Raw genomic sequence first — 269,575 nt, 5'->3', positions numbered from 1 at the left:
AAATCAATTAAATCAATTAATCGCGATTAATCATAAATTAAATTCGCGAAAAAAAAAAAGCGCTCGGGGTAGGCATGGGTACTAGCGATCGTGCTGCCCATGAATACCATCCAATCGAGTAATAAAGACTAATAGAAATAATAGAAAAGAACAAGTGTCAACGTTTAAGAGCACCAGCTCGGTAAAGGCACAAGCTCTGTAAGCAAAGCCAAAATGAGCCAAGCCCGGCAACAACAACAAGACGAGCGTCGGCTCTCGTAAGCAAAAAACAACGCGTACTTCTTATACGCTCGCCAAAGGCAGCAGTACCAACAAAAACTGCATCACTGCAAGTGAACGAGGAGAGAGCACGCTCTCTCTCCCCTGCATTGCAAAGTGGGCGAACGGATCAGGGCGCGAATATGCAGTACCGACCATGGGAGGCGTCGGACCGCGGCGCCATCCCGCAACAGACATCGCCTGTGGGCTCGGTGGCCAGCGGAACGCGATCCACCCACTCACACACGAACAACGGAAACAGTACCGGCTTCCCACTGTATCCCCCCGCTTCACAGGCGCACCAGCCAAAGTCCGTGGGCGTGGGCGACCAGAATCAGAATCCCTTGCATAGCCACGCCCAGACGCATCCGCACCCACATCAACATCCACATAACCATGCCAAGTCGGCGTCCCGTGCCTCCAGCTCAAGCGGCGGGGCCAGCAGTGCCACCCTGGCCGCTTCTCAAGCGTCCGCCCAGCAGCAGCCTAAGCAGGATCAGCGACTGACCCACGAACAATTTCGGGCCGCCCTCCAAATGGTCGTCTCCGCTGGCGATCCGCGCGAGAATCTTGATCATTTCAACAAAATCGGCGAGGGATCTACGGGCACCGTCTGCATAGCCACCGACAAGTCCACAGGTGGGTGTAACGCCTCCTCCTCTTCATGATAGTCTTGCATCCAAACGGATTTGGTGATTTGTTTGTTTTTTTCTTTTGCTTTGCTTTGCAGGTCGCCAGGTGGCCGTAAAGAAAATGGACCTGCGCAAGCAGCAACGACGCGAGCTGCTCTTCAACGAGGTGGTCATCATGCGGGACTACCATCATCCAAATATCGTTGAGACATACTCCAGCTTTCTGGTCAACGACGAGCTCTGGGTTGTTATGGAGTATCTGGAGGGCGGCGCCCTCACCGACATTGTCACCCATTCGCGCATGGATGAGGAGCAGATTGCCACTGTCTGCAAGCAGTGCTTGAAGGCTTTGGCCTATTTGCACTCACAGGTGCGTGACCAGCATGCAGACAGACGCCCCATTGTCTGTGGAACCACCCTGCCACTGCCCCTGCAATTGGGGGCTTTCTTTACTGTATTTGCTGCGCCTTTCCTTTCCCTTCCATTCCATTCCATTCGATTCTTTTGCCCTGTCGCTGTCGCTGCTGCTGCTGCCATTGCCATTTGTAGCGCTTTCTTTGGCCTCCGCTTTCGCGTCGCTTAGGTTTCAATTTCTAAATGTTGTCACCGAAGTTATTGTCCGTCAGCGCAGTGGAATGAGCACCCGAAACTAAGCGCAGCAAGCAAAAGTGAAATCGTAACTGAAGAATAGACCAGTCCAGCCCAACGCAGCCCTGCCCTGCCTCTACGATAAGTTCTTTGGGTTCTTCCTGAGTAGAGAACGAATCATTTGTGCACAGGTGAGCGGCGCTTCAGGCCCACAGTGGCTGTTGGTAATGCGATAAGTGGCTGGCTGGCAGAAAGGTCGCATCAAGTGGGGCTGGGTGTGGGAATGGTGGGTGAAAACCACAAAGAGTGAGCACATTTAACTGATTGTCTTCTCTCTTTCTTTCTCTCTCTATCTCTCTGTAGGGTGTGATCCATCGAGACATCAAGTCGGACTCCATACTACTGGCCGCCGATGGACGGGTGAAGCTGTCGGACTTTGGATTCTGCGCCCAGGTGTCGCAGGAGCTGCCCAAACGCAAATCGTTGGTTGGCACACCCTACTGGATGTCGCCGGAGGTGATTTCACGCCTGCCGTATGGGCCCGAGGTGGACATCTGGTCGTTGGGTATCATGGTCATTGAAATGGTGGACGGCGAGCCACCATTCTTCAACGAACCGCCGCTACAGGCGATGCGTCGCATCCGGGACATGCAGCCACCGAATCTTAAGAATGCCCACAAGGTCTCGCCACGTTTGCAATCGTTCCTCGATCGGATGCTGGTGCGTGACCCGGCTCAGCGGGCCACCGCCGCCGAGTTGCTGGCCCATCCATTCCTGCGCCAGGCGGGGCCGCCCTCCCTGCTGGTCCCACTCATGCGCAACGCGCGACACCACTCATAGAACGGAATCCATTGATAGATGTGGGTACATACCAGCTCAACGCAAGTGCATCCAAAGCACACACACACACAGACAATGGCCATCGATCCATCTATCCATCGATTCAACGATCGATCCATCGATCGATCTATTCGATTGCTTCGGCATTAAGCTCTAGTATTAAAAGTTTTAAGTTTGGCATCTGTACTTAGACCCGACCCAACCTCCTCACCCTAACACCTGCTCGAAAGATCTTGTAAAGACATCTAAGCCATGCCCACATGTTAATGCATCGTTTGTCCACCCCACTCCCCAATATATGTATATGCCTAGAATGTATGTACACCATTCCCATACCCATTCCGGAGCATGCTCACTCACTGACGGGTTCCCTTTTAGCCTGACTGATCCGCATATCCGTCATTTATTGAATCGGATCTGCTCAGAGATCGCAATGTGCCTTTCACACACACACATACACACACACACACACACTTACAAAAAACAGAAACCGAAACAGAATTGGATCGTATCCAATAGTGCCTGGCCTCTGATCGATCGTAGCTGATATCTATTATTATTACTACTATTATGTATATGTAAATGTGTACTCTGCATTTTATTGCTCTCTCTCCTGTGTACCTTCTCCTGACCATCCTTTTATTATGGCATGGGAGCGATGGATTCCCTTCCCCGTTCTTGTCAGTGTCCGTGGGTGTATTAATGATTTTTTTTACAAATGCGTAAACATTGTTCGAATATCTATTTACATATAAGAAATAAGTTAACATATGCATTACATATATTTTTATTAAAAACAAACAAAACAAAAAAAACAAAGCCCTAACCCTAAGAAATGCAAAAAACACAACGAAACAGATCATAAAGAGAAAGACATAAGCATAGGGAAGAGTGGAACGGAAGAAAGAGAGAGAACTATAAGTATAGGAAAAAGACAGAGAGAGCGAGAGAGAAAAAAGAAAGCAGAACCCACGAGCTTAGAAAAAAAGAAAAAATATAGAAAAGAGATATTTAGGAACGGAAAGGCATATAACAAATTTGGACACATCGATAAATATATAGTAATAATAATAATAATAACAATAATAATAATAACAAAGTCAACATAATCCACAGCCCTGCGGTGCGGTTGCTTCGTAAACTTACCCAAAATAATACGAAGCCAGCGGGCCCGCCAATAATTATTATTGAAGCACATTCCCATTTTTATACGTTTTAGAATTTTTTTATCATAGTTGATTCTCTGTTCTCTTCTGGATTTCCACCCGTGTAATTATGAATGAATAAACATAAACATAAATCATACAAAATGTCGGGAGATCTTTACATCTTTCTGATCCTGATGATCAGACTAAGCAGGACAAGACAAGTAGACTGCCGTTGATGAGAGCATGAAGTTAACCAATAAAGTAATCCAATCTCCTGGCATCTTGTACGTGGCTAATACGTGGCTAATGTACGAGCGGTCTGTGGTCTGGATCCAGGACTCTGTAGAGGAGGCAACACTCTCCGTTCTCCAGCCAAGCAGCATAATGACGTAAATATCCTGGCCTACTTGTACTTATAAACTGACGCATGAGATTTTCACAACTCTGCCCATCCCAGAAGGCTTTGTCACAAATCAAATCATAATCAACCGTCAATGACTACAGACGTATTTTTGTATCGCTCCGCGGTGAAAATCAATTAAATCAATTAATCGCGATTAATCATAAATTAAATTCGCGAAAAAAAAAAGCGCTCGGGGTAGGCATGGGTACTAGCGATCGTGCTGCCCATGAATACCATCCAATCGAGTAATAAAGACTAATAGAAATAATAGAAAAGAACAAGTGTCAACGTTTAAGAGCACCAGCTCGGTAAAGAGCACAAGCTCTGTAAGCAAAGCCAAAATGAGCCAAGCCCGGCAACAACAACAAGACGAGCGTCGGCTCTCGCAAGCAAAAAACAACGCGTACTTCTCTATACGCTCGCCAAAGGCAGCAGTACCAACAAAAACTGCATCACTGCAAGTGAACGAGGAGAGAGCACGCTCTCTCCCCTGCATTGCAAAGTGGGTCATGGAGTGCTCAGTGCCCATCCCCCGACTCGTACTGCCTAACCAGCGATTTGCTAATATCGACAACAACTAGTACAATGCCCTCGCTCAAAACTGTGTCTTCGACCACAACAACGACAACAACCACAACAACAACCACTGCAATTGCTCAGCGCCCGATACTGTCGACCCACTGCGACAAGCCCCAACTCTCCCAACCAATAAGTTCAAAAAATGCTAACGGAGCGTTAATTCAGACTGGGCTCGATCGCTATGTGCAAATCAAAAGAAAATTGAGCCCACAAAATGTGAAGAACAACAATGCAGCTAAAATAACTAAAATAACCGAGAACACTGTGCCACATAAGGCACTAGCAAACAATAGATTTGCGATACTAAGTGTCCCAAATGAAGATGAGATCACCCAAACACCCAAGGCCAAAAAATTAAGACCGCCACCTATTTATGTTCGACAGGCAAATTGTGCTGAACTGGTCAAAAAAATAACTGATACAATTGGCGCAAACACATTCTATGTCACGTACATAAAAAGGGGTAATATAAATGAAACAAAAATACAAGTCAATGACGAACAAAACTATCGATCAGTTGCGAAATACCTCGAAAATGAAAAAATGAATTACTACACCTACCAACTTAAAAGTAGCAAAGGATTACAAGTGGTTATCAAAGGAATCGAACCAACAGTCCCAATCAATGAGATAATAGATGGACTTAACGATAAGGGCTTCGAAGTCAAAATGGCAATGAACATAATAAATAGAAACAAAATTCCCCAGCCAATGTTCAAAGTAGAACTGACACCTGAAAGTATGCATATAAGTAAAAATGAAGTTCACCCAATATACAAGCTTCAATACCTACTGCACCGTAGGATCACCGTTGAGGAACCACACAAACGAAATGGACCGGTCCAATGTACAAATTGCCAGGAATATGGACACACGAAAACCTATTGCACTCTACGGGCAGTCTGCGTTGCCTGTGGTGATGTTCATCTCACTGAGGCCTGCCCCGTAAATAAGGAGGACCCATCTGCCAAAAAATGTAGCAACTGTGGGGGAAACCATACTGCCAACTATAGAGGTTGTCCTGTCTATAAAGAATTGAAAAATCGCCTAAACCAACAAATAACTGCAGCTCGTAACCCGGTCGTCCGACAAAACTTAACATATATACCATCAACTACGACTCCAGGAGTTTCTTTTGCTCAGGCGTTAAGTTACAACAACGGGTCGTACGCCTCAGTCTCTAAGCCGACACTTCAACCAACCACAGCTGGATAATGCAGAATCAGGCATCAAATCAGATCCCAGAAATCTCTGCCCAACATACCCCAGCTAATCCATCCCAATTGCCTAGTGGAATTGAGTCAATGCTGGTAACTATAACAAATACAATGGTAGCAATACAACAAACGATGCAGGAGCTTATGCGCAACCAAAATCTCCTCCTGGAGCTCCTAATCAAACAGAAATCTGTTTAAATGTCCTGTCTAAATATATGTTTCTGGAATGCAAATGGCATTTCTCAGCACAAATGCGAGCTCTTACAGTTCCTCGCTCAACACGACATTGACGCCATGCTCATATCAGAGACTCACCTAACAAATAAAAACTATTTTCACCTCGATGGCTATAACTTCTATGCGACAAATCATCCCGATGGTAAGGCACATGGAGGTACTGGCGTTCTGATCAAGAATCGCATTAGGCATTATCCATTGCCTTCATTTGCTACACCTTATCTACAGGCAACAGCAATTCATATTGAAATTCAGAGCGGCTACCTAAACCTAGCCGCAGTATACTGCCCACCACGTTTCTGCATTTCCGAAACAGAATTTTTAACATTCTTCGACCTACTAGGTTACCGATTTATAGCAGCTGGTGACTACAATGCCAAGCACACCCATTGGGGATCTAGACTTACCAACCCGAAAGGAAGACAACTATATAACGCTATAATAACCCCCCAAAACAAGCTAGACTTTATCTCTCCGGGCAAGCCCACATATTGGCCCACAGATCCAAACAAGCAACCCGACTTGATTGATTTTGCAGTTACACGAAGGGTGCTGCAAGCTCAGATTAATGTAGATCACTTAACAGATCTATCATCGGATCACTCGCCCATTCTACTTCACCTTTACGACCATCCACAGCATTCGGAACGCCCACACTTTCTAACTTCTAGCAAAACAGATTGGCTCAAATACAGTACATAAGCTCTCATATTGATAGCTGCCCAAACATTAATTGTAAAGATGACATTGATAGGTCAGTCGAAGCATTGGTTTCCTCAATGTCACTGGCGGCAAAACACTCAACACCAATATTAGCATCTAATAAACATTCCAACAGCAGTCGTATTTCTAGGCACATTGAAGTGCTGCTACGCGATAAAAGAAGGCTTCGCCGAGAGTGGCAAGCACACAGATCACCTGCATCGAAAGAGCGGCTAAAAATAGCCAACCACCTACTACGCAGAGCCCTAGAAGATGAAAAAAACCGAGCTCAAATATCCTATATGGAGCAACTCTCCCCAACTAGCAAACGATTCCCACTGTGGAAAGCAAAATCAGGCGTATGCCCACCAATCGAGAGTGAATCACCTTTGCGTACACAAACAGGAGAGTGGGCTCGCAGCAACAAAGAGAAGGCAAATACATTTGCCGTCCATCTAGAAAACGTCTTCAAACCGCACCCAGCAACGAATAGCTTAGTGCTCCCACCAACCAACAATCCCGAAGCTACTCCGCCTATCATATTCCAATCAGGAGAAGTCACAAGGGTCATTAAAGACCAAATCTCAAAGCAAAAGAAAGCTCCGGGCCACGATTTCATCTCTCCTAAAATGATCATAGAATTGCCGAGCTGTGCAGTGTATTTTCTTACTATGATATTCAACACATGATGAAATGGGGCTATTATCCTCAAGAATGGAGGAAATCAGTCATCACAATGATCCATAAAGCCGGAAAAGACAAGTCCAAGCCATCGTCATATAGACCTATCAGCCTACTGCCTTGCCTATCAAAGATATTTGAAAAGCTGCTCCTGAATCGTATCAAACAACACCTACACATCAACGGTGCCATCCCGACTCACCAATTTGGATTTCGCGAAAAACACGGAACCATACGGTTTACTTGTCCGTATAACCTCTGAGATACGAAATGCATTTGAAAGACGGGAGTATTGCTCCGCTGTTTTTCTGGATGTCGCACAGGCTTTCGACCGCGTTTGGTTAGATGGCTTAATCCACAAAATCAAAATATTACTTCCACAGAACATCCATGGAATAATGGAGTCATACCTACAGCAAAGAATTTTCGCAGTACGATGCAAAGATTTCCTCTCTGAATATCATCCAATTGAAGCTGGTGTACCGCAAGGCAGCGTGCTTGGACCGACACTGTATATCATATTCACAGCAGATCTACCCAACAAACAGCCTAACAACAACTTCGACATTTGCTGATGATACTGCCATATTAAGTCGCTCCAAGTGCCCAAGAAGAGCCACGGATCACTTATCATCTCATCTCGTGGCCTTAGAAAAATGGCTAGCAGACTGGCGGATACATGTAAACGAGCAAAAGTGCAAGCATGTCACCTTCACGTTAAACAGACAAACTTGCCCTCCATTATGTCTGAAAAATATCAACATTCCACAAACCACCGAAGTAACATACCTTGGTGTTCATCTGGATAGAAGGCTTACTTGGCGTAAGCACATCGAAGCGAAGAGAAATCTACTTAAATTTAAAGCTAGTAATCTACATTGGCTAATAAACACCCGTTCACCACTAAAACTGGAGTACAAAGTACTTTTGTACAATGCAGTTCTCAAACCTATCTGGACATACGGCTCCGAGCTATGGGGAAATGCTTGCGTTAGTAATTTAGAAATAATCCAGAGAGCTCAATCGAAGCTACTAAGAACTATCACTGGGGCACCATGGTACATACGGAATGAAAATATCCATAAAGACTTAATTGTAGGATCAGTTAAAGATGAAATTGCCAAAGTGAAAGCAAAGTACCAGGCCAAGCTTCAAGCCCATCCTAATAGACTTGCGCAGTCTTTAACTTGGCACACTAGCCATACACGACTCCTGCGAAGAGACCTGCCCACCCAGCAATAATAGTTAGCTAGGGACGTACTCTAAGTAATTAAGTGTAAATAATTAAATAAATATATTAGGCTAAGATTTGTATACTGTGTCGTAAGTCTCTAATAGGGAAGATTCGATAAATAAAATCCCGTAATATTAAAAAAAAAAAAAAAAAAAACAAATCAAATCGGAATCGAAAGTGAAATGAATTTTCAGTTTTCATTTAGTTTTTTTTATATTTCGTATCGAACACAGCTAAAAATTGTATTTGTTCGCGTTGAGTGTCGGATAATCTCCCAGTCCTGTTGCGTGCGCTTGCGCCAGGGGCAGGGCCAGAAACCGCTGCCCATCACGCGCCTTCACTTCTCGCGGTCAACTAGATGCTGCAGCTCCAGCAAGAAGAAGAACTGGAAGAACTGGGGACACACTCAGTCAGTGGCAGATGCTGGGAAACCCAACGCTGCTCAAGTTGTTCGAAGCTCAAGTTCCTTTACTGGATATTTATGCCCCCAAAGACGATGTTTGTGACATCGAGCGTTGACGCACTGGCCTGCAGAAAGCAGCCGCCCAGAACCTAACACATGAGCTGCAGGAGCTGTCATCCAATCTGCAAACCCCCATTGCCTTTGCACAGAATGTCGTCGATATTCTATGCAATTTGGGTGTCAACATGGAGGTGGAGGTGAAGGTCAAAGGCAGGGCCGAGAGTCAGTAGGTCCACCACCAGTAGGTTCTCGTCCAGGTGCTCCTGCAGGCGCTCCATGTCACCCACACGCCACATGCCACACCTTCGGTGTGAGCTCGATCGGCGGTCCAGTGTCCTCCAGTTTTTGCTCAATTCTCCATCCACTCTCAGTGAGGCTAATCAGGCTAATCATGCTGGTGGCATCTTCATCTATTACCAACTGCTGGTGGTCCTGTGCCTCCATTGTCATCGCCTGCTCTGACTCTACGCACTTCCAAATGGACTGAGAGTTTTGTGGTTTGCTTGTGGGTGGGCCCCTTGCCAGGACCGGGTAGCTGACCAGGTCGCATATGTTGTCGATTCTCGAGCACCTGTACATGGCTGGCCAATTTGGAAATGAATTTCGAGTTCAGCTACAGTTAAAAGCTTATTTGAAACAATTAATTTGTATATATCTAGTCGATGTAAGTGTCTCTTGAATAAAAATACAACTACGTAATAATGAGTGGCCTCAAGAGATGTGTTCGCTCAGATAACTAGATATGTTTTGTTTTTAGAACAGAGAACAGAGCACAGAGAACTTGTAAATATTCGGATATCATTGATATCAGTCATGGCAAAAACTGTAAACGGTATTATAAAGAACAAAATAGAAGCTTATATAAGTGAAAAGGGTATAATACCGTATAGATCTTACGCATACCAGAAAAACAAATCGGCCTCAATGTGCATCAATGATGTAATAACTATTATTGCCTCCAGGAAAAAAAACAAGGAACATGTAATAGTAGCGTCAGTCGATCTGAATAACGCGTACAACTGTATAAATCTTAACTTCCTAAAAATGTTGAACATAGAAGTTAAAAATGTTCTAATACCTGTGAAAAAAAGCTTTTTGTTTCTAGGTAGGCTTATAAGTTCTAACATGTCCAATACCAGTCATATAAAAATGGTAAAAGAAGTAACTAGGAAAAGCAGTAGGCTTATACAATTAGCGACAACTATCAAGTCGGGACTGAAACCTAAGACTAGCGTTAATATCTTCAAATCATTTATAAGAAGCAAGCAAGAATATGCAATTACCAGCTTCTCTGACATGGGAGTTGGGTCCAATAAAGACATGGAAATTGCACAGGCAGGAGTGCTGAAAAGATGTGTAGGTGTGCCTCCTGATACAAGCAAGCACGAAATCTTTGTGTTGGCGGGTATAATGCCTCCAAGTTTCAGGGCTAAGTGGCTTACAGCCAAAGAACTTTTCAAGGTCAAGAAGCTGAATCCCAGGATGTTCGATAGCATAAGACGATCAAAAGCAAAGACGAGTTACACTTGTACCTTAGAAGAATTTAAAACTTTCTTCGACAATTCACAAAGCTGTGATAATTATAAACACTGTAAAAAGATTAATGTAAGAGAAAAAGAAATGACAAAGAACAAAGAAGAATACTCGAGGAGGAAATCAGAGCCAGATTCTCTGAAATCTTGGAAAAATATTCAAAAGAAGGCTGGAATATTCTGTCCACAGATGCATCGGTCACGCAGGACAGGTGTGGTATAGGAATTGTAGAGTTACCCAGTGGAAATATATATAAATATAGAACAGTTAATAGGCTTTCATCTGTAGGGGCCGAACTGATAGGTATTAAAAAAGCGAGTGAGATATGTGCCAATAATGGATACAAGAAAGCTGTTATTTGTTGTGATAGTCTAGGAGCGATAAAACTAGTAAACAATGAACAAACAGACTCATACATAGTAAGAGACATTCACAATATTATCGACACATCAGGCATGCAAAAACTGGATATTCTATGGATTCCAGGGCACAAAGGGGTAACGATAAACGAAAAGGCTGATACGGCAGCAAAAGACGCCATACGAGAAGGGGAAACCATTTACATTCAATTTAGTGTGAAAGAAGCCTTAAGAGAAATTAAAAACTCCTTAGAACACAAGTGGAACGAGGAGTATAAACAAAAATGTAGTAACAAGTGCACTAGTTTAATCGAAATCTTTCCAAACATACCCAAAAAACCATGGCACTATAATTTAAAATGGAATGCAAAAAGCATAAAGACAATAAACAGACTGATGACAGGACACACGTACGATAAAGCCTTTCTATACAAAATTAAAGCGATTGATTCGGATATCTGCGAGTCATGTAATGTCACAGAATCCGCTGAACATCTGCTTTTTAAATGCCAAAGATTCGTCCGTCTTAGGGGTAAGTATCGAATTTTTAAATATTATAAGGATCTAAATGAACTCTTGATCAAAAAAGAGCCACTCCACCTCAGAGAATTGGCACAGTTTATAAAAAGCGCTAATATGGACTTTTAAGCATTTTGTGATAAATCATTTTAGATTAATAAAGTATAGGGAAATGACTTTTAACGCCTGTCAAGCTCGCTGACAGGAAGTCTGTGCAGGCCAAAAGGGGAGGCCTGTTATAAAAAACAAAAAAAAATATATATATATAAAAATAAAAATTACATAAAAGATACAATTTTCACAAACAAGTTTTTAAACAATACTTTCGGAGGTTTTACACTCTTCGAACTCAAGATCTCACTAAACACATATTCTGGAGACACACCTTGGGCCCATCAAGCGTCCGAAACTGAATAATCGGACAATAAGTCATACACCAGTACCTGATCAATGTGGCAACACAGCTGCGATCAAACCCCTGTCATCCATGCGATGATTTAATCAAAAAAAAAAAGAATATACAATTCGATATACACAATAAACAATAAATACAATAAACAACGCCAATAAATTACTTCGGATGCGTGTTTTATTGGGGGCGGGGTATGTGTGTGCGACTCAGGCACAACATATGCACATGCATATATACATACGTGTCGGACGCCGGTATTGTGGCTGTGTAGCGGATAATTGCTAATAGCTAACGGAAAGTGTTAGTGAGATCGGACAATATGTACATAAGAATATATGTACATACGATAAGGGACACCGGCGTGAATAGTGCGGAACGCCAATCGCGGAAGGAATCGATTGGCGGCACAATATGAGCGTACTTATCTGCAGTTCTATCTGGAAACCACCGATGCTTGCTTTGGCAATCTCGATTCAGCAAGAATCCGGCTCGAAGGACCAATGCTTGTAGTAGGGCGCTTCCTAGTGCTGCAGATAAGCCCTCAGAAGATCCAAAGTGTCCCGCAATGAATAGGCACAGTATGATGATTAACAAATCGGTTTATTGGGCACTCGAAACGGCGCGGTTGTTTGATTATATGTGTGTATGTATGTGGGTGTGAATATAAAACGATTCTATGTATCGACGCGTACCGGAATGTACGGGGGTGGGTAGAGTACTAAACTCCCGCTTAGTGAGCTGGCTGCCCGCAAACTCGCTAGCGCCAGGCAAGAGAGAGCGCGCTCCGGCTGTTAACAACAGCCCCCTGCCAACTCGCTGCTGCTACTCTCAACAATAGTTTTTAAATTTTTAGTGGATATTACTAAATCATCTACATATAAAAGAACATATATATTGGTAGTTACAACACCTTTAGCAAGGAGGTAAATACAACGATCTACAGATGAGTTTATAAAACCTATTTCTTTTAATGCATTCTCAAACATATCGAACCAACACATTGCAGCTTGTTTGAGACCATATATTGATTTATGTAGTTTACAGACTTGATTTTCTTCAGCTTCAACCATTTAAAAATGCGGTTTTTACATCCATGTGATGTACTTCAAGAACATATTGATTAGAAAATGACATAATTAATCTAAAACTTGTGATTCTTGCGTAAAACGTCGGGCAACTAGTCTTAGATCACCGAATTCATTTTGCTTTATTGTAAAAACCCATTTACAATCCACTCTATTTTTGTTTTCAGGCTTTCGAACATTGACCATGTTTTGTTTATTAAATGTGAGTTAAGTGTTGAGTTGTTGAGTGATCTTTATCTTTATTATATTTTATCTCATAAAATTTACTAGAAGTTGAATATAATAAAGCCTGTGCATTCATTACACAATTATTTATTGAATCCAAAAACACACTGACCCACTAAGCAATTGTAACGAACCATGGTTCTAGCCATGGCTCGTCACAAACGGCGGAGGGTCAGCGCATCCACGCTGGCGGGAGGCAATAACCAAACTGATATACACAGAGCTAACGAACAATGGCTCTAGCCACGGTTCTCCACAAATAGCGGTGTGTCAGCACTCCGGAAAATAAAATAGTCTTAAGCAACGCACGCAATTACTAAAGTTAAGAACTCTCGATCAGCGAAAAACACAGCACGAAATTCTCGGTCACCCACTTCTTGGCGATATTTCGCAACCACTCGGCCTCGAAACATCGACCCAAATTCAGATATCACCTTCGCGATGCGGAGGTAGCAAAAACCCAATTCCCAACTGCAGCCCGCACCTACTGCGATACAGCCTCAGCTAAAAACACTCTCATCAAAACACACTGACCCACTAAGCAATTGTCAACGAAGCACCCAGCTTCGACCCACTTACCACGCCCCACAATTATTGTCACCCAATAATCAAAAGTTAGCAATAAGCAATTATTTCCGGATCTCAGGTGCAATCGCCAGCTGCATAAAAGCGCCAAGATCGGCCGAAAGAGTAGGCAGTCCATCAGCCCGAACACAAGACACTGCACTAGGCAGTCCATCAGCCCAAATACAAGACACAAGCAGTCCATCAGCCCGAACACAAGACACTGCACTAGGCAGTCCCTCAGTCTCACACCCAAGACACTGCACTACGCAGTCCACCAGCGCACCATTCAACTACGAGTTAAAGTAGCAGAATTTAAGTGAATGAAGAAAACAGAACACTAAATAAAACCCAAGAAAAATCCAACAAACAAAACGGTCGCCTCATCATTTCTCGCTGCCTACTATATTCTTTTGCAAGCCAGCCCGACACCTGAAGTCACCTACAAACTACAAATTTTCTTAGTGGAGGCAGGGATCAGTGATCTTCATATGCTAGAAGGCGCAACAGGTGATGTCTGTTATGTATAAATCTGCATATAAATCGTCACTTTGTTAGGGAGGGAGTGATCGCTCCCATCAGATAGAGAGGGAGAGAGAGAGAGATCTTCATATATTGCAGGATACATTAGATGGTGACTGTTTCTAAGATTGTAACGAACCATGGATTCCATGGTACGTCACAAGCAGACGACGCAGCCAACGCTATTCCCAGGGGAAGCGATCAACACCCAGCAAAAATGCAAACTCAGCACACGCCAAAAGACAGGAGACCAGCACAAGGGGCTTACGCAATAATGCCTACGAAATTCCTTTCCCATGGTACCGGTGCACACCGATCACCTTACCTGGGACATTGGACACTTGTTGGGAGGCGATTGCTTAGGTAACCCTCGATTACCGGGCAAACCCCCCACATGCGCGAGCCAGTCAGCAGTCTCCGACTTTCCTTACCGGGAATATTGGACACTGACTGCAGGGCTAATGATTAGGTAACCTTCTGTTACCGATCAGCCCGTCTGCACGCGCAGACAAAAATTCGGCAATATATATTTATGTAAGAACCCTTCCCACATTCTGGAGTAGAAATAAGATATCTGTAAGACATTCATGGGAAAATGGAAGGCCGCCCGATCTATAAAAGGCACTGCCTTGCATGAAGAAAAAGGCAGTCCACCAGCCATCGTAGGAGGCAGTCAATCAGCCATCGCAGGCAGAAGAGTCCACCATCCGTAGCAGTCAGGCAAATAACAAACACGCAAGTCAAACCACCATACGCGTCGTAGAACAATTAAACATAACATAACCGGGTAGAATAATAATACGGAAGAATAAAGAAACCCATTAAAAATTAAAAGAACCAAAAAGTGTTGTGATTTCTATTTCAGTTGCTGGCAAAGTTCCTGGTTTTCCCAATAAAGTCCTCGTGAATTATAAATAACTTGTAATTCAGGACCCTGGACAGACTGATGCATACCTCAGCCTGACATTACAAGTGGCGCCCGAGCAGGGACTTTAAAGGATTTTTTGTGGAAACTTTAAGAAAACCGAAATCAGGGACTTCGTGGATTAAAGACCCACTGGCATCAAAAAGAAAATTGAATCAATAACAAGTCCGCGCACTTACATAATCCGGGAGCGAAAACAAACGCGAAAGTATACCCAGTGCCGATCCTAAAAGTGCCGTTCAACGTAACTCATTGCCAAAAATCAACAGAAATCAACATGGAACATCACGACGATGAACAACCAGAGGAGGCATACCCTGCGGGACACTTTTCCAATCGAGGGGTCAGCACCGGCTGGATCCACAAACTCCGTCGGGACGAACTAGAAGTCCTCGCCGAAGAGTTTGGATTCGGCAGCGAAGGAACGGTCGATGAACTTGAAAGAAATTTGCCACACTAGTCGCGGGGCCTCTCGCGCAAGAAGCCTGGGTTCGCCTAGGAGAGTTCGAGAGGCACTATGCCAAACCAGCCTCACGCTCAATTCTCGATTCTCAATTCACCACTGCCCACTACTCCTGGACCATCCGACACTCGCCAAATGGATCCTAAGACCGGATTACGAGTCCCCGCAGCCCCGTTTCCAAGGCCCCTAGCTACCGAGACCCACCCAGCACCCGTACCGAGGGTCTTGCCAGCGATCGACCGACCCATGGAAGGGCAACTCTACAACCACGCTGCACCAATGGCGGAATGCATCCGAAAGTGGGGAATCCAGTTTGACGGCCAAGATGAGGACGCGCCCTCTCGTATGGGGTGGACACAAACCAGCTGCCGCGGGCCATGGCCGAACTTCTCACAGACCGTGCCAGCCGTTGTTTCCGCACCAGCCGCCTACAAAGTTCCTCATGGGAAAATTTCCGCCAGGAATTCTTAACGTTCTTCTTGCCACCACGGTATTTTGAAAAATTGGAAGACCAGATCCGAGCCCGCAAGCAAGTGGCGGGGGAACTGTTCAAAGATTTCCTCATCGAGATACGTCTACTCATGCACCACGCTGGGTACGACGCAACCAAGGAGTTAACCAGGATCTACGACAACGCCCTCCCAGCATACCAGATGTACGTGCGCCGCCACGAACTGTAAGACTTGTCACAGCTAATACTGATGGCCACGGAGTTTGAGAGTATTCAAGAGCGGACCATCCCGAGCACTCTCGCACCACCACGACACACGCCCAGATACGCACGGACGGGTACAGAACAGAGGAGCGACGACTCCAATCGGACACCATTCCGGAAGCCTCATTGGGAGTCGACAGACACACCAGGAAGACCGCCAGCTCAACAAAACAGTACGACGAATCCCGATATAGCACCTCGCATGATCACGACCCCCATCGCCAACCCACGCACCGCCTGTCGCCGGTGTGGTAAAGTGGGCATGCGGCATACGACTGCCATAGTCCCTCGATCCTATTCTGCTGGGAATGTGGCAAACGCGGCACACGGACCCAGATTGCTGCCGCCAGAACACGTTGGGAAACGAAATGCGTCCCCAACTGACACGGGATCAGCCGGGAACGACGCCTCCTCCAACCCGCGACTAAATAACTCCCTACACGTAAGCAACGGCCGGATAGTGGCGATGGTGACCATAGGAGGACACGCAACGGAAGCCACAATCGACACCGGGGCATCCAGAAGCTTCATCAGCGCAAACCTCGCCCGACAACTAGACAACAACACCAACCTACAAGATACATGCGTCCGCATACGCCTGGCCGATGGCTCGGTCAGAGAGATCTCACAAGTTTTACTGGCGCACATCAAGCTGGATCAACGAGAGTTTCAAATCCCGCTCCTGGTCCTGCCAACCATGTTGGGACATGTCATTGTCGGCAGGGACTTCCTAGGTGCCACCGAAACGACGATCCAATGCGGCTCCACGCTGCTACAGCTACGAGACCGTCACCCCATGCCCACTGAACCCGTGCTTACAACCATCCACGTACAAGATGCCGAACCTCGATACCAGAAACTTCAACAAATCGCAACGAACCCACGTCCACGACCTACCACAACGCTCATGGCACCCAATAACGCAACGCAGCACTTGAGACCCAAACCAATCGCAACGAATACGAAGCAACGGCACATTACGGAGAACACGAATCCAAGGTCAACACCAGCAAACAGCTACCAAGCAATCGGGAAAACGAGTCACACGGTCACTACGGAGCAACCGGGTCCTAGGCCCACAACAGGGAACACGCATCCCAAACAAACCACGAGGATCTCACACACGAGACAAACACACTTGAACCCGGCGCTCGACACAGGAAGTCCAGATCGAAGAAGCAAGATCGAAGTAACAGAGCAAGCACGCACAGAATCCGCAACGGAAGAATTGAATACACGGACACCCTCAAAACCGACCACCAGCATCGAACAAGGACAACGGCAACCACCATGCGACAGCTCAGCAACACGGGAAACAGCCACGCTAACCCCACGCTGGTCGGGGCCCATAATTGAACTGATATCCACAGAGCCCCTCAACGCAGGCCCGGAAACCAGGACGATAACCCCACGATACACCGACAGCCGCCCTGTCGTACCCACGCCCGACGCCATACCGATCCTCGCCAACACAATGGAGTACCTTCCGCGTACTGACATGATTCTTAGCGCCATGCACCGAGCCAGGCCTAGATCCATGTCCGAGATCTTCGTCGCCCACACAAGTCGTTGCTGCGATACCAGAGGCGTCATCGCGACTCACCTGTTCACGTACCAGTCTGGCTGTAGTATAACACGAGTACTACACCCGGCATACCAAAACATCATACCCATGGTCGACACCACACCCATCGTCGCCCACATAAGCGACTACCAACGGAGGATCGAAACGCACAGCTCCTTCGACACAACCCTCTTACCCGAAGACCCCGCCAGCCATTTGACTCCAAAGCCGCCGATCCAACCGAACATGAGCCCGAACCAGTCCCGGAGCCGTGGCCGCCGGACTTGGCCCGCAGACCGTCGCATCCGTCGCCCAAACAAGCCATTGGTCCAACAAAAGAGACATCGTCGAGACCAGCCAGTTCATGCACCAGTCTGGAGACAATACCGCCCAAGTGTTCCGCCAGAGCTACAAAACTACTCTACCTACGCCCAACGCATCCCCGATCATCGCCCACATAAGCGATTACCACCGGAGCATCGATCCGTCAAGCACATTTGACAAACCCATCCTTCCGAAAAACCCGAATCAAACCTTTGACCCCGAAGACACCGAACCCACCGAAGACGACCCAGAACATGGATCTCATGGTTCGTCACAAGCACACGACGCAGCAGACGCTACTCCCAGCTGAAGCGATCAACACCCAGCAAAAATGCAAACTCAGCACACGCCAAAAGACAGGAGACCAGCACAAGGGGCTTACGCAATAAGTACCTAAAATAATATTAAATAATTCTGGTATCGGGGTTCGGCGTCTTGTAAGCACGGGTTCAGTGGGCATGGGGTGACGGTCTCGTAGCTGTAGCAGCGTGGAGCCGCATTGGATCGTCGTTTCGGTGGCACCCAGGAATTGTCCATGCCGACAATGACTTGTCCCAAAATGTTTGGCAGGACCAGGAGCGGGATTTGAACCTCTCGTTGATCCAGCTTGATGTGAGCCAGTAAAACTTGTGAGATCTCTCTGGGGAATCCAGTTTGACGGCCGACCCTCTATCATTCATTGAACTACTCGAAGAACGTGCGCTCTCGTATGGGGTGGACACAAACCATCTGCCGCGGGCCATGGCCGAATTTCTCACAGACCGTGCCAGTCGTTGGTTCCGCACCAGCCGCCTACAAAGTTACTCATGGGAAAACTTCCGCCAGGAATTCTTAACGTTCTTCTTGCCACCACGGTATTTTGAACAATTGGAAGACCAGATCCGAGCCCGCAAGCAAGTGGCGGGAGAACTGTTCAAAGATTTCCTCATCGAGATACGTCTACTCATGCACCACGCTGGGTACGACGCAACCAAGGAGCTAACCAGGATCTACGACAACGTCCTCCCAGCATACCAGATATACGTGCGCCGCCACGAACTGCAAGACTTGTCACAGCTAATACTGATGCCCACGGAGTTTGAGAGTATTCAAGAGCGGACCATCCCGAGTACTCTTGCAACGCCACGACACACGCACACGGTACAGAACAGAGGAACGACGACTCCAATCGGACACCATTCCGGAAGCCTCATTGGGACTCGGCAGACTCACCAAGGAGACAGCCATCCAACCCAGTGAGTACGGCAAAGCCCGAGGTGGCACATCGCATGATCACGACCCCCATCGCCAACCCACGAGCAGCCTGTCGCCGGTGTGGTGAAGCAGTCTGTCCAGGGTCCTGAATTACAAGTTACTTATAATTCACGAGGACTTTATCGGGAAAACCAGGAACTTTGCCAGAAACTGAAATAGAAATCACAACACTTTTTGGTTCTTTTAATTTTAATGTGTTTCTTTATTCTTCCGTATTCTTCCGTATGATTATTCTACCCGGTTATGTTATGTTTAATTGTACTACGACGGGTATGGTGGTTTGACTGACTGCCTGCGATGGCTGATTGACTGCCCTCCTACGATGGCTGGTGGACTGTCTGCGATGGCTGGTGGACTGCTTCCGACGATGGCTGGTAGACTGCTTCCGACGATGGCTGGTGGACTGCCTGCGATGGCTGATGGACTGCCTCCTCTTCATGTAAGGCAGTGCCTTTTATAGATCGGCCGGCCTTCGATTTTCCCACGAATGTCTTACACATATCTTATTTCTACTTCAGTCCTTGTAATTCAGGACCCTGGACAGACTGAAGCATACCTCAGCTTGAGATAGGACATTATAAACCATCATAAATAGCAACAACAACAGCAACAACAAGATCAAGGGCAACAAAATTTAAAATATTAATCATTAATCATCCAATCAAGGATGACAATTGAAACTAGATATTCAGATTTAACAGCTTCATTCCTGAAACTTGCTGAAGCTATAATGAATAAAATCGATGAATTTCAAGAGAGAGATAGTGGATGGACCCTAGTCAAGATTCTCCATCTGGAAATGAATGTTAATAAATATGAGCCTATAAGGGGATCATCCTTCATGGAAATACTTGATAAATTATTTAAAAAGACCATTCTGATGATTTTGGTTTTAAATGGACACTAATCGCTGCCTTATCAACTCCAAGGATTAATCCTTCCCGTACTAGTTCATATCGTGTGAATATATATCAAGAAAAAATATTTATTAATGATGATCTAACATTGGATTTTACCGGGCTAGTTTTCCCGTTAAATCCTCATCATATTAAAATATTTTTATCCAATAATCCGAGTATTAACATTACGTTATTTGGATATGATCTCGAGGATAAGGCAGCACAAGTGTTTGGACCGATATACTTCACATCGGAGATAAAGAAATATCATATTGATATTTTGTTGGTTGAGAAAGAATGTAGTGGACATTACATGTGGATTAAAGATTTATCACGGTACGTTAAATGTTTATCTATATATTTACATCTATTGAATTCTAATTTTTTGTTTTTTATACCCGTACTCAAAAAAGAGTTAAGGGGTATATTAGATTTGTGGTAAAAGTGGATGTGTTTAACGCAGAGAAGGAAACGTTTTCGACCCCATAAAGTATATATATTCTTGATCAGCATCAATAGCCGAGTCGATATAGCCATGTCTGTCTGTCCGTCTGTCTGTTTGTCTGTCTGTCTGTCTGTCCGTCTTGATGAGCGCCTAGATCCAAGAGACTATAAGAGCTAGAGCAACAAAATTTTGTATCCAGACTGCTGTGATATCACACTGCTACAAATGTATTTCAAAATTTTTAAAGCTACGATAAATCTAAAAACGCAGGATCGTAGAGAATGGCCTACGCCCTACACTAGCTGCTCGGAGGCGCACTCTATCTCTGTTAGATATTGTGACCAAGATGCGTAGTCGGCTTGTTGATGTCTTAGATTCTAAGACTTAAAACAATCCCCCCCTCCATATAAACATACATATGTACATATGTATGCATCAGCCGTACCCCCCTCTCTCCTTATCAGCTTGTTGATGCCTTAAAACAATCCCCCTCCCACATTAACAAATCAACCTGCCTCTTTTGCCAACAGCCAGACCAAAGAGAGAGAAAGAGAGACACCGTTTTTAGAAATATCACATGTTCGAAACAAGACAATAACCACCCACCGCCCACCCAGCAATAAGTTGAACAAATTATGTATATATAAATATTATGAAAACCAATGGACATACGTACATATATGTACATACTGTAACGAACCATGGGTCCCATGATTCGTCACAAGCAGGTGACGCAGCCAACGCTACTCCCAGGTGAAGCGATCAACACCCAGCAAAAATGCAAACTCAGCACACGCCAAAAGACAGGAGACAAGGGGCTTACGCAATAAGTACCTAAAATAATATTAAATAAATAAATATTCCTAACAATATATGTGTGGCCCAGGGTTTTCGCACTGATGTGGATTAAAGCCAAAGACGACGTTAGTTTTATAATAGTGGTAGTTGTTGTAACTTTATTTAATATTATGGGAATTGGCTTATGATTATGTGTATTTAATATGTCGTGTGTGTAACTTAATGTGTAGTGTGTGTGTGTAGTTCGCGAAACTCTGGCACCGACTGACTCTGACTCTCGCTTGCTTAACCATACAAACCTCCTGCTCTAATTGATCTCTCTCCTTTGCTCAAAAAGGGCGTTGCTCAATACTGGCGGCCACTTCGAGTCGCTCTCTGCACTGCCGGCCCTATCCCGATTCCTACATTCGGCCCTCCTGACGCTGGATTCGCCCTGAATTCCTTCATGTACTCTGCCACACTCGAAGTCTTACAAGGTCCTTCTCCATCCCCGACCTTCTCTACGTCATACCTTCCATGCTTATGGACTTTCACCACTTTGTATGGTCTTAAATACTTTCCTTTCAATTTTAGCCCCACCCCGTACTGTGTACGCTTAATCGCTACTAAATCATTAACCTGGTACTCTTTTTCTACCTTTCTTTTCTTAGTGAATGCTAATCGATTCTCCTCCTGCAAAACTTTTATGTTCCTTCTAGCCTCTCTTCGTATCTGCTCACGCTCTTCATCCAATTCGTCAACTAATGATTGATTCACCAGCTCTTTTAGCTCCGAAATATCCGAACATCGCATATCAACACCTGTCAAAATCTTAAACGGTGTGATTTTTGTACTTCTCGGCTCAATATTGTTGATTACCTAGCCTATTTAACACGCTTAAACCTGGACTATCTCCACTTATCTTTGACAACATACAAAACGACGGTGCATTTGCTCCACCTGCCCGTTACCTCGTGGCACACCTGTAGTAATCATCAAATGTTGTATATTCTGCCCTGAACAGTACTCTCTAAACGCATTCGCCGTGAAAGCGGCTCCTCTATCTGATACAATTCTAAAAAAAGGAAATTTTTAGATTATAAAAAAAAATTTTAAAATCTTCTCCCCCGGGTGGGGGAAAAGAAAAAAAAAAAAAAAAAAACCAAAAAAAAAAAAAAAAAAAAAAAAAAAGGGTTTTTTGTTTTTTCTGTTTGGGTGGAAAGAACAAAAGGGGGAGGGAAAAAAAGGGAAGGGGCCCTGTCCCCCTTGTGTGGGGGTGACCTCCCCCCCTTTCTTCCCTTTTTTTAACAAAAAAAAAAAAAAATTTTTTTTTCCCCCCAAAAAAAAAAAAATTTTTTTTTTTGAGAAAAAGTGGTTTTTTATTGGAATCTAATTTATCAACTGACTAAAGCTAGTGTACAAAATCTTAACGTAACCTATTATTCGACGCGGCGGAATGTTGGCAGCGGCAGAACGGTTAGCAGCGGCAGTGGGGTTTCGGGAGAACCGACTCTGTGCAGACGCATTGTCAGCATTGTCGCTGTGTCAACGATGGGGTGGGGCGATGATGATCCGAAATGAGCGGTTCTTGAGAAGTTCACCTCTCGGCGCATGTTCGGGCAGGAAATGGAATTTTACTTTTTGATATTTTTCTTGCGCAATGTTATTGCAAGTAGAAGGGCAACAAACTATTGTGCAAGATTTCTTTTGATTTATGATTTGTGTGTCGTTGAACTCTTTTGGAGTTAACTCTTCCCCTCTTATTTCATTTGTCCTCAAATGAATTTTAAAAGTATGGTATGTTATTGAATTCATAGTTTTGTTTAGGGTTTATTGTTGTTGTTTTGGTGTCAGTGTCAATTTTAATATCTGGGGTTTCTGGAGGAATGTTAAGTATAACATTTTGTGGTTTTCGACAGATATGTGATATTATGATCAGCACTATTGCGATCGTAAACAGTGTTATGATGGTCATACTGTTTATTGAGGAATGAGTTTGTAGGAAGTTGAGATGTTTTGTATTATTAATGTGTAGTTCTTCCAGTGATTGTAGTTTTTCTCCTGCGATGGACTTAATTGTACCATCGGATTTCCCGGTTGGATAAGAGTTTTTTGTAGGTTTGAAAATGTGTTTTCATTAATGTTTATTGTTTCATTCCAGTACTTCAGTAAATATGTTCCATTTAAATTTTGAGAACCCTCTTGCCATTTGACCGTTCCTTTAAAGTTGTTTAAGATAATAAGATCCGAGCTTATTTCTTCTAAAGGTTCCATATGATCTGCATTACTATAGTTACATGTGGAGTCTTTCCCTATCATGAGCTTACTTATACAACTCTCGTGATTTAGGTTAACTGTTTTAAATTTGTTACAAATTTTTATGTTGTTATAGTTTTTACAGGGGTTTTTAATTCCATAAGTATAAAGTTCATTCATGAATATTTCTTGAAAAGGGAGATTTACAATGGTGTTATTTCGTATAACGGGTCGAATAATAATATTTTTATAAGTTTCTTTGTCTAATTTAGGGATCTTAATTATATAAAGTAGTGTATTTTTATTGTATAAAATTGAAACATCTGCGAATTCGAGCATTTCTTCTATTGAGTTTAATGGGGTGAGAATTTCTTTAAAGTTTTCTTTTATTAAATTTATTTCGTTTTCATTAAGCAGAAATGTGTTTATTATATTTAATCTTGCCCATTGAGTTGCATATTTGATGTTGATTAATTCTTCTTTTATAAGACGGGTCTGTATTTGAAAGTTAATGGCTATTTCATTGCTGAATGAATTGTCCTTTTTTATTGTGTTCAAAAGTCTATTGCTTATTTCTGTAATTTTATTTATTCTTTCTTCAAATTGTGTATTTATTATAATTTGTTTGTTCTGATTTGAGATTATATCATTAAGATTGTCTTGGATCATATTTAAATCTTCGTGATCGGGACTTCCAGCGATATATTTCCAAGCTGTGCCAATCATGTCTATAGATCTACTAAATCGTGTGGGTGTAATAGTATCTAATATAGTGTAAGTTTGATTTATTTCGTGGGACAATGTGTTGTAAAACTCATTCTCTTGAAGATCTCTTTCGATATACCATAAAGTTTGATCCAGTGTTTTTTTTATTGTTTCTAGATCTATGATATGGATTAATTTTGTGTGTTCTTGTGTTAGTTTCCCAATACCCATGTGAATTGTTAAAATATGGCTATTAGTGTAATTTGTTAATTCTATTGCTCCAGCTACCAATTGTAGGAAGAATAGTGATGGGATGAATCTGGAACAGAATGAGGAATGAGGAAAAAAAATAAAAAGATGTTTTTTTTTCGGGTATTTGCCGATTCGTGGTGCTATAATCGGATGGAATCCCGCATTCGGAAAACTTTGTTGGGAAAGGTATAATTATTTAATATAAATTATATGACGGACATGGACTTGGACTTATGAATATCGGAATATTAGCAATTTTTTATATTACTTTTGTGTACGATTTTCCCTGACATTGTTTTTATGGTTGTATTGTTGTCTTCCTTTACTATTTCTTTTTTAAATCTTGGAGACAACTTAGAGCCTAACCTTGTATTTATTTTTACCCAAATTTCTTGACCTGGTGAATATATTTTTATTGTTTTTTTGTTTTTGTTGTGGTTTTTTAAATCGGAGATTTGTTTTGTCTTAAGTTTATCAATATTACTCTGTCTGCTTATATCGTATTGTTCAGGGTTGGTTGTTACGTTTCTGCCAAAGAATACCTCCAATGGTCTTTTATTGGTTACTGAGTGTATAGAAAAGTTATATTCGTAAATAGCTCTATCTAGTAGTTCTCGGAATGTGTTATAGATTCCCTTGGTTTTCAAACAACGCATTATTTCTGAGAGCGTTGAATGGAATCTTTCTACTTGTCCATTCACTGAACTTTTGTATGGAGGTGCTGTGAAAATCTGAATTCCTAACTGGTCTTTCATCATAAACGTTATGGAAGATGAGTTTAATGATTTTTCATTATCAATGACAACACTCTTTGGTACACCAAAGTAAAACAAAATATCGTGTAAAACGGGTTTTATATCTTCAATGGATTTTGATTTGATAATTCTTCCCTGTGCTAATTTGGAAAATTTGTCTATTGCTGTCAAAACTAAGTTTTTCTCTGTGGAATAAATATCAATATGTAAGGTATGACCTGGATATTCCGGTATTGGTGTTTCTATGATTTTTGGATTTGTAGGATGTCTATCGTATTTCACTTCTTTACAAACTTGACATTGTTTTACTATACTGATGATTTTCTTTTTCATTTTTGGAAAATAAAATTTTTCTAGTAGTTGTTTTTGGTTCTCTAATGCATTTCTATGGGCTCTATTGTGAACATTTAATATTTCTTCTTCTTGTTGATTTTCGTTGCTAAGATCTTCTACCTTACTCTGTGTAAATCTAACTTTGTACTGAGAGAAATTTGATGGGTATATTCCTTGAATTTGACCCATAATAGATTCTGTCGTTTGAATTCCATTAATAACGGACAAATTAAGATGTTTTCTCAATATTGTTATTAGGTCATTTCCTGTGAAAGATTTTTGTGTAATTTCGTGTCGATGAAATGTTGGAAATGGTAGGCTAAATTTATAATTACTATTATTTCCTGGAAAGATAAAAATTTGGTTTTTAAAAGCATTTATTGGGATTTCAATACTGGGTATTAATTTTTCAGCAGAACTCTCACTACTATGTTGTGTAGTGACGGAATTTATTTCTTTAATCCTAGATAGGGAATCGGCAACAACGTTGGCTTTTCCTGGTTTGTAAATTAACTGATAATTATATTCTTCCAAGAATGTCTTCCATCGTTTAATTCTTGCATTACCGTTCCAATCGCTCATAGAATGGGTTAAAGGTTGATGATCAGTATAAATTTTCACTTTCGCTCCTCCATAGAGGTAATTCCTTAATGATTTTAGTGCCCATATTATTGCTAACATTTCTTTTTCGTTTGCTGCATAATTTTCTTCGGCTTTAGAAAGTGTTCGGGAAATGAATGATATTGGTTTATCATTCTGAGCAAGGACTGCTCCTAAGGCAAAGTTTGAGGCATCTGTCGTAAGTTGAAATTCGTTATTGAAATCGGGATATTGTAAGATAACTTCGGTTGAAATTAATGTATTTTTAAGTTTTTGGAATGACGCCATTGCTTCTTCGTTTAGGTGAATGATCTTTCTGCTTGAATTGGTTTTAGATACGCGACCATCTTCCCCTCTTAGTAGTGAGGTCAGTGGTTTTGCTAACAAGGCATAATCTTTGATGAATCTTCTATAATAGCCCGACAAACCTAGGAAGGATCTAAGGTCCTTTAGTGATTTCGGACAAGGATACTTAGCAATTGCTTCTACTTTTAAAGGGTTTGTCTCTATTCCTTTATCGGAAATTATGAAACCTAAGAACTCTACTTTATTCTTGAAAAATTCGCATTTATCGAGTTGGCATTTAATATTGGCTTGTTCAAGGGTATCAAATATAGTTCTGAGATTGTTAGTATGTGTTTCTTCATCTTTTCCAAAAATAATTATGTCGTCAATATAAATGTAACATATTTCCCCGATGTGTGGTCGTAGGATATCATCAAGTGCTCTTTGGAATATTGCTGGGGCATTCTTTAAGCCAAAAGGGAGACGGGTGAATTCATATTTGCCATTGTTAATGGAAAATGCTGTTTTTTCTATGTCGCTTTCTTTTAAAAGAATCTGATGGAATCCACTTTTAAGATCTAATACCGAAAAGAACTTATTGTTTCCTAGTTGGGCTAATACCTCATTTATGTTAGGAATTGGATATTTATCTGCTACTGTTACTAAATTAAGTTTCCTGTAGTCAATGACCACTCTAAATTTCTTCTTTTTGGATGCGTCTAGTTTTTTTGGCACTAGCCAAACGGGTGAATTATATGGTGATCTAGAAGGTCTGATTATCCCATCCTCTAACAATTCTTTCATTTGTGTCTCTACTTCGACTTTAGATCCTATCGGTAATGGATAATATCGCGAATACACGGGAGTATCGGTGGTGGTGCGAATCTCGGCCTTTATATTAGTAGTATACGTGAGTTTTTTGTTTGGAATCGCGAATAAATTGGAATAAGTTCTGAAAAGCTTTTCTAATTTTAATTTTTGGGTAATCGTCAAATGTTCGGTTCTATCGAACATAATATTGACGGCTTCGAAATGTTTTTCTTTTATGGGAATGGTGTTTCCATTTTTTATTTTTATTATTTGTTTATTGGTATCAATGACTGCTTCTAATTCTCTTAGATAGTCATTTCCTAGTATGGCGTCAAATGATCTTAAAGTTGGTAAAAGGAAAAATTGTACATTAGTACCTGGTATATTAAAAAGATTGGCCATTTTGTAGTGAGTTATTCTAATACTACCACTAACGGTTACTGCATTAAATGGTTTTTCATTTAAGGTGGGATTGTTGACGTGTTTGGGTTGAATATAGCTTTTGTTTGAACCTGTATCTATTAATACATTTAGAATTTTCCCACTCCTCAGTTTACATTCGATGTAAGGCAATGAGGAGTTTTTTATACTAAAAAATGAAGATCACTATATTGTTCTGGATTTGCATTTACGTTATCGTCACCTGGTTCTTGCAAGTATTCTTCAAAACTCTGTTCGAAGTTGTTTTCATTCTCGTAGTCTGTTTTTAATTGTTCGTATTCCGCCATCGTAGCGTAATTTTCGGCGTCAGCTAAGGTGTTGGTTTCTTTTTCATTTGTTTGGACGTTGAACTGTCTCTGTTTCTCTTCTGCATAATTCTGCGTTGTTGGGGGGGGTCTTTTCCCTACTTCGAACTGCGGACGATTCATGTAATTTACATTCCTAGTGCGGATACTTGGATCTATGTCCATTGGTTCTGGTTTCGGTTGCGGCTTAGGTGCGATTGGGCGATTTGGAATGTAATTCTGAGGGACTTGTTGTCGAGAATAATTCTGCGCGAATTGTGGAGGTTGGTAATTGTAATTTTGACGTGGTGGAATTGGGGGCTTAAACTGATTATATTGATATTGATTGTATTGAGGTTGTTGTTTGTTATAATTGAAATTTGATCTTGGTGCTGGGATCGGTTTTTGATTTGATCCTCTAAATCCTGAAATTGGGGTTTTGTTATTAGCATGAACAGCGCGAAAATTTTGATTTTCTAGTTTAAGACACAGGTGTAGTGCCGATGGGAGGTCTACTGGTTCCCGCATTCCTAGAAGTCGAGGGAGATCTCCTCGTAGTCCTCTTATGAAAGTATCTAGTGCTTTATCTCGGTATAATTTTGTCATTAATTGTTCAGCTTCTCTTCCTAATTCCATGCAACCTATTTTGTTAAGAATCAGAGATAATTGTTTATAAACGACCTGATGAAATTCTTCTACTGATTGGTTTCCCTGAACTATTGTAGTCATCTGGTATTCTAGTGTACCCAGATCTCTTTTGTCACCATAGTGAAGGGTTAGGCACTTGGAAATCGCATTCCAATTGAGTGGAACATTATAGGATTCTAATGCCGTATCAGCGTTTCCAACAATTTTGTTACGAATGGAATGAATGATCCCAAAATGTTTTGGAGTTCCTTCTTGAGCGGCATACGTTGTTAGAATTCTATCTACTCCTTTTTTCCAGGAGCTAAATTCGGCTGGATTACCGGAAAATTCTCGAATACACTTTACTATATCTGGGATTCTATCTAAATCGTTCAAATTCCCTCCAAGAGCTGGATTAATAACTTGGTCAGCAACGCTGAGAAAGTCAGCGTTTGGATTGATTATATTTTTAATTAGTCCTGGTAACGACTGTTCTAGTATTGTAGTCACTAAGGTAGTTACCATCTGCGTAACTTCTTCTCTATTGTTATTTTGTCTATTTGGATCATGGGCCAGAACGGCTGGTCTGATTAAGTTGTCGGGGTTTGCCATTGTAAAATGTTTTAATATTATTTAATGAGATATGAATACTCGAAATTTGTTTCTTTCTTGTCTTATGTTTAAATTGTTCAGTTTTGTGTTTCTTTTCCTGTCTGGCAGAAGTTTTCCTAGAATTTTCGTATTCACTTTGTTTTCTTATCACCTTACTTACCTTAACATCGTTGAGATGTGGCTCCTCCAACGGGTGATCCGGAATTGGTCCTTTTTGGATGCTATAAACCTACTCAGGTTCCTGAGATTCACTCCTTGTTGTTGGCTTTCCTGAGTACGGAACTCTTTCAGGAATGGTAGTCCACCAATGGGCTATACCGGGCAATATAACGAAGTATTGTTGCGAGTTGAACCGGTATTTTGCGTTTCGAGACCGACGGCTGCAAGTTGTTGCAGTTTTCGCGAACGTACTAAACTTTTTGTTGTATTGTTCACTATTCAGGTCCCTCTCGGGCCAGTTAATTTTGTCCTTTCAACAAAAGGAAAAATTCTTTTTTTTGAGCAAAGTAGTTATTTATTCGAATCAAATTTATCAACTGACTTAAGCTAGTGTACAAAATCTTAACGTAACCTATTATTCGACGCGGCGGAATGTTGGCAGCGGCAGAACGGTTACCATTCATCCCTCAGAGACTGGACCGGCCGAGATACAAAAAGCAGCTGGTAACTCACGTTCGTCCGCTCCAACAGCAGCTCTTGCAGATAGCAGCAGCCCAACAGCAGCAACCGCTGCCAACTTTAATTCACTGCGAGCAGATTGCATTTGAGCAGCAGCGTCTACTAAATGAAGCCCGAGCCAAGGAGGCAGTTATCCAGCGAAAACGCCTTGAACAAGAGCGTCGCATAGCTCTCGGAATCCCACAGGAGAGACCTTCCATATGCTGGGTGAATCACGTTGCTCGGATGCTGAGAACTGGGGAAAGAACTCGGTTACAAATGGCAGAAACAATCCGTTTTGAGCCTGAATACATACAGAGGCTCATAATGACTCCGCTCGAGCCACATGAGCTCCCTCCGCCTACTCCTGAGCAGCTGCTAGAGGAGGGAATGAACACTCTGCAACAGCGACTGGAAAGGGAATTGGATGACGCGATGGACGCCGCATTTACTGCTGAAGAGAACCGAGCCCGCACTGATCAACAAGAAGAGGCTCCAGCTGGAAGTTTGGCGATCGTGCAGTCGGAGGCCAGGATCTGCAGAGTTTCTAAAAAGAGACGGAGAAAAATTAATAATGCTGATCAGGGTGGCAAAAACTCTGTTTTCCTTTATTCCACAGCTTCTGGTGCCATCCTGGAGCGTACAGAACGAGGTCGACCCACTCAAGTTCACTCGGCAGCTGGCCAAATTCAGGCAAATCATCTGGCTTGGGGCATGGAGCGGCCACATACAGCCGCCTCTACACGGACTGGACCAGAGCCATTGTCCAATGGCACGAGAGGGCCACTACAACGCCTGCAGTGGCCGGCTGTGGGCCTGCTGGTCACTGGCCTTTTGTTGATTCCAGGACGGCTGCAGCAGCCAGGCGACAGCACGAGGCAGCTGCCACGGACACCTCCAGACGAGCTTGGGATCCAAGGGCGCAGAGCTGGGCATCTGTGGTGGAGGGCAGCACACCGGAAAACACGCCCCCTAATAACAGAAAGCCTAAAGTTTAATTCAGCAGATAAATGATGTTTTTTAATACTTACAATCACAATTTGTGCAGCCGTTTTAAAATGTAAACAACAATTTGTAGCTTTATGTTAGCATCTTCTTCTTCTTTGTACCATGTGCCTGAAAATACTAGTCCCCTTTAAAAAAAATACTGAATAAGCTTTATCGATAAATTTGTTTAAAAAAATACTAAAATATCACAGTCTAGACTAGAAACTATGTTCCTGCCTGTAAAAAATCACGGCTTATTTTAAGAATATTTGTACATGCGACCGATTGTTTGCGAAAACAAATAAATGAAGCTGACGACCACCTATGGTGGCCAAACAGTCTTATTGTGATCGCGCCGACGACACACTCATCTAAAAAAGTCGCTTCTACTCCCAAGCAAAATAGCAAAAGTAGGATATCAAAGCTAGGTACCTACCGAGTAGGAGATGCCTGGCTGAAAGCAACTCCAATCTCAAAACCAGGGCCCTTATGCAGTAAAAGGAAGAATGTACTAGGTCTGAGTCTGTCTCGTCCCAAACGAATTCAACCTCCCGCTGCTGCCTTGATGACGGAGGCCGTTAAAGCAAATATTGGGCCGATAACTACAGCCAAAGCGGGAACAAATGTTCCGAAAACTATGACGACAGCAGCAGACGCTGCTAAACCAACTATCCATCCCTCAGAAGATATGGAAATGGATCCACCAGCACTGGATGACGTTGTGGACTTGACAATGGAGCCAGGTTTGGGTCAGCAGCTTCAACAAAAGCAGCAGCCTCCGCAAAACAGCTCACTCCCGCAAAAACAACATCATGCTACAGTACAGCAGATACGTCAGAGGCCGATCATAGATGCTAAAATACCTGCCATTTATTTACATGATATTACTAATATTCAACCACTTTTAGAATCTCTTAACAACACACCTGGAGATACAAATAAATTTACAACTACAAGTGTAAGGGGCAACAAAATAAAACTGGACTGCGCTGATATGGGAACTTACCATAGAGTTCTGGCCAAACTGGATGTAGACAAGAGGCAGATGCACACTCACCAGCTGCGCAGGGAGCGTGGCTACCGCATCATTCTGAGAAATCTACATCACTCTACTCCTTGCGAATGGATTCGCAAACATATTGGTGAGTTAGGTTTCTCCGTGCGCTATATAAATGTTATTAAGCATAGAAGCAACCGAAAACCACTCAACATGTTTGAAGTCGAGTTGGAGCCAACGTTGGATAATGCAAATGATAAGATCTTATCAGTTACAAATATGGGAAACCAGGAAATCGTGGTTGAACGTCAAATGAGACGCATCGACCCCGTTCAATGCCACAGATGCCAATGCTTTGGCCACAGTAAAAACTACTGTCGCCGACCCTTTGTCTGTCTGAAATGTGCCGGAGCACATCCATCGACTGACTGCAGTGGAGATAGGATTTCAAACCCAAGATGCGCAAACTGTGGGAAAGGACATGTTGCCAGCTACAGGGGCTGCGAGGAGTTCAAGCGAGCCCAGGCAAAACTCCAATCCTACCGAGCGCATATTGCAATTGGAAGTCAAAAGCGGACAAATTGGCAGCATCAGACGAGCAACAACTCAGGTCGATGGAACGCAACTAACAACAGCTTCAGATGGCAGCAACAACACCATAACCTGCCAAAATCACAGAAAAGTCCGCCGCAGGAGGCCAAAAACAACTCACAACCGGCGACAAGCAGACAAAACACTAACAGGGTCGCAAACGGCCAACTCTTCAGTAATCCTTTTAGAAGCAACGCAAAGCAGCCGCATGGCCAACATGGCGTTTCTTTCCAGGGGCAGCAAGAACAGCAGCAGCATCGAGGATCACAGAAGACAACGCCCACAAGCCCGCAGCGGCAACACAACAACTCCCAACAGCCAACCACCAGCCGGAACGCTAAATCTACTAATACGGCGCCGAACCGCCAACACTTGAGCAAACACATGCAGCAATCTGACGTAAAACAGGGAAACAGCGACAACATCAGCAGGCCACCTCTCACCCCCCGTGGACACCAACAACAACAACATCGAGAGCCACAGACGCCCAAGCAGCAACACCACCAGCAGCTTGGGGCCTCAAATGGGATTGACCAACTGATGCAAGTAGTAAGCCAAAATTTACTGGTTGTAAGTGAAATGGGCAAAAAAATGGACGCCCTTATTGATCTATTACATGCATTTATTACCTCAAATAAAAGACAAACTGTCTCCAACGTTAATGACCTTGCTAATGAATAATTACAGCCAAATATATAATCTCTTTAACTCTAATGCGGACAACAACACAGCCAGTCCATTAGCCGCCACCACTACAAATGTTAACGCAGATATAGTAGATCTCACTGATACTTCTCCAACAGGTGTCCATTATAACAACTCTTTTAAAATTGTTTATTGGAACGCCTGTGGCCTTAGGAACAAAATTTTGGAACTGGAGTTTTTCATGCAGCGACACAATATTGACATAATGATGGTTATAGAGACCCGTATAGCCAAAAATGTCAACACTAACACCACTATAGCTGACAGTCTTACTATAAATGGATACGTGAGATATGCTGCCTCACATCCCTCTGTCAGCAGAAGAGGGGGAGTAGCAATCTACGTAAAAGCTGACCTCAAGCACACTGCGCTAGAACCCATCGAAGAAGAATTCCTGCAATGTGCCCCAATAGCGCTAACTACCAGTAAAAATGAGGTAATTGCAATAGCTCCCATATACTGCCCGCCTGTTGCCACCTGGACGGCACAACACTTTAAAAAACTATTTATGCATTTGGGAAATCTTTGCTCAGGCTCTAAATTCATAGTAGCCGGGGACTTTAATGCTAAGCATCAATGGTGGGGTAACGTCAGATCATGCAAAAGGGGGAGGGTCCTAATGGAAGCCATCCATTCAAACAGCAGACTAAACGTACTGGCCACAGGGGGAGCTACACACTTCCCCTTTGACCCCAGAAAAAGGCCCTCCGCCATAGACTTTGCAGTTTATGCAGGCGTTAGCTGTGAGAGACTGCATACTCATTCAACGATTGACCTGAAATCAGACCATCTACCGATCTTTGTTAGACTGGCCATCAGTGGCACGACGGCAACGCTTGAAACTAATCGCAGGCTGCTACCCAACAAGGCTAATATCAGAAAGTTTCAGGAGTACTTACTGCAACGTATAAATTTAAATATCCAAATCAGATCAGGAGAAGACATAGAGGATGCGATCGACATCTTCTATCAAAACATATATAATGCAGCGGCGACTGCTACTACGATAACAACTTCGCGGTTTGCGCCAGGCACAGGAAGACTTCCAATCGATAGGAAAACTCAAAGACTCCTAAGAATAAAATGGAAGCTCAAGCGTGAGCACATGCGGATGCCTACACCAGAGTCGCGAAGGTTATGTAATGCAGCAAACTCGAAGCTTAAAAAGGCAATTCGTGAAATGAAAAATAGTCAAATGAATAAACTTTTTAAAGAAGTAGACGCTAATGATCGGTATAGGATGGACAAACTGTGGCGGTTAACAAACAAGTTCAAGAGACAGCCAGAACCAAACTGGCCTCTAAAAATGCCTAGCTGTAGTGGTGGTAGCTATAGGTGGACAAGAACTAGCGAGGAAAAAGCTGAGGCATTTGTTTCGCATTTGGAAGAAAGATTTGCACCAAAATTGGCCAACACTGAGGAATTTAGGAACGGGGTAGAAGAGGAGCGTAAAGAACTAGAACAGCTAAAGCGCTTAACAGCAACACCGGAGTGGCTCCAAAGGCAGCAATTTGGGGAAACTAGCGACGGAAATAAACCTCCTTTCAGGCCTATCTCACCAAATGAAGTCATGCTGGAAATAAGATCTCTGAAAAACAAAAAAGCCCCTGGGATGGATCGGGTTAATAACAAAGTTATAAAAGCCTTGCCACATAAAGCAATTATTTACCTGACATACATTTATAACTCAATACTCAGACACGGCCATTATCCCAAGCAATGGAAATGTGCTGCAATTACAATGATAAAGAAACCAGGCAAAAGCGCAAATGATGTTGGCTCATACCGACCAATTAGCCTCTTGGCTGGCTTCTCAAAGCTATTTGAAACGCTACTCATGAAACGGATGTTTGAATGCAGGGAATTTGAAAACGCCATTCCATCACACCAGTTTGGGTTTAGGAGACATCATAGCACTGAGCAGCAGCTGGCACGCGTCACGCAATACATTCTGGACTCCTATGAAAAACGATTATTCTGTTCTGCTGTTTTCATAGACGTAAGTGAAGCCTTCGACAGAGTCTGGCACAGTGGCCTTCTGCTCAAGCTAGCCAAGCTGCTGCCTTTTGCGTACTATCAGGTTTTGGAAAGCTATCTCACTGATAGATCATTTGTTGTAAATGGCCAAAACGGAGTACGGTCTAGATCCGGAAGAATCTGCGCTGGAGTTCCACAGGGGAGTGTCCTTGGCCCCGTGCTATACACTGTCTTTACGTCAGACATGCCACTGCCGCACCTAGCAGGACAAAATGATGGAAGAGAGTCAGATTTCTTTAAGGACATGCTGTTATCAACATACGCTGACGATACCATCATCCTGTGTGCCAGAAGCTTGGCCAATACAGCAGTCCGTACGAACGAGATCTATCTCAAAAGTTTCACCTCCTGGGCCTCTAAATGGGGCATCAACCTAAATAAAGACAAAACGATACATGTATTATACACAAGGAAATCAATGGGAAACGGAATTAGCGAACTGTCACCAAAAATGTATGATACTCATATCGTTAATAAGCGTAGTCACCGCTACTTAGGCCTGATAATGGACAGGAAGCTGGTCCTGCATGCACATGTATCCTGCCTGGTGAATAGAGTGAGGACAGCAGCCATAAAGTTAAATTGGATCATAGGCAGTCAGAGCCGGCTGTCAAAAGAATGCAAAATGGTTGTGTATAAGCAAATAATCGCCCCGATATGGCAATATGCCTTACCTGTTTGGGGAGCTTTGGTATGTGACTCTCAATTCCGCAGGATAGAAGGCACGCAAAACCGACTCGTGAGAAAGATTGCAATGGCCAGCAGATACATCAGAAGCCAGGACATCCGAGAGGCACACAACATCGACTCAGCGGAGGACATCTTTAACACGTCTAGCAGCAGGATGGCAACATCACTTTTTACTCATCCAAATCTGGAAGCAAGGAAGCTCATTATGTATCCATTCATCCCTCAGAGACTGGACCGGCCGAGATACAAAAAGCAGCTGGTAACTCACGTTCGTCCGCTCCAACAGCAGCTCTTGCAGATAGCAGCAGCCCAACAGCAGCAACCGCTGCCAACTTTAATTCACTGCGAGCAGATTGCATTTGAGCAGCAGCGTCTACTAAATGAAGCCCGAGCCAAGGAGGCAGTTATCCAGCGAAAACGCCTTGAACAAGAGCGTCGCATAGCTCTCGGAATCCCACAGGAGAGACCTTCCATATGCTGGGTGAATCACGTTGCTCGGATGCTGAGAACTGGGGAAAGAACTCGGTTACAAATGGCAGAAACAATCCGTTTTGAGCCTGAATACATACAGAGGCTCATAATGACTCCGCTCGAGCCACATGAGCTCCCTCCGCCTACTCCTGAGCAGCTGCTAGAGGAGGGAATGAACACTCTGCAACAGCGACTGGAAAGGGAATTGGATGACGCGATGGACGCCGCATTTACTGCTGAAGAGAACCGAGCCCGCACTGATCAACAAGAAGAGGCTCCAGCTGGAAGTTTGGCGATCGTGCAGTCGGAGGCCAGGATCTGCAGAGTTTCTAAAAAGAGACGGAGAAAAATTAATAATGCTGATCAGGGTGGCAAAAACTCTGTTTTCCTTTATTCCACAGCTTCTGGTGCCATCCTGGAGCGTACAGAACGAGGTCGACCCACTCAAGTTCACTCGGCAGCTGGCCAAATTCAGGCAAATCATCTGGCTTGGGGCATGGAGCGGCCACATACAGCCGCCTCTACACGGACTGGACCAGAGCCATTGTCCAATGGCACGAGAGGGCCACTACAACGCTTACAGTGGCCGGCTGTGGGCCTGCTGGTCACTGGCCTTTTGTTGATTCCAGGACGGCTGCAGCAGCCAGGCGATAGCACGAGGCAGCTGCCACGGACACCTCCATACGAGCTTGGGATCCAAGGGCGCAGAGCTGGGCATCTGTGGTGGAGGGCAGCACACCGGAAAACACGCCCCCTAATAACAGAAAGCCTAAAGTTTGATTCAGCAGATAAATGATGTTTTTTAATACTTACAATCACAATTTGTACAGCCGTTTTAAAATGTAAACAACAATTTGTAGCTTTATGTTAGCATCTTCTTCTTCTTTGTACACATGTGCCTGAAAATACTAGTCCCCGTTAAAAAAATACTGAATAAGCTTTATCGATAAATTTGTTTGAACAGCTGGCATCCTACAGGCCAATCAGTCTTCTCTCTGGGCTATCTAAGCTTCTCGAGCGCCTCCTACTGGGTCGATTGTTTGAGGTACGCAGCTTTGCTAGTTCTATTCCAAACCATCAGTTTGGTTTTCGTGAACAGCACTCAGCAGAACAGCAAATTGGCAGAGTCACCCAGTTCATCCTACAGGCACACGAGAAGAAAATGCACTGTTCAGCAGTTTATATGGACGTTCAGGAAGCTTTTGACAGAGTGTGGCACGAAGGTCTCCTCTGCAAACTGAAGAGATTAATCCCGGAAAGCCTTCACCGCATCCTCACCAGCTACCTAACCGGCAGATCCTTCAGGGTTGTTTGCAACGGCGTCACCTCTTCCACAATGAACATTGCAGCTGGAGTACCACAGGGCAGTGTTCTTGGACCTGTGCTGTACAATGTGTACACTAGCGACATACCAAAGCCACCCAGATACAGCTGCAATATGCTTGCTACATACGCTGACGATGCAGTCTACTTAGCGTCGGATTACAACATAAAAAGCTGCATCACCAACATGGAGAAGCTGCTATCTGATGCTGCCAAATGGGCTAAAAAATGGGGAATTACGATCAGTAACACAAAAACGGCTCATGTCTTACATACGCTCTCAACAACATCTACACTGCTGCAGCATCCATCTCCAAGGCTTTCCGAGCAACACCTGGCCAACAAAAATGTGTATCCGTATCTGGGAGTCCAACTAGACAGAGGTCTCAACTTCAATAAGCATATCCAAGCTGTAATTACAAAAACAATAGCTCGGATTAAGAAACTGGAATGGCTCATTGGAAGAAGGAGCAAATTATCCACTCGCGCCAAAACATTGCTGTACAGGCAGCTAGTAGCTCCGATATGGCAGTACGCTCTTCCTATCTGGGGCTCTCTTGCATCCAACACGCACATGAACAAGATCCAGGTTATTCAAAATAGAGCTATCCGAGCTATCGTCGATGCGCCTTGGTATGTCAGGAACAGCTTAATCCATGCAGATCTCCAGTTGCCTACAGTGGAAGAAACATATAATAATCTCACAAGAAACTATTATGAAAGGCTGCTCCAACATGACAACTACCTGGCAAGGAGACTTGTCATCAACCCCTGCATCCTGCAAAGACTCTCCAGACCACGATACAGCGAGGCGATTGCTAATCATCTGCCCAGGATGATGCGCTTACAGCCGGCCCAACAGACAGGCGAATATGCCTCAGCGAGCGATCTGCTGCAACGACCTACAGCAACAGCACGCCATCCAGACGACGTTGATGACCAGCTCCAGCAGGCCAACCTCCAAGAACTCCAGAATAGCGTCCTCCAGGCATTACACAACTCCAGGCGAAGTCATCCTTTCACCACCGGGAACAGCAGCAATGTCCCAGCGGCACCTGTAAGAGATAATTTTCCACAAGCTTATTCTCTTCCACAGACAACAAATGAAGTAAACTTATCTGAAGCTGAGCGACAGTAGATGGCAGCACGAAAAATCTCCAATCCGACAGCGTCCTCAAACTGCGCAGTCCAACAGTCTTATTGTCACAATTTCCACATACGAGACGCAGCCTGACGCCCTCGCAATAACCTCCGCGAAGCAACTGGATCCTAGGACCTGAAAGAAAAAGAAAATTACTCACATACCTGAAGCCCAGCGACGGGAATGTCAACAGCACGCAACTCCAACAAGAACTCCAAACAGCGGCACAAGCATCGGCACTCTTTCGACAATTATGTTGTCCAAAGTTGTGCGATGCAAGCAAACTGCAGCAGCTGGATGGAGCCCACCACTGCCGCACAGCTGTATTTAGGCAGCAAGGCTATATTTAAGCATCGAGTCCACTGAAATGAAAAGATTATTATTATTAATTAATGTAAACAAAAGAACATCTCACTGCAATGGAGACGCAGAATGTTCGATAACTTTTTTCGATACTATCGTATATTAGTATTATCACTCTTGTATATAATTACCTATGTCCCACTGATCCGTAGTAAGCAACTTTGTAAGCTGTAACGTTAATTAATTTATAAGATGTGCTGTATAAAGTACAAATAAATAGAACGTCAGGTGTTGGTATCCTTACTCTCTACTCCAGCCCTGTTGGAGTATTTGAGTTTAGTGTCATACCATTCTGACGCCATACTAGGTTCCGATCTGGAGCTAGAAAGAAGCACATGCCCAGCGCAGGGGGGAGGTGCACCTTTCCAGCTTCGTGTACCTGTCGGCGACGAACAGTCGTGCCACCCATATCACCGAGCTGACCTACGATGTTCTCATCAATCAGAATGAAAATCAGATGTCCGCTGTCGCGAGCTGGAGCGCACTATCCTGGGACCAAGGGGACGTGGAGGCGTTAAACGATAGCTACCAGCTGCTGAACGAGACGGTCGTTGGCATTGAGACGGTCAGGCCAAGCCGAAAAGAGGCCACGACAAAGCAGCTGGGGCCCTCGGAGTCCTCCGCTGCTAAAAAGGAGCACAGGAAGAGATTTCTGAAAAGGAAGATGGAGAATTTGAGATTGATGAACGAACGGATGCAGGCCAAAATACGGGCCATTATCAATCCGGGGGACCGCACTGAAGGAGGGGGCCCGCCAACGGCACCAACGTCATGCGACAGCCTCACATCCATCAGTCCCTCCATGCAGCCTTGCTACTGTGTCAACTGCAGGCGCAAGCGCAAGCAGAACCGGCAGACCGTCAGCCAGGTCGGATTCCGGAACGTTGAGCACGTTTCGAGAGTAACGCCTCTGAGTGGGCAAGGCTCCAGTTACAATTCAGTCTGCGGTCCACTACGGGCCCAGACATTATGCAATGCCAATGCGTCTAACGCTGGATTCAAAATTGGCAAAAAAAAAAGCCCCATTTCCGACAATTGATAAATAAGCCCCATTCCCCATGGAATATATGGAGGGATATGGCCAGCACACAAATCAACAGCAACAGCAGTAACAGATATTGACAGGTATTGGCCTTTCTGGTGAGAGTCTTTTGGGCTCGGAGTCTATCTCCGGGCCATGACCTGCCCCAAGGTGATTTGCTTAACACAATGGAAGGGTGTGTAGGGCGGCCGTACAGACGTTAGTTGTTGTTTTTTGGCTTTCCCTGCCAGTCACGACCGTCACAATTTTCTTGTCACTGTCAACCGAAAAAAGCTCGGCGCCGCGGCACACGCAACAAAACGAAGCATTAACAGCAGTGCTCGTGCCCCGCGTAGTGGCAGCAGCAGCAGGCAGTTGAAACGGAAAATAAACAAAGCAGTGGCGCGACACAGACAACAACAAAAACAGCAGCAGCTCCCGATTGTCGCGCTGATAAGAGGGCAGACAATTTGAGGAAAAAAATCAAGCCGAATGTCAAATGATCTTCCGAAGATAAATTATATTCTTATGTACATATGTATATGTATGTATGCAAGATATTATTTAATTGACTGTTTATTTAATTTATGAATTCGCAGTAGACTGGCAAACTATAAGAATAATTAGCTTAGACGACACGGCTCAATCTCTACTGATAATCTTAATGTAACGGCGGACTGCTTCGATTCTCCTTTTACAATGCTGTTCTGCTTGTCTACTGTTGTTCTGCTGCTCAGCCTTTTCTTCTTCGCCTCTAAATATTCTACAGATGTAGATATGTACATGTATATTTATTGGTAGATCTATGGCAAGTCTTCGCAGAAGTCGGGAAATATTTAAGCCCCATTTGAATCGCAATTAGCCCAATGCGATTACCATTTGGTGTTTTGGCGGTGTCTAAAAGTGCCTACATTCATTTTTATATCAATCCCGAATACCCATTCTAGGTGCTGCTCTTTTTCTTCAGATGTTATCAAAAAGCCAAAAGTCTCTTTCAGTATGGTATAAATTGTAGTTTGTTCGCAAAAACAGCAACTTAACGAAGACAGGCAGCGGTGTCAAACGATTAATAGTTGAGCCATCGATAGCTTCGAATGATTTGAAAAAAACAATCGATACTATCATGATAGTATCGGGCTAACAAAAATTATTAATTATTAATTTTTTTTTTTTTGTTATTTACTGGTTACTGGTTCTCGGTTTCTGAGTATACTCGACAAAACAAATCAAGTTATTTTTCCAAATATTAAGACACATTTCAAATTGACCGCCAAACTCAATTTAGCGCACCAAAAATACTGACATTTTTCGCTCTCAATTCGTGGAGAGTTTGCAAAACTCGCTCTCAATTCGTGGAGAGTTTTCAAAATTTGCTCTCAATTCGTGGAGAATGCTCTCTTTTCAGTGGAGAATAGAGTGTTTTTGTGGAGACTTTCCCCTCATTTTCGTGGTGTGGCAGCATGCTGCTGAAATTTTTCCCATACAAAATCAAATGTATCTTACGGGAACGCGTATGATATAAAGATTCATTGTTGCGTCATTCCATACGCGTTCCCGCGTTCCATACATTTGATTTGTATGGGAAAAATTTCAGCAACATGGGGAAATGAAGTAGCAGCATTGTTGTGCAACTTTGGCACGGAATGAGAAACAAGTCTGAATACCTTGGGAAAATGGATATTATGGACTTGAGATATTGTTTGTAATTTCAGGCTCCAATTAATGCAGAAACTACTCAGTCTCTGTTCTAAAGATTTTAACAAAGTTTTGCAGCTCACGACTACCAATAATAGGTATCAGAACCGGGATAAATGTATTTATAACACACAAACATGTGCATTAATATGTAAAAAACATGTCAGTCTAGGATAAAATCATAAATAATGTTTCAATGAAGCTTGGAACAAAACATTTAACACCAATTAAAAGAAATAAGGTATAAAAAAGTACATACGCATAGAAGATACTTGGGTGACCAGCAACACTGACGTAACATTTAGTCAACATTTAAGTTTTATGCTTTGGCCGTTTTTGTTTAAACCTTAATATGTAAACAATCCAATGAAAAAGAGTTCTAAAAACTAACCAATCCTAAACAAAATTTATGTATCTACCGGATAAAATTATTTGTTTACGGCTGAGAGGGCCAACTATCTAGTAATATTAAACTGAATATCAAAATTGACGAATTTCATATCACAAAATATCACGGTATGGCAGCCCGCAGCAACTACGAATTGCACGAGTCTGGCAGCGCCACAAAACGACGACAAATTCGTTTTATGCTGTTTTTGTTTGAACCTTAATATGTAAATAATCCAATAAAAAGGACTTCTGAAAACTTGCCAATCTTGTAAAAAATGTATGTATCTATCGGATAAAATTATTTTTTAGGGCTGAGAGGGCCAACAAGCTAGTAATATTAAACGGAATATCAAAATCGAGGAATATCAACGTTGAGACTAGCAGTAAAATATAGATATACTATCGATAGTGCCCTCGATGGTTTGACACCTCTAGTATGAATGTATTCATTCGAATGTATGAATGTGTTCATTCGAATATATGAATGTATTAATTCGAATGTATTCATTCCAACGTATGAATGTATTCATTCCAATGTATGAATGTATTCGCCTTTTGGCCATGCGCCTTTTGGCAGCACCTGCTGCTGCATAATCCTCCCTGCAGCCATAGTAGCTGTCTCTGCCGCGGCCCCGCCACCACGCCCTATAGGCAGCCGCTGCGCTGCTCCTGCCACCCACTTCCCACACACGGCATGTATGTATGTATGAATGTATTCATTCGAATGTATTCATTCCAATGTATGAATGTATTCATTCGAATTTATGAATGTATTCATTCCAATGTATGAATGTATTCATTCGAATTTATGAATGTTTTCATTCGAATGTATGAATGTATTCGCCTTTTGGCCATGCGCCTTTTTGGCAGCCCCTGCTGCTGCACAATCCTCCCTGCAGCCATAGTAGCTGTCTCTGCCGCGGCAGATTGCTCCTAGAATAGGAAACCAATTCTTGTATCCATACACAGGTTGTGCTGTGTACCAGCATACCGAAGCCCAACACATGCAAACTACTTTGTGTGTATGCAATGCGTCCAGCAAAAACCGATTTTGTCTCTTCTCTGATTGGTGTTACCGCCATTTTGTTATGATTTTGTCGTTGCCTTTCTTCGAGTTTGCACTGTTCCCTTATTGGCCGTAAGCTGAATTTGGGCACCGCTGGTGTATGGATACAAGAATTAGTTTCCTATGCTGGGAGAAATGACAAAAACAAAAGAGCTCGCGGAGCAATGGGCCTGGGCACCCCTTCACTAAATAGTTGAAAATAAAAAACAAGTAAAATTAAATTTTTGTATCTTTATTATTCATTTGAATTGCAGCAATCCGTCATGCTTGGTGATGGGGGACCGCTTTGATTGGTAGCTCCATCTGCTGCTGCTGTTGCTATTGCTTATAGTTTCAGTGGTTATGTAATCCCTTTTCGGGATTAGAGGCCTTACCACATTTGGTTCATTAGGCGGTTTTCATAGAAACATACATAGGTTATATTTTGCAAGATATATTTTTCTTTAGCTCCTGGCGCTGCTTATCGAATAGAGTGTTTTTTTTTTATTTCTTGGCCACAAGGGCAGCCCTCGTGTCGCCTGACTGCGGCAATGTCACCAGGGCTGACGCTGGCGTCTGCACGTCCATGATCTTGGAAAAAAGGCCTGCAAGACTTTGAAGACCGTGTCTTCCGAAAGGAGAAGCTATTCGAGGCATTCGTACCCTTGCTGGCCAGTGATAGCAGGGTGGAGCTATGCCCGTCCGCAGAGACCTGTGACGAGTTAATAAAACTGTCCTCCTGACCCTCGGGGTGTATCTCCTCCTATCTCCGTGCTGAGATACATATGTCGTCAGGGCCTGCTAGGAGATATGTCGCCCGGAGATATGTCGCTATGCCTTCAGGGCATGTTAAACTGCAATCCTGATCCCAAAATTTCAATCGAAATCCCAATCCGCAACACCACAGCAGTGCCTAGTGGTTCTACTAGAAGTTTCACAGCAGTGCCGGGCCCTATATTAAATTTGAAAAGCGCGGACCCATTTAATTTCAAAGAACAGAACAGAACATGTAAATACATTTGCCTGACTTAACAAGGGCTTTTTATTTGAGGGAGATTATATCAACTACAGATCCTACAAAATGTAACGCAATAATGATTAAAGTAATGCAACAAATACAGGCGTGGCAAACATCAATAGGATAAAAGACACACATTATTTATTTACATATGTATTTATGATTTAGACGTATTTTACATACATATATCTTAAAATGACTATTTGAAATTGTTTTGCAATATTTTGCTAACAGTTAAATTTACAATTTACGGACTTTATAAATAAAGGATTCAGCTTAAATTATTATTTTCTTGTTTGGGTTTCTTTAGCATATCATTCCCACAAGGTTTTAGACCTGACAAATATGATTCCAGCTTGCAACCAACACAAAATTATTCATTTACATTGTAATTACATTCATTTCCTTAATGTGCATATATGTATTTATCTCGATAGCTTCAAGAACCGTCACAGCTTCACATTGCGTTAGGTTTCACAATCTAAAACAAACAAAATAAAATAAGTAAATTCCATATCTACCTTCTCTCAGCTTAGAGTTTGAAAAGTTAAACCAAATAATTTATCCTTTGCGTTTGGAAGTTAGCGGAAATTGGTTGGAACGACGCATTGTTTTTGTGCGTATGTGGATCGCTGGGCGTTAGATATATCTCTGTAAAGTCCTCACTGCTTATGTGCCTGCTAGGTACTCCCAGGCATACGCCGTTCATACCGTGGCCAGATTTTACTCTGAGTTCCACCTCTGGTTCATATATGTTTTTGACAAGACCACGCTGTGACAGTGCTGTAAGACGTTGGCGCTTTTGAGCAGTTAGGTTTTGAATATTTTCAAGTCTAGCCTTTTGGGAGGCAACTCCCGTGCAGCTCATTATAATGGCGAGCAAAACACAGAACTCCACAAGAGCCATTAAAATACTGGCGCCAAAGAATACACTATACTGCTCCCGATACCAGGTGTCGCGATGAAGTAGACATGATTCCGTAAAGCGCTCTCTCTATCAAAGGATAAATGGTCCAGGGACTGACACTGAGACTCATTTGCTGGCTTCGGATCTAGATAGGCGAGTGGCTGTGATGCATTTTCCATTACACAGCTACTTAATGGATCAGGCCATAATCAAAGCCCATAGCTTTGAAGACGCCATAACGATGTGTCGTACACCAACGAACTTTTCATCCCGCAGCAGCCAAGCGAGTTTGTGCCAAGACCATGGCATTGGTGTACTGCTCGTGCCGCGGTACACCATAATGGGTCTGCAAAGACTTTATCATTTGACTCTCATCTGAGTGAATACCACATAGCTAAAAAATACATACAATATAAATACATATATTAAGTTTTAGACTTTGGAATATGGTCAATATGCATAGAAGGAAACAGCATCTGTGCTATATTTTTCTTTGGAATTAAAAGGGAAAAGTTATTCGCTAACGCTAATTTACATTTTTGCTGGTCAGCCAACCATAACGAAACCAAAAAAGTGATGTTAGGTAAACTGATTAGAATCCAGGCTAAAATTTAAAATCCCTTAAAGGAGAGCACTGGATCTTTTAAACATATTGAAATCAAGGATAATAAGGATTTGCCATTTGAACGCTATTTTGTAAGCGATTTTTTGGGAGACCTATATCTAAAATCAAGCTAGTTTTTGTTTTTGTTTTGATTTTACGATTTATTTGTGCAGTGAAGAAATGAGTAATGTCAACCACGTGTCATTGGAAAAAGACCCTCACAGCTTCCTCGTCTCACAATTTGAATATCTGGGAATAATTCGGATGTGAGCACTATATAAATACATACATATATGAAATAATAAGCAAACTCACCAGCACCACAAAATCGCGCGCAGTTGAATTTCTGTTCATTTGAGTAGAGCTGCATGTTGCTACCACAAATGGGATTATACTCTGGAGTAGTTGGACAACTGCCAAAGCAGTCTAGAAATTGTTGTGTCACTGGCGGAGGAGTGACGAAAGGTGTAATAGTACCTTGTACTCTTACATTGTTGACCACTACCCAGCCTGCCTCAGAAGTAGGAACATAGTGTGATATTATCGTTCCAGATTTTTCCAACGGGTTTTGTGTAGTTTGAAAAATAAGTTGCGCAGTCACTATGGGAGTAGCACAGACTAGTAGTATAATTTTGTTCCAAAATCTGATCATCTTAAAAAATCCCGTTAGCTTTTACCTCGTTCGCTGCTCTAGCGATACTAAAATATTTTCACATAAGCTGCATTTCAAAAGACAGCAATACGGGTTTGCGAAACTGCCATCTCTGGTAATTCCAGTTCTATGCGACATATAGGAGGCATCTATTTAGTATAAATTTGTATTGCGCAGGTCTGCTGTAACCTAAGATAGATCTACCTGAATTCCCTAATCCGCTAGAGTGAGTGAAAACCCAATTCATTGTAAAAACAGCTCAGTGATTTTTTCATTATGGGAATTTTATAAATCAAATTTAAACTTTAGCCTATTATAATAATATTATACGGCACTGCTGTTATGACTGGTCCGGTCATCGAGAAGGTCGGCGAAACGTACTGCATAGATTGCTCTAGTTTTCGATAGCTCGGCTGGATTCCTAAGAGCCCAAATAGAAGCTGCTAAGCAAAACAAAATGTTAATAGTTGCTTGTAACTATGTTAGATGTTCGGTTAACCTTACAGTACTGGTATTTTCCATTCGTAAGCATTATCTCCTGGGAACACCTTTTTATACCCGTACTCAAAAAGAGTTAAGGGGTATATTAGATTTGTGGTAAAAGTGGATGTGTGTAACGCAGAGAAGGAAACGTTTCCGACCCCATAAAGTATATATATTCTTCATCAGCATCAATAGCCGAGTCGATAGAGCCATGTCTGTCTGTCCGTCCGTCCGTCCGTCTTGTTGAGCGCCTGGATCTCAGAGACTATAAGAGTTAGGGTAACCAAATTTGGTTTCCAGACTCATGTGATATCACACTGCTACAAGTGTATTTCAAAATTTCGCCCCGTCCCCTTCCGCCACCACAAAGGACGAAAATCTGTGGCAGCCACAATTTTAAAGATACGATAAAACTAAAAACGCAGTATCGTATAGAATATCCATATCTACCAGACTGCAGAATCTGAATCAGATCGGATCATAATTATAGCCAGAATGACGAAATTAATTTTCAGTTGCTTCCCCTGCTCCTCCTCCCGCAAACGACAACACAACTCATTTTCCTTCTCGCTCGCACACTCTGCCGCGTTCAGTGCGCGAGCAACCCCTAGCGGAGGAGATGTAGAATCTAAATGGAACATGTACAATCTACATGTTAGATGTAGAATAGACATTGTATATGTAGATGTAGATAGCAGATGTAGCAAAAAAATGTAAAATGTAAATTTTTCTAAAATTCTAAAAAATCTTAAGCTGTATATACTGACTGAGTACGGGTATAAGTAGAGTCGTGTCCCCAGAAACGACTCACACGTTCCTTCTCGTTATAGCTTACTTCCAGGTAGGCATCCCAGTCGGAGCGGGCGCTCCACTGCTCAGCAATTTTCGCTCGCTTTCGGGTAGACCCTTGCCACCGCCTGACCCCCCACCGCAGTCATGCCTAGATGAGCAGTTCTTCTTCTGATTCTTGTTCATGCACATAATCGAGCAGAATTCCTTGTTGGGTGCTCCAACCCCGAACACATTGTCACATTTTGTGCATGTCCCTTTGCTTGCAGAACTCGGCAATGCACGTCTCCGAACAGAACTCCTATGTATTTCCCCGCCTGGTTGAAAAAAACGTACTGCAAGGGCATCTTCCCCCGTTGCATCAGGTGAAGGTGGCCCTCTTGGCCGGACGTTGTTGGGTAAACGCCCCCGGCTAGCCACCACCACAGAAGCAACTGAGAAAGATGCTGTTGACACGATTTGGGGCTAAGCCCGGCTCCCTATCATCATCATTCAGCATTCACCATTAAGCACTGTCCCTCCTTTGGAGCAAAAGAGTGAGAAGAGGAGTCTAGGCATTCCTCCAACTGTCGGGACAACTCACGCAGACTTGTTTTCGATTCGCAGGTTCACAGTCTCGTTGGTTGTTTTGGTTCCTTGTCCATAATTGGACGCCGAAGACTGTGGTACTATCCACAAAGACCTCAGCTGCAACGTATTCGTTGTATGAACTGGCACCTCCATATGCTGTATCACTGGTCACTGGTTGGAGATAAAACGGAGGTCCCATGGGAGTCTTTGGATGGGAAGTACTTTGCATACACATAAATATTTTATCTACTGTATAAATAAGAATATGCATCTTTGTCGCATTTCAAACGAGAAGGAACGTGTGAGTCGCTTCTGGGGACGCGACTCTACTTATACCCGTACTCAGTCAGCATTTACATTTTTGAGCATATAATTATTTATAATTAAAAAAAAAAAAAAACATTTGACATCTTACATTTTTTTGCTACATCTGTTATCTACATCTACATATACTATGTATATTCTCCATCTAACATGTATATTCTACATGTACCATTCTTATTCTACATCTCCTCCGCTAGGGGTTGCTCGCGCACTGAACGCGGCAGAGTGTGCGAGCGAGAAGGAAAATGAATTGCGTTGTTGTTGGCGGGAGGGGGAGGGGAAGCAACTGAAAATTAATTTCTTCATTTTGGCTATAATTATGATCCGATCTGATTCAGATTCGGCAGTCTGGTAGATATGGGCATTCTCTACGATACTGCGTTTTTAGTTTTATCGTATCTTTAAAACTGTGCCTGCCACAGATTTTCGTCCTTTGTGTGGGCGGAAGGGGGCGGGGCGAAATTTTGAAATACACTTGTAGCAGTGTGATATCACATGAGTCTGGAAACCAAATTTGGTTGCCCTAGCTCTTATAGTCTCTGAGATCTAGGCGCTCATCGAGACAGACAGACAGACAGACAGACAGACAGACAGACAGACAGACAGACAGACAGACGGACAGACAGACATAGCTATATCGACTCGGCTATTGATGCTGATCAAGAATATATATACTTTATGGGGTCGGAAAATTTTCCTTCTCTGCGTTACACACATCCACTTTTACCACAAATCTAATATACCCCTTAACTCTTTTTTGAGTACGGGTATAAAAATCGTTTAGCGTTCGCTGTTAATTTGATTTTCTTTCTGAAACGCGTAAGCTTTTTTAAAAAGGTGTAGTTCTCAGAACGGACAGCTGTTCACAGCTGTGGCGTTTTGAAAAATATATATGTACATCCAAATGCAAGCATCGTTTCCATTTACATTATATCGATGTGCCGCAATGGGAAATACATTTCAAGCAAGTAGTTCATATCTATCCAATATCCGATATCCATAGCCACAGGAGAAATCATCAAACAAATCCATATACTCTAAATACATTTATTTAGATTTCAATAGTCTGATACTACTATTTGTCTTTACATTAACAACATTCAATGTGTTGAACAAATATTAACAAAAAATGTCACCCAAAAATCATTATTCTCTTGATATCTTTTTTTCTAACTGAAATTAAGAACAAGTAACTAAATTAATTTCTGCATTAAAAGGATGAGCCACCCACCAGCCAAAGACAATATAAGTATAAGATGCGTAACGCCATACGAAATTTCTGCACACGAATTTTGAATGCTGGCTCTAGAGCTGGCTCCAGGCTCTCTTGAAATTTTTTAGAGAGAGAGCGATCTAGAGCCAGCCGCTCTCTTGTATGCATACAGCATACGAAGGCACACGAAGTTAGTTCTTTGCCGATGCGAAAGCCGAGCCGAGTCGTCGCGACGACTGTATGTGTGCACATGCATACATTTTTTACAGCGCTGTCGAATATACCCTTCACTTTATAAGTGTAAGTTAATTTTGCAGGACGCTTACCACCCCAATATTAAAAAACTCATATATGTATTATATGTATATATCCCTCCAATGATAATTTCTTTTCAGATGGTATATTCGATAATAATGATCGGATATACATATATACAAATACATATGTAATATATATTTAATACATGACTTCACATTGGAATAATTTTCATTAGGGTATTTAGCATGCAACGTATTCAAACCCGGTAAATAATTTCGTTTCTCAACTCATAAAAAGGTTTCCGTCTCGAAAATCGTCCGCTTAGCACAAGTACGCACACATACGCACTTTCTGGTTCTGTGTGTACTCATACATGCAAGCGGATTCTATTTTTAGATTCGTACGCTCTCAAATTTGGGCGAGCGAGATGGCGCGAATTTCGGCGCTGGCCGAAAAATTGTCTTGCATATGGCAATTGAAATGTATGAGCGTTACGCATCTTATACTTATATTGTCTTTGCACCAGCCCATGTCCATTTTTTTAAGCTATTTTTTATAGATCCTTACTGTCATATGTATATGTATGTATGTCATAGTATTGTATTTTTCGAATTATCCAAAGGAAATAACAGTGATTAATTATGGTATACCTAAAATAGGTTCGTTATACATATATTGTAATGTACATTTGTTGTTGTTTTGTTGTTGAGAAGGAAGCCAGTGTGTGGTCTAAATACATACGAATTTTTCCGACTCTGCATGAAAGGTGAAAATCAACCGATCGCTGCTAGAATAATACAGAATGTGCGTGAATCCTCTGATAGAGGCAATAATTGAATATTAAAAATAAACGAAAACAATGTTTTATTTTCATGACATTGGTTTTCAATATTCAGTTTTAGTTTTAGCTTCATTCTATTAATCTAAGTTGTGTGCATGTACTTGACGATACATACAATGCTCAATTTATTTTACATACATATTTTTGCATGCCAATTATCGATTAAGCCAATTCTTCACAAGATTATGTAATATTAAAACTAAAAGTTTAACAAATCTTGGTAGTTTATTCATTTTTAATTATGTGTAATCGTATATATACAGGGGTTTCGTTTATCTTTTAATTTTGAATGTGTAAGTGGTTCGAAGTGAACCATCTCATTTAATAATGAGAGACAAATTGCTATACTTTACATCATTAGTATGTGGAAAGGAAGGACCTTAATGCGTAGTTTATTTTGTAACTAAAACATTAACATTTCATAGTTTGTTTAGTCAACAGACAATTCCTTTCACAGAATTCGTTAGTTAAACACCCAATAAATGTTTTATTATTACAAAATTATATATGTATGTAAATTATTTACAATATTTCCAAACTTTTGTGTTTGTTTCGCTTTAAACCTAGTTATAATCGTATTGTTGTAAAATTTTGTAAATGTGGGATGCTTAGTGTGTGCGTCTTTGTGTTTAATAAATATGTAATATAAATGTGCAATGCATTTTTGAGTAGCAGGGTTCTAGTTTTCAAAATGTTTGGAGTTTTTCTATTGCATTTAATGATTAAGGAACAATACTTTTTGAAAGTTTTGTTACTGCAAGGAGTGGAAATGGTTGGCAGTTGATTAGTTTTTGATTTTCAATAAAATCATGTTTTGAGAGTACATATTTCGATCACAACTGCATATAAATGTTAACATGCTTTTAACGCAAAAGAAAACAATATTATATTTCCAATTTGCAGCTGTTTTATATAAAGAATTCTAAGGGTTTTCGTGCATCATTCTATATATTATAGAAATAAACTGTCTTCATAAATTACAGAAAATAAATTATAGAATTTAAAATTTGTCAATTTGTCAACAGTGTTCCTGCTATGTGGAGCTGCTTCATTCCGTATATGCTATTTATCTTTATCTTGAAGCTTCATTTATAGTGCCAGATTATTTCGACGACCGTTTACCTTATTGACTAAATTGCAGATTTTTAAGGCTGGTCCCAGCTTTAGACCCATGTATTTCATCATCATTTCCGAGTTAAGCAATAATAATGCTTTTCCATCGATTTCCTGTGTGCAATATATATATACATTATAATAATCGAGTGAACACTTTCTAGGCTGACTTAATGTTTACTCACATGCTTTCTAAAGAGATCCCCGTGGACTGATAGCGAGTGATCATTGCTCTCGATATACTGAATGACTTCTTCAATAGACCAGTCGATGGGCTGAGAGCGCAGATGCGAAGAAGATGCAGACGAGGGTGCGCTGAGGGGCGAGGTAATCGCTGTGTAGCTGCTGGAAGCTGACGTTGCAGCTGCCCCGGCCGGCGCTGTGGCTGCTTTGGGTGCCGTCACTCCCCCTGCAGCCAGTGCAGTGGATGAGGCCGACTGGCAGCCTGTGAACGGAGTAGACACAGATGTTGGCAACGAGGCGCTGGAGGAGAGTGTTGTGGGAGATTTGTAATAGCTGTTTGAGGGCTTCACGTTAATCTGTTCTGGATGCACTTCGGCCACCAGTGGAGCCAGGTACTTTCCAATAGAACTTGCATTAGCTGTCCCACCCGCCGCCAAACTTGTAGTCGACGATGGCGACGAAGAATTGCTCACAGTCGTGGTTTGCTTTATCTCTGTGTTTCCATTGTTGATGATACTATTGTTGTTGTTTGTGTGATGCTGGAAGCGTACTTTGCGCAAAGCTTGCGTTGTGGTGGATGTCCCTCCGCCAGTCACGCCGTTGGGTTCTGTTTTGATGACCACCTTCGCACTGGGTTTACTTTCGCTCCCGTTGTTCTGGCTATTTTGAGTATTCTGATTCTTTGGATTCGTATGCTCTTTCCCATTATTCGGCAGGGGTTTGGGCTTCATATCCGACGGAGATTTTGCCCCCGTTTCTTGTTTGATCAACACCTTGTCAGAGGATGGCCGATTCCGTTTATCCGAAAGCACGGGCGATGAGGGAGGCGTAGTCGATTGTATCAGCTGACGCTTTCTGCTATGGGCGCACTTCTTGCATTCTTCGGTCTCGTGGACGAGCGAAATGAGATTGGCACATGCCCGGCATGTGGTGCACAGCGTCTCGATGAACTGGGCCAGACTCTCGTCGTCCTTCATGTGCATCGGCGATGGGATTTTAACCTAAACCATACCCGTAATTAATACAGATTCGAAACGAAAGATCACTTGCTGTACACTTACTGTGAAATTCTTTCCTGCCGCAGTCACAATGTGCACGTCTCCTTCTAAGGCGAATAGCAGCTTGGACAGCTGCTGTGTATCCGTGCTTGCAGCTAGGATTTCCTGCAGGCACAGCTTGGCCAGCGTTTGATACGTCGGTCCCGTCACCATGCACGGCAGCTTCGAGTTGTTGATAAACGGACCGCCCTTACAGTTCGGATGGAAGTGGGCGGTGGCCGGGGAGGCGGGGACCATGGCTTCCGATTCGGTGACAACAGTGTAGCGGGGACGTGCGCAACGTTGCTTGCTCGAACTGGAGTCCATTCGGGACTTGTGGCCCGGCGGTTGCATGGGATGACAGCTGCGGGCACACCACCCAGCGGGAAAGATGTCTCTGGAGCGGTAGTTGCACCAATAGTCGAAGGCCCCACGCCATCCATCGAACGTCACGTGAATCTGGTCATCCTTGATGGCATCGACAGTGGCGCAGCAGATTAATTGCGGATTCTTCTTATCAACCGCTTCCAGTTTCTGGCCAACTTTGAAGAGGTTCTCCTCCGGCGATGGCGGCTCTGGCTGGAAGATTTCCTCGGGCGCTACCATTGCGTTGATGAGGATTTTGCACAAGTAGCCAGGCCAGCTAGATGCATTCATTCGGAATCCGAGCGGTGGCTGCAACATGCCACCGTTCTTCTCGCAGTGACCGATGGCATGGATTTCTGTGGAGTCTACCAGGCGCCAAAAGTCATTTTGCGAGTCGCTGCCATCGAGACGCAACCGAAGTCGGGATCCCAAAACCCCCACGACTGTGGCAATGCAGGTGGAGGTGACATTACGTGGATCCAGGGCTTCCAGTTTCATGCCAATCTTGAAATCATTGTTGGGCGGATTCCGGGCCTGTTTAAAGCACTCCGCAGGGGCGGCTTCGCTGCCAGTTTCCTTAAACCAGCAAATAGTTAGTACGGAAAAACAGTATATTTATTTTATATAGCTTACTTCCAGGTAGGCATCCCAGTCGAAGACATGAAAGCTTTCATACTGGAAGGGGCCTGCAGGGGCGGGCGCTCCACTGCTCAGCAATTTTCGCTCGCTTTCGGGTAGACCCTTGCCACCGCCTGACCCCCCACCACAGCCATGCCTAGATGAGCAGTTCTTCTTCTGATGCTTGTTCATGCACATAATCGAGCAGAATTCCTTGTTGGGTGCTCCAACCCTGATCACATTGTCACATTGGGTGCATGCCCCTTTGCTGTACGCCTTGCGGAACTCGGCAATGCACGTCTCCGAACAGAACTCCTTTTTCCCCGTCTGGGTGGGCAAAACGTACTGCAGGGGCAGCTTTCCCTCGCCGCACCAGGTGCAGGTGGCCCTCTTGGCCGGACGACCACGTTGTCTTTGGGTTAACGCTGGAGATGTGGCTGCTGATGTGGTGGAGTTGCTGCCACTGCTGGTGCCACTAGTGCTGCTGTCGCGACCCCCAGACATTTTTTTTCGTTAATTTGGTCTTTCTATTTAATGTGATATTTCACATTACATTTGCATCTCAATGGATGCCCGTTCTGTTTCACTTGCAATGGTATTTGTGTTTTTATTTAAGCGGCAATTTGTACTTAGGGGCCAAGACAAAATAATTTTAGCACAAGTTACTTTACTGCGTATAAGTCCGCCCTTCGCACTGGATTTAAATTGACTGGGTGCGCTTTTCGTTTGCTGAATGCAAATGCTGAACGATATTTGTTTTTGCTTCTGCTTGCTGTTTTTGTGCAAACTATCTTTTGCGGCGTTTCCGAGGTCACGTAATAACAATTGGGCGCATTGCGACACGACACCCAGAAAATACACTCCACATACAACAAATTGTCGCCGATTCGGTAATGTAATCCCATTGGGCCTCATAAACGTAGCCACATTTTCATTTTGGTTAGCAAAAATGGGAATTTTCGATTGTTTAATATACAATTATTTCCGAAATTTTACACTTTTTCTACTTTGCTTACAGATCCGCCATATTTGTTTTCCTAGTGATGGTGCCTCGCTGCAAATGTGGCACGACGATATACGCATATCGGTTACCTGTCACTGGTATTTTAAAACACGGAGGAACTATCGGAAATAAAAATACATCGATATCAGCAATATATCGATGTGTGCGTTATAGAATAAATATTTAAGTCTCTCTAATTTAATCTAGTCTCTCTTAATCTGTTGACTAAGTTTTGGCTACATAATGTAACTACCCTTGCAACAACAACATAATAAAAAGTTACGCAAATGCCAAGCTCGGGCTTAGAAATCTTAGAAAACTTTTTCCCTAACTCCTTTTTTGGTATTTGGTATTTCCCCCTCAGCCCGTAACTTGATTTAATTGAAAGGCTTCAACACTAATCCACAATAAAACTTATTATAGTTTGAAAGAAACTGGAAGCCAAACATTGCGCTTAGCCAAGACGCAAAACGTTGCTAATTAAATGTTGTTGTGGAGGCGCTACAGATTTATTTTACATTGTTCCTTAAATTATGAATCACTTGGTTTGACCGACACTAAGGCACAAGGGTTCCTGAGCATTATTTCATTGCACATTAACGTGTACAATTGGATGAGTTAAACATTTTCATGTCAATAGCCTGGGTAATGTATAATTGGATGAATTGAAGCGTCTGCCTTTGGCTTTTGACTTCTCATTAAATGACCGTTTACCACCGTTTAGTCGCTTAGAAGTCGATTAGGAGGGGGTGTGAAGGGGACAATCTGGTCGAGTCATAGACATATTACGCAAATCAAAGAAAAGATTTTACCCCGCTGGGGATGGCGGCTGGCGGCTGGCGGGTGGCTATGTGGGTACTATACTGAACTTTATCCGTGTGTTAATAAATAAATTAATGAGTTTTGTCTTTGGCAACTGAAGTGTATGTCAGGAATGAACCCTTAAATTGTTTTAACGGATGGAGTGCGTGAACTTGCGTTTAAAGAGGTCCTTCTGTTGAAAATTCTTTGCTAAACCTTGTACAGAGATTGATTTGATTGATTGAATTTTTCATGGTTTACTTTTAAAGACAATCTATTAGGACCTTTTCAAAAGTATAGTAAAATATATGTAGTATATATCTTTGTTAGAAGGACACTTAAAAACATCCCAAAATCAGGCACGCAGGAAAAAGATATCAGGCACATTTTGACAGAATTCAATCAGCTATAAAAAAGCTGGAAGAGACGTTTGGCTACGGCTACGTGCTTAATTACAAAATTGCATACATTCACGTCACAGACACGTGTTGTCAGCAATTAAAAGCATGTCAAAGTTAGTAGGCGGCAAAAGGACTGTACCAATGTGACGAAAAGTCAGATCACAACCTACCTACTCGTATACGAATTGGTTAGACGGATTTATGGCAATGGCAAGCAATTTTACACCTGAATGCGATGCGAATGCGTTGGACAAGAACGTCGAAAAACGTTAGCCTTTGCCATCTACGACATGACATTGAGTAGTGCACGGGTTCCGTGCATGTTACTGTCAACTTTCACGGCGATAGAACAGGGGTAACAATTAATGTGCAAATATAAGTCATTAAATATTAATTGAGTTCTATAATTAAAATGTTACTCCAGCATTTAAGACTATACTGTGCAACATGTTGCACAAGTGCGTTGGTGAATCTTTTAGAAATTTTAGAAATAATTACACTGAAACACCTTTTGCAATATATATATATGTGATCCCTTCTTGCAACTATTGCTTTCATCATAATGAATATTCTTTCGGTTAAGGTGGCTTAAAAGGTGCGTGGCGCACGTTTCCATTCATTCATAACAGTCGCATGGCCTCAACATCGTTTCCTTCCTCATTTTCATCGTACTGACTCTTCGTCTATCATCGTTCCTGCCACACTGCCACTTCGTGTGGCACCTTCGTTTTGTGTTTAATATAAAAACACGCCGTGAATGCTCTGGAACCTGAGTTCCCCGTTCGCCGTCAGCCTGTTGCGTTCATACTAGTCGCCAGAACTCTACCAGAGCTTCAGGCATCGCTTTTCGCCAAACGCTTTTGGCATCGCGGCGTGGCTCGTTAATACATAATATACTCGTAAAATACATATAATCCAAATTCGGTCTACATTTTAGCAGCGCAAGATACATATATCTTTATCATCATACAATTAATTGTATTGCTGAATTGAAGATACCAAGAAATTGGACGCATAAATATTGAAGAGGTGATTTTCTTTTTCTTTTCATCGAGTTCGTATATTAACGTAAGATTTTATATATGGTTTTAAAAATATTTCGAAGAAAGTTGACAAGAAATTATAAAAATTTTTAAGAAAACGTAAAAAGGTGTGGAAGATTTCCCTCGAAATATCTTTATAGTTGGTATACAAATTTTAGATTTCTTTGGAATCAGATCATGGTTTTTAAAATTTGATTTAATTAATTAAATTGCTGCAAGTGACTTAGGACTTGGACTTAGGACTTCCATCTGTTAGCGACAGATTTTTCTACACATATTAAAAGACTAATAAGACTTATTACAAATTTTCTTGTTTATCGTCCTTAAATATCATTTAAGAACATCCTTGTCGGATTACAAAACTTTTCTCTCTTTTCTGTTCTGGGGATATTTGCATACAAATAAATATATGTACAATCTGTACATTTTGTACATAAAGTTTAAATAGATAAGACAGAAATTTGGTTCCTTTTGTTTAGATATTTTTTTTCCTTTTTTTTTTGTATTTTACGGATAAATTCAAAGAGCATCCTGGCACACAGCTTGAGGCAATCACGTTTCCGACGAGAGCACAATTATCAGTGGTACAGTGGAGTGGAGTTTTATTACTCACACGACTATTTGGGGGTGTCCAAAAATCAATATTTATTTCATTTCAAATAGAAGAATGTGGGTGCCAAATAACTTATTATATTATTAGAAAAAATATGTTCTCGATTCCTTTGGCCCTCTCGTTGAAGACCAGCATCGTGAACTTTAACATTTTACTTCGATATCTATTAAAAAAGGAATCACTAGTCAGATGTCAGCCAATAGTCGTCACTGCAAAAGTACGGTAGATGATGGTGGAATCGAATTCTGTTTGAATTCGAAAATCCTTTTGCCATGAAATGGCACTCATACAAATTTGACATGTGATTACCGACCGGCACTGCTAATGCTGCCGCCATTTTAACATTTACTTCTATTTATTTGACGGCAAATACTACTCGTACGAATAGTTATGCCGTCTAATACTCCTTCTGACAGGTGAAATATCATTTCACCCCGCACCCACACTACCATCCTCGATACAAAAGCAGAAGCTACCCTCTGTCGGGGGGCTTAAAGGAGACGCAAGCCATTTGTATATATCTGGATATTTTACTTATTTCTATTGAAAATTAAATACATTATAATAGTTCATAGTTCATAATGTTTATGAAATTTTTCAACCCAAAAAGGAGTCCCCTGTCGGCTAAAATTTAAAGGTCTCTTTGGCATGGAGTAAGGCTCGGATGGATGGACCGCACTCGTATTCATATTTATGTGTCCCATAAATCATAAGAGCGCTTCTTGTTGTCAGAAAATGATGCACATTTCCCATAAGTCAGCGGTTTACTTTTTTTTCCATTCTATCCCAGTGGGAAAAAGTGGTAGTTCAAAGGTTCTAACTGACCTGACCTGACAGTTACTTTCAAATTGTACAAAGCCGGGGTTATTTTACTGAACTTAATTATATGCATCCTATGAATACATCCAAACATTTATAGTGTTACTTGCAAACCAGTAATTTATTCATTTGTATAATTCAGGACTGTAGAATTTGTTCTCACTTTATTCCAGAAATGATGAAAGCCACAGCGTGGTTTTGTCCGGTTTTACTAACTTTACTGTGTGCAACGAGGCTCGTTTGTACGGCACAGAGAGGCGGGGCGGCACAGAAAGGGGAACACCCTGATGGAAACAGCCACATAAACGGATATCCTTTGGACTACCTGGATGCACGGAACATACAGGTGCGAATTGCGTATTTTTCCTTTTATGTTTGCTTTCTGTTTCGAATAGGATTACCAACAGTTTCCTTTGCCTTACTTGCCCGTACTAGAAGAGTTAAGGGGTATATTTTATATGTGGTAAAAGTGGATATGTGCAACGCAGAGAAGGAAACGTTTCCTACCCCATAAAGTATATATATTCTTGATCAGCATCATAACCCGAGTCGATAGAGCCATGTCTGTCTGTCTTAAAATGTAAAATATTTTAAAATTCTACTTAAATCATAAGCTCACAAATTTTTATTCTGACTCAGTACGGGTATAAAAGTAGACTCACTCCACAGAATCGACTCACAACGTTCCTTCTCGTTTTGTCTTCGGAATGGATATTCAATTAGTTGCATCGACATCACCTTTTCGAAACAGGCTTTGCCATCAATTGATGCCGTTTTTCTGGATTATAACTATTGTTTATGCAGTTCTGTCGATAGTTTTCAGTGAAAAAATAGTTTTATGATTTTAACATATTCGGAATACTTAGATTCTTAAAGTCTCACACACAAGATTATACCAGTCTCTTATCTATTTCTGGTTTTACTATCTCACGAATTATTTTTTAGTCAAGTGCCCGTAATACATTCTAAGTAATTTCATTCCCTTTATAATGCTTTGATCAAATGAACAAGGAATGCTTCAATGCTACCTTCGAGGCATAGGTAGCATCTTCTGTGATAGGTTGACATTGAAAAATTGATTGTCTCGTCGGACCTAACAACATGAACAACAAATAGAAATTTTGGGCAAACGATGCCAGGTGCCTTACCTCACCTAATTAGGGGAATAACAAAATGTTTATTTGCTTTTACAACTCTTGTTGACAATCAAAAGTTTTTAAAGAACTTTTAGGGTACTTAGGTGAGCAAATAACTTATGCATGTAAGTATTTGTGGACCAGGGAGCAGAGCTTAGAAGCTTACAATTAATGAAGGCTCTTCAGACTGCGACAATTTCCAGTGTAGTAGTTTCGCTGCCCTCCTCGGAGTCAGTTGTGGTATCATCTGAAACCTGCGTCGTCGTTTCATCAGGAGTGGAAGTCATATCAGGTTCTTCAGTAGTGGTTGGGTCTTCGTTGTCCGCAACAACAGTGGTTTCTTCCGTAGATGCGCTTCTCTCCTCGGAGTCATCTGGCACCTGCGTCGTCGTTTCGTTATCCGTAACAGCACTGTTTTCTTCCGTAGATCCGCTGCTCTCCTCGGAGTCATCTGGCACCTGCGTTGTCGTTTCGTTATCCGTTACAGCAGTGTTTTCTTCCGTAGATCCTTTACCCTTCTCAGAATCAGTTGTGGAATCCTCAGGCTCTTCAGCAGATTGAGTGGTAGAGTCTTCAGGGTTTTTGAGACCAGCAGTGGTTTCCTTCCCGGCATCAGTTGTGGAGTCATCAGCAGGAGGAGGTAAATCAGTGGTGGAATCCTTTGTGCTCTCTTTTGATGAGTCTTCCTTTAAAATTTCGTGGCTATTGTCATGATGGGCATTCCTGGGTTCCCATTCCTTGGCTCTCAAACTTCCCCCGCTGATCCTCCAGTGGCCGGAAATACTTCCCTTCCAGCCACCATGTGGTTTGGAGAAAACTGTTGCCATTAGCGCGGCCGACAAAAAGAGCGAAAGAACCTTCATTTTGCAATGTTGTAGAGTATACTGGCCTGAACGACATTTGGCAATTGCTTTTATAAAAATCAGATAATTATTTCCCACTTTAAACGTTTCAGATATTGTGACCGTACACCATACATGTACATATGTATGTACATGTACATTACTTTATCTAATCGGTAGATTGTGGTTTCTGATAGCCCGAAATTATAGTGGAAATTGTTTGTAATTTTTGTATTTGAATATTTTTTTAAGTCAATTAAAATAAGAACCAAGCACTATTTATATGATTATTTGATTCATACAAGTATCTCAAGATTCTAAAACTTTAAAATATCTCTTTCTGCACGTATTTTTTAGCTGGGAAACTAAACTACTATGTTTTAGCTTGTTATATGCAATTTGTTTTATTTGTTGACTCACACACCACGCCATTTGGTGTTCTTCTTATTTTATCGGTAAATTGCTGTTATCGCCCAGCCTGGTCTGACAGTTTTTTAAGTGGAAAAAAAAAACCTAAAAAAGCAATGATAAGCAATGAATTCCAAACAACAGTTTTCCATAATTTACAAACAAGAATCCATCACAGCACACAACTGATATGATATACTGATGATATCATGATCCAAAATTTATATTTTTAGCTACTACGCCCTCGATTTACATGCAGATAGAAATATTCGTATTATATGCACTATTAAAAGCATTTCCATTATCCAAGTTTTCATTTGATGTCTTTAGAACTTTTCCCAAAGTAATTTTATATACTTTTCTCATCTAGGATGGTTTTTTACTCGCAAAGCGCAATAAGCCGTCCCTGTCCATTGTCAATCCCTTGGATGTCCTGCGTCAGAGGTTGCTGCTGGAAATAGCGCGCAGGCAAATGAAGGAGAATACACGGCAGGTGAGTGAGCGAAGGTGTGATAAATGGTTTGGTAAGGTTTGGGGCTCCTATTGGTACAATAAGCGCTGAGTTGAGCGCCAAATTGTTTGACCACTTTGCTTGGTATTTTTAATGAGCAGAAAAAAAATGAGAAAACACACAAACTTCTCCCTAGGTACCAAGAAAAAGTTACTTAAGCGTAATTTGGTGTGGCGTGAAGTATAAGTAAAAATATGGAGGCGGGGCTTATCAAAACTAGAATGCTAAATGAGAAATATTTTGAAAAGCCCATAAAGAAAGCATCTGCACAAAAGTTTTTTAATAACTTAAGCAGAGCAAGAAGCAACTACAAAACATACATATTTTCTATAAAATATATAAGTACTTATCGTACCTGGCAAGTTTTTGTTTGCCGTTTTGCTCATTGAAGCATTGAAAAAAGCAAAGGTAGAAAACGAAATTGAGCATGATGTGTTCTACATAAAAACATATGTATATATAAGCTCGACCTAACATTCTATATGTGTAGATATATGTATATGTATACAGAGTATATAGCGATGGCCCAGCAGCAGCACCCAAAGCCCAAAACCAGGCACTGCGTATGTGTAAAAAAAATATTTTTCTTCGCAACAAAGCGTTTGTTTGGTTACCAAACGATTTCATCCCCAAGGCAAAATATAAAAGACAACAACAAAAAATCAAACGATTTAATGCCAGGAATTCAAACGATTTGCCTTGATAGTAGGTTCACCTTTTGTCGAAACGAAATCCAGGTGCAGGGAAGGGTTATCCGTAGAACGTTTAACACACACACACACTCGTATTGATTTGTCAAAGGGCTTTAATATTAATAGTACATTTAGGGCATATGTGTCCGAATTAACGAGGAATAGATATCGATATCATAGGATTCATGGCCCATGGACTCTTGTAATACTTGAAACTGTGGAGATTTATGACATGACGTGTACGAATCGAATAGTAAAATTCGACTGCATTGAGACTCTGAAAAATAATTAAATAAATTTTGCCAGTTAAGCTCATCCATACCCTTGTCGGATGACATGCAATCACTGTAGTATTTTTCAGCAAATCCTTTAATTTTAACCGTATTACTTTATTTGCGCTTGCAAACAGGTTGAATTAAATCGGGCCATTCTGAAGAACGTGGGTAAACGAGTCTACCTAAAACCGGCAGGGGCAATGATATCCAGACCTTACGCGCAGCAGTTGACGTTGACTGGGAGGGAGCTGGCCAGAGAAGAGCCACAAAGCAACAAGCGTCAGCAGAAGCTGCACTGGACCAATTTCCTCAGTCCACTCCAGTGGAGATATGCGATGCCACAGTCCCCAGACACTTCACAGAGTCAGAGTCAGAAATCACGAGCTCAAAAGTTGTTTAACTATGCAAAAAAATCTTTAAGCGGTGCTGGTGCTGGACAAGGTCTGGGCATGAGTGTGGTGGGGCAACATCAAGAAAACGGAAATGAAGTTGAAAATGAAAAATATCATGAAAATCACGGTGATAGAATTGCTGCGATGGCCAGCAAAAACGCAACCATATATGTGGCAGACACGGACGTAGACGACAATGCCAATGATGACGACGAGAACGTAAACACAGAGGAGGAGAGCAGGATGGAGGATGAGGCGTTCGAGGAGGACAAACCCAACTTGGAACAGAATGGAATTGCTGCAGGTGTGGACAATACAATTGAATATCTTCCCTGGAACTTTCTCTACCGCTATCTACTGCAAAAAAAGAGCTATAATGACATTTAAGCGTCTAAAGATTGGGATGCAATTTCAGATTACATATAACAGATACGATACACGATATACGGTTACACATGCATCAAAATGGATAAGATGGAATACATAGAAATGCATAGTAATGTACATTGACGGTTCCTAAATGGATGGCTACAAGGCAGGCATGTTGTGTGTGCATATACTCCACATCCAATCCACGTCCAATCGACTCCACTCCACTCAAATCCTTCGATTAACAAACTTTTTCAATGTTGCTCACTGTATTCAAGTTTTTTATTTTATTCAAATTAAAATTAACTAGCGATTTATACTACCTCTCTCACAGATACTGTTCAACAAAAAAAAGTGAATTCCTTCTTTGATTGATTACAAATCTAAACCAAAGCTACAAAATATAATTATAAAATTAATAATACAAATAAAATTCATTTTTTAAAAGCGTAATTGATAGTGATCATCGATACAGAATTGTTTACTCCGCGGGCGGACAATAATTTTTGTTAAGTTTCTCGAGTATTTCCTCTTTATTGTCTTTGTGTAACGGATGCTCAAATAATTAATAATAATACTTGATGGACTCTTTTGCACAATCTTTTTGTTAAGCATACACTTTTGATCACTATTGAAATTACGTAGTAAACGTTTAAAGACAACAAAAATGGTTCCAAATCATACAAATACGAATACAAATACCGATTTTAACGTAGAAAGAATACAACCTTACAATATACATTTGTATTACTATACTCGATCAGCTACTTCTTTGAATCATAAATAAATATAACATGCCACCAGTGTGTAAGTTGACAAGGTATTAAACTGGAATTAAATGGTTTTTTGATCTTTACATTAAAAACGGGGACCCCGACCAGGAGAGTGCGACCGCCCCCGCTGAACGCGGCGGGGGGGGGGGGGGGGGGGGGGGGGCGGGCGCCGCGGGGGGGGGCGCGCGGGCCGGGGGGGGGGGGGGGTACGGGGGGGGGCGCCCGGCGGGGGCGGGGGCGCGGGCGGGCGGGGGGGGCCGGCCCCCACCTTACCCCCGCGGAAAAATACAAATTACGAGTATTAATTAACAATTAACTTTTCATTTATATATTGTATGTAAAGTGAATGTAAATAAAAAAAGTTTTCAAACAAAGCTAATATAGTGACAAAAAATCGAATCTATATATATATATATATATATATTATATAAAAATATGTGCGTACCTATGTATATGTACACTTATAAAAAAAATTCAAAATAAAAACCATGAGGTATTAAAATGACGATTAATTATGAAGCAATGGTTCCTCCCCGCTTAAAAAATATAAACCGTGAGTTTATAAGGCAGAAGATGGTAGAAACATATGCATTTTTTAGACATTTAATTTTCTACGTTTTTTTATTGAACAAATTATCTTGCCCCATCCACATAGAGTTCACGTGCATATTATCTCTCTTCGAGAATATTGTGCTTTGAAAATTCAACTTGTGTTTAACAAATGGTTTTACAAGCTAATAATTGTGGGAACACACCGTTGGCCCCGAAGGTCCAATTAATGTTGTTGTATTTGCACTAGTTACTAGATTACACGAAACTTGAACGTTTACCTAAAAACAGAAAATAATTATCAGCAGTACCACTCACGTACTTCTGGCAAGCAAAGGCACGGACACGGGCATCGGCAAAAAATGACTTGGCTTGGTTTACGGTCTACTTGATGTCGCAGAGCAGGGCCACGCCACGCAGTGTCCAGTGTTTTGGATTGAATTCCGTCTCAAAATCAATTGAGCCCACATACTTTAAGTCCGTTCGCTGTGGCTTACGATAGATGGGGCACTCGTACAATTTGGGATCTTTTCCAGCTGTGGTGTTTATGGCGTATATGTAAATGACGGGCATCTGTTCATACAGGACTTTCATTCTGGACTCCATCAGCTTTCCACTTCGTCGATCCAATGAGGCACCTACAATAAAAGTACATTTTCCACATAGGAATCATTTCTTAACAATAGGAAAGGACCAAAATTACCCTCAAGAAACAATCCATGGACGTAAACTCCTTCCGTTGGATACTCTGTGATGTCTTCTCGATTATAGCGTGTTATTTGATTCTGTAGCACAACCGAGTCCAGTGCCCAGCCTTTGTGTGCTCGCGTTACTTCCTAGGACGGATGATACAGATATGGATGATATATAGATAGATGCAATAGTATTTAATTCATCGGTTCAACTTACTTGCCGCATAGCAGTCAGGAAACCTTGTGGATTAAAGAAGCCAGTCATCCAAAATACCTGTTTGGATTAATTAAATAAATGTATACATAAATTTGAATGTAGTCTTTGTAGTATACATATCTCTCCACACTTCTCAAAGAGAAGAGGTAGCTTTCACTTACCTTCGGACGATCCGTTGATATCCATGTCCGAAATTGTCCGTTGCGCTCGAGTAGCTCTGTGTACCAAAAGCCCAGAGTTGTGGACTCCCATGATATCTGAAAGTGACATTGACAAGAGACATTATCTGGTAGGAAAGATTTAAAGAGCACACACAAGCAAGGCCAGGGAGAACGTTTTCTCAATACGAACAAGTTTTTATTGGGAATTCCGAATGAAGACTAAACAAAACAGAATTATGTTTTAATGAAACGCTGCATCAAATCCTTTGGTAATCTTAAAGTTCATGTGGCGGCAGAAGGCTTCCATTTCCTTGAAGGACAGCTTCTTTGCGTCGTAGTTAAAGGATCTCGGCATATGGGAGACATCTATTTCAGGATGGTGCAGATCGCTCAGCTTCAGACCCCGTGTCACAGTGAATTCGGCTTCATCGAACAGTTTCCTTTTCAGCTCAAAGGGTATCTCTTTCTCAGAAATAGTATCATTTGTATTGGCCCATGTTTGGTGTTCAACGATGTCCGAAATTATAGATGATGTTTCCGAATCAGAAATTGTATTACTATGCATGGGTTTTTCCTGGATGTTCTTCAGCTTGTTGTCCAGCAGGTTTGGGTCAAGCGAGTGAGTTGAGGGGAACGGTGTGCTCGTCTTGTTGGCCTTGATGAAGCCATATTGGCGGTGTCCGAGTGGCAAATACGAAGTATCCTCAACATTTTGTTGGTCGAATTCGGTAGTTTTCGTAAGGAAAACATTCCGATTGTTGTGCATGGCACTCGTAATTGCTTTCTTCATTGTTTTTTCTTATTATTCGTATTTTGAAAATAAAGTATTTAAATAAGGTTCCGAACAGAAATCTATTTTTGGTGTAAGCTTCAACTTCAATATTGTTTTTCCTTTGGTCAATGATTACTAGATCCATTCGCTTTCTTTGAAAGGACAGAAAAGAAACAAATATGTACCCACCATCAAGAATCAACACCTGCCCATCTAAGACTTAGTTTATTTCCTTAACTCCCCATTCCCTTTTAAATTATTTGACTTTTACATTCATCTACACGAGCGTTTCCTTGGTGTTCCCCCCGTGATGGTATGCACTTGTGGGCCCCTTGTCCCTTATCATTTCCTTCCACCAGACAGACACCTGCGTGCAAAACGAGTGAAACACTCAAAATATGCTTCCTAGAGTTGCAATTTTTTTTTTTCTGAAGAAAAATAAATTTCTTTTTTATGGTGAAGTCAGTTTTACATCCTCCGGAACTGACGATTGAACCAAATCTATTTTTGCTGAACGAATACACACCTTCATCCAGGTCTCTGGTATGCGGGCATCGTACATAGCATCCAAGGATTCCTTTAAAGCGGGACTCATTACAATCGTACCATCAATGGCCAGTTTAAGATCGCAAAGGCAAGTGTGTACGCGCTTAATAACCCTTTGCATTCGATCGATTTCTTGTCTGTAACATTTAATAAAGTAATACCAAAGTACTTTCAAGCTGAAAAAGTTTACTTTACCTTAGAAAAATGTTCATTGGTAACAAGATTCCCATTCGATTGAGATTCTCACGCACTTCGTAGGCATTGTATTGGGCTGGGAGCTTGCGTAGCATATCATCTGCCAGTTGGTAGACAATACTTTCCCTTGTTTCGCCTCCACCGCCGCCACCCTCCTTCGGCTGAACGCTCAGTATAGTGTCCAGGATGCCTGCGAATCAGAATCAGGAACAATCAAAGACTTGGGGCTATCTGGGTATATGCTAATGTGCTAATGGCTGAGTGGGTTTGGAATCCGATTTGATTTCATTCACATTCACTGCTGCTAAATCACAAATTTTTTGTTTTTATTGATTGGGAGCAACACGCAAAGTCCTGGGGAATTGTTTATGCAATGGGGATTTAAATAAAATTAAACAGAGTGGCTATACATCTACAACGGTACAATTATAAACCACGCAATTCTGGCTATTTCCCGATTACAGATCATCGTGGGTCTCGGCGGATTATGTGCACGTGTTAATGTTACATTTCTCTCTGTTTTAATAACGAAGCTACGTAAAATACTCATACCTTTTGCTGAATTTATCTGATACGTGATGTCGGCATTCGAATGCAAGCCGAATACCTCTGGGGTATCGTATGCCGGCAAACTGTTTATATAATCGATGAAGCCCTGAAGACTCTTTGTGCCTGGTACCTTGTAGCCCTTGTAGAACTCAAAGGAGTTTGTAAGCAGTTGCTCGCAGAACCAAACTGCGGTAAAGGTCGTGAGCAAGCGTTTATCGAAATCATCGGTCACCCGTCCACCATATTGCACTTCTCCAATCATATAGACCAGCGTCTGCCATGAGACACCTTTCTTTGGGTCCATTTCGTCTAGGTGATTCTGAACAAACTGAACGCTGGCTGCGAAGTCTGCCTGATTGAATTCGTATGGTATATTCCAGCCCAGGGGGCCGAATTTTCGTCGCTCCTGGACAATGGTGTGCAGAAAAGCCACTGTGTACAGTAACGGCGGCCACTGTGAGGCTGAGGTGTAATCAAGGAAGTCCTGTGTGAACGACTGGCTCACGGAAAAAGATTGAAAATTAATAATTAAGTGTGCTCCGAGAATTTACAATGCCATGCCGCACCTGGTAGCTGCGCTTTAGACTGGCACGAATCCCCTGAGGGGGTTCATTTGTGAACTTGAGAGCCATTTGCAGCAATCCAATTGGAAACTCGTTGTGCGGTTCAGTGGTGACCCACATTCGGAAGGACTCGTCGATATGCTCTGTCTCCACCAGCATGTCGATAATCTCAGTGCAAAAAGGCAGCGAGAGATGCACGTTTTGGAGCAGAACCCAGCCGCCACTGGACATTGATTCCATTATCATTTTTCGGGCATGATATTCCTGTCCCTGCCCCATCGACACAGCTTTCAGGGCTACTCAAGGAGAGTTTCATTAGAGTTTATTAGAAATTTAGAGCTTTGTTAGACACTTACTTATAGTCTTCTGCTTGGCCAATGCCCCAATTTGTGTGGTTGGATCGGATCCTATCGATAGAAGACAGACAAAAGGTGTGCGTGGCTCCGACTCCAGCCACATTTCCTCCAAGTCTAGAATTTGCATCTCACTATACTCGCCCCCCAGAGATTCTATACAAGAAAAACACAATCAAATATTGATACTTATCTTACTTTCTGTAGAGCACACACCTTCTATATACTTCTTGGCCTGAGATATGGTTCGATCGGGGCACCAGGAGCGAATGAGAAGCAATTTTCGAAAGCTGTCCAAAAGTGCATTATAGCCACAAGGGATTTCCTCGTACTCGGGCTTCTCGCACTCGTACCAAGTGCGCCAATCCCGCTCATTCAATTCAATCACCTGCAAAACAGTGGAAAAGGTTTCTAACTTGCTAATCTCCACTAGATTGAGCCAGGTAATGTCCAAGATCCAGCGGAAGGGCTTTGGGGTGACAGCATTTAAATCCAGTGAGGCACCGCCCTTGATGAAGGTCAAGAACTCTTCGTGGCTGATGTTCTCATTGTGATAGTCGATCTTAATGGCCAGCATCAAGGTAAACAGTTGCTTGTGCCGTTCATAGAGACTGCGATTGGTGAACTTGTACACCTCGTAGGTGAGATATCGCAAGATAATGTTAATGCGCTCCTCCGTGACACTGGACTTGGCCGACTTTGTGATCGAGTGGTTAAAGATGACTAGAAATTGCTTGAGAGAGTTCTGGTACATGGCATTCACGTTGCTCATTTCAACAATAAGAAAGTAAAGGATTGATCCTCGTTTGGCCACCGCCCGAAACTCTTCGCGTGCCTTCATTATTTTACGCTCAGTTACCTCGGAAATCTTTAGTTTTTGGTTAACTTCCTCGGCTGTGGTTTTGGTCACCCGAAGTACTTCAATTAAGGCCTCATCGTCCACCAGAGATCCTTGGGAGGAGCTCAGGCGCAGCAGAAGGTTGGCCTCCAGTTCTTTCATGTTGCGCTGGTTCTGCATGACGGTCTCGAAAAGCGCCACACGCTCGGCTTCTAGATCCGACTTTTCCATGAGGATGACACGACCCAATAGTTGATCCTCCAGACCCCGCATAGTGACCGTGAAATCAATGATCGATGTCTTGGCACTGACCTCGGGACTGAAGGCGGGATTCGGTAGCTTTGTGGTTATGTAGAGCATAAACCCGGGCATCACATCGCATTCCTTGTCGCCCACAAGCACCTTCTCAATGCTGCCCGACTTGATGAAGTTTTTTTCCAGCACGTTATCTATAACCGGGTCCAAGTCTATACCCACATCCTCGATCAGCAGTGGCCTGCCCAATGAGAGGGAGTCTTCAAGATGTGTCCGAAAGTATTTGTGATTCAGGGATGTGATCTGCAACTCATTTCGATCCTCCTTGCACTTGATCCAAATCTTCCCCTGCGTCTGCGGATCAACCAGCAACGGATAGCTGCTGGACTTTGTGGCTATCAGTGCATTCTGCACGGACAACTCGTCGTTCGGCAGTCCCTGGAGTGTCCACTCCGACACTGTGGAGGAATCGACCAGCATGTTTATGATGTTCAATCCAATGGTGAAGGGAATATTCTTCTGCTTCAATATGCTCATCCATGTCTTGATCAGGTTTGCTCGAAATTCCTGGTTGTATGGCCCGCAGTAGGAGAGAAACCCGGTGGCTAGGAGCACATCGCCCACCAGTTTACCAAGCTGTATCTTGAACTCCTTGCTCTGGTTGGTCCAGCGATGCTTTTCGTCGGACAATCCGTTTATCAGGGCCGTTGCTGCGGTCATTTTGCGCAGGCAGACATTTGCAGCATCTGTCAGTCGTTGCTTCTCACCAACGGCCTTGTCGTACTGATCCTTTACCGCCTGCAGGGCCTCCTCACGCTCTCGCAGTTGTTCTTCGGCGCCAGCCAAATCATCCATTGCAAGCTTACAACAGAAAGGGAATGTAATATAAGTGGAAGGAATATGCAGAATCCTTTCTTAGCTTACCTTTAGACGCGCCTCTTGCATGGTTAGATTTGCTTTCAGGGGCAGTACCTCTTTGTTCACGCTGTGGAAGAAGGACATGGCTTTGGTCCAAGAGAGCAGGCCGGCCACATCACCGCACACACGTCGTGCCATATCCATGTTGTAGTCCTCCATGCGAAAGTAAGGCTGCAGCAGATCGATCATCTCATCGTTTATAGTGTCCTTTGGGTAGTTTTGCAGTTGCAGCAAAAATGTGGCACTGGCCATCATCTACATTGTAAAACAAAGAGGAAAAACAAAAAGCAGAATGTGAAGGAATACCATTTGACCAAAGACAATAAGACAATACAAGATGAATAACACCATTTGATTCGCAGAAACATTGCTTGCATATGGCAATTCAAATGTATGGGCGTTACTTATTGTCTTTGGTTTGACCTATGGGGCACCTACCTTTAGGGATTCTTGCCATGAGGGCTTGGGGCACGGTGTACCCGAGTCAGGTATACAGGGGTGCAGCTTACGCTTGAATAGGATTAAAACGCAGTCCATTATCCGCATAATAAGATGCGGAGGACGTCCCAGCTTACGCACGGTGGCTATGTGCGCCGGTTTAATCGTGTTGAGGGCATTCTCTGCCTCCTCGAGGGCCGGCTTGGCCGCCTCTAGTTTCTCCTCGGCCAGCGCTTTCTCGTGGGCAATGCAGGCAACGAGGGCCTCGGCCTTGTCCTTGACGATGAGGACCTGATTCTTGACAATCTCCGCTTGCATCGCACGTTCCGTCACCTCCACTAGCACCGATTCAGCGTTCTTGGAGGCCTCGACCAGCTCCTCCTCCATGACCACGAGGTCCTTCTTGAGGATCTCAACAGATGCGGAGGCCTCTTTCAGTTTCTCCAAGCCCGTATCCATCTTCTCCACACCATCGCGCAGCTCTTGCTGCTTCATCTGATAGATATTCTTGTAGCCGGCAATAAAGTTCAGATATGATTTGGGTGTCACGTGCGTGGCGCGACGGAAACGCTGGAAGTACTCCTGTGACGTTTCGGCGACAATATCCTGTATGGAGCCGAGCGCATTAACCAGCTCCTCCTTGACGGCCGATGTACACTCAATTTCGAAGTGGCTCAGAAAGTGTCTGGCAACCGAAACCAGGGCATCCTTGGGCCACGGATGCAGCCAGTCAATGGTGCAGCCGGAGACCAAGGCGGGAAAGCGCTGCACCCGCGACCTGAACGTCTCGCCCACGGGTGAGAAGCAGAAGGTCACGTGAAGATTGGTGCACGTGCGCGCCAGAAAAAAGTCCATCACACTTTCCGGGGTCGCTGTTTTGCGTTGATTTTCACGTTTCATGACCGGCGTCAGCTCTTGCACGATTTCAGCCTGCTCATCGCGCGAGAATAGATTAGATATGACACCGCTCGAGAGTATGTTATTGAGATACTCGAGGAAACCTTCCTCTTTGATATCCATGTCAGTGAAGAGAAAGGTTGTGCCCTTCCCCTGCACGCCGCAGGTGCGGTAGAGCAGCTTTAGATCCTCTAGAAAATTGGCCACATTGTACGAACGCGTCAACGCAATTTGGAATGTCTTGTAGCCAGCTATAAACGATGCCAATTTCGTAAGCGACTGTTTTCCAGAACCGCCGACCCCGACAAGCATGACCGATCCTCTCGGATGCCGAATGATGCGGGAGATCTTCACCAGATGCAGCATTGCATCCGGGAAGAACACCAAATCCATTCCAGACCCTCGCACCATTTCATTGAATTGGGCGAGGAACATAACGAGACGCTCGCGTAGCACTTCATGAGAGTGTACCGGCTCGTACACTTTCGGCAGCTCCATGTCGGTGTCCTCACCCTCTTCGCCAGTCGGCTCGGGGGCGTCGCGCATGAAATCTACGAATACCGGATTGGGCACAATCATTTGTGAATGGGAATCGCCCAGCTCCTCTCGCACGAGACATGCCAGCTCTGAGCCGAACCACTCCCTATCCTGGAATGTGGTGAATCGGTCGGCAAATACTCGTGTGCACTCATGCTTCCACAATGCCATAAGCACGGTCTCGGAGGTGATCACTGTGGATAAGGTGCCAACCATGCCCTGCCAGATGCGCGACAGGTCGCGCAGACTGAATACGTAGTGGAACTTCGCTGGCGTGGGCAGTAGTTTCTCGCGTGTGCGCTGCCACAGGTGCCGCGTGATTACGATCAGTTTCTTGACCAGATTCCGAATCTCGGGCACAAAGCCGCGCTTGGCATTGTAGTGGCCCTCACCGATAACGCGGAAGATCTTATCAATGGAGTCGTTGTCTGGTATGTTGCAGTTGAAGACGCAAAACTGACGCTTAAGACGCGACGGTATGTCGTTACGACCGCCACCGGGCAGCCCCATGGCTGCCACGTACTGTACATCCACAATGGTAGTAAAGTCGCCGGGCTTTTCCAGACTGTAGAAGCCATTCATGTCCATGGACTGGCGCACAATTTCATTGGTCACCTGATCGCCCCACTCATTGATCTCGGGCAGATTGATGTCGTCTATGAAGACAATCAGCTTACGTCCACCAGGTGGGCCAAAGGTGACGCCCACTCGTTTCTCGACATAGCTCTCGATTGTGCGCTGAAACTGGTAGGGGCTGGTAGCCGACGAGAAGTTAAAGGATCGGCCCATGTACGTCTCAATATTCATCTTCTTCATAAAGTTCTTCATGATCACTGTCTTCCCAGTACCCTGTTCGCCGATGACCATCACGGCGCGCTCCTGATTGGCAATGGTTCCGATTAGATAGTCGATACGCACATTATCCACAATGGGCACCAAAATACTTAGGTATTCTGGTGTGGAAAGCTCCGGATACATGTAGGGAGTGACGAGCGTCTTCCACGACTGCCACACGCCCGTTGGAGAAACGAAATGGTCGAATATAGTGTTTTCGTTAGCACTACCCTTTGGGTAGTCGAGGTGCGGAAAGGATTCTTTCACAAAGATATTCATTCGAATGCGATCGCTAGTTGAGAGGTAGCCCCCGAGGCCCCAGGCCAGAGCGAATATATACAAGCGGTGCAAGTGTTCCGGCGTACAGGTGTCTTCTTTCTCCTCTACAGCACTCTCAATCGGCAGATCTTCTGTTTGAATTATGTTTAGCGGGATTGGATGGATTAAATTATGGTATCATATACAGGCAGTACTTTTACACACATACATATATATATTAGAAAATTATAAGGTTTAGACGAGACGCATAACTATAATTGGGGGTTAAGATCAAGACTATAAACAGAACACTCAGAATTGCAGAAATACCAACCAAATCAAACGGAGACCAAGTCTGCTTTTGTTTGGATCTGAACAACAAATGATATATAATTATGAAAATGCGCACACACAGAAGCAGATTTTGCAGCGATACACCTATATTTTTATGTATAATTATGGACCCCCTTTTTGGGGTTATATACTTTACCGACAATCTGACTGCCAATCGATTGCCGCCGCGCCTCTTCGATATGTTTTTGATGCTCTAAACGTTTATTTGCTGAAATGTTTCAATTTAATTTTGTATTTTTTTTTGTTTTTGGTTTTGTTTTTGATCCGCTAGTTGAGTGCTGGAGGAGACTTTCTTCTATCCTTCTTCTACTTACCATCATGGCTTTCCTTGCTGGATAGGCTCACAGCCTGTTCGTCCTCCTTCTTGACAGGTATCAAGCCCTCCAGGATGAAAAGCATCTGCTTCACTATGTTGCACTGTAAGACTGGCATCTGAAGCTTCACGATTTGTGCCCCCCAGTTGTATACCTCGACAAATGTCTCATCGAATAGATCGGAAAACGTACACTTTTCGCCAGGAGCGCGATTCTTAAGCCACGCCTGAACAACTGTATATAATTTTTAAAATGTTTTATCTAATCTAAAAAAAATCTAAAAACCTACTTGGTCGGGCATCCAGGCCAGAAGAGCTCATGTAAACCATTCCATTACGAGAAACAGTAGCCGGTGAGGCATTGTCAATGTTGTGCGGCTCAAAAATAATCTTAACTGTTGGAGCCATAGTGAGACGATCGCCATTGGCCAAAGTCAAGGTTTTGTTATCATCGAGTACGGAGTTTAAGTTCTCTATCCAAATACTATCCACAGGCCCATCGAGCACCAGCCAGACATGTTCGCCTGCCTTCAGCTTGAGCGTCTTGCGCCACAGAGCCGAGAAGATGCCATCAGTCCAGTCGTTGGTGGCCACATCGAGGCGTCCAAACATTTGGGCTGCCGTAATAGCCTTGGGATTCATGCGCATCTCGCGATGATTCTCCCCCATTTGGGTCATGGCCTTCATTAGGGTATGGATGCAGGTAGTTTTGCCCGCTCCACTGGGTCCCAGAGTCATGATGCCATGGCGTACGTTCTGGGTCTCGTACAGCTGTATAAGCTTCAGGACCCAAGGCGGATGATAGATCAGACTGGCGTCGTCTGTTTGCTGAAGAATGGCCGCCTCTAACTCTGGATAGTTGGTCTTTTCGAGAGTCTAATAAATGTGAAGAGAGGTAAGAAATGAAGTAAAGATTGTTTATATGTGCATAAGTCTCGTACCTGATTGGGAAACAAGTCAGACACCAACGACATGAACAGTGGCTCATCATCATCAATCAGCTTGGACAGATTCATATCGCGAAGGACACGCATTACAATCGTACTCTCAGTATCCTTTGAGTTCCTTCGCTTGGCTGCGCCGAGAGTACGCAGCACAGAGAGAATATTCCTTAGACCGAAGTCGTAGTGTACCTGTTTCGTAAGTTGCTCCTCGCAAAGTTTGTATAGCGTGTAGAATTTCCTGGCCAGCGTTATGTTCTCCAGGAAGCCGCAGCTGGCTAGCTTCACCCGGATGATTATCTGTCTGTCCGGCACCATCATCGCAACGGTACGAAATTGTATTTTCAGATTCTCCGGTAACTCCTTGCGACCCGCATACCCGGGATTCTATTTAAAAATTTAATGTTCATAAATATATGCAAATAATCAATTCGTTCTAGGTTAAATAGAGGAGTGCTTTTGAATCTATATCTATATAGTCAACAGTTGAGCTAACTTTTTGCCAAGACAGTTCTCATTGTATGCCAAAAACAGACGGTCTATTTGTATATCTATCTTGGGCACTCCCTAAAATTAATAAATAAGCAAAAATATAGCCACAACAAAGGATGTCATCATTAAACTCAAACGCACACGCAGCCTGTGTGTCTCTGCAAAAGAGTGAGACCCATTCGGGACAGGACGGACTGTGTGACATAACGACTCATTAAATTATAATGTCCTGGCGACTAAAAATGTTATATAAATGGGCCTAATAACTCAATGCGCAAATTAAAATACACATAAACCCCTAAGCCGAAGCCTTCGAAAGAGTCACTATGAAATGGGAAAGAAGGAAGGGAAGGAAGGGTATGGAGTAGACAACAAGTGGGCGTTGATTAACATATACCATTATTGGCGACGTCGCCGGGGCTAACGCTAATCGCATTACCCCCTATCATAGTTGGCGTCGCTTGTAATTAAGCTACTGAGCCCGAGCTAGCTTCATATCTATACTTTGTTTGCTACTCTCTATACTTAGTACAACGGCAGCTGGCTTCCTTCGTTTGGCTTTTTTTTTTTTGCCTGAAAGCATTTAATTTTGATTGTGCGTAGCGTAGATATTGTTGGGAGAAGAGACGGTTAAACAGGGTGGTCCCATGTGGCAGGCAAATTAATCGAGTCATGCAGCCGCTTAAATGTAAATACTCTTACACCAAGCAACCAGCTTCTCTGCCCTGCTCCTCCTTTGCTGTTCTGGTTGTTTGTTTTCCCTTTTGTGTGTTGGTTATTGGTTTTTACGGTTTTGGGGTGGGGTGATTTTTGGCATGGCATGGAGAAACAAGCGAAAAAGCTATAGTAAATTGTATTACAGCTTCAGTTGAGTTGAGAAAAATTGTATATGACTAATATCGTTTGAGCAATGTGCATAAAAGCGCCTGTCACTTTCCATTTTACAACAAGTTAAATGGGAAAGCATTCGATTAAAGCATACGAATTACAACAATTTAATTTTTTACGTGCCGAAAGTTACTCTACTCATGCCTATAAAAATCCTACACCCAATGGACGGATTGATAAAGAGTTTGGTGTATTGTAAATACGCAGATCAGATGCAGTATGGAGGAGTGGGACTGGCGAGTATCTGAAAATTATTCAAGACTTAGTACGAAAACAGCTTTGTCACTGGCGTCTGTCGGTTTTTTATTTTAACCGGCAGTACCGGTAAGTGTGTTCGTTTGCATGTACTATGTTGTAAAGCCCAAAGGTAAAATTCGACCCTTTTAATCTTTTAATCTAATCTTAATCTTACTTCCTGTAAGGATTAATATGCGGGTTCATTAGGCCATGTCCGTTTAAATTTGTTGACTAGATAGCAAACGAAATATTTTTTCAACTGTCTACAAATAAACGTGAATATACTGGAATAACAGGAAAAGCTAAGTGAAATCGTGCCGCACGTATAGTATTGGTAATATGTTACCATAGTAATGAATATTCCAAATTCTGGATTCATTTCAATCGTATCACCATCTGTAAAAAGGAAAGTTTTCTTTTTCTCCTTTTTGGCTGTCAGCACGACAGCCACTTGTTGAGCGGCCACAGAAAGGACCGGCAATTCGATGCGGTTGAATTCATCGAAGCAGCCCCAGCTTCCAGACTGGGCCAGACCCTTATATATGCGTCCCAGCCCTCTAACCAAGCAAAATGTAATATTTTTAATAATTGCCATCCGAAAGCAAAATATTGAATTTTAACTTTTGGATTATTAACTTACCTGTAATCCATTTGATCGGAGCAATTAAAAACTACAACATATTTGGCCAATGTTTTACCCATATCCTTGACAGTTTCCGTTTTCCCAGTGCCAGCTGGCCCACATGGCGCACCCCCCATGGACAAGGTAAGAGCCTGGGCCAAAGTTATATAGCACCTGAAATGGAACAACAATTTAAGGGGTATAACAGCAACATTTTTTTCAAGGTATTTCCATATGGCGGGGGTTATGTCACCACCTAATAAAGACAAGACCAGGACTCCCTTTAAAATATCAAAGCAGTCCCGTAGTACAGCCACTAATGTGCGATGACATCGAAGGAGCCGAAACGAAACTCAGGAAAAAATTAATGAAAAGCAGAAATACCTTTGGAAAATAGCACCGCCACTGTAAAGTGGAGGTGGAGGCAACTGCCTGCCGCTGTCAGAACTTTATTTATATTCCGCTAAGTGAAGTTTATCTTTACGAGCATGTCAACGGCGCGTCGGTTGTTGAAATTCCTCTTCTTCCTTTGACTACCGTTGACTACAGCGATAGATAAGACTTCATGCAGCTTCCAGTCATCGACCGCTTGAAATAGCTTCCAACAGTTTTTTGCCAATTGTTTACATAGCAAAAACTGATGAGAGCAGAGTTCAAAGTGCTAGTAGGATGACTTATAGCAGCCATGGCATTCCAAGGCGTGCTTCATTGCGCAAGGAATTCGTGCATTTGAAAACAAATTTATGGTACATTCATTTGTGGAAATACTTTTCAGTCAAATGCCAAAAAAATTATTTTCCTTAAATTTAAGGACATATGTAGATGTACATATGTAGATAGATATTTTATATCGACATTTCAATACTTTTACAGGTTAGTTGCACTTGTCTAACATATGTATATATATTGTAGGAAAAGGATGAAAAAATATACCCACCGATCTGTTAATGGTGTAATAACCAGCCGATCTGTGCAGCCAAGATATTCGTTCTGGTAGGTAAATGTGACATCGGTAACAGATATCCAGGTCTTGTCCAAATCCTCTTTGAAATAGAAGCGACATTGCTTCAGCCATTCAAAGTCGTTTGCTGATTTTATGTTCATGCGGCACTGAAATTATTACAAATATTACAATACATACGACCATAGGATAACAATAATTGAGATAACCCACCAAAATATCGAAGATATCACGCTGATGCACATGAATGGTGATCAGGGTCTCGAAGTTTGTCCGCTCGCGTTTTGACAGATTTCGAGTGGTTTGATCGATGAGTGTGTTGAGTATTTCCAGGAACTTGTTGTTTGTTTCCGACATGACCTTCCTCTCATGTCTGGCCTGCATCAGAGCCATTTCTGCGTCTCGTGTCCAAACCATTTGAATTCCGAGCAAGCCAATCTGGGCCGGCGCCTTCTCAAGGAAGCTGAGAAGGGTGAAGTTTGGATCGTTAATGGTCGCATAGGCTGTGCGAATGATCGAGTGCAGTGACTGCTGTGCTGTGACCAGCAATTGAGTTAGCCATGTCTCGACAGAGCCCTCCGCACGGATGGCGCGATCCAACTGGATCATCTCGCCCTCGCTGCTTATAATGGCCATCATTTTGTTGTACTCGACGTCGTGAAACTTTACGCACTTTGTATTGTCGAAAATATTCAGGAGGTGGTTTTGTATGGTATGCGAATCGGAAGCTTGACCCAAAATCTCAAGCAGTGCAGGATCTGACACAAAGAAGAAACGTGGAAACATCATGCGCTTGCGCTCCAGATAACCACTCAAGGATTTCTGACAAATTTCCAGTTGCTCCTGTAAATGAGGCAACAACTGTTTAAGCAAATCATCACCGACGCAGCAAGCTACAACACCGGGTGTCTCGTGGGCTCGCTGCATGATTTTTTGCCAGGATTTGTCTATTTTTGAAAACCTCTTCGCCTCCTTCGGCAGTTGCTTCGCGATATCGCCCCCAACAAACACTGCCTCCAGATATACCCACATGTTCTGCACCAAGAGCCACCGCTCCAGTATCTCATTGGAGTTCGAAAGGTCATAGACCCACTGTTGAATTTGCTTCCGAAACGGAGCGTTGTATCGGTTGGATAGGAGGGATCCCAGCACCATCAGACTGTCCTCCAATTGGCCAATTGTTTCGGCCGTAGTGTCGCCGCGCAGCAAGAGTTCGCCGCGATTGTTGAAGCTCATGAATTGGAGCTCGTGCACGGACCACTCATTGGTTACCTGCTTCAGCTTGGCTTCGATGTCCTTCTCCTTCATGGCACTGATGCAAATGTCCTCTATGTCCTCCTTGTTTTTGAGCAGCGGCGCCTCCAATATGTTCTTAAGCGAGAAACCCTCCGAGTCGAACTCGAAGATGTAGCGAGTAACGTCCATGATCCGTTGCCAGTGGCGTGGCTTCATGGCTTTATTCGCCATCAACTCCAATAGGGGGCACATATCGTTAAAGTCGTCGATTGTCTTCTTCAGAGCATGGAAAGCCGGCCACTCCTTCAGTCCCTTGGGCAGCTTGCGACAGCGATTTTGGAACTCCATCAACTCGTTGTTTATCTCCTCAATATCCACCTCATTCCAGGGTATGTCATAGTAGCTGCTCACTCTGTCAATCACATCGTTATAGAGTTTGTAGAGTTTCTGCAGCAGGTTCAGTTCCTTGCGTATTTGCCCCAGCTCGGGATAGTCTGTTTGTGGCAGACCGAAGAGTTCCTCGCCACTCTGGTAGGTCTGCAGGCGTCGCCACATGCCTTCGAAGCGGTTCTGGAATAATATGAGCCGGTCGGAGGCCTCTCTCGGGGTCAGTCCCGCCTGCATAGGCCCTGCCGTCCGATACTCCGTCACGTACGAGATCTTGTCCTGCTTAAAATTGTCCAGATTGGTGCGCAGGTCATCCTGGAAGGCAGGTTGCATGTCCAGCAGCTTTACTTGTGCCTGCAGTGCCCCAGCCAACAAATTCTGGAATGTGGTCCGCAAATTGTCCACCAGATCGAACTGCTCACGCTCCACTTGTACCTCATAGCGCGTCAGGACATTGAATGCTTCCTTCAAAATTACAGTAGAGAGTGAGAAGATGGCATCGCATATATCGAATGTACATAGTCCTATTGCCTCACCTCTATTGGATCTATTCGCAACTCCATGTCCACCTCCTGCTCACGAATCTTACCTAAGGTCTCCATTATCATGCGCACATCATCCAAGTCACGTATAGGCCTGTCCAGCTTACGATCCATTTCATTGATTACAGCATAAACATAGTCCATTTCCTTCTTGTACTTTTTCTTCATAGCCTGTCCAATTTTGTGGTTGCAAGCTGAAAATATAAAGCTTCTAAAGTGTTCGTTCATTCTCCCTTCCGCTCCATCTCTCTTTTTGCCCATCTCCTTATCCCTATCCCATTTCGTGCGCCACACAATGATATCGACGTCATTAATCAAAGCCAGGCCAAGGGCTAATTCATTTTCACACAGTCACATCCTCCTGCTGTGTGGGCTCTCTCGGCTCTGGGCTCCTTCCTCTCAATCATTTGTGTGGGGAATTTATTTTGGTATTTCTGGGGATGCCTGATGTTTCAGTTAATTTGGTTAGGTAAATTAGATTATCTAATTGGACGCCAATTTATTTGAATTGCTTTCTATTTGTCTACAAAACAAAAGAATTCGCGAGGGTGCCAAAAGTAATGGTTGATTAACCTTTCCAGTATCTCTAAATGGAAAACACATATCCTTCTAAGCAACAATTGAATAAGGTACCATCCATTAACACCCGATAACCCCCTTCTCTAGATGAAATATAGGAACTATATAATGTATAGTTATAAAAATGCATCGGATTGCTTATCTTCTTACATTTGATTTCAATGGCCAAACCATACTTAAGTCTTTCATTATACACTGCCACGCATTGCCCGAAGATCTCCATGTTTGGCTCAATCAGTAGATTGGCATCCAGATCGGATAGGCAGCGCAGGGTGGTCTCAAACTCCTGCAGGCCAAACTCCATAAGCTGACGAGTCGTGCGATCGTTCTTCCATAGGAAGTGGAATGGCTTCCAGCGCTTAATGTACGTTTGAATCTCCGGCTTTACATTCTTCGTGCAGCTGGAGAGCTGATTGACAGCCTTGGCCACCTCCTTGTTATCCATGATGGCGGAGTAGAAGCTTTTGAGCATGTGCGGCATCTGTGGTCGTTCCTCGGAGGCCAGACAATAGATTTTGCGACGTCGACTCTTTCCGACGGCGCCGCCAGTGGCCTCGTTATGGTTGCGTCCGACGCGCGGCTGCGTCACCGTCATCGAAACTTGCTGCGGTTGGTAAGACAAGATTTTGGAAAACATTGCGAAGCTATTCAGTGGGGCGGTACGCACCGGCGGATCTTTGCCGCTGCTCCACTGAGCCACACCCTTCGCAATGCCCGTGATGCTCTTGCCAGCCGTCACCAAAATGTCCTGCAGCTCGTCCAGACTCGGTTTGATCACCACATGGGGTATCTGCAGCTGCGCGTGCAGCGCAAAGATCGGCTTTTTGAAAACCGTCTCATTCTCATCGGCTATGAATCGACGTCTCAGTGTATCCAGTGCGGCTCGAATGACCTTAATGAGTACGTCAATGACCTTGCGGCTGTAATAGCGACGCATTTCGACCACCGCATTGCATACCATATCCTGCACAAAAACGAGAAACGTTCATTATTTGATATGTATCTATCTTTTACAAGTCTCACCTGCATGCCCTTTGGCAGGCTTTCTGTGGTCGACAGGAGTGACAGAGGATTCTCAAAGCAGGACCACAGAATACTCCAGTCCTGCTGCTGTCCTCCTCCACTGCCGACGCCACCGCCTCCACTGGTGGTCGGGGCAGCAGCTCCTCCTACACTTTCTTCAGCTTTTCGTCCACCCGATCCAGTGCCCTCTCCTTTTGGAGAGACTGATACTCTAAATTTTTGACTTATAATGTTTATATAATGCATTCCCAAGTCTTACCATCGAAGAGAGGCGTTACATCATCGCCCGCAATTGCCTGGACTGTGGCCGTGGCTTTGTCCACTAAACTTAGAACCTCTTCCACGGCCTCAGAGACCATTTGGCTCTTACGATTCAGTTCGATGGCCGCTTTCCTAGGGGGGAAAAAATTCGTATTTCACATGCAATTTAGATACAATATTAAAATGTGATAAAGAACCCATTAAAATAAATCACAAGCAGAAACAGAATCAACTCTAGACAGTTTAAAAGTCGTGCGTACGCGTATATGTAGGTAATTTCGAAGCTACATTAAAAATGATTTTTCCCCTGAATCCCTTGTCCCAATCAGAGACTCACCGGCATGCCTCCTCGCTGCGCTGCAGAAACTCATCAACTGTCCAGATTTCATCGTCTGCTCAGTAAACAAATGTGGAAAGTTTTTAGGTAGCATAAAATTACAAACCAGATCTATGAAACATGTGAGAGCCACCAACCTGCTGGTAATATTTGCAACGAGACGTCCTGCATCCACATTAGCACATTGAGTATGCGATTCGAGTAAATGTCATGAACGCGGGCCACAAGAACCTCAAATTTCTCTATGGCCTGTTTGCAGCGTTCATAGAATTCTGTCCAGTTTTGATTGGTCCACTGGAAAATGAAGGAAACAATAAAATTGAATTCAGAGGAGATCTTCAGCTGAAAGCCTTACATTTATAGTATGAAGTCCTGGCTTCAGCATCGCCGTCAAACGCACCAACTGAGGCAGAAACAAAGGACGAACCTCCAGCTTCACAGCTCGAACCGTTGACAGAAACATTTTGATGAGACACTACAGGGCAAAGACACAATTATTAATGTTATAATATGGTTGAGCGGTAGAATAAGCAACATTTAAAGAGTCCTGTATGGTAATGAAATACTGCTGGCGACTCATCAGTGTTGCGGCCACAATCGGCAGCTCAATCTTCAACTTGGCTAGCATTTTGGCTTCTCTGATCAGCAAAGGTATGGTGGGGTGTAGATTGACAAACAATTTATCCCCCTGTAGGCTGAGTAGGGGCTGCATGAGGCACGAATCGGCAACGCTGACATCTTGATCCAGCCATATAGAGACAATTTCGTCCTCGTATTCCTGGAGCACACCCAAGACGTTGTGAAAGCGCATATCTAGGTCCTTTGCCATGGGCAGGGTACTCAGCACGGCATGAGCCATCACCGCATCTATGAGCTCTGTAAGATGTAGACTCAGGGCTCGACACCAATGAATGCGACCAGCAATTGGCGGAAAATTTCTCGCGAGTGGGGGATCATCTCGTTGTTTGCGAAACGTTTTCAGTATGCGATCCACTTCCTTCTCAACGTAACGCAGTATCCGGGTGTATTTCTCATCCATTTTGGTCAGGGGAATCTTCTCGCTAACCTTTTCGAAACGCACCAAAAACCGTATGCACTGTGGAGTCTCCCAGACCGTGTCAAAGTCCTTTTCAATCAGTGTGGCTATGGTATCCTTTAGGGAGTTTGTTTTGTGTATAAACTTCTCAAAATCGTCATTGAAATTGAAGTTTCGATGGTCTAGGTAATCATATTTTTTCGAAATAACCTCCTTTTTGGCCTCTTCGAAGAGATTTGACGCATCTTCCAAGGCCTCCCCCAACAGAAGGCCCTCCAAGCGGCGCTCGAACAAATGGTTGTAGTCATCAATCAGGTTAAACATGTTGATAATTTTCGAAAGGCGCTCGCAGAATGTATCAAATTTTCCTGAAGTTATCATACATTAATTGGATTACTAAAACTAAAGTTTTCATAGAAAAATTTTACCAAAGACAAAGTTTTCGGAGAACCCAAATGGCGTCTGATTAGGCAAAAAGGGTTGCTCGCGCACTGTGTAGTAGGTCTCGTGGTAGATGTGATTCAATTTAATGCAGTTGCTAAGTTTTGTTCGAATTAAGCTGCGATCCTGGGACCAAATTGTCTCCTTGCAACGACAAGTTATGTATGACTTGCAGGTCTCAATCATTTGGTTTGTTATCTAAAAGAAAAATTTATTGTTTTAATCGGAGTACCATGAACAAAAAAAACTTAAAGGTAAAATTAAGTTAAATTCTCTATCATACACTGTAAATCCACTTCTTTAACAGTACCATCGATGTCAAAGAGGTCTTCGACTTGTTAATGCCACCACACTTACCTCCCAGCTTTGTGGGACATTTCAGGGTGAGTCAGGTCAGACGAGAAGGGTTTAACATGCTTGAAAAGCTTATACCAAAAGTCAAACCATAACTCCGTGCAACGGACGAAAAATGTGTAGGGCAGAAAAAATAAAGAAAACCTGCCAGCAGACTCTTTGGAAGGACACGAATGCTTCAATGAATTTAAAGAATTGTAAAATATTATCAGCAGATATGGAGGGAAGATTCTTCTCATCATAAATATGTATGTATGTATGTACATCTAGGAATGTGGATTCAGTTTGATATTATTTCACCAGCAATTGCACTCACCTTAACCATCAAAGCTGATGTTCTTTCTGATGTATTATAAAACTGTGATACACTGTAAATAAGTCGCACCGTTTGGAGTAGACTTAGAATGGACTCCTTCATGCTTACAGGGTCATCTAGATACAGCGAGTGACAGCATGTTTCCATGGCTTGTATGAATTTGGAATTATCCCGCGCTTCATTATAGCAAAAGGTTATTTTACGATCGGTCTCCTTCCATTGCCTTATTATGCGGGAGCCCGCCAAAAAGAGGCAATGCAGCGTAAACTGAACTTCTTTATCTTGCAGATGGGCAAGAAGCTGTGAGAATTGTGCGCCACGTTTCTTCCAGTACTCAAGCTCGTCCTGAGGGCCACTGTGATCGTTCTCCTTACGGAGCTGTTCGCTCTCGCCAAGGATTTTCAATATCCCCTTTGTCCAGTTATTGACACGTTCCTCGAGCTGTGTGCAAAACTCTTGGTTCTTGGACATGTCTTTAACCTCATCCACCAGATCGATTTTCTCAAACATATCACAGCCATCGGCAAATACGTTGGGATGATCACACACCTGTTCGCAAACGCGCAACGCACTGCAGAATGATCGTAATCCCGGAAGGAGCTGCCCTTTGATAAGACCGCAGCTAACGTCCTCCTCGTCGCCTTCCAAACTGGGAAAGGCCAGCGCTTGCATAAATACAAACTCAACGATTCGCTCAATGGAAGTGACCAGGCCAATATTTTTGGCATCGATTACGCCACAGTACCTAAGATGAAATAAAAAGGAGAGTAGAATAATAAGAAAGTGCAGGCGAAAGACTTACAAATCCTTTTGGAATCCCTCTTCGGGAAGCTGCTTGGACGTATTTACACGAAATATATAAATACAAACGCCTGTAAAGGCGCAGGTCCAGCCATCAGTTAGGAATAGCTTCTTCTGCTTTGCCGGAGGCATACCACTGGGAGAAGCTCCACCTGATGAAGTAACAGACAGGTGAGTGCGGTTCATTCGACAGGCAGCAATATATGCAGATTTAAATTTTAAAGTAAATTCTTATAGTTAAGACCTTGCGGCGTCTTAGAACTGCTCGATGCAATGCCACTTCGTGATGGTCCCGGCTTATTGGCATCCGGAATGGGTGTATGCTCAGGTTCATCCACTTCCTGATAAAACCAAAGCAGCTTGTTTTTCATATTCGGCAAAAACAGCTGATTGATTTCATCGAGCTAAAAAAAAAGTTTCAGATATATTTAAGAAGATCTTAGTATTTATATAAGATATATAGAAACTACCATATCCCCTTCGAAAATGTAATCCATTAGCTGATGTCTGGGCAACTGAGTGGCGTCGATCAACAACTGGAAGGTAAACTCCAGTCGGGGATCCATCTCCCCACGGCGGGCTTTGCGTTCGCATTCTTCGCGTCGACGCTGTGCTTCGTCCGGATCCATATTTCCCACGTTGTCACATTCGCGTATTATATATGGTATATTATATGTATTTTTGTTTGTTTGCAACACGTGTCGGACCGTTGGGGTTCCAGAAAATAATTTTTTGGATCAAAAGTTTGCAAGTGCGGTAGGTTTTTTATTTATATGGTTTCAAAAATGGAGTATTGATTCAAAATTGTAAATCAATTCATTGGTTTTTTGTTTTTAATTCAAAAAGGGAGAAGGCAAAAATATGTTAGTTTCAAAAATCAATTATTTAAAGTCTATGTTAAAAAACCTCTATCTACATTTGCATAGAAGCAGATAATTAATAAAATAAAAAGCGGTTCTATATAATAGGGTGTGTGTTCAAAAATATATTTTCTAAGAGTTTTTGTATTTTTTCATTTGCTTAGTTGCATTAAGTGGGGGTTGTTACTCAGCTAAAACGAAATCAAGATATGAGTATTAGTTTCTAATTACTGTCCTCAACCAACAAATACATAGACTTTTACATTCGCTGTACGAAATACATACATCGGTGTTTGCGATTACGCAATCAGTCAAAGGGGTAACAAGGATATATTATATATTACGGTAGTTAACAAGCAATGTTTACACTTGCATTAATTACACCTAACAAGGTTTGATTCTAATTGATTCTAATTTGATTTCCAAATTTTGGCACCTGCAAAATATCTCCCTGGTCCTCCTCTTCCTCCTCTTCATCACTCCTTTCGCCACCACGCATTGCCAGCACATGTTCAACTAACTTTTTTTTCTGCACGAACATACCTTAATCAATTATCATTATAGATTTACTAGATTTGTCAATTTCTGTCCGTTTTTCTGCACGGGGAAAGTGTACGTCACTCTGTAAATAATTTAATTGAACAAACAATTGAAAATACGCGCCATGTTGCCTAGCAGCCGATCAGTGTTAACGGCGCGCACATTTCAGTAAGTGGGTTGGGGTGGGCGTGGGAAATAAATAATATATAAAAATAAAAGCTGTTATTTGTGTGATTTTTGAAATTGCACATTTAAATATACATATCCCTATCTTGAACATGATTTTTTTTTAATTACATATTGACAAAGTTGATAGTACGGTCAATCCCAGACCAACATCTATATACTGTATGGTTAGGGGGGGGGGGGGGCCCCAAAAAAAACCCCAAACTAACGAAAGGAAGTTTTTAATATTAATAGCCTATTTAACTATTAACTATATAGCCCATTTACTATGTCTGAAAGTTCTAGCTATCTTGTAATATTAAACAGAATATGATTTTTTTCGTCAGTGACTCTGTCGAAATGTACATAAATATTTAGTTAATATGTTGCAAATGTGTAGTTAGCGTGTAGTTACCATGTAAAACATCAACTTTGCCATCAAAAGACCATTAATTAAACCACTAACCATACAGTATATAGATGTGCCAGTTCATACAACGAAAGGGGCGCAGCTAAGTTTGCAGCGTACGTTCCCCGATCTTCGGCTTTGGGAATGGCCGCGTTCGGCTCTGGGAATGGCCGCGTTCGGCTCATGACGTCACACGAGCCGACTGGCAGCAAGCATGCATGCGTTGTGTACGTGTACACTCCAAAATATATGATTGTATGCATAGAATAATTTTTAGCTGCCGAAACCGACTTTGTTCGAGATTTCAGTTTACGTAAACGTGTGTGTGCCATGTATTCACACATACTGTGCTTGTGTGTGGGCTCTACAATTTTTGGCCGCTTGAATTGGTTTTTCGTTTTGTTTTGAGGGCTGATGTGATGTAGCGAACTGAGCTGACCTGCCGCAACATAAATGAGGAATGGGCAGAGTGGGTGGGGGTGGGAAATAAATACAGTATATAAAAATAAAGGATGTTATCTCTGCTCATATCTCCTAAACTAAAATTATCTTGAAAATTAGATTCGCTAAAGCTCTGGAAAATGTTCTACTAGATGTGTACATTTATTTTATTCAAAGCGTTCATAAAATATTTTTTCGTTTTGTTTTGAAAAGCTGATGTTGCGACGGGCGCGCGGGGTATTTCTTCCATTTTTTTTAGGCTAGCCTTTGCCTCTGCTTCGGCTTCGTCAATGTCTCGACCCGCGTCGAGCGACAGAATCGCCAACAAAATATGAAGTCTGACGACGGGAATGGTCCAGGGCCGGATTAGCAGTTTCCGAGGGCCCCCCTAGGGCTAACAGAAAAATTTGTTGATAAAACAAAACTCCAAATAATGGATAAAAAATATAATAGCCACTGATAAACATACAAATTAATTAAACAAACTTTAAATTTATAAGTTTTTATTTTAAATGAAAAAAGAAGGAACTGGCGTGAAAAAATGGAGAATGGAGATTGATGGTTGCCCAGGCCCGGTTGAGGGTTGATGCGGCCCTGAATAGGTCTAGTTTGGTTTTAAAGTTGTTATTTGTTTGTATTGCTTGTATATACAGCGGACTCAGGCGAAAAGAGGTGGCAAAATTAAAAAAAAAATTGTATGGTTAGTGATTAAACTCTATTTATGAATAAATAAATACAGATGAGTACCTAAAATAAGCGAATCTTTTAAGAAATTAATCAATAATTATATGATCAGTTCTGAGGCTTCGGTATAATTACGGTATATTTTGAAATGACGTTTCTGAAATTCCAGTCACACTCGACAAAACAAATCAAGTGAAATATTTATTTTTCCATATATTAATATTTATAGATTATAGAATAGACATATTGTTTGCAATTTCAGGCTCCAATTAATGCAAAAACTACTCAGTCTCTGTTTTAAAGATATTAACGAAATTTTGAAGTTCACAGGTTCCAATAATAGGTATCAGAACCGGGAAAAATGTATATATAAAACACAAACATGTGCATTAATAGGTCATGTCAATCTAGGATAAAATCATAAATAATGTTTCAATGGAGCTTGAAACAAAACATTTAACATCAATTAAAAGATATAAGGTATACAAAGGTACATACGCATAGAAGAAATTTGGTTGACCAGCAACACTGACGTCACATCTATAGGCCGTTCACATTGGGGCTGCGTCATGCTTCTTTGCGTCTTGCCGGATACGCAGTTTTTTTTACATAGGTTAAGCATAGGGCATAGTCAACATTTACGTTTTATGCTTTGGCCGTTTTTGTTTGAACCTTTTTATGTAAACAATGCAATAAAAAGGTCTTCTGAAAACTTGCCAATCTTTTAGAAAATTTATGTATCTATCGGATAAAATTATTTTTTTAGGGCTGAGAGGGCCAACTCGCTAGTGATATTAAACGGAATATCAAAATCGAGGAATATCAACGTTAAATGTTTTGAAAAAAACAGTCGATACTATCGAAATAGTATCGGGCTCAAATAATTATTAAAAAACCATTGAAACCTGTTAGGAACTTGTCCATTGTAAAAATTAGATGCCACCTGTCGATTTGTTTACAATTTTGTCTTCGTATTTATAGCAGCCAATCCAAATATATCAAAAGCGCAACGACTGTAGCTCGATACTATCATGATAGTCTCAAAACCGTCGATAGTAGCGGATAGCAGAAAAATATCGATACTATCGATAGGGCCTTTTTTGGTTTGACACCTCTATAGACGCGTGCTCGAAAAATTGAAATATTGAAAAAGCGTAATAAAATAAGTAAAGTAAAGAATAAACTATTCTTTAAGTGTAGCACAAAAAGGTACACAGATTTAGCATTTTTAATTTGCATTTGTAGGGCGTAGGAAACGCGTGAATGTACATATTGTAAAAAAAAAAAACCATTCGCAAGAGGGTGACTGCAAATCAAAATGGCGTACGCGGTGCAAAAAAGGCAGCTAGCGTCACAAGCAAATAAAGTCGCCGGCTGGAAAAAAACGCGAAACAATGCACATTTTTCTTAAACATTATTGAATTGTGTTTTTCTTTGTATTAAAAAGTTCCATTGGATTATTTTTAGTTTGCAAACACCTGACTAAAATGGCAAACGCTGATGTGCAGTATAATTACGGTCAGCAGGACAACGGCGATGATTACAATGACGATAGCAACCAGCAGGATGATGATGATCAGTACGAGGATAATGGCAATGATGGATTGAACGTGAAGATTGAGAACGTGGGCGAAAGCCCAAAGTTTATACGCCTCCGTGGTCTTCCTTGGTCGGCAACGCACAAAGAGATCTTGGACTTTTTGGAGAATGTAAATGTCAGCAATGGCTCGGACGGCATTCATTTGGTGACAAGTCGCGTAGATGGAAAGAATACGGGCGAGGCCTATGTAGAAGTTGCAAGCCAAGATGACGTGGAGGAGGCACGCAAGTTAAACAAGGCCAGCATGGGACATCGCTATATTGAGGGTTTGTGTGCACCTTTTTTTTATGGTTGTGACTGTACTTGTAGATGTTACAGTACCAAAGCCAGTCGCTTTGTGTATTGGCAGCTCCAGTGTATAGTATCGGGAATGTATCTTCATGTCTGTTATATCTCAAATTCTTTTCAATTAGTCTTCACCGCTACACCTAAAGAAGCAAAGGAGGCCATGAGGAAGATTGGCGGCCATGGCAATGCTTTCGTTGTAAAGCTGCGAGGACTGCCCTATGCCGTCACAGAACAGCAGATCGAGGAGTTCTTTACGGGTAAGTCTCGTTTTTCCGTCCTGTACATTTTCTTAGGCTCATCAAGCAAAGACAGTGTTTGACTGCATTAAAACTATTGTATTTCTCTGGCTAAAGCCGACGGGCGATTCGACATTCCTTTTTTATTTAAACGTATTAATAGTATCAAATACACTTATCATGCCAATTACACATACATTTACTTTCCGAAAAATTTTAAATCTTTAAGCCAATTTGATTGTGCTTACATCTATTTAGAGCTCACAAAACAATTGATGTATTGGACTTAGACCGGAAAAGCATTTCCCACCTAATAAAATAAACAATAATTCTTGTTTAAAGTCGACGACCAAGTGTATGTGATCCATGTCCGTGTGTCCGTTGAAACATTGAAAATTAGATTTGCAAATTTTCATAGTCTGTTAGTTTTACTATGAATGAATGATATACATAAATATGTATGTATATACTTCTGGAACTAGGTTCTCGAAATATTGTGGTTGCGGAATCTCGATTGCAGCATTCCCACACTAAACGGTTTTAATGAAACGGTTGTCGATTTCAAACCTGCTAAACTCCAAGAACTTGAACTAGGAATGAAATTAACATTTATCAACCTCTGTTTCTCTCTTATTTTGTATCTTAGTTTAACCTTGCATCATTATGTATATAAAAAATCTATATATTTGTATAAATCTTTGTTGGTTATCGTCATGGGCAGGGTTGGAAATCAAAACGGATCGGGAGGGCATACTTTTTGTTATGGACAGAAGGGGTCGAGCAACTGGGGAAGCTTTTGTTCAGTTCGAAAGCCAGGATGACACTGAGCAAGCCTTGGGCCGAAATCGGGAAAAAATTGGGCACAGGTGGGTTCTTATACATCATATCTTCAACAACAAACAGATGCTATGAAAGCATTCCAATGGTAAAATATCTTAAATACTTAGTCGAATATACAAAAGAACAAATAAAAACATATTTTTTTCATGGAATATTCATACCATACGCAAATGTATCTATCATAAATAATCTCTATTTCAGTAGCAACTATTTTCTATGTGCGTTGCGCAAGCTATGGGTCTGGTTGGGCTTTTCATTCTTGTTCAAGCGCAATAATAAAATCACACGAATCGAGTGCTTTTGATAATTTTAAACTGAAAAATACTTTTCTCAAAACGCTTTTTTTGTAATTTGAGTTAAACATTTTACTTTCACATTACGATTTTGTTAATTGGATAGTAAACCCTTAACAAAACAAAATGCCACCGACCCTAGCATAACCACATATTTATTGGGGCTCATTCTAATGTTCCTATGTTCTCTTCTCGATTCTCGATTATGTAGATACATTGAGATCTTCCGCAGCTCAATTGCTGAGATGAAGCGTGCCACAGGCAGCGGTGGAAGCTCTGGCGGACGCCCGGGCCCCTATGATATACGTGATCGCGGTGCTAATCGTGGAGGAAACGATTTCGGAGGAGGACGAAATGGTCAGTTCTCACTCGTTAGCCATAAATAGCTTATTTATATATTTTTCTATAACCACAGACTGGGGTAACAATGGAAATTTTGGTGCTGGTGCCAACAACATGCTTGGCTTCAACAATCTGCCCAGTTTGATGAATTCTGGAAACTTTGGCAACAACCCCGGCGGTGGAAATGGTAGCGGTAATGGTGGAAATTTTGGACCAAATTCAGGTCCCAGCAATTTTGGAAACTTTGGTGGAAACAGCGGAAATTCAAATTTTGGTGGAACCCTAGGTGGTAACGGTGGAGGTGGCAACAACGGAGGCGGTAACTTTGGGAACTTTGGAGGCAACAATGGAGGTGGTAATTTTGGCGGTAACAACAGCGGAGGAGGCTTCAATAGTGGAAGTAACTTCGGATCTCCAGTGGGCGGCAGTAACTTTGGTAACAACAACAATGGAGGATCCAATTTTGGTGGAAACAACGGAGGCGGCTTCAATAATGGTGGCAGTAGCTTTAACTCTACAGCAGGCGGCGGCAACTTTGGCCCAATCGGTGGCGGCCGTAACAACAATAACGGCGGAAACTTTGGTAATTCTGGATTTGGAAACTTTGGAGCCAACAACAACGGCGGAAACGGGGGCGCCAACTTTGGCGGAGCTAACAATGCCGGAGGCTTCAATAACGGCAGCAACTTTGGCTCTTCCCTTAGCGGAGGAGGCAACTTCGGGCCTATCGGCGGTGGCCGTGGAAGCGATGTGGAGTATTATACAATCCATATGCGAGGACTCCCGTACACTTCATTTGAAAATGATGTCTTCAAGGTTTGCATACTATTTTTTTTGCATTTTCCAATCAATTTTATTTAATAAATTTCGTTTTTCTTCCAGTTCTTCGAACCTATTCGGCCTGCTAATGTCCGCATAAACTACAACAAGAAGGGACTGCACAGCGGTACTGCTGATGCCTATTTTGACACGTACGAAGATTCTCAGATCGCCATGAAACGGCACCGCGAACAAATGGGTTCGCGCTATATTGAGCTCTTTTACGACGGAAAGACACGAGGCGGGGCCAATGGAAATGGCGGTGGTGGCAATGTAGGCGGCGGAGGTGGAGGTGGCGCTGGCAACAATGGAGGTGGTGGCAACGGAAATTTCTCTCGTCGCATCTGAGGCTCTTCCATCTGGGGGCTTGATTACATTAATTATAATGTAAGCGCAAGTATTTAATAAATTTATGAACAAGCCGCAACCATAAATTGCTAAGGCACCTTTGTATCCGTATAATACACTATCAAATATATTTTACACAGCGACACATTTTGGTAGTGCATTAAGAAAAACCTTTCCATACCTATAGCCAAGGCGTTTAAATAATAGAAAACAAAAAACATTGTATTTAAGAAATAAATTTCAATTAAAATATCTTAAGCTTCAACTGTATTCTTATGTTTTGGGTGAATAAACTTTGGTTTTTACACAAAAGCGGAACAACGAAGAAAATATACACATTTCCATTCTCAGTCAAATTTAGTTTCTTCCATATACTCCCAAGCCACTCCAGTCCCATCCAAGGCGAGACACAAACAGCTGAGCTCAAGTGCCATCTCCCCTACTTTTCACGGTTACATAAATCAAGAGCGACCTTTTTACATGAAAATATAGACAAGAGTAATCTTCCTATTATAAGCTAATAGGTCTCACGTTTCACTTACTTTTAAGACAAATTTGAACATAGTATCTTTGATAGATAACCACTTGTCAATAAATTCTACCTTTTTTTTTTTTGATCTAATGATCATGTTTATAATTAAACCAATAAAATGGTTGCTAAGAATAGCTACGTAGAATAGATAGTGTTTGCCTTGAGCGTGATGTTGTGCTGTTCAAAGTATACACATAGTGTACCATGTGTAAGTATGTTGTATCTACGGCTTAGATAATGGGATGTTTCAATTTTTTGAAGAGTGCGATTGCATAATACGATTTCGCAGGCAAGTCCCTTTGTCCATATTACTTTTGACACGATGTACAAATCTTAAGAATATGTAAGCCCGAAGGCAGTTTCTGTGCAATCCTGTAGTTTCAGCCTCGTCTTTTCTATGCGATAATGATTAAAACATGTTTGTTGATTTGTTTATTGCGATCACAGTTAAATTTTAGGCAACAAGCGTGAAGGTGTTACTATGGGGTTAATATAAGAGGGAGATACATGTGTGGCAGAGTCAATATTTACTTATATGTATGTAGATTTTTTACATCTATACATCCCATTAAAACTTCCACTACTCAAACGTAAAGCAGACTCACTCACAATACGAGTAGTCCCCCTTTTCGCTGATTATACCGACACAGATTTTTATTTCAGGCTATAAAGACCACCCAAATTGAGATAAGCATTTTGGAGTCGTGATTATTCGAGCTCCCGTGTCGAACGGAATATAAATCCGCCTCAGAATTGAACCGTAAGATTTGTTACGTATGAATTCGAAATGGAAATTCGCAACGAACATTAGAAAATTGTAATTATTGCCGTCATTATTCTGAACAAAACGAGGGAGTTACCCGAGGTAAACGATAAGCGAGCTTCAAACACCTAGCCCCAACGAGAATAGGCAGCACAGCAGCAACGCGACGGACGGCGCCAGTCAATGCCAGAGCGCGACGGGGTCGCGTTGACATCGGAGCTGCTCTCTAATAATACATTAGAGAGATACTTATTTGTTTGCTTACAAATTGTCACGCCGTGCTAAAATTCTGTGAAATCTAAATCTAAAACCGATGGAAACTGGTACATCCATCATCGGTGCCGTGTCAATCCGAAAGTGACTCAATCTAAAATCGGCTGCGCGAATCATATGGCAATCATATGTGGATCGGAGTGAACCAGACGATCACAGCAAAAGTAAAACACGCGCTACAAGTGTGAGCAGGTGGAATCCAAAACAGGTGACGCTTGTGGTAGGAGCTGTTGTGGAGAGAAACGGAGGAGGTATCTGTGTACTCATTATTCTCATTTGCATTCGTATTCATGACGTTTTTTATTTGTTTTTGCATCTTTGTGCCATTTTAATTGATTTTGTAAAATATTGTATGTATGGTAGTGTTATTACAGTAAAGATATACGAGAAATGAGCGATAAATCCATGAAATATTAAATTGTTGTGTCAGCAAAAAGTACTACATATTTTCATATATTTTTTGGCAACCCTTGAGCTTTTTATAGCATATATTTAACAGAGAGGTGCAGTAAACACTGCATATAAGGAAATAAAAAATGAAGAAATGCTATTCGGCTCTTTAAACATAATACTTTAGTTAGCCTTAATTTCTTAATTTTCAAGAAGTTGGCTTAAATTCCCATTAAAAAATGAGTTCAAACTTAAGCAAGCAATTCACTTGTCATATCGTTCCCCTTCAAAAGATTTGTCTTTCACATTATAACGCTTTCTTATCTACGAGAGCAAATATGTACATACATACATAATCGTATATGCATGTACATTATTAATACTTTTCTCGAGTGGCTTGAAAGATTCATTTCGTAATGGCATGACTCAGAAACCGTACCAAAAGTTATACAAGAATGTATAAAAGTTATAAGATTCAATTGCTTGTGGTTTTAAGATCCATTTTATAGGAATATTTATCAGGAAAGATCGTATTACTTAGATAACCAGAAAAATAAATCAAATGAAAAAGTCACACAGCTATCAAATAAACTGACAGTCGTTTAAAATGGTTATTAGCAGTATCAATGTTTAGCAGATCCATAAAAATAAACAGAAATTATTTAAATAAAATAAAATATTCCTAGCATTTAAATCGTATTCATTCAAACAAGTTTAAATATTTAAGCCTAAAGATCGAACAAAACATCGATCTATACTACAATATTTTGCCTCGGAATTCGCAAACCCCGTAAATTTTCACAATCCCCATCATAATACTGACAAGAGATTAACAAATTGTAATAAATCTTTAAAGTTGAGTCAAAAGTTGCTCAATAATAAAATGGGAATTTATAAATAAAAATAAAATCATAAATTACTCCGCCTCTTGTTTTCACTGCACTGTGTCTTAGTCAGCCTCGATCCAATGATTACAGCCTTATCACACGTATATAGTGGCGTCTAATCGTTAAGTCGGAAGCTATTTTCTTTATTGTTGCAAATCAAAACAAACATAAACCATGTTTTTATACTACTTTTACATTTCGTACTCATTCCAGATCAGGTTCTTGGTGGCATTGCAACTGATATTACACGGTCCCACATATATATGTATTTTGATAAGAATATAATTACCCTGTAACACACACATCATATTCCGATGTGCCATTGTTGTGATCGTTATTGCTGCTGTTAATTAAGCCTTCACACAGTTAAGTGCGCCACTTGAATTGTACACATGGGTATTGGCTATACAAAAAACTTCTTAAAAACTCCCTTATCGCCAGTCGGATACGGCCCAAAGGGTAGACAAGAGTAAAAAGTGATTTCTCCAGATAACAGAAGAGAGCGGGAACAGTAGCCGGTAGCGGTATCAGTAGAAGTTTCACAGCCAACGGAGACGTCGTCGTCGTCGCAGTCGTTAACAGCATAAGATTCGTGAATAAACTACGCAACAGAGCTCGGATCAGAGCTACATCAGTTTTCTCCTACCCACCTACTGGTCGCCGAGCTCGAGCCCTTGGATTTTGAAAGGAAGTCGATCTTGTGACTTCATCATCGTGTGGTGCAACACAAGTGCATTGTACATTGTGCTAATTGAACTTAATGTAGAAAAGATCAAAAAAAATTTGCTTTTTTCAATTAAATACATGTGACGAAAACTCCATCACTATGGGTATTACTAAGCGGCGAATCTGAACCAATTCAAAATTTAAAAGCTTTTCGTGCATACAAATTGCTACGTAACATAATCAATGGAAAAAATAAACAAAAACGAAAGCGAATCACTGCTAATCGCACCATCCGCAACAGCCCGGATACACCACCCTGTGCGTACACATTCCAATGCGTCCTCGTTGTGTTTAAATATGGGTCATCATCATCGTGGTGAACAGAGCAGCCCCATGGTCGAAGGAATTATGGAAGAGGGTCTTGGCTATACTCACACACTGGTAAGTAAACTAAAAAGAAAGTTAGGAATATTTATGTTAAGGTGTCTTGTTATCAAACGTACACATCATCACTTTTGGATTTTCAAGCTTAAATATGCAATTTTCTTTTGACTATCATTTCACATGGCTTGATCAAGACTATACCGATTCAATATACGTCAATTAGACGTCATTTACATGTGTTCGCGTTTCGAATTCATTTGCGGCTAGGCTGAGATTAACTTTTCTTTGGTTTTCGTCGTTGAATAGCTATAGCTGGAATACAGTGAATCAATTCAATGATACGTCACGTTTCGACCATATTATTTACTTGAAATACTTCGCCCGTTTAGTAGTAAAGATCCAAATCGTATATATTTATTTGGTTTCTAATTTGTTGTGTATGCATCTGGTCTGGTTAACTATTTTCCATTCCTAAGTGGTCTTTAGAGATAAAAATATGCTTAGCAGAATAGGAATGATAATCTATATCTTGTCTATTGTCAGTTGCATAATTTATACACCAAATGATCTTACGAAAATAAGTACTAACATTGCTAATTGATTGTTTGAAATTATTAATCGGACTATGAAGCTTTATAAGTAAGTAAACTGTCTCATCAAGCAAATAGAAACAAAGTAATGTGCATATCTACACAGCTAGGTAATAACAAAACGAGGACAAGTAATTCCCCTAAAGATAAATATTCGATTATTATTCAAAGAGCCGTAAATACATACGATAATATAAATATATGTACGCATCTAACGTCGTGTGTCTATTTCAGACCTACATTGATATTTGAATTTATATGACAACAGCAAATAAATCTTCCAACTTTTAGTTATACCAAACTCTTGGAATGTTCATGTTGATAATGCAATTTTGTATAATGATTTTTATCTACATACATGCCTACATCTCTCGAGGGTGGTTCCAAGTGTAGTTCTAGCTGTTCTCATCAACACACAACAATAGTACATAAACGCTGAAAAAATTAAGCTCTTTCTGTTTAGGCACCCAGCTAATGTGCTTTTATAAAAGCAAATGCTTATTAATGTTGTTGTATTGCAAAATCTAATTAGAGTCAATTCAGTATCCGGCTCAGTATTGCAATAAGAGAAAAAGCATAACGGGTATGTTACTAGGGTATTTTACCCTTCGGTTTCCTGTTTTCTTTGGTTCGTCTCATGTGCTAAACATGTGACCATTTGTTTATTTTTCATTTAATTTTTTGTTTTTGTCATGCGTTCAGTAATTTGTTGCTCGAGGTATGAATGTATCTCATATTCCATAGGATAATTTCAACTACTAAAAAAAGGTTTGCTTATTAGATCACTGATATTTGCAGTAATTTATTGGAGCTAACGACTTTATTAAAGTCCTATTAATCGATTAATCACAATGGTCAAATATTCTTATCAACGTCATTCAATCTTTCTATCAATCATAATAACGTCGTACTCAATCGATTAAACAATACCCGACCCAACGATGCTTCTTTAGCTTTCGCTTCAGACGTTTGGGTGCGCATGAAAATTGTTTTTGTTCCAGATAAAGGAGACTGAGGCGATATTTGAATTATAATTCCAAAGGGGCCATAAAGAATTTCAGATAAAACTTGTTTTCATAGTATTTACCATCCACGAGCTACGATTTAATCTGTTGGCAAATTCTATTTACCCAAAGATTTCGTTCAATTTTTAATTAATTTCGGTTGCTTTTGTTGTTAATTTATCCTTTATTGTTTCTACATTCTACGCGGGAGGTGGTATCGCTACTATTTTGAACCTTATCGTGTGGATTCTAGTGGCCTTAAAGGTGTCTCTCTATTATAGACCCGCCAGCGATGCTGGAGACTCTAGTCGCCATATACTTTTAGCCAAGATCACTTTGGTTTTGCCGCACCGTTGCTAATTTTCAACATACGAGTGGTTTAGTTTACACATTTTGCCGACAGAACAGTAAGTAAATTAACATATCTGCGATATACTGGGCACAGAGATCCCACAGATAATCATCAAAGCACAGTGTTCGATACTAAAATTAGGGGTTATTTATTGTCATACATTATGTATGTCCTACATTATGTACCAAATTCAAAGTTAAATATTTGTTTGTCATGTGAATTTAATAAATGAAAACCATTTACCTTTCATAAAGCTAAATGAGTTTTGTCCGTGCAATTATTGTCTCTTTCCTGAACTGTGTATTGAAAGCATTTAGCATTTAGGTTCAATGGTTCCAGCCACTAAATTTTTATTGTAGATATGGATTCGGAATCGAATGTGTAGATATGCACATTACTTTGTTTCTATTTGATTGATGAGACAGTTTAGTTACTTATAAAGCTTCATAGTCCGATTAATAATTTCAAACAATCAATTAGCAATGTGAGTACATTTCTCCGGTAGAAGGTGAGACCAAAGTTGATTATGATCGGGGCTAGGGAGGTGGTGCGCCACTACTTCAAATTGAGCACCACCAGCAGGGGGGGTTGGATTTCTAAACAATCCACTTCGGGGCTACCAATATAAAATTATCTGTAATATCATAATTAATCAGGTATAGCGTGCTCAACAACCGTTTAACTTAAGAGAAACATCAAGCAGTGCTAGCGTTAATATCTAACAGCGAGTAAATCTAACGCGATAAAGCATTGGCTCTCTTAAATGTATGTACTCGTATTCTCCCTTAAATCAATGATATAAATGAAAGAGAGTGGCAATAGCTTTTCGCAAAGAACACAACGAATTATTCATTGTCATTCGATACGAGTATTTCGGACTGCCTTTATGTGGATAAATTAAATCCACACCTGGTAAAACGCTAGGCGCTGGGGTCCAGCGCCCGGGCAGACGAACTAGCCAAAAGATATACTTAAATTTTCAGCAAAAATCCAACAAAATATACAAAGATACAGCAGATACATGTGATCCAATGCCTAGTCCGCAGTCCGCGGCACATTGAGGCTATTAAAGCAAGTAATCGCAATTTGTGCAGCTTAAGTGATCAGACATCAGAGACAGTGGGACAATATAAGCCAAACGAAAGACAAAACGAGACGGAAACACTTCGTAGATACATACTTACCAGATAAGAACTACGTAAGTTAGAAATTGGCCCACTGTGCACCGCTGAGCATGTTCACTTGTGCTGTTGACCAGAGTACAGACCACAGATTATTAAATTTATGAAATTCTATTGATATTTACACGCAAACTTTGACCGCTCGAGAGCCGCTAAATACATCCACACAAAACTTGAGACTGTAGGAAAACTGTAGCCTTACGAGCATATATATGAGTGCATTGGCTTGGTGTTTGTATACTAAATTTAATGGAATCTTGAGTTTAAGCGAGACCAAATCGGTCTATCTTCATGACACTATTCAGTTCGACTACAAACCTTGTTCGGTTCACACACGCTAACGAGAGTAGAATATCGCATTTTGCATTCAGAAATTGTGTTATGACCAACAATTAGTTACTATGTTTCAAAATATAATTGATGTGATCTTTGATTGATCGCAATTGAACGAGTAGAGCTTGTGTTAAAAGGCGAAACTAAATGCTTCCACTGATACAATAAGAATGGTTTATTTTGGCGATCGACAACGCGATCGTAATCGCGATCGCAGTAATCAACAAAAAGTCGAAAGAATTATTCACGATGAAGAGTTTGGCGAAGAGAATGTCGAGCTGGTCGACTCGGAATGGGCGGATTTCGAGAAGTTCATTTGCCAGTTACGGAAACGGCGTACCAGTACTATGTCGATGGAAGAGGAACTGCGTCATGTACAGCGTCATCCGAAGATCAAGTCGCAGGCATTTTATCCATGTCCACCGTCAGCGGAGCATACTCGGGATTCGGATTCATCAGACGACGATGATCCCGTTGGATACATCGACACACTTGTAAGCAGTTCTTTTTTGCCATTCCCTTGTAGATAAGCTGGTACTTAATGAAGCTAGGAAGTAATTGCATTCTTATCACTATACATATTAACCTTCTATCTACATATTTATATCTATATAATCGTTTATGGGTCTTCGAATAGTCGCGATTATTATGCCAATAAGTCTGGTTCATGACTGTAAACGCATTTTAACGGAAAAAATCTTTCCACTTTCGTATTTTTTCGTCTTTTATGTCTAACAATCTAATAATCATTGCTTACGTGCACCGTCACGTAAGATGTATATTTCATATACATATTTACATATCTGCTACGATACCGGTATCGCCAAATTCTGTGTTACTAACAATTTTGAAGATAGCGGAAATCCGTAGATAAATAAAGAAGGATCATATCTACTAGATGCAGAAACACGTTTATATGAGAATATTAGATCCAGAATGAATAAAATTGAATCGCGCCTGTCATTTGGATCATTGAACATCTAGCTTTTGACCACTATTAATGCTGGAACAACGCTCTGTCTAAGTGCTTTAATTTGTAAAAGCTGAGTAGATGGTTAATAATTCATTGTTATAAGAGCACTTTAATTTGACCTTAGATCCACTCTGGTCGTTCACTTTGTATTGTATTGTTGTACATCTAGCAAAGAATATTTCAACATAGAAATAGAATTCTGAATGAATTTACATTTTATTTTAAAGCATTTTGACGCTGCTCTTGTCGCATGATGTTTTCGTTAGGCTTGTTTCTATTCGTGCTCTCGTACCTGGGCCCCTGCACTTCTCTTCTGTAAAAGCAAATGCAGAATAAGTTTACGAATGACAAAAACAAGCAAAAGACATCAGCTATTTTTAATCCGATTATACTGAAAAGTGTTCATTATATTTAAAGAAAAAATAAATATTTCATTGCTAAGGATAGTAGGGTGATGTGACGGGAAAAAAAAGGGTGACCAGACCACATCGGGAAATTAAAGCAAGTGAGAAATTTTTTAAGAGCCTTCAAATCAAAGAAAACATCTGAAATTCATGATCCACTAATTACTTTCCCATTCAAATCCCATACGATATGATAGCCCTTTCGTGAATCCATAAACTAATTGACTTTTATTGCCAAGAACTTAAACAACTCAACATTCCTCCTTTAGAGTCAGTTTTTTAAGGCAATATTTCATAAAACTTTATTGTATTTATTTTTGTTAATTTTGAAATATTGGCACAGTATGTAGCGGGCTGCCCTGCCATTGCCACAGCGTGTACGCGTAGATCTAGCTAAAAGAAATTTCAATAATTTTCCACAGAGCACAAACTGGGGAAAAAAGCTCGTCAGTTCAGTTTCAAAATAAAGCTTACGCGAACACGAGCGCTGTGTCGTGGTACATGGATTTAATTATAAAATCAATATATATACAATAAAATGGATATCTTAGAAATAATTCAAAATCATAGAAAATACTCCCAATTTACTTGAATTCTCGAATGATATCTGTGTGGAATACCGACCCCCGTATAAAATGTCCCCAATAAATTGAAACGAATTTTCAAAAATTTCTGTTCTGTGCTGACGAGGTGGAGCTATTTCTCAAGAGCGGGGGCAATAGTACGCCTGGCAGAGAATAAAAAACATTAAATAGTAAAAGAAACAGCGTGAAAACTAAAAATAATTGCCAACAAAATGCGACACAAAAATTTGGCCAACAACCGCCGTCGCAGTGTCAAAGGCCAACAGAAAATAGATACAGATATATTTTGACTGCAAATTTTAAGTACTCTTGATGTACGGTACGGACATTGTTCGCGTAAATCTCTTGCTTGATGTTTAACAATAGCCACGCGCACCAGGATGAGTACATTCGAGAATATACCTTCGAGCCGGAACTTCTGATTAATCGCGAGGATTACTTGCGGGAGGAGCAACGCACTCACAAATTGCCCTCAACGCCCGTCCGCCTACGCTGGGATGAGGCGATTGCCAAGCAGAAGGAAAAGCATCGCAGGGCCAGCATCGATGTATCTAATGATGACAAAAATCAGATCGATATCGAAATTGAAGCATTCTACTATGTAAGTGGTGGTCACACCTCCTATCCTACCTACCCACCGATGGCCGATGGCCTTTGTCTTTCGTCTGGCACTTGACCTCAAAACAATTGGCAGTTGTCTTCACCTTGCACTGAATACCATCCATTTATTGTAGCAATGTTCTCTTTGTATGTGAATATAGCTGTTTTTATCATGGAGGTCGATGTATGTAAACCCAGGAAAGAAGAGCAATATTTGAATATCTTTTGTTTTTATCAACTGTTATCAACTGTTATCAATGAAACTAACAAAAACTATATTTTGTTCACAGATGTATGGTCGCTATACCAAAGATCTAGGAGAATTTGCAAAGGATGAAGCCAGAAAACTCAAATTACTCGAAAAGCGACGAAAGCAGGAAGACAAACAGAGGAATAAGGTAAAATTAAATAAAAACGTTAAAACATTAGAAAAACATTCGAAACAATTAACTTGTGATTTTTTTAAAATGCAAACTATATGAGTAAAATCAAAATTGAAGGTACGCACACATATCAAATTATAATAAGTAATGCTTGCAAACGGTGATAAGAAATGAAAAGTAGCTCATTTGCTAGAGTATTCTTGGCACGTATCAGTTTATAAAGCAGCAGTGCTGGGATATGTTTACAGGAGCTGTTAGGGACACAATCGACCAGAGCAAAGCATATATCATCATGGATCTGGAGGCATACGGTGGCACGGCTTGGCGAAGACTGGGTCTTTTTAGCGCTATTAGGTATTATCATGGCCCTGCTATCATTTATCATGGACAAAGGCATATCTATATGTACAAACGGTAATTGAGTGAAATTCCCAAATAGAAAGTAAATGCTAACCTTTCTTCATTTTTTTTCTGATTTCTGCAGCTCGTATCTGGCTCTATCGCGATCTGACGACACATCCATTCGTTCAATATATATCTTGGGTTTCACTGCCGGTCTGCTTAATATTATTTTCTGCCGGCTTTGTGCATCTCATCGCACCGCAAAGTATAGGTAAGTGTCGAACCGAACCTCAACTGTTATTATTATTATAGGATAAATATTTGGATAGTGTATGTATAAGTATGTTGTTCTCATTGGTAGAGTAGCAATCATTGATTATACGAAACTTATGAAGAGGGTTTTCCAAAATTGCATGAATTTTTAGCTTACTTACTTTACTTCTATGGTTTTGTTAAACGATTATAATTCTTCTACTTTTCTAACTGGGAAATGTGGGCAACTGCTCTCATTGATCCGAGATTTATTCCTCGGCCACCAGAGACAGAGAATGCCCAAGAATTCAAAACATGACCGAGAATGATAGGGTTATTTTGTTGTTGTTTTCGTTGAACTAATTTATGTAGATATGATATGAGAATTGATTGATTTGATTATAAAGAGAGTACTCATAGGAGTACGAGTAGTACCACTGCACTCTGGCAGCTGCCCGCACCAAGCACACTTGCCACCAGTCCAATTTCTAATCCATTGTCTATATGTTAAATACTCGAACTAACCATAATACTACAATAACTATCATACTAACTACTAAATAACCAACAATATCCACACTGCGCGTATGCTCAATGCAAATCTACATATGTATATCTAAACTATAGGTTCCGGTATACCTGAAATGAAGACCATACTGCGTGGCGTTCAATTGAAAGAGTATCTCACATTTAAGACATTAGTGGCCAAGGTTATTGGTTTAACGGCAACTCTGGGCAGCGGTATGCCATTAGGAAAGGAAGTAAGTATAAAAATTGATGTCAAACTACATGCAAATGATTGGAAAATCTACAAATCGTTTCTTTCGTTTCCCTATTTCCGTATCTCTATCCCCAGGGCCCTTTCGTACATATAGCAAGTATTGTAGCACAATTATTAAGTAAACTTGTCACATCATTCCAAGGCATATATGAGAATGAGTCGAGAAATTCCGAAATGCTTGCGGCTGCCTGTGCCGTTGGTGTGGGTGCATGCTTTGCCGCACCCGTTGGCGGTGAGTACAAAAATAAGATGCCATTCCTTCTATTTCTGTGTAAAGTACTAACTAATAAAATCGTCCCCCTTAGGTGTCCTTTTTAGTATTGAGGTTACCACGACGTACTTTGCAGTGCGTAATTATTGGCGTGGCTTCTTTGCTGCAGTGTGTGGCGCCACAGTCTTTCGCCTGCTGGCGGTGTGGTTCCAGAATGCCGACACTGTGCGAGCACTGTTCTTGACTAACTTCACCACCGAATTTCCCTTTGACCCCCAGGAGTTATTTGTCTTTGCCTTGATTGGGTAAGTAACATAAAATCGCATATGTACCACCCCGATTATTATAATTATTGATTATTATTAATTTTAATTGTAATCAATAAATATTGCTGATTCTTCCACAGACTTGTATGTGGCTTGGGTGGGGCATCCTACGTCTGGGTCCATCGACGCTATGTCCTCTTTATGCGCTCAAATAAGCGCATGAACAAGTTCCTACAAAAAAAGTAGATACAAAAAAAAAATGTATTAAAAATCAATTTTTTAATGCATGTACTTCCTGTTAGTCGGTTCCTGTATCCTGGATTCCTGGCATTGCTAGTCTCCAGCATATCGTTTCCACTGGGCACTGGCCAGTTTCTGGCTGGAGAGCTCAGTACCCATGAGCAGGTCACTCAACTGTTTAGCAATTTCACTTGGTCCCGCGATGATCTGACTGTGGAACAGGCGGCAGTTGTAACCCACTGGATGACCAGCTACACCAGTGTGTTCGGCAATCTCGTCATTTATACTCTTTTCACGGTAGGTGCTCCAAACAAAAAAAAAAATTTGCGTTATTAAACTTTAAATGCTCTTGCAGTTTATCTTCTCGATTGTTGCCTCCACTATACCGGTTCCATCGGGCATGTTTATTCCTGTTTTCAAGATCGGAGCTGGCTTTGGTCGACTGGTGGGAGAGTTTATGGCAGTGACATTTCCACATGGAGTACGCTATGGCGGACGTCTGTCCCCTATTATGCCCGGCGGATATGCCGTTGTGGGGGCCGCTGCCTTCTCTGGGTCCGTGACCCATACGGTATCCGTAGCAGTGATTATATTCGAGATGACTGGACAGATCACGCATGTGGTGCCTGTTATGATCGCCGTACTGGTGGCTAACGCAGTGGCAGCACTGCTTCAACCCTCCATATACGACAGTATTATATTGATTAAGAAGTTGCCGTACCTACCTGATCTTCTGCCCTCGAGCTCCGGCATGTACAGCATATTTGTAGAAGACTTTATGGTGCGGGACGTGAAATATATCTGGCACGGCATCTCCTACCAGAAGCTCAAAGAAGTCCTCAAGGCAAACAAAACACTGAGGTCCCTGCCATTGGTGGACAGTCCTGACAATATGATCCTACTGGGGTCCGTGCAACGCTACGAGCTAATCAAAATGATTGAGAAGCATATCGGCAGAGAGAAACGCATGGAAGTGGCACAAAAATGGCAAAAGGAGGCCGAGGAGCGGGCCCTGGAGGAGGAGAAGATACAACAAGGTGTCGAGCTTCGAATGCGCCGTCCCTCGCGATTTGAAGTTCTTCCAGCCCCGGATATCCTAAGTTTACGACAGATTGCCAACGATGAAATGCTTCCGCCCAAGAAACGTGCCGAAACCATGCACAGTTCGCTCACTCCCAGGAAATCTATCCTAAAGAAGACCAACTCCTTTAATCTGAAGACCTATGCCCCTGCTCCCCTGCACCAAAGTCCGAGTATCACGCCATACACCACGATAACTGGGAACTCTGAGTTCCGCATCCGCTCTGCCTTCGAGGCCATCTTCAAGAAGTCGACAACTCTCCAGGACGTCCAGCCCAATGCCGAAACGGGCTCTCTCTCCCCGGCTGCTAGCAACAATGAGGTCGAAGTACAGCAACGTACTGCTACGCCCAGCACACCGGGTGTTTCGAAAAAGGTTCAGCTGGTGAGTGTGCTTTTACACCTACAAAACTTACTTGGGGTTTTGGGCTCTGAACATTTCATAAAAGAATGAGCTTTTCTTACAAGCAAGCACAAAATAATTGGAATTTCGTAACAGATCAAATTATGCTGGTAAGTAGCGTCACTAACACTTACTAGAACATTCCAGTAGCATTTGTATGTATCTGTGAGCTATTCATTTCTAACCTAATTTAATATCTGCAAGCAAGTAAATCCTATCTCTACGGATACCCCGGTACAATCAAAAAATGTGGTATGGCTCACAACAAACTAATTTCTGTGGCATTCTATGATCACAAATTGAAAAAACCATTACTCACTGATTCAACAAATTACTATATCATATACATTATCATATCATAACAAGATCTTGTTATTATATCTATGTAATGTAGACACAATTCTTCACTCAGAATACATCCCTGTCAACATATCCATATGTACGGTATGTATTAATTCTTGATAATGTTCTGCTTTTCTGAAAGCCGGCTAAGAAGGACACCAACGAAATTTTAGTCACAAATGAGGATAATAGGGATTCATTTAACTCCACTCGATATCTTTGCAAAGAAGTTCTCGGTGATCAGGACAACATTAAACACAAGACAAATAAAGTTGCGGATATGGATGCCAGAATGCCATTTATAATGCAGCTCTCTTCGGAGAATGATATGCAGGAAGTAAATCACAAAAAAAACAAGAAAAAGGCAACAAAGATTCGATTTTATGATGAAAATACGAATAAATTAAATGAAAATATGGGCTATAATATACCACTAGATACCGATACCGAAACGATATGTCCAGAAACAGAGGGTGAGGTTAGTGGAAATTTTCCCTATCCCTTAAAGTCTAAGTGCGTTTATAAAATATATTTGTATACGTTTCCAGAACTAGCTCATAACTAACACAAATAAAATTTATATTTTATATGTTTTTTCTCATTGTAATAACCATACAAAATACACAACAAACATAAAAACAAGACCATTCAAAAGACGAAGTCCGTGCAATTGGTATGTGATTTTTAAATCCAAACAAAAGATCCATTCCATTGACATATACAATTTATTTATGAATACGCTTTAAATTTCAGCCAAGAGAGCGCGTTATTGACATGTCCCCCGAGGATCAGAAGAAATGGGAGCTCGAGGAAATGTTGAAGGCCGTCGATTTGCAGAAAGCAAATGTGCACATTGATCCATCACCGTTTCAACTCGTAGAACGCACTTCAATACTTAAGGTTCATTCATTATTCTCAATGGTCGGCATTAATCACGCATACGTAACAAAAATCGGGAGACTTGTTGGTGTTGTTGGACTTAAAGAGGTATAGGGGCTTTGCATATTGCTACGTATTTAATTTAATACTTGTATTTTCTTGTATTTTGAAGCTACGAAAGGCCATTGAAGACATCAATAGCAATAGTTTTGTGGTTGCCACACGGGACGAAGATACCGAAACTGAGACCAAGACAGCAGTGGAGAAGATAGCATTGCTATCTTCGAATGCCAGTGACAAGACTGTGGATATGACAGTTACGTCGATGGACTCGGCTTTATCGAATTCTGAAAATTGTTCCGACATTGAAATGGATCACATAAAGCACATGGAAATAAACCCCTCGGTGATTCTCACACATGAGACATCTGCATCGAAGGACACAAATACCACAGAAAATGGCAATCATCAAACTTGAAAACTATGAAAGAGTTCTAAAAATAGAATATTGAATACGTTTTTAAAGATCAGTTAAAATCTATAATAAGTGCAGTCAACAAAAGTTATTATATATTTAAAGCTTGCTAGTTCATAAAATTAGAAGAATATCGTGATTTACATTTAAGTTGAAATGAAGAGGAAGTAGTCGCTTTTGTGTGTATTTTCGAAAGGAAGTGCCTAAAAATTTTCTTTCAATGTACCTCTGGCGTTACTTTTTGTTCAAATAACCAAACCAAATCAACCACCCAAGCACATACAGTCAGAAAATAAAATAGTCAATATCACTTAATTTTAAATTTTCCATTGAGAGAACGTGAGGAAAAAACGAATGAAGTCGCTCAGTACTCGATGCAATGACGTTTTGGGACGAACTTGGACCAGGCAATGCCAGGGAAGATACTCGTATGATATTAAATTAAAATATGGCAATCGTTTAGTCGAACCAGACGATCCATATGTTATTCATTACATGCCACCGGACAAATATCTCATAACCATGGGAAAAAGTAAACTGGACAATGCCGAGACTGTTATCCTGTCGGCAAAAGGATTCCTTGATGAAAACAACAATATAATTGAGAAACTCAAGTACTTGGGCTGCGTGCCATATAGATTCCGCTTCACCGAGGAACTTGTCGCACACTGCAAGGGTCGTGACCGGCCTGACCGATTGCAAGGTGGCTACGCACACTTTACGGTTCTGAATTATGCAGTGCATGATTTCAACCGAAAACAAGAATGGATAAGTGGTACGTCGTTTAATGATTTTGAGAATTCCACTTACCACTCGAACTGCTCCGCCGATTACTTGGGCGGATTACAATGGTGGCCCTTGCTTCTACTAGGATGGTTTCTGTTGGTTTCGATATACAGCAGCTTGAAGAAATAAACACCGAAAAGCGGGGGTATTGGCGGCCATTTACTAGTGATGAGCATCGCAAGCGATTAAGAAGTATCGAAAACAAAAATACCGATTTGGAAAGTTGGTATTTTCTACCAGCTGATTCAACCAGTCCTGGAAAACAAATAAATTATTGTGTATTTGCTTGCCTTTTCTATCTGTCCTTAATTTATTAGGAAAAGTTAATAATATTTAAACTGGTTGCACTGCGGAGATTTGGATGCAGCAGCCTCCAGCACGTGCGTTTACAAATATGCGTGTTGTGTTTTATCTCTTGCATTTTTACTATACTATGTAGCATTTAGCACTTCTTTTGCGTGGCGGGGTGTGGTTAAAAGAAATGGAATGTAAACCTGTGAAGACTGAAAATTGCTTTAGGTCGACAATAACAATTTGATCAGTCGATGTTGGCTATAATGTATGCCAAACTGAGAGGAGAGCTTCGTGCTTCGTTTATTTAATGTTGATTTGGTTTATGTGACGCAAAATTATAGACGGCGCTCGCTCATTGTGTATGTGTGTGCCCTAAGCATCTGATTATGTGAAAACAACTAAAAACCTTTGGTTTTACTTGATTTAATGCACTCCATAGGTTTGATCAACCACGCTAAAGAGGAATAAATACCAGGCTAGTGTGGACCGGCAATGTGCTTTCGAGATGTCCCGGCTTGCTGATTACTTTGTAATTGTTGGCTACGACAACGATAAAGAGAGTAAGTACACATGCTTGGTAGTTGGAATGTTATAAAATGTTAATTATGTGTTTTCGTTGCAGAGACTGCCAGCAATGTGTGTGGGCAGCCAATATGCGGAAAAATTGTTCAACGCTTTCCTGAGAAAGATTGGCCCGACACTCCGTTTATTGACGGCATTGAATGGGTACGTACGTCTTTCCTTCTTCCATTTCGCATACACACAAAAAGTGATACATACTTGTGTATATATTATCTTATTGCTACAGTTCTGCCAGCCCCTGGGATGGAATTTATCGTATGAAAAACAAGAACCAAAATTTTTCATTTCTGTTCTCACGGACATCGATGCCAACAAGCATTACTGTGCGTGCCTGAGCTTTCACGAGACGCTGGCCATCACACAAACGAGAAGCGTGGACGATGAGGATGAGACAATAGGAGGCAGCAGCAGGCTGTTGGGTGCGGTAGCCTCGCTGGAATCGGGTATCGCTGAAACGACATCTCAAAATACACACCACAGCGTCATGTATGCCCCAAAGTGTTTAGTGCTGATATCGCGCCTGGACTGTGCCGAGACCTTCAAGGTACGAAAAAGGCTGTAAGTCTTGTAAGCCTTCCCCTAACTTAAACTTAATTTCGGTTGCAGAATTGCTTGGGGACGATGTACACGGTGTACATCGAGAATTTGTCATATGCCATGGAGACACTGATAGGAAACATTCTTGGCTGCATTCAAGTGCCCCCAGCGGGAGGGCCGCAAGTCAGGTTTTCCATTGGAGCAGGGGACAAGCAATCGCTTCAGCCACCGCAAAGTTCCTCGCTGCCCACGACAGGCAGTGGTGTGCACTTTCTTTTCAAGCAACTGGGCATTAAGAATGTCCTCATACTCCTCTGCGCAGTGATGACGGAAAACAAAATCCTTTTCCTCTCGAAATGCTACTGGCACTTGACGGAGAGCTGCAAGGCTTTGGTGGCTCTGATGTACCCATTTCGATACACGCATGTCTACATACCCATTCTGCCGGCACCTCTCACCGAAGTACTATCCACGCCCACTCCCTTCATTATGGGAATACACAGCTCGCTGCAAACTGAAATTACGGATCTCTTGGATGTCATTGTCGTCGATTTGGATGGCGGTCTGGTTACTATTCCGGAAGCCCTTACACCCCCAGTCCCGATTCTACCATCCCCTCTGTGGGAGCAGACGCAGAATCTGCTCAGTATGATACTCTTCCCAAACCTGGCACAGGCAGATCTCGCGTTTCCCACGCAAGAGCGCCCGGCTGCAGTAGCCAAGACAGATGCCCAGATCGACAAGGAACTTCGTGCCATTTTCATGCGACTCTTTGCCCAGCTGCTGCAAGGCTATCGCTCTTGCCTGACCATAATTCGGATCCATCCGAAGACGGTGATCACCTTTCACAAGGCTGGATTTCTGGGCGCTCGCGATCTGATCGAGAGCGAGTTTCTGTTTCGCGTCTTGGATAGCATGTTTTTCACGACGTTTGTCAATGAGCGAGGACCTCCTTGGCGTGCCTCGGATGCGTGGGATGAACTCTACAGCTCAATGAACGAGTTGCTCAAACTGGAAGCTCAGAATCGGAATCTCGTAAATATAGGGCAATCAAAATGCATACTAGATTTAACCCGAACTTTTGTGTTGCAGATAATACCACATATCCAGGAATTGGGACGCACTCTCTTTGATAATGAGAGCTCCTTTGCGCACAGTAATTATGCACAGAAGGTTTTGCGTCCACCGGAGGGAGCCTTTCAGCGCATACATCAGCCCTCATTTCCGCGCATCAGTGTGGAAAAGGTGGAGTTGATTATTCAGGAAGGCATTCGAAAGAATGGTGGGGCACAGCGCTTCCACGTTACGCGAAATCAACATCGGATCATTCCCATGGGACCAAGGCTGCCCGAGGCTTTGGATGTGCGTCCAAATGTACAAAACTCGGCCCGTCGACTGGAGGTGCTGCGCACTTGTGTGTCTTATATCTTTGAGAATCGGATTGCAGATGCAAGGAAACTGCTGCCCGCTGTTATGCGCACGCTCAAGCATCGAGATGCGAGGTTGATCCTCTGTAGGGAGCTCTTTGGATACGTGCATGGAAACAAAGCGATTCTGGACCATCAGCAGTTTGAGTTGGTGCTAAGATTCATGAATAAGGCATTGCAGAATTCATCTGGCGTGGATGAATACACCGTGGCAGCGGCTCTACTGCCAATATCTACGATTTTCTGTCGAAAACTATCCACCGGCGTTGTTCAGTTTGCGTATACCGAGATACAGGATCATGGAATATGGAAAAATCTTCAGTTCTGGGAATCTACATTCTACCAGGATGTACAGGGCCAGATCAAGGCATTGTATCTGCTGCAGCGTCGCCAGAATGAACACCACAAGGAAGCAAACTGTGTGCTGGACGAGGTGCCACTGGAGGAGCCCACGGCCCTAGAGATTACAGCAGAACAACTGAGAAAGAGCCCCACCATCGAGGACGATAAAAAGGTAGAACTGGCCAAGTCCGAGGAGTCCACTTTGTACAGCCAGGCAATACATTTCGCCAACCGAATGGTCTCCCTGCTGATACCACTCGATGTCAATGTGGATGCAGCCAGCAAGCCGAAGCCAGCCTTTCGGTTGGAGGAAAATCAGAGTGTTTCCAACAGGTGGGTGTCGTTAAATGTATTTTTTCTATCTTAACAATATGCTACTGTTGCAGTATTTTGGGCTCCCATAGTCTGAGCGAACATTCCGACGAAGGCTTCGAGGAAAACAATGCCCTGGAAATAGGTGTCACGGTTGGAAAAACAATTTCACGCTTCATTGACTGCGTCTGCACAGAGGGGGGCGTCACATCGGAGCACATACGTAATCTGCACGACATGGTGCCGGGGGTGGTGCACATGCATATAGAGTCCCTAGAGCCGGTTTATTTGGAGGCCAAACGGCATCCGCATGTCCAGAAGCCCAAGATACAAACACCTTGCCTGTTGCCAGGCGAGGAGCTGGTGACCGACCATTTGCGGTGCTTCCTCATGCCAGATGGACGCGAGGATGATACGCAATGCCTGATTCCTGCCGAAGGAGCTCTGTTTCTTACAAACTACCGTGTTGTATTTAAAGGTTCGCCCTGCGATCCCCTCTTCTGCGAGCAGACCATTGTTCGATCCTTTCCCATTTCCTCCCTGCTGAAAGAGAAAAAGATATCAGTGCTTTACTTGGCCCATCTAGATCAGACGTTACCGGAGGGTTTGCAGCTTCGCTCCAGTACCTTTCAGCTTCTGAAGGTCGCTTTCGATACGGAGGTGACGCCAGAGCAGATCGAAAATTTTCGGAAAATATTAAGCAAAGCTCGGCATCCGTTCGACGAATTCGAGTACTTTGCCTTTCAATCGTATGGCACCATGCTGCAAGGTGTGGCCCCACTGAAAACAAAGGAGAAATACTCCACGCTCAAAGGATTCGCTAAAAAAACATTGCTTCGCACGGCCAAAAAGGCTGGATTCAAGCAGAAGCAGCAGACCAAGCGGAAGCTTGTGACAGACTACGAGCTGTCTAGTGGTGCAGATGCCCTGGAAACGCAATCAATTGATGATGAGCTGGAGGATGGGGATGAATTCGAGGCCCAGAATAATGCATTACCTCGACTGCTGACCACGAAGGACATGGAACGCATGCGGGAGCGCAGCTATGTCTTGGATTGGAAGCGACTCGGCTTTGATGCAGAGTCCCAGCGTGGATTCCGCATCAGCAATGCCAATGCCAGTTATGCCACCTGTCGCTCCTACCCAGCCATTATTGTGTCGCCTGTACAGTGCAGCGATGCAGCCATTATCCACCTGGGGCGATACTTTAAGGGCCAGCGCATACCACTGCCCACCTGGCGACATGAGAACGGAGCACTGCTCATCCGAGGTGCCCAGCCAAACAGCAAGTCAGTCATCGGAATGCTCAAGAACACTACCGGAGGCAATGCAAATATCCATCACGATGTAACGCACTTCCCCGAGCAGGACAAGTATTTTTTGGCTCTGATCAATACGATGCCGAAGCTTGCGCCCCTGACTTTGACCCAGTACACGGGCATGAATTTGTCAATGAGCTCCCTGCTTGGACACGGGCAAGGCTCTACAGATGCTCACTCTGCGCAGCTCACCCCGGAGCTGACGCACAGGCACAAAAACAACCTCGATGTCAGCAATGGCAGCAAGTCCAGTGGGGCAACCAAGAGTGGCACAATTAAGGGAAATTCGGCCAATACATCCGCGAATGCCTTCCGCAAGATGCGTCTGTATGCTCTGGGTGAGTAATCATTGCCTTAAATGAAGGTAAAATGTGACACATATATTTTTTTCGCAGGTGAAAAATCACAGGCAAAATCCAATCAGAACGTGGACTACTGTGCAGACTTTATTCCCGTTGACTACCCAGACATTCGTCAATCGAGGCCGGCTTTTAAGAAACTTATACGTGCGTGCATGCCCTCGCATAATACCAATGATGCCGATGGCCAGAGCTTTGCCAAAATGGTGGAGCAGTCCGATTGGTTGCAGCAAATCTCCTCGTTAATGCAGTTGTCTGGCGCTGTTGTGGACCTCATAGACCTGCAGGAGAGCAGTGTGATGCTGTCTCTGGAGGATGGCTCCGATGTGACCGCTCAGCTGTCATCGATAGCACAGCTTTGCCTGGATCCATACTATCGCAGTCTGGATGGCTTCCGAGTGCTGGTGGAGAAGGAGTGGCTGGCCTTTGGTCATCGGTTTGCTCATCGCAGCAATCTGAAACCCTCGCACGCAAACACAAATATTGCCTTTGCTCCGACTTTCCTCCAATTCCTGGATGTGGTTCATCAGCTGCAGGGACAGTTTCCAATGGCATTTGAGTTTAATGATTTCTATCTGAGATTCCTAGCGTATCATGTGGTGTCGTGTCGCTTTCGCACGTTTCTGTTCGACTGCGAATTAGAGCGTTCGGACTCGGGGATTGCCGCCATGGAGGACAAGCGGGGATCGCTCAATGCAAAGAACATATTTGGCGTGGGTGGCATCGCGTCGAATGGCTCAGATGACGAATGCAATGTGTATCCTCTCGACATACGAAGCCCGCGCACCCCCACGCAACTGAATCGCATTGGGCATTCCATCTTTGACTACATAGAAAGGCAGCACAACAAAACGCCCGTTTTCTACAACTTTCTCTACTCTCCTGACAAGGACATGACGCTGCGTCCGCAAAACAATGTGGCTGCCCTAGACCTTTGGAGCTACTACACCAATGAGGAACTAGCCCAGGGACCACCCTACGATCTGGAAGTCACCACTGTGGATGATGAAATTGATCTGTCCGAAATGAGGGGCAAGCGTATGGTTATTACTGCCGGCTACGACAACATGGAGAAGTGCAATCCCAACGCCTATGTCTGCCTGCTCAGCGAGGTCAAACACGCGGAGACGGAACGTGGACACTTGCCACAAAACTGGCTACAGGTTTGGAACAATCTTGTGGTTCCAAAAATAGAGCCCATACCCCATAAAGCGTCTCTCGGCAGTATTTTTGTCCAAACGCATCAGCACAAACGGTCAACACTAGAAATCATAATGAAAGGTCGACTGGCGGGCTATCAAGACAAATACTTTCATCCGCATCGCTTTGAGAAGCATCCATATACGACGCCCACAAATTGCAATCACTGCACAAAGCTGCTTTGGGGCCCAGTTGGATATCGTTGCATGGATTGTGGTAATTCGTATCATGAAAAGTGCACGGAACTCTCGATGAAGAATTGCACAAAGTACAAAGCCATCGATGGGGCTGTCGGTGCGCCGAATGTCAATATGTCTCAGGGAGACACGGCGAGCATTGCCTCAAGTGCTGCCACCACTGCCAGGACATCGAGTCATCACTTTTACAATCAATTTAGTAGTAACGTGGCTGAAAATCGCACTCACGAGGGGTTAGTTTTATAAATTGCTGTCTTATTTTTTATTTTTAATGCGCTATCCGATCTCCATTTAGTCATCTCTACAAACGTGGAGCATTGCTTAAGGGATGGAAGCAGCGCTGGTTTGTCCTTGACTCGATTAAACATCAACTCCGCTACTATGACACGTCAGAGGATACTGCTCCAAAGGGAATTATTGGTAAAAGAGGAACAATATGTAATATTTGTTGTATTCGTTTATACATTGGATGTATTTTATTGCAGAATTGGCCGAGGTGCAGTCGGTAACTGCCGCACAACCCGCACAAATTGGCGGAAAGGGCGTGGACGAAAAGGGATTCTTTGATGTAACATTCGTACTACAATATATACAATCTACACAAATTTGTTTATTAACCTTCACTCCAATTTCAGTTGAAAACATCGAAACGCACCTACAATTTCTATGCCGTCAATGCAAATCTGGCACAAGAATGGATAGAAAAGTTGCAGGCATGTCTGCAATAAAAAAAGCAATGCCGATGACATCTTTGGATGTCTATCTGGATTTCCGTTCTATTGTGTGCCGAATCTTTTGTTTTTTTGTAGGATGAAGCAGTTCGTGTGTGCCGTAAAGAAACATATTTAGCATACCTTAGCATTTCCTTCGTTCATATTTATTAACACAAATGTTAGCCAAGCAACAATATCTATAACTTATGCGAAATGTAAATGTGTGAAAAACCTATAAAGTTATGAGATTTTTAAAAAAATATGATATCATAATGATAAAAACGGAAAAACGCCACCCCAGCAAAACTTTTTTATATACATATTTGATATATATATATATATATATATATATATATAGACAGCTATAGCTATCTACATATATAGGTACATAGTAATATTACCAAAGAATATTCCACCTTTGTTGCGCAATTAAAATAAATTGAGATTTCTTAATTGCTTCCATTAAATTAAACCTAAACTAAACGTATGTATGATTACACGCTCGGCTTTATTTATTACCATATAGTAAATCAATATACAATAAATATTTTTAATGCAATTATTTGTGGCCTAAAAACCATAATATACATTTTTAAACAAATGCGCTTGGTATGGTGTTTATTATTCCTTCCTTCATCATATCATCTATTCATCCATCATAGGAACGTTGTCCAGTAAACAATGTTTAGTATGAAGAAGGAAAATGGGAAGAAAAAGCGCGAGAATTTATCTATATAAATGGCTGTAGCATGGCCATGGCAGAATGTGTCGTATTGAGGCTCAATTATCGATTCACGATGGTGATGCTGTAAACTGGCATTAGCTTTCTTTGGTAGCACAATATGTAACAAAAACTCACCTTTAGATCATCCATATCCGTGATATTCTCATCCGAGTAGCCTTTCATGGATTTCGTAGCCACGGGGCCCATGTAATTGTTCACTACAGCAAACTCCATCAGTGATAGAAAAACAAACACTGAGCAGGATGACATCCATACATCTATCGCCTTGACATACGACACGGGCGGCAGCGACTGTTGGGATTGTGTGTTCTGTGTGGCCAATGTGAGCAAGGAGGTTACACCGAGGGTGACTCGAGCCGGTATGGCTTCCGGTTTAATCCAAAAGGATATCCATGACATGACCACAATTAGGGCAGAGGGAATATATGTATGGAATAAATGGTAGCCCAAACGTCGTCTCAAATTGAATACAATGGCTAGGCAGGTGAAGTTGCCTAAGATGAATAAGATAAATATGTACAGATATCATTGAATTAGATTATATGCTTACCGGTTGAGTATTCTATGGTGCAATCCGTCGTGTAGTTGTTAGAAATGTCCAATTGAGGCAGCTCTATCTCTGCATTGACCACAAGTGGGTCAGTCATATTCCAAATAAACACCAAGTCCTCCACTGTATGGGATACTGTCATTCAAAACTCAGTTAAAATTATCAAAAACCCTTGTACGAGTATGTGCACAAACATATTCGAATAAAAGGCAAGTGAAAAGTTCAGAGCAAACATACTAGCAACAAAAGAATAATTTTTATAAACTGTTAAATTTTTTTCCACCTACAACTTTCAATCATCATGGAACAGATTTGTGTGTCATGCGGATAGGATTCGAATTTCATGGCGCAGGATAGAACCAACGTTAGCTTCGACATGTACAGCAACGTTTTGTCATGATATAACCAAAGATAGTGATTCGGTATGCTCATTTCATGGAAAGTAACCTTTTTCGCATTCTTAAAGAAGCAATCGGGCCGCCAAATACTGTGCAGCCAATCCACATCCAGTATACGATACTGTTCGCTCATGTTCTCGGGTAGCCGGAGTCGAGGATCTCGCCAACTTTGTGCAAGAAATATGTCCGTCACGTAGGTCTACAGAAATCAAAGAAATTTTGAAATCAATGGAAATTGAAGTAACAGGGGCTTACATACCATTGATTCCTCATTAATTGAATCAAGGGAAAGTACGGTAACATGGAAGTAAACGACAGTTGGCTGTCCCAAAAGCTTGGGAGCACGGTTCTTATCATATGTTTTTGAAGGTATAGGCAATATGTCAGGCAGCGATAGACTCGATTCGTAATGGGAAACCAGCTCTGCGCTCTCCGTATTATTTCTACAAGGAGATTAAAATGGGCTTATATGTTTGCACACAGATAACCTTGTAGAACTTTTGATGAAAAGGCCATTATTTTCATCATTTACATTTGGGTATTTACCTGAAACCATGAACACAATTGCACAGCAAAATCGATTTCTCGACTATATGCAATATGAGTGCTACTGCAATCAGGCATTTGTATTTTCTCAATTGATTAAGTATTTTTTGCATTATGAAAACGCTTAACTTTGAATTTTAATATTAATACGATTTGTAGTGTTTTAAGACACATTGCTCTGCAGTCCATGTCATTTTTCGAATTTTCCAAATTTTATAAAAATTAACTTGATTGCATTATGCAATAAATGCTGTGAATTTCTTCGGTTTTTTTCTTTTCTATAGCAAAACAAAGTTATTTACACGATTGTGAGGCACTGCAGTGTGATAAATTAATTTCTAAGGTTTCATTCGTTTTCATTGGCATTCCTCACACACTGTGTACTTTTCAAATTGACAACTGACCCCAGTCTGCGAAAGCAGGCATAGTAAAGGGTGTTACAGACATATTACAGGGGATTTCTTTCAAATATGCAAAATAGTATTATCAGACATAATGCAAAATAAAAGTTTAGTCTATACGTAATTGCGCAATTTGAAAGACTTTCAGCAAATCAAATGAGCCGCCAACTGATATATCGCCTGTCGACACAAAAAACTATCGACATTTTCCTTAGTGCCATCAATGGTTTCGCAAGCAGCTGTTTCAAGCAATATCAACTCGATGTGCAAAATATTGATTTTTGAAATTTTTAAATGTAACAAATATAGTGGCAACGAGTGTGAATAGGAGCAATTGTAGAGACGCTTTAAATAAACAACCAATTACAACCTGTATTAAAATAATCACGCTTGAAGTTAGCATGGAAGAGATAAACAATTGTGAAGGTAAGTGATTAAATTTGCATGCAAATATTTCGTCGTTTCATGTGGCGGTGGAGAGGTGGGAGTTGACTTCATCTCCTTTGTTGTCCGCCTGTGCAGTGTCCACGTCCACTGCTGCGGCGCATTGTGCAACTTGTGGATATTGATTAATTGCAAGAAACTAAAGATACATACACTTTTAAATTTCGTTATAGTTGGAATTGGAAAAATAGAACAACAGCCACACGATTCCAAGAGGTGCATGTGCATGTAAAAATTGTTACTACCTAAGCGGACTCGACTTTAAGTAAGATCACAATGGATATAATGGATTCACCCAAAGTCAACAACAACATGACTAAAGTGTCCCCGGTTGACAAGATGAGCTCCAGCATCAACAGCACACTGGAGGACACAACGCCCAGCGATTCAGGGGTGCAGTTGCTCGATTCCGAGAACAGCGATGTGATGCTGGAGTCTATGTGCTCCTATGAAGAGAACTCGAGACCCATGAAACTCACTTCCCCCCAATTACCTTCAATAGACCCGAACTCTAATGTGGCACCGGCTGAGTCCATGATAGCTAGTGGCTGTTCGACCTTTGACACAACTGAGAAAATTGTGTACAGGCGGAAAGTGCACAAGACTTCGTCCACATCTAAAGCACCAAAAAAACGCGTGTCTTTTCACGAGGATATTCTGAAGAACACTCGCACCGATAATATTCACATAGAACATGGCTTTATAACGTACAAAAATGGCCGCAAGCTTGCCTTTGCAAACTCGGCGGGTGTGGCAGGTGCCCCCGGCCGGTATTCCTGGTGCCCGGAGCGAGAGCGTTTCGAGGGACCCAATGAGATCTGTGCAGCTGGCAAAGACGATGATGATGGGGAAGATGCAATGGCCGGCGGTGGCAGAAGTCGCAAGCGACATTTGGTGTATAGAAATGCCTGTTCGGATGTGCTAGACTATGTCAACACGGACATGTTCGATACCAATGAGCCTGTTCGCCTCCAGTACGACACTTCGGGTGTGTTCGAATATACCCCGTCTGCACAGAAACAGGCTGAGCCTGTCCTATACAATTGCGTTTGCAGCAGCTCCAACTCTAGTCTGGACTCGGATGAGCAGGACAAGAACTCCAACGCCAATCGAAAGCAATACGAACAGGCCAAGAGCAGTTCCTGCGATTGCATAGGCATGAGTAATGCAAACAATAATTTGATTGGTAAGACAATAGAAGACTCGCAGATAACTTAAGGTTAATATATATTTGTAATCTCCATCAATTAGGTGACAACTGCTACTACTCGGAGCCCAATATTGGCGATACCGATGGTCCCTCAATGAAATCAGTTTGGAACAAAGAGAAAAAGCCAAAGTCCAGCTGCCTTAAGAAAACCAAACGTCAGACAAACATCATTCTAGAACAAGATCTCAATGGCCGTGTCAAGACCTTTAATGTGCACGACATTAAGCATCAACTACTAGACAATAGCAGCAAAATGATCTTTGGCTCATTGAAAAGTATTTTCACCATGCCCCTGCCAGAACGCGGGGTGCCTGAAGGCTCCGAGGACCTACAGGCGGTGGTAGAGTGTGTGCCAGAGCTGGAGCACAGTCTGGATAGGAAAACAAATCGTCCCCAGGAGTCCCCAACTCTCAAACTCAAGCCATTCCTGAGCAAAAGTCTCGATGGCAATAAACAGGCACAGTCGGCTAAGAAATTTGTACACAACGTAGATGAGCAGCTTCGGCATAAAAATAATGACAGCTCCGTAGAAGCCTCGCCCACGGAGACTAATCCATCGCACACTTTACAACGTCAGGAGGAGTTCGATAAGGAAATATTCCCTATAAAAAGCATTCCTAATGAATTCCGCAGCAAATTTATTATCAATTGCGAAAGCACTGTCTTCGAGCACACTGGTGTGTCCTACGAGACTGGGGAGCCGCAACCAGAATTCTCCAGCACAGCACAGCACTCTAGTGTAGCCAGTTTGCTAGAGCAAAACACTCCCATTGCCGAGCCAGCAACTAATCAGATAAAGAAATCATTCATGGATGCACCCATAGCCAAGACGTTTAGCAATTTCTTTCGGAGCCTAAAGGAAAGCACAAGTGCTGTGGGAACTCCAATTGAAAAGCCTGAGGAAAAAACAGACCCAGATGATTGTGCTGGTAAGAAATTGTAAACAAATTTATAATCTCGTCTAATGTTGAATGTAATTAACAGCTTTAAAAATGGCTAAGCCGCAACCACAGCCGCAATCCAGCTGCAACCTGTATAGAAATCACTCTTCATCCACCATATCGGAGCCTACAAGTTCCACCAACAACAGCAGCAGCCACCTAATCAACCAAAACCCAAATAATACAGATCGCCATTCGCGTCATCTGCCCTCTCCTCTGAAGAAACCTGGCCAGCCAATGCTACTAACTCGATGCTACGACCAGCAGCAGCTCCACAATCGTAGCCTGTACAGCCCCAACAGCTATCTGGCAGCTCGTGGGAGTGGGGGCCCAGGTGGAAGCGGACGCGACTCAAAAAGCACTATCCTAAGCGAGGAATACGATGATATACTCACAATAACCACCACAGATACGACCAATGACAAGCGATCCATGGACAGTGATTTGGTCATCGTTGACTATGTGGACTATGCTCATCTTCTGAAACCTTCAGCTCCTGCCACCAAAACCTCATTAATAAATCGATTCCTACGAAATGTCACCCAGAAGAAAATACTGGAAACATCTATTCGGAAGAACAATTTCTTCGCGGATAAACTACGAAACGAACAGAGGCTTTATGTCAAAGGGGCGCGACCCAAGAACTATGAGCTAATAGATGACCTAAATGCGGAGATCGCAATGGAGATTGAAATGTGTGGAACGAATTCCCCGCGCCGTGAGCTGGCTGTAAGCCTGGATACGGATACGGAGAGTGTATCCAGCTTCGAGCTTGGCATCGGGGAAATATCGATTGATTTTTTTCATGGAAAAAGTTTACTTAATTTAAGAGATTCCAATGAGCAGCTGTTGAAGGTGTTCAAGCTCTATACGGGCTACAGCAGCGAGGGCATTATGACCCCAGTGTTGGTTTTACTTACTGACAGGACACTATATGTGGCAGATCTGGATCGGGACTGTCTCTGTGCCAAGTTCGTTTTGGCTTACAAAGACTTGGATGTCATTTTGGTAAGTACTCTCTGGTCCAGTCCGTTGCGATTTTAATCTATTATTATCCGAATTTAAATTCTTCAAGATGGGTCCCTTCGGCAATACAGTTCTTCTGAGTAACAGCATGCGGGACATGCAGCAAGTTTTACTATCAGGTGGACCATATCCAGCAGGATCCCTTGTTGCCAATTTGGAGCTTTGTGCCAGACGCAGTGGTGCCACTCTACCGGCTGTGGGTCAACTGACCTTAGAGCATTTGGCCCCGCTGCAGGCTTTTGTTCGCGCCAACAGCTGTGTGGGCAGAGACGAACGCTGGCTATTCTACGCCGTTGTCAATGTGCCAGCTGGGGATTCATTAAGAGCAGATTCACCTAGTGAGCCACTGGGACCATCTATTAAAGGATTTCTCATGCATCAGCGCTTTAAGGAAACAGCAGCCACGACAGGAGCGAGCAGGGTGTACTGGCAGGCAGGATACTTTTTATTGAAGTCCGTTGAAGTTTGAGGTTTCGTAAAGATAAATGATTCTAATGGATATAACTTTTATAGATCCGGCGTCTTGTATATGTTCAACGACTCCACCCAGACACTTCCAAGTTGGGCCATGGCTCTTGCCGAATGTCAAGGTGCCCGTCGGACACTCAAGTCCGAGCGCCCCCATTGCTTTGAAATTTTGTTAAAGGGTGAACTCCTGCAAATGGCCGCACCAGATGAGTATGTGGCATCCGAATGGCTGCAAGCTCTTCTACAGTCGGCCTCGGGTGTAAGTCCTAACACAGGAAAATAACATTCGACCCTCTTAAATGCTGTTCTGATTCTAGCATTTGATACCGCAAGAGAAACACAAAACCTTGGGCTGCACTTTGATCGTTACCGAAAATCACTTGATAACTTTGCGTGAAGATTTTTCGTTCCCCTTGAGGCCCATTAACCATCAGGTGGATAATAACGTGGTTCCACAAATCAAACCACTTTTATATGAAGAAGAGTTATTGAGTGTTTTTGAAACGAGTAGCCTAGTACGTATTTGGAATATACCTATGCTGTAAATAATAAAAATATTACTCCTTATATATTTGCAGATGGGCTCTACAATGAGTACGCCGACTAGGGTGACTCAACGATCTTTTTCTTCTTCGAGCTCCTCGCCTACAAAGCATGAACACGATCCGGATTTATCCAAGGAGCATAGGTCGTCTCCAGGAAAAACGCAACGAATGAGTAGTCTCTATGGAAAAAACTCTGGTCTGGCAATACTCACGTGTGGGGACATTAAAGCCATGACTGGCATTAAGATAACCTCACGTATCGACACCTGGTGGTGCATACTGGAGTTTTCGTGTCAAGAGGCACCCTTGGAGAGTCTTGATGATTTGGTTGTCTTTTTTGCCAGCAGCATGGAAATGCAACGCTTCTTGCGTTTACTGGAACAGCTATGGCAGGCCAAGAATGTATGTCGCTAATGGGTCAGACAATCCTTTTGATAATTACATGATTTTGTTCAATTTTAGAACGATCTCTTTCCAATAACAATACTGGACGATGGTGAAGATTTAGCCGAGCAGTGTACCCTTCTTTATGTAGACACCAATCGAGCATGGGAGCCCCTGCTATCAGCTGCAGTGGGTTAAGTGCTCAAAGCTTAATTATATATCCTCCATTTACAAACCTATACACAATTTATTTCCATGAAACCTATATCTAAAGTGTTAAAAATACTATCCAGAATACTCAAACTAGCTAAAGAATATTATTATTTATATGCTTACGTAGTCGGTATTATATATATATTATGTATTTTGATTTTTGTATTACCTGCTGCCTTCGCTTGACTCTTTCCATTGATTTGCGCTGTTATATCTACATTGTATATTTTTGTGATATTAAACGTAAACATTTCTAATCATTTTCTTAAGTTAAATTTCAGTTATATTTGCTTTTTAAATTAAATAATTCAACGTTTTATAAATATACAAATACAATACGTAAATGAAGCTTTACGAGTATAAACTTAAAAATATAATTAATTAATTATGCTGTTGCAAGGATGGTCTACTGGTATGCACATAGTTACTTCCAGTGCAATAAATTCTTCTGCAGGGGTGATTTGGTTTAGAGAAAACTGCATTTCAATCCATGCAATGCTTTTTCAATTAGCAAAGATTAAATGCCATGCCTTCTTACGCTTTCAGTATCAACTCAACCTTTGTCATAAAATGAATAAACATGATTATGAACCTACATATGTACATACACATGTAATTTTTATTTTATCTTAAGCTCTTTGAATGAGATGAGCCTTGGCGTTTTCAATTATTACAAATGAGGATAGGGTTGGGAAGTCCGAGTAAGTGTGAGGTTTGGTTTCCTATTCTCTAGGCCGCGCATTAGCTGCAGCAGCCATGGGAAGCCGAGTATGTATGTTTTGTGCATATGTACACACATATATACATGCCTATGTACCTTTCGAAATGGAGGTCTTGAGAGGATGTTAATAAGGGATACGAGTTAAGTGTGTGTTTGTACATATCTGCAGGTAAAATTTACTCTTATTTTAGACAGATTCTGTACATACATGCATACATATAATATATATATGAATATGTAGGCACATATGATGCATGTATGTATCTTTGTGTTTACATCTAAACAGTACCCAGTACCGGTGATCGAGTAACACGGAACCTCTCCGATATCATTTCGTACACTTATGCGACCTGAGAGCAAATCTAATAATTATTATAATTGGAAAATGTGGATATAAATTCATTATAAACAACAATGTACATACATATGTATGTATGTATGTAACAGTTGCAGCTCAAAAATCAAGCTAAACAAAGCATTGCATTCAAACGTCCAAGAGAGAGGGAGAGAGAGTGGAAGAAAAAATGAGAGAGAATGAGGAATAAGGAGAGAATGCGAGAGAATCGTAAAAAGACTCCAACCCTCTTAATAAGTCAAACGAGTAGAAGACAAGACTGCAACAGGAAAAAACAAGAATGAGAAAAATATACATACACACACATAGGTACACACATGTACATATATTTTCACACATTCATTTCAACATATAAAAGAGAATTTCCAGTCGCAGCGACTTGAACATGCGCTGCTACAATGTTTTGGATATTATTTTCAACAAGTTCGAAGAATTGGCAAGATCCTGAAGGTATAGGATAATATTCTGAGCTACTTTGGCTTAAGTAAGCAATACACATATATGAATGTATGTACATATGCATTTATGTTTGCATGTGCATAGGTACGTACATATTACAGTCTGAAAAACTCAACTACATATTTGATTGCTTGAACCTAGCCAACGCATGTATGGTTAGATTCAGTGCGTCTAGAAATACTAGAACACTTGCGGACCCTTGAAAGAGAACATGCTTTCTTTTGCTGCTGGACTCACTTTCATTAATACAAGCATTGACGAGCAAACGCAGCAGCAGAATCAAATGCAACGAGAGCAAATGCGCCCGAGCTCTCCTCGGTGCCACTCTCTCTCTTTCTCTCTCTCGTGCAAACAGATCCCAGATACATGCACACACTGTATGTATGTACATTATATATGCGTTCCCATGTAAGCGTATAAGTGCACAGCAATACCACACAACCCTAAAAAGTTGGAAATCCAAATAAAAATACAGGGCGCATTGTGTGTGCGTTTTCATGTTTCGTATACATATCACCGACTTGTGAATGCACTCTGCTTACGGTTGCAGTACATACAAATAATCCACATTATCTTTAATATTCCACCCATTTTATGAAATCTGTGAATATTTGGCAAAACAGCAGATAGCATACATACATCTCTGACTCATGTCTGCAACGTTTCAGTTCAAAGACCACTAAACTGACTAATTCGAAACGAAACTCAAATGTACAACCAATTCCACATTTAAAAAGTCATCCTGCTTGGCGGTGTTGTCAAGCTCATCAAACCAGTTTTTATGCTGCTAACCGGTTTCATCCTACAGCGAATTTCGTGTCTCGCTGAGTCTTCTGTGGCTGCTGCTGCGTCAGTTGCAACATAAATTGCAGTTCGCTTGCACAGAAGATATTCGACAGCGGACTAATTCTAAAATTTAGCTAATCAAGAGGAGAGGTTGGGCAAGTGTCATATGCCCAACGCTTAATGCAGCAAAATGTAAGGAACGTACAAATAAACGCGCATTTTCCAGAGAAGTAGAAAAACTTCCACCCTCAAAGCGGCACACAACATGCGCGCTTACATACATACAAACACGCACACAAACACACTACACATATATACACAACGAACTAACACAAACATGTAAGAATGCTGCAGTCGACGAAGAAATAAGTGTCAGGGCTATTCGACGGCTGCATACCGAGTACCTGTACAAATGCGCCCCACAAAGTCACGCTTAAAACAGAAATGATCACTTCGGCTTAAATATAAATAAACAGCTAGAGGGACACAAGCACTCGCAGCGAGCATGCTTCAAAATTTCCGCATGCTCGATGCATGTTTGTGTGCACAAATTGAAAAGGCCTAATATACCCTATGCTATGATATGTCCCTGTCATTTGCGTCGCAGTCGCTGCCGCCGTCCGCGTTGTGTCTGTGTTGCCTGCCCCAGTGTTTCCGCTTTCTTTCGTTGTAATGTTACTTTTAGTTTGAATTCGGAGCCTCAGCGAGCCGGTTGGAAGCGAGATTTTAGTTTAATTCTGCTTGGGTGTGTGCGTGTTTAGTTTAAATGAAATTGAAAGTTGTACACTTTACTACCCCCGAAAAAGCGAAGCACAGCATAAAATTGTGCGCTCATACGCGCGCGTTTGCGACTGTGTGTGTGTGCGTGTGTGTGTATGTGTAAACGCGAGCGTGTCGCAGTGTGTGTGTGTGCCACGCCACGCCACACCAACGGAAACCAACCCCCACCAACAACAGAATAAAACAAGAAAACAACAACAAACAAGAAAAGTTAGCACCACCCACTCTTGAAAAACTGCCGCATAGAGTTCAGCGTCATCGCCATCAACATCGCCGTAGCCGTTGTTTTCGTTTCATCAGTGCCTGTCTCTGGTTTCGGCTTAATAGAGATCGGATCGTGTTGTGTAAATTGTTCAAAATATACATACATATATCTACTATAGTGTAACGGATAAGTGAAGCAAACCGATTCGAGAATACAAGATCCGCTATTTGCCGAGACGAGGCGAAACCCCCACCCCGCCGTGACAACAGCTAGCTGACAAACTGCTATGATGAATTTCTCCGCGTTTGGTGGCCCGTTCTCTGGCATACATCAATTCGCCGCTAAATTTGATGCACAAACGCCGGGTGCATTTGGAACGCCGCCTGCGAACGCAGCAGCCGCTGCAGCCGCAGCAGGAACCGATAATCATGTACAGCGCTATCAGACCAATGGCAATCATTTTAATCAGAATGTGGCCAACGGTAAGTGCATATACCAAATCCCATACAGAGGCAAGCATGCACGTGCTTGTGCGAGAGTATGAGTTTGTATGAGTGCGTGTATGTGTGTGCTTGTATGTATGTATAACATAATCACTAAAAATTTATTTTATTTTTATCGATTTTCGCCCCGCTGCTAGCAGTTCAGCAGCAGCGACGGCGACGCCAGCGTCATAGCGTCAGGGCATACACTCTCACTCGGCAGCGACGATGTTCGGCTGCCGCATATACCCGCCTCTTTGCCCTACACAACGCTTCGCTTTGGTGTATTATGTATCGATGGTATGGAAGGAACTGAACTGCTGTTTTGTTGGATATGTTATATAGGGAATTACGTTTATGTATTATGCGTGGTACGGGTTTAAGCGCCCTTTAATTGTTGGTTCTGTGAAGGAGAGTCTTCTTATTCCATTTGTTCATCGTTTACTTATTATGGTCTAGACTCTAGACCGATTTTTGGGTACTGATCGATCAGTTTCTGATTATTTGTACGTATCGTTGCAGGTTTTTAGTTTCGAGGAACTGCAAATGAAAGGAAGATTCATTTTATATACATATTTATAAACCTACACATGTATGGTCGTATGGATGTATTTCCACCCCCATCCCTTGTAGCACTAGTAGACATCTTTATACGAGGGCTAGTCTAGTCCAATTTGTAAACCGCACTACATATGGGGGTTGTTAAGCAGGGAACGGACCGACTTATACCCTGTCATCAAAGCAGAATATGACGATTTTTTTTTTTTTCGTTTTGCGCTCTTTTTTATATTCTACTCTATGTTTTGAGTCATTACCACCCACCCCCTTTTGGCTAGTGGGTGTAAGCTTGCGAGTGTGTGTGGCATCTGCTGCTTCTGCTGCCATCGTTTCTTGGTGTGTGGCTGTTGTTTTGCTTGGCTTGAAAATGCAATGAACTCAAATAACTTTTGAATTTTCTGCAATTCACTTTGCTGTTTGGTCGGGGTGGGTTTTCCTCTCAGAGCTACTTATGCACATATGTATGTATGTACATAGAAATACAATTTAACAGGCACACACACACTCCCATGTATATATGTATATGTGTATGTGTGAGCACATTTTACAACCCCCAACCAAAAAGCGCCTGCTATTGCTTTTTTAATTGCACTGACTTCCTGCCAAGTTGCAATATTTCTTGTGGACGGGTGTGACCGACCACCATGCAACCCCTACTGGGATTTTAATCCTCCCTTTCCTTCTCTTAAGACTCGAATACAGGGGGCAAGCAAAGCATCCTACTTCCAATCACCCCCACTTCTTTCTTGCGTTATGTTTCTCCATCTCCTTATTAATTCTAATTAGTTGCATTTGCTTGCATAATTGGATTCCCCGGCCAGGCATCCCACTCCTCCCGTCTCCCATCTACCATTTCTCCATCCTCTAGAGAACGCATTTTATAATTTATTTTTGCTATGGCAACAATGCTCTCGTACATATGTAGGTAGTATGTATGCATTTATTGGAAAGTAAAGAACTAAACGCAGACCCAAACTCCACAACTCCACCGTGCATGTAGAGGTTCATTGATCCCGGCTTTTGAGCTACGCATTATATTTCCAGTTTAGCGTTTTATATTTTTTTTACCTGCTTTAACAGGAAAATTTCTATACTTGTGTGTGCGTGTGCGTGTGGGTTGCTCTTTTATCTCGCGTTTTATATATGTATGTACATACATGTAGCTGTACGTAATCTATGCAGCCTTGTGTGCGAGTGTGTGTATGGCTGTGGTTGATCCCATGCAGGCAGGTAAACTGTCCCACGTCGAAGCCGGCTCTCGGGCAATTGCATTTTCTTGTCGCTTATTAGCTGTATTATCGCTTTGCAGCGCCAGTGCCTGAGCTCTGAGGCTGTCCGGGCGGTTCCAGCTGCAAGTTATCTCTGATGCAGATGCTTTCATCGCTTTTCGGTTGTAAAAATTGTTATTAGGCTACCAGGAAATATGCAGATATCGCTGCTCGCAGCCCCTTGCCCATACCATACCATTTACATCGACAGGCAATTGCTGATGTCGTTTCAATAGAACATGGTGTGTTAAAGATAGGAAAACGCTCATGAGGCACATTTCTTGGAATGAGGCAATATTTTTTACATCCTAAGCAAATAAAATTATGATCCGCGATTGGATTAGACAACGTCACTAAAAGACCTACGTAAATATGTTGTTAATTTGTAAAATTGTGGATTGTTTCAGGTTTTTAACAACTGGTCTCTTGTTGTCGAGGACACTTACCCTAAAGAAAATTTGGATTCGGATTGCAAGAGGGGGTCTAATGTGCCACAGACACCCAAGCCATAAACCATTTGCATTTTTATGTACCCATGTATATATTTACACACATTTGTACATATGCCTCAGTGTGAATGGCTGGTTACACCCCCAATGTTGCCTGGATGTATGCAACACTAAAAATATGCTCATGATAAAGCAATGAACGATGGGTGGTAGGGGAGCAGACCACCCCAGCACCAGTACCAGCTATTGGTAGGATAGTTGATGGGTATCAGCATTCAATGATTTTTTTTCCATTCTTGCGAATAACTTTAAGACTTAAAGCAGTTATAGAATCGTTGTTGTCATGCTGGCGCGCTGATGACTTAAAGTCTGCCAGTGGCGCCGTGTATCCCCTTTCATACCAACAACCGCATCAAACTTGGGGTCAAATTTCGCCCAACTCTAGGGGTTGCTGTTTTCCTAACCACGCCATGGATGGTCTCTCTCTCTCTCTCTCTCTCTCTCTCTTGTATCAACTCTCTTTCACTCCCTCACTCTCTGGGTTTTTGGCGCGGGCGCTCTCCTCGCTTTCACTGCCTCTCACACACACAGACGAATGCAAGCATCTACATATATGTATGCCATCACTATAGCCGACACACAAAGCCATAGATAGGTCTAAATAACCGCCATCCGCCATGTTTTCCAAATCGTAACCCCCCAAACCATCCGCCCCAAGTCGTATTCCTTTCCATTTTGTTCCACTTTGATGTGAATGATCCGCCCAGGAACCCCACTTGAACTGTCAAAGCCCCGCCATTGTATGGGTTCTCTCTCTCTCTCTCCGTGTGCTCCGTGTTCCGTACTCGGTGCTCCGGGCGCCTCGCTCTTACTCTCCCTTTGCCTGGCCTCTGTTTCAACTTCACCGACTTTAACTCGTTGCTCGGCAAAATAGCAACAACAGAGGCGACATCGTTCTCTTCTATGTTGTCGTCATCGTCATCCTGTTTCATGGGAAAGTGAAGTGAAAAGTGAAATGCTACGAGAACCGCAACGCATTCCGGCTCCCATTCACGCATGCCTTCTATTTTGTGTTGTTGCTATGGCTTCATTATAGTCATTTCTCTTGTTCGTTGATAACGATATCATCACTTTTGAACTTATTGAATTAGAAAGGAATAGTTTGTTGGATGACTTGAGTTTCAGTTCTTTTTGTTTTAATTACTTTGCCAATGGAATACTTATTCTAATTATCCCTGCACTACTGCACCTATTCGTTTGGAATATAAAATATGTTACATATTAGCTCAAGGTCGCTCGCTAATTTATTCAAATGACTTGCAAACAGGACAGCTTAGAAGAGTATAACAATAAATTCCAACACTTCTATTTTTTCACTATTTTATTTTTATTTATATAGTCCAGTCTGATGCCCAAAGGTATTATGTACTTGCAAGGGAAAGTAAGCTGTAGTTGTACCAGCAAAGTATAGACAGTAAAACAAAGCAATTGGCAACAGCCACAATATGTTATTTTTAAAACCGAGCACCCGGCTAAGAAATTTTTCTGAAGGCGAAAGGCAGAGCCGAGCCCAACAGAAAAGTAAAAAATGCACACCCACTGAAAAAAATGGGGAACGTTTTTTCTATGGCATACATTCAGGCTTGCGCGCGTGTCGGTTGTTGTTGGCAAGAGGCCGCGCCGCGGCCGGCATTTTCAGTTTCAGTTTTAATTTCCTTTTTCCTATGTATGCGTTGTCGGTCCCAAAAACACGTGTGTAAGGGTCTGTGCGGTGCGTTAGTGTGTGTGTGTGTCTGTGTGTTAAAATTTGGCCTTGGCAGACGGCAGGCGTCTGGTAGAAGGAGGGGGAGGCAGGCGACGACAGCAGGCAGACAACAACAAATGTAGGCAGGCACACGCACGTTCTCGACAACGCCGACACCGGGTAGGAACAGAACAGCGTATGGTAACTCCATATACATGAACATATATATACATATACATCTACACTCGTATATATCCGCAAGTATGTGTGTATGTATGTACATTTATGTGTCTGTATACACAGAGAGCTTTTGCGGCAGCCTACACACAGCACTCACACACAGACGATGTATTTACTTGGTATGTATCGTGCCATATCGTCGTAACTTTTGTCGTTCTGTTTTGTTGTTGGATTTTGTGCCGGCACCCGATCTTTATTCGGCTTGCCAGCTGAGAGTTAGAGGAGTTGTAGGAGGAGCCGCCGCCGCCAAATCGGGAAAACTCTAGACAGCTCTCGGGACAGAGCCACAGCACAGCCAGTGCCAGAACCAGAACCAGAGCCCCAGTCAGCAGTCAGTTGTAGTTAGTCGGCCAGTGTGCGTTGTGGAGCTCGCGAGTGGCGGTCCCAAGTTGAATTGGCTTGCTCCCAGTGCTAGTTGTACCTAAATCTAAATCTATAATACACAAAAATATATACTGTATACAGGCTGTGATAACCCTCCCAGTTCAACTCCAAGATGTGTAAATGCATACCCTGATGAAATTTTCGATTGCTTGAATTGTCTGATTGCCTGCCTGTTCATCCTGCTAACTATAATTATTTTTTGTCATTTCAGTTTCGGCAGCAAATAACATGCAATATGGTCAGAATATATCCATACCATACTCCTCACAGCCGCAGGGTGATCTAAATTTTCTGAATGCAGCCGCTGCAGCCGATCATAAGGGTAAAATCCATCCAAAAATCGAACGTGACCGGGAAGAAGGTGAGTCGTCGTGGGTGGCTAAGAAAATCAGTTCAAAACCAGTACTGTTGGTAGCAGTAACAAAACCGTACAGGTTTGTGGGAGAGGAGGGGAGGCTTAGCTGTATGTACATGGGACTGGCACACACTCGGGCATACACATGGGCATGTATACGTATTAAGTATACATAGCCTTTTTGGGTTGGTATATGTGTATTTCAAGGACGCACATTATTATTCGGCTTCTCGTTATTTATAAATGTTTTTGGGCCTGTCTGGGCCATTGTGTGTGGATTGTAGTAGATGAGATTTCATAGCATACTTTTTCACTATAAGTGGATATTATTTTTTAATTTTGATTACGATTCTGCTTCTGCAAATGCGAAATCTTGCCCGGAAAATTCGTCTGAAATTAAAGCTTTGCCAGAGGCAAGAAGTGAGGAAGGGATGGAATGGATATACACAGGAAGGAAAAAAGTAGGCTTTCCGCTGATGCTGCCTGTGGCCTTGGAAGTAAATGGATGCTATCCCTGGGATAGCATATTAAGAAAATAGACGTGAGTCCCGAGTCCCCACTTACCCACACAGCAGCCTGCTGCTGCTTACACACGCTCCTCCCAGGTTTTCAAGGTGAAGAAAATTGTTGTTGGGGTAGGTTTCTTGTTGTAATTGTAGCAGACACCAAGAAAAGTATGATGGCAGGAAGCTTTTAGATGAAATGATTTAATTTATTTATAAACTAAAGCGTTTTGTTCTTCCCCTCTGCAGTTCTCAATCAGCAGATCTTACAGAATGTCAATCAGTCGTGGCAGACGCTGGCCAACACGGCCAACACTGTGGACTATTCATCTCACTTGCTTTCCGCAACACTGCCAATCTCTATACAGCACTTCCTCAAGTATTCGGAAACCATCAAGAAGGAGTCCTCTGGCGATGTCCTGAAGAATGGCACGAATTTGGCCAGCCTGGCGCTGGGAGGCGTGGCCCTGACACCCAGCAATAACGGTGCGAACGGAGGCCACCACAATGGGGGATTAGTCGGCATGGAGCACGGCGGTCACATGACCAACATGACGGACGCGAATGGCACTTCGCTAACCAATGGCGGGACCAGCAATGGCGTCAACGGCAATGCCAATGGAGCGGTCACCAACGGTGGAGCCGGGGCAGTGTCCAGCTCGGGGTCGGTGGGCACCACAAACGCGAGTGGGGGTACCACTACGGCCAGTGGCAAGAAAACCAAAAAGAAGAAACCGCCAAAGGAGAAGAAGCCACGCCCGAAACCAGGCGAGATCAGAGAGACGAAAGCGTTGGATGGATCCACGCTCTATTGCTGCCCCGAATGTCAGATGGCATACCCGGATCGGAGTCTAATCGAGCAGCACGTCATCTCCCATGCCGTGGAGCGACGCTTCGTTTGCGATATTTGCAATGCGGCCCTCAAACGCAAGGACCACTTGACCAGGCACAAGCTATCCCACATACCGGACAGGCCTCATGTGTGCAATGCAAGTTTTAGAAATTGATAAACCCCCTTCGGTGTCATTTAACTGATTTGTGACTTCTGATTTCCATCAATAGATCTGCATGAAGTCCTTCAAGCGCAAGGAGCAGCTCACTCTGCACATTGTTATCCATTCCGGCGAGAAGAAGCATGTTTGCATTGAGTGTGGAAAAGGTACGCATCCACAATGTGGTTTGGTACATGACTAATTAAATGACTAATTCTTCTAATTATAATGCTTTTGTTTAGGTTTCTATCGCAAGGATCATTTACGTAAGCACACACGCTCCCATATTGCCCGACGCGTCAAGTCCGAGGTATCGGCGCAGAACGTAAACGGATCCGGTGGCAACAATGCACAGAGCAATGCACTACATGGTTCCTGAGGATCGTACAAGGACTTTTGGTAAATTCTCAAACAAATTTCAAACCATGAAGGCGGCCGAGCTGTTGGCAGTACCCTGCGCTTCTTAGTAAGGATCGTATGGTGCTGGCAGCAGTTGTGCCACCTTTGAAATTTGTTGAAGAGTTTATTAAAGGTCCTGCTGAGCGTCACCCAACTCCAACTCCAATAACAAAAACCCTCTGAATAAAAAGATGTTATACTTACAATTTGCAAGTATTAGTACGATTTTGTTCACGACACTTTCAGTTCTTTAGCTTTAGTTCTTTCAGTTGAGATTTTCGCACAAAAGTTTCTTAAAGTATAAAGTATAGAAGAGGAGAGTAAATGTACAAAACAAAACACAACTTAACTTAACAAGATACGGAACAGATTTAAAAAGATTTCGAAGTTTAGTATGCGCATATATTAAGGGAATGGGAATACCATACCACACAAAAAGTTACTTTCATTTCTCTTTGAGGATCTGTGATCTGAAATTGCTGCATAAAAAACAAACACAACAATTGATAATTGAAAAACTATCGATCGGTAGCCGTTTTAAGAATAAGTTTTTAATTTTTTGTAATTTTAATCAATTTATGTGCAATTTACAAACATTTTGATTTGCCTTTTAGTTGTCTTGGTCGGCGCCTCTGTTCATCGCGTTAATGTATTTTATTTCGAGACAAAATACTTGGCTAGAATGTACATATGTATGTATGTATCTATGTACACATGTGTTAGGGCGAATGAATCCTTGTTTCATTGAGTTGCAACCTACAATTAATCACACTTTTGCGCATATTAATGAACTAAGAAACCCTAAAATGAAATTGATTTCTAGTCTTGTATTTTATTTTACCAATAGGAATAGTAGGGGAACGGAACCCTCAGAACAACCCCCTCTGATTCGAGGTCATGTAATTTTAAGCTTTTAAACTTGAACGTTAAAAAGGAACGAAAGGAGAACCTCCTACGCGAAACACACACTAAACAGAAAATGCAATACAATATACTTACATCAATGCATGCCTAACTTCCAGCCATCATCACTCTTTAGAGCAGAAAACTACCATACAAAAAACTGCAATAATATCTATGTGTAATACACATTCATACCGCGATAGATACAAATACACACACCTATATCCAGCTTACGAATCGACAACTGATAACCAAGAAAACAAATTTAAAAAAATATGAACAATATATACAGAAGCCACAGATACCAGGATAGAAGATGGCACAGCAGATCAACAAACATTGCAATTGTTAGCCAATAACAATAACCCAGACACAAACTGTATAAAACAATATTTTTATATATATAAATGCAATGGAAAAAGGAGAGCAGAAGAGCATATGAAAACAGAATAGGAATAAAGGCATAAAACAATAACCGAAATAAAGTGCAAACACTTCGTGCGAGTGACAACGTAATTTACTGTTCAAATACAAAGCATTTTTGAGATTAACGATAAACGTACATGATTAAACCATAAATCCATATGCATACAAGGCTATGTTTTACTCATGGTATGCATTCTCGTACACTTGTATAGTTAATATGACTGCTTCTAACTAATATACGCTAATATACAGAAGATACATATAGATTAACAGTAACTGTATCATGGTTTGTTTATTTCAGTGATACACACACACACACAAAACAACTCCCAAATGACCCTTTCTGCTCAAACTTTGTTGCCGAAGGGTATATGTATGTATGCAATAGTACCCGCAGTGTTCGGGCCAAGAGGGTCATTCAATATGCTTGTAAACGAACTTTTTCGGAAAATTAATGTTTCAACAGCAGTACTAAGCGCATTTCTGTGCTATTTGACACCAGTCTTTTGGTTTGCAGTACAGAAAAATGGAATGTAATTTAAACACTTGCAGCGAAGTACAAATACAATACACACCTTCTAGAAGTCCCTACTAAAAAACAGGCAACAACCAGCCACATGCATACACATAGAAGTAAATCGAAACAAACCACGAGAAAAAAATATCCATAAAATAAAAAAAAAAAACAAAACAAAACTATGCAAAACCTAAGTACAGTTACTACATTAGAGGGTAGCATATTATTAACAAGTTTTTTTTGGACAAGAAACGCTTACTTGGCGACTCTCCAATGTTGTAACCGATCCATCATCACCTCACCCATCCACCCTCTGCGCAGAGACAATTTATAAACAAAAGTAACAATTTATAAATAATGAATCGACCTTCAAACAGCAAACAAGAAGTTATTATTTTGCAATTGATTTTCTTGGTGTCTCTCCTAACATACAATAATTTAAATCGCGTATGAGTATATAAAACAATAAGTTAATAAAGAAAAAGTTGCAATAAATGACAAACAAATGAAATTAAATCACTCAGGGATAAAGCCTCCAAAAGAAAAACACAAAATAAAATGCAATATTTTAAAAATGAAAACAAAACAAAAATTTAATCTAATGAGAAAGTACATTTTAAACTTAAAAATATTTTAGTATAATACAAAAAGGACGAAAACAAAACAAAATTTTTTAGAAATTTGCACAAATTTTTGGCATTTTATAAACTCAAAATAAAACATAAAACAAAAAACAATACATAAAAAGCGATCAAAATGACGAAATAGAAACATATTTTCTCACATTTCATTGGCTTAGCGAAGTATTAAACCTTCGAATATATCATAACAACAACAAAAAAGAACAGAAAACATAACATACATAGACAAATGGTCCGTGCAACATTTAGTGCATTTATATAAAAACAAAACCATAGATAAACAACAATTCATATTTACAGGAAAGGAAGTATCGATCGTATCGAGTTTTGAGAATACAAAATTTGGAAATTGAAGGGAAGGGGGAGGTCGGTGGCCAAAGATGAAGTTTTATGTGTAGTTAGAGAGGTCAACACGTCGAACAGAGAAGAAATTAATTCAGGCAACAAAAGAAAGCAGTATACATTACAATTTTGATATATTTAAAGAGTTAAACACCTTATAAAAACTGTGTGTATTGAATTTATGTTTAGTGTCTGCAGCATGCTAGGAAAGTTGAGTAGAAGATGGAGAAGAGCTAAATACATTTAAGGTTAGATTTTCTGCGAAAGGACTGAAGTTAAGGCAACGTAGCGTTTAGATGCAAAATTTAATTGAAACCGAGTGTTATGGATAATGGAGCGTGCGCAAAGGCGATTGGTGACGAAAATTATTTGTTTAAGGCTGGACGTTGTAATTTCAAGCAAAACCGATAGTAGACAAAACGAATGAAAACAAAACATGTAAAATGCAGATACAATATTTTTATAATTAAAAATGGAAACCCTGTTCTTGATATGTTTAACTCAACTGCAATTATCGTTAAAGACGTATTTACTGTTTGTGATCCAAATCCAAATTAAACTTAAATCACAAAGAAGATACATTTGTTGCATGGGCAAGGTTTGAAGTAAACATCAGATCAGGGTTCGTTAACAACTTCACAACGTACTTAACACATGCGTTTTTAAGACAGGCAAATAGAAAAGAACGAAAAACTCGTGATTTTTAATACGAGTCATATGCAAGGTTCAAAACTTTATAGCGACTCGATTTGCAATGTTTTTCGGGCAATGTCAAATACAATACCTGACTCGACCTGACCTCGACTCGACCGTGGAGTGCACAGTACTTTTGAGGATTATACGAACCCTTAGAAATAGAGCAGGAACAGTAACTTGTACTTAATTGAAAGAATATATAAAAAACAGCCACTTTGAAATATATTTACTTGAATCAAATAATATTAATGAGTATATATAACTTTGTACTTGAATAATATTTTATTTATATATACCTTAAGTCAATAAAAATTCTAATAAATTATAATCACCTAAAAATGTGTTTCACTCAAATATGTTGGGGTTTATATTTTCATTCTAGATTTCAGACGTTTTCAGGAAGGATAGGAGCCACACAATTCTTTTCCAACCGAGTTTAAGTTCTAACTACATATGCATATGTATCTCGAAATCACTAGTACTTTGACAAGTACATTGGTTCATTCCTTTCATTCATAGAAAATTTAATTGATTTTCTGATTTATCTGTACTAGCATAATTGAAAATTACAAATGTTTTGATCCCTTTATTTTAGTTTTACTAAACTACTCTACGGCCGCCTTAAATACAATTGATTTCAATTCGTATGTTCAATATCCCTATATCGCACAAAAATATCAGATAATATATCAACAAAAACATCGATACAAAATTACATATCGATTTATTCATATGTCATATATCTGACATCACTATTTTCGTCGTCTGTCGGAAAGAAATCTTCGAACGGTGAAAAATGGATCGGTAGCTGGGAAAGATACTTTTAAGCGAAATACGCAAAGAAAACGGCTTTTGTCCGCTATTTCAGCGATTTTTTTTGTGTTGTAATCAGCAGGAATAATTTTTAACAACGACAAGCCTACACCACCCGTCAGTTCCAGCAAAAACAACACAATTATTGCAATAGAATTACTTCTGCACCACACAACACCCCACTATTGTACAGCCAGCCAAGCCCACAAAGAAAAGGTGAAACGCAAAAAAAAATTAAGTCGAAAACCAAAACGGAAGATAGGAATAAATCCAAATTTTTTGCTTGCTTTGCCGATGTGAAGAGAGAAATCAGCAGTCGCCTACACCAACAATCCAACTACTAATCAATTTGACCCAAACCCCGTCATACGCAGTCGCCATCAAGAATACAATTGCTAACCGAACGAATCAAATTAATTCACACACTCGCATTTCTTGGCAATTGGATTAAAAAAGTATCACAGTCAGAAAAAATATTTTCAACCATCCACCATTTTGAATGAGCTGAGACAGCAGAAAGAGCGAGAGCGCAACGCAGTCGAAGTAGCAGCAGCGCCGCTGACATCAACGTTGTTTCTTGCAGCTGTCGGAGGACAATCCGTCACAAACCCCCTTCTAGCCTGATCCGTTCCTACTATTTGAATCTATTAGAAAGCCGAAACTGTGTCTGGTGTTTATTCTTTGGCCACAAATAATCTCCAGCGAAAACGCCAACTCCCGAAAATATGGTTGAGTTGGAGGAAAAAAATGCCAGCACAGCTGCAGCAGGCGCGAAGCAACATCATCACAACGGCAACGCAGGGAACGGGAACAACAACCCTAGAGGTTCTGGAGACAGTGGGTTATGCGGCAGTGGAGCTTCTTCCAGCAACACGGATAACAGCTGCAGCCAGAGTCAATCAGGTGAATATTTAGAGACTACTACTAAGTTGGGGAAAACATTATAGTGATTAGACATATTAATAGTTAAGGAAAGTTCTCGACATTTCCTTAGCTCGGTTTTCCCGTTACGTTGATTTATATTCTGTTTCATCATCAAAACAATTGCTCCGATTGTATCAAATTCAGAAGTTACATGTCCATGATGAGTATATTAAAGTGTACATTGAAGCATATGCAATCGACGTGGTCGAAAATACATTTTCTCTTTGCTTTTTTTTTTTAAATACCGGGGGGAGCAACAGCTGCTGCTATTGAGCCAAAGAAGCATAACGAAACAAGAGAGTGACACGAAAAAGAGTATCTACGAGTTGAATGTGCAGGCAAGGCATTTAAAGTAATGTGACTCACTCTACGGTCCATGCAATTTGTTCGAAACGAATGCAATGGTAACAAATTTTTAAAGCTTGAAACAACGACGTTGACAGCGGTAGCTACGATCTGGCGGCACGGCTGGCAGAGCAGCCTGCATATATGTACATATGTATGTAACCTTGATGACGTTTATTGCTCTTGATGACGTTTATTGCAACCCAAAATAGAACGACCGTCCAAAGAGAATGGGAAAAAGCAAAGTAAACGAATGAGCGGGCGAACAGAGACAAAGCGATGAGAGCGGCCCCTCGTCTGCTTGCCTCCTACTTGCTTCTATGTTGACCGAGTTTGGGGGCAACTGCAGATGATTGCAGATTTCAAATAGAATGGACCGAACCGAATCGTACGAGCAGAGGAATAGCTAAAGCCTCAGACCAAATAAATAAAACATTTATACGCAAATAAAATTCCGTAGAATATACAATTAACAAGCTAGTACAAGCTGGTGTTTTGATTGAGGGCGATGTTATTCAATAAATACATGCATATATGCATGTGTGTATGTGTATGTTGGCTTATTGTCTGTTCTATGCTGGGCTAGTGCCTACGTGCAGCTTTAGATTCGCGTCTCTTAAAACCCCTTACACTCCCACTCTTATAACCCTGCGAGAGAAATTTTTACATATGGCAAAACAACATCAGCTGACTTTTTTTTTTTTATTGTTAACTTGGAAAACGACAAATACTATGCTAAATTTAAATGTTTTTCCTTAGCCCTTTCCATGTTTTGGCTTATTTAAAGAATTCGCGCATATTAGGGCTCTTTATAGATGTCAACGCATTAGTGTTGGTGTGTCTGTGCTTCGGTGTTGTGTTTGTCCCCTTATTCACGCTCCCACCTCCCAAAAGCAATGAGCTACGTGAGACGGAATCTGCGTTAGTGTTTGTGCTTGCCCACACACATAAACATCAGTGGAGAAACAGTGCTGCCAACTACCGATGACAAAAAAAGGCCAGATTGCCAAATTAGTTATATAAGGATAGAAATGAATGAAAACAATATATATTCACTATTTTATTAATTTTCCGGAAAACGGTTCCGAAAAGTACTAATGTGGCTCTTAAAAAGCAGAGCCAACTGCACTGGTGCTGATACTTTGATACAAAGAGTAAGTACTATAGGGTTATTTATGCTGTATTTTGGTGGCGCTCCCTCTTTTTCTCTTTCTTAGACAGTTTTTCAGCTCTTCTATGTATAGTGGCAGCGTATAGTGTCTATTCATTTAATCATAGAATGATTTCGCTAAATAGACTTCGCTAAACTATGTACATAATTTTTCTTCATACCGGTCTTTCATTTTTCAATGTACACTCTTAACTGTACGCCGTTCTTTCTGCCCACCTTCTGCTTTGTTGTTATTTTCCCTATTGCTGTTTTTGTTTTGTGCTGATTGAACCACAAAGCTGACTTTTGTCGTTTCCTTTACTTGTTGTCAAAACTGGTTGTGCTAATCAATGATGTGGCTTTAGTGGCTCTCTTTTCTTTCTCTCTTGTTTTTCGTACGCTCTTAATTGTTTGCTGTGGTTTTATGTGTGTATGTGTGTGCGACTATACATACCGTACATTTTATATATAGGCGGTATTTACCATGTTATCACCACAGGTATCGGCTGATTCCTTTTGTTGATTTGGTTTTGAGGTATATGGGAACTTACCGAATCCCAGTGATTTCAATAATAATGAGCATCAAACGTAAATACTTTTCTGGTTATAGTCATCCGGTTGCTGTTCGATTATGTATATATGTACATACATATATGTGTAGAGGTATCAAAATATTGACTTGTAATTGATTCAAAAACACTCATATGTATGTATGTATACATTGGAAATGATATGTAACATTTCAAACCTGCCCTTCCGGGCAGTTCTCCTTATTATTTACTTTGTCATATGAGAATCTTATTGGTGTGGAGAATTGCTATGATAATATCGGTTTATCTGGCCCTTTGTGGAGGCTTCTGGTAATATTTATAAACATACATATGTATGTAGGTATGTATGTTCCTTTTCCTCAATCTGCAATACATAGATGTTTGGCACGTGTAAAGAGAGAAACAGAGAAACAAGAATCCCAATGTACACAAATACACCTATTTATTACAGTTCACAACAACAGCACACTCTCGCTCTCATGCTGGCGCTCTCATCCGCCAAAATAAGCTCACTCTCGCGTCAAGTCGGCGGTAGTTTTTTTGGCCTGCTGCTTGTTTGTCCGCTGTTCGCCAACGGTCGCGTGTTTGATTCTTTCCTCGTTGGCGCCGAGTACGTTAGGTCCGCTAAAGTTTGTCCGTGTTTTTTATTTTTTAAATTACTTCTTTCGCCCATTGGTTTAATTGTGCACCAAAACTTTTCCGCATCCCCCGGTACAACGAATCCCTTCTGTTATCTTCCACCCACTAGTCAGCAATAGTCGAAAATTTTCCGTGTGCCCCACTGCTGTCTGCGGATACAACTTATAGAAAACAACGCATTGAGTGTCAATTTATGGTTGATGATGATGGCCTAGTGAGTGAAAAATAAGATGTGGACATCGAAACCACAGGCGGCTTTGTTTTGCGTTTTAACTTGAAAATCAATTCAAAATAAGGTTAAAATTAGCCCAAATACAAACATCGAAACTACAAAGTAGACGCAGCAACAGCCGGAATACCTACCGGTAGCAATTTTAATCTACGCATTGCAAAAACGTGCCCCACAGAAGCGAAGCGGGCGTTGCTTAGACAAATTGCGTTGCGATTAAAAGGCGAGAGAGCAACCGCAACAACAGCGCAGCAAACATGTTGGGTAAATACGAAACAAGCATAGAAATTAATACATGTGTGTGTGTTATATTCTAAAAGTTTAACCAACACCGTTGTGAACGCCGCATGTGTATATACTTTTACTGTATGTACGGTGCACACGTATGGATATGTGTGGGAAAACGTTTCAAAATGCCGGTTTTGGACTTTTGTTTTGTCCAATTTTTCGCTGCCCACTAACTACTTTTTTCAATTTCGATTTAATGTGAGTGTTTTCGTATGTATTGTCACTAAATACATACAGTCATTAAATTTTAGTGCATAAGCGAGCATGTGCGAATGTTTATGCATTGAACAATTCGTATACATATGTCAACCCTTCGACCCAGTGTTCGTACCTATGAACATGCATATATGTACGTATATTACAAGTGTAAATAAAGTAAAAGTTGACATGGGCGTAAGCACTAAATTTGAGCTTGTTATTCTTCATTTTGTATTCATGCTGTTTATTCGATTCTTTTCCTGTCGTTGCTTTTGCGTTGCTTCGCCATTTTTATTTAATTTTTGCTTTTACAATTTCATTTTGCTGCGCAATAATTTTCTGCTTCTTTACAACACAAACACATTCACTCTCACATACCGCTCCTGCTGTGGCTGTGTGTTTCTGCCCGTGAAGTCATGATGCAAAACTAGAAGGTGGCACAAAGAGCGGAGTAACTGAACTCCCAGAACTTTCAGTCTTCTCTTCTAGGAGAAGAAATATGAAATTGTTCCATCAAAACCCCACCATTTATAATCCCGTTACATAAGATCAGGGTTAGAAGTACACCGATAACCTATGGGATCTATATCCCACTCAAACCACGTGACAGCTGACACTTTGAGAGCTCCAAACGACGTATTCATTCATTTCGTCCCCTTGTTTTACTTTCGTCATGCTATGAAGTAACCAGAAGAGAGATACGCCTTATCTGCTGTTCGCTCTCTCTCTCTCTCTCTCTCTCTCAAATTTCGCTCTCTATCTTTCTCTCTCTGCTAAAAGCTCGAACCGCATGTTTCTTTTTTCTTTCATTTGCAGTCAATACTAGTGATAAAAGCAACAACTACAGTTGCTATAGATATTCATTCCCCGACTTTACTTCCCAAAGATATTTTTTAAATTTTTATTGTATTTATCATTATACCATACTTATTAAGTTTCACGCTTTTTGCGTAGTTCACTCTTATCGGAATTTTGTTAATTCGCATTATCTTTGCCACCGTACTCCTGCGTTTCTCTATACATACGTAGACTGTGTTTATTTGATTATGTTTTCTCGTAAACCACGAATCGCCAAGGTTCTTTTCTTCCTGTTGATTATTGTTTAGCTATCAGCTGCGTCTTGTTTAGTTGACAGTTGATCCCAGCATCGGCTTGCCGGTCAATGATCATATGTATTTATATATGTACATGTGTAGATATATATCGCTTTGCCATTCGCATCTTTTCTTAGTTTCTTTAAAATTATCTACGCAATTGATAACAATTTAAGCTTCCCAATAAATAGGCCAAATTTAAATTTAGAGAAGAACCGAAAACCGCCTGCGCACACTTTTGTATACGTAAGCATGCGAGGAAGTCCGGAAGAAGAGAGGGAGAGCATCGAGATGAGGCAGATGGGACGCATTTCTTATGCGAATGCCGCGATGCCGACTTCGCATAGGGTAGTATTAGTGAGTTGGCTAGACGCAATAAAACAGTTTGTTGAGGCTCGAACCACAGGAAAATCCATTCTGAAAAACCCAAGAAAAAAGAAAAAGCACACACAATCAACCTAGCTGATCGTCAGCCGCCATACTCCTATCGCCATCGGGTGTGCTGTGGCCTGACTTAACTTCAGACAAACCCCTGTATATTTCCATACAGAATGTTTCTATGAACCTTTGTGTGTGTGTTTGTTTACATATTATTTTTTTTGTACATATTTTATACCCACTTGCTGCTGCGACTTGTTTACGACACGCGATTTGCTTTCTACGCAGTTGGTCAAAAGAATTTCTTATTTCGAATTACTGCGCTACTATTTTTATGCATTGATAAATGTTGAAAAATATGCACACAAATATGGAATAGAAAATTAACAATATATCAAAACATCTGATCGTTACAGACGGCCAGAATGAGCTGACGCGCTACAGTAGCGAGGATGTGTCGGGCAATGAGTCGAGTGAAGCACCCAACATGACCGAGGTGGAGCGGCAGGCCGAGCTCAACCGACACAAGGAGGAGATGCAGAAGAAGCGCCGTAAGAAACGCATCAGTTCCTCTCTGCATTCGTCAACGTTTCAAGGTTAGTATAGTGCACCATGGAACAGCACGTACTCTTGAACAGTACTTTAAATATATATTTCTAACTTCTAATAAGAACTCTACAAGCTGACCGGGGAAATACTTGGCGAGGGCGCTTACGCTTCGGTACAAACTTGCGTTAACATTTACACCGACCTGGAATATGCTGTGAAGGTTATTGATAAGATACCGGGACATGCGCGTGCGCGTGTCTTTCGAGAAGTGGAGACATTCCACCATTGTCAGGGACATCTGGGTATCTTGCAATTGATCGAGTTCTTCGAAGATGACGAAAAGTTTTATTTGGTGTTTGAGAAAATCAATGGCGGTCCTCTGCTGACCCGCATCCAGGAGCACATCTGCTTCTCGGAGCATGAGGCTGCTCAGATAATCAAAGAAATTGCCTCCGGACTGGATTTTCTGCATAAGAAGGGCATTGCCCACCGTGATCTCAAGCCGGAAAACATTCTGTGTGTTAAAACCGACTCGTTGTGTCCGATCAAGATTTGCGACTTTGATTTGGGCTCTGGCATCAAGTTCACCACGGATGTCTCCTCGCCAGCAGCCACTCCCCAGCTATTGACACCAGTATGTACAGCCTGAAACCGAAACAATCTTATCTGATTGATGACCTAAACCTACTTTGTGTTTCACTTTTAACAGGTCGGAAGCGCCGAATTTATGGCCCCTGAAGTTGTCGATTTGTTTGTGGGCGAGGCAAACTATTACGACAAGAGATGCGATTTGTGGTCCTTGGGAGTCATTGCTTACATCCTGCTCTGTGGCTATCCGCCATTTTCGGGCAACTGTGGAGAGGATTGCGGCTGGAATCGCGGTGAAAACTGTCGCACTTGCCAGGAGCTCCTCTTCGAGTCAATTCAAGAGGGTGAGTAGTCGCTGTTGGCTTTAGAACTAATTTTTTTAAACATTGGACATGTGTCTGTTTCAGGACGCTTTAACTTTCCGGAGGCCGAGTGGCATGATGTAAGCGATGAGGCCAAAGACCTTATTAGTCGTCTGCTTGTGAAGCAGGCCTCAAAGCGTCTGAGCGCCGAGGCTGTCTTGAATCATCATTGGATTCGTATGTGTGAGCATGAGCCGCCGACCAGCAGGCAGTCTGGCCGCCATAAGGCATTGCAGACCCCAAGCAATATTCGACGGTAATTAAAAGAACACTGAAGGTCATGACAGTTCATAATATGGATCTCTTATATTCTGACTTTTAGTAATCACCAGTCAGCGAGGGAAATTTCGCAGTTTGCCGAATCTGCCATGGCGGTTAAGCGCGTGATCTTGCAGCATTTCTCCATGCGCTATGACTACATGAAAGAGCGTCCCAACATCTACCAGCCATCACAGGCTTATATGGATGCATATAGCGATGAGAACTATAATCCCAAGCCGCCCTCTCATTACACTCGCAATCGCTCACAGCGCACAGCAGCAGCAGCAGCTGTGGCAGGTGGCCTGTCTAGCTACGGAGGACGTATGTCTTCGATTCATGGCCAGCGGACGAGCAGCCGTCACTCATCCCGAATTGCTTCACGCAACGCATCTGCGATATATCCAAACAGTGGAGGATTCAAGACGTTGAATGTTCACGAGGAAGACGATGACGATGACGCACTCGAGGCCTTTGGCCGTTTGGATAATGATGACGTCGAGTGGGCCGAGTCGACACGTCGCTATCAGCAGCAGCGCGAGCTGCAGCAACAGCAGGAGGAGACGCTTGGCGATGATCATGAGGACCTCTATAGGGAAAGCGTCAGCGAGGGTGATGAGGGCGACGAGGACTATCAACACTATAAGCATTATTGGCGCGAGTTGGACGAAGATGAGGGCGATGATTATTTGTATGAACAGCAGCAGCAACGCGTCGATGATATAGCCGAAGAGGAGGAGGAGGAGGAGGAACGAAACAAACAACATGCTGACAATCGAAACCAATTGAAAGCTAAACTGGAACAATTTGGCGAAGCCAATGAAAACGAACAGCAGCCGGAGAATGGTTGGTATGAGAAGGAGAAAGATCTTATTATGGATAATATGGAAAAATCGAAGCAAAGTGAATTTGCTAAACTCACAATAACAACAACAGCAATGCGCAATGATGCGCAGGAGATGGAAGAGATATGGTTAAAAGAAAGGAAAGAGAAGGAGATAAAAGAGCAGGATGATGTTGATGGAAATGAGAGGCAAGGACCATCAAGTGATATTAGTGCTACTACCGTCACCGATAATAACAAGAAGCAAACACCAGTTAAGACTACAACAACACACATTAGCAACATAATGCAACAATGTGAGCAGCAGCAAACTGGCGATAATGATGATGTTAAACTATTGGATAGTATTAGTGATTTAAATGAAAAGCTACCTGAAATTTATGAGACTGCAAATATTGTTGTCAACTCAGCGGCAGTGCAATCAACAACTACAAGAACAACAGCAGCAAACGCAACATGCCCACCAATCGATAACATAGATGATGATAATGATTTGAAAGCGATCAATATCGCGCCGACGACAACAGCAGCTGAGGAGACAACAATGCGAACGGCTTTTGGTAAAACAGACGAACAGCAAAAACAACACCAACAGCAACAGACAGGCTACAGCAAACCAATACGCAATGTTTATTTTGCACTTGATGCATATCAAAACGACGAGGATGCCGACATCGATGAGGATGAAGATGAAATGGAGCCACAGTGCAATAGTTCACCAGTTTTTAAGCAACCGCTGCCATCTATTTATAATGCCTATACACGAAAGCAGCGCCAGCAGCAGCAACGAAACATTGTCCCACGGTACCAAAGTCAGGTTCCGGTTTCGGGTCAAAGCCAACCTGAAAATTGGCGCTATCGCACTCATCACTCGGAGCAGCAACAGCCGGCCGCTGGATATCGGAAGTACCGCCCACCCTTTAGCACTGGCGGGGGCGGTGGCCACTATGGCAATCAGCAGCGCAATTATTTAGGTAGCTTCTCGCACAGCGGCGGTGCCGCCGGCTACAAGGTAGCTCCATCAATGCAGCCACCACCGCAGCGAAACAACAGCGCTGGGAGCAGCAGCGGCAGTGGCGGTTCCCCCCCATCCGATGAACAGTCTACATTGTCGTCATCAGTGATCCACAACTGGCGCCAAGATTGCGTCTATGTAAATGCCCCCCCAATGCGCAGTTGTGGAATGAATCAGCCGCAGTCACGGGCCGCTGTGCATCGGCCACATCAACAGCCAAGAATTGGCAGCGGTCGCTTTGCCCATTCGCAACCAGCCCAGTTGATGGAGGAGCTACCCATCATGCGCATTGGTCTTTCACCGCCAAGCGAGAGCTTGCTGCTGCAGCGACGTATGAGGCAGCACCAGAGAGCCAACGATCTGTCAGAGTATTGTGAAGCTGCAACTGATAGTTGCTAGGCATGCCTTATGCCCCCTATCAGCTTTTAGAATTGTGTAACTTTCAAAACCTGCGCCAAAATACATAGTTTTGTGGCGTTTTCTACGCACATTCTCAAATTCAACTTTCCAGTTCTATACTTTGTTTGTTTGGTGCAACATTTCAACTACACGCAAACATTTCATTTAACCGTAAACGCAAAAATGCATAATCCTACTTAAAATTCCGTCATTGCAAAAGATACAGATATAAAATTGTGGTAAGGAAGGAAAATGATTAAAAGAGCGAATGGCCTTCAAAGAGCAATTGTCGACGCTGTTTTGAAACGAAAAACCAAAGTCGTTCAAGATAAAAAAGTACTTTTTTTATAAAAAAGATTCAAAAATTGTAATTTGTATTGAACTATAATTTTTTATTATGAAAAATAAAAACGAATACAAGAAGTGTTTAAGCGAGAGATGCATTAACCATTTAATATATTTCTGTTCTATAATCCTGTACTATTTCAAGTAACACTGCATATATGTATGCGAATTTTTATTTCTTGACACCTTGAATATTGTTTTTCGAATAACAGATGTTATAAGAACGAAATTAATTTCAATAATTATAAAGAAACAGATCCAAACAGCCACAGCTTAAGCGATGGTTGAGTTATTTTCAAGTAATTGGCGTAGATATGTTTAAGCCCTCCGACATACTGAGGGGGCATTGTGTATTCATTTTTCAGGCCTGCACATGTTAATTTTATTGAAATTTCTTCGTCCACTACAAGCATTCTTTCGAAAACTATTGAAAAGTATATTTTTTTAAGTCCTGAAAAAGATTGTACATTTAAATGCATACCCACTAACACAACACTAAAGACAAACCCAAGGGTTCTTGACATTTAACAATGCTGAACAATTTTTGACGGGCGTAAATAACGGTAAAACAAACAAATGAAATACATAATTATAATATTTAAAAAAATTGTGATATAAAATGTAAATGCACCTGAAGAAATCTATCAAATGACGCTGTGCCATCGACAACATCCACACTTCTAAATACTGTTAAGGCCGCCAGGAAAATAAGTTTCCACAATCATTATTTGTTTACGTCCCTCAAAATCAATGTCAAGTGCATCATCAATACTTCTATTTTTCCAATAAACTGTAACTGTAACACTAAAAACTTCCATTTAAAAAAACTGAAAAAAATACAAAAACAAGTATAAACTTAAAAAATACCTATTATAAAATCTATAACTGAAATCGAGAGAAACTATGTCAAAACAGCAGCAATTCGAGTTAAGTTAAAGTATGAACATAACATTTATAAAACGAGAGCGTCCAGAACATTTTTAACTATTGATCTATTCCTACAGAAGAAATTGAGTTTTCATTAAAAAATTGGAGAATTTGGAAATCGCATTCGCGTTTATTTGTTAAGCTGTGAGGAATGTTTCGAAACGAAACAAAAAAAGTGACTAAGATACGATACTACTACACTCATTTGAGATGAAATCCTTAGTTTTCGAATGTCCGTTAAACTTATGAGTAAACTTAAGCTGTTGAAAACTGGTTAAACGCTGCTTTTGTGAGTGTCGAAAGAACAAAAGACCAAACAGAAAGAAAAGTGGAAAAATGTATAGTTTTAACTGATAAAACAAAACGGAATAATACCAATAATTGAAATTTTTGTATGACAAATTTGTTTTAAGATAATTGCTGCAAAAGATATAAATAAAAGGAAAATGAAAATGCGACTTGGATAAAATCAACCTTAAAAAAACGAAAGAGTAGATATTGTTTTATACATAAAAAAAGTCAATAAAAATGCAAAATATACAAAATGTTAAATCTTGTGTTGTTAGTGTAAAGTCAAGTATCCGGAATACAAATATTTAATGCATATACGGCCGTAAAGAGAACATGAAAAAAAGCTCAATAAACAAATCAGCCAGCTTAATCCAAACAAGATATTTCCTTAACTTCCATTGGGTTCTACTTCCGATCCGGGCAGGTGAAAGGCCGTGAAAGAAGGCATACGATGCATCATGTTCAAGATAGGTCTTGTTATAGTTTTAGCATGTAGGTTTTTTGCAAACGCCTTTGCAATAAAATACAAATCTTCCGTTTTTGATGGAAAGGCACATTGGAGCTAGACCCATATTGATAAAAGAGATGACAGATATCAAACTGTTTGTGTGATGGTACATAAAATGCTTGAACATAATAGATTAACTTTTCTAACTGTTCGCTAAGATGTCCCGATACTGATTGCACAAGTAACCGGGCAGCGATTCGTCCGACTTCTTCAGTGGAGCTCCCAGCGAGACGAAGGATTAGTCGCGGTATAATTGATTCTGAACCTTGACGAACTGCTTCGACGAAATCAGGTTGTTCAGATGGGCAGTCTCTGTGCGGCGGATATGGGCGTTAGATTGCTTATCGAGTATTGAGGGAGAGACGTTAGTTAGTTAATCCATGGATTTCGAACAAGCTCAGCTCGATGAAATACGTAATTTGATTGGGCTCGATAATGCGCGGAAAGTACTTGTTGGATACCACACCTTCACCCGGCAACAGACAGTAAAGCAGATCCTTCTGTCTGAGCGCTTCACTGATGGCTTCGAATATTTGGTCTGGCTCGAATATGCCAGAGGGACGCCATTCAAGAGATCATCGATACTCATGAGGGATAGACGTATGTGCGGGGACACTGTCTTTATGTCCACGTTGGGATTGTTGTCCCCCCATGTGCATTCAGACCGAAAGATTTCCATTCCGGGGGCGCAGAAGGTGTCTCGTTAAAAGTAAAATAGAAACAACAAAAAAGTTGTTTAAGAGGACTGGTTCAAATAAACTGTGGAATGAAATGAGGCAGAATTTTTGGTTCTGGTTCATTTAAGCTGTGAGCCATACCAGTGTACAGTGATAGAAAAAATAATAGAAACGGCAGGCACATTCACATCTGAAACCAAATATTTCATTTTTGGAACAAATTGTTTTCATGAAAACGGCTGAACTTGGTTTCAGGATAATGGGTCTTTCTTTTGGATTCTCTTTTGGGCTTCTTTCGTAAGAAATATTTTAAATATTATATATTACTAGCTGACCCGGCAAACTTCGTACCGCCTAACAGTCAATGAATGTCGTGTTACCTTTTAGCTGAACTAATTTAGGCTTTGATGAACGTAAAACAATGATACAAAATAATATATTTATATAGATAGAAACAAAAAAGTATTTTATTATGATGAATGATGATGAAAACATACATACAGAATGAGAATAAAAAAAAAAAAAAATAAAAAATAATAATTAAGTACTTCAAACTCATGTCAGAAAAAAATGATTGAAAACTATGTTGTGCAGATTGGGAAAAAAAAAATAAAACTCGGATTAATTCATTAATAGGATTTTCATTCAAGCACTTTGTGGTAAACGACATTCTTTGTTTTTTGGTAATAAAGCGGATGGTTTGCCGACACGTGAGCATGCCACGTACAATTGACCATGAGAAAAACATGCATTTTCTAGATTGAGGCCACAAATAGTCAAGGATTGGCCCTGTGATTTGTTGATCGTCATGGCGAAGGCAAGACGAATCGGGAATTGAATTCGTTTAAACTCAAAGGGCATATCCGTTGGGATCATCGGAATCCTTGGAATAAGAACTTCCTCATCTTTAAATTTTCCTTTAAGTATCGACGCGTTAATCACATTGCTCATCAGTTTTCTTATCACCAAACGCGTTCCATTACACAGTTTTGGTTAGTTTAAATTTCTAAGCATGATGACTACCGAGCCAACTTTAAGTTTTAAATTGTGCGGTGGTAAACCAGGCACATCCAAGGAGTTTAAAAATTCAGTTGGATAATTAGTGGCTTCTTCTTCGTTTGTTACACAGTCGATAGATTTGAATGAATACAGAGTACCTACGATTTGATTTTGAATTATAAAATTGAGGTCATCTACATCTTTATTTTTAGCGGCCAAAATTGCTCGCTCACTTAACCATTTAGTATTTTTGTGGTTAGCAATGATATCCGGGAATACTCTGTTGATAAGCTCGTCTTTTGATGATACGAAATTGCAAAAATTTGGAGGAAATGAAATCAAACCGCTCGATTTGTCAACAGGAACACGGCCATTACCGATAGTCAGCAATTGCTTCGAGAAATCATCAGCAGATAGATCGTTCAACAATGCAACTCTCATATTTACAGACAGTTGAAGTTTCTTTACATATCGCCACAGATTTGATGCTTTGAGGCAAGCGTTTATTTCGTCGGCAGCAGTAGATCTTGGAATGACTGGTAGTGTTTGTCGGAAATCGACAGATAATAAAATCATTGCACCACCAAAACATCTCGAGTCATTGCGCTGTTCTCGTGCAATTTCTCGTTCTCCATCAGATAATTGACTCGCGATATTCCGTTGCCTAATTGCATTACGGCTTCGCTGGGAAAGATTAGATCTTCTAGGACGCGGCATTGTTATTAAAATGTGCACTCGCATAAAACCACCAAACTGATTTTTTATTCCCTAAATTCCGTTCCTTTCCGATGATTTTATGTTTTTACTGTAGAATAAATCTTAGGTATTATTTTCGGGAATTAAAAATTAAATAATTAATAAATAATTTTCGAAAAGTAATGTCTAAAACAAACAAATATAACAGTACCTGAACTTTTTAGACATTTTACAAAAAATAAATTTCTGAACGCACACATGATGTCTTTAGAAAAAAATAAAGTTGTGGCTTAAAGGTCTCAGCAACCAGGCCATAAGCTCCAAAAAAAAAAAAATAGTTAGACTATTTGACAGGATTGGACAACAAATTTCTGACATGTAATAAACAAATCAGCATCTATTGAAATGATTAAGTATTCATTACACATATCGAGTTTTCATTGTTTTTAAGATGTATTCTGCTATTCGGGACGGAAACAAATCCAACAAATCAAAAACCATGGCAATCGGTCCAGTCGTTCTCGAGTTATAAGTGTTGTAACAAACACGACTTTCTTTTATATATATAGATAGATTCATCTAAAAGTCGAATTTCATTCGTCATGTCGATATATGCCTTATATATCGGTATGTTGTATCGATACAGCACAGACATCCCATCCCTATGCATCTTCTAAAAATTAATAATAATAATTTTCGATGTTAAAAAGGGGTCCAGGTGGAGAAACAGCAGCAGGTGGGTCGAAAATTCCACAGCTGTTTGGATATCTGTGCGGTCTCCTGCCTAAAATTTATTAATTGTTGGGTGGACGCAAAATGGAGTGTGTATTTCATGGTTGGAGTAAAGTATTTTAGGTATTCATTCGGTTTTATGCACGTATTTTCACTTCCTTTTCAAGTGGCAGTTTAGCTTCTGTTCTGTTCGCCCTTTTCAAAAGTAATAAATCAATATTGCAATTTTGTTGTGCGTGCATGTTGTGCGGATGTGTATAAGAAGTACATAATATACATACATACGTATGTGTATATGTATAGCCAGCCCAGACTATTCTGTCGTACTATTTTCTTTACCTTTCACATCAAAACAATTGTATACTGTTGTGTATGTTTTCAGAACAGTTTGGCATATGTGTGTAAAACACATTCGGATTCCTTGTCATTCGGATTTTTCTGAAAATTAAGACACAAGCAGCATGGAAAATGACCAGGAAGAGTTTGAACACAGACATTTGCAGCACGCCCACCATCCACGAGTTTCCATGCCATACGGAAATGTCGGTCAGAATCCAGACCAGGAGACCCGTAAGGGGGAGTCGTAGCCAGTTAGGGGTAATACTAATATTTTTGAACCTTTTCAGATGGCGGCCCTTCGTATACTCTATACTCCATATATGAACAGCCGCGTGATACTATGGTCGGACAAGTCCTATCTGATAGTTACATGCTAATGGGCCCATACATGTCGACGCCCGAGTCGATTAGTAGCCGTGCTACCACGTTCCAGTCTCACACACCGCCTTCCTTTACGGCCCTGGTGGCATCACGTCGCGAAATAGCTAGCACCAGCTATAGGAACAGTTCTGGTCGCTGCGACAAATGCAGTTCTCTCACAACTTTGTGCCGCTGTCAGGTGGTTTCACCTGCGGCCAGCACAAGTCGGTACGCAGACCAGGTGCATTCCACTCAGACCCTGTCCCGAGAGTCACCGCATCAGTTCTTTGAGCTCCCCTCATCGTCGACATCGACTGTGTCTATGCCAACGACTACCGTAAACTCGAGTCCCGGGCTCATTCCAAATCCCATACAACAAAAGACTGAAACACTAAGGGAGCATTTGTCGTTGGATCAGGACAATGACAATGCAAATGCACATGCACATGGAGTGGTGGCCTCTGCCAACGGCACTTGGCCAGCTGCAGCCATTGAAGACTACGCAATGGATGCCTCCGCAGTGGTTTACGAGATGCCCTCCAGCTCGCTGCTGAGCAATAGCCCCTTTGAGGCCAGCAGTAGCAATATTCCACCGAGCTCTGGCCTTGCCAGTGTCTACGATGATGTGACATCCAGTGCTTCTGATACAGAGCATGTGCAGTTTGCCAACACCCGCACAACTAATACGACTACAACCACGTCGGCCATACAGGCTCATAAAAAGAAGGCGAATCAGGCAGCAAATTGCTCCGCAAACGGGGATGCTTCTTCCTCCTCTTTAGCCGCTGAATTGGATGCCACACCGAGCACAAGTGCGCAAGCTCGGCGACAGGCGACAAATTTATTCAATAGCTTCCAACAGCCCCCAAACGTGTTGGAGCCTGAGAACGATAGTAGCGGCGATGGCTGGGATCTTCGCATGCGTAATCCTCCTCCATCGAAACCGTCTGAACCTGTTGTAAGGAGCAACAACACCAAAAAAAACCTGACTGACCGGCATACAGATCATAACTACTACAATAGTCGCAAAGATGTGTCGAGGGCGCCTCCAGATAGCACTTTTGTGTCCGCAGCTTCTTGCTCTACTGCTACACACACTACCTGCAGTATGGATTATGGGTCTAGAGATCTTTGCAGGGCTCATCGACTGCGTCAGAGATCATCTGAGCCTGCTATTGCTGTGTCTCCTCCTTCCACTACATCGGATCAAGAGCAAGAGGAGGTTCAGCAGCTGCAACAACCACAGAGACAAGAACAACCAGCCCACCGCAGCTCCTTTGGTTCCAATGCGAACAGTGGTACTACTAGAAATCGTGTGCGTTCCATTGACGAGGTTGCGCCTCCACCCAGAAAACTCCCGCGCTTTGAGATAGAAGGTGCATCCTCTTCCAACTGCACCACAAAGCTCTCACCGACGAACTTTAATTCCTTTTTGCCAGGAAGGACAAGGCATCCCACCTATGCCGAGCCCGCGAATAGTTCCTTACAGCAGGTTAGTAATTAAAAAAAATTGCATACTAAAAATGCCCGTGCTATGTAGTATTATATGTTCCATCTCCAACAGACTTCAGCACAGACGCAGCAGCCTTTGAACGGATCTTGCGTAATTACCTATGTGGGTAGACCAAGAGAGAGGCAGTCGCCTGCCGATACACAGAATCAGCCTTCTACTTCGACGGGAAGGCGAAACAATTTGAACCGCGGTGATGTTGTGCTCACTGCTCCAGATCTGCAACTTGACGATTGGTCCTCAGACTCAAATGATGATGATGTGGTCTTTGTGCACTCGACACGAGAGCCAATACTCTCGATTGATTTGACATCTGATGATGACGCCGCCGTTAATGAAACACAACAGCAGCGAGCACGGGAATGGGCACGGGAACAGGAGCATGTGTGGGAACAGCCAAATTCAGCCATTGGGCTTCCCGCGGTCAGTGGCTCTGAAGAAAGACGTCCAATTTTTAACTATGCCTACTCCATTCCATATCCTCGAAGGGACCGCCGGACAGAGCCGAGCAATGCTGGCACCTCATTTGCCTTCTATAGCGGAGGTCTGCCGGATCGAACGGCCATTACGGATCACAACTACAGCTACGATCATAATCATACACAAACACCCGCTACGATGATGGAAGAGCCCGGTCCTGCATCAAGTAACTATTTTACGCGTCAAGGTCAAGGTCAAGGATGCACGCCTCGGTGTCCTACCTTGGACTCGCAGCGGTACTTTCAGCCGATCACTCCTCCATCCATGTGGCTCTTTGGAGCAGCGCCAGAGACCACCCCCACAGAGGGTTACAGTCGCATGCCCAGAACCGCCCCCACTACGACTTCTGGCTCCGAACAATCGGGTCAGCAGTCACGACGCAGACGGACAAGTCCAGCAAACGTCTACCACCGTTATCAGCCGTATTACGTGCCCCACTATGCGATTACTCCACTACCCACTGTTATGGAAGCAGTGTATTCGCCCACCCATCCCCATGGTCCGCCACATGGTCCTCCAAATCCGCATCCACACTATCAAGGCGGTCAAGGTGGGAGCAGTCGGAGCTCGTTAAGTGGCGCTATGAGTGCTGCAGCTGTGGCGGCAACAGCGGCTGCGGCACAGGCTCAATCCTTTAACGAGCTCTTGTCTCTGGCTAGTGCTCACAATGAGGCAGAAACAAACGTAAATAATCGATTAGACAGAGGCCAATCACCTCACCCAGTCGTGCCCCGAGCCCATCCCGTGGCCCATACTATTAATGCCCCCACTGTCGGTCTGGTTAGCCAACCACCGCCTGTGGCAACGACTAATGGTACTCTGGCAGCTGCCGGTGTCTCGCCTCCTCCACCGCTGGAAATGTATTCGGGTCGATCCACCATACCATACTGCGGCTCCCCGCCCTTTAGTGTGCGACGTTCGGAGGCCGCGTACAGCAATCGGCAGCACTATCAGCCGCAGCCGCATCAAGGTCACCAGGCTCCCCAAAATCAAATGCATGCTCACATTCATCCCCCTCATCGCGCAAGTGCCATTGTAGCCACTTCGCTGACTCCGGCTCCGCCATATCCGGTACATCAAAATCTGTGGTATCGCCAGCAGAGCATGCAGGAAATGCATCGTCGCCACATGACGCCCACACCCATTGATCTCTCGTCGAATGCCCCCATTTTGACCAGCAGTCTGCGGACACGCTACCTCCATAGCATTTGCAATTGCGTGCATGCTAGGAATGGCCCCGTCTCTAGCTTGGATCCGGCCTACTATCCTCCCTATGATGGCAATGCAAACGCTGCTGCTCCGTCCCAGCAGATTCCTTCTAGTGGTGGCCAGGCTACGTCCGTATCTGCTGCGCAGCCACAGCACTCTCAATCGAACATGCGACACATCCAAGTGCAACACCAGCAGCCTCAGGCCCAACAGCAGTCTCCGCCGGTCCTGCAGCATCTACAGCGTCAACGAGCAATCCATCATCATATGTTCCATCATCATTACTCGCCTTTGCATTTGGAAATTGGACTTGCAACACCACTGTCGCTCGGCTCACGGATACTGATTGGAGCACCACGCCCAAACCGTGGGGCATCTTTGGTGAGTGCACATACTGGTTTAAATAAAACGTTCGGCATCATGGTTATTTTCTTGTAGGAAACAATTGAACGAAATACCTTGCCCCACAAATACCGGCGTGTGCGTCGGCCTAGCGAATCAGACGAGGACGCGGAGAAGTGTGCCATATGCTTGTCTCTGTTCGAGATTGAGAATGATGTGCGGTAAGTTGACTATTTGGTGTTTATCAGTGCAGTGTTAATGCAAATGTATTTTATGCTGTTCTAGCCGCCTTCCTTGTATGCATCTTTTTCATACCGATTGTGTTGATCAATGGTTAGTCACCAATAAACACTGCCCGATTTGTCGTGTCGACATTGAAACCCACATGGCGAATGACGCACTCAACTCCAGTGGGGTCACTGATGCCGCCAATGCCGCCGCCTTATGACATTGTGTGCATGGAATCTTCATGTAAAACCTTTGGACTGAGTTCGCGAGGGCTAACTAACATCGTTATATAAACTAATTAGATAACCTTTGAAACACACGCTTTAAAATTTTTAAATCCCCGCCCCACGATACTTGAAGAAGGCGAAAGACTAATCAAATTTTCAGTGTTGCGTTTGAATATCAAAAAGCTAAGTTTGTTTGGCTCAACTCTCCCCCTTATACATATATAGTGTATAATTGTCTTAAGTGTTTTGGCGTATAATTTCCTATAAATATGTACAAATTGTCCACGTTCTGTGAAAAAAATTCTTGTGATAAGAATTTCATAAATGCTTAAATTGTTATAGCATAGAACCTCCCATAATGGGAAATAATTTTTATTTTGCCCATGCCCATGCTGTTGTTATATTTTTAATTCCCATAATTACAATTGTTTTTAAAAGCACCATTGCAAGCCGATAAAACTCTATATTGTTAGCAGTAAAATGTTTATGATAGAGCATTTGAATATTTAAGATATGTATCCCAAAATGACAAACGATTATGATTTAGTAAAATATTGTTTAACTTAACGATTTCCAAAATGGTCACTTATTTTTTTACGTTTTTAATTAAATTATAAATTTCTCGTTAACTTGACCCGATATAAAACTGATTCACTGCTCAAAATCTTATATCGTGCCATATAAGTGATTTTGATTCCGTACAGTTTAAAAGAGCTTGAGTAAGAAACATTTGCTATGTTTCAGACCTTGTATAATTGACTTATGATACCACTTAAGAAATTATGCTAAAAGTGGTCAAAGCTTCAATGTTTTCAATTAAAGTTCGATCAATATATGAATAAAAAATTAAATCAAGTCACCTGGAATGGTACTTACTTCTAGAAGAAAGGTTAAAAGACGTGATATTTTGATTCTGTTTCGTGAATTTATTTATAATCGGTAACAATTTATTGCGAAATTTAAATATCTCATCATTGTTAATATTGTATGAATGATTTCGTGCAAAATTTTAAAAACCTATAGCTAAGTGTTTTGGTAGGTCGAAACCCAATTTAAAATACGGAGAGATAATGCCTAGTAAAAAGCTCATCTAGGCCAAATTACTGGGTCCAGCGGCTGCGTCGTTCTTGCCCTCATTGTCCTCATCTTCTTTGGTTAGGTCGGAGAAAAAGTCCGACGCGTTGGTGCACTTTGAAGAGGGTAAGTTATGCCGCTTCTCCTTATAGGCATTGTGCTTATCATTATACTTGATGTCGCCAAAGTCCTCAAAATACTTGACGTTCCAGAAGCGTACATCGTTGTTGTGCGAAGATGAGGCCAGCAGTTCCCCACTGGTGTTGATGTCCAATGACTCAATAGGCATGTTGTGCTGACCGACAACTCCAAGGTTTCGGTAAGGTGTAATATGGCAAGCTCTTATATTGCCATCTTCTCCAGCCACACAAGCGATGCGATCGGTTATGGGTATCATGAGGCTTATGGGGCTCTTGATGCCAGGGTACATGTCGCAATGGTAGCCGAAATAACCCCAATTGTATGTATACAGTTTGCCCTTGGAGGTGCCCACCACAAGCTTAGAGCTGCCACGATAGATGCCCATACAGTTTAGCTCCTCCTCATACGGCTCTGATTGAACATATAGCTTTCGGGCAGCAATGTTAAAAGTAGTTAGATAGCCGTCGGCGCTCGTTGCCAGCAACAGTTTCTTCTGTTCGTTGGTTATCATTTGTGTAATTTGATCCTCAAGTTCCTTGAGCTCAAATATGGGGTTCTTGGTGCGCAGATCCCAGAGCTTCACTGTTCCAGCATCATCGCCAGAGGCAAAGAGGTTCTCGTCTAGAACATGCAGTTTGTTGATGGCATCTTCGTGGGCCGTCTCATATAGCTTTTTTAGCTTCTCCGTCTCGACGTCTGTGACCATAACACACTTATCTTTGGAGGCAGTCAGCAAGTAGCGGCCATCTTCAGTGAATTCTACATCACGACAGGCCTTGGAATGAACCTCGATAGTGCGGAGCAGCTTGTTCCCTTCGTTGCCGTACTCGTACAAATGGACATCGCCTATTATGGTAGCTAACGCAATGATATCTCGGTTGGGATGAAAGCAAATATCCGTGATGAAGTCTTCGAGCTTAATTTCTGGTGGGGCACTGCGAGGCTTCTTTATGGCAGCTATGATAGCACGCACGGTCTCGTCTGTCTCATCATCAACATCCAGATCAAAAGTGGCCGATTCGCCTGCGCTTCCGCATGGGCCATCGTCATCCTTGCGCCGTTTGGCGCTTGTGGCGCCTCCGCTACTGGCTCCTTCCGCCTCGTCTTCCTCTAGCATGGAGTCATCCGAGTCGGAGTCTTCCGCATTTGGATCAAAGCTGCTATCGCTAATGCTCTCGTTTTCATCGTCTTCTTGGCCTGGATCTGGCGCACCCATGTCTCCCAGATCATGTTCATCGATGTCGCTATCCGACTCGTTCAGTGCTTCCTGTTCGATCTCCTCTATGACACCAATTACCATATCGTCATCTAAATCATCAAGCTCATCAGCATCAGAGGGAGTCTTGAAGTGGTTACGCCTGAAATAAAGAAATGCGAATGAGTACGATATATCCGTGCTTCCGGTCGACTAAATACTTACGTATGCATACTATATAGTCGCTCAAATTCCCAAAATATTAATTACCACGCCACGCTTTGTTTAATAGATACCAAAGAAGCAAGAAGAAGAATAGAACACAACACATGTACCCTTCACAGCTGTTTGAGGCCTATGTATGCATATTTGGCCGTTTTAATGCTAGATTCTTTCATCAGTAGCCATAGCTAAAGTTGTCCCACCGAATAATACATTTTTATTTTATTATAATTAACGATAGTTGCATTAATTAACGCAACCTTCATTGACTTGAATTTTAAATAAGCGTAATTACAATTTTCAATACACTGACATCTCTGATCAGCTGACTGTACTCGCATGAGTCTGGTAGCACTGAATGTTTGCAAAAACAATTTCAGGGATTGCGCGCGTTTTTAGTGTTTATTGTTGAAATAATTTTATGTTCAAGGTTTAAACCATAGCTTAAGGTTTTTATTTGTATTTCTAAGTCCATTAACCGCAGTATAAGAACGTCACCATGTCTAAGAAACCCATGGCACCAAAAAAGCAGATTACACTTAGTAACTTCATCGGCTTGAGCAGTCAGACTCAAATACAAACTAAAAAGGGTAAGCAGCATGGCTTCTGTGTATTTATTCAAATCATTTATTTCGTTTTAGTGTCTGGTGCCAACAACCCAGTATGTAAAGTTTACAACCCCATATTTCTGGACTCCTCTTCTTCGGATGAGGATGACACACAGAGTTCCAGCACAAAAACCGAATCACAAGATGATTCCAATGCTACCCGAGCATCGGAAGAGCATCCTGTGGCCCTACCGGAGTCGCGATTTGCGCCACAGCCTGCAAATAAATCCGGTCTGAATGTTTTAGACGCAAATTTGGGTAAATGGCAAATAGTAGAGCCAAAAGTTTCTAAGGACGTATTGAAAAACAATGATCCCACTTTGAAGAAGGATGACCTGTCCGTGTCCGTCTCTAAGAGACTGAGTTCAGAATGGGTGAGGGATTTTCCCTCCCCACCATTCGAGGATACGAGTAATTGGCGAAGAGCAGAGACAAAAGTTTCTAAGGATGTATTAAAATATATTCAGCCCGCTTTCAAGGAGGATATCCCATCCGTCTCTAAGAAACTGCATTCAGAACGGGAAAGAGATGTGCCCTTACCTCCATTAATAGCAGCGTCAAAGTCCAAACTAAGCATGGTCTTTGATAACTCCCTGCCTGACTACTTGCGCGAACTGGCCCAAAATGACAATTTCACAGTAGATCCCAGACAGCAGAGTGTGGAGGCCCTCAAGGCTACGCTTAACTTCTTTCGCACCACTCACATTGACCTGATGGACAAATACTGTACACTGATTGATCAGATTCCAGCCATTCATTTTGAGGAAATATCCGGGTTCCAGCCAAACACATTTATTAAACTAAAGGTCATGCGGCAGAAATTCAAGGCACGATCGCAGCTATTGCAAAAAGCCCTAGAGAGACAGCAGTGCAATCGCAAGAACGAGCAGGAGGAACAGGATGACATGGAGCGGGAGGAGCAGGAAATCGAGGCTGAGCAAAATCGGGCAAAAGCAGCTAGCCATACAAATATGACCCCACAACAAAACAGCATACGCATGGCGCCTCTCAATAAACTCATGCATAATGATGTGGAACGCGAAAGTAAGCCGGATGAGCAGGGGATGCTGCGAAAACGGGAAGAGCTCATACACGATTTGTGTGAGGACCCGGAAGACGACTACTTGTCTCAGAGTATCCTTCTTGACGGAGACCTACCTGATGAGAAAATGAACGGGTACACGCAGGAAAATTGCGAGATGGATGATGATGATGATTTGGATGGACTTTTGGCCAGCATTGAAAACGAGCATCAGCAAATGCAGGGGCGCAAGTCAGAGTATAACGGCTATGGCTATAAAGATTTTGAAGCAGTGAAAATTAACCGCGAAGATAAAGGCTATAAAAACTTCGAGGCAGTGCCACTTAACCCTAAGGATAAAGGCTACAATGCCTTTGAGGCCGGAAAACCTAAGCCTAAGGAAACACCCAAAGCACTTTCTTTGGATGATGATGGGTTTCCTGAGTATGATGAAACACTTTTCGAGCAAATGCATTCTCAGGCTGCATCTGCCAGCATTACGGATCTAACTAGCCCCAGCTGCAGCAAAATTACTGATCTAACCGGTCCCAGCTGTAGTCGAAATCCACCCAGCCGGCCTCAACCAACCAATGCTCAAAAGGTATCAGGAAATTTTCATTCAAATGTGCATAATGATGGCATCACCGGCGAATTTGACGGACTACACTATGAGCATTCCACACGCTTAATGCACGGCTTAAGCTATAGCTTCGGCCTGAAGAGTTTTCGTCCCAATCAATTGCAAGTAATCAATGCCACATTGTTGCGCAATGATTGCTTTGTGCTCATGCCAACGGGAGGAGGAAAATCGCTGTGCTACCAGCTTCCTGCTATACTAACGGAGGGGGTGACCATTGTTATCAGCCCCTTGAAGTCGCTGATCTTTGACCAAACCAATAAACTGGCTTCGCTGGATGTAAGTATTAATGCCATAATTCTCACATTTGCTAACGCATGATCATATTTCAAACAGATCGTCGCCAAGAGCCTATCCGGCGATCTGGGGGTGTCCGATGCCATGGCCGTTTACAGGGACTTGGAATCACATCCTCCCATGGTCAAACTACTTTATGCCACTCCTGAGAAGATAAGCAGTTCTTCTCGCTTCCAGGACATATTAGACACTCTAAACGCCAATAATTACCTCAGTCGTTTTGTTATAGATGAGGCGCACTGTGTATCCCAGTGGGGTCATGATTTTCGCCCAGACTACAAGAAATTGGGAATTCTGAAGAAGCGTTTCCCCAACGTACCCACAATAGCCTTAACAGCAACTGCCACGCCTCGCGTGCGCTTGGATATTTTGTCGCAACTCAATTTGAAGAACTGCAAATGGTTCCTGTCGAGCTTCAATCGTAGTAACCTGCGCTATAAGGTGCTTCCAAAGAAAGGAGCGTCCACTATTGATGACATGAGCGCATTTATAAGGACAAAGCCAGCACACTCAAGTGGGATTATCTACTGCCTCTCGCGAAAGGAGTGCGATGAAGTGGCTAAGAAAATTTGCAAAGACGGAGTTCGCGCGGTGGCGTATCATGCCGGTCTCACGGATACGGAGAGGGAGAGTCGCCAGAAAGACTGGTTGACTGGAAAGATCAGAGTGATCTGTGCCACTATTGCATTTGGTATGGGTATCGACAAGCCCGATGTTAGATTTGTCCTGCATTTTTCGCTTCCGAAATCTATTGAAGGCTATTATCAGGAGGCTGGTCGGGCAGGGCGAGATGGAGATGTTGCAGATTGCATCCTATACTATAATTATTCTGACATGCTTAGACTCAAAAAGATGATGGATGGTAAGTTGCTCCGTTAATAAACACAGGCTTCTAGTAATTTTTTTAATGGAATATTCCAGGCGACAGAGCTCTTCAGTACAATGTTAAAAAAATGCACATCGATAATTTGTATCGCATTGTGGGCTACTGTGAGAACATAACGGATTGCCGGCGTGCCCAGCAACTGGACTACTTTGGGGAGCACTTCACCAGCGAACAGTGTTTGGAGAATAAGGCCACAGCTTGTGATAACTGCGTGAATAGGCGAGCCTATCAGCCAATTGATGCGCTGGAGCCGGCCAGAAAGGCGGCCCGTGCTGTCAAGGATCTATGCAGTGGAAGGTCGCGCTTCACGCTCCTACACATTGCCGACGTCTTGAAGGGCAGCAAGATTAAGAAGATCGTGGAATTCGGGCACCACAATACCCCACATCATGGATCTTTAAAGGACTGGGATAAGAACGATATAAATAGGTTGCTGCGCAAAATGGTTATTGATGGCTTCCTACGGGAAGATTTGATTGTTATGAATGACTTTCCTCAGGCATATCTATACCTGGGCCACAGCATAAGCAAACTAATGGACGGTAGTCCCGACTACCAATTTGCCACAATGCGAAAGGAGGCAAAAGCATCCATTGCCACTGTATCTGAGCCGGGAGCTGGGAGCAGCAATGATGGAAAGTCGAAGATGCGCGAAATACACGATCGCTGCTATACTGATCTTCTCGACTTGTGCCGCACCATAGCTAGTCAGCGAAACGTGACGATGGCTAGCATAATGAATATACAGGCTCTCAAAAGTATGGCAGAGATTTTACCACTGACTGAGAAGGACATGTGCAGCATTCCGCATGTGACGAGGGCGAACTATGATAAATATGGCGAGAAACTCCTTGAGATTACTTGTAATTATGCTTCGGAGAAGCTTCTGATGCAAGCCATTTTGGACGAGGAGCAGGAGCAGGCGGTTGCAGCAGCAGCACAGAAGTCGCGGGCCGGGAGCTCAGGTTGGAAAAACGACACTGCTGTGGATTGGCAGAAAGAGGTGGCATCGCAAGGTACCAGTGGAAGCGGTTTTGGTTCCTCCTCCCGCGGTGGAAAACGAAAGCGAACTTTTAAATCGGGATCAAGCAAGAGATTTAAAAGTACTTCAGCCTCTCCAGCGCCAAAAAGGACTACTGCAGGTAAAGGAGGTCGTGGCGGAAGAGCGACAGCTAAGCGCGGAGATAACGCAGCCGGAGCCACTTCTGCCTCTGGCTGGAAAAGTAAAAAAACAGGAAGCAGCTTTGGCTTTGACCTGATGCCTCCTCCAGGATCTGAGTAAAGCCATCGTCATATTTTAGTGAAACAAAAACGTGCTGATGACCATCATTTTTTCTCATTTCAACTTTCATTTTGTTTAACAGTAACAACATTGCCCTAGAGAATTAGACTTAGAAAAGTAAGCGCTGGACCCGCTTGCATCTTTGGCTGAAACAGCATAAAAACAAACTCGGTTTTGAAATTGCACAGACGTTGTGAATTTCAGTTCATTAAGTACTCAAACACTTTCATTACTGTCCCCTATTTGGCGGCTTGACGCAATTTTTCCTCAAAATCGTATGCACCCATTGACCATATTAAGTTTGCGTCCGTTTCCACTTGTACAAACTCTGTGGAGTAGGTGTTCGATGTACTGACCATGCCGCCAAACTCCATCTGTGTGTGATCTTCAAAACAAAAGAATCGCATTAAATAAAACTGTATGGATCTAAAGAATTCGTATACAAACATACATAGGTTCCACTTCAGGCCTGTCGTCGTAACATTGTGCGCCATTGATCCAACCGGCATTAGGGAGCACCATCGCTGAGTTTTCACCAGATCCAGAGGAACCTGTATCGTGTGCTTGCCAGGTCGCAGGAGCCACGTAATGGAGTCTCCGCTTAACAGAAACACATTGCAATTGTCTTTTTGAGCTTTATACAGGGTGTTAATATTGGCCATAACCTGATCGAGGCGCCCGGAGGTGTCGTGGAATACGACAACATCATGGATTTTACGCTGCGCCATCACTGGTTGAAGCACTGTGATGGCCTTGGTGAAATCTGTTGCATCTTGATCAGGAGTGTGTATTTTAGGTGTGGATTTAAAGAAATCGACTGTTTCCTCCGTTATTGAATCAAAGTCGCCTGTTATCACATCGAGTGGTTCGAGCGGCGCTGTTGCTGGCGTGCCCTTGGGCCTTTTGGCTACAGCTTGACCTAGCAAAAACTCACGCCAATGATTAGAGCCTCCATCAACGGCGCAACGAACGGCCGCTGCACAAAGGGGATAGAATCATTAACAACCAGAAGATTGGGGTTTGTATGCTCCAAGTGGAGAGACTTTCTTTAGTTACCATTCTTCCATAACGATTTCACCACGTGAGCCGGAACCTGAATCTGTCGATTAAGCACAACACACACGTGCCCGTTGTCGCCCAGCTTGAAGTTTTCGTTAATCATATGGCCTGGCGTCCATTTGAACTCTTTGGGGGGCACTGTGTGGTCCATTTGTTGTCGAAATCCAATTGTTGTTTTTGTGCAAAAGATGCGTTTATACACAAGAGTGCCAACCTGTGTGAAATGTCGGCCGCCATTCGTTATCGCCATTCGCTGGCGCCGCGAAATAATTTTTAAAACTGTATTGCGGTTGCATGCTGCTGCCATATTACGACAGCGTCGGGCGTGGAACTGAAAAAAAATGTACAATAAACTTGAAATAATATGCTCGGCCACCCGCTATTGTTTGATTTTCAAACCATTTTCATTTCCTTGTCGCACTGTACGATAGTTTTCAGAAATTCGATTCATCTTAGGGATGGACGCAATCTTTACGTTGTGGCGGTAAGTTTGAATTTAGCATAATCAGTTATAGTACTGGCTTAAGTTTAATATCAATGATTACATTTTGTCGTTGTGCAGAAACAAGACTCGAGCCTGTCAGAGAAAAAATGAATTTGGTAAAAATGAATTTCGCATTTTAGACCCTTGCATTAAAGAGCTACTTCATGTCTAATTTTCTAACTAATCTATCGTCCAAGTTCTGTTGCAAAGGGTAATGCCTTCCGCGTTCAGTGAATGGGGGTAGAAAGCTCCCCGACAGGAGGACAGTCGTCTGGAAACCAGACAAAATGGGGTGCGGGGCTGTAATACTTTTGTTCTTGTTGAACCTTCGATTCGACGTCAGCTGTATCAATATTGTTGCAGTTCATTCTGCTTTCTCTATACAAATACGGAAGTAATAGAGAAGCCAGTTGTAATGGGCATACATATATCCCCATCCATAGCGCCATCGGTGTCTGGGTTGTGATTGACTGTGGACCGACCATCCATTGATGCGGACTCTTTCTGGCTGCATACGTACACGAACTTGATTCAGACTTAAATTCAAAGTGCTTTATTAGGATGGTAATTTGGAGATTCACACGTAGGGAGCAGGATTACGGTTCTCTGTTTTTCACTGTGGGAATTAAGAGCGGGGAGAAATTCGGAAAAATTCGAAAGAAATTCGCACATGAAGTTGAAGTCGTGTAAAAATTGGAACCTCCCAACGCAGCCAAAAATAAAAAATTTTACTTTTAAAAATACCCTAGTGTTTCTGCGTGAGCATTCGTGTACGCACATGTGCCTGGCATATTTGTTCGCATTTATACAACTTTGAAATGAATTACATGAGTCGTCTGTTGGCGCTATGGTGCGTTTGCCATGCCCCGGGTGTCACAGCATTTATTTATGAAGCCCCTGCCGGGCTGCAAGATATTAACGATTGTGCACAGAGGCGGCAATCGTAAGCGTCGCATTCCTAAACTAATTGCAATGTAGTCTTGTACGTGTACATATGTATGTATGTACATACATATATCCTGTCTCTGCACGCTGATCGAATATGTGTGTCACACACATATTAGCAAATGGGATCAAGGAGTACGACGTACACCTTTTAAAACGTATTTTAAAGTAGTTTTCTTCTCGTCCATTACAAACCACTGGGTAATGGTGGGTCGGCATTGCGGTTCAATGCACCGCGATGACGTGATTAGAAGTTATTAAGACACAATGCTCGTAGGCAGTGCTGTTTATTTGACGTTGACAAGCAGTGTACGAGCAGACGCTTCACTTGCCACGTCTACCAGACCGAAGTGAGTGCCAAGGATGCGTCAGGAAGTTCATCAATGTCTCCAACGTCTGTCGCATGCACTCAACTCCCCCAGCGCAGCGGCAAAATTTTTAGCAAAAGCTTGAAATGCCCGATGATGGTAAAAACAGGACGAGGAAAACAGCTAACAGAGAGCTACTGAAACACACAGGGATACAGAAAGAAGGGGGAGGTTGGGGCTGGAATTTTATTGGTGGTTGGTGGTGTTGGTCGTAGGAGGATATTAACGGACGAAAAGCAGAAAGCAAGCCACAGAAACGGAAGCCGATGTCTTTTTTTTTTGCAGCCTGGAGGAAATTATGAATTTAGGTGTAGCTGTGTGGATGCTTTTTGCCCAGCCTTGGAATAGTCTATTGCAGCAGATCAGCCGCTGTCTCTTTAAGTTCTCTTCTTCTCAAATCTGGATTAACACTCAAGCCCACTTGAATGTACAAAACCCACTCAGTTAGACTTCTAAAATGTAGCCACAAATAAAAAAAGGAAGACAACATTACCATTTACCATTAAATAAGTATGTTTTTACGTTTTATTTGATCTTTTTATGTTTTATTTTTGACCCTTTCGTACGATGATTATTCACCTGGCAATCGCACTGCAATGCACTCTGTGGATTGGTTACTAGCGGTTACTCTTATTGTATTCCGTCAAATTAACTTAATTGGTAGAACGCCGCTGCGTGCAACGGGCAACGAGTGGGATGCGTTGCACCCATAACGCCATTGTAGTCGTAATCGCAAAATATCTTTGTCCGGTCTGTGTGTTTTGGTGGCCATGGCCACTGCTAGCAGTGCGGCACTACGCTGGGAATGCGCTATGCGCTGCTAGCAGGCATGAATCACATATTGTGTATTATTTCTGTGTATCTGCGTGATCATCTACATATGTATGTGTATTTTTAGTTTGCATATTTATAGACACATTTGTTGTTACACTTATAAATATTTAAATTAAAATTGTAATTTATCATAGATCTATGAAGTTTTGATTAGCCCACAATTGTAATCGTATTTCAGTTTGGATTTCACTTTTCCCCTCCATATGTATAGTGTACATATACATGAGTATGCAATATGTGTATGTGTATTGTATATGCATGTGTATATGGGATGTCCTTCCAATTGTTGTAATTTTTTTTCATTATTGTTCTGCATTTGGTGGCATTGCATAATTGCACGCTTCAATTGCCACCGTAGTCCTCGATGAATGTGTCGATGATATAGCGCTTCACCTCGTTGATGGATGTGCGCTTGTTGCTGCACTGAAGTCTCTCCTGGTGCTCGGGCATGACAAGAAGCTGCTGCAGCTCTCCCTGCGGAAGAAAAAGCGAAAGTTAATACCCATATAGACATCAGCAAACAATACACAATTATCAGCGAATTAATATTTAATTTGCATGCCGATGGCCAACTGGGGCGTATGCGCTATCAGAGGACACACTATGCAGAGCGAACTGTCAACGCAGTATGTATTTATGGCTATCGGATTAATTTGCTTTTACAATTTTTGGGTGCCCCGAGAAAGCAGCTGTGGGACAATCAGTGTGTGGGGGCAATGCAATCCCCGGTTGTACTCACATTAAAGCCGCGTCCAATCTCCACATCCGCGTCTATTGGCAGTGTGTACAGTCGTTTCGAGACAACAAAACTATTTTTCCATGCGCAATCGACGTAGATTGATATAAAATCGCCATTTTGTATGCTGCATTGGAAAAATAACAAATAACAAAACAATAACAAAAGTAACATGAGACCAGGCGCAAATAATTAAAATATTCAATACATATAAAAATGTATGTATCCATACAATATGTATATGTACCTATAGGTATATATGTATATGTATGTATGTGTCCACAGTAAGTTTGCGAAATGTACCCACGGCCGATGACAAATGGCGCCCACTTGAACCAAGTGTCAATTTGGCCGTGTGTCGTCGCAAAACCAAAACCAAAAAAAAGGCCTTTAATATTCATGTGCAGAATGTGTGTAGGTGTATGTGTGTGCACTTTTGTTTGCATGTGTGTCAAGTGTTTGCCTGTGTGTGTGCGTTTCATGGCGCAAACATTTATGCTAATAAATTGAAAATGCAAATAAAAAGGAAAGTGTCAACGACAATGGCCATCAGTTCGTGAGTTGGAAGTGAGCGCCACACAGCACATACTCAGACACATAACCATGTCGAACACAGACACAGTGATTGCCAATCAAATAAAAATACAACAAGCATCCATTGCACTCATCCCAGTCCCCGTCCCAGTCCCATGGCCATGTCCTACACTCACCTGATGGCCACTTGATGCCAGCGATAATCATATAAATTGAATTTCACCGGCAACATTTCCGTTGTATTGTCGCGTTCCAGATACAGGCGCAGTCCGTCCTTACACGCCTCCAGATACAGATTATGCGTAGCATTGCGTATGGAGAAGATGGTCGCCGTACTTTTTGTGTCGTTCTGCAAGAGACAGATACTATGTAGGAGACTGTGCTGTGACTCCGATGAGCCTTTAAGCCATATTCACCTTTGCCCTGAGCGTGATCATCAGAGTAAAGTTAAGTATGTTTCGCCAGCTTCGAATGTAGCCCATGTTGTAGGGCGTCGAGGGTGTGGGCGACGATGGGGTACCAATCATGACAGCCGTAGTCATATCTTGCATCTGAATTTCCGGAAACGAAATTACTGCTGCGGACTCTGAGGCTTGCGTGGGCAGCTCCTCCATCAGTGGCAACTTCTTATAGAACTTGAGCAGATCGCTTATGTCATCTGTGTGAGTGTCGATTGTATGCACAGGTTGCGTTTGAGGACTTTAAGGACTCTACTTACCACTGCATTCAAAACTATTGCAGTTGCGCTGCTCGATGTTGTAGCCCTCGCAGAGGAGCGTGGACAGAGCCACACTCTTGGCCGACTTGCGCTTCTTGTGCTGATTGCTCGCACGTGTCTTCCTGCTACCAACTGGGTTTCGGGCACGGGCTATACCATCATCTCGTTGCACAAACCAAACACTTTTTCCTACCGCTGAGTTACTACTGCTGTTTGTTCCCATGGGGCCAGGTGCCTGGGGGTGGGGCTGGGATGTTGCCATCTGTGTGAATTTATGCAGCGGCCGTTGGACGCGCAGAGCCTTGCTTTCATCCGCTGCCTCGTCATCGGCCAGTACCTCATTATTATCATCATCGTTCGACGTGTCTGCTTCCAGGTTGTCCAGAGTTTCATCGTTATTCGCCTCCCTAGAACTGGAAATCCCATTTGCGGTGTCGTCCATTTCCATGTCCACAACATCGTCTTCCTCTTCCTCCTCCTCCTCCTTCTGGTTTTCCAAGTTCATGTTCATATTCATGTCTACCAGCGGATTGTCCAGCAGGCAGCGGCGGAAACGCTGCTGAACCCCCTTCCCGCAGGTGACGCTGCATACGGTAAAGTCGCTCCAATCATCCCAGCCTGTAATTGGTGTAAATGTGTCACTTTCTTAGTCCCTAAAAACTAAAAAATGTATCTCTGAGGGAATTTGTTTTTAAATAGTTAAGTATTTCTTAAATTTAAGGCTTTTCATCGGGTTCCCGCAATTCATTCGGTTGGGGGGCGCTCTCAGTGGGCGCCACGCCGCTTGACACAAAAGTCAAGTGTTTCTTCCCTCAAGTGCTGCAGCCAGTTGAAAGCATCTCACGTCCTCTCCTGACTTTGCGTAAGAGCAGAGGCAGACGACATCTGCTGCGTCATCGGAAAATCCCTCTTCCATTTTATTTTATTTTATTTTATTTTTATTTTCATGCAGATGTGTCACCTCTGGCAACGATACAGACCGACTAGTGGTCGGTCGTATAGTTATCAATCTTCATAAAAGATTCATCTCTGAAGGGAGAACACGGCGTCATAATAAACTGGAATAAACCGAAGGTCTTGTTCGTTCAGGATATTTCAGTGTAATTCCCAGTGAGTTTGATGGAAACGTGAAATGGAAAAGTTGCATAATCCCGCCATTAAAGAATCGGATTTAAAGTCCAAGCAATTCATTGGCAAACAGCAGCACTGCTGTCCCAAAACTCTCATGTGCCAATTAATACTGATTGCCCGACCACTTGCTCTACGAATAGTTTGGAAATTCTATCCATATCCGTATCCGGGTCCGTATGGGTTCCATGGCATCCAATGCTCGGCAAACATTCGAGCCAAGCGATTTGCTCAACAATGCAACTGACAAGCAAAATGCGATTAACTAACGGAAGCAACGAAAGCCAGGCTTTCAGCATACCCCTAGAGACTTGGGAGAGGGGAGGTGACCGTAAGTGGACACAGGATGTTGAAACTTACCCAAATGCTTCCAGATATGATTCTCGAATTGCGGTGTCCAGCGATGCAGCCCGTTGATGCTGATGTGCAGAACATCACTGGTGCTGTCTCTGGAACTGGCCCCTGCGGCAGCCGGTCGTGGCAACTGTCTGCCAGAGTTGGTTGCTGCTACGGCAGGCAACAATTTTCCAAAGGCAATTAATTCCGCTGGCAGCATTTTCAGCATATTAGCATCGAAGCAGCGCAGCGGCTGGAGTGTTGCATTTAGCTGGCTGCGGGATACAGTAAAGAGGAGTACAATGAAATTAACATTGTCTACGTCACCAAAGAACAGTGTCCTGTACTTACCCCTCGTACTGAAACGCTGACTCAGTGCCGCTCCAAGCGCTTCCACTTCCGGATCCATTGGAGCTTCCGCCGTTGCGATGGCCGCCGCTGCTGGACATCTCTTCTCCGGCCCGAAGCGAAAGTGTAACCTCTCCGCCGCTGGCGCCATTGGATATTTTCAGCAAAGAGGCTCCTTTGTATATCGTTTCGGGGGTTAATGTTATTAATGTGTCCCCCTGGCCATCGTCAAGCTCCGAATCGATGAAGACACGGGCACCGAGGGCCTTTACAATCACTGGACTCATGCGAATCAGCTCCACTATCCCCTTGTGTGGACAATTCTGGGGATCTGCAGCTGGTGCTGCTGCAGGTGCTGGTGCTGCAGTGGCACCCATCGCCAGTAGCTGCAGAAGCAGGACCAGCATTCGAGCGTGCGACTGGGAAAGATGTCGCCTACTGCCTTCCCTGCTCATCGCTGAGGCTGTGGCTGTTGCCGATGCCCCCAAAGTGGGAGCCATAGGCAACACGTAGCGCATAGACAGATCCTTTATCTCTTTGACCGTGCCAATCCTAGCGTATTTCGCAGGTTGGCATGGCACCTTTTATCGCCGCGGTGGCTGGTGACTCAATTTACTTTCGGCAAAAGTCACGTTCAGGCTTCAGGTTTTAGTAGGGCCTTCCCCTTTCAGTGCAGAGATGACACTTAAATCACGCTGACATTCATTTTGGGGCTGAAGAGATACAAAATATGACTCTGATTAAGGTGAAATTCCAGAACGACAAAAGAATGCACTTCAAATAACTGCCGTGCACCCAGGATTCTGCAGAACGGTAGTGGGGGCTCCCCAAACAGCTTGCACTGATCCGGTGGCACTTTTCATGCCATGATTTTTGATTGCTTTTCGGGAATATTCTTCTTTTATTACGTCTTTGTCGGAGAGTAAAATAACAGTGATCGTGAAGTTGGGAAGAAATAAAAAATCGTGAGCGAGCTTGTTAAAATAAAAATGGTAAATGAAGTTCGCTCTCAAGCTTTCGCTCTTTTTTCTGAGAGAAAATGGGGGAGAGAAAGAGCAGATCAGAAGCAGCGTGGAATGCAGATCTCGAAAATCAACTCAACGTAAAGGTAAGTAAAACACATACATACCTACATATGTACATACATATGTACATACGTATGCAATAGCTAAATGAGTTTTTTTTTACTGTATTAGTCTATATATCTGTTGCCAATACATTGCATAAATGTGTAATAATATTGAATTTTTACACTCATACGCTTACGAACTATATATTGGCTTCCCAAGGGTCATGCCAAGGTTCCTCTGCAGCACTCTTACCCTAGTTGCCACAAAAATGGAAACACAAAACATTTTCCCAGATAAATGTGGGCTTCCCTTTTCAGTTGCAACTTTCAGCGAAACCCTAACAAAATTGTGACTGCAGTCCAAATCGTTTCGAATGTTCATATCCCCGTTGGGGGCTTTAGGCACATCCTTTGGATACACTGAGGGTCGGGCATAAACAAAAATTGAGCGCACAATTGCTTTATGACTCAGAAATACTGGCCAAGTCGGACGTGAAGCGACAGAGTTGCGGAACCGAACCTGTGCTCCGGATGGTCCTGTCCTCCGTCCGATCCGTTATGCTCCATTATGAGTATACTGTTCTGTTTGTTTCCGTTTGGCTGGCCGGCAGGTCGTCCACTCACTCACACTCAACATATTCTCCGGGGGCGGCAATCAGTGTAATTGTTATTGTTATGCTACCCTGTAATCGCAGAGCACAGAGTAGGGCACCAGCTAAAGCATCAAATTCAACAAATTCCCCGATTTAATGTACCACGCGATCTGTTAAATTAGATAGAAGTTAAAAAAAGTCCATTATCGTGTTATGTTGCCTCCTTCTCCCACCTTTCCACCCACCTTCCAAAATCCGAGTAATACTTGCAGTAGTATTATTATAGCTTTCTGAGTTGTTTCAAGTTGTCCCTGTTCCAACATCCCTCACCAATTCCGTTTAATTTCTGACCTGACAACAATGTGAGCAGCTCGGCAGGCAAGTTTAACAAGTGCGACTCTCAAAGGACTCGTAAAGCTCCAGCACGTTTGCCGCCCGAACTTCTACAATTGGTGGGCGGCTGGGCTCTGTATTTGTGTCTCAGATGGGCTAAACGGCTAAAGGGGTAGGGTGGGGGCACAAAGCAGTAAAAATATTTGGTGCCCAAATTATGCCTAAAATTCTAGGCAGTGGGACTCCGGTCTGGTCCGGGCCTCCTGTCTCCCGCCTCATTGATCCCAAAAGCATAAAGCTTTCTCAAGCTCTCCTTCCGTCCGTTACACACGCATACGCAACTATCCTCAGGGACAACTGTTGGCTTTTGATCTGTGCGAATGATTAAGCCCAAAGTGTCTTAAAATGTGTGGGCGGAGCAGCCCCAAATTGCTGGGAGATCGGAAGGGTGCACATCCATAAACGCCAGGGGAGCGGGTGCTGTGTTATTGTGCGGCTATTATCCAAAGTGTGCAACGAACTACGAGTATCTGAAAGATACTTGAATGAATGTCACATGCCGCCCCAACACCCAGAAAGAAAGACAGACAGACATCCCGAAATGTAAATCATTTGGCTAAGAGGAAAAATGAAGGGAAAACGTTCCTTGCTCTATTGCTGGCTCAACTTCCTCAATGAACACGAAATTCTTGCATAACAATTTCAGCAGGGCTTCTGCCGCCTGTTCTGTTGAGGCACGCGCTGTGGCTATATTAAATTCCTATTTTATTGATTCACATCTTTGCAATGCCTCCTTTCTCGTGTCTCCTGCTGCATGGCAATTATCCCATTTCCCATTGTTCGGAAGTGTCGTGGAAGCATAGGTATGCCTCCATTCTGCCTCCAAACAGCTTGCACTGATCCGGTGGCACTTTTCATGCCATGATTTTTGATTGCTTTTCGGGAATATTCTTCTTTTATTACGTCTTTGTCGGAGAGTAAAATAACAGTGATCGTGAAGTTGGGAAGAAATAAAAAATCGTGAGCGAGCTTGTTAAAATAAAAATGGTAAATGAAGTTCGCTCTCAAGCTTTCGCTCTTTTTTCTGAGAGAAAATGGGGGAGAGAAAGAGCAGATCAGAAGCAGCGTGGAATGCAGATCTCGAAAATCAACTCAACGTAAAGGTAAGTAAAACACATACATACCTACATATGTACATACGTATGCAATAGCTAAATGAGTTTTTTTTACTGTATTAGTCTATATATCTGTTGCCAATACATTGCATAAATGTGTAATAAAATTGAATTTTTACACTCATACGCTTACGAACTATATACATATTGGCTTCCCAAGGGTCATGCCAAGGTTCCTCTGCAGCACTCTTACCCTAGTTGCCAAAAATGTGCAAAAATGGAAACACAAACCATTTTCCCAGATAAATGTGGGCTTCCCTTTTCAGTTGCAACTTTCAGCGAAACCCTAACAAAATTGTGACTGCAGTCCAAATCGTTTCGAATGTTCATATCCCCGTTGGGGGCTTTAGGCACATCCTTTGGATACACTGAGGGTCGGGCATAAACAAAAATTGAGCGCACAATTGCTTTATGACTCAGAAATACTGGCCAAGTCGGACGTGAAGCGACAGAGTTGCGGAACCGAACCTGTGCTCCGGACGGACCTGGATGAGTATACTGTTCTGTTTGTTTCCGTTTGGCTGGCCGGCAGGTCGTCCACTCACTCACACTCAACATATTCTCCGGGGGCGGCAATCAGTGTAATTGTTATTGTTATGCTACCCTGTAATCGCAGAGCACAGAGTAGGGCACCAGCTAAAGCATCAAATTCAACAAATTCCCCGATTTAATGTACCACGCGATCTGTTAAATTAGATAGAAGTTAAAAAAAGTCCATTATCGTGTTATGTTGCCTCCCTTATCCCACCTTTCCAATAATTGCAGAGTATCTAAGTATCTTGCAGTAGTATTATTATAGCTTTCTCACTTTTTTTTTTCTTTGTTTCTATTGCCTTTAATCCATTTGTTTTGTTGCTGTTGTTCCGTTGAACTTTTGTAAAGTTACATCTTGCGAAAATCTGTTAAAAGCTTTTGAATTTCAAATAAACATAGGTTGGCATGCAATCTCGAAAGTACGTTAAAGGTACTCCATGAACGAGTCGAGGGGCGTTGTATATCAGGCAAAATGTATATCCCTTCAAAATATCAAGCTACTCTGGTAGCCTCGATGGAGGCAAATTCAACAAATCAAGTAATATGAAAAGCGGTCCATCCGTTCTCGAGTTATAACTTATAAGCGGTCTAACGAACACGAATTTGTTTTATACATACATATAAATATGTGTATAGATTTTCAAATGCGCTGATTACTGCTTCTCTTTCCCACCACTCTTTGGTGGTCATGAATAAACATGTTTCCGCCTACACCGTTCGTTACACTTCAAAATACAAAGACCTTATTAAAAGGCAAATTGAAGGCCAGTTGAATGTCATCTTTAGAACATGTGTGTGTGTGTGTGTGTGTGTGTGGAATGGATTCCATTCCAGAGTCGATTCTAGACATGATTGAATATCAAAAGGCAGTTGGCAAACGCAAATCTCTGACATGTTTCAAGTTGTCCCTGTTCCAACATCCCTCACCAATTCCGTTTAATTTCTGACCTGACAACAATGTGAGCAGCTCGGCAGGCAAGTTTAACAAGTGCGACTCTCAAAGGACTCGTAAAGCTCCAGCACGTTTGCCGCCCGAACTTCTACAATTGGTGGGCGGCTGGGCTCTGTATTTGAGTCTCAGATGGGCTAAACGGCTAAAGTGGTGGTGGGGGGCACAAAGCAGTAAAAATATTTGGTGCCCAAATTATGCCTAAAATTCTAGGCAGTGGGACTCCCGTCTGGTCCGGGCCTCCTGTCTCCCGCCTCATTGATCCCAAAAGCATCAAGCTCTCTCAAGCTCTCCTTCCGTCCGTTACACACGCATACGCAACTATCCTCAGGGACAACTGTTGGCTTTTGATCTGTGCGAATGATTAAGCCCAAAGTGTCTTAAAATGTGTGGGCGGAGCAGCCCCAAATTGCTGGGAGATCGGAAGGGTGCACATCCATAAACGCCAGGGGAGCGGGTGCTGTGTTATTGTGCGGCTATTATCCAAAGTGTGCAACGAACTACGAGTATCTGAAAGATACTTGAATGAATGTCACATGCCGCCCCAACACCCAGAAAGAAAGACAGACAGACATCCCGAAATGTAAATCATTTGGCTAAGAGGAAAATTGAAGGGAAAACGTTCCTTGCTCTATTGCTGGCTCAACTTCCTCAATGAACACGAAATTCTTGCATAACAATTTCAGCAGGGCTTCTGCCGCCTGTTCTGTTGAGGCACGCGCTGTGGCTATATTAAATTCCTATTTTATTGATTCACATCTTTGCAATGCCTTTTCTCGTGTCTCCTGCTGCATGGCAATTATCCCATTTCCCATTGTTCGGAAGTGTCGTGGAAGCATAGGTATGCCTCCATTCTAGACATGCTAGATGATTGAGGGGGTGGGTCAATTGTGGGCCATCGCTGTAAACTCAATCCAAGATCCGACCTGTCATCAATCATTGTTGTCGCCGTCGTGTCGCGACAAGCAACTACGTAATATGGCTCTGCCCAGACCGAATCGAATTTTTAAATCATAACAAATTGAATTAAATCCACTTTATGGCTAAACAAATACTTTTCAGTCAAAAGAGAAGGATAAATGGGGTGGGAAGGGGCTAAAGAAGCGGAAGAGATATTTCAATTTGCTTTATTTGAATTATGCAAACTCATTTCAGACGAAAGTGAATTTATTGCTCCCAACGATGGAGCCTCAACAAAAACAAAAGCCAAAAGGTTTCTGAGGCACTGGCACCGGCACTGGCACCGGCTCTTGCTCAATTAAGGAAGGATGTGGTGCTCTGGTGCTACAGCTGCTGCTCTCTAGGAAACTCTCAGTAAAAATCATCGTATAAAAACAAGATAAAATACTACGAGCATACCTGCTGCAGCAGTCGATTATCATAAGCATAAGGACGCAGGCTATTCGGACGGGGCAGGCAATTAATTAAAATCTGAGCGGATTATTTGCCAAGCGGAGTATTTGCTAATTGGCTCTGCAATGGCAATGGCTCAGCCTCTTCTGCTCTTCTCCGATTAGACGCGTATTCCTCTCATCCTTTCCTCTCACAGTGCGTATAGCGAACAATCCCTGCCTTCTGTCCTGACAGTCGTTACGTTAAATGCTGTTAAGCACTGTCACTGACTTAAGTGGCGTCTCTTACCGCCTCCCTTCCTCCCACGAGAGCTAGGGAGCTCTCCGTTTCCTTCCAGCTTAATGAGCATTTCAAATGCGAACTTTATAGTCGGGATCGGGTTAAGGGTCGTGGGGTCGGTGCTGCTTTGAGCAAATAGTAATTATAATGCCACTTAATGTCATAAGTGCGTATCTGTTGTTCCTGTTTGCTGTTGTTTATTTTTATGGTTTTTGTGGGTTCCAGTGGGAGAAACGGTACTCTAGGTAGATAGGAGACGGGATTAACAGCCAATTAACTTTTATATGTCGTCGATTTGGATTTGGATGTAAAATCAAACACGATAGAAATGAAGAATTTGATCAACAAGAGATCAAATGGCAACTGAAGGCGTGGAACGCCAGAAACCATTCTGCCTGTGATTGGAGGTTTCTCGGAAAAGGTCGCCCCTAACAAACTCCTCCCGCAATTGCCAGTGGCCTTCCGTTTGTTCATTATGCAAAGCACACTTAACTGGAAAATTAGCATAGATAAAGCACATGCGGGGCATGTGTGTGTGTGTGGGTGGCTACACACACGGACACACCTGAAAATGCACAAACTCGTACAGATACTGGGCTGTGGGTTGCCATTGCCCCATTATCCATTATCTATATGCTAGGATTATTTTTATTATATCCTGGAAAGCATTTCGCTGGCATAGAAACACAGCCGCAGATATTTTACGCTGAGGCAGCAAAAAAGTTGCTCCATTATAAAAGGACGACTACACATTAACCAATGGGTATGTAAATGGTGCTGCAGACCCCAGACCACAGACCACAGACCCCAAACTCTTTTACATCCCCACTTCCATCTTCTGTCTGGGAGACCCACATTAACCCATTTGGCCATTTGGCAAAGAAGGGAAACACAGATAGAATTGGCAGAAGAAGCAGCAGCAGAACAAACGACTGTCAGATGCCAGTGCCAGCCGACAGTCGAGAGGGTTGCCAACGGACATTAACAATGCAATTTTGTAACAATATGAAATTGTGGCTGTACTCTCGTATTCGTATTCGTACTCGTTATCGTAAAACGCTATATTCGGTATGAGCTTCGGTAGAAGGAGGCTCTGCAATTATTCAGAATGCCACACACCACCAAACCACATATGTGTGTGCCCCATCACAAAAGTACAGAAGCATATCAATCGGCAAAGAAATCCACATTACAGACAACAACATGCTTATTATTTACACATGAGGTTTCTCTGTTTTCTCTACAAAGAAAAACTACAGATAGTCGCATCATAACAGATACTATTTGTGGTAGTCTTACCCATGTAGGGAGGATTTTATGATGCACAATTTCGGTGTTTCTGTTTATTCGGAATCCATATTAATCACCACAGAACTTCACTCGTTAAATGTTGCCCAGGACTTCACGCACAGTTTGAGTTAGTGGAATATTTCCACAAATATTCATTAATGTAGAGATCACCAAATCAATTGACCAGAAAAGCACACCACTGTTGAGTTTAAACTGATTTGAATGCCAATTAAATTGCCCTCACAATCAGATTAGTGTCTGCGGTTTGTAAAAACATTAATTTGATTTGAGAATTGTGATTCCATAAAGCTTTTGACAGAAACTACTGTCTGATTTTCCTGTTGTTTGTAGCAACTTTATTTTCCACTTTTCCACTGCTCTCACCATATTTTTTCCTAATTAAATTTCACAAATCCACAAGCGCACACTAATTACAGCTTTTATTGCTTCAACACCACAGCAGCATCAACACCCGTGTCAGCATAAGCATGTGGCATACCACGCAACAGAGTTCAAAGTTCGAAACACACAAAACAACAAACAACGAAGATTCTTGCTGCACTTTTTGATCCAGATAGGAGGAGTAGCCGAAGGAGCGCCGCGAACCAACTGCCTGGCAATGGCCACAAACAGAGGCTTTTATAGCATCCGCAAATGATCCGATGGCAGCCAGGCGCCTGCGCGGATAAGCTCTCGTTGTGGCTCTGACTTCCGCTGTCAAAAGAGATGTCTGGCCGCTATAGAGGGAAGCCGGCTATAACCGCTGCTCATTTAGCAGGTCCTTGCTGTTGCTCCCCCATTCAATGCGGTTTGTTTACATGGGGACAGCTGCTGAGGTTTTGTGGGGACAACAAAAAGTTTGAAGCCAGCCAAGGCACATGCCACTTGCAACACGGCACGAGGGGGATTGGGGGCATGTCATCTCAGGGCTAAGAAGAGTCTGTGCTTGTACATATGTACATATATTTGCATGCCTGTGCGTGGGTGCATCCTGGTATTAAATTGAAGTTTTAATTGAATTGCGGTTGCTGCAAGTTTTTTAACTACATTTGGCCTCGTAGATTCCCTTGGAGACTCTCGGGAGTCCCTCTCGACCGCAAAAGGTGAGAAAAAAAACCAATTGTGCCACAAACTTTGTAGCTTGAAAGTTTTTCACTTTTCATTTCATGTATGTGTGTGTGTGTGTGTGTGTGTGTGTGTGTGTGTGTGGGGTTGTGTAAGCTTGTGTGTTTGTTTCTGTTTAGCCGGGTGTTTAAATGCAGTAAACAAATGCAGTTAAGAGAGAGAAAAGGAGGCCTGCAGAACATACACACACACGCATTTCCATGGCCCGCATTCCGCCGAACAAAGCGAGCAACTGAAATTGGGCAACCAGATCTCTATTTATATTACCGCTTCCTTCATGAGCCTGCCCTGTGAGTGTGTTCGTGTGTGTGTCGGTGTGGAAACACCTGTTGTTTCTACTGTTGTTTTTTTTTTTGTTGCACACTGGCCTCCTTATCGCCTCCTTTGTCGTTTCGTTTGTTTTCCAGAGCCGCATGGATGTTACTCTGCTTTTGGCTTTGGCTTTCACCATTGAGTTCCTGACTTGGATTGTGGGGGCTAGGGGGCTTTGATGTTCGGGTTATTAGTACCACGCCGTCAGGTGCTACGACTATGATTTACTGAGGTTTGGTAAACTGCAAGAACAACTTCATTACGGAAGGATTCTCGTAGCAGGTTAAAAGTGTGTTGCCTGAGAGACGATTACAGTTACAGGACAATAGGGGACGATAAAGGAAGGAAGTCGGATTTATTTCGATTATAGTAATACTCATTTATTAACAATTACAGGAAAAAATGGGACGAGAAGGAACGTGTGAGTCGCTTCTGGGGACGCGACTCTACTTATACCAGTACTCAGTCAGTATATAAATTTTTGAGGATATAATTTTTTAGAATTTTAGAATTACAAAAAAAATTTTACATTTTACATTTTTTTGCTACATCTGTTATCTAAATCTACACCATGTACCATTTAGATTCTACATCATCTCCGCTAGGATTTGCTCGCGCACTGGACGCGGCAGAGTGTGCGAGCGGGAAAGAGAATGGGTGGCTGAAGTAGGCGGGGAAGCAATTGAAAATTAATTTCTTCATTCTGGCTATAATTATGATCCGATCTGTCTCAGATGTGGCAATCGGGTAGATATGGGCATTCTCTACGATACTGCGTTTTTAGTTTTATTGTATCTTTAAAATTGTGTCTGCCACAGATTTTCGTCCTTTGTGTGGGCGGAAGGGGGCGGGGGGAAAATTTTGAAATACACTTAGTCTGGAAATTAAATTTAGTTTCTCTAGCTCTTATAGTCTCTGAGATCTAGGCGCTCATCGAGGACAGACGGACAGACGGACGGACAGACGGACGGACAGACGGACGGACGGACAGACGGACATGGCTATATCGACTCGGCTATTGATGCTGATCAAAAATATATATATTTTATGGGGTCGGAAACGTTTCCTTCTCTGCGTTGCACACATCCACTTTTACCACAAACACAATATACCCCTTAACTCTTTTTTGAGTACGGGTATAAAAATGGGAAAATGTACTTCCCACACACGGAATAAGCAATCAGCAAGAGCTTAAACCCCCATTCACACCCGATGTGTGTGCCCCGATTATAATTATTCATGCCCTTTATCTACCAGTGCCACAGGCGCAAAGGCAACGGCGGCGGCCGTCGCGACCAGTGAGTAACCTATTTAGAACAATTTAGGCACTCTACTCTCCCGATTTCAGACCCACAATCGCAATCCCAGCAATCAGCCAGTCCTACGCCCAACAGATCCTTTGTTCCCAATTACACTAGCTTTCTGTGTGGAAGCTAATTATAATTACGGTCTACGCTCTACGCCGCCATGGAAACTTTGGTTCGGATTTGGTTCGAACGGAGGGGCAGAGCAAAGCAATTGGTGGGATTCCAAAACATAGCCAAGCATATTTAATTCTCTCGTTACCCAGAATTCCCTGCCTCTATGCGCCTTATCCTGCTTTGCCTTTGACCCTGCCTCATCGCCTCCTAGGCTTTTTGGCCTCGATTCTTCTTTTGGCGTTTTGCAAGTTTAACTTCATTTGATGCCACTGCTGTTGCCAAAAACCATTTGGAACGTGCTCAATTTTGACACCATCAACCCAATCAGCCACACCCACGACTACGCCCCTCCAGAGTACGAGTAGCGGGAGTAACAAGTACAGTTTCACCCGTACCGCATGCCGCATGGAAGAGGGAACAGGCGATTTCATTGGAACTCAATTAATGGAGCATGATCTTAATAGGTTGCTACAACAGTCGAACGGACCCTTCCCCGTAGAACAACGAAGCAACGAGGCTTACAAACACATGCCTCTCGCTAAGTGCGCCAAATCAGCAGGACTCTAATTGGAGGCGGACATCAGAGGATTCTCCCCAATCCCTCTGCGCCCCGCTGCCGCCTGGCGGGTCTCCCACCGCATGGCTGGTGGCCTTCATAAAAAAGAAAATTCTGTAAAAATGTATTTCAGACGATAAAAAAACCAATCACATATGGCCAACGCCACCACCACCCTCCTTCTCGCCTCTTCTCTCATCTTCTGCAGAGTTTTCTCTTTGCTTAATTGATGAACCGTTTGCTGAGCAATTAAATGGGCAAGCGAGAGGCGTCAGGCTTCGGTGTTTCAAGATTTGCAGAGGGGGTTTATTGGCCAGAAGTCAGAAGAGTGGCTTTCAAGTCGAATGATAAAATTTCCCTCTGTGGAAATGCATTGAAATGCCTCGAGATATTATCCAAATGTGCTGTAGTGTAAACTGTGACCTCTGCTGACTACATTTAAGCTGCATTTCATGTTTAAATATTTATTTTGATGATTCAGAGGCACTATCATGCCCTTTGAGACCTAATATTCGCCCCTGCCCACATGCCTTCTATGTGAGAGCACTCCGTGAAGTAGCAACGACGAAGGAGAGTGCGAGCATGTCCATCCCCCTGCTGCTGCTCATGGTGGTCCCTGGAAAGCGAGGCTATTATTTCAGCGACTCGAATGGCGTGAAGTTATTACGCTGCTCTGCTCTGGTCTGTTTGGGTTTTTGCAGGCAAGTTTGCAGACGTAAACGTTGCCAAACATCTGGCAGCCGACAAAGTACAATTTTCAAAAATGCCTTTGCCGCAAGGGAAACCCTATCCTAGATTCGTGTCTTCTATTTAAATGAGTTTCTGCGACTCAGAATATTGTTCGACACCATAATTTGATCAACGCATTATCTATGCGACATGCGGAATGTGGCAAGTGGGATTTGTGGCAAAGGAAACCCAGAAGCGAGCAGTGGTGTTCGAATATTTGTGTTAATGCAAGAAATGTGCAATTCTTTTTGATTTTTTTATTCCTGAATTGATCTTTCAGCTCTTCTTTGTGTCCGTAGCAACAGAAATAAAAAAAAGGCAGTCTGAAAAAGGAAGCCGCATCCAATGGGGGGAATGGAAGAGCTTCTTCGTTTGGCTGGCATCACTGTTTATGTTTTTTGCGCACGTTAATGAGATTTATTGCCGTAGATTGTTTTGAGTACAAGTATTTCCCATGTCAAAGGGCAAGAGGCACCGAACACAAGCAATTTAATTTTTAATTTTCCAATTGAATGCCCCCAAATTAGAGTCCAAATTAGGTTTGTTTTTCGGGAAAGATTAGTATGCGTACGAGTATGCTTCTCCGACACGGATTACGTCAGTGGAAGTGGCAGCCTTAAAGGACTTTTGGGGCACAACTTTAAAACGATATATGGTTGAATTTTATCGCTTTCCAAGTGGATGAGCAGTGCCCAATACGAGGGTCGGGGTTATGGACTCCTTCCTTCTCCTTGACTCTGATGTTCACACTTGACCGGCATTCAATTACCCTACGGAGCGAAGCAGAGCTCCATGGCCACTGGGTTCACATTTTTTTTTTGCTTCCTCAGTCCATTATTTGTAGGCCATTTAAACCAGTCCAGTGACTGGTCACAATACCTACACTCCGATATGGTCGTTGCTGGGCGACAAACGAGTTTGTTCGGCTGCTCCTTCTGATGTTTCTCCTGCTGCTCCTCTTGTGACATGACTGATGGAGCTGAAAAGCCTCCCCAGAACACTGAACGCAAAAAAATCACCATTGAGGAGTAAATGGCATGCGTGTGAAAGTAGTGTCCCCCCCCCATCGCAGACTCTCACCCACTCTCTCTCTGGCGGACGCCCCCGAGCTATAGCTTTAGGCGGCTACTGCTGCTGCTGCGGTAAGCGTTGGTCATTTGGCCACATAATTTATTTTCGCATATTAATTTTCAGACAACTCGGACACAAAGTTCCGAAAGAAAGGCAAATGGGAAATTTGTGATAAATGAGCTGGGCTTAAATGCTGGAGGATCTGTCGGTCGGCTGGCTGCCGCGGGCAGGACCAAGGAACTATTATCCTGCAATGCCTATCAGAGTATGTGCTTAAAGATATGTATGCATGCTGCCTGCCCGTGTGTGCCCATGTGTGTGTCACGAGTATTTATAAATGGGAGACCGTTCATTTGTGCGTTTTAATTGCTTTTCTGGTGCTTTAAGGCGTGTGTTCGTGAGGTGGATTTCCACCATGGAAGAGTCTAGTGCATCCGAGATAGAAGCCGTTAGAATCCACCAAAAGAATGATGGATGAGCCATCGTTCACGGATGGAGAACGAAGCGAAGCCACTCTGCGGTTGCAAGAAGGATACTAATTATGAGTCTCTCAGCGCAGAGAGCTATGCTTCTTTATTGTCATCTGTGTTGCGTGAAATTCTCAGTTGTACACCATGTCATGCCGCAAAATGCCTCAACATCCAGAGGCATGCAGACAGGTCCTTGAGACTGCTTATTAATCTCCTTGATATCGGAAGGAGCAGTGCCAGCAGCATCGCATGTTCAGGACACATAGCAGAATCTCCTTTATTAAAAAATTCCTTAGTCATCATCTTTGGCCGAGAAAGTGGGAAAATTACGATAAGGGCAGGATCAGCAGCAGCAACAGCAACAAGAATTCAAGAACCGGCAGCATGTCACTGAGCAGTGGAAGATGCTTCTTATTAATCATCGAGTTGAAGGAAAAACTGCGAAAAAAAAAAAAGGTTCAAGCAAACACAAAAATCAATGACTCAAAAACTTAACAAGGGAAACTGTGTGTCGAATGCGACTGCCATTTGTGATTTGTTTTATGGTGCGACACATTAGCGAAATTGAGCTAAATTATTTTCATCTGGAATGGTTGAATGGGGGGGCTATAAATTGAATGATGCATTAAAGCAAGAAGATAGAAACTTCTTCTGCCTGGCATCCTCGCGGGAGCCATACCACCATTCCAAGCCATTCATTTGGAAACAATTTGGCGGGTCGTGACTCCAGTTTTTCCAGCCAAACCGGAAGTACCCAGCCGGTTGCCAACTTCCTTCAGTCGCGACGCATCGCCTCTTTCGGAATTTTAACATTTCAACTTTCGCACATTTCGGCAAATTATTCAAATTCTTGTCAGTGCAGCAGCAGAAGGAAATATAAGAGAACGAAGGCCAAAAGAGAGTGAAATAAACTAAAATTAAATGAAAACAAATGAAAAGAAAATAAAATAAAGAAGTCGCATGGCCTTGTACAACTTTCAACGATTTATGTGTGGCAGGCATACTCTCGCATACAACGAGGCTCTGTGGAAACTGGCGACTGCTAAACGTTCTACACTGACAACAAACTTAAGAGCGCACATAAAATGTGTTTACTCACATTTTTGTAATTTTGGACGAACTTGCTCCGTTTATTGCCAGGGAAAGACAGCAGCACGGCACATGCCACGTTTAAATTCAGAACAGCAGACGCGAAAAGGAAACCAGGGAAAACAGAAAGGAGAAAAGGTGTGTGTCGACTCAAAGGCGAACTGAGAAAAGACGACAACTGTCACATTGTTTTGCCGGTGTCACATTTTGCTCGCTTTGAATAATTAATATTGCGCATACGACGTGTTGTTGTGACTGTGTCTCGGACAACTGTCACAGTCCATGTGCATATCCATGGCGAAAGGAACCCACTTTATTATGCTAATCAGCGACGAATCTCCTACAAAATTTGGCCATCAACTTGTGCCACTTGAAGTCATTGTTTGGGAAGTAATAATAATTTTCTATTTGAAAGTGTCTCCGTGTTGTCCCTGGTCTCCGCTCTTTGGGCCAACAGCTACTTGTAAGTATAAATTGTTTAATGCCACATAAATCACATTTCTCTTGAGAGACAAATTTAAGTAATTTGCTTTGCCTCTTCGAGCAGCAACTGCCACAAAGGCAGCTAATTTGTCAAACGACAACAAATTCGGGGATTTACGGGAGTTCCAATATTGCAACAGTTGTTGTCATTCCATCAGTGGAACTACCAGAATGAATTACCAGAATGCCACGGATGGGGGCATGATTTGTAATGCATGCAAATTGATGGCGCGGTTGCTGCCACGCTGGTAAACGGGGATGAAGAGAACGTGGCAAGGAAATGGAATGGTGTGCTGAATGCTGCCTGAAAGTTCCTTTGATTTGGATTTTGATTGGCACAAAGGAAGTACTCGCTGTGCTGGGTATTTAGTATTCAAATTCGGATTGTGTGGAAACTATGCTCCATTGATTTTGGCAGGCAACAGCCTGTCGAGTAGTTAATGTTCCCAAATATACCCAAATATTCCTAAATTGGTGTCTGGCAATTGGAAAACACAGTAATAACAACTGGAAAACGTGTTTCCCTACAATCTTCGGCAGGAGCACATTAGTCAGTTTGGAATCCTTTTTAAAGCTGAAGCCACAATGCCAGGATTGTGTTGCTTGACGGCAGAACGGACCGTTTCTTTCACTTCTCCTACCTCGCATCCCATCCGGGATAGCGCTCCGGTCTTGGCTGTGGTTCAAGAAACTCTCACAAGTGACACTTTCTCGAAAGATAAATGCGAACGTAACTTTTGCCATCAAATGTTGCCAATCTATGCCCCATGCCCATGTCCCATGCCATTTCTTGACTGCTGACTGCAATTTGGTCCTGCTACCACTACCTTTGGCTTTGGCCACTCGAGCGAACGTAGGACTGAGGACCCACCCTTCTTCCTTCCTTCCTTCCTTCGTTCTTTTTCTGCTCATCACTGCCATTGCAGTCGTCGTCGTGTGTAAAGTTTCCAAAGTCCACGACTCAGAGGCCGAGGAGGAGTCACATTTACTTACTGATTTATGGTCGCTTCCAAGGTTCCAGGGTTCGTTCTCGGGGTTTTATCTGTTGAGTTTTTGGCGTAATCATTTCAAGTCAAAATGTTTTCAAAGGTCGAAGCAGTAGCGATGTCCGGACGCCAAGAGAGGACCAGCAATCCGCTTCTTGATAAATGACAGCAAGTTTATCTCCACATTTGGCCATAAATCCAGGCACTACAAACTTGCAGACCATCGACTAGGCTGCCCTTCGACCCCCCGCAGGAACTGCTCCCGCATTTAAATTGTGTTTAGTTTGAAAGGATTGCAGTTAGTGAAGGAACTACAGACCAACGGAGGGGCTCTCCGAATCTGAGTGCGACAGGAAACGTCTCTTATGTCAGCTTTCTGGCGTAAATCGCTCAACAATTTATGCGAAGCACAGGACATGTGTAAATTCAAGCAAAAACGCCATACTGTAAGCAATGATAGCCATTGCAACTTAGCTGATATTTAATTTTAAATAATAATCGATGCTTTTGAATCACTCCCCATTATATATAGTGTACATTCCTCCTCTGAAATCCCGGGACCATGTTCGCCTTTTGGCTATGAAATTGCATTTGTTAAATAATTTAGCACATATGTTGACCGAAACACACAGCCTTGGGGCAGCTATAAATTGAAAACAAATGGACCCAACAGGCTGCCTGTTAACCCCTTAACCTCCAGCCATCTACCCCCAACTTCCAACAAAGGCCGAGTGCTCCAAAGAATTTCATTTTCATATTGTTATTTTTATTATGGATGTGGCCCGGACTCGGCCTGGGGTACTTGGGCGCAAAAAAGGAGCACAGATGCAAACCCTCTGGGAGGCATAAATGTTTTAAAGTAAACACAGAAAATGCACACTACAACTTATGACCGAATGAAGCGAACCCATTGGGAGGAGAGATGGGGAACGGGTCTGTGCTCTCTATTCGCCCTATTGGCTTTCGTTTTGCTGCATGCGGCTGCCACACGCGTTAACAGGCTGTTAATTAACATTAAACTCATTTTCACATTCCACATACTCGCATTGAAATGCCAGAAGCAAGCGCCAGAGGAAGAGCCTGCAGAGGAGACTTCCCACCTGCCATCCCGAATCCTTAATTCTGGTCGCGTTTCCATCCGATGTGTGTAATTATTTCATGGCACTGTAGGCGCCAGGGCCTATCCAGGAATCGGTAAGCCCATTATAGGAGAGGGGAGAGTGAGTAGGATACGTGTCCTGTATAACCTAATGAGAAGGCAGTATATTTTGTATTAGTGTCATGTAAGTCGCCCCATAATCCATTTCCCATTTAAATTTAAGCGAATTAAGTGCCTAAATGATTCGCCTGTTTGACCTTTGACATATTTTCCCCTTTACTTCTCTCGTTCCCTCTCCTTTGTTGTCTGATTTCACACATTACCCATACGCAGTGGCGGCTGTCATATATCCTGTGTTTAATTAAAATTGATGCTCCTCCGAATGCAGGACACGCACCAGCGAATTAAAATGTTTATTAACTTTGTATTTGCTATCGGTGTCATCGAATCTACGTGATTTTCATTTGTTTATGCATTGTATGCATTTAAAATACAATTTAACATTGTAATCAAAGTAAAACAACTATTTCGCGATTATATACATTTATTAATTGACTTCCAGCAACATGCTGATGAGATCCATGGGCGTCTTTTGGCACTCTCTCGCATAGAACGCCTCACAATCGCCGCCTCGCCTGCCGAAACGCTCTGATGCATGATAGTCGCGGTTTGAGCTGTGGGCCAGCTCGTCCCTAGAGCTCGAGGGAGTGAGGATGATGTCCAGCATTTCCCCAAGTAAACCACTCTCGTGGTTTAGCGGCAGCGCTGCGTGTTCGCATATTAAACGCAGGAGGCAGCTACGTCCTGGTAGTCCTGCGTTCGCTATGACCATCTCGATGCCGCGGTATATGATCCAGCGGTAGAGTGCGCCGTAGTTAAATTCGTCCTCTCTGCCCGTTATGGCCTGTGGCTTGAGGTACACCCGCGTGATCTCTGTGGCATTGGTGGGCAGGAAATACTCGGCCTTCAGGACATATCCCGAGGTCACGGACTCGAAGTGGAGCCCCTCCACAGGTATGCCAATGCCGCCTATAAATTGCACGCGCGTCGGACTAGTGGGTGGAAACAGGAGCGATCGGCTGAAGCGTTTCAGATGATTTCCTCGGACTCCGGCACAGGCCAGGAATAGCGCAGCCAGAAAGATGCTTAAAAGTGTCCGATGCATTTCTTGCGATCGCTTCGAGAACAGTTTCAGTACTAAGCCACAGAACAAGCAACAGAGCCACCCAGAAGAGTATTCACACCTAAAACTCACTTTCTTTTGGCTTTCGTTGGCTGCAGAGGCGTTGGCTTTGATGTGGAAACCAGATCAATTAGCATCTCGGTGGCAAGTCGTTGATCAAATTAGTTCACTAAGCAGCCTCATTCCTCATTATTCCTCAATATTCCCCATTCAAAGGTTGACCAAAGATCAAATGCTGCTAATTGAATTGAAAGTACACATCCATCCAGTAGGAGATTTCTGTGACGTGACCCTTTTTCTGGCACACACTGAGAGCAGATCAAACAAACTAGGAATCATGGGAATCGTACCCTTCTCTTTGGTTCTGTAAATATTGTTCTATCATTCATTCCTCTGCGTCTTGTTCAATCGTCTTGTAGGAGTATTCGAATTTAATCCAACTATTCGAGAAGTAGTTCAAGCAGCTCAATCCAAATCCACATCCGTACACATCCTCATCCTTTGGGCGCATCCTCTTGAAGATGTAAGTAAAAACGCACCACTGCATTCAGCTTCTAAAGGAGCTCAAAATGTGTATAAGAAATTGTGTAAAATGTGCGAGCATTGGCATTAAAACACAAAGCCCTGCCACATCTCTCACTTCTGCCCTCTACCTTCTGCCCCAGAGGATGGGGGCGCAATGCGGAGCGGAAGTTATGCCGTCAACGACTTGAGTAAGTTAAGTGAACTGCTGCTGCTTCTGCTACGTCAGGGGTTGCAGCATCGAGGGTTTGGCAGGGGCTGCTGCAGAGTCAAGAGATGAGCCACGGGCCAGGAGTGTACGGAAGACGATTTTACTACAAGGGAGAGAGAGGGAGCTAAGCGAACCCCTTCGACGATTGCGACAGGAATGCGATAATAGCTATGAAGAGGAGATTGAAGAGCAACGAAAATCAGGATAAAAAGTAGAAGTAAAAGGCGCCCTGACCTTACCGACCCGTCATGGAAAAGGAAGTTGATCCCCCTGCAATTTCGGCAGCCTGTTTTTGGGAATTGTGTATTCTTCTGGATAAGGAAAATAACTATTTATTGAATGGAGCTACCATTTCAGGCAACGAAACGAAACATATTTTAGATGTGAGAACGTTTAGGAGCAGTCGTTTGGGAACATACACGTGTCGTGTGCGTAATGAAAGTGAGAAAACAGAAATACATTCATCATCGCTTGGAGCTATGTGGTGGCATGTGACGTGTGGCTAGCAGGAGCCTAGGAGTGGCGTCGTTCTCGTCTTCGTCACATCTTGACCTCGCAGAGCCCCAAAATTACCTAGTTAGTGCCTCAAGGTGCCGTAATTCCTTTTGCAAGACTCAACGGCATTCGCCTCCTCCGTTCCCTTACGCTCTCTTGTGTGGCAAATGAATGTGTGTCTCACTTATGCTTATTAAGTTGGGTGCATGGTACAGGAGGGAGTGTAGAGGGGCTGTGTTAAATTATTATGCAAACGACGGCTCCGTGTCTTGAGATGGAAATGTGTACTCCACATAAACAAAACACTCGAAATGTGTGCCGGGGACAAACCGAGCTCTGCGGGCAAAGGGCTCTTTCGGGTGCTCCGAGGGTCGGTGGACGTCAATGTAGATTAGATTCGAAGAAAGCTGCTCCCCACTCGAACCAAGTGGCACTGGAGCACTCGATAGATCTCTAACCCTCTCCTGTAACTCTTCTCCTCCGCCTACTATTCCGTGTATCTACGTCTATTCTATCCATATTATATATGGACCTAGCACACAATAATTGGCCAGCTTTCCGCTCCAATGGTTCCAATGGTCAATGGAATGTGGGAGTGGCATGGCCGGTTTCCGGTTCGTTGACCCTAAAACATTTCAATGTTGCAATGTTTGAATGCTTAAAGGTTTGCCAGTCATAAAAAACAGTAACTAAACAGTCGACGATTGCAATAAAATAAAATCAAAAATAAAACATGTGCAGAAAGAAGAAAAGATTGACGGAGAGAGAGCCATTAAAACTGAAAATTTACTTGAAATTGTTTTCTTGATTTTGGGTACAACTAGTTCTAGTCATAAGCTCTGAAAACTAGGCGTCAACGGGGACGGACAGTGACAGATATAGACAATATTGACTTAAACTTAGATATAGAGACAGTGCGGAGAGAATCTCATGAATCTCTATACAGCTTGAAGCTTGAATAAAATCCATTTGTTAGCCAAATATTTGGCACACGAGAGTACTCGTAACAAGGCCCTAAAGTTGGTCAAATTATGCATGGTGACCATGCACCACCATGCAGGACAGCTTTAGCCATGGGCTTATGGTTCAAAAAAAGTGCCTCACGTGTATCGTGGCTCTCTATCTATCCTGTTTCTCTGTATATCTATACGCAAGGGAAATGTATGCAAATGACCGGAAGAACATTGCAAACATTCTAATCGCCATGGTGTGTATGTTACAGGATTTGTTGATGCTCAAGTTGCTGTTGTTCCTGTCTCTTGTGATGAAAATTTAAATATTGTACGAGAGACGGAAAGACCAGAGCTAATCCGAAGCAGGAGGTTGTAGAGGATGATGCTACTAACCTGGCTAACAAAGCTAGAGTCTACCAAACTGTTTTTAAAATTTTCGACATTGACCGAACCGAAGCTCTTTATTTAGTTACATTCTCAAAGAACCCGTGTCTGGCAACCCTTTAAATGGAATCAAAATAAAGACCTAGGCAGACAGACAGAGGAGGCAGGCAGTCAAGCAGTATTAAAATATGTAATACACCCGAGCGGTGTGCACTGGCGCTCGCTCCCAAATAGCAGCACCCACATAAAGAACAGCTGCGTCCACCGTAGAGAATTTCATGTTACACAACGGCGGAGACAGGTCAGGAGGTAGTTGTCTCTGCAGCTGCCCTTTCCGTGTTTAATTGAGTTTGAAATAGGTGTCCGATGCTTTCTCTCAGTCGGTGAGACGCCTCGAAATTGGCTTAGTTGTGGGAGATCCTCCCATGAAACAACCAAGGAATGATGCGTGTGCTTCATGCTGTGATATTCTGTTTCTTTAAGGGTACAGCCTTAAACCGGAATCAGGGGATGTGGATGGTGTAACTTTTGATTTGGATTTGATTGCAATTTTGATTTAACTTTTCCGTGCGTTTCCTCTGTGGTTTAGTGGGAAAACGACTTTAAAGTGCCTACAATTCGGGGCTGATTCAGCATTTACGAGTTTGAATACCACTTGGAAGCAGCTTTCTGCGGGAATATTGGATTCTCATATGTGAGGCATTGCGTGCACATTCGCTGAATTTTATGTTCTCCACCAATCCTTTGGCCAATTCATTTATTTCAATTGTTACTGAAACTGGAGCTTCCCTTTGCTGTCCCTTCCCGACAAAGGGACAACTATAGGGCGTAATAAGCTGTTTTTATGCCGCATGATTGTGAAGAGCGGCGTTTTTATTGTTTCCAGGCAGGGGAGGAGCATTGTCTTTGTTGAAAGTTAAGGCGGCAACAGTGGGACACAACTCAGAGATATGTGGAAACAATAAGCGAATACTTTTGCCAGAACTCGTACCACTGTATGCCACGCCTCCTTCTCCAACGATGGCGTGCGTATTTACCAGGCAGCGAAAGTTTTGCCATTTTGCCTCCACCCGTTTCATTTTATAACCCCAAACGAATAAAACAAAACAAAGTTTTCAACTTTTTGGCCCCTGAATGACATCGTTGGCGGCATTTCAAGAGTATTCCCAGGCCAATGTCTGTCTTCTGGCTTATTTTTATAGGAAGAGAATGAAGCTCCCGACCGTCCCAGCACCACCCCAGGTGACGACCAGAATTTACTTACCAAGTACTTATCTGCCCGTTCCAAAAGCCATTTGGATAAACGGTTACAAAGCAGCAATCGGTTCTGGGTCGGGGTCTGGGTACCCCAAAGAAATGTAATAAAATAAACCTCGGCATTGCAGCTGTATAAACAAATACCTGATAAAGATAGCTGGGGAAGGGACCCTTTCTAATCCTGTTGCCGAAAAAAGGTTGAGCCTAAAGTCCAGTCTGGATTCGGACGCAACTCCAATAGGAGGATATTTGCATAAAATGTTGCGGAATTAGCGAGGGTCGTTACACATTGAGGGACAATCAACGGAATGCTGCCGCCTCCTTTGGTATTCTTTATTATTAAATTTTATTATAATGTTTAGCATAATTTCCCTTTTCTTTCTAAAGGAGGCAAAATGCTAATGCGAGAGCTTACCTATGCGAAAACACTCTTGGTAATGTGCCGCAGAAACGGAGCTGACAAGAAATGTTCGTGGCCATCAGAAGCTCACCAAGGTGGAAAGACTTAAAGTGGCGTCTGGGTCTCTTTAATACTTAACAGTATCGTACAAGCAGTCGAACAGCCTTGCAATCGATATTTACAGCGCCCCAGAGAGTGCGACAATTAATTCTAGTGAATTATGACCGCAGAGTGGAAAATGGTGCTAATGTGACGGCCATTCTCGAACAGCTGTCAGGACAGGAGCCACAAATGCACAAAAATGGAGGGGCATCCTGTGGGTCCAGTCCTTTTGCATGTATGCATCTGTGTATCTGTGAGAACTTTTTGGTGGATAATGCGACCGCAGACCGAAAAATACAGCGGCATCAACAGAAGTGTGACAGTGGCGGCAGTTCCAGAATCCCTAGCGTGTCGTTTGCAATATGACAGCCAGAAGCCGGACCCCCTACGTAGCAGCTACGTATGCAGCAGCCATCGAGACTTTGAAATTTTGTCATAGCCGTCAGAAGCATGGCAATCTAAGCCCGTAGCGGTGTTTTCAGTTTCGATCTTAGTGGCGACAGTTTCCATAATTTATAGCCAAACATTTCAACGCTTGTTGGAATGTCGAGGGGCCTTTAAACCCATTGTTCAATGTACGTGCAAAGGGCAGAGCAGACAAAGGAAAAAACGTAACAAAACGGCGGCAGCCGATAGCCGGCGAAGGGGAAAAACATGCGGAAGTCGCGAGCTTGGATTCTCCGTTTCCGCTGAAAAATGCTCGTAAAGTACAATGAACCGCAAGAGCTGCATTCTGGAGCATGGAATGCTGTGTGGTGTATGTGGCATTCGTATGTGGGTGTAGTTGAGTGGATTTCAGTGAATGAAATCTCTACAAGTGTTCCCCTCCGCCGCAGCGAAGAGAAGAGGCGAAAAAGCGAAAAGGCGTTGGTTTTATGTTTTTGCAGCATTTGGGGATTATTTATTCTTGTGAATGACATCTCATTCAGACAGGGGATAGGAATGCCATATGTGTATGTTACATAATCGTAGATAGCCATACCTACGAGGACTATTCCCTGATAGCCAGAATCAAGTTAGCTAATGGCCTAATTATGTTGAAATATTGAGGAAAAAGCTTCAAATAGACAACACAAAACAGCAGACAAGCTATGTATAAACAAATCATGTTTCAGGAAAGTTTCCTTCGGCCTTCGTCATTTGTCCTGCGTTGCGTTCAGAGTTTATGGCAACCGCAGTTTGAAAGTTTTTCATTCAATTCACTTACGAATAAGTTGCTTTTCGCCTTTGCATTTTGATGCCGCAACGTTTTCCACTCGATTCAGTTTCTTTTTGCTTACCTTGGTGGCCTAGTTCTTGGGGCAAGCAGTAAACTTTCTCTGGTTAAAAAGCAAAGTAAAACATGGGCCATACCCCGACCCCGAGCCAGAGCCAGAACCATGGCCAGTGCGTTGAGAGAGAAGTAGTTGCAGCTAATGGTGTTTATTGCATTTACTCTCCTTCTGTGGCACTTAAATCGGCATCATGGGGCAGCCAGCAGTGAAGTGCGACACTGTTGCGCAACAGGCGCGAAGAGGAGAGAGTGAAATGCGGGCAGGGGCGACACCTGCAGCTACGCAAATATCCTGCGGGAGCCAGAGCAAAGAACAGGAATGGACTCCAGACGGACTTCGGGACACAGGCCCACACCCAGGCACATCCAGCTGCCATCTTCGTTCGTGTGGAAGAAAGTGCAAAGTAAATTCAACACAACAAAAAGTCCACCAGACGGTGGACAGTGCAAAGGCGGCAGGATAGGGAGTGGAATCATGGGCGGATGGGGTGATGCGGTTGTTAAGAAGATGCGCAGTCAGGCTCCCCTTTTGTGGAGGCCCTTTGTTGAGTGTTGGGTAGGAATCGTAGGAGAGATTTGGCTGCAGCAAAGTTTAATTAAATCACATGAAACACTGGGAGGAGGAATGCCCAGCGGTTGGGGAAGGACAGATTCAAGTGGTTTGCCACAGCCACTGGCACTGGCACTCCTAGTGCGAGCAGAAGGCAAGTAAATAAATTCATTAAACGATTAGAGGAGCTCTCCAGGTGAATGCAGATGCAGTCCACAGAGTCGGATGCCATTTGTGCACGAGTAAAATATTCAGTTAGCCAGGATTAAGTGGATTTACCGTCCAGTAGATGTGAATGCACCATTGGTACCATTGTCCCGCTGTGCCCAAATGGGAAAAGCCAGGGAATGCCAGGAAAAACGTATATGGCTTATTTTTGTGACCCAAGTTCCTCGTTTGTGACTTTATTGTTTCCCAAAGATTTAAAAGATTAAAGAATTGAGCGTGACGTTTATTACATCAAATTTAGGGGCATTTGGTCATTGAATATTACTTGAACTTAACATTAAATATCGGTCGAAACATCATCATTATTGGCATGGGAAGAGAGCAAATCCTCCGCTGAAGACTGCAGCATTAGCTCCCACTTTTCCTTTTCCATTGAGGAGTCACCGTTGAAGTGGGTTTCCGTTTTCGTCTCCGCCTTCGTCTCTGCCTTTTCGGAGTTGCATAGATTGCACTTCTTGCGATACCAGAAGTTAATATTATTGCAACCGTCGCACAGCCAATCGTTCTTGTGGGGCCGTCGGCGGCGATCTGAGTTGGAGATCTCTGCGGTTGGCGCCGTCCCCTTCTCCGCCTGGCATCGGTTGCAGGAGGAGCGCCACACAAAGTTGCTATTACGGCACACCAGGCAGGACCAGTTGTCGCTGGCCGGCTTCCACCTCTGAGAGCGGGGCTCAAGCTGCTGCTCCGTGGCAAGTTTGCGGGGGTAGCTGTAGCGCACGGTCCCCGAGCGAGTGGACAGGTAGGCGGGAAGCACAGTGAGCGTGTGGCCCATGAATCTTCTGCCACTCATGGCAGCTATGGCCGCCTGGGCCGACAAGGGACTCACGTAGGTGATGGTGGCCTCCCCCTTGGAGCGGCCCGTCAACTTGTCCTTGTAGACGAAGATCTTCGGCTTGTTGGTCCCCTCGTCCACCTTGATGTGCCCGATCTTGCCGAAGCACACAATTATGTCATTCTTGGTGATACTCTGACGCATCCCAAGCACGAAAATGGTGTCTGGCTGTAGCACATACTGCTCGTGGCCTATGAGGATGAAGGGGCAGGAGCACGTTGGACGTTGCCCCAGATTCAGGTAGGGCAGCCGTCCGAAGGAGCGACTAACCCCCGATGCTGCCCCTTCTGCGGGTGTGTGTAGAACGGGATTCACAACAGATACACTCCGCCCCATATCCAAAATCATTTTCATCTGGCCTTCTGGAGTGGACGAGTAGGATACGTGGTTCTCCTCTTCGCCAAGGAGCAAAGCGCGTGCATCGCCGCCACCATCCTCATAGCGATACAGGTCGCAGGAATCAACAATGCGATGGCTGTGGAGCTCAGGACTAATCATAATTTGGTTCTGAAGATTTTCAACTAAATTTTGATTGTTGTATGGACTGAAGAATATCAAATTGCGGTCCATCGTATAAAAGCACTTTTGGTAAAATTTCCGTTTCCTACTTATTTGATTACTAGAAAAAAATCACGAACCGAATTCTTTCGAATATAAAAACAAAACTACTGAAATCTTTGAAAACATCCAAGGGAATCCCCATAAAAGACTGAACAACTGAAACTCAGAGTTTCCCCAGGAGGCCCCCCTGACATCATGAATTTCCCGTAGCCTACTTGAAACTACTTTCTCTTCGGAACTTTAATAATTTTCAGATAAAATTATCATATTGCATCCATGGATCCAGTATCCAGTATGCAAGAAGTAATGCAAATTTTATCATCTCTCCGGATCCTGCCACTTGTGGGGCAGTTGCTCTGATGACTATGCACTTTGCTCTCTCCATCGATGGGAAAATTGATTCATAATTTTTTTTTTTTGCATTTTCACTTTAATCAGCAAACTTTTGATTACATTTTAACGGTGGGCAAACTTTAGTAGGAATAATGGAGTGCGGGATATGGAGGATGCGCAGGATGAAAAAACCAACTCAACTTTCGTTCAATGAACTTCGTTTTTAAGAGTAAATGCGGTAAGCAGAGAGCGCTTCGCTTTTCTGGGATAATCCTATACTCGAAATACTAACAGGGATTCCAATATCCATAAACGTTTCAAATCAGAATTAATCTCTCTGCTAATCATCGAGCCAATTAGTTTCCAATTACCTCCCAACCTTACCGGAGCCAACCGACGGACCGATTGACCGACCCACAGATATTAATTCACCAAAAAGGCAAGGAATACAAGGAAATGTGGATTCCAAATAAAGTCAGTGATGCTTCGGACAAAAGAAATATGCGCTTTATTCATGGCAGAATGTGGTCCACATTGAGAACATGTTTATTAATATACCGGCTGCTGGCCCAGGACACTGATAAGCTAGGAAGCTCTTTTTCAATTGTCGCACGCCATTTTCAGCCGCAATTCGCTTTTATGCCTCCTCTCTATGAGCCCCACACCCGATGACCTTATCTACATTAACAGCACAACGGGACGTAACAGAGCAATAGAAAAAGAGAAAAACGACAGGCGGCGACAGCATCTGACATTCATTGGAAGGGGAGGTCCCTTTCCATCGCCTTCCCCTCGCCTTCCACTGGGTGTCAATTTCGTTTAGGGTCCTTGCCACGTCTATGGCAAGAAGCTCATTAGGAGACTACTCAGCGTTCTTTTCCGTTAATTTTCAAAGTAACGCGTTCTTTAATATTTAATATTAAAGACGCATGCAGCATCCCCGTTGATTGTGGCACAATTAAGACAGGCATCTTCTCCGCAAATTTGACCGAGACAAGCAATCAACATTAAATTAAACGAGAAGGAACGTGTGAGTCGCTTCTAAAGACGCGACTATTTACTCAGTCAGTATTTACATTTTTGAGCATATGATTTTTTTAGAATTTTAGAATAAAAAAAAAAAAATTTTACATTTATATTTTTTTGCTACATCTGTTATCTACATATACATATATTATGTATATTATACATCTAACATGTAGATTATACATGTACCGTTTAGATTCTACATCTCCTCCGCTAGGGGTTGTACGCGCACTGAACGCGGCAGAGTGTGCGAGCGAGAAGGAAAATGAGTTGCAAGGTTGTTGTCAGGAGGGCAGGGGAAGCAACTGAAAATTAATTTCTTCATTCTGGCTATAATTATGATCCGATCTGATTCAGATTCGGCAGTCTGGTAGATATGGTCATTCTCTACGATAATGCCTTTTTAGTTTTATCGTATCACTTGTAGCAGTGGGATATCACATAAGTCTGGAAACCAAATTTGGTTGCCCTAGCTCTTATAGTCTCTGAGATCTAGGCGCTCATCGAGACAGAAAGACAGACAGACGGACAGACAGACATGGCTATATCGACTCGGCTATTGATGCTGATCAAGAATATATATACTTTATGGGGTCGGAAACGTTTCCTTCTCTGCGTTACACACATCCACTTTTACCACAAATCTAATATAACCCTTAACTCTTTTTTGAGTACGGGTATAAAAATCAACTGTCTCCAACTATTAATTTAAGAGTGGCAGTGGCAACAACATCATAAATATATTTTTTGCGGAGAAGAAAGTTTTCCCGGGGACAACTTTGTGCACTCTAATAAAAATCGAGAAACTGCGAAAATTGTGTCTCTTAAGATAATTGCACAAAGTTTGAATTTCTCGCTCGCTGTATCGCTGTAACAAGCGCAGCGAGTGAGCGAGCCCGGGAATTAGAATGGAAACTGTATAAAATGGGTGGCCTAAAGGTCTCCTCCGTATCTGCATCCCAGTGCTGCAACACAAACTGCAGCATTCATACTATCTTGCATCTTTTCATCTGCTAAAGCTGGAGGCACAGCTAATGAATTGGGGCTGCCTTAAAAGGTGAACAGCCATCCGACTGTACACACTGTCATAAGTCGGATGGGGTTGGACGTGGAATATTCGATCTGAACACAATAAGCCACTCTTCATCCCAAAATCCAATTAATAGAGCCCCTCCGGATGAACGAAAGCTGTGACGAAAATCAATATTCGTAAAATGTTATCCACATTTAATTGAGATAAATTGCGTTTGCAGTCATTATACAACCACACTCGTACGAGTCCAAGGGGAAGGAAACGAACGTTTGTATTTGGGTCTATGTCCTGTGGCGGCCCTGTCAAGGCTAATTGCTTATAACTAAATTTGAGGATAATGACTTCTCTATTTCCCATAGGAATACCCATCCTTTCACTAATCATTTAATTCTATAATCAAAGGTGCTACTGGTGCAGGATCCATGACTCTCTCTCCCACTCCACAGCAACATTTTATGGTACTTGCAACAAACTCGGGGCTTCCCCCTCCACAGATACGGATACAATACAGACACGCACTCAGTCCTACTCCCAATGCCCCTCCCACTCACTAGTCCCAAAATACAGTACAAGCAATAAAATGTGTACGTGTCTAAATTTTAATATGGATGCTGTCGGCATTCGCCTCGTTCCTCTGCATCTTGTGTGCAATCTTGTTACTCTTTGTCTAGGTTTCTATATGTTTATTTGACTTGTTACTTATTTATTACGCAGGATAATGAAATTGCACGTAATCCTCATTAAAGCCAGAAGCCGGGAAGAACAAAGGAGCCACGACTTGAGGTTCATTTTGAGTTGGGTCTTAGTTGGCAGGCAAACAACTTGAAGACTTTTTCTGCTGCACATTCGCGAATACAAATCTCAGTCAAGACTCAATTTCACTATGCAGACACAGATACACACTCTACTCGGTTATATGTGCATACATATGTCTTTAAAGAGGGAGTGATGGAGAACGATGTGTGGAGCATTGGCATCGCACAGATTATCGAGTTCTGGGCCACTGGCATGGAAGGAAGACACACACAAACTGAAAGGCAGACGCCTGCCCCCACACGGCCAATACAAATAAATCAGACAAAGCATATAAATCTAAATTGTATCGCATTGTGACGCATTTTGCCTCCTTTGCACACCTTATGCTGCTTTATTGGCAAAGTGGATGTCGGGATGTTGGTTACAGCCAAGGGCCACCTTTTGTGCTGTTTATTATACCCCTACTCAAAAAATAGTTAAGGGGTATATTAGATTTGTGGTAAAAGTGGATGTGTGCAACGCAGAGAAGGAAACGTTTCCGACCCCATAAAGTATATATATTTTTGATCAGCATTAATAGCCGAGTCGATATAGCCATGTCTGTCTGTCCGTCTGTCTGTCTGTCTGTCTGTCTGTCCGTCTGTCCGTCTTGATGAGCGCCTAGATCTCATAGACTATAAGAGCTAGAGAAACCAAATTTGGTTTCCAGACTCATGTGATATCACACTGCTACAAGTGTATTGCAAAATTTCGCCCCGCCCCCTTCCGCCCATACAAAGGACGAAAATCTGTGGCAGGCACAATTTTAAAGATACAGTATCGTAGAGAATGCCCATATCTACCCGATTGCCGAATCTGAATCAGATCGGATCATAATTATAGCCAGAATGAAGAAATAAATTTTCAGTTGCTTCCCCCGCCCACTTCAGCCAGAGACCCACTACTCATTCTCTTTCTCGCTCGCACTCTCTGCGAGCGAGGAGGAGATGTAAAATCTCAATGTACATGTACATGTACAATCTACATTTTAGATGTAGAATATACATTGTAGATAACAGATGTAGCAAAAAAATGTACAATGTAACATTTTTTTTGTTTTAATTATAAAATTCTAAATAATCATAAGCTCAAAAATGTATATACTGACTGAGTACGGGTATAAGTAGAGTCGCGTCCCCAGAAGCGACTTACACGTTCCTTCTCGTTTTATTTCTATTCAAGGGAAACGAACTCTCCATAAAGAGCCTCGGGATGAAGGCACTGTTGCTTGCACCTTCTCGTTTGTCAAGTATTGGGTATCATCACTTAAATTGGCTGCCACGTTGATTTTCTATCCATTTTGGTTGCCACTTCGCCTGCCTATTGTACGGCCTGTGTAAAGGGGGTGTGGGGAAACTCTTTTGTTACTCTGCAGATGAGCGCAATCTCTGCATTCACGGAAAACAGGGGACTGTACCGAGGAGGCAGTCTATGCTTAAAGAAAATACACAAAAAAGTAAATTCCCCTTATTTATAAGCCGTATTTACAAGAATCTTTGAACCGACCAAAGCACCTGGTTTTTCCGGTACTGCTCCTAATCCTTTTCTTCGATCATACTACTGACTACTACTAACATGCCAATAACCTTCCGCGCTGAATGTGGTCAATAAATTATTATCAGTGGCGACCGCCATAATGTACCGAGAACCGTGACTCGTTTAGCGCCGTGAACTTTAAGAGCTGTCATGTCGCTTTCAGTTTTCTGTTTATTCAGGCTGCCAGAAGAACAAATCCCCAAATTGCGTAATAAATAAAATGCATTTGCGTGGAAAATTAGGAAATGGCAAAAAAAGCCAGAGAAAATTCAAATTTCACAATTTCCACATTTTTATATTATAAATTCGCTCGTAGCTCTCAGAGTTTGCTCCCATCACAGAGAGCATAAATCTTGGGCAGAGCTCAGACGCAGGCACCGGGGCAGTTGCACAGAGACAGAGGGAGGGAACAAACAAATCGCCTTAGACCTTTTCTTGTTACTCGAATTCTCCTTTTCTCTGCACAAATCGGAGGAGATTACAGAGAAGTTTGTTTGTTCTTTAAAATCGCGTCGCGTCAACGGAGAACTCTGGGTAATGGCTGAAAATGAAATAAATGCAAATTTTATAACTATTTTTTCCCGAGACTCGTTTTCCTTTGAACTGAAGGCCGAAGCACGTTTTAAGGACCTCTCTCGTCGCTAGTCGCAGGATTTAGCTATCAAAGTGATTCACTATGCCGAAGCAGCCCTTGGCTGCCTCGTGTGTCTGTCTTGACTTGACAGTATCCTCCGCGAGGCACTTCATATCCAATTCCAAGCTATTGACACAATGAAGTACTCTTGAACTCTACTCTTTCGTTCGTCGGAGCAACCTTCACCAAACCTAACAAATAGCAAACTAAATAAATACAGCCGAAACCTCATTTTTGGCGGCTATAAAAGAAAAGAAACTTTCAAATGTATACCAAAAGATGTGATTTGTGATTTTTGTGCTATTTTTTTTAATTTATTCGAAGTTTGCTTATTGCCATAAAAAATGCACATAAAGATGTATGCCGTTAATAAGAGACTAAGTAAAGTCGTTGGCACTTGGCTAGATAGATACTAGTTAGCCACTCACTCGAATATGGAATTTATTGTAAAGGCTTGGGTGCGGGATGCCTGCGAGTTTATCCGCGGTGGCGCACTGTATTTCTATTCAGCGGGAGAGCAGCTGAATGAGGCGGCAAGAATATCTTAAAAACAAAAACAGATGCATGCAACAGATAGAGTTTAAAGGCAACTTTGGTGGTGTGAAACTCGTCTAGGCTGGTTTCTGAACCAACAAAAAAACAGAAGAGGAAAACAATTTCGAAGACGACAACCACAAAAGCTTAATTCTTGCATCACACCGAGGGGGGCGTGGCCTAGAATATTAATGGCCAGAAATCCACCCCAAATGAAACGCGTCAAGAAAACCGTTACTTTTGTAACGGATTTTATACCGAAAAATATTTTTTTGGGTACAATATTTTATCGTTATCGGAGCAGTTACGGTGCTACTGTATGTATTTTTCTTTTTATTTAATTAAATAAATGGTATAAAATGGTATTAATGGTATTTTTTTTGGGTATTTTTTATTGTTATTGGCGTGGTCAAACTAACTAGTACGACAAAAGACTCCATCCAAAAGAAACGCTGTACAGTTTGGGAATTGGGATGTTGATGGCGAAAACGCTTCAAAAACAACTAAAAAAAATCGCATACCGCCATCACCGCCTAAACGCCTGGAATCTGAATCGGAGTCGGAGTTGGAAACGGATTGGGACATAAAAACAACAACAGCAGGTTCAACAAAAACAAAATTGTTCCGCCGGTGCGAATAACTATGGTGGTCGTAACAACGTTCGGCATACTCCTAAAGAGTTCTCAAACCAAGATATTAAAAAAAAAACAAAGACAAGGACGCCCCTTATAGAACACGAGAGAAAAAGAATAGCATTGTACATCACACAATATTACTACAAAACAAAACAAAACAATGGAATCAATACTAAAGATCAAGAAGAGAAACTTCTGGGGGAAATATTAAAACCACTCCCAGGCGAAATCCGGAATGACTGGATTTGAAAAAATAGAACCTCCATAAAAGTTTACGACTCATATTGAAAAAAAAAAAGTGAGGCCGAAAAAATGGCGGCAATACCGAATATCGATGGCAAATCCACTAATAGCGAAACCACTACCAACACTACTTCTAAAGGCGAAGCAGACGAAGAGATCGAGCCGATTTCTATTTTCTGTGAAGGATTACTTACGAATGCAACGGCTGCCTAAAAGAAAATGCATGCATGAAATGCAGCAAAGAAGTCGCTGAATGCAAGAGTTTAATTTGCTATTTATGCTTTATACGTAAAAATATATACGTATGTATTTTCCTATAGGAGTGGATATATCCACTCCACACACATACAATCTAATCCAGTCTAATTTTTCTATATTCCAACGAAACGAATATATGTGTTCTGCAACAAGTGCGATGAAACCACGCAACCACAAAAAAATGAGTATACCCGTACTCAAAAAAAAATTAAGGGGTATATTATATTTTTGGTAAAAGTGGATGTGTGCAACGCAGAGAAGGAAACGTTTCCGACCCCATAAAGTATATATGTAGATATCAGAGACTATAAGCTAGGACAACCAAATTTGATTTCCAGACTCATGTGATATCACACTGCTACAAGTTTATTTTAAAATTTCGCTCCGCCCCTTCCGCCCATACAAAGGACGAAAATCTGTGGCAGGCACAATTTTAAAGATACAATAAAACTAAAAACTATCATAGAGAATGCCCATATCTACACAATTGCCGAATCTGAATCAGATCGGATCATAATTATAGCAAGAATGAAGAAATTAATTTTCTCTTGGTTCCCCCACCTACTTCAGCCAGAGACCCACTACTCATTCTCTTTCTCGCTCGCACACTCTGCCGCGTTCAGTGCGCGAGCAACCCCTAGCGGAGGAGATGTAAAATCTAAATGGTACATGTACAATTTACACGTTAGATGTAAAATGTACATAGTATATGTAGATACAAAATGTAGCAAAAAATGTAAATTTTTTAATTCTAAAATTTCAAAAAAATCATTTGCTTAAAAATGTGTAACTGACTCAGTACGTCCCCAGAAGCGACTCACACGTTCCTTCTCGTTTAATTTAGGAAAAATTAAAAAAAGTAAACTTTTAGGAAAAATGAAATATGTAATAAAAAATTTAAAATCAAACCAAACAAATGTTTTTATTGCTCATTGACAAAAGCTGACTGATATGAAACGAAAAAATTATAGTTGCTCGCTGACAAAAGCTGACTGATGATTTTTTTTTTATGTATTGTATTTATTTACCACCCCCCACCCAATCTGCCCATTCCTCATGTATGTTGCGGCAGGTCAGCTTAGGACGCTACATAAACCCTCAAAACAAAACGAAAAACTAATTTCGTTTCAAGCGGCCAAAAATTGTAGAACCCACCACAAGCACAGGATGTGAGAATACATGGCACACACACATTTACGTAGCCTGAAAACTCAAAACAAACTCAAAACGGTTTCGGAAAATAAGAATGGATAAATATTTTGTCGTGTCTTTGTACACACATACATGTGCAATTCTCGGCTTCCTTTCGCATCTCGTCATGAATCGAACATGTCGAAAAAATGCCGAACGTCTCAGGTCCATGAACCGAACGTCTCAGGTCCACACCTGAACGTCTCAGGTCCACCTGAGGGATACCTGGGGATATCAAATAAGCAATTTTTATATTAACCGCTATAATTACTATATTAGTATATTAAAAGAAAATACTATAAATGAAAATGGAATAAATCGGAAAGAGAGAGACCAGATAAAGTTTAAAAGCAACATTGGTGGTGCTGCACCACACCGAAAGGGGCGTTGCCCAGAATGATATCGCCCAGAAATCCACCCCAAATGTTTACAGAAAATTTCGAACGATTTGATTGTTTGAGACAAGAAACGCGTCAAAAAAAACCATTAATTTTGTAACGAATTCTGTATCGAAAAGTATTTTTTGGATACAAAAAGAAAATATTTATTATTGTACATCAAATACATACATGTAAAACTTGTCCATCCCTGCAGCACTGAGCCAATGAGCCAATTACCAATCCAATTGCTGCAAACTGTTGCCAATCCAAAATGGCTTCCCCTAGCAGATGCTGACACTTAGAGGGGTGGAAAATCCAATAAGCAGTGCAGAGGCCCGGCCGAGATGATTTCCGAGCCAGAAAGGACAATCAGAATTTATTGCAACAAAGTCTTCCAAGCAGAACAGACCCAAGGTCTTCCAATTGCAACAATAAAAATCGGCAGGAATCAAATCTCACAGCCATGCAGCATCCCCACCCCAGCGATCAGCCCACTTACATGCCGGAGGTGCCGTTCCAGCCATTGTGGGGCCAGGAGGCGCCTCCACCGCCGCCCATAGTACCATACCAAGAGCTCATCGCTGGGTTCCCATGCACCGATTTGTGTAAGTACTCCAGCCGTGAAACCTTAAGAGATCTTGGTCTGAATAAATCGAATTAAATCGAACCGGCATCCTTATAGCACTCTGGCAGCGCTCTCAGGTAGCCCCACTGGTGCCCCAACGTTCCAGCACACATGGGCGTTCCAACGGTTCCTCCAGCTCCTCCAAGAAGACTCGTCGCCGGGTGGCCTCCATGGCCCAGCGACGAGCCGCCAACATTCGGGAGCGCCGTCGCATGTTCAACCTGAACGAGGCCTTTGACAAGCTCCGTCGTAAGGTGCCCACCTTCGCCTATGAAAAGCGTCTCTCTCGCATAGAGACGCTACGCCTGGCCATCACATATATAGGATTCATGGCCGAGCTGCTCAGTGGCACTCCCTCGAACTCCCACTCCCACTCGAAGTCCCGCTCAGATGTCTATCCCGGAATGAACGGCCACCACCCGGCCGCACCACCCCCTATACATCCCCATCATCTGCACCCAGCGGCGGCGTATCACCGAGACTTTGCGTCACCCTACAGCCACAGCCTCACATAATACTCGTATGTGTGGATCGCGGAATAAAGGACTAAAAGAAGAGAAAGTGCACATTCCTTTTTGTTAGTGACAAGAAAGAATAGAAGAACATCCCAATTTTTGTTTAATAAGCATAAAATAAACTGCTATTTAAAATGGATATTTTATGAAAGTGTGAAAAGAACGAGGGAAACTTTAAAATTTTTAGTAATCTTCTGATCATAAGCCAATCAACCAGTTGGCTTTCAACGAAAATTTGGTTACTTAGAAATCCAATACACCACCAATATACGAGTACACCTGATAATCCCTTTAAATACCGGCTAACTGGCAGTACGTACCGCACTTGTTTCGAACAATTTCATGCCGTGTCAAAGCAGGACCATACCATGATTTGCGTGCGATCCTTTCCAGCTGCTCGAAGAGGGAACAGCACACCACATGTCCTCAATGAAGTCACATTGCGTACGGTGCCCCCCAAAAAAGAAAGAAAACTATTATACAAAATTTGACAAGGCAAACAAAGCGTGAAATTATTATTAATAAATTGAGTCAGACAAGGGAGAGGGCCGGGTATGATTCAAAGTCTATTGGAACAACCCTTAAGCCAGAAAATAATCCAAAAACAGGAACAAGTGTAACACTTGAGGGATTCCCTGTGCCTGCCCCGTGGCCCGTTCCCCTGCAGAGCCCTGTCCGACTAAATACCAAGGAATTTTTGCGTTCAACGCCCATTTTCAACAGATTAGCGTCCCTCAGCCAGGGAGCAAATTAATTCTGAACGGATATTGCAAGAATATCAGCCAGCGAGGGTTGACTCATGTGGAAAAAAGGGTCGCTTCTGCTGTTGTTTTGGTCGTTTGGTGTACAATATGTTTTGATGAATTTGTGACACTTCATGCCGCATTAAGTCCATCTCCATCTGCATATCCGAATCCTGTCGCAAGGGTGAATTACCGCATCCCTTCCTTCACCTATGAAGTGGCCTCACGTGTCGGCGATTAGCGCATCAGGAAATCAACTGCAAAATCTGTCTTTTCGATACCTGTGGTGTGGGAAAACTTCATAAAGTACTAATGTATGACTTTGTTTATATTTGGACATGCCGCGTGTTCTATATTAAGTTCTTCCCATAGTAAATCAGGTTAACTGGGATTTCCCGAATTGTAAGCCCATCCCTGCTCATGGGCTTGTATGTCAAATTGGTATGACAAATTAATTGAATTTTGCTACAATATCCGACAGTTTTTCGCAATTTTTCGACTCTTTTTGCTGGGCGTAATTAGGGCAGAAACGAATATATATTGGGTCATGATAGATGGGAGTTGACATCAATCTACCAGATGTTGTCAGAGCAGAACAATGGATTGGGGTACTATTGCCTTCTTCAATTCTTCCCTTCTTCTCCCTACTGACTCATTTACTGAGTAGTGCCGCGAAGTTTAGTGTACTTACTGGGACTTATCTATGATGACTGGGAAATCAATAAACATACACTACAATTCGCAAGAATCAATAAATTCCAGCAACATGCACTATCTGGATGCTTATCGATTCATGTGTAGTACAATTGAAAGACATTCACGTTTTGAAAGTGCCGCTGGCTACACAGTTCCCAACCAGAACTCGCACTGAACAGCATGTCGAGTCCCACTTTCGGGACTCAGGTCTTAAACGATCCGTCCTCTTTGCCGGCTTGGCTGGACCAGCAGGAGCTGCAGAGTCTTCTCAAGCAGGAGATGGCTGACTTCTGGTGCAACCTACATTCAGTGTCCAGCTCCAAATAGAGTGTGCGGGTAAGAGTATCCCTCAAAAGTGTCCAAACTCGCCATAACCAAAGGACTCCACAGGAAAAAGAAACGTTGCTTGAGCTACTTAGTGAAGTCCCCGCACAAGACTCCGGGTGGTAGAAAGTTTCCCATTGAAGGGGACTTCACAATGGAGCTGCAAATGTACGAAGACATTCTGCCCGCTTTAGAAGGTCTCTACATGGATGAGGGCCAAGCCATTCACTTTACTCCCCTATTCCTCAGAACAAAACAGCGTCCTTTTCTTGGACTATGCCCAGACAAGAGGCTACAGTGTGGCCAATACACCCAACGGCCTGGAAAGACCCACCATGGAGGCAGTAATATGGAAGCTAGCGGCTTATCATGCGGCCACAGCCCGCTATATACAGATGAGCTCTGATAAGAAATGCTTATCGGGTGGGGCAGGGGCGACCGATGCGGCAGCGGCAGGTGAGCTGAAGAGCTTACTTCAGCTTAGATTCCATGATTCCACTGTATGTAATACCTCGCTTATTTCTTAGCCTTTGAAGTGGCCACTGAGATTCTCCCGCTCGTTCTCTCATCTCGCAGCGATGACGACGACATTGTCGAATTGTTCAGGAATCCTGTGTTTTCGGAACAGATAAGAGAGCTTCTACCTTGGCTGGAGAATCGTGGCTACTTCGGAGAGGAATAGAACATTATTCTGAATAAAAAAAGCTTTCAATAATTTCGCTTCGGGCCTTGGGAACCTATACACAAGAGAGATAGAGAAAGAGAGAGCGAGAAGTGGAGGCCTCACTGTGACATTTAAAAATATTTGTGAAGAGATAAGAGAAAATAAAAAAATTATAGTGAATAGGCACAATGTTAATTCAGACTTGAACATCACATCAGAGATCGAAGGGAATGTTGTGATCAAATGCTGCCAAATCATGCACTCAATCACAGTCATAATAGTCTTGCTAGACTAACGCGAATATATTTGATATCTTACCAAACAGTTTCCCCGCCGAAAAAGTTCTCAAATGGGTTACATTTAATCTAATGACGAAATCGCGAAAAAGCTCGATCCAGAAAGCTTCATTTGTTGGCATGCACAACCAATATAACACGCCAGCCATGACTAGCGACGAACAAAGTCGAGAAATGGTTGAGGCATATGAGAGCACAGCCGAAGAGCAACAGCTACCAAAATGGGTGGATCAGGAATTGTTCGTGGAGTTTTTAGAACGCGACTTTGAGGATCTGAAGAGCATCAAGGAGTTTAAAGTGGAGGCAACGGGTGGCAAGGGAGAGAACTACACAACCCTCCTGCTACGTGCAAGTTTCTCTCTAGAGCTGAACGGTACGTCCATTGCGCATTTTATCAATGTTCGTTAACTAAAGGCCTTTTTACCAGATGGCTCTCTGAAAAGCACTTCTTATATGGCCAAGGTTCTTCCCAATACTGTCAGCACACGGGATCTCGTTACGACTTGGAAGGTATTCGAGAAGGAGAGCAACTCCTATGCCAATTACCTGCCAGATTTCGAGCAAATGTACCGAAAGGCCGAGAAGAAAGTTACCTTTGGGCCACGCTACTACCAGCATTCGAAGGAACTGGATGAGGAGCTCATTATCCTGGAGGATCTGTGCCAGCGCGGCTTCAGAAATGTGAGCCGTCAGAATGGCTTCGATATGGTGCACACCAAGGCGGCACTTGAGAAGTTGGCTCAGTTTCATGCCGCTTCGGCAGTGCGGTTTGAACTTAAGGGACCCTATCCAGAGACTTACGACAGAAATCTGTGCGGCACAGAGGATAACTTCAAGGAGTTTCGGGAACACCAATCCAAGACGTTTGTCGAAGCGCTGGACCTCTATAACGCCTCTCACCTGAAGAAGACAATTGTAAATATATTTTCTCTTACACTATACTGATTTTGATCTACGAATCAAGTATATATTGGGCATTTTCCAGGAAGCCTACAGCCAACAAGCAGAGGACATGTTCCAAGCGCACGCCCCCAAGATAGAAAACGAGTTTCGTGTGCTCAACCATGGCGATGCCTGGTGCAACAACTTCATGTTTCAATACGACGAAGAGGGTGTGCTAAGCGAAACATATTTCGTAGATCTGCAGATGAGTCGGTACTGCTCGCCCGCCCAGGACCTGCTCTACATGATTCTTTCCTCCGTTAACGGCGACATAAAGATACAAAAGTTTGACTACTTCATCCATTACTACCACGAAAAACTCACTGAAAACTTAACACTCTTAAAGTACCCCAAGAGCTTACCAAAGCTGAAGAGCCTCCATCAATCCATCTACAGTTACGGCGATTGGAGTAAGTACCCAGTATACTAGATCTTCCTTTTACAAGAATTTTCTTAATATGCGTGTGTTCGAATAGTTTTTCCGATAGTAACCGTTCTCCTGCCAATCGTCCTTGTCGATGCCAATGACAATGCCAATATGGATGCCTTAATGGACAAGGATGGAGTCGGGGACCAGTTCAGAAACAGCCTGTTCCACAACCCTCGCATCGGGAGACACCTTAAGGAGGTCCTCCCTTGGGCTCACAGTCGAGGAGCCTTTGAAGTAATCAAAACATCCTAGATTTATGTTGATTGATATAAGAAATCCGGAAAAGAATCCGGAAAACCAAATATAAGCAATAGAATTCAAGAGATTCGTCGAATATTCGAAATTTTTACAGACACTGTACGAGTTTCGAGTGAGTGCTTACTCGATTCACATCACCATCAATCATTCAATTTGTACAAAAACGCGTATGCCTGTCGGCAGCACTGATAAAACAAAACAACAAAACAGCTATCAACAGTACGAGCTATCGGCGATATATACTAAGTCTGTGATTTGTGCGACAGAACTATGCACGGCGGTGCAAATATCAGTCCCTAGACGTTCGCACAGTCGAACGGACGCACACAAATTGCGATCTCTATTTGAACAAAGAATCAAAGTACACCTCCAGCTACACAATGGGTCTACGAAATTCCAAGCCAAAGCACAGCTATGAGGTAACTCCTCCAAAGTCTGAAAAACAGCTCCCTCCCAAGGCAATATCCCCATCCCCGGAACCCACCCCTGTGGCACAGATTAAATCTGACGACACACCTATCCTCAGCCCCAGCACCACTACAATCGCCGACGGTCCTTCTCTGGGGCCAGATTGGCTTAATGAGACACAATTTGTGGATATACTTTCTGCCAATGTTCCTCAGTTTTCAAGGATTCTTAGCTTTCGCGCTAAGCCCGCCATGTCCCCCGGAGAGAACTATGCCACCCTCATGCTGCGAATCAGCATCGATGTGGAGCTCAATGGTAAGTACTACCTGAAACCTGATGCATGATTGTAAAATACGTGCTTACTTAAAAATAGATTATTACTTAAAGTACATATGTACTTTTTATCGCTACGAGGAGAGTCGGAACAACCGCTGTTTAACATCGGTTTGGGCTGCGATAAGTAATCGAAAAATATCTTCAATTTATTTATACCTTTTGCACAATAAAAGTTCGCTGTTGGTATTTCACAATCATAATAGTTATTGCATGCTTACCCGCATTAGAAATCTAACAATGACTGACCAATTTTCTTACTACGCACGTACGTAGGGTACTTTTTCAGCAAATAATCTTTCGTTACTTCTCGCCTTTTCCAGACAAAAGTACTAAAGCCACATCCTTCATGATGAAGGTTCCACATAAAACCCCTCAAATGGAACAAATGCTGGCTATGGCAAACTTTTTCAATACTGAGAATATGGCTTATATTGATGTTTTACCGAAACTGGAAGAGCTCTATAAAGCCAAGGGAATGGACGTCACATTGGCACCGCGAGCCCATAGACTAGACTCTAGCCGGGAGCCAAAACTGGCATATACCGTGCTCATGAATGATCTGGGTCAGGACGGCTTCAAGAATTTGAATCGTCTGGAGTGCCTGAACTTGGAGCAAACCAAGTTTGTTCTGCGAAAACTGGCCCAATACCATGCGGCCACTGCAATGATGATTCAAGTGAATGGACCTTATCCAGATATATTCATGAATGGTATGTTCGGAACGAATAAGGATGCCATAAAAGCCTTCGTAGACGGAATGCTTGGTTCCTTCCAAACTACATTTATGGAAAATCTGAAAAACCTAAAGGATGGAGAGCAGTATCGGGACAAGCTCGTAAGTCTTGACTTTATAAACAACAATTGTATACTTTAATCATCAGAGTAAAAAATATATCCCAACAGAACAAAACATTTTCAAAATTTGCCTCGGAGTTCGTAAAGCTAAGCGAGTACGATCCCAAAGAGTTTAATGTTTTGAACCACGGCGATTGTTGGACAAATAATTTATTGTTCAAGCTCGACTCCAAGGGAGAACTTCAAGATATGGTGTTTGTGGACTTTCAAAATCCCAAATACGGATCCCCGGTCCAGGACATCTTCTATTTTATCATCACTTCAGTGCACATAGACTACAAGATGAAATACTTTGACTTCTTTATACGGCACTATCACGAGCAGCTTACCAAACATCTGAATGTGCTGGGCTTTACAGGACACCAGCCTTTGCTCCGTGAGCTTCACATGCAGTTTTATAAGTACGGAGACTGGGCGTTGTACCCGTCGATTACCGTGCTGCCTGTCGTGCTCTTGGATCCCACTGAGGGTGCCACATTCGAGAATTTCATGGGTTACACCGAATCAGCCGCCAACTTCAAAAATCTGTTGTACACCAACCCACGTTACCACAGCTACATCGAGCAGATACTACCTTGGCTGGACAATCGTGGTCTGCTGGACGTAGAGTGAGTACATGAATGGTTCGAGTAAGATAATTTTTTGTGCACAAGATGATTTTTGTTGTTGTCATGTTACATTTTGCAGCCAGCCGATGAAGAATGAAACTCCATTACCTACGCAGCCCAATTCCTTCTACGAGATCTTCGACTGGCTAAATATAGACGACTTCAGAGACATAATAGCCGCCACGGATCCAGAGTTCGAGAGCATTGTGAGCGGTTATTCGGTATTGGCAACCAAACCAGGCGATAACTATGCGTCCAAACTGCACAGAGTGGACATCAACGTACTGCTAAAAGGTCTGTGAAGTATTGCTAGTATATACTAATGCTAAAACAAAACATTACAATCTTTTATCAGATAAAAGCGCCAAGACCTATTCGTATATTCTGAAAGTGCAAGTTGCAGCTAGTGATATGATTAACTTTTCCGACTTCAACCTATTTTCCAAGGAGATTATGGTATACGACAAATATGTGCCCGCCTTTGAGGAACTCTATAAAGATGCAGGTCTAGCAGTCACGTTTAGTCCGAAGTCCTATAGGCTGAGCAAGCCGGTCACAGCAGAGTATCTGATTCTGGAGAATCTGCAAGCAAGAGAATTCAAGATGTGCGATCGGTTGAAAGGCATGGACTTGGAACATAGCAAGTGTGCACTAAAAAAGCTGGCTCAATGGCATGCAGCTTCACTCAAGTACAAGGAGCTCAATGGACCATACCCCGCTATGTGCCAGAAAGGCATCTTCACCGAAAAAACGGAGGAAATATTTAAGCCCATGTTTGCCCAGAGCAGGAAAACTTTTTTGGATGTAGTAGCCAATTTTAAAGGAGCTGATGAATATATGCATAAGCTGGTAATATTTCTAATTCAATATATTTTGAATAGTTAAACTACCGATCTCCCTCCATTCTCTCTGTGCAGCCATCGATTTTGGATGCCCATGTGGCGGAAGTCATTAAAGATTCCAAAGTTAATGAGGAAGAGTTCAATGTGCTCAACCATGGGGATGCGTGGGTGAATAACATCATGTTCAAATACGATTCGGACGAACATGTCCAGGAAACCTACTTGCTAGATCATCAGGTCACGCAATACGGGAACCCAGCCCAAGATCTATATTATTTCATAATGAGCTCCACAACGTTGGACATTAAAGTTGATCAGTTTGATTATCTCATCAGATGGTATCATCAAAATCTAGTGGAACACGCCGGACTCTTGAAATACCACGGTTTCGTTCCCACTCTTAAGGAACTTCACATCATATTGATAGAGCATCCCATTTTCGGTACGTCTGGGACAATCGAGATACATGGTCAGTTAATATCAATTAATATCTGATTTTTATATTATTGCAGCGGTCGGCACTATAATTAGTACCTTAACCATTTGCCTCAACAAAGCTGACGACAATTTTACTACAGATGCCTTTTTTGGTGACAATCCTGAATCAGATGCTCTGAGATCAAAGCTCATGAGCAATGAGCGATACAGAGCTAACATTGAGCGTATTATGCCTTGGCTAAATGGGCGTGGGCTTCTCGATTTTGTAGTAGACTCTGTTGACGCCGGAAGAACTGAATAGATTCAATATTAGATTCAATATTATTATTTACTACAAAAACAGGATATTATATACGTTTCATGTCTGATCACAATACTAAAATATCAGAAGAAGGAGCAGGACAGGAAAGACTTTGTCTTACTTGGTGGCAAACTTTATGGCCAAATATATGCTCGTTATAAAGATAGCTGCTATAGCCAGCTTCTTAAGATTAGCACGATTCACTCCTTTAATTGTACGAATCACTTCTAGATTGAGGCGGAACACATTCCGACTCTCTTCTATAAATTCAGACCGCAGCTCATCATCAAACGCGCCGTACTGACTGTTGAACACGCGCCTTAGCTTTGCCTTTAGTACATTAATCTGCAAATTGAAGTAGTTAAATGCGGTACAATACAATTAGCAACCACAATACTGACTTTGACTGGAAAATATGTGGCCTCACAGCCAGGTGGACAAATCGTGACCTGAGCAGGCATTGGACGCGCCTCCAAATCCTCTTTATCGGTCCCAACAGATGCGGCATTTGCAGTGGCTACATCGGCATCTGCTTCAGCCTGTTTCTGTCGTTCCTCCTCGGTGCCCTTGGGGAAAATCCACAGCTTGCGTGCAATCATTCGCTTCTTTTGCAGCATTTGGCCGCCCGACATCAATGCCATGTACATTTGATACGCATAGGCAAACAGAAGGAGCTCGTTCTGAGCCGACACCTTCTCCAACTGTGCTAGATACTTCTTGACAACGGGGCGCGGCTCATATGTGTCCTTCCAGTTGGGACCATAGAAATAGGCAAAGTCTCTTTCAAATGCCTCGGCTCTATGTAGCTCTTTTGGCAACAGGCGCTCCGGCAGATGGGTCTCAAAGAACTTGTATATTTCGTAGAAGGCTAAGAGTCCATCATACCAAACTTCATCGTCCGAAAGGGCTGCAAGAAACATGCAAGTCAATAGGCAGATCAAGTGTGTCCCCCGAGTCTAACACACCGAAAGCAAATTTTGCATTAACTAGAACATCGGTCAGATTATGCACATCTTTGGTGGCTTTTCGCAATTCCTTTGTGAACACCATATCCACATACCCGTCATCGCCCACATCCTCTCCGGCCCTGGTGCCTGCTGATGTTTCCTCGACCGTAGACATTCTTCTGATTTTGCACAGCTATTTTCTACAAAAATACAAAACCAAAATAAATAAGCGATTTCTGCTTTGTTCCGTACAAACCAGAGACGAACTAAGCCCACCTCTATTTAATCGTTTTAATAACTATCGAGTGCACAGTCGATAGACCTACTGTCGATAGGCCACACTAAATTATTGTGCATCAAAAAAGTTGTGTGGAAAAATAATTTAATAAGTCAAGTAAAAAGCGATCAAAGTAAGTTTTTCTGGCTAATCATGTGCCGTAAACCACTGTTGAATATATGGGAAATTCGCCCATCTGTGTGGAATACCTCTTCCGTAGAGTCATAATGCAAGCTAATATCTCTGAACACAAAAACATTTAACAAACCTTTTACTTTCATTGTGCTGACAAAACACACATGTATTAACACCAATTGCAGTTTAAAAAGCAACAAGAACACTAGAAACCACTCAACGCTTTGGCTCTGGCTCCGCACACACTCTTCTTTTCACCCCACTTCCCCACGCCTGCTATTTTTTTCCTCCTTTCCACAACGCACTCCTACGTATCGTATCGTGTCCAAAATTTGCTTTGATAGAACATACCATACGTACACTCAAAAGACTGAAGAAAATCAAATCGCAATGTCGGATCTCTTTAACACTTTTGATAGCAACGGCGACGCCGAGCACAATAACTACAACACCCCAATGGCCTCGCCCTCTCAGCACAGTCCCATGACAAACAACAGCAACTCATCTTCACAAAACGGTGGCACAACCGCTGGCACAGCAACTGGTTCAGGTGGCGGTAGTGGAAAGTCATCCAATCATGCAGCCTCAGCCGGAGGTGAAAACACACCAGTAAGCACACGTTCATTGTACCGAGACAAGTCGATTGTGATTCTAGGGTTCCTTTCCAGATGCTGACAAAGCCACGTCTCACGGAATTGGTTAGGGAAGTAGACACCACCACGCAATTGGACGAAGACGTAGAGGAACTATTGCTGCAAATAATAGATGACTTTGTCGAGGACACGGTAAAGTCAACCAGCGCATTTGCAAAGCACAGAAAGTCGAACAAAATTGAGGTGCGGGATGTTCAATTGCATTTCGAGCGAAAGTATAACATGTGGATACCTGGATTCGGTACAGATGAACTGCGTCCGTACAAACGCGCCGCAGTAACAGAAGCGCATAAGCAGCGTTTGGCCCTAATTAGGAAAACGATTAAAAAGTACTAGGAAAGTAGTGCTTCCTTTTTCGTGGATTTCGTTGCATGCTCCTTACATGCCACCAATTATTTTAAGCTCCGAATTAGTCTAAGAGAAAAGTTGCTCCCGTTCTATCATATAAAAACAAATAAAGTGCATTCTTGATTTAAATATGAAATTTCGAGTATTTTTGAACACCCTCCCTAGGTCGTACACCATGCGTATGCGTCTTTAGTATCGATAAACTGGTAAATAATATTGTCCAGGTATATCGGTATACTACTTGATAATTTACTTTATTCCTGAATTTGCACATAAAAAACCTTAGAAACGAGAAAAAACTTAACATTCTATAATGAAGCTGCCGGTAATTTGTCGGACATGTGATGCGACAGATGCCGATAATCTTTTGAAACTGGCCACTCCCACGAAGAAGTACCCAGACAAGTTGCTTGCGGACATCTTGAGCGAACTCACAGCCATTAATATTAATGTAAGTTGTTCATATGTATCTATACAAATCTATAAACTATGTTTTCAATATCTTTTCCAGCTGGACACATCTTCTAACCAGAAGCTTCCACAGTGTTTGTGTAGCAGTTGCACAAAGAAATTGATTGGTGCCTATTGCTATGTAAGGCAATGCAAGGCCGCAAATGATCTACTGCTGAAGCACATAAAAAACGGTACTGATTGCTTGCAAGAAACGCCCATGGAGCTATGTGCAGAGCAGCATGTGATGGTAAAACTAGAAACGGAGGATGAGGATGGAGGGAAAACTGAAACAAACATAAATTGCTCTCGGTTATCTGAAATTGTCCCGGCAGAGAGTCCAGACGAAAAAGATTTCAACAACAAGAAATCTGTTGATCCTCTAATAATGATCGATTCTGTCAAGCAGGAAACAGTGCAGGCCAGGATAGAAAATCATGTAGATTACGAAGCCGTGTCGGACTTTGAGGACGAAGAGTATGTAGCAGATACTGTCCATCTGATGTGCTGCCTTCTATAATGTAATATAACGGAACTTCTATGTTTTGCAGCTCACTGGATAACTTGCCACTGGGACAGCGCATGCTTAAATGGAAGACGGGAAATGGCGATTCCTTGCGAAGTCTGAACCTGTCTCTTTACCAGTGCAATGAATGCCCAAAAAACTTCAAACGAGCCGATTATCTGAAACGACATCGAATCAGGGCTCATAAGCCAGAATCCAGCTGGTTCTCCTGTTCACTTTGCATCCGGAAGTTCAATAGCAGTGAGGCCTTGGAAATGCATCTTAAAGTACATCGAAATCCCAAGCGCTCGGGCAATATAAGTGAGCATAAAAAGGCAAAGTCTGTGGATCTAAATCTATGCAAACCTCATGGATACAAGCTCATCGAATGCATGATCTGTCAGAGTCAGTACAACAAGATTGCGGATCTTCGACGCCATTTGGAGGAGCATCCGGAAATTATTACCTTGGGAGTGCGCCCGAATATGGAACCCAATGAGTTGGCCGAGTTGTTATATCCCGATGCCAAGGATGTAGGCGAGGATCAATTAATTGATATGATTCGCAAAGATTTGGCAGGGGGGATATATCATCGCTTTTATTCAATAACTAATCAGTGTGGTTATGAAATGAACCTGGACAGCTCTGACACTGATAGTGAGCTGGACGAGCCCGAAGATCAACAAAGGAAGCGAAAAACTAGAAAGGCGCATTACAGCTGCGAGCTGTGCCTACAGAGGTTTACCAGGAAGTATCAACTCTACGATCATCAGCGTCAGACGCACAGCTGGTCCGAAGCACCTCATGTTTGCGGCCGATGCGATGGGCGCTTTGTCAGCTTGCAAATGCTAAGGCATCATAATGAGTCGCAGTGCAGAAATTCGCAAAAGCGTTTCCTTTGCCACAAATGCCCACTGCGGTTCCGGTGGAAGCACAACCTGAGAGCACATTTCCGAGAGCACCGAATCACTGTAAGCCCCTCAAAATGATATTCCTTATTTTATGTTATGTATGTATATGCTGCTTACAGAATCAAACCTTTGAATGTTCCGAATGCAAGCGTGTTTTTGACAAGAAAAAATCCCTGACTGTTCATTTACTCAGCGCCCATGCTGAGGAATCGAAGCTCATTCCGTGTCAGTGGTGTACGCGCAAGTTCTATCGGCGTGACTACCTAGTGAAACATCTAAAGCGGCACGGACTCAAGGAGCAGGACATTCCATTGGCCGAGACCCTGATAGCAGCCACATCTAAGCGGAATGGATCCAAGCGCATTACCTGCAAAATTTGCGACCTGCATTTTGACCGCATCATAGATTTGCGTGCCCACATTCAAATGGAACTAAAGCTATCTCTATCGCACCATAGCTACGAGTCCCCGCAAAACTACTCTATAACCAATGAATCCGGCTTCGAGATGCAGCTTGAAGATTCGGAAACAGAGGACGAAATACAGCCTGGGCCCGACAACCATCCTCTCTACGTCTGCGAGCTTTGCAGTGTCCAGTGCAAGCGCAAATTCGAAATGATTCAACATCAACGGACCATGCACCGCTTCGACAAAATGCCTCATGAGTGTGATAAATGCGTTTTTAAGTGTGTTTCCAAGGTGTGTTTTTTGGTCTAAATATGTAGCTAGTGTGTAATTTCATTTCTCAATGCTATTTATTTTAGAATATCATGGATCATCATCTTCTATGGCAATGCAGCAGCACAGAGAAGAAGCATTCATGCAGCAAGTGCACCTATAAATTCATGTGGCCTGAGAATCTGGATAAGCACGTGCGCCTCCAGCATAGCGAAGTCTCCGAAATCACCAAAGCAGCCAAGCCGACAAGTGGTCTTGTCGATGATGCCACAGAGGACGGAGTCCAGCTTCTGCAATGCCCGCACTGTGATCGCACCTATCAAATGAAGTCGCGATTGAACAACCACATTCGGGATGTTCATGTAAACGGAGATCGAAAGCGCAAGGATGCGATTAAGAGATTCCTTTGCTCGCTTTGTGGCAGAGAAACGCGGTCGGCTGCTGCTCTGGTTACCCACATGCGACGGCACACCGGCGAGAAGCCCTTTAAATGTGATCTATGTGAAATGGCTTTTCCGAGACACTCGGAGATGGCTTCGCATCGCAGGATGCATACGGGGGAGAAACCATTCCACTGCACAGTTTGTGGCAAGGATTTTGCCCGTTCCGACAAACTGACGCGGCACATGCTCACCCACAGCGGATTGAAACCGCACAAGTGCACGTACTGCGAGAAGAGCTACCGGCAAGCGAAGGATCTGAAGCTCCATTTGCAACAGCACACAGGCGAATGTCCATTTATCTGTGGCACGTGTGGCGAACGATTTATACAGAACATAACTCTGGAGAAGCATCGCCTAATGCGCCGCCATTTCGATTGGAGTTTGCCATAAATGAATAATTTAAAAATAAATGCATAATTTATTGTACAGATCTCTGCTGACCCGCACGTGTCTCAATCGTGACCAAACAATGTGATTTTTGTAGGTCCCAATCATGATTTCAACCGACGAATTTCAAAAACCATCCTTGATAAGGGCCCCCTCAAGAATATTTTTCCGAACACAGGAAGTCATGTAACGCCCAGATCGGCAGAGAAAATTTTCTTGAAAAATTCCACCGATCGTTTGAATGCATCAAGGACAATTTTGCCTAGCTTTTCGTGATCAAGAGAGTCCTAAAAAAAAAAAAGGAGCATCCAGGAGACCAGTGACAAAAAACAACTGTTTACTTTAGGGGCTATTTATTGGCACCCGTGGTTCTGTATATATATATATATATATATATATAAATATAAATATATATACACTTTAACTCGCAAAGCAAACAATTAACACTTGCAATTTTGGGTAGCGGCCATCGGACCAGAGCATATCGGCAAAATAGTTGTGGGTGTGTGGTGTGGCGAAAGTTCTTTGGCAGTTCCTGTGGGCTGCAATAAGCTGCCATTGGGCTGCTCAAAAAATGAAAGTGTCCATAGAGCCGGACCTGGATTACAATTTTTTTTTAACATTTAACATAGAGAATGGGCGGGACGTTAGGAGAGCAATCAAAATGTACTTCCTGCTTAACAAATGCCAGCTTTCGGGAAGCAACCAGCATCGCCGGCGCCATTTCCACAGGGTCCTGCAAAAGTTCAGTTTTAACCAGATGACAACACAAACCCATAGTCCAGAGCCCCTATCTACTCACCGCCACAACGCGAAAAAGCGCCCGGGGGCCCATAGCTAAGCTTCTGGATGGTGCACTTCTCAATGGGTCCGCTCGGACGACAGTAGGAGGTGTAACGAGCCCAGGGCAATGGCTCCTTGGGCGGAATGCAATTCGGCAAATAGCTCAGCTTGTATGTAGTACAGTTCTCCACTGGTCCCTCGTTGCGGCAGAACCCGGCTCTGGGTATGACGGCCTCTGGCCGCGGGAAGCAAGTTACATCTACTGGCATATACGACAGCTTGTTGACCGTGCAGCGTTCCATGGCTCCGCTGGGGCGACAGAAAGCCGTGGTCGGCATAATGGGAGATCGGCGCACGTGCGGCTTGGGCACAAAGTCGTGCTTCTGGGTGGTCATGGCGTACATGGGGCCATCGAAGCGCAGTCCATTTTCCATGGGCCGAATCGGGGGAGTGCGTTCTGTACAATTTGGCTGATAGGAGAGCTGAAGGAAGAATGGCAGGATAGGTATAGTATTACTATTAGAATTCGAGACTAAACTACACTCACCTTTTGTATGGTGCACCTCTCCAGCGGTCCGGTGGGTCGACAGAAGGTGTCTCTGGGCAAGATCGGCATCGGCTTGCTGCGAGAGGCATCGACTGGCATGTAGCTAAGCTTGTAGACGGTATTCCCGGCAGCGGGATCGTTGCCAATGAAACGTAAATTGGATACCGGCATCACTGGTGCCGTGCGTCCCGCATTACAGTTGGGCATGTAGCTCAGATTGTAGGTTGTACAAATGTTCTGGTATCGCGGTGGCACGCAGCGGATCTTGTCGGCCCAGGGAGTGGGCTCCTTCGCCGGCAGGCAAACCGGCATGTACGACAGCTTCTGTATGGTACAGCGCTCCAGCGGACCGCTCGGCTTGCAATAGTGCGATTCCTGCGGCATGGCCTTGGGCGGCGGATTCTGGCAGACATCGATCGGCATGTAGCTCAGCTTCTGAATAGTGCAGCGCTCCATGGGCGCGGACGAGGTGCAGATGGCCCCGGCCGGCTTGATCGGACTCCGCTTCACCACCCCTTTGGGCACGTAGTCGTGCTTTTGCGAGGTCATAGCGTAGATGGGTCCCTCGAATCGTAGCCCACTCTCCATGGGCTTGATGGGCCTGGTACGCTGTCCAGGGCAGGGCGGCATGAACGACAGCTTCTGCACCGTGCACTTCTCGAGTGGCGCAGTGCTGGCGCGGATCTGAGAGCACGGCAGGATTGGACGGGCTCGTAAGTTGTCTCCGCAGTTGCCGTAGTAAGAGCGGCGGTAGATAGTATCCGTGTCCAGAGGCGCCGTCGAACGCATGAAGTTGGAAACCGGCAGAATGGGTCTGACGCGAGCCGGCTGCTGGTAGCAGCAGCCGTTGTAGTCCCCGCAATCACATGGCGGGCACGTCGCATTGGGTGGACAGGGCGTGAAGTCAGTGGGCGCCTGGCAAGGATCGCACACGTTGGGGCAGTATGTGTTGCAATCGCCCGACATTGTGGCCTGCCTTCAAACTCGATTTGGTAAATATGCTGATGATCGTCGAAATGGGAACTTACAGCTTGTATTTTTGTTGCACTCGATGCTAAATGCTGACGAAAACGTGGCACTTGTCAAAGGAAATAATTTTGCGTGCTCGAGCGGAGAACAGTTGTTGATCACACTTAAAACATCCGAAACGACTAAAAAATAATTTTGTTCAGATATTCACGACGAATGTGTTACACACAGACTGGGGATACATGTGGTTATGAGAAATGGGCACTAGTCGAGGCTGACGTCTGGGGGCCAGGCAACGTAGTTATTGAAATTGAAAATATTGTTGTCCAGGTTTGTAAACAGCGTTTATTTCAATATATTTCCTTCGTAGCTGGGATATAGGATATTCATATATATCATAAGCTGGGCGAGGCCTTGGCCTTCCACTCTCTAGAACATGCGACTAGGACAGATATAAGCAAAGACAGAATCTACTCCAGGCATCCTTCGAGCACGTGAACGTAATAATAATACATAGAATCAAAAGGTTTGAACCATCAATTGGAATCGATTAAGGTGCGTCTAGTTAGGCTAAGCGTCTAACTAAACCCGATTTAAATAATTAAAAATTAATAGAAATTCATGTAAAATATAACTTATTTACAATGGTGTTTTTCTCTTTGTGTGCTCTATATTGGGGTATACAATGGGGTATAGGGGTATGGACGCTGGGCAAATACTTCAAATTCAAAGATCGGCAAACAATCAACTAATACGTAAACATCGAATCATCCATTTAACAAACAATTATAATCGCGGGCTAAGAATAAAATCAATCATTCAATCCAGTGTATAAGCTGGAAATCTTTCGATTGGTCCCATTAAAACATTTCTGGGGTGTAGCTTAAAGATAGTTCTCTCTTATCTTATATCATATAATCTGTTTCGAATATAGCAAAAATACAATTTTATAATATAATTCTGTAATCTGTAATATGTGTGTGTATGTGTGTATATGGTTCAGTTCGCTTCACTCCTATCGACATTTTTATCATGTATACATTATAGAACTAGGGTTCGGGTTCAGCTCCTTTAAAGAGTCGGCAGGTTGTCGGGCACTTGCTCCAGGAAATTGGCCGGAAACTGACCCTGCCGCCCTCCCGCCTCACCGAACAGCCACTCCTCGTTTATCCTATAAAGCACTGTGACCAGTTCGTTCTCCTATTAAGCAAGGGATCAGGCTATTAAGGACATACCAAGAATAATCATCGCTGTGGAATATTTACCTGCAAAGACAGATCTCCTTCGACCTCGCCGGGGAAATGATATAAACAGAGCGCAGTTAGCTCATGTTGTGGCTGCTGCTGCTGCTCTGGTTGTGGATATGATTGTGACTGTTGGTAGTTTGAGACACCAGCACCCAAGGGCACTTTGATGTCCACATAAGTGACCGGGAAAATACCCTCGCAGCCGGAGCGCGTGCGTCCTCGCATCCATTCAGGCGTGGGCTGTTCCATCAGATAGATTTTCTCGTTCTCCTGCAATAGTCCTTGAGTCAGATGGTATAAATACTTGTGGCGTCCTCAGATACTTACCCTAAAGCTAAGATCGCCCTCTTCGACACCGTCGAAGTCGTATAGGGCTATGGCGTAAGGATTCACCTCCTCCTCCACGTAGCCCGAGCAGCCGTTGCTCAGGGCCATGGCATCCACTCTGCCCGCAATCACGTCCAGCATCGAGATTCCTGCCGCTGCACTGCCCACAGATGGTGGCAGTGGTGGCGGAGCACCCTTGGGCATAGGCGGAGAAGGTGGGTTGAAGGCACCTCCGTAGCCGGGCGGCATTCCACCGACGAACGGTGGAGCCCTGGGTGCCTTCGGCTTCTGCGATATCTTCGGCTTGATGATGGTGGGCATGGCCAGCGACTGTGTGGGGGGCAGTAGGCTTTTGCCGTTGCACAATGGATTATCTGAAGTGCGGACGTGATGGTACGTCTGGTACGTCTGTCGCACCGCTGCCGAGCCGAAACTGTCGACCGCGCTATGACCAGCACTGTCCACCGACTCCCAGGGATCGAGCGGACTCTGGGTGGCTGGTCGGGAGCGGTGGAAGTCGTCCTCGAACCCGCTCTCCGGCTGCGAGACGCTGCCGTTGTTGGGTGAACTAAAGTTGCTGTCCGAGCTGAAGCTATCGACACTCACGCAGTCGCTGTTTGACTTCTGCGTGAAGGTGGGCGACGACGGCGGCGAGTCGAAGCTGATGAGCTGTCCCTCAACCGCAGCCCCATTGCTGGTCGTGTGAGAGTAGTGAGCGCTGCTGCTGCTGCCCGTTGTGGTAGTGGTGGTGGTGGTCGCCGTGTTCCAAGCAGCGTTCCAATCCATGTTGCTGAGACCCCCACTGCCCGACGATGCACTATGGGATAACGTCCCGGCATGGCCGCTGCTTAGGCCGTAGACACGATTCTGCACTGCGGCCTTGGAAGCAGCAGCCGCTGCCGTAGACGAAGTCTTTTTGCGGTGGAAGATGTTGGAGATGAGGTTACCCCCACCACCGGCCGACGTCGCTGATGTGCTTGTAGCGGCAAGCTTCTGCCCATTCACCTGCACCTGCACCTTCGGTGGTGGCGGTCGCGGCGGTGGCATCTTCCTTAAGTTGCCATTTCCATTACCAGCAGCTCCCCCACCTCCAAAGGGATCGTCGTCCCAGTTGGTGGTCGGCGTATACCGCGCATGGGGGAACTTTCGCGTGATGCTGGAGCCCGTCTGCTCCGCAAAAAGATTGTTGTTGGATCTTTTGTGCTGCGCATTCAGTGACTGCTGCTGTAGCGGCCCCTTTGGCGGCGGAGGGAGCTTAATGGTCAACTTTTGGAGACTTCCGCTGGACGATTGCTGTTGCTGTAAGTGCTGCTCCTGGAGCTGCAGACGCAGCTGATCCAGGCTGGCATTCGCTCCAGCCGCGGCGCTCTGCCCACGTGATCCGGGCGGGGCCGGCGCTGGTCTCGATGGAATAGTCATGTCGCCTACAAAAGGAAAGAACCATTAAAAATCTCATTAGATATTCAAAATTCCCAACTATTAGGGGGATGCGGTACTGGGAGAAGTGGGGCTACTGGAGTCGTGTGGAATTGTGGACCTTTATCTGGGTCCACGAGTCTCCGAGGCACTATTCTACTCAACAATTTTCTCAAATAAATCCGAATAAAATTTAGCATTTTTCTATGTTTGCTTTGTTTTTGGGGAATTATGTGAAAACTGTACGTTTATGAAAGGCATGCCAATTAAAACAGTCTAAGTCCTTCTTGATTGTTGTGCATTTTAATAATCAGACATACTTGGAATATATCCAATTTGTTGCCACCCCCATGGCATGCCATTCCACACGAGAACTGTATATAAAACAAGATATGAATTTCGGCTAGCAGCCCGCATGATAAGAGACTTATGGCCAAAACCTGTAGATAAAATAGCTTCAGGCATAAAGAAAACAACAAGTGGCATTAGAACTGGTAGAATCGAATGATTCATCCGCCATTTTCGAGTAAAAATCAGTTTTAATGAGAACTATCATAAAAGAGGGTTACCTCCTTCGTCTATCAGCAATATTATAGGTACAGAGCACGCGATAATCTAAAGATCGCTAAAATAATATAATTATAATTATAAAACGAGAAGGAACGTGTGAGTCGCTTCTGGGGACGCGACTCTACTTATACCCGTACTCAGTCTGTATATACATTTTTGAGCTAATGATTTTTTAGAATTAAAAAAAAAAAAAATTTTACATTTTACATTTTTTTGCTACATCTGTTATCTACATCTACATCTACAATGTATATTCCACATCTAACATGTAGATTGTACATGTACCATTTATATTCTACATCTCCTCCGCTAGGGGTTGCTCGCGCACTGAACGCGGCAGAGTGTGCGGCGAGAAAGAGAATCAGTAGCGTCAGCAGCGCTGGAGAAGGAGAGGGAACCAACAGAAAATTCATTTCTTCATTCTGGCTATAATTATGATCCGATCTGATTCAGATTCGGCAATCTGGTAGATATGGGCATTCTCTACGATACTGCGTTTTTAGTTTTATCGTATCTTTAAAAATGTGCCTGCCACAGATTTTCGTTCTTTGTGGGGGCGGAAGGGGGCGGGGCGAATTTTTGAAATACACTTGTAGCAGTGGGATATCACATGAGTCTGGAAACCAAATTTGGTTGCCCTAGCTCTTATAGTCTCTGAGATCTAGGCGCTCATCGAGACAGACAGACAGACAGACAGACGGACAGACAGACATAGCTATATCGACTCGGCTATTGATGCTGATCAAGAATATATATACTTTATGGGGTCGGAAAATTTTCCTTCTCTGCGTTACACACATCCACTTTTACCACAAATCTAATATACCCCTTAACTCTTTTTTGAGTACGGGTATAAAAAACCACCCATCACCCCATTTATTGTTTTGTTTTTAATTCACGATACAGAAGAAGGAATTTAAAATAAATAAAACGTCATCTCATTCAGATAGAGATCCTCATCATCCCAGTACAAATCCACGCCCACAAAGTCTCTATCTTTTGATTATTGTGGTTCGACTTGTGGTTCTCTGATATCAGAGAAGAGTGCAGTAGTTGCCTACTGCTTCATGCCCCACTTGCGACAGACTTCTCTCGGAGCGTTTCGGTGCCCGGCACATGACGGAACCGAACCCAAGCTGTACAGCATCTCTGAGAGAGCGCACAATAGCTATGGGAAATATTGGAGCACAATGGGGCATTGATAACAAGAGCCGCCCGCTGGAGGGAATAAAAAAATATTAATATTCTTATCAGAATATTGTATGTCGCAAAAAAGTATTGGGCCTCTGCTGGATACAATATTGGAATGTTTCATTCATTAGAAATACGTTTAACAGACGGTCGCCATTCAGAGGAATAGATAGATGATGATGCTCCTCCCAAAACCAGTTGTGGCGTCTGCTTGGGATTGACATTCCCCGTGCGTCATTTGGATAGAATTCCCCAAAGTGCGTTCACGAGAAATATGGACATGCTCTCGTATCTAAGGGAGGGAGGCATTTCCGGAATCTGGCACAGTATACAATTCTACGCAATTCGGTATCCGCCTCTTGGGGTAAAATGGGATCGGGGGGTGTATTACGAGTGGGGAACATAATAAAGTCTTAACATATCGCCAAGTAACGTTTTTTAATTACAGTAGATATTTGGAATAATTTTATTAGTATATATTTCCGCATGCTGAGCGACAAGTTCAAATTCAGTCTCCAATAAACACAACACTCCTCCAAGCACTGGTTCCGTTAAACATTTGATAATAACAAAGATAAGCCGGATTTGCTTTTGATCGCTAAAACTTTCAATTTTTCATCTGAATCCATATAGAAAACGATGAACACACCCAAGAAATAATCGCTTCAAATCAACAATCAGCAAGAGCAACGAGAGAAAGAAAACGAAAATAATGAGAGAACGGAAAGGCTGAATGAATGACGGATTGTGACGCTAATCGCCGACACGTTGCCACCGCTCAGTCCAAAAACAGAGCAGGGAGAACAAATAGTTACAGTTGCAATCTAATTAAAATCACCTTCAGAAATTGGTGATGATGGGTGGGCAGGTGGCAGGGCGGTAGAGGCAGTACACCCACTACTCATACCCACCCATCCCACAGAGGCACGTTCATGTACAGTGCGATGGTTTGGATTCTGAATGCCAATTTAATCATTTGCTGGCGTACTCCCCTGCCTTCACCACCTCTTATGTATGTACATGTATACATATGTATGTACATACATATATGTACATATGTCTGCTGTGAAGAGAAAACCAATCCTAAACAGACACACAAATACAGTGAGAACTCGTGTGTCCCCAGCACTACTGCCCGCCGCATGTGGCGTCAGTAAAATTGATCAAATAATTATAAATTATAAATCCTCTTTAATCGCTGATGATTGTGCAGAAGGAAATCTAAATAGAGATGGAATGGGAATATTATGTACATATGCACTTCTAATCAAGATGAATCAATTCTTAAAATAATAGTTTATGAAATGGTCATCCGCATCTTTTGCCATACGTTTCAATAGAGAAAGGCGATTTCATTGAGCTCAAGATGAGATCAGAGTTACGCTCCCTTCTCTCTTCTCTGTTTTTCTTTATTCTATCAGTTCCTCCTCTTACTAATGATGATATTCTTTCATTTTGTATACGTAGTAAAGTGTTCTACAGTTTGTTGATCTTTTGTGCTGAAGTATACGAATTTTCGATAAAGCCGAAACTTTAAATAGGCTGAATAACCCCAATACTGTGGTGTTGGAGTTTTAATCAAGGCTATTGTCGCAATGTGGTTGTATTTCGATGGTCCAAGTTCAAGTGATAACAGGATGTTTGAGTCAATGATAAGAACCGGTTTTTCCTGGGGCCAGAGGGGAGGGAGTGTAGCGTGTGGCGGGGGGTGTCTCCCAAGTACTATTTGTGAGAAAATAACATTAAGATGTGAAAATTCTGTTTTGTTTTTTTTTCATTTTTTTGGTTATTTCATTAAACAATATGATTGGCTAACTGATTTCTATTGAAAATATTGGAGGAAGCTTCAATGAGTTGACAATATCTCTACTAAGTGTGTGTGAGTGGGGTGTGGTTTTATGAGAAACACTTGGAAGTGGCCACTTTTTACGCTTGCTGTGGCTAGATGACCGCACGTTCGGAGCAGACTCTCACAAACAATGGGGGGAGATGGCAGAACAAAAGAAAGTTACAAAGTGCGTGTATGTGTGTGGGGTGGAGCTGCTGGCTGATATGCTCTTCCTCTCCCCAACGATCAAAGTAAGAGCAAAGTGAGAGCGCCACGACAGCGGACAGACGATATTAATTATCGAATAAAACGGAATGAAAAGGAAAGAGATTATGGCTTAAAAATTGCATTTGAAATAGCGATTTCCATGCTCCATTTTAATTAATTTGTTTTGTACGCTCAGCGCTCTACTTTCTGTGTTTCTCCTCCAATTTCCGAGCAATTCCGTTGGCAGTTCGACATTTTTATAGAATGTTGGCACCCTTTGAGACGACCTTGAAAGGTTTTTTTTACGTTACAAAGATAACGAGACAGAAGCTAAAGTCTTTATAGAATACATATTGCGACTATAGGCAACCCGCTTCCACAGCACATAAATATTTTCATATACATATCGATTTTCCGGCGTATGCCAAAAACTTAAACTACTTTAATGGGTCCAACAGCTCTTGAAGTCGCTATGATCCGATGCACAGACGAGCATGGATAGACTGCAATAGACTACAATGACACACAATGGCAATACAAAGGGACGGTCACAAAGCGTTCCATTGACCGCTCCTTGACCAAACGTAACCTTACACGCTAGAGAGGCGGCTCTTCGAAGCCCCATCTGGCGTAAAAATAGCAAACGGGAGAGCGAAACCACATCAGAGGCGTCCAACGCAACAGCGCCACATCAATAACCACGCGAAGGCGAAGACGACAGACAACAGACGGCGGACGTAGGCACTGCGTAGCGCCGATAAAGCCAATTGAATTTATTTCCACGAAATACAAGTTGAAATTAACATCAGTATAAAAAACTCGCTACAATTTTTGCCAATCGGTTGGAGTATTATTTTTTGACCTGCCGCCGAAAAAAAACATACATATGTACATATGTAATATGTACTCGCACAGATGATGGGAGTGGATGGAACGTGCCCCAAAGAGATAATGAGTTATGGCTCGCGATGCGTTTGTAGAATTAAAGCAAATTAAAGAGAATAAAAACCAAAATCATTCAATTTACGTTAAGTCTTTGACTCGAGCGGGAGATGGAGATAAACGCTTTCTTTGTGAGTGGCTTTGAGATTAAGGTTCCATTGAGTTAAGAATCTATTAATTTTATTCTAAATCAATGGGCAGAGGGTTTTTTACCCAATTTATTTCGGTAAATGAACCCTCCTAATGTTACCCCAAGAAGCAAACGTAAGAGTGTATAGGCACAGCTTAATTCTGGCGTCACAACAATATAAGCAAATACATATCTACAAATATTTAATCATCAAATTTAGCATTTAACACAAGCGGGCAAAACGAGACACAACCACCAAACATTGACATGGGCCGATCTCCGCTTCCCCCCAGATCTTGTACTTCCCAAAACGGCGAAACATAATATAAAACCAACACAGGCAAATAGTTATATGAGCATTGCAGACGGGAAGTCTTAAAACAAGTCGAAACACTGAGAACTGGTTTGAATTTAAATTTGAGTAAGCATTGTATTTTTGTAAAGATTATTTGTTTTAAAGATTATTTTATCCTTCAAAAGCCACAAACGAGTATTTTAGAGTTTCTACAGCTTCGATTCGAAGCTGGCCCAAGTTTTATTCTTTCTTTTCTCCTTTTCTCACTGAGGGAAAAGCCCCGTTTAGAACTAGAAAAATGAAGGAGGATGAAAAAACCGTTTTAGAGGTGAAATAAAAATTGGCTAAATCCACCGCACCATTCGGCATTGTCAGCACGTTTCTCGGTGCGTCGTGCCTTAGCTTATTCTCTGTTTTTCCAGCTCATGCATTTCATTCTATAACTTATTAGCATGCATTCGTACATATGTGTGTATCTATGTATGTATGTATGTATGTATGTATGTATGTATATGAACATGGTACGAACGAGTATATGAATGCATTTTTCATGCATATAAGTTCATACATACATATGTATGTACTTTTTTCTTCCAGTAGCAAATTCTAAGCAAACAATGCGATCTAAAATTGCACGTTCGACCACAAAAACTTAACATGAAGAGCTGCTGCATCAGAGAGTGCGAGCTTGTTATTCTCTCTTGCTCACTCACTCTCTCTCTCTCTGTTGCGTAGCACGCAATGTGAAGAGGGCATTTGACGAATGTGGGTCAAAGTTGAATACAATCAAAGCTGAAAGCTTACGAACTTGAATGTGTATTTAATGTGCCAGTATAAGTGCATTTAAAAAAGTTCCAGATCTTCAGAGAAAAATGTTCTTTTGAAGGTAAATATTGAAAGTTCCATTGTTGAATGCATTGCAATGCAATGAACATAAAGAACAAAAATCATACGAGTCGATACTCAATTCGAATGTAATCACTGATCTAGTTCGTTTCGCGAGAGCGAGCAAGCTGGAGAGTGCACATATCCAGCAAACACCCCCCCCCCCCCGCCCCCACAAAACCCACCACCAAGACTTTTTGAAGAACTTTATCTCGAAGCAGTGGCGAGGGATGAACGACATGTGCCGATCGGATGGAGTCACTGGCATGGAAAGTGAGGCAAAACAGTAAACGCAACACACCTGCTGCACCTGAAAGTGACAACACAAAAATTAAATTCCTTTGGCTCTGGACGGAGTGTGTCTAAAAAGAGTGAAAGGGTGGCTTGTATAAGGAAGAGCTTTAGACAAACAAGTGCACGGCAAAGATGGAGCGATTACATACATATGCATGCACTCATACTCATACATATCTACATACAAACATATATATGTACATATCCATAAATGTCACTGAATTCCTTATCGCTGAGGCGTGAAACAAACAGTCGGGAAACTAACGTAGCATATCTGGTTTATGCAACAACTAAAAGTCTCTTCTCGTATTACCAACCCCACGAACAGCACACAGCTCAGGCAACCAGGCAAACATTTAATTAATTAACAAATGCGACCTTGACAGGAATTTCAATCAAGCAAATAGCCTGAATAAACGTTACGGATTCAATAAATATATATGCAAAGGTATGTATGACCAAGTTAAGAGGGAGCAGATTGCACCAATCTTCAATGAGTCGAGCCGTATTAAAATGCCATTGTAGAGCGAGTAACTAACCTTTTCAAGATCCGCAGATGACTTTGATGTGACTCTCTTTTTGGTTGATGCGCTGTAAATGATGTGTTGCCAGGGATCAACGAACAGAACCGTCAATCTTCCAGTCCAGTTTTGGACCAAAAATGACTAATGCCTCTGCTCACGCACACGAGCACACGAACAGTAACACTCACACAGCACACCGTGTCCAAGCTTAGTTAAACGGCATCAACTTTGCACTTCTGTCTTTCCCTCTCGCTCTCCCTCTTCTGCTTTCAAGGTAGTTAATGAGTGTGTGTGTGTGTGTGAGTATGACAACCACAACGCAGCCAAATAACAGCAGCTGCAAATGAAGGCAGGCCGAAAAACCGTTGTAGGAAGAGCGCCCTGCGACACAGCTGGTACAGGGACAATTGTCTGTCTGACTTTATTTTACTTTCGTTGCGGACGGCGCGTATTGCAAAATATGTAACTTTTGCTTAATACTTTTGTTTGATTACACGAACGCACACACACCAGGGAACACATTCCCATAGCAGAGAGGACAGCAAAAGCGAAATCTTTGAGCGACTTGTTCTCTGGTCCCGACACATTTGTGGCGCGACTAGTGATACCTATTAGCGTTACGCGCTTGGCTTGGCTTACTGGTATTCAAATTTATTTCAAATGGACGTTTGTTTTAACGAAATTTCTTTAAATTTATTAAACAATTTTTTTACGAGCGCGCACCAACTTGGTTTCAGTGTGACCGCGGATTTATTGAAAAACTTTACCTAAGTGACCCTCAGAAATACATTCCTCCGTCAAAAAAAAATTAAAAATACTAGAAAGTATACGTAATTTCTATAAAATAATCAAAAATACCATAAAAAGTATAAAAATATGCGAAACATATGTAAAAAAAAAACTGCGAACAAATTAAACGGAAAAGCGTCTCCAACGCTCTTTGTGGGTAGGTTGCTATTAGTTACTACTGCTAGAGGATATACTCTGATCAACATAAGATTTTCAGGCAGGTCTGAGGGACTGGAGCATGGCTCCGCAAAGAAAAAAATGTTGGTGCGAAAGTGCTGCATCAGGGATTGCATGACAAGATCGCCGCCCGATAGATTGCACTGTTTTCCCACAGAGCCGCAGTTGCGAAAAGAGTGGATAAAGCTGTGCAGGCCTAAAGATGGAATAAAATGGCACTTCATATGCGCCAGACACTTTCGTCCGAGTCTGCTGCCCAACAAGAACAGCAAATTGCCAAAACAAGCCTTCCCCGAACTGAATCTTGGCATTGACACAAAAGATCCTTTGGAATGCGGCTCACAGAGTGCAAAGTGTCTCAGGGGCGAGTCTGAAGATGTCGGAATCGACGAGGACAACTCGAAAGGGACTGATGGAATTGGAAGAGAGGCTGAATCATGTCCAAACTGCCAGGCAACCAAAAGCCTCAGCGAAGACATGCAGCAGCAGCTGGCTGCTGCTCGGCTTAAAATAGAAAAACTTAAGCTTCGGCTTAAAAATCATGAGTACACCGAAGAGGAGGAAGAGTACATTTTCATGCTGATGAAATAAATAGAGGAGAGATCTCCTATAGAGCTTAACATACTTTTATTCTAATGCATCATCAGCTCCAGCTGCATCAGACGTTTGTTGGTTTCGTAGGGCATACGGAAGGGCATGCTGGCGGCGAGATTGGACAGGGCTTTGGCCCGCACTCGCAACTTTTGGAACTGCATCTGATCCGAGTTACACATGCCCTGCATCAACTGGTTGTACTGGGTGAGTGTGATGTCCATGGCTGCCACCACCACGTCGGGGATTACCTTGATGACCTCTCCGCTGAGTTTCTTGATGTTGGTCAAACAGCCCTCCACATCATCCATGGTGTTCGGCATCAGCTTCGATGTGCGCTGCAGCTGCTCTAGAGCTAGGACTAGTTTGCCCTCATGATGGAGATCGAAGAAGACGAGTAAAAGCTGCAGCAGTACAAAGCTGCCCCTTATTTTGGGCTCCACTTCTATACGACGCGCTGCCAGGAGTTTGACAAATCGATTTGCCTCGTCCCTAAGACGGGCACGCTGTGATCCCTCCTGCGGCGACAACTGCACAACCTGTGCCAGCAATATGTTGAAGTGCTTCAGCGCGAGGTTGTAGTTGCCAGCCAACTCGTAAAGCCGCACAGCCATTTCAAAGCTGCCTCGGGCAACCAGCTCTTCTGCGACTAGCGAGGCCATGATGTTAGTGTCGAACTCCGGACAATCAAATTGGCGGAAAACTCCTCTGAAAGAGTAATTAGAGATGGTGAGATACTGATGGGTGGGGAACACGGAATAGACTCGAACTCACCCTGGAACCTCTTCGTCCGTATCGGTCATCCGCTGTCCGAATATCAAGTCGAAAATGCTTGTATCCAGCACGCCGCTGCACACCACCAGATCGCAGACGCAGGTCAGGAACATGTTTCGGCCCCTGGGATCTCGCAAGCAACGCAACGTAAAGTAGTAGTTAAGAGCCTCCGTCGTATCCGTACGCTCGAAACGCTGTGCATACAGCCGGACCAATCTCGTCAGATTGAAGCGGCGCAGTGGCTGCGGGTCGGCGACATCGATGGACAGCAACGGTTGCGAGACGCTGCGGGCTCCGCCCAGCACACCCAGCTCGTGAAGGGCAATAGCCATGTGGACGCCATGAACACGATGACCACTGCGGGCCAAGAACTCAATCGAGGCCTCAAAAAGGCCAACAAGAACAAGGGTTTTGAAATATACGTCAGTTTGGTTACTGGCATGGAAATGCTTTTCCCCATACTTCTCCAGAATCTCCGACTGAAGCCTGCTATATCCGGCGGCATCCCCGGGACGGAGCATCGCTAGCTTAATCCATAAATAGTCATCGATGGTCTTCGCCACCTCACCGTGCCCCTCGTTGGGGTCACAACCCAGGATGAAGCAGTACACTGCCTTCTTATATGCATCGGTGGAGTTCTTAATCTTATTGGCGTACTGCAGCTTCAGCTGTGTCTCTATCCTCGAATTGACGGCGCCCGCATTGCGATCCGCGATGACCTGGGCAAAGTCCTCGTAACTGGAGCCGGCTTCGTGCAGGAATTCCACAGCCGCCTCTGCTGCTCCACAGCGCATTGCATAGTAGACCAGGGGCCACAGTGGCTTGTCGTCCAACGTGTCAACTAGGCCAATTGTCTGCTGAGCGCTAAACCTATTAGTCACATATGCGCGTACCAGTTGATAGCAATTGCTAGAGTGGGCGGCCCCCACCAGGGTGCACATGTAGAGCTTGTAGCGTCTTTCGAGATAAGATTTGGCATTAATCACGAACTCGGGCCGTTGCTGGCGAATTTTTATGGGATCGCTGTGGAAGGGCTCGTTCACCTGCGTCACGGAAGCAACTGTTGACCACATGTCCACCAGCCGATCATCGCCAAAGCTGCTGGCCAACAGAGCGAACTTCTGCACAAGATTTGGGCGGTGGGCGCCCCTCAGCAGCAGTTCGTTATAGTGACGCAGCTCCTGGGCGTAGATAAGCTCCATCTGGCTGAGGCAACTGCTCGGCGGTAAGTTGGGATCGAGGGTAATGTGCTCTGGCAGCCGCTGCAGGTCAATTAGGTTCTGCGAGGGCCCAATTAGGGCATCCAGCAGCCGGGTTTTCTCCTCATTCCAAGTGCTGTTTAGATTGGCCCACTTCTGTTTACTCACCGTTTCACTGATCTGTTCAAGAAGCATGTTTGTGAATGGAGGAGGTGAGGAGCTTCAGCAGCAAAAGACACCGTACTCACATTTTTATTGGTATCCTCAATCACAGAAAGTATTGCGTTCTCGCGCTCGTTTTTCAGGAACGTGCACACATCCAAATTGTCAGACCCAACCACATCAACCGGCTCGAAGGTTTTGCGTGCATTGAGCGCCTCCAGCTTCTGGGTCAACTTGGGTAGATCTATGCCCTTGGAGCCGAGCAGTATATGCCTGCCGTAAAAGTATGATCAGCAAGGGAAATCGCTTAGGGTATTCCCAATTAGTTTACTAACGCTTGTATATCTTTGTTGCTGGATTGAGTGACGCGCGAGTGGAGCTCCGTGGTGGCCTGCAGCACCTGTTGGAGCGTACGCTCCACCTGGGGCAGCTCGTACTCTGCCTTGGCCTCATTTGTCAGGTTCTGGGCACGCTGCAGCAATGTATTAAAATCCATTTTGGAAGTAAAACTCTTTTTTTTTTGCCGCCAGTTTTGCCGCCAGGCGAAAATGTTTGCTTCTGAAAAAAATGGGCTGAAGAATATGGGCCCACCCAATGATTGATTGCAAGAACCCTTTCCTCGATTTTGATATTCGGAATAGGATTTACTAAATACTGAAGCCCGCAGCACTGATCATATAATTTTCTACGGAAAATTGATTCTTTCCTAAGAGATTTGCTAATTTGAAGTACTCATTAGCATTTGAATTTTCATAAAATAAGGTTTAATCAAATAAAGAAATTGTCTTTTGATGAAAAAGCATCAGCTTTTACATAGTAACTACACGCTAACTACACATTTCCTACAAATTAACTACATATACGACAGAACCTAGCGAGGAAATGTATACGTTTCAGAAAAAATTTTGCCACATAATGCGTTTTTAAAAATACGGGAAACAAGAAAATACTTAAAAAACTAGCGTCTAATATATTCGATATATATTTTTGCTTAGTATTCGATGTGGGCTGGAACATGGCTTTAAATGGCAATTCTACACGTTTTCTACATTGGTTCATAACGCGTCCTAAAAAAATCTGGAAAATACTAAAAATATACGGAAAAACAAATGGGTTTTGAGTATTTTTTGACCGTCAAAATAAACCGTAAACGAGTACTAAAAGCGTTGCCAGACTATGGCAAATGCTTCCATGGGAATGGCGATATGAGCGCGGGCGAATCCGTTAAAGCTGACACAATTTAAATGAACGATGGTGGTTGATAAGAAATATCTTAAGCAGCTGTTTCTCCATTTGCGATTTGAAACGACAAAGACAACGGCTGTATTGTATATTATATATGTATGTATATTATTTAAATAATTAAATTAAGTTTTGAGGGACATACATTTACATCCTATAACTACACGTTATATATCGATATCGAGATGCTGAGTTATTATATTATTTTGTTTGCAAACAACTACACGAATAAACGGTATCAACAGCAGCACTTTTTCTATTCTCTCTCGCTCTATAATTTTCTGGCCTCGCCTACCTTTGCGGAATGCAGGGAGGAGCTGGCAACTAGAACCAGGAGTCAGATTCGAATCGATCTCTTCGATCTATGTAGCACTTTAATTTTGTGTGAGAAAGTTTAGTATACAAATTGGGGCACCCACAAACACCCAGCCAGCATGTGCGTGTGTGTGTTAGTAGAGGTGTTTTGCGTGCTTTTCTGCAAGGTACACTCTATAGAAGGTTAGGCAGTAGGCTGGGCTACGATACCCCGAGAGCTGTACTGCCTATCCTTCTACTTAATATATCTTGCTTATCTACATTTTTAGTTTGTTTTATTTTTGCTTCTTTCGCACTTTGTTTTTTTATTTATTTAATATTTTTAAATTAAGATTAAGATAAAAACCTAATTATTTATCTTGTCATTTACGCCTTAAGTAAGTTCGATATAAAATTAGATGAAGCAGCAGCACTTCCAGCAAATAATACAAATAACATAAAAATTACAGCAGTACTGGGTGTGTCCATGTTCGGGTTCCTTTCTCTTAGTTTCGTTTTCATCTCTTTCACATTCTTTATATGCAATATTTATGTATGCGTGTATATATATATATATATATATATATATATATTTTTATATCACCTAATTTGATTTAATGTTAAATTTTTTCTGCTTGTTGTTTGAGAGGAGTTATGCAAGTAGTATTCGGGGAAAACTGGAATTTTTCAGACCATTTATATGATACGAAATACAATGATGCCACCCTAAACACACATGTGCCTTGTAACATTTACATAATAGTTAAGTATGTACAATGGTTTGTTAATGCTCCTACCAACGCGAACGTGAACGCCTACGCCATCGACATGCACTATGCATTCCCTTTCCTGCTGTTGCCACTGCATCTTCCGTAGTTCACATAAAACTGTATTTAAACTGTATTACAATAGTCATATATAATATTAGGGGACTCGGCTCTCTCTGGTCTCCTCTGTCGTACGTTGATTTCTGTTTGTTCACTTCATGAGTTTCTTTGCTGCATATTTTTTTAATATGTATTAGTAAGTGGTAGATTTTTAAAAACTATGCTCTCTATATATTTTTATATATCAATCAATGTCTGTCTATACGTACGCGTGTATGCACTTCCTGTTGGCATACACCACTCCATCTCTTGTTTGTAGTTTAATGTAAGTTTATGCATTTATTATATATATATTTAATATATGATAAACCATAGCGTGCGTATTCATATGTATGTATTAGCTACTCTCCTCCTAACGCTTCTCGCCTCCCGTTTCTCCTCTTTGTCTTCATTTATTAAATTTAATACAATAAGTATGCTGTGTGCTTTCTCTTCTCTTGTCCTTCTTCTTCTGTTTAGGCAATCTCATTATCTCCGGAACGGTACTTTTCCCCTGCTAATGTTGAAAAACGTCACACACGACCGTGTTCATTCCTGCTTCTGCATCTGCTTCACTTTATCTTCATCATTATAATTATTATGTGGCTGCTGCAATCGCTTATGCTTAGGCTTTAGTTTATATTTTTACTATTTATAGATTTGAGTGAAAAAATATACAGTTGTTATTGTATTGACTGTTACAGTGAAGCCCGCACATGACATGGGACCTGTGGCTCTGGCTCTGGCCAAGTATGTATGCCTTCTCCTTCTCTAGGGGATTCTCCTTCCGCTCACCCTACGCATAACGCATACAGGTCGCAGAGGCCTTCTTTTAAGTAAATGTACATTATTTGATTACATCGATATCCGATCCGGTATCCGGTCTACAGTCTCCTGTTCCGGCTCCGGCTCCTTGTCAGTCGACTGCCCCGCGGCGCGGCCAGTAGTAGGACGCTGGCAGCATTGTCGTATACTACGCAACGGCTGTCGTCGTTCCCGCATTCGTTGGCGGTGGTGCCGCCGGCTGCGACACGGCTGTGGCCGAGGCCGCACTCGATGAGGAGGGAGGCGGCGCCAGAACAGGAGAGGCAGCTGAAGTGGCATTGCTCAGGCTCCCGCTAAGGTTCGACGACACCAATGCGGCTGCGGCGGCGGCTTTGCTCACCTGCTGCTGCTGCTCGGCGACCGATGGTGGAGTTGCGTGGGTTGCTGGCGTGGTCGGGGCATTGTTCATGGTGGAGGTGGACTGGCTGCCCAGGCTGCTGTTACTGCTGCTGTTGGTGGTACTGTTGTTGGTCTGGTTGCTGCTGGCCGTCCCGCAGCTGTTGCTATTGGTGCTGCTGTTGCTCACGTCGTTGAAGGTGGCTGCCGGCGGAAGCTGCTGGCTGCTGTTGCTGTTCTCATCGTTGATCGCCGCCGAGGAGATCATTGCGCTGCCAGTTGTGGATGAAGACATGGATGTGGCTGCTGGTGAGGGCTTGACATCGGCGCCACTTGGCTCAGCATTCGGTTCTCCCCTCCCAGACTCCAAATTCACTCCACTGCTGGACGCCGCTGCTGCTTCCGCACTTGCAGCCAGAGCTTGATTCTCCGAAGGACGCAGCTGTTGCAACTGTTGCTGCTGCTGCCGCTGTTGTAAGAGTCTGAACTCCACCGAGTGCATCCGGCTTGCTCCGCGCGACACGCGGTACAGCACCCGCGAGATGACCAGGGCTACCTGCTGGTCGAGGATATGTGACATGACCAGCCCAAGGAGCCGTTGCTCCTGCTGCATGAAAAGCGACTGGTTGTCAGGATGCTTGGCCAGGTGCAGCAGAGTGCCGGCCGCCCGCCGCAGCATGTCCAGGCTGGTGCCCATCGAATCGGGGTTCTCTCGCAGGAAGTTGAGTCCGTGCTGGTTGGCCACTCCCAAGGCCGTCTGCTCGGCCTGTTCGATAAAGGCCACCAGATACGAAATGCACGGCGACTGCAAAGCCACCGTCCGCGCCATGGCACTGTCCGCCGCGGCCAGGTAATGCAGTAGATTCACGGAGAACTCGCGGAGCACCTGGTCCTCGTTACGGCATAGATGGCGCGTCAGCACGGCGCACAGCTTCTCGAGGCGGGAGAACGGTGGCGTCGCAATGACCAGGTCCACGTTCGCATCAGTCACGCACAGCTTGCAGAGCGCTTCCAGCGCTAGGCGCTGAGGCGAAAGCGCGGAATTGGGGCCGCACGAGGGGAACGGGTCCTGGCCGTGGGCGCTGGGACAGACGGCCCAGTGAAGCAGTCCGTCGATGAGGGGGCGGGCGATCAGCTCGTCGTAGCGGGAGAGCTCCAGGTGGCCCGCTATGTTGGTCATCGCCACTAGCATGTTTTCCCGAATGGTGATCAGGTAGTCCCACCACCACTCGCGCTCCCCCTGCAGCGAACTGCACGAGTCGCTGAAGTCGGTGTCCTCCTCCCGGTCGTAGTTTCGCGTCTTGGGTGTGCGCCGCAAGTGTTCGTGGTTCAGCAGCAGCAGGCGCCCCAGGACGGCTAGGAATCGGGTGGACTTGGCTAGCACCGTCTCGTTGCCGGGAACGAAGGTCAGATTGCGAAAAATATTCGAGAGGGCGATGCAGCGGCGTGCAAGCGAGTCCTGGCTCTCGTTTACCAGGTAGAGCGAGGCCTCGTCCCGCGTGTAGCACTCGTCCTCGTAGCTGGAGTCGCGTTTTCGCTGAAGCACTTGCGCCGCATCTCGCACCGTCGCTTTGGGATCAAAGGCGCCCAAAGGTGGGGAGGAGGAAGCTATTCCGTTCGTTAGACGTTGTAGCTGCATGCTGGGCGTCTCGATTTCCATGTCAACGGCTCGACAATCGCTGTCACTGGTGTCCGTCGTACTGGAGGTTCCCGGTTCCCTCTTCACCTCGACGTTTGGCGGGGCGATCTCGTCACCCAGCTTGGATTTCTTGATCTCGCCAGATCCTTCTCGGACTTTACTGCTGCTGCTGTCACCGCTGACCAGGCGCCGCTTCTTATTGAATGAATCCTGGAGCAGACTACCGCCGCTGCTATCCTCCGTGCTATTCGTCGTGTTTTCCTCTTGCTTGATGTCAGGCTTGGGACTGGTGGCCGTGTCAGTGACCTGGCGAGATTTCGCCTTCCCGGAGCGAACATAGCGTGCGAATGGAATGTTTACGATCTCAGACTTGAATACGTCAATGATGCCGTCGAGGGGATCCGGCTCGGTGAAGCCATAGGTCCATGCATTGCTGCCCACCGGCTCCAGCTGCTCGTACAGCCTGTTTGTGTCAATGTCCCATGCCTTTTGGCGCTCGTCCACGAAGATGTCCTGCTCCGCCGCCTGGATGCGCACAGGCACACCCTTTCTGGTGACCATCGTATAGTTGGGCGTGAAGGAGAGCAGCAGAGATCGCTCCTCGGGGTTTGGTTGAACTCTCACCTGGCCCAGATCGATGCCTTCGTCGGCGTCCTCGGAGTCGCTGCTACCGTTCTTCCGGTCCATATTCTCGTAGTGACGCTTCCGGTTGTAGCTGCAGATGCTCCGTACACACCGCGTCTGTCGTCCGGCCCGCTCTCTATGCTCGATGCCGCCCGTGCCCATGACCGTGCCACTGTCCGCGTCGTCTTCCGCCTCGTCCAGTGGCTCTTCACAACGTTCGTCGAACATCTCGGCGAGATTCTTCTGGAAGTGCTCCAGCAGCAGTGTGAGCAGGCCTGGCAGATTCGAGATGCCAAAAAACTGCACCGTAGAGTCGTCGAAGAGCAGCACATTGAGCACGTCCAGGGCCCACGTGCACTCCGTCAGCAGCCCGGATCGCATGGCCATGAATATCCGCCACGGGTCCACGGGACACACATCCGCCTTGGTCAGGCGCTTCCTCCTGTAGAGCACCGGGGTCGTCGACTCAACGCTGTCGTGCGGGAAGATCAGCTCCTTCTTTACCAACTGAGCCCCTGGCCCGCCTCCGGACACCTGTGGAGCATAGCTACCGGGCTGCTGCTGTTGGTTGGGCGGCAGTGGATGCTGATGCTGTGGGTGCTGCTGGTGCGGATGTGGATGCTGCTGGTGGGGAGGTGGCTGCGGCATTCCCGGACCGACGATGGGCGGCTGCTTCTGCGGAATCATTCCACCTGCGGCCGGCTGGCCGATAGGCTGGCCCACCGTCTGAGTTGGCGGCGGTGGCATGGCATACGGTGGCTTCACCATCCCTCCGGGCAACTGGGGCATGCCTGGCGAGGGGACGCCTCCGTGTGGCGGTTGCTGGGATGGCTGTTGGCTTCCCGGAGGCTGCTGCTGGGGCGGCATGCCGGGCATCCGCTGCTGCTGACTCGCCGGGCCAGACGGAGGTCTTAGCGGGGATCCTGGAGGAGCTATGCCGGGCTGCGTTGGCTGCCCAGCGCTCATCTGGGCCCACTGAGGAGGCGCCTGCTGCTGCTGTTGACCGGGTGGTGCGGCCTGCTGGTATGGTGGCTGTTGTTGCTGCTGCTGCTGTTGCGGAGGCGGCGGCGGGGCCTGCTGTGGCGGATACCTATGCTGCTCCCACTGGGCCACTCCTGCGGGCTGTTGTATCGGCGGACCGTGAGGGGCCCCAGGTGGAGGTGCTGCCCCACGGGGTGGGGCACTCCCCCAGGACTGAGGTGCGGGAGATGTCGGATACTGTGGTCGATACTGCTGCCCACCGCCTTGCCATGCACCTGTCGATAGAAAAGAGGGGCATTAGAGTAGGCTTTTTCCGCGGTGTCATCTGTCTGGTACCTACCGTAAATCTGAGGCCTTGCATTATAGCCTGGATAAGGCTGTGGATCCTTGATGAAGTCAGGATGCCTTCGGGGCTGCGGACTCTGTAAAGGCAAAGGCGGAGCTTGGATTAGCTTGAATTCAATGGGATAGAATGGAGTGCCTTCACGGCAGCTCACCTGATCGGGTGGCGGCCTATAGTAGTCCTGCTGCGTGGGTGTTCCCGGTGCATAGCCGCCAGTCGGTGGCGCCACAGGTGATCCACTCGTCGGTGGCCCGCCCGCCCCTGCCTGCGCCGGCGGCTGGGGTCCCCCTGTCGGGGGCTGACTGTACGGCCGGCTGCCGTAGGGTCCATATTGATTGGCACCAGCCGGTGGACTGTAGATAAGGAGAGAAAAAGAGGTGGAGCATTAGTGGATTCATATTCGTCCTGATCTTTTCCAGCTTCAGCTCTCGTCCAAAACCGAGGCTACAGTACAGTGTTTTGGGGTTCTGTGTGCTGTGCTGTGGTGTGGTGTGGTATGATGTCTTTGTGTCTGTGTCTTTGTGGATGAGGGTCTGGTCTGGAGAGAGGTACAAAATGGTGGCACTCACGCTTCCCCCTCCGGACCGTAGGGAGGGTACATATTGCGGTTCTGTGGCGGATACTGTCCTTGGCCCTGTCCAAATGGCTGACCAGGCGGCCCGGTGGCATTGTACTGATCGCTCGCACCGTACTGGCCATAAGCTCCGGGTTGTGATGGATAGGGAGAGCCTGAAACGTTTATAATTATGTATTAGAATAAGGACTGGGGGCTATCTAGAATAGAGTGTAATTTAAATTAAAGAACACAAAAATACGCAAGGCCAGGATAATTGTTGCCTGCCTTTTAAAGGATATCTGGACATGCATCTTACACACTAAATACTAAATCAACTAGTTAATTATTTAGTTAGTTGGTGGGAACCACATTCAGTCGTTAGATGAGGCGTATGAAAGAAAACGCAATAGTAATGTGAAAAAAGTCTGTCACATGAAAGAATTTGGTGGAAAAACAGAAAGCGAGGAGATGATAGGAACAAAAAAATTAAAGATGATTATACCTGGCGTTCTAGACACAGGCGTTGGATAAGCGGAGCCACCCTGCGGATAAGGTGCTCCGGCGGCTGGGCGCACATGCTGCTGCTGCTGCTGGTGCTGCGGCGATGGTGGCACCGGCCCAGTCCCATGTTGCTGTGGTGCACCCGCCGGTGGAGCACCCGGCTGTGGTGGCTGCTGCTGCTGCTGTGGCGGTGGCCCGGCCAGTCCCGGATGCTGGGGATGCTGCTGCTGCGTGGCCGACTGCTGGACGGCGTGTGGTGAATGGGGTGGTGGCGGTGGCAGGGCACCGCCTACAACAGCAGCAACAGCACCAACGCCAACACCAGGACCCCCGGTACCTGGTCCTGGACCAGGGCCAGGCCCAGCGCCAGCAATGGTATCCTCGAAGGGATTGCTCACACTTATATTATCACCGACGGCGGCAACAGCTACGGCGGCGCCTGAAGCGGCGGTTCGGTTCGGTTCGGATGAATGGTTTGTTGGTTGGTTTGTTTGTTTGGATGAATCGAATTGAATTGGAATTGGAATGAATGAGTCAGTGGAATCAAACAAATGAATTGTAGTTGTTGTGGCGTGGTTTGGTTTGGTGGTTTGTGGTTGTGGGTGAAGTGACGATAATGTGAGCATCGTTGTGGTGGTTTGTTGGTGATCGAGTGATTGTAGTGGTGGTGGTTCGGTTGAGTTTATGGTTTAGTAGTGCGCCCACACAAGCGTTACAAAAACATAAAAATGAATAAACAAAATATACACACAAATGAAATTAATAACAAACATATAATGTAAATATTTAGGTATACTTGTGCACAGGTACAGAAGGGTTACAGGTTACAGGTTAGAGGGTTAGGCAAAGGAAGGTCGTGGAGGCTGAGAATAAGCATATCGTCTAGTAATGATCGATCACACAGTGGAAAATAATTTGGTAATAATCAGCAGACTAATCAACGATAACATGGACACGGATACAGGATTCCAGAAAAGAAAATGTAATACCAAAAATATACTAAATTATACCGATATGTACTAGAGTGGGGCAGCTCTCGATCAATTGGGTAAAGGGAAACCACCAATCGAACTAATTCAAATGAGAGCGCACCCAAATCTGAACTCTGCGGAGCAGGATCAGAACATTCGGCTCTTACCGGGATGAGGTGTCTGCGGGTTACTCTGTGAGGGCGGGCGCTGCATCTGGCCTGCCGCGCCATAGTCCGTCTGCGGCCCACCGGCGCCAGGGTACGGACTGCCGCCCGGATAGCCTGCATAGCCATCGATCGCAGCGTTCGGGGCGGCGCCTGGCGGGGCCGGGAACGAGTCCTGCGAGTTCGACGAGCCTGTCGAGTTGGTTGTCCCAGCATCCAAATGGCCACCACCGATTGGTTGCAAGTTGTGTGTGGGAGGGTTCGTTTTTTTTCGGGTTCGTAAAATGATGCGAGGAAAAGGTGGTGAAAAACATGTTCCATTTTCAACGACAATCGCACAACGGAGGAATACAAATAAAAAAAAAAAAAAAACGAACAGAGAATTCAAATTAAGCATCGAAAGAATAAACCAAAAAGGAGGGGCACCACCGCACTCGGCAGACACTTACCTGGCGAGGGAACGGAGGCGGCCTTGACCGTCTTCTTCTTGCTGCCGGCCTCCACCTGCTGGATGATGGGCAGGGGATCAATATCGCCGCGGTCAAAGTGACACTCGAAAGTCAATAGATTCTTGGTGTAATGCTTCCGCAGCGTGTACGCTGCACTGCTGCTGGCGCCGATTCCCAGGAGTCCGGCAATATCCTTCCAGGTCTTGCTCTTGGTCACCTGGTAGAACGGGAGAATCGTATGGGGTTGGGATGATTAGTCGGAAATGCTTATTGATGGATCATAGGCATTGTCATATCACTCAAGTGTCAATCGAAAAAAGATAATCAAAGAAGGTAACGAGAAAAAAACTAATTTGGTGTGGATGCATTCTCGGGAATGGGAACCAAACATTCTACATTATAGAGAGGAAATTTTATACTACTTACAGAATGGGGATTGGATAGGAAAACAAATGAATGAATAAAGGATAAGGCAACAATACAGACACGAGAAGATCACTCAAGAATGTGATTGCAAACGGAGCTAGGGAAAAATTAAGTCCACCCGAAAAGAGATAAATGGAAGCTAAATAAGTGGATCCAACTGGTTCAAATTATTGATGCTTTCGATAAATACGTGCAGAACAGAACCAAAAGAAAAAGGTATTGAAAACATATCGAAACTAATTTTCATTGAAACACATTTAAAAAAAAAACCAAAATTTAACTTTTTAAGCATTCCTGAGATATGATATAACACTAATCGATCTCAAAACTAGTTTAAATTAAGAACGAATTGAGTTTGGAATCGACTTTTTGGAGCATGCTGTCTATAGGGCAAGCAAGGCTGTAGTAAAATGGTTCGGTTGTTATTTTGAATGAAACGCTTGCACCGTAGGCTAAATCTTTTACGCAGGATGCAGCTATAATTTGGACACTTGGATCGGAGACTAGAGCTGGGTCTGATAGGGTGGTTGCTAGATTGATCGAGTAGCTGGTAGATAGACTTTTAGTTTCTGTAGCTACTGAAGCCGAATCGCAACATAGATTGGTGTCTATTTATAAATATATTGTTGGTGGATATATCTTTTGATTTTGGTTCGTGTTAACTACGTTGGTGGTGTTTTTGGTTTTGGTTTGGTTTTGGCTGAATTGGTTTTGCTAGTAGTAAATCTAAAAAGAAGTTAGTAAAAGGAGTTACTACGGCACCTTGCATACCTCGACGAATCCGCCACGTTCTTTTACATAAATATATAACCTATATAAATCGAGTGGCTGTTTTGAGATGGTTGGGCAGGCGGTGATCGGCGTCCGCCGTTCCTCCATGAACGACCGCAGCTTGTCCAGCCATCCTCGCCTGTCTGGATTGTCGTCCATTTCGTACAGCTTGCACAGGGAATCCGACTTCTTCGTCGTGCTGCGGAAGGGCTCCTGCTGCACGGGAACATGGCTGTTAAACACCTGCTGTGGATGGAGATGAAACAGCAACACATTCATTGACTTGGTATATGTATACTCGAATGCGATGTCTCTACTTACCGGACTGCCAGCCGGACGCGGCCAATTGGGTGGCGAACTCATGTCGAACTCCTCGCTGGGGCCGCCGCTGACCGGGTGCATCACAACGGGATGCGGCGACGTGCTCGGAGGGGCTAAATGACTTTGGCTATAAGGGTCATTCTTGCGCGACTTTGGTGTGGTGCATTGGGGATCTTCGCCGGACGCTGTCAAACAGAGGAGAACCACAAATTAGATGCTAATCCCTTTTTTTCCGATCTTTCGCTTCACTCACCAGCTGATGCATTCGAGAGCGTGCTCTGTTGACTGACTTCATCCATAGGCGTCCCATCGGGACCAGTGGTGACCACCGCCGTGACCGGGTGCAGCCCGGTGGCGCCTGTCGGCCCGGATGAGCTTATTCCGTTGTCCTGCGATATGTGCTCGGGGCCACCGCTGTCCGGACCGCCAGGCGGCTGTCCCTGGCCACCCAGCATCGACTGGGGCGGAGTACTCGTGGGCGGACCCATGTTGGTGGGCCCGTGCGGCGGTCCCATGTGGTGGGGCGGACCCATTGGCATGCCGGGATGCATTCCGGTCGGCCCGTTGCCGTAGCCTTGCGGTGGCGTGGGGCTGCCTCCGTAGCCACCTTTGTGCTGTAAATGCTGCTTCAGATAGTTGAGTGGGCGGGGCGAGCCACTGCCCTGAGGAGGCGGTGGCCCCACCACCGGAGGCGGCGGTGTGCCCTTGCCCTGAACGTGGTTGCCAACCATTGTACCGCCAGGCGGAGCCCCGGCTTGCTGCTGAGGCGACGGCGGCACCCACTGGTAAGGCGGATACTGCCCGTGTGGACTTCCGCCGCTGTGATTGGGCATGGACCGTCCCGGGTAGCCGCCGCCTTGGGCTCCAGATGGCATGCTGTTGGCTCCGCCAGCGCCTTGGCTGGTTGGTGGAGGTGGCGGTCCGGTTGCGTAAGCCCCAGGCGGATACTGCGGACGTGGCGGGTAGTTGCCTATGAGTGTACCAAAGATTATAGAATGTCAGGGAGAAGATTCCAAGGAAATGTGGCTCATCGCACCTGGTGGATATTGCTGCGGCTGCTGCGGGGGATAGCCTTGCGCTCCTGGACTCTGGCCCGGTCCGCCCATCTTGTAGCCTCCGTGCATGTGCGGAGGCATCGGGTAGCCCCCGCCGGACGCACCTTGAGGTGGTGGTGGGGGCGTGCCCATGTTGTTCATTCCTTGATTGGGCGGCGGGCCCGGCGGCGGGGTCGAGTTCGAGGCCTGCTGCTGCTGAGATTGCTGCTGAGGCGGTCCGCCGGGTAGGCCCGGATGAGGGGGCATTGGTGGTGGCCCGGCTCCAACCGGAGGCTGCTGCATGGGACCGCCGCTGCTCGACTGGTTGCTCGCCGGGCGCGAGATTGGATGATTTTGTGCTGCAAGTGAAGTGTTCATGAGATTTGCACCCTAATGGAATGGAATCCTGCTACTTACCCACTGCTGGGGACATGGAACGCGAGCCGGATGAGCCAGTGGGTGAGGGGGTGGGCCGCATGACTTGCTGGGGATTGGGTGTGCCGGGAGGACCGGAGCCCATGCCACTGTGCGCCCCGCCGCTGGAGCTGTCGTTGCTGTTCTGACCAATCAGCTCCTGGAACGGGAAAAACAGCGGAACCAGTTCCGTTGTAAAAGGAATTCAGTTGAGGCATTAAAAAGTGCCGGCCGGCGGCCGGTAGTTTTTATTTATTTAAATGAAAGTGATAGCAACTACGAATTAGTTGAGCGGCAACAGCAATTAACTTTAAGAGAGCATACATTCATTGCATACCGTCACACCTGGTGATGTATGAATGTACATATGTATTGGTTTTGAAACCGATTGACCATTTACATACATATTAACATATTAATGCCTATCATATGTTATCCCAAATCGTAGGTGGTGGGTGCTAGAGCGGAGCGGAACACCAAATGTTGTTATTGTTACGTAGCGAAAACAGACAGCCACAGCAGAGATTGGAGTGGAAGTGTGTCTGAATAATCTCAAGCATTGGGAGTAAGCGAAACGGATACAATTACACTCTTGTTGCGCTGATCCCCTCGCTCTCTCACTCCTTATCGACCTTTTCTGACATTGCCAAAGGAATTATTATCCCTCTCCTACTCACACTTACACAACTTATGCGGCGACACTCGTGCAATTATAACCCGGTCAGAGTCAAGAGGGGAAATTCTCATAAACGCCAAATCTCTCGTAGCAATCACAACTCTTGCAGCAGTCTTCAACAGAAACTCGGTGCGATGCGACACGACTTTATTTTTTTGCCGCCTTATAGCTTATAAGAAAATCAAGCAAAAGCTCCACACCGCACAAACAATTTCAGCCAAGGAAGCATACACACACAGACATACCAACATACATATAAAGCTTAAGTCGACAGCAATTCGAAACACACACACACCCCACAATGTAAGCACAGCAAGAGAGAGGAAAGCAGCAAGCACCGACAGCCACAGCAAGAAAAATACAGCTAGCGCTGTTCGTTTTGGTATCTGAGAAATTAAGTGAAGTGAAATGAAATGTACGACGACGACGGCAAAGGCAGCAGCAAAGGGGTCGGGAGGGGGGAGGACATGGAAGGGGGCACGGGGCATAAAAGCTATGTGGAACGAACGACAACAAAAACAACGACGACGGCTGCAACTCGACGGAGGGGAGAGACGCGAGGCGGGACACAGGCAAGTGGCTGCTCAGTTCTCTGTGGTAGTTATGGCGCGCTCGAAACGTACGATGACAAAGACGTAGATAAGGAACAGAAACATGCACACACACCCGTACACACTCGAGTATAATAAAATGAAATAAGCAACGGCGTCGCCAGCCAGCCAGCCAGGCCATTCGTATTCGTATTCGTTTCTTCGCTCGTTCGCCGTCAGAGGGGAGGGATCCAAAATACGTTGAGAGTGTGAGAGAGCGTGATGTGAGCGAGGGGGCCAAGGGCGGCGGCAACGGCGACGTTGATGACGAGAATAGCAAGCAAGCTGAAGCAGGAACGTACCGGTGGGGAGGAGAGGGGACGCCAAAGGCGAAGCAAAGGCCAGAGATAGAATGCTTTGTGCGCGGTTAGCTTTTGGTGTGAAGGGGGAGTAGAGTGGGAGCAGCGAGGAAATACGAAGGCGGCCCACGTTTGTAGTTAAGTATGCGTGTCTGTGTGTAGAAAAATTACTTGGAAGAAAAACAAGCGCTGAGCGGGAACAACAACAATGAAATCATTTATAACGAAAGAACACAACAAAATGAAAAACGAAAAAAGTAAAACAGAGTTCGCACTCGAAGTTTAAAATAGCAAAGTAAACTTGAAAATGCCCCAAAGCTCCTGCCTTTCCATATCCATCACTCTATTACATTCTTCGCCACCCATGCGATTACAGCAAAATGTTATTGAATTAACTGTTGTGTTGTGCTGTGGGTGTGGGGACGAGTGCAGTGAGGCCGAGAGCAGGACAGATAGACAGTGCTCATAAAGTTCAGCAGAGATTTACGCGCCAAAAAGTAAGAGACTCAAGTGAATGAGCACCACAAGGAAGGTGCCAAGGGTTCGAGGTGAGTGGAGTTCGAACTTCGAACACGATTCGTTTTGTCTCTTCTCTCCAAATGCTAATGATGGAACCCCACTTCAGACCTCGTCTTTCCTTAAGACTGGAATGATGTAGCGCCTTTTGCCACAATTTTTGACTTTAGTTTTTCAAAAGCACTTTAACTCTTTTTTTATGCAATGTCATTTAAATAAAGAATGTACAAACACACTCATTGGCCACACACACACAAGTATTTGCCCATGCGTGTGCGTGCGCCTGCCCTGGAGATGTTGGTCGTCAGCTGCTGGGACCTTTGTGGCTTACCACCTTAAACCTTAAAACCCTTTGCGATGAATGTTGAATGTGGCAGGCACGAAAACAAAAACACCCAGCAAAAGAGAGAGAACAGGTAATAAACTTTGGGATACGAATACCATAAAAAACGAGAAGGGAGCACGAACACCACATAGCTTTGAGGACCGATGCTTTTGATACCCTTGTACTTTCATACATTCATACATATATCGAATTTGGTCGCAAGATTTGTATCCCTGTTGACTAAGTTTTGTGTAGACAATTCCAACCATCTGATTGAAATATTTAATACGAATAATAAAACGTCAAACTACTAACTTTTTTACCGCATCCCTACTTTCACACTAGAATCTTCCTGAGGGGGAGCTAGCAGAGTGGGGCTGCGGTCGCAACCACCACATCCACCTCTGATCAAAACCAACCAAAGAGACAAGGAGTGGAGGTGACAAGGGTGCAGGCACAGCTGAGCGGTTGCGAAAACAGCGACAGACAATCAGACTGTCGTTCATTAGAGGGTGAGTGCGTGTGTATGCATGTATGGTTGTAGGAGTGGAAGCGGGATGCAATTTCTGTTTGTGCTGGCTTAAAAATTGTATGAGCGAAACGAAAGTTTGTGTGGCTCTGTGTGTCTCTCCACAGCTTTGTATGGATGCATGTGTTTGTGTAAATGGCAACGGGGAACGCCAACAGCAAACGTACATACATATACGCACGAACACTCCCAAACGGAGAGTATACATCGGAGAAGTCGGTTCGGTTCGTTTCGTTCCATTCGTTTTGCAAGCACCCTGCTCTGACCACTTTACAGCATGGCAGCAGACGTGACAGACCGACAGTCCCAACAGTCCGCCAGCCCGACAGCAGTAAAAACAACAACTGCAAACCACTTTGTGCACAGACATTTGTCCCATGAATCGAGTTGGATGGAGCTCCCAGCGTCAGATCCAGAACCGGCAGAGCCAAAGCCAAAGCTCCACTTCTCTCCGCGCCCGACTCAATCCGGACCCGACTTGTTCGCTTCGTTCGTTTCGTTTCGTGGTGTGTATCCAAACGAAGTGAACTGAAAAACAAGCAAACTCACACACAGGCGCACGTAAGTATGCATGCGAATAATGGCACACAGAAAAAAAAAGAAGAAGAAAGGCAGCCGCAGAACTGAATGTTCCTTATTTTTTATTTTATTTTTGCTTTTTTCTGTCTATGCCTGTTAAAATGAAAAACGATGATGATGCCGACAACGGCAGCAGCAGTGGAGCCAGAGCAACGGCAGAGAAACAGCCAGCCCCCAATGAGTGGAGCACTAAACATCCCAGCAACAACAGAAAATGCGACAGAGAAAAACCGGAAAAATTGTCCATTGGCCGCGGCCATGTGACGGCTCGCCGAGCTCAGGGTTGGGGGCTGGCGGGGATTCTCCAAATGTAGCTCAGGAGCAGACCGAGCACCTTAGCTAGCTATGGGGATGGTGGGGATGGTCGCGTGACAAGATTTTCAGTCACAGTCACAAAGGGTAATTTTATTTTCACACAAATCGACTACTCTTCTTGTTTCACGTAAGTGCACGCTATTGCACATACATATGTCACGCGTCCACCTCTAGTACTTGGTGCACTAAAATTTGGATAGCATGAAATGAATTCCGTTGTTGTTGGCTGTTGGGGGCAGATTGCCTACAGAACATGACGCAGAGCAATCTTGAAATAAGTTTTAAAGTAGGACAGCGATTCCTATCGGGACGGGGATGGTGCTGTGGAAATCGATGGAAATGTCAATGGAAGTTTAAATCATAGTATAATGCTTGCATGTCCATATGTATGCATTTTGATGAAAGCATTTGGTATAACGATTGGAAGAGACCGTAAAATGTTGGCAATTTTTGTTGCCAAAGCGGGAAAATGTTGAGTAGTTAAATATTGCAATATTATTTCTGTCAGTGTGTGTACACACACACACACACACAAACCAATGGAATTTAAAGCAGCTTACAAATGCAATATTGAATCAGCGAGGGCAACGGGGGAGTGGAAATGGACTCCATCCCCCGCCCCATGCTGTGCCGGATTAAAATGGCTGGACGGCTGATTACAGTTCTTTCCGCTCTCTTCTATTTGTTTTGTGACGCTAGTGGCATTAAAAAGGTAATCAACATGTCCAGAAGGGGTCAGGAGAGAGAGAAGAGACCGACGCTCAGAGCGTACAGGCGGGAAGTGTATGAGAGAGAGTAGCTTTGCTCAGCGTGAACCATCATTAAATTTGCAGTTGCAGTTACATTTGCGAGTGATAGAGAGTCATGTGCTCCAGCATTGATGGATTAAAGATACATTATTTGGTAGAGACATGTGGACGATGGGATAGATTGAAGATTAAATTAACATGACTTGCCACGAAAAGCATAAAAATGTAAACATAAACCGCTAAAAACATCCAACAGCAGCAAAAAATAAGAACGAAAAGAAGAACAACAATGACCTTGGCATTGACCCAAATATATGGAAGCAGACAAACATTTCTGTGTGATCTTGAGCGTAGTGTAGTCAGTGTGTGTATGTGTATGTTTAACGGTGTGTGCACCAAATATAAAAGGAAAAAAGCAAAATACAAAATAAAGAAATGGCAGGAGAATGAAAGGCAACAAAAGCAACAGAAAAGGCGGCTGCGGACATGCTGAACGAATAAATGGGGTGCACCAAAAAAACGCACACACAGACTCATACCAGAATGTACATGCAGACGCATATGCATACATATGTGGGTAAGACAGCCCCCCACTCTGCAGATACCATAGTCGTTAAGAATGTGCAGCGAAAACTGCATTACCTTCTATTTAAGATACCTTGTACATACATATATATGTACATGCATACGTATGCAAGACATCCCCAGAGCACGGTGGTTATTTCGTTTGTAGTTGTTGTTGTCCTTCACTGTATTACGCCATTCCCCCACGCTAGCCGAATATCTTCCAACAAAAACAAAACCGAAATTCTTAGAAAACAGACTAAAACAAATCAATCGAAAATGCTCATGACACGTGCATACCACTCACTAGGTAAAGGGGGAGAGGGATGACAGGAGGCAGAATTGCCGGCGATGCGAAAAATAAGACAAAAGGGAAAAAATGCCGATGGCAGACGCGACGCAAACGCAGCGACGCCGCCACGCAAAGAAATAGTAATCAAAACAAAATAAAAATCATTAAAATTCATAAAAAAAGACAGCGACAACAACAACGATAAGAGCAACAACAGCTTTAAAGTTGTACGAGGAACGGACCGGGGAGAAAACGAACGGGATGCGATAGCAGTTCAAGTTCAAGCGTTAGACAGAGACGGATGGAATGAGGTGAAGTGGGAGGTGTTTAACCTAAAAGAAAATTCGTAAAACACAAACAAAAGAGAGGAGGTTGAAAGGGGTAAGGGGAACCAGCCAGAGCAGAGCCAACCCAAAAAGTGAGTGCGAACGGGTACCCCCATTGTAAATATGCGAGTGCCATCCCATGGAAAGGCATAAATATTTGACCTGCCTGTGCCTGTTTCTGCCCGTATAATAGGAACAGAGTGTGTGTGAGAGGACGAGTGCTGGAGTGGAGTGAGTTGAGTAAAAGGCAGGCAGGTAAAGAGTACGTATGAGTGTATGCCTCTGTGACGTCACCAGTCAAGTTCACGTGCTGTTCACGCAGTCCCAGTTTATTGACCCACTTTCGATGTGTATTATCTAGAAATGAAGCCAACTCGAGGCGCATACGAGCGGAGGGGGTACAGGGACTCTGGCGAGGCAAACCAAACCATTCAATGAATGAGAGTGGTCTTCCCTCTTCAAAATGCTCCGTATAACGAAATCACCATCGTCTCTGTTCTTACCTGATGCGGCGAGGGGGATGCCTGCGAGGGCTGTGGCGAGGGACTGGGAGCATGGCCTGGACTGCTGGGTGGGGGTCCTCCGGCTGCAGCATGCGGCGGAGGGGGCTGTTGCAGTGGCTGCGACACATGATGCGGGGAGGCGGGCGGCAATGGATGTCCGGGACCAGGACTGGGCGAAGAACCGCCAGGCCAGGGCCGATTCGGTTCCGGATACTGCAATGGAATCATGATTAATCTCTGGTTGGATCAAACAAGAAGGACAATCCTCTCACCTGGTGCGTCGAATAGGCAGTTCGATGATTGGGTCCCGCGGCCGGCAGTCCGGGCGGAGTGGGGTATCTTTGCGGGTACGGCGAATATTGAGATGTTGGCGGTGTGTTCTGCTGCGGCTGTTGCTGTGCGGCGCCCGGCGGAGGTCCTCCCGGTCCCGCGCCACCAGGCTGCTGACCCGCCTGCTGCTGTTGTGCCTGTGCCTGCTGCTGCTGCGGCGAACTAGGATAGGAACCTGAATTTTGACCGTGAGCTGGCGGATAAGGCGATTGACCCCTGGAAGTGTTTGTCTGTGAATGCACAGAAGAGAGACGAAAATTAATCAATAAAAGTATGTATTATAATCCTTTCAAATACCCTCAAAATAAATCTAATAATAATCGAGAGAGCGAGTGAGGGACAGACACCACATGGCGTTTTAATTACAGCCAGTGATCCCCTTACTCTCTCTTTTGCAATTCATCAATTATTTGCGTTGGCATTTGCTTTTGTTGTTGGCTGTCTGCGTGCAGAGCACCGCACATTCCGTTTTATATCGTACATATATGATTTTAATCGATATTCCACAATCTCATCCCCCCGTTAATGCGCAAGCACCGATTCCATGCCATGTACAGTGGCTGCTCGCTTATTGGAACTCGCTCCCTCTATTTGACTGCATATGGGAAATTTGCAGCAATTAAAACTGGAAGATGAATACTAGCTGCAATAATTATAAACAGATGACCCAGGGAGCAAGTGGCTCTAATTATCTGGCGCGCACTGTAGTACACTCGCAAAAACACACATATACATACACACGATAGCCGGAGATAGGGAGTGGGAGAGAGTAAGACAGCGACAGTGTCACTCCTCGGGTATGACAGTCACAAAAGCAAAGATTAATAAAAAGAGACAACTCTCAAAAAGCGAGGAATAATGCTGCTGCAAAAGCCAACTAAATGCTGGCAATAAAAAAGTTGAAACATTTACCGCTATAGCTACAGACGTACACACCCAGATGTACGTACAGACGTACATACCCAGCTACCCAGTGGAGTTATCCTGGCGGGAAGGCATAACAGTCGATTGCCTGAAAGAAAGGCCGCCCGTTCGCCCGGTCCAAGGACCTAAGAAATCCACTTGAGCGGAACATAAAGTGAAACTTATGCCGGGAACATGCATGTGCATGTCCAGGACCAGCCAACGACAAAGTTGCAACAAAGCAACTTACGAGACGGAGACACCTCGTATCGTCGTGGCAGACAACTGGAGTAGGACGAGCCCAGTAAAAAGAGCTTGGGATGCCATTAATGAAAGGATTTTCAACTTGACGTAGTGCGACAAGACACAAATACAGACATGTCCTGACATGGCAAGGCACAAACACACTCGCCCTCGCAAATATGTATATATGTACATGCAGCACACCACTCACACGAATGTTGTTGCGAATGCCAGCCCCAGAGTAAAATGTGGCAATAAATCTAATGGAAACACACAGCCAACGAACAGAGCGCAGAGCCAGGCCAGAGGCCCACGCCAGGAAGAGAAAAACCGAGACCAAAGCTAAGGGAAAGCAAAGGCAAAAGCCAGATCTCGTCGTACGGGCAACGAGGACGAGGACAACGCCAACAACAACAATCGACAACGACGACGGTCGGTCCACTGCAGGGTGACAGGAAACATGAATGGATGGTTTTCGTACTCAGTGTGCAAGAGAGAGCGAGAGAGGAGAGAGAGAGTGTACGTGACTGCATGTGTTCGTGTTCGTGTGTGTGTGTGAGTATATTCAGCCAGGCAGTGAGAGAAATAAGGTAAAAAAGGGAAACTCATCATGGATGAAAATCAAAAGCAGAAATGTGTACGAACGAGCCGTGCCGGCAGTAGGAAGGGATCGATGGACAGGCAGAGACAGCGGGTAGAAACGAAGCTGAAGTGGAATTTGAATTAATGCAGCAAGGGTCGTACGGTACACACACACACACACACACACGCACACATACAATGAGTGTAACGTCGGAATTACGTTCGAGAGTGTCGGACCGGCAGCAGGCAGAAGAAGGAATAATGGAGGAGGGGAGCTGCCAGGCCAGAGATGGGATGGTGCTGATGATGGTAGTGGTGGTAGGTTTCCCAGTTAAAAGCCGGCTCTGTTTGGGACCACGGGCCATTGCCAACAGCGCAGCTACTGCTTACATACATACATATATTTTATAATATCGCGGGGAAAAACAAAGCGCAGCAGCCGTGGAAGGCACAGGGGGCAGACAGGGAGTGGTCCTGTCCGGGGCTTGGGTTTATAATTTCATAACCAACAGACACAATCAAACGCACACATATACACAAAACAGAGCCAGACAGACGGTAGCGCTTGCATAAATTGTGAAGGAGGGAGAAGAGAATGGAACATAGTGAATGCGATTTTGAAGCGAAAAAGGTAAAGCCGGCAGCAGTTGTAAGGGTTGCCAGGCCATGCCACGGCGCATTGTGTGGGAGCAGAGGGCAGGACAGGACAGAGACGTCCCAGCAGGCTGATGGCAATGAACGTACGACGTAAAGAAGGGGCGTGATAGAAGAACGTTCAGGACTCGGGCGAAAATAATTTGAAATGGTACAATGTAACACTCTGTGCATATTCCCCCAAAGACTGAGCCACAATGCACGCCGAAAATTATTAATTGCAACTGTAGAGTGGGAGAGCTTACAAGAAGGCTGCGCCTTAAGCTTACCCAAAATCAGCCAAAGGAGATAGATCGACCGAAGAAAGAGAAGCAGGAACACAGGAAAAATAACAGCAAAGGAAGCAGTTTGCTTTTTATATGCTTTCCTTTTTGTAGGTCAAACTTTAAAGTCAGCTCACACATTCACATGCAGGCACACACAGGCAGAGCTTAAAACAAATTTCCGCCACCGCACGGGCACACAACACCCAATAAACGACTACCCAAGAGGATGAGGAAGAAGCAGACTAAAAGGAACAGCAAAGATACGCAGTAAAGCAACCAGTATCGGGTAATGCAATGAGGAGAGCCCACATAATTCACAAACAACAGTTAGCATAGGCCACAAGTATTGAAAGCGGGGCAGTGTTGGGGAGATGTACCAGAAATAAGATTACTAAACTTAAAGCTGCCTAATATATGCACACACATACTTTCTCACTTACAGCTATTTCCTCTCTGCACCTGTTGACCGCATAAGGGGAATATCATCCTTGGTTTGATGAAACGTCAAGGATTTTCCATCGCGTTGTTGAAACGAGAGAAATGCACCAAAGCTAACGGAAGAGGAAGAGCGCACTTAAAGAGGCAGAGACGGCGGCATTCAAAGAGACGACAGAGGCGGCATGTCATAGTCGACGAGCCCTCCTCCTCCTCCTTCTCTTTGACTGTGCGCGGGTCTCGCTTATTTTTTGTATTTTTATTTTGTTTTGGTTTCTGCTTCCTCTCCACAGCTAGCCGGCTCCCCACCCTACCCTCCCTCTCGACCACTTCAGCTACCCTAGTTCCCGGAGAGAGTCAGCTGTGACAACAACAAGTTTCTCTGTTATTGCCTTTGATTACGGTGCCTACTCTTTCACATAGGTATACATATGTACAAACATGTGTGTAAGGTCTGTCTGTTTGTATTTATTGCATGCACGCGTAAGTCACACTCTGCACACTCACGAACACACACACCAAAATGATATTGGATGGCAGCGGTATTTTACTCTTTTTATATCACAATACACTTGCACGCATAAATATTTATCTACATATGTATGTACATACGAATATCATCAAAGCTTTCGAAGGTCGTATCGCACCGCAGCGTCTCGCACATGTCTAAACCCTAGCATTGCTTTTGATTTGTATATTCACATAGATTTGTTTATATTGCTCTGGCTAATCGTCGGGCCACATCAAAGTTCATTGACTCTTATCCGCGAGACATCTCCCATTCATGAAAACAACAATCGATCCGATTGCAGTGGAATGATATTCCACGGGGGAGTCGACTCATTCCGGGTGTCATATGACTTGGGGCAACCGCCTTTTGGAAAAAAAGGCAATGAAACTCGTACAAATAATTAACCGGTTTACATTTCATATCGAAACGTGATGGTTCTTCTCACGTGCTCTCATGCCCATACACTTTATCGCTTTGCGAAACTGATAGTAGCTCTCCGAGAGGTTGGCTATATTTCATTATCATTTTAAGGGAACTGCTGATGGATACAAGTTTGCATAGCGTCTGTCTGCCTCAATCCTTAAATTTGCTTATTGGCTTCACACCAAAAGTAACTTCCGCAATAATGCAGTTAGGAAGGAAACCTTAAACCGTGCAACAATTTTAAACCAATTCCAATAAAATGCCTTTGGAATTGAAGTAAATGAAGCCACAAAAGTGAATGGATGCGGAATGCCTCAACATTTTTCGTGTACAAACTCTTGCTTCTTCTTCTACTTCTCCACCTCCTTTTTCAACGTTATTTTGCGGTCTTTGTTGTTATTGTTTTGTGGCGGCAAGTGCCGGTTCTTTCTCCCTCTCTCCCTCTCTCCCACTCTCAACCAACAACCGGCACTTGAACGACAAACTGTAGATGAAGGGGAGGGGGAAGGTGACGGGCTATACAACGAAAAGGCGCGGAATACACACGTTTTATGTGTGTCAGTGGGCCTGTGTGGGGCGAGCAGAAGGACTTGGTTGAATCTTTTTACTAAACTCTGAAATGAAGTGCGACCAAGACGACGAAACCTTAAAAAGTAACAGTAAACATAGCCAGCCTCCCCCCACCGACCACAAATTTACACACACATACACACCCACATTCGGCACTGCTCCAAGTACATGTGTACAAAACGTGACGAGCCCCTCTCTTTGAATGAGTTGGAGTGGGTGAGGTGCAGATTGCGCTAGCATAAGGCCACTTCTCGTGTTTTGTATGCTGTATTCCACTATCTGCGAGTGTGTGAGGGAGGCTAGAGTCGATGGGGTCGATGAAATCAAAATCAGTGTCAATGTCAAAAAAGCTCTTAAAAAAAGAAAAAAAGAGAGCCACCAAGAAAACACAAAAGAAAATGCTCCTTTCAACCCGCACACTTACCGGCGGTGGCGTCCTATACTGCTGCGACGGCCCCAACTGTGGACTGTAGGGTCGTGGAGGCGGTGCCCAGCCGCCCTGTTGCGCTCCGTACGGCGATGGCTGATGCTGTGGCGGAGGCGGTCCATGTCCTGGAGGTGGAGGCGGGGGTCCTCCCGCCTGCTGTTGTTGCTGTTGGGCTGCTGCTGCCGCCGAGGCGGCTTGCTGGGGATCGTAGCTATTCGCATAGCGGTGCTGCGGGGGTGGCGGCGGATTCGAGGACTGCAGCAAGGAGTTCAACGTGGGCGTGGGCCCTTGCGGCGGCTGGCCAGGGATGTAACGTTGCTGCTGTGGCGGCCGATTGGGAGAGCCTCCCGCACCCGGTGGCTGCTGCTGCTGCTGCTGTTGTGGCTGCTGCTGCTGATGGGGCTGCGGGAGCTTGCCGCCGGGCGATGGCTGACCGTAGCGGTAGGGATCCATGTTGGGGTCTCCCGTGTGGTACCGCGCGTAGGCAGGATGAGCGTGGGGCGGTGGCAGGTGAGCCACCGCCGCACCGTAATCGTCCTTCACGCCGGGCGCATGCTCAGGTGCTCCTGGCGGCGGCGCCGGCCCGCCGTGATGTTGCATGTGGGGCGGATGCTGCTGTTGTTGCTGCTGATGCAGATGGTGGTAGTGCATTACTGCCACCGGGTCCGGTGGTGCACCTGGTGCCGAGCCAGGTGGTGGTGGGGCACCGTAGGGGTGCGGCACTCCGACATTTTGCTGTATGATCGGATCGCTGCCGTTGTTGTTGGGCGTGGGTGGGCCGGAAGTGGGTGGGGTGGATACAGAATTGGCACCGACACCGACACCGGCACCTGCACCACTGCTGGCTGCTGCTGCGGCGGCTACACTCCCAGATGCCGCGGGCGGAGCAGCAGCGGGGGCTCCGGCCCCAGCACCTCCCTGGGTTGACGGCGACTTTATTTTCTCATTCATGGCTGCTCATTTGCTGCTGCTGCTGGCGGTGTGGCTGTGGGGGCTGGGGAGGACCCGCCAACAACGCTGACGCTGATGATGACGACGACTTCTCCGACGACTGCAGCGGCAAATTTGAGGTTATGTTAGCTGCAAGTTATCAAAGACTGATTAGTGCACTCTCGTTCTGCTCTTTCAATTCCCTTCATCTTGATCTAACTAATCCGTACGGGACCCGGAACACCGGACACCGAATATATTGGGAAACATAAATAATTTGTATCGGTTCATGGCTCTGTGTATTGAAAAGTCCGCTACCAACACCGACACGAACACACCAATACCACAACAACATTTATTTCTACCGCGTACAGAGATTGCCGTGCGTTGACAACCCTGCCGCTAGCTCGCTCGCGCTCTCTCTCTCGCTCTCTTGGCTCTCTTGACGCACACGCCGTCTCGTCTCTACATGCATATGTCGCTCTCACTCTCGCACTCATGGCGTTATTAGTTTCTGTGTGAAACGAACGAAACGGGCAGTAATGATTTTTTCTTAATTATTTTCTATGCCGAATTTTTGCCTTTACGAAGTAACCCACTGGCTCTGGACACGGCTCCGGCTCCGGCTCCTTGGACAACGCATTTCCCAGCTCCCGCGGCATTTGTTAACTCATCTGACTTATAAATAATTGCCAGCGGACAGCCGCTTTTTTTTTGCTGCTGCTACTTCTCTGCCTTTGCTGCTGCTGACGTTTCTCTTCGTATCGCTTCTGCTTCGTTTTGGGGAGAAGTCTTTTGCGTTTTCTGTGGTTTTTGCTTGCTTATGGTGCGATGCTCTTCATGATGATGCAAGGATGTGTCCCGACATCCAATTATTTGCATATGTACACACTTGGACACCTTTGGTGTGCACCAGAACCAGCAACGACGACACGACAACAACAACAACAGCAGAATCGGCAGCGGCAGCAACTCTCGAGTTAACAATTGTTCACTCGCCTGTGGGCGAAGTCCGGGCAGATTATAGATCTTTGGGGATTTTTTGATGATTTTTCTTAACTATACAGCTAATACACGCACGTACACTTACACATAGAAGAATATTCACGCATTGACGACCGTCCATAGACTGGCTATATATACTGAAAACGAACTCGCGCGAGAAGACAGGGACAGGGCAGCAAGCTCGGTATACGAACGAAACGAATTTGAAGTGTATGCAAGTCTTGTCTGGCTGCGCTGCGCTGCCAAGGAAATTTTTTTCGCAAGGCTGCTAGGCTTGCAAAAACACTGCGGGGGAGGGTACACTCACTCGCGACTGATCACCAGATATACCCTGCACATGTTGCACATACTTTTCTCTATTAATAAAGTATATTTCACTTAATTTTTAAACAATTTCGCAGCATGACGACGAAGCGAGCCACATACAAAGCGATTTTTTTTTGCAAATCAAATACAACGAGAAAGCCGCCGCCGACGAGAGCAGAAGCACGAAACGACTGCTTAAAATGTATGTTGTATTTGTTTGTTGTACGCACAATTTAACGACTCTAAATACACACAATTGTTAGATTTTATTTTTTCTTAAACAGCGTGGACGCCATTCTCGTCTCGCTTCGCACAATTTTTTCCTCATTTATTTACGACGAGTAAAAAATACCAACAAAATGTTAATATTTTCAATGTGACCGGAAAAGAGAAAAATAAAAATCTCGTAAAAATGGCGACCTTTGTTGTTGCAACAATTACGTTTCGCGCGCTTCGTTACGTCGGAAGTAACGTTAATCGATACATATCACGAAGTTGGCGCGACTTTTTTGCTGTGAAACGTATATAATTACACACGCTATGTATTAACGTTTATTTGTTTATCTCTTCAAGTTGCTGTATATCGTAACCAACAGAAACCATCCTAGTAGAAGCAAGGGCCACCATCGCAATCCGCCCAAGGATTCGGCGGAGCAGTTCGAGTGGTAAGTGCAATTTTCAAAATCATCAAACGACGCACTACTTGTCCATTCTTGTTTTCGGCTAAAATCATACACTGCATAATTTAGAACTTTAGAAATAAAGTGTGCGTAGCCACCGAACCGACCCGTGCAGTGTGCGACAAGTTCCTCCGTGAAGCGAAACCTATATGGCACACAGCACAAGTACTTAAATTTCTCAATTATTTTGTTGTCTTCATCAAGGAATCCTTTTGGCGACAGGATAACAGTCTCGGCCTTGTCCAGTTTACTTATTCCCATGGTTATGAGATATTTGTCCGGGGGCATGTAATGAATAACATATGGATCGTCTGGTTGGACTAAACGAGTACCTCCCCTGGCAATGCCTGGTCCAAGTTTTTCCCAAAACGTCATTGCATCGAGTACTGATGGGCTTCATTCGTTTTTTCCTCATGTTCTCTCAGTAGAAAATTTTAAATTTAGTTGGTTGTTTAAACAAATAGGAACGCCAGAGGCACATTGAATGAAAATTCTTGGGCACTTCCCTTCGAAAATACACACAAACATCACGATATCTTTGTCATTTTATGAACTATCGAGATATATATATTTAGACTTTAACTGATCTTTACAAACGTATTCAATATGTTTATTGTAGTGCTTTTAGAGCTCTTTAATGTCGGAACAGTTTTTATAATACGATAGAGCCGATCCGATAAAGATTTAAATTTCGATAGCACAAGACAAGAGTGTGACCAGGTTTGAAGTCTTTACGTTGTTAACCAACGTTGACCTTTTTGTGTTAACCCTATTTTTGAAACAATTTTATAAAAAGGGGTCCTTGAAAATAACCAGTCGACTGATGTATATAACGGATAAAATTATAATTGAAGTGCTGAGAGTCCTAGATAGCTAGTAATGTTGAACCGAATATCAAAATCGGGGAATATTGTTTCCGATCATAGACAGAGAAAATTTACACATTGCGCGGTATATTTACGGTATTTTTGGAACATGAGTACGGCAGACGGTATATATTTTATCAAAAAATCCGAGGTATTTGTTGGGGCGCTCAATCACATTATTTTTAAAATGGCAAGTGTGCCAGATCCAGAGTGGGATCAAACTGAGGCATTTAAAGCGTTGGGCCACAAGTCTTGTCTGCCCGCCCATGCCTAACATCTGATTCGGGCACGCCCAACCAGCTGCAATAGATTCGAAAGACAAATTATTGGCTGCCTTAGCCTGCCTGCCGTGAATCTGAATGCCTGGCACACTTGAGATAATTTCTTAATTGTTAATTTCGTATTTTTTTTTTTTAGCAAGTTTTGAATGCCCGAATGCTCGGTCGAACGTATATCCCCCGCTTTATGTACCTGCGGCTTAAACAAAGAAGCGAAATTTAAGCCTCCATCGAATTCGCTCCAATTCATGCTCCGCCCAAAGCGATTAAGCTGATTTCCATTGCTAATAATACGCAAATTGTTTGGCTGTCTGCTCTTCCCCTTTCTTCGATAACCCAACAATCGTTGGCGGCGTTACAATGTACCAAAAAATGACAAATCGCTTACCAGATATTCTACAGCCCCAGCCCCAGCCTCAGCCCCACGATTCGCGTGTATTTTCGGCCACTCACTAATTTCTTAATTAAATTTACTAATATATTTTACACTTTTATTTCCGCAGAGAA

At 43.4% G+C, this 269,575-nt stretch overlaps 33 protein-coding genes, 2 long non-coding RNA genes and 1 pseudogene across 67 annotated transcripts; 19 read left to right on the top strand and 17 right to left on the bottom strand.

Moving 5' to 3' along the window:
- Positions 1 to 401: 401 nt before the first annotated feature.
- LOC121404752 (serine/threonine-protein kinase PAK mbt-like) lies at positions 402 to 2,320 on the top strand. Its single transcript, XM_041594979.1, has 3 exons — positions 402 to 897; positions 989 to 1,260; positions 1,842 to 2,320. The coding sequence occupies exons 1-3, from the start codon at positions 402 to 404 to the stop codon at positions 2,316 to 2,318; spliced, it is 1,245 nt and encodes a 414-aa protein (XP_041450913.1). The 3' UTR covers positions 2,319 to 2,320.
- A 29,539-nt stretch (positions 2,321 to 31,859) lies between these two features.
- Positions 31,860 to 36,056, top strand: LOC121404751 (putative mediator of RNA polymerase II transcription subunit 26). Its single transcript, XM_041594978.1, has 5 exons — positions 31,860 to 32,004; positions 32,080 to 32,313; positions 32,647 to 33,329; positions 35,356 to 35,898; positions 35,985 to 36,056. Exons 1-5 carry the CDS (start codon positions 31,860 to 31,862, stop codon positions 36,054 to 36,056), a joined length of 1,677 nt encoding a protein of 558 aa, XP_041450912.1.
- Positions 36,057 to 36,161: 105 nt separating this feature from the next.
- Positions 36,162 to 37,585, bottom strand: LOC121404790. Its single transcript, XR_005968219.1, has 4 exons — positions 37,476 to 37,585; positions 36,761 to 37,416; positions 36,460 to 36,700; positions 36,162 to 36,375 (listed from the first exon to the last, which is right to left on the bottom strand). It is a non-coding gene; the product is annotated as an uncharacterized LOC121404790 (long non-coding RNA).
- Positions 37,586 to 44,667: 7,082 nt separating this feature from the next.
- LOC111070217 lies at positions 44,668 to 46,216 on the bottom strand (annotated as a pseudogene).
- A 78-nt stretch (positions 46,217 to 46,294) lies between these two features.
- On the bottom strand, positions 46,295 to 46,878 carry LOC111070038. Its single transcript, XM_022360334.2, has 2 exons — positions 46,485 to 46,878; positions 46,295 to 46,418 (listed from the first exon to the last, which is right to left on the bottom strand). The coding sequence occupies exons 1-2, from the start codon at positions 46,819 to 46,821 to the stop codon at positions 46,360 to 46,362; spliced, it is 396 nt and encodes a 131-aa protein (XP_022216026.2). The 5' UTR covers positions 46,822 to 46,878; the 3' UTR covers positions 46,295 to 46,359.
- Positions 46,879 to 51,514: 4,636 nt separating this feature from the next.
- Positions 51,515 to 55,670, bottom strand: LOC111070087 (polycomb protein Scm). The gene is made up of 4 exons (XM_022360395.2): positions 54,632 to 55,670; positions 53,657 to 54,574; positions 52,598 to 53,596; positions 51,515 to 52,526 (listed from the first exon to the last, which is right to left on the bottom strand). The coding sequence occupies exons 1-4, from the start codon at positions 55,118 to 55,120 to the stop codon at positions 52,389 to 52,391; spliced, it is 2,544 nt and encodes an 847-aa protein (XP_022216087.2). The 5' UTR covers positions 55,121 to 55,670; the 3' UTR covers positions 51,515 to 52,388.
- A 1,937-nt stretch (positions 55,671 to 57,607) lies between these two features.
- On the top strand, positions 57,608 to 64,313 carry LOC111070010. Of its 3 annotated transcripts, XM_022360300.2 has the most exons (5): positions 57,608 to 57,850; positions 59,470 to 59,642; positions 62,053 to 62,175; positions 63,295 to 63,856; positions 63,968 to 64,313. In XM_022360300.2, the coding sequence occupies exons 2-5, from the start codon at positions 59,472 to 59,474 to the stop codon at positions 63,976 to 63,978; spliced, it is 867 nt and encodes a 288-aa protein (XP_022215992.2). In that variant the 5' UTR covers positions 57,608 to 57,850; positions 59,470 to 59,471; the 3' UTR covers positions 63,979 to 64,313. The 3 variants fall into 3 exon arrangements, with proteins under 3 accessions (XP_022215992.2, XP_022215989.2, XP_022215991.2); XM_022360297.2 differs by having other exon boundaries at positions 63,295 to 64,313; XM_022360299.2 differs by lacking the exon at positions 57,608 to 57,850 and having other exon boundaries at positions 59,447 to 59,642; positions 63,295 to 64,313.
- An 894-nt stretch (positions 64,314 to 65,207) lies between these two features.
- On the bottom strand, positions 65,208 to 87,857 carry LOC111070073 (dynein heavy chain 5, axonemal). The gene is made up of 35 exons (XM_022360375.2): positions 87,684 to 87,857; positions 86,858 to 86,995; positions 86,632 to 86,791; positions 86,389 to 86,539; positions 85,587 to 86,331; positions 84,904 to 85,114; positions 83,975 to 84,843; positions 83,795 to 83,914; positions 83,577 to 83,733; positions 83,440 to 83,494; positions 83,101 to 83,234; positions 82,842 to 83,044; positions 82,486 to 82,782; positions 81,969 to 82,422; positions 81,234 to 81,433; positions 79,288 to 81,162; positions 79,051 to 79,223; positions 78,132 to 78,287; positions 77,838 to 78,048; positions 75,875 to 76,261; positions 75,224 to 75,809; positions 74,935 to 75,168; positions 74,757 to 74,828; positions 71,741 to 74,418; positions 71,309 to 71,557; positions 69,508 to 71,245; positions 69,295 to 69,447; positions 68,942 to 69,234; positions 68,379 to 68,871; positions 67,827 to 68,016; positions 67,612 to 67,768; positions 66,314 to 66,409; positions 66,153 to 66,209; positions 65,947 to 66,079; positions 65,208 to 65,881 (listed from the first exon to the last, which is right to left on the bottom strand). Exons 1-35 carry the CDS (start codon positions 87,786 to 87,788, stop codon positions 65,628 to 65,630), a joined length of 14,184 nt encoding a protein of 4,727 aa, XP_022216067.2. The 5' UTR covers positions 87,789 to 87,857; the 3' UTR covers positions 65,208 to 65,627.
- On the bottom strand, positions 66,490 to 67,184 carry LOC111070074. The gene has a single exon (XM_022360376.2). The coding sequence runs from the start codon at positions 67,101 to 67,103 to the stop codon at positions 66,555 to 66,557; it is 549 nt and encodes a 182-aa protein (XP_022216068.2). The 5' UTR covers positions 67,104 to 67,184; the 3' UTR covers positions 66,490 to 66,554.
- A 2,731-nt stretch (positions 87,858 to 90,588) lies between the features above and the next one.
- Positions 90,589 to 94,331, top strand: LOC111069944 (heterogeneous nuclear ribonucleoprotein H3). 3 transcript variants are annotated; one of them, XM_022360196.2, is made up of 7 exons: positions 90,589 to 90,695; positions 90,954 to 91,352; positions 91,500 to 91,631; positions 92,332 to 92,476; positions 92,955 to 93,100; positions 93,159 to 93,901; positions 93,968 to 94,331. In XM_022360196.2, exons 2-7 carry the CDS (start codon positions 90,974 to 90,976, stop codon positions 94,250 to 94,252), a joined length of 1,830 nt encoding a protein of 609 aa, XP_022215888.1. In that variant the 5' UTR covers positions 90,589 to 90,695; positions 90,954 to 90,973; the 3' UTR covers positions 94,253 to 94,331. The 3 variants fall into 3 exon arrangements, with proteins under 3 accessions (XP_022215888.1, XP_022215890.1, XP_022215889.1); XM_022360198.2 differs by lacking the exons at positions 92,332 to 92,476; positions 93,159 to 93,901; positions 93,968 to 94,331 and having other exon boundaries at positions 92,955 to 93,085; XM_022360197.2 differs by lacking the exons at positions 90,589 to 90,695; positions 90,954 to 91,352; positions 92,332 to 92,476 and having other exon boundaries at positions 91,608 to 91,631.
- A 3,424-nt stretch (positions 94,332 to 97,755) lies between these two features.
- LOC111069941 (chloride channel protein 2) lies at positions 97,756 to 110,893 on the top strand. Of its 10 annotated transcripts, none has more exons than XM_022360187.2 (16): positions 97,756 to 98,204; positions 104,459 to 104,566; positions 104,800 to 104,965; positions 105,036 to 105,164; positions 105,773 to 105,906; positions 106,002 to 106,158; positions 106,232 to 106,442; positions 106,544 to 106,645; positions 106,706 to 106,940; positions 106,999 to 108,108; positions 108,192 to 108,236; positions 108,331 to 108,378; positions 108,611 to 108,946; positions 109,112 to 109,141; positions 109,222 to 109,455; positions 109,520 to 110,893. In XM_022360187.2, the coding sequence occupies exons 1-16, from the start codon at positions 98,007 to 98,009 to the stop codon at positions 109,823 to 109,825; spliced, it is 3,549 nt and encodes a 1,182-aa protein (XP_022215879.2). In that variant the 5' UTR covers positions 97,756 to 98,006; the 3' UTR covers positions 109,826 to 110,893. The 10 variants fall into 10 exon arrangements, with proteins under 10 accessions (XP_022215879.2, XP_022215885.2, XP_022215886.1 ...); XM_022360183.2 differs by lacking the exon at positions 97,756 to 98,204 and adding an exon at positions 101,082 to 102,101; XM_022360185.2 differs by lacking the exon at positions 97,756 to 98,204 and adding an exon at positions 103,507 to 104,169.
- LOC111069947 lies at positions 110,177 to 110,893 on the top strand. Its single transcript, XM_022360201.2, has 2 exons — positions 110,177 to 110,597; positions 110,694 to 110,893. The coding sequence occupies exons 1-2, from the start codon at positions 110,177 to 110,179 to the stop codon at positions 110,735 to 110,737; spliced, it is 465 nt and encodes a 154-aa protein (XP_022215893.2). The 3' UTR covers positions 110,738 to 110,893.
- A 2-nt stretch (positions 110,894 to 110,895) lies between these two features.
- On the top strand, positions 110,896 to 118,214 carry LOC111069939 (myotubularin-related protein 13). 2 transcript variants are annotated; one of them, XM_022360181.2, is made up of 11 exons: positions 110,896 to 110,988; positions 111,342 to 111,462; positions 111,525 to 111,628; positions 111,711 to 112,028; positions 112,091 to 113,056; positions 113,114 to 114,123; positions 114,177 to 115,759; positions 115,817 to 117,410; positions 117,473 to 117,597; positions 117,663 to 117,745; positions 117,813 to 118,214. In XM_022360181.2, the coding sequence occupies exons 2-11, from the start codon at positions 111,408 to 111,410 to the stop codon at positions 117,903 to 117,905; spliced, it is 5,931 nt and encodes a 1,976-aa protein (XP_022215873.1). In that variant the 5' UTR covers positions 110,896 to 110,988; positions 111,342 to 111,407; the 3' UTR covers positions 117,906 to 118,214. The 2 variants fall into 2 exon arrangements, with proteins under 2 accessions (XP_022215873.1, XP_022215872.1); XM_022360180.2 differs by having other exon boundaries at positions 112,091 to 114,123.
- Positions 118,215 to 118,379: 165 nt separating this feature from the next.
- LOC111069945 (glycine receptor subunit alpha-4) lies at positions 118,380 to 120,644 on the bottom strand. 2 transcript variants are annotated; one of them, XM_022360200.2, is made up of 6 exons: positions 120,130 to 120,644; positions 119,843 to 120,026; positions 119,473 to 119,782; positions 119,186 to 119,320; positions 118,750 to 119,111; positions 118,380 to 118,696 (listed from the first exon to the last, which is right to left on the bottom strand). In XM_022360200.2, exons 1-6 carry the CDS (start codon positions 120,240 to 120,242, stop codon positions 118,547 to 118,549), a joined length of 1,254 nt encoding a protein of 417 aa, XP_022215892.1. In that variant the 5' UTR covers positions 120,243 to 120,644; the 3' UTR covers positions 118,380 to 118,546. The 2 variants fall into 2 exon arrangements, with proteins under 2 accessions (XP_022215892.1, XP_022215891.1); XM_022360199.2 differs by having other exon boundaries at positions 118,750 to 119,129; positions 120,130 to 120,638.
- Positions 120,645 to 120,677: 33 nt separating this feature from the next.
- On the top strand, positions 120,678 to 126,346 carry LOC111069940. Its single transcript, XM_022360182.2, has 9 exons — positions 120,678 to 120,956; positions 121,148 to 122,160; positions 122,226 to 123,113; positions 123,169 to 124,133; positions 124,201 to 124,604; positions 124,665 to 124,878; positions 124,937 to 125,134; positions 125,198 to 125,566; positions 125,627 to 126,346. The coding sequence occupies exons 2-9, from the start codon at positions 121,251 to 121,253 to the stop codon at positions 125,744 to 125,746; spliced, it is 4,068 nt and encodes a 1,355-aa protein (XP_022215874.2). The 5' UTR covers positions 120,678 to 120,956; positions 121,148 to 121,250; the 3' UTR covers positions 125,747 to 126,346.
- A 1,838-nt stretch (positions 126,347 to 128,184) lies between these two features.
- On the top strand, positions 128,185 to 138,291 carry LOC111070068 (transcription factor che-1). The gene is made up of 5 exons (XM_022360367.2): positions 128,185 to 129,549; positions 134,404 to 134,553; positions 135,300 to 136,039; positions 136,113 to 136,209; positions 136,285 to 138,291. Exons 1-5 carry the CDS (start codon positions 129,354 to 129,356, stop codon positions 136,419 to 136,421), a joined length of 1,320 nt encoding a protein of 439 aa, XP_022216059.1. The 5' UTR covers positions 128,185 to 129,353; the 3' UTR covers positions 136,422 to 138,291.
- A 2,426-nt stretch (positions 138,292 to 140,717) lies between these two features.
- LOC111069893 lies at positions 140,718 to 152,519 on the top strand. Of its 2 annotated transcripts, XM_022360079.2 has the most exons (7): positions 140,718 to 140,995; positions 141,363 to 141,682; positions 146,992 to 147,171; positions 147,247 to 147,758; positions 147,834 to 148,056; positions 148,120 to 148,330; positions 148,397 to 152,519. In XM_022360079.2, exons 2-7 carry the CDS (start codon positions 141,505 to 141,507, stop codon positions 150,588 to 150,590), a joined length of 3,498 nt encoding a protein of 1,165 aa, XP_022215771.2. In that variant the 5' UTR covers positions 140,718 to 140,995; positions 141,363 to 141,504; the 3' UTR covers positions 150,591 to 152,519. The 2 variants fall into 2 exon arrangements, with proteins under 2 accessions (XP_022215771.2, XP_022215770.2); XM_022360078.2 differs by having other exon boundaries at positions 140,718 to 141,682.
- Positions 152,520 to 155,729: 3,210 nt separating this feature from the next.
- LOC111070278 (mucin-5AC) lies at positions 155,730 to 161,278 on the top strand. The gene is made up of 6 exons (XM_022360726.2): positions 155,730 to 155,888; positions 156,148 to 156,335; positions 156,392 to 157,956; positions 158,029 to 160,044; positions 160,102 to 160,226; positions 160,291 to 161,278. The coding sequence occupies exons 2-6, from the start codon at positions 156,227 to 156,229 to the stop codon at positions 160,451 to 160,453; spliced, it is 3,978 nt and encodes a 1,325-aa protein (XP_022216418.2). The 5' UTR covers positions 155,730 to 155,888; positions 156,148 to 156,226; the 3' UTR covers positions 160,454 to 161,278.
- A 90-nt stretch (positions 161,279 to 161,368) lies between these two features.
- LOC111070279 (WD repeat-containing protein 55 homolog) lies at positions 161,369 to 163,328 on the bottom strand. The gene is made up of 2 exons (XM_022360727.2): positions 163,096 to 163,328; positions 161,369 to 163,033 (listed from the first exon to the last, which is right to left on the bottom strand). The coding sequence occupies exons 1-2, from the start codon at positions 163,101 to 163,103 to the stop codon at positions 161,551 to 161,553; spliced, it is 1,491 nt and encodes a 496-aa protein (XP_022216419.1). The 5' UTR covers positions 163,104 to 163,328; the 3' UTR covers positions 161,369 to 161,550.
- A 102-nt stretch (positions 163,329 to 163,430) lies between these two features.
- On the top strand, positions 163,431 to 168,265 carry LOC111070277 (Bloom syndrome protein homolog). Its single transcript, XM_022360725.2, has 4 exons — positions 163,431 to 163,682; positions 163,734 to 165,637; positions 165,695 to 166,517; positions 166,577 to 168,265. The coding sequence occupies exons 1-4, from the start codon at positions 163,592 to 163,594 to the stop codon at positions 167,821 to 167,823; spliced, it is 4,065 nt and encodes a 1,354-aa protein (XP_022216417.2). The 5' UTR covers positions 163,431 to 163,591; the 3' UTR covers positions 167,824 to 168,265.
- Positions 167,853 to 169,226, bottom strand: LOC111070280 (thiamin pyrophosphokinase 1). Its single transcript, XM_022360728.2, has 3 exons — positions 168,880 to 169,226; positions 168,275 to 168,799; positions 167,853 to 168,208 (listed from the first exon to the last, which is right to left on the bottom strand). Exons 1-3 carry the CDS (start codon positions 169,187 to 169,189, stop codon positions 168,063 to 168,065), a joined length of 981 nt encoding a protein of 326 aa, XP_022216420.1. The 5' UTR covers positions 169,190 to 169,226; the 3' UTR covers positions 167,853 to 168,062.
- Positions 169,227 to 171,192: 1,966 nt separating this feature from the next.
- On the bottom strand, positions 171,193 to 183,483 carry LOC111070011. 2 transcript variants are annotated; one of them, XM_022360301.2, is made up of 8 exons: positions 182,898 to 183,483; positions 175,317 to 176,026; positions 174,990 to 175,240; positions 173,502 to 174,119; positions 173,200 to 173,441; positions 172,960 to 173,132; positions 172,253 to 172,376; positions 171,193 to 171,987 (listed from the first exon to the last, which is right to left on the bottom strand). In XM_022360301.2, the coding sequence occupies exons 2-8, from the start codon at positions 175,829 to 175,831 to the stop codon at positions 171,856 to 171,858; spliced, it is 2,055 nt and encodes a 684-aa protein (XP_022215993.2). In that variant the 5' UTR covers positions 175,832 to 176,026; positions 182,898 to 183,483; the 3' UTR covers positions 171,193 to 171,855. The 2 variants fall into 2 exon arrangements, with proteins under 2 accessions (XP_022215993.2, XP_022215994.2); XM_022360302.2 differs by having other exon boundaries at positions 183,273 to 183,483.
- Positions 183,484 to 192,776: 9,293 nt separating this feature from the next.
- Positions 192,777 to 193,394, bottom strand: LOC111070248. The gene has a single exon (XM_022360661.2). The coding sequence runs from the start codon at positions 193,392 to 193,394 to the stop codon at positions 192,777 to 192,779; it is 618 nt and encodes a 205-aa protein (XP_022216353.1).
- A 6,603-nt stretch (positions 193,395 to 199,997) lies between these two features.
- Positions 199,998 to 201,337, bottom strand: LOC111070071 (transcription initiation factor TFIID subunit 15). Its single transcript, XM_022360371.2, has one exon. It carries the CDS (start codon positions 201,187 to 201,189, stop codon positions 200,065 to 200,067), a length of 1,125 nt encoding a protein of 374 aa, XP_022216063.2. The 5' UTR covers positions 201,190 to 201,337; the 3' UTR covers positions 199,998 to 200,064.
- An 8,681-nt stretch (positions 201,338 to 210,018) lies between these two features.
- LOC111070139 (protein Fer3) lies at positions 210,019 to 211,000 on the top strand. The gene is made up of 2 exons (XM_022360480.2): positions 210,019 to 210,383; positions 210,461 to 211,000. The coding sequence occupies exons 1-2, from the start codon at positions 210,242 to 210,244 to the stop codon at positions 210,916 to 210,918; spliced, it is 600 nt and encodes a 199-aa protein (XP_022216172.2). The 5' UTR covers positions 210,019 to 210,241; the 3' UTR covers positions 210,919 to 211,000.
- Positions 211,001 to 212,501: 1,501 nt separating this feature from the next.
- LOC121404755 lies at positions 212,502 to 213,507 on the top strand. 2 transcript variants are annotated; one of them, XM_041594993.1, is made up of 4 exons: positions 212,502 to 212,693; positions 212,748 to 212,878; positions 212,931 to 213,137; positions 213,209 to 213,507. In XM_041594993.1, exons 2-4 carry the CDS (start codon positions 212,836 to 212,838, stop codon positions 213,361 to 213,363), a joined length of 405 nt encoding a protein of 134 aa, XP_041450927.1. In that variant the 5' UTR covers positions 212,502 to 212,693; positions 212,748 to 212,835; the 3' UTR covers positions 213,364 to 213,507. The 2 variants fall into 2 exon arrangements, with proteins under 2 accessions (XP_041450927.1, XP_041450928.1); XM_041594994.1 differs by having other exon boundaries at positions 212,931 to 213,181; positions 213,258 to 213,346.
- Positions 213,508 to 213,628: 121 nt separating this feature from the next.
- Positions 213,629 to 219,073, top strand: LOC111070198. The gene is made up of 11 exons (XM_041594977.1): positions 213,629 to 214,014; positions 214,069 to 214,556; positions 214,627 to 214,993; positions 215,060 to 215,250; positions 215,526 to 215,994; positions 216,336 to 216,850; positions 216,919 to 217,478; positions 217,558 to 217,772; positions 217,834 to 218,327; positions 218,396 to 218,762; positions 218,833 to 219,073. The coding sequence occupies exons 1-11, from the start codon at positions 213,714 to 213,716 to the stop codon at positions 219,057 to 219,059; spliced, it is 4,194 nt and encodes a 1,397-aa protein (XP_041450911.1). The 5' UTR covers positions 213,629 to 213,713; the 3' UTR covers positions 219,060 to 219,073.
- Positions 219,068 to 220,276, bottom strand: LOC111070003 (heme oxygenase 2). The gene is made up of 3 exons (XM_022360289.2): positions 220,025 to 220,276; positions 219,461 to 219,966; positions 219,068 to 219,404 (listed from the first exon to the last, which is right to left on the bottom strand). Exons 1-3 carry the CDS (start codon positions 220,179 to 220,181, stop codon positions 219,177 to 219,179), a joined length of 891 nt encoding a protein of 296 aa, XP_022215981.2. The 5' UTR covers positions 220,182 to 220,276; the 3' UTR covers positions 219,068 to 219,176.
- Positions 220,277 to 220,308: 32 nt separating this feature from the next.
- Positions 220,309 to 221,548, top strand: LOC111070004 (transcription initiation factor TFIID subunit 12). Of its 3 annotated transcripts, XM_022360291.2 has the most exons (3): positions 220,309 to 220,416; positions 220,838 to 221,027; positions 221,087 to 221,548. In XM_022360291.2, exons 2-3 carry the CDS (start codon positions 220,875 to 220,877, stop codon positions 221,405 to 221,407), a joined length of 474 nt encoding a protein of 157 aa, XP_022215983.1. In that variant the 5' UTR covers positions 220,309 to 220,416; positions 220,838 to 220,874; the 3' UTR covers positions 221,408 to 221,548. The 3 variants fall into 3 exon arrangements, with proteins under 3 accessions (XP_022215983.1, XP_022215984.1, XP_022215982.1); XM_022360292.2 differs by lacking the exon at positions 220,838 to 221,027 and having other exon boundaries at positions 220,315 to 220,416; XM_022360290.2 differs by lacking the exon at positions 220,309 to 220,416 and having other exon boundaries at positions 220,794 to 221,027.
- A 99-nt stretch (positions 221,549 to 221,647) lies between these two features.
- LOC111070145 (zinc finger protein 271) lies at positions 221,648 to 225,057 on the top strand. Its single transcript, XM_022360489.2, has 5 exons — positions 221,648 to 221,870; positions 221,931 to 222,346; positions 222,421 to 223,345; positions 223,405 to 223,983; positions 224,049 to 225,057. The coding sequence occupies exons 1-5, from the start codon at positions 221,733 to 221,735 to the stop codon at positions 224,793 to 224,795; spliced, it is 2,805 nt and encodes a 934-aa protein (XP_022216181.2). The 5' UTR covers positions 221,648 to 221,732; the 3' UTR covers positions 224,796 to 225,057.
- Positions 225,058 to 225,199: 142 nt separating this feature from the next.
- LOC111069921 (stabilizer of axonemal microtubules 1) lies at positions 225,200 to 227,329 on the bottom strand. Of its 2 annotated transcripts, none has more exons than XM_022360148.2 (4): positions 227,151 to 227,329; positions 226,123 to 227,098; positions 225,595 to 226,057; positions 225,200 to 225,528 (listed from the first exon to the last, which is right to left on the bottom strand). In XM_022360148.2, exons 2-4 carry the CDS (start codon positions 227,086 to 227,088, stop codon positions 225,470 to 225,472), a joined length of 1,488 nt encoding a protein of 495 aa, XP_022215840.1. In that variant the 5' UTR covers positions 227,089 to 227,098; positions 227,151 to 227,329; the 3' UTR covers positions 225,200 to 225,469. The 2 variants fall into 2 exon arrangements, with proteins under 2 accessions (XP_022215840.1, XP_022215839.1); XM_022360147.2 differs by having other exon boundaries at positions 226,123 to 227,094.
- On the bottom strand, positions 227,159 to 237,706 carry LOC111069920. 3 transcript variants are annotated; one of them, XM_022360145.2, is made up of 4 exons: positions 236,963 to 237,706; positions 228,666 to 230,089; positions 228,357 to 228,608; positions 227,159 to 228,291 (listed from the first exon to the last, which is right to left on the bottom strand). In XM_022360145.2, the coding sequence occupies exons 2-4, from the start codon at positions 230,082 to 230,084 to the stop codon at positions 228,163 to 228,165; spliced, it is 1,800 nt and encodes a 599-aa protein (XP_022215837.1). In that variant the 5' UTR covers positions 230,085 to 230,089; positions 236,963 to 237,706; the 3' UTR covers positions 227,159 to 228,162. The 3 variants fall into 3 exon arrangements, with proteins under 3 accessions (XP_022215837.1, XP_022215836.1, XP_022215838.1); XM_022360144.2 differs by lacking the exon at positions 236,963 to 237,706 and adding an exon at positions 230,203 to 230,311; XM_022360146.2 differs by lacking the exon at positions 236,963 to 237,706 and adding an exon at positions 230,162 to 230,254.
- An 80-nt stretch (positions 237,707 to 237,786) lies between these two features.
- Positions 237,787 to 238,543, top strand: LOC111069922. The gene is made up of 2 exons (XM_022360149.2): positions 237,787 to 237,893; positions 237,954 to 238,543. Exons 1-2 carry the CDS (start codon positions 237,824 to 237,826, stop codon positions 238,502 to 238,504), a joined length of 621 nt encoding a protein of 206 aa, XP_022215841.1. The 5' UTR covers positions 237,787 to 237,823; the 3' UTR covers positions 238,505 to 238,543.
- Positions 238,462 to 241,390, bottom strand: LOC111069919 (nuclear pore complex protein Nup93-1). Its single transcript, XM_022360143.2, has 4 exons — positions 240,975 to 241,390; positions 240,726 to 240,912; positions 239,279 to 240,657; positions 238,462 to 239,212 (listed from the first exon to the last, which is right to left on the bottom strand). The coding sequence occupies exons 1-4, from the start codon at positions 241,133 to 241,135 to the stop codon at positions 238,546 to 238,548; spliced, it is 2,394 nt and encodes a 797-aa protein (XP_022215835.1). The 5' UTR covers positions 241,136 to 241,390; the 3' UTR covers positions 238,462 to 238,545.
- Positions 241,391 to 242,758: 1,368 nt separating this feature from the next.
- Positions 242,759 to 267,576, bottom strand: LOC111070237 (trithorax group protein osa). 9 transcript variants are annotated; one of them, XM_022360634.2, is made up of 16 exons: positions 267,018 to 267,576; positions 265,001 to 266,083; positions 259,932 to 260,219; positions 259,660 to 259,872; positions 253,400 to 253,556; positions 252,985 to 253,341; positions 252,202 to 252,918; positions 251,949 to 252,133; positions 251,619 to 251,873; positions 250,432 to 250,647; positions 249,985 to 250,213; positions 248,848 to 249,285; positions 248,359 to 248,518; positions 247,944 to 248,142; positions 247,787 to 247,868; positions 242,759 to 247,721 (listed from the first exon to the last, which is right to left on the bottom strand). In XM_022360634.2, the coding sequence occupies exons 2-16, from the start codon at positions 265,952 to 265,954 to the stop codon at positions 244,015 to 244,017; spliced, it is 8,157 nt and encodes a 2,718-aa protein (XP_022216326.2). In that variant the 5' UTR covers positions 265,955 to 266,083; positions 267,018 to 267,576; the 3' UTR covers positions 242,759 to 244,014. The 9 variants fall into 9 exon arrangements, with proteins under 9 accessions (XP_022216326.2, XP_022216329.2, XP_022216325.2 ...); XM_022360637.2 differs by having other exon boundaries at positions 249,985 to 250,173; positions 250,431 to 250,647; positions 267,024 to 267,576; XM_022360633.2 differs by having other exon boundaries at positions 267,024 to 267,576.
- On the top strand, positions 254,547 to 260,236 carry LOC111070239. 2 transcript variants are annotated; one of them, XR_002607335.2, is made up of 3 exons: positions 254,547 to 255,509; positions 255,587 to 256,892; positions 257,044 to 260,236. It is a non-coding gene; the product is annotated as an uncharacterized LOC111070239 (long non-coding RNA). The 2 variants fall into 2 exon arrangements; XR_002607334.2 differs by having other exon boundaries at positions 257,047 to 260,235.
- Positions 267,577 to 269,575: the final 1,999 nt, after the last annotated feature.

The sequence above is a fragment of the Drosophila obscura genome, unplaced genomic scaffold (assembly GCF_018151105.1).
Source record: "Drosophila obscura isolate BZ-5 IFL unplaced genomic scaffold, ASM1815110v1 contig_4, whole genome shotgun sequence".
In the NCBI taxonomy this organism is placed as follows: domain Eukaryota; kingdom Metazoa; phylum Arthropoda; class Insecta; order Diptera; family Drosophilidae; genus Drosophila; species Drosophila obscura.
Note: the sequence above shows the minus strand (reverse complement) of the source record. Positions and strands in the feature narration are given on the sequence as shown.

Coding starts and splice junctions, on each gene's coding strand:
- LOC111069940 (XM_022360182.2), top strand. CDS start 121,251: ATGGATATAATGGATTCACCCAAAGTCAACAACAACATGACTAAAGTG. Junction 124,134..124,200: donor AAGACTTGGATGTCATTTTG/GTAAGTACTCTC, acceptor AAATTCTTCAAG/ATGGGTCCCTTCGGCAATAC. Junction 124,879..124,936: donor TTCTACAGTCGGCCTCGGGT/GTAAGTCCTAAC, acceptor TTCTGATTCTAG/CATTTGATACCGCAAGAGAA.
- LOC121404751 (XM_041594978.1), top strand. CDS start 31,860: ATGGAAATGGATCCACCAGCACTGGATGACGTTGTGGACTTGACAATG. Junction 32,314..32,646: donor ATGGATTCGCAAACATATTG/GTGAGTTAGGTT, acceptor ACTGTGGGAAAG/GACATGTTGCCAGCTACAGG. Junction 33,330..35,355: donor TAAGCCAAAATTTACTGGTT/GTAAGTGAAATG, acceptor CCATCACACCAG/TTTGGGTTTAGGAGACATCA.
- LOC111070278 (XM_022360726.2), top strand. CDS start 156,227: ATGGAAAATGACCAGGAAGAGTTTGAACACAGACATTTGCAGCACGCC. Junction 156,336..156,391: donor GAATCCAGACCAGGAGACCC/GTAAGGGGGAGT, acceptor GAACCTTTTCAG/ATGGCGGCCCTTCGTATACT. Junction 160,227..160,290: donor GAGATTGAGAATGATGTGCG/GTAAGTTGACTA, acceptor ATGCTGTTCTAG/CCGCCTTCCTTGTATGCATC.
- LOC111070280 (XM_022360728.2), bottom strand. CDS start 169,189: ATGGCAGCAGCATGCAACCGCAATACAGTTTTAAAAATTATTTCGCGG. Junction 168,800..168,879: donor GAAATCGTTATGGAAGAATG/GTAACTAAAGAA, acceptor CCCTTTGTGCAG/CGGCCGTTCGTTGCGCCGTT. Junction 168,209..168,274: donor AGGCCTGAAGTGGAACCTAT/GTATGTTTGTAT, acceptor TTTGTTTTGAAG/ATCACACACAGATGGAGTTT.
- LOC111070011 (XM_022360301.2), bottom strand. CDS start 175,831: ATGCGCTACGTGTTGCCTATGGCTCCCACTTTGGGGGCATCGGCAACA. Junction 174,120..174,989: donor TCATATCTGGAAGCATTTGG/GTAAGTTTCAAC, acceptor CACCAATTACAG/GCTGGGATGATTGGAGCGAC. Junction 171,988..172,252: donor AGATTGGACGCGGCTTTAAT/GTGAGTACAACC, acceptor TTTCTTCCGCAG/GGAGAGCTGCAGCAGCTTCT.
- LOC111070087 (XM_022360395.2), bottom strand. CDS start 55,120: ATGTCTGGGGGTCGCGACAGCAGCACTAGTGGCACCAGCAGTGGCAGC. Junction 53,597..53,656: donor CGGCAGGAAAGAATTTCACA/GTAAGTGTACAG, acceptor GGTATGGTTTAG/GTTAAAATCCCATCGCCGAT. Junction 52,527..52,597: donor GGGATCTCTTTAGAAAGCAT/GTGAGTAAACAT, acceptor TATTGCACACAG/GAAATCGATGGAAAAGCATT.
- LOC111070074 (XM_022360376.2), bottom strand. CDS start 67,103: ATGAAGAAAGCAATTACGAGTGCCATGCACAACAATCGGAATGTTTTC.
- LOC111069945 (XM_022360199.2), bottom strand. CDS start 120,242: ATGCAAAAAATACTTAATCAATTGAGAAAATACAAATGCCTGATTGCA. Junction 119,783..119,842: donor CAATTAATGAGGAATCAATG/GTATGTAAGCCC, acceptor TGATTTCTGTAG/ACCTACGTGACGGACATATT. Junction 118,697..118,749: donor CGGATATGGATGATCTAAAG/GTGAGTTTTTGT, acceptor GCCAGTTTACAG/CATCACCATCGTGAATCGAT.
- LOC111070004 (XM_022360290.2), top strand. CDS start 220,809: ATGTCGGATCTCTTTAACACTTTTGATAGCAACGGCGACGCCGAGCAC. Junction 221,028..221,086: donor CCGGAGGTGAAAACACACCA/GTAAGCACACGT, acceptor GTTCCTTTCCAG/ATGCTGACAAAGCCACGTCT.
- LOC111069919 (XM_022360143.2), bottom strand. CDS start 241,135: ATGGATTTTAATACATTGCTGCAGCGTGCCCAGAACCTGACAAATGAG. Junction 240,658..240,725: donor TTGAGGATACCAATAAAAAT/GTGAGTACGGTG, acceptor CTTCTTGAACAG/ATCAGTGAAACGGTGAGTAA. Junction 239,213..239,278: donor ACGGACGAAGAGGTTCCAGG/GTGAGTTCGAGT, acceptor TTACTCTTTCAG/AGGAGTTTTCCGCCAATTTG.
- LOC111070071 (XM_022360371.2), bottom strand. CDS start 201,189: ATGGACCGCAATTTGATATTCTTCAGTCCATACAACAATCAAAATTTA.
- LOC121404752 (XM_041594979.1), top strand. CDS start 402: ATGCAGTACCGACCATGGGAGGCGTCGGACCGCGGCGCCATCCCGCAA. Junction 898..988: donor AGCCACCGACAAGTCCACAG/GTGGGTGTAACG, acceptor TTTGCTTTGCAG/GTCGCCAGGTGGCCGTAAAG. Junction 1,261..1,841: donor TGGCCTATTTGCACTCACAG/GTGCGTGACCAG, acceptor ATCTCTCTGTAG/GGTGTGATCCATCGAGACAT.
- LOC111070068 (XM_022360367.2), top strand. CDS start 129,354: ATGATGAATTTCTCCGCGTTTGGTGGCCCGTTCTCTGGCATACATCAA. Junction 129,550..134,403: donor TAATCAGAATGTGGCCAACG/GTAAGTGCATAT, acceptor TTGTCATTTCAG/TTTCGGCAGCAAATAACATG. Junction 136,040..136,112: donor ACAGGCCTCATGTGTGCAAT/GCAAGTTTTAGA, acceptor TTCCATCAATAG/ATCTGCATGAAGTCCTTCAA.
- LOC111069893 (XM_022360079.2), top strand. CDS start 141,505: ATGGTTGAGTTGGAGGAAAAAAATGCCAGCACAGCTGCAGCAGGCGCG. Junction 141,683..146,991: donor CTGCAGCCAGAGTCAATCAG/GTGAATATTTAG, acceptor TGATCGTTACAG/ACGGCCAGAATGAGCTGACG. Junction 148,331..148,396: donor ACCCCAAGCAATATTCGACG/GTAATTAAAAGA, acceptor TCTGACTTTTAG/TAATCACCAGTCAGCGAGGG.
- LOC111069947 (XM_022360201.2), top strand. CDS start 110,177: ATGAAGTCGCTCAGTACTCGATGCAATGACGTTTTGGGACGAACTTGG. Junction 110,598..110,693: donor AAAACAAGAATGGATAAGTG/GTACGTCGTTTA, acceptor TGCTTCTACTAG/GATGGTTTCTGTTGGTTTCG.
- LOC111070248 (XM_022360661.2), bottom strand. CDS start 193,394: ATGCATCGGACACTTTTAAGCATCTTTCTGGCTGCGCTATTCCTGGCC.
- LOC111070038 (XM_022360334.2), bottom strand. CDS start 46,821: ATGATCAGATTTTGGAACAAAATTATACTACTAGTCTGTGCTACTCCC. Junction 46,419..46,484: donor CGCGCGATTTTGTGGTGCTG/GTGAGTTTGCTT, acceptor AATTATTCCCAG/ATATTCAAATTGTGAGACGA.
- LOC111070003 (XM_022360289.2), bottom strand. CDS start 220,181: ATGTCTACGGTCGAGGAAACATCAGCAGGCACCAGGGCCGGAGAGGAT. Junction 219,967..220,024: donor TAATGCAAAATTTGCTTTCG/GTGTGTTAGACT, acceptor TGTTTCTTGCAG/CCCTTTCGGACGATGAAGTT. Junction 219,405..219,460: donor CCACATATTTTCCAGTCAAA/GTCAGTATTGTG, acceptor TTCAATTTGCAG/ATTAATGTACTAAAGGCAAA.
- LOC111070198 (XM_041594977.1), top strand. CDS start 213,714: ATGACGAAATCGCGAAAAAGCTCGATCCAGAAAGCTTCATTTGTTGGC. Junction 215,251..215,525: donor GTCGAGGAGCCTTTGAAGTA/ATCAAAACATCC, acceptor CTAAGTCTGTGA/TTTGTGCGACAGAACTATGC. Junction 215,995..216,335: donor CATCGATGTGGAGCTCAATG/GTAAGTACTACC, acceptor CGCCTTTTCCAG/ACAAAAGTACTAAAGCCACA.
- LOC111070073 (XM_022360375.2), bottom strand. CDS start 87,788: ATGTTCGTGCAGAAAAAAAAGTTAGTTGAACATGTGCTGGCAATGCGT. Junction 75,169..75,223: donor TGGCCTGGATGCCCGACCAA/GTAGGTTTTTAG, acceptor AATTATATACAG/TTGTTCAGGCGTGGCTTAAG. Junction 67,769..67,826: donor CCAATGAACATTTTTCTAAG/GTAAAGTAAACT, acceptor TAAATGTTACAG/ACAAGAAATCGATCGAATGC.
- LOC111070237 (XM_022360634.2), bottom strand. CDS start 265,954: ATGAATGAGAAAATAAAGTCGCCGTCAACCCAGGGAGGTGCTGGGGCC. Junction 247,869..247,943: donor ATAGGCCGCCACCCGATCAG/GTGAGCTGCCGT, acceptor TTGCCTTTACAG/AGTCCGCAGCCCCGAAGGCA. Junction 247,722..247,786: donor TGCAAGGCCTCAGATTTACG/GTAGGTACCAGA, acceptor TTCTATCGACAG/GTGCATGGCAAGGCGGTGGG.
- LOC111069941 (XM_022360183.2), top strand. CDS start 101,778: ATGGTTTATTTTGGCGATCGACAACGCGATCGTAATCGCGATCGCAGT. Junction 102,102..104,458: donor TTGGATACATCGACACACTT/GTAAGCAGTTCT, acceptor TTTTGTTCACAG/ATGTATGGTCGCTATACCAA. Junction 106,646..106,705: donor AACAAGTTCCTACAAAAAAA/GTAGATACAAAA, acceptor ACTTCCTGTTAG/TCGGTTCCTGTATCCTGGAT.
- LOC111070277 (XM_022360725.2), top strand. CDS start 163,592: ATGTCTAAGAAACCCATGGCACCAAAAAAGCAGATTACACTTAGTAAC. Junction 165,638..165,694: donor ATAAACTGGCTTCGCTGGAT/GTAAGTATTAAT, acceptor TATTTCAAACAG/ATCGTCGCCAAGAGCCTATC. Junction 166,518..166,576: donor ACTCAAAAAGATGATGGATG/GTAAGTTGCTCC, acceptor GGAATATTCCAG/GCGACAGAGCTCTTCAGTAC.
- LOC121404755 (XM_041594993.1), top strand. CDS start 212,836: ATGGAGCTGCAAATGTACGAAGACATTCTGCCCGCTTTAGAAG. Junction 212,879..212,930: donor CATTCTGCCCGCTTTAGAAG/GTCTCTACATGG, acceptor CCTATTCCTCAG/AACAAAACAGCGTCCTTTTC. Junction 213,138..213,208: donor GACCGATGCGGCAGCGGCAG/GTGAGCTGAAGA, acceptor CTTATTTCTTAG/CCTTTGAAGTGGCCACTGAG.
- LOC111070145 (XM_022360489.2), top strand. CDS start 221,733: ATGAAGCTGCCGGTAATTTGTCGGACATGTGATGCGACAGATGCCGAT. Junction 221,871..221,930: donor TCACAGCCATTAATATTAAT/GTAAGTTGTTCA, acceptor TATCTTTTCCAG/CTGGACACATCTTCTAACCA. Junction 222,347..222,420: donor TCGGACTTTGAGGACGAAGA/GTATGTAGCAGA, acceptor TATGTTTTGCAG/CTCACTGGATAACTTGCCAC.
- LOC111069939 (XM_022360180.2), top strand. CDS start 111,408: ATGTCCCGGCTTGCTGATTACTTTGTAATTGTTGGCTACGACAACGAT. Junction 117,598..117,662: donor TGCTCCAAAGGGAATTATTG/GTAAAAGAGGAA, acceptor ATTTTATTGCAG/AATTGGCCGAGGTGCAGTCG. Junction 117,746..117,812: donor ACGAAAAGGGATTCTTTGAT/GTAACATTCGTA, acceptor CTCCAATTTCAG/TTGAAAACATCGAAACGCAC.
- LOC111069920 (XM_022360144.2), bottom strand. CDS start 230,281: ATGCTAAATTTTATTCGGATTTATTTGAGAAAATTGTTGAGTAGAATA. Junction 230,090..230,202: donor ACTCGTGGACCCAGATAAAG/GTCCACAATTCC, acceptor TTCCTTTTGTAG/GCGACATGACTATTCCATCG. Junction 228,609..228,665: donor AGGGCGATCTTAGCTTTAGG/GTAAGTATCTGA, acceptor GGACTATTGCAG/GAGAACGAGAAAATCTATCT.
- LOC111069921 (XM_022360148.2), bottom strand. CDS start 227,088: ATGTCGGGCGATTGCAACACATACTGCCCCAACGTGTGCGATCCTTGC. Junction 226,058..226,122: donor AGAGGTGCACCATACAAAAG/GTGAGTGTAGTT, acceptor TTCTTCCTTCAG/CTCTCCTATCAGCCAAATTG. Junction 225,529..225,594: donor CGCTTTTTCGCGTTGTGGCG/GTGAGTAGATAG, acceptor GAACTTTTGCAG/GACCCTGTGGAAATGGCGCC.
- LOC111069922 (XM_022360149.2), top strand. CDS start 237,824: ATGCGAAACATATGTAAAAAAAAAACTGCGAACAAATTAAACGGAAAA. Junction 237,894..237,953: donor GTCTCCAACGCTCTTTGTGG/GTAGGTTGCTAT, acceptor TAAGATTTTCAG/GCAGGTCTGAGGGACTGGAG.
- LOC111070010 (XM_022360297.2), top strand. CDS start 59,472: ATGATGAAAGCCACAGCGTGGTTTTGTCCGGTTTTACTAACTTTACTG. Junction 59,643..62,052: donor TGGATGCACGGAACATACAG/GTGCGAATTGCG, acceptor TTTCTCATCTAG/GATGGTTTTTTACTCGCAAA. Junction 62,176..63,294: donor TGAAGGAGAATACACGGCAG/GTGAGTGAGCGA, acceptor GCTTGCAAACAG/GTTGAATTAAATCGGGCCAT.
- LOC111070139 (XM_022360480.2), top strand. CDS start 210,242: ATGCAGCATCCCCACCCCAGCGATCAGCCCACTTACATGCCGGAGGTG. Junction 210,384..210,460: donor GTTCCCATGCACCGATTTGT/GTAAGTACTCCA, acceptor GCATCCTTATAG/CACTCTGGCAGCGCTCTCAG.
- LOC111069944 (XM_022360196.2), top strand. CDS start 90,974: ATGGCAAACGCTGATGTGCAGTATAATTACGGTCAGCAGGACAACGGC. Junction 91,632..92,331: donor GATCGAGGAGTTCTTTACGG/GTAAGTCTCGTT, acceptor CGTCATGGGCAG/GGTTGGAAATCAAAACGGAT. Junction 93,101..93,158: donor TTTCGGAGGAGGACGAAATG/GTCAGTTCTCAC, acceptor CTATAACCACAG/ACTGGGGTAACAATGGAAAT.